The sequence below is a fragment of the Eptesicus fuscus genome, chromosome 2, assembly GCF_027574615.1.
Source record: "Eptesicus fuscus isolate TK198812 chromosome 2, DD_ASM_mEF_20220401, whole genome shotgun sequence".
In the NCBI taxonomy this organism is placed as follows: Eukaryota; Metazoa; Chordata; class Mammalia; order Chiroptera; family Vespertilionidae; genus Eptesicus; species Eptesicus fuscus.
The window spans coordinates 110,969,254-111,257,611 of NC_072474.1; the positions used below are offsets into that span (position 1 = coordinate 110,969,254).

The 288,358-nt window shown below is 41.2% G+C and overlaps 2 long non-coding RNA genes across 3 annotated transcripts; one reads left to right on the plus strand and one right to left on the minus strand.

The window, feature by feature from the left end:
• Positions 1-44,158: 44,158 nt before the first annotated feature.
• On the minus strand, positions 44,159-155,899 carry LOC114234904 (uncharacterized). Of its 2 annotated transcripts, XR_008557708.1 has the most exons (3): positions 155,622-155,899; positions 48,679-48,765; positions 44,159-44,282 (listed from the first exon to the last, which is right to left on the minus strand). It is a non-coding gene; the product is annotated as an uncharacterized LOC114234904 (long non-coding RNA). The 2 variants fall into 2 exon arrangements; XR_003621087.2 differs by lacking the exons at positions 44,159-44,282; positions 48,679-48,765 and adding an exon at positions 146,924-147,250.
• Positions 155,900-159,082: 3,183 nt separating this feature from the next.
• Positions 159,083-167,518, plus strand: LOC114234905 (uncharacterized). Its single transcript, XR_003621089.2, has 5 exons — positions 159,083-159,530; positions 160,204-160,479; positions 163,269-163,331; positions 166,940-167,035; positions 167,249-167,518. It is a non-coding gene; the product is annotated as an uncharacterized LOC114234905 (long non-coding RNA).
• Positions 167,519-288,358: the final 120,840 nt, after the last annotated feature.

The following is a 288,358-nucleotide window of genomic DNA, read 5'->3' on the forward strand; positions in this document are numbered from 1 at the left end:
TACATTGTTTTCTAGGTTTAATTTTATTGTATTGAATATATAGTGTATTGAAAGTTTATAACATACCATATGTAATCTGGCTTTGTGAGAATACAAGCCTTGTTATCAAGTATAGAAAATGTTTAAGGAAGGCAAAGAACCTACACAGGTATCCAATTCTACACAGACCTTATTCAAATAATCATGGAGAAGGGGTCAGAATATTTGTTAGTAAAAATAATGAACTTTTTTTCTGAACTGTTGATATTTTCCTAACAATGTTCTAAGGTTTTACATAGATTTCCTCAATTAATACCTCTCACAGTATTTTTAGGAGTGCCTATTACTAAACCTGTGATTCAGATGAGACTTCTGGGGTAGAGAGAGTGAATCACATTCCCTAACTTCCAGAGCTACAGAGACTCTAATTACACCTCAAAAATTTCATAAACATGACTTTATTGACACAATTGTCACAGGAAAGAAATCACAAGCTTTACCTTATGAAAATAAAATTGTATTACATGTGCCTTACTCCTATGGCTGCTGAGGTTTCAGGTAAAACATCAAATCAGGCATTTGGGAGATGAATGTATGTATTTTTCCCTAAAATTTCCAGAGACAAAATATAAATTTCATGATGGAATTGATGTTGAACTTAGCCCATGAACTTTGGAAAGGTAGTTGTTAAAAGGGGGAGGAAGTCCCAGGCCAAGGGAAAGTAAGAGGCAAGATAAGGATAATGACAATGTGAGGGTATATGGCTGGGGAGGAGCAGGCTGGCTTGGGTGGCTTCTGCAAGGATGGAGATGAACCTGACATGGGAGGCAGGGCCCATCAGCAGAGGCCTTTAGTGTGAGGCTAAGGAGTAGGGGAACAATTGCAGATTTTTGAAGGCTCCAATTTGTCCTGAATTGATGATGGGTAGTACTAAATTGAATCCAAATTTCCTGTTGTTCAGAATAGACCTACTCTTGGCAAAATATCAATTCAAGAACCTTTTAGAAGTTCATTAAAAATCTCAAAAGCTTTTTCAAATACCAAAAGACCTCAGCACTCAATTTAAATGTAAATATACTGGGGAGTTTAAATACTGAGAAATAAGATTTAAAAAAATTGAATGGAAGAAAGTGCCTGGAAGTAAATGTGGTTTGGAGAAAGGAAATGGAAAAGCAATGAAGAGTGAGGGACCCAGGAAAGACTTGAATGCCTCCAGTGCCGCAGGTTTTTGGAAGTTATTGGACCCTTCACTGCAGTTGCCTAAGGCTAATCGTAAGTCAGGGAATTCAGAAGCTGACATCCGGAGAAGAGCTGCTCTCTGGATGTGGAAATACAAGAGAATAAAACCACAGAATGAAATCTCAGCTGGGTTTGGGCAGAGTTCTGCTTGCAGATGGCTGGCTGTGTTAGAAATCTGTCAGGTGTGGCTCTGTGATGAAGGGGTGACTGATGACGACGATGATCTACAGAGAAACCCTGGTCCCATCCAGATGGCCCTCATGCTTAGTGGCCATAATCTTAATCGTTCTTCCACAACTCAGCTACATCCATGTCACTGCACCCGCCTAGGACTTCAACAAGAAATTGTTTTTATAGGACATTGTCTTGAAGACAAAGGAGATAATGAGTGCTGAATTTTTTAATATTGCCATTCTGCAAAAATAATAGAGTCTGAAAGCTGAAGCTCGCAGGAAATATCCAATTGTTTATAAAGAAGAAATATGTGCAACAGATATTTCTAATGCTAAGCCCTTCCTTACGCTCCAAATAAATTTGTGAGATATTTAATTTGTATTTTATAAATTCTATATATTTATAGACTATATAAGTGGTGCAGATATTTTTTCTGTTTTTATAAACATTTTATATTATGTTAAATATATTGCTTATATGTTTCTATAAAATAATATACTTTTATTATAAAACACAAAATTCTTTAATAATTTTAGAAAATACAAAATGATCAATGAAAATATATTTACAAAGAGTTGATAGCTTTTAATATTTTCATTCAGACATCTTTTCCAATCTCATACCTAACCACACAAATTTTTTGACAAACTGGAATCATGCCATATGTAAATTATGTTTAAAGATCCATATTGTTTATATGTTTCTATAAAACATTGTAGAGGTTCAAAAATCTTAGAAAAACCTGGCCAAGTGGCTCAGTGGTTGAGTGTCAACCTATGAACCAGGAGGTCAAGATTTGATTCTGGGTCAGGGCACATGCCCAGGTTGCAGGCTCAGTGCCCAGTGGGGGGTATGCAGGAGGCATCCAATCAATTACTCTTTTTTTTTTTAAATATATTTTATTGATTTTTTACAGAGAGGAAGGGAGAGGGATAGAGAGTTAGAAACATTGATGAGAGAGAAACATCGATCAGCTGCCTCCTGCACACCCCCTACTGGGGATGTGCCCGCAACCAAGGTACATGCCCTTGACCAGAATCGAACCTGGAACCTTTCAGTCCGCAGGCCTACGCTCTATCCACTGAGCCAAACCGGTTTCGGCAAATCAATTACTCTTAATTATGTTCTACTCCCTCTACCTTCCTTTCTGAAATCAATACAAAATATATTTTTAAAAATCTTTTAAAAAGTCTGCCATTTCCTCTGTTTACCTTCGGTTTAAAAGGTTGTGAAAGGCGTTTTCAAATTTGTAAAAACCTAAGGGCACAGTTATTCTGGACAGTGACATAGATTTCTTTCCTGAGTAAGTGTGCAACCTTGCAGTCTCAGAGCTTGGTCCTAGAAAGAGACCAAGAAAGAGATTCAATATTAGAGAACATTCCTTAAAAAGCAGCACATTCAGTGTTATTGGAAGAAATTTTAGAATCATGCTCTAAGGTCATATATAAAAATGACAATGATTTGGCAAAAATTGAACTTTGTCCATCCTGTAATACCTTCTTTTGCAAGGGGAATGACAGTCAGCCTTGAGAACCCAATAGGTTCTGGGGACCAAGAAAAACCAAGCTGAATTTGGGCCACATCTGCCCTTCCCTGTGTTAACACCTCATTGCTGATAGGGTCTGTATTCTTGGTCAACTAGAATGCATTGTTAATGTAATCATGCTCCTGTGTGTTTGCACATGTGTTTGTGTGAGCATGTGTTTTCTTTACACCAGTCCACAGCCCACCAGAAACCTGTGCTCCATATACAAGCAGGATAAGTAACTTGAAATAGCTCTAATTCTTTATATTTTTATTATTAAATAGTTGAAGCATACAGAGAATTATACCCAACGAGATTAACATGTGACAATTTTGATATGTTTATTTTGAACCTTTTTGTTAACATGATTATGTGTAGTTGCAGCTTTGTCCCTCCTTGAACCCATTTGCTCCCTTTCTCCAGGTATAACCATTACTCTGAAGGTAACATGTTCCCAGGAAGAAGACTTATTCTGAGAATGCCTAGTAGTCATGTGCAGGGTATACTGCATTCTGATGGAAGTACTAGTATATGTACTTGTGCATCTATAAACTTTAGAAGTTGTTGCTGCATCATTCTGACTGCCAGCAATATCTCTAGTGTGGCTCTGGAATGCATTCCCAGGACTAGTCTCCCCAACATGAGCTAGATGTCCAAAATGTCCTCTTTTCTTTGGAAAGAATTCTTTAGAAAACTAAAAGCTTTTGCTTAGACATTAAAAATGACGAATGCACTGCCTGCCCTCCTTCCTCCCATCTCACTTATGTCCTCATAAAAATTAAAATAATTCCAGAGTATACTCTCAAACTAGTCTTTCAAAGTCCAATGTTCTTTGAGTTTCTCAAATCACAGCTATGTTTCAAAATGACTGCTCTAAGAATACAGAGTTCAATTTGTTTCTAGTTCAGATTTGTTTACTAAAGAAGTCTCAGATATCTTCACTAACACCCTAAATGGATAATTTTGGAACATACAAATGACTTAGATCCTCAGACCTGGGACCTTTGGGAACAATCTCTGAAGACATCTTTCTATTTCATTGATTAGTGATCTTATTAATCAAGAACCTGTATTTTCTGGGTCAGAGGGTGAGACACAGGGTTGGTGGGTAGATCTGGGGATGTTCTTTTTCTTGTTTATAGATCCCTCCAACTAGACAACAAGAAAAAAATGCTGGATTTTTTCCAGCACATTAATTTGCCTCCTTAGTACCAAGCTGTGTTTTTGAGAAAAGAAAGGGAAAAAAGCAATGAATGAGGCCCTTGCTAATTTGCGTGAAAACTCTAAAATGCCAATGACACCTTTCCCCAGTTCTATAAGTGTTCCTGATTCATTTTTTTTCCTCCACAGAAATCTCTTATGCTAGAAAAACAAACAGCCCTTTGAGTCAGACTCATGTTTGTTTGCACCCCGTGGAGAGCTGGGGGATAAATAGATTAAATCAAAGCTGGCTTTGTTCAGAAAGGATGGAGGAAAAGAAAAACTTCTCAGGAGCACTGTCATAGCTTTGTTTTGTGGTTCTACGTGAGATGCGTGCTAGTTTCCTTGTTTGGCTTTTTTTATTATTGCCTGAAATACCATCCATCAGTCCCTAAAACTCAGCCATATTTACCTATGCTTCCTGACCAGGCCAAGAACCCTCCCTTTCAGGAAGTCTCTACTGATTTTTTCATCTATGATAGTGATTCCTCTTCCTGATATAACCTAAAGGAAGAAATTGGCTCCTGACAGGGCACCCTGACCTCACTCTGTCCAGTGATCCAAGATTTATCATTATTGAAGTCTCAGGCATTGACCCTCTGCCACACTCATTGGTATTCACCATACACTCTGATGAGATGGCGATTTAGTGTCTCCATGCTGTAGCTCTGGCCTCTGGTGGCAAGAGGAAATTCTGCAGAGAGGGTCAGCCATCCTCATGCTCCATTTGTAGCTTCCTGTACTGTCCTCCTTCTCTCCCACATTGTAATTCTTTTTTATCTTTCACAGCCATCAACTCATTGAAACTGCATAATAGCTTTGCAAGGTAGTTACTCATCATTGTCCTTGTCACCCGAAACTAAGGTTCAGTGAGATAAGGCACTTTGATGGAACATATTCTGCTGAAAAGTGATGAGGCCAACTCCATCAAAGACATAAACCCCACCTCACCTTCTTCTCATTGGAACACATTTGTTCTAATTCTATTTTTCCTATAAAACCTGATTTAATTTAATGATTTGCATAGAATGGATAGTGCTAAGTAGTATCAGATTAAATTGTGGTGAGACCCAATAAACAAGTGGAAAAGAAATAGCTTTAATTTAGAAAGAGTCTGAATTCATATTACCTCACAAATGTCTTTAAATCTTAGTTCATTTTAAGGAAAATGAAACTGGAAGTCATAATGTATTCATTAGGAACAAAGTTTACACAGGAAAATTAATGTGGTGATCCAATCAGAAGACCTGTATTTAAATCGCAGGTTTTGCCATTAAATCCAAACATTGCTAAATGAGTGTATCCTATCTTGTTATAAGCTAAAGCAAAATATTTAAGGTAGTCATGCATCATTTCTTTTTGACTCTCCAGTTTAACTGACCTTTCTGATTATCCAACCAATGATTGGCTTCAATAGCATCAAATCAGAGGCTGTCAATGTCATATAACAAACCAACCAAAAAAGGCTCCGAAGTTGGCACTAAATGAGAGGGAGGTCGGTCACATCCACGGTGGGAACAGATACACTAAGTTTGGGTGTGGCTGCACTTCCATTCGTGTCCTCTTTCCAGCTGCTCTCTCATTCTGAGGACTCCATCTCCAAACCCAAGTTAGCCCAGAGGCCATGTCTGCTGTGTGCAGAGGGATCTTGTCATCAGAAAACAGCTTCACAGAGAATCAATACTTCTTGGTTCTTTGTCTCTGAGATAAATCATAATACCAATGTGAGCAGCTCATGGGGCAGCGGTTGGGGCCCTATTGAACTATACCAGAGGTAGACAGAAAGCCCACAGTGCATCTGGCACCTGCACCTCAGCCTGGACTCAGGTGCCCGAAGCAAATCCCCGTACATCATCCAGGGTCAGTGAAGCTTGAAAGTGAGAGCCAAGCCCACAGACACCATCTGGGGAAATGGAAAGAATTTGTTAAGTAGGAGGCAGAAAAATTGGCTTTGAGGCTCTGCTACAACTCTACAATAGGAATGTTCTAACCAAGACATAAAATTGCATTGGGTTTAAATTTTCTTGACCTATAAAAATGAGGATAACAATTTCTACCATATCTGTCTCAGACATTTCTTGTGAATATAGGGAACAGAGATGATCCCTGCATCTCTTCTAGAGGGAATTTTCCACCCTTTGCCCTGTGCTTTGGCCTCTCTGCACTCTTCCATTTGTAGCTTCTTTAAAGTGAGGCAAAGGTTCTAATGTGTAAATGTAGAGTATTTACTGCAGTATGTTTTCTTATTGGGCTTTAAGCAACAGTGTCTACATGTGGTTTTCATCCTTACTTGTGGTAAGTTGACTTGGGTAGGCTTTTCCTCCTAGTGAGGGCAGATCTCTGTGGCCTCATTTGGGGCTCTGCCTTCTCTATCTATCGAAGAGTAGTTATAAGGAAATGGGCTCCAGCTCTAAACCTCATTCTTATATGCCATTATAGATGGAGCCTTGACTCATGAAATAAAAGTCCAGCTATGAGCACTATGCACTTTATTTCTTATCTGACAATTCATGGGTTGTATAACAGCTTTGGTCAGAACCCCAGAGAATAGGAGTTAAATGGTAAGACAGCAAAATACCACTCCATACTCTTAACAGGAAAGATCAGAGGATATACATCCTATGAAATAATTTATTCAATACATGGTACAAATGATGATATAATCACTTCAGTGTCATGAATTGCTACAAAGGGTAAAGAAGGAGACATCAGTTTCTCATAGAAATGTAGAAACATGATCGTGTCTTTGTTTTCTTGACTCCTACAGAGTTGTACCTACTAACCAGTGCTGCTAAGTTCCACCAAAAATACAACTTGGCTTAGATCGTTGGCTACAAAGCTTTCTATTGAGCAACGTATTTTTTTCAGTTCAAGCAAGAGATCTCAGAATTGCAATTAATTATGCCACAGTTTTTCTGTCTTTAAATGAACTTCATTGGAGCAGTTCTTTTTACATCAGCAGGCACTTTGGGGAAACAAACTCCTACACTATTTGTGTACGGTGGGGCAAAAGTAAGTTTATAGTTGTGAGTATGTAAAACACAGTTTATTCTTGTATTATTACTCATTAAGTATTATATTATTTTCCATACAGATATACATGATTCTAAATTATAAGACAAGATATATGCCCCTCTTATTTCTTTAGGTAGGCTTTGTAAGCACTTGAATCAAGCATAGTGATAAGCTTTTGTAGCATATGTTCGTTCACTGGAACCTCATCCCTAATTTTATGAGATGGAAGTTATTGTCACCTCTTTATGGGTAAGCAAAATAAGGAACATAAGCCTAGGAATGATGCTCTTTACTGGTCATGAGGCCAAATGTGGTAGTCTTTTAGAGCTATTGACTGCGTTACAGCAAGTAGAGTTGGGTGAATTGTTATCCCTAAACGTCTCACCACCTATTTTAACCATATTATCTTGAGCAAGGTATGATGAGGCTAGATGTAGATCAAGAGAGAGAAACCAAAAGTGTTACCAGCCCAAGCCAGTTTGGCTCAGTGGATGAAGCGTCAGCTTGTGGACTGAAGAGTCCCAGGTTTGATTCTGGTCAAGGGCACATACCTCAGTTGTAGTCTTCTCCCTAGTCCAGGTCCTGGTTGGGGCTCAGACAGGAGGCAACCAATTGATGTGTTTCTCTCACATTGATATATCTCTCTGTCCTTCCCTCTCTCTAAAAATCAATGAAAAAATATCCTTGGCTGAGGATTAAAAATAATAATAATACATAAAAAATAAAAAAGTGTTACAGCTGGAGAAACCAAGATAGCGGCATAGATAAATACCTAAACTGCTGCCTCGCACAACAATTTCAAAACTACAACTAAAAGACAAAGCGGACATCATCCAGAACCTCAGGAAAGCTGGCTGAGTGGAAATTCTACAACTAGAAGGAAAGAGAAAAGCACACTGAGACTAACAGGAACTGCGGAAGGCAGAGGTACAGAGGCGCACGTGCAGAGAGGGCTGGCAACTGAGTATGCGGTTGGCTTTCTCAATTGGGATGGAGACAAAAGCTCCCAATTGCTTTGAACTCCAATTCCAGGTGAGACTCTGGTGACCCAGACTCATATGGGAAGAAACTGGACTGTCTGGCAGCGGGCGAAACCCTAGGGCGGCTTTCTCTCAGAGGTGCTTACAGCAATTACCATGGGACACTGAGACTCAGGGGCCTCTTAGGGCAGGGTTGACGGGAAGCTATAGCTGTTTGCTCCCGCCCCATGAAGCCATTGCTGTCTGCTCCGCCCTGAAACTCCGCCCCATCCAAGCTGAGCACAGAGGCTTTTGCATATGAATGGCCTGGTCCTTTGAATTCTAAACTTACCTAACAAACTGCAGCTGGGTCAGTGAGACCCAGAGCATCCAAAAGAAGGCCCAAGGCCTGGCAGCAGCTTGCATTGCTTCATAGCTGGGCCTCATCTGAGCACATCCAAATCCCAAAGAAAGAAGAGGAATCTGCAGATCTCTCCATAGCTCCTACTGGGTGGCCTCAGGCAGAGGCTAAATTAGCACCTCCTTGGAGATCCAAGAGCCAGTTCACCCAGGGATCAGAGTGGGACCGTCCAGATTACAACCTCTCAGATCCATAAGGGACTCACTCAGGGGGCAGACTCAGTGAGCACCAAAGCCCCACTGAAGCAAGTCTTGTCTCATAAGTGTGTCTCCAGCACAGAAGTTCTCCCAGCGTAGACACAGCTGATCCTCTCAGCCAATTGGCCTGGAGGTCAATCTCTCCCAGTGATACCAACAACAATCAAGGCTTAAATACAACAAGACTGTGCACACAGCCCACAAAGGGCTCCACCAAGAGTGTCCACCTCAGGTAACTGGGGAGGCTGAGCCACTGGGCCCTATAGGACACCTAGCACACAAAGCCACTCTATCTACTGAGGGAAGCAGCCAAAATGCGGAGACAAAGAAACAGGTCACAAATGAAAGAAATGGAGGAAAGTAAACAACTGGATGTAGAGTTCAAAATCACGGTTATAAGGTTTTTCAAGAATTTTCTAGAAAAGGCTGATAAATTTAGTGAGACCCTCAAGGATATGAAAAAGGACCAACTAGAAATTAAGCATACACTGACTGAAATAAATAATATACAAAGATCCAACAGCAGACTAGAGGATCACAAGAATCATGTCAAAGATTTGAAATACAAAGAAGCAAAAAACACCCAACTGGAAAAGAAAAAAGAAAAAAGAATCCAAAAATATGAAGATAGTATAAGGAGCCTCTGGGACAACTTCAAGCGTACCAACATCCAAATTATGGGGGTGCCAGAAGAAGAGAGAGAGCAAGATACTGAAAATCTATTTGAAGAAATAATGACCGAAAACTTCCCCCACCTGGTGAAAGAAATAGATTACAAGTCCAGTAAGCACAGAGAACCCCAAACAAAAGGACTCCAAAGAGGACTACACCAAGACACATCATAATTAAAATGCCAAGAGCAAAAGACAAAGAGAGAATATTAAAAACAGCAAGAGAAAAACAGTTAGTTACCTACAAGGGAGCACCCATATGACTGTCAGCTGATTTCTCAACAGAAACTATGCAGGCCAGACGGGAGTGGCAAGAAATATTCAAAGTGATGAATAGCAAGAACCTACAACCAAGATTACTCTACCCAGCAAAGCTATCATTCAGAATTGAAGGTCAGATAAGGAGCTTCACAGATAAGAAAAAGCTAAAGGAGTTCATCACCGCCAAATCAGTATTATATGAAATGCTGAAAGGTATTCTTTAAGAAGAGGAAGAAGAAGGAAAAGGTAAAGATAAAAATTATGAACAACAAATATATATCTATCAACAAATGAATCTAAAAATCAAGTGAATAAAAAATCTAATGAACAGAATAAACTGGTGAATATAATAGAATCAGGGGCATAGAAAGGGAATGGACTGATAATTCTCCATGGGAAAGGGGTGTGGGTGGTATGGGAAGAGACTGGACAAAAACCATACACCTATGGATGAGGACAGTGGTGGGGAGGGGTTAAGGGCAGAGGGTGGGGTAGGAACCGGGTGGAGGGGAGCTATGGGGGGGGGGGGGCAGGGAAGAGGAACAATTGTAATAATCTGAACAATAAAGATTTATTTTAAAAAAGTGTTACAGCTTTATTATGCTGACCATTCCCTAGAGAGAACACAGCAAGTCATGCAGGGCCACATGGGGATCCAACAGGGTCAGTGATAAGGCAGAAAGAGAGAGAGGAACTGTGAGCAAGCATTTTTATTGTGGTTTCTGCAGCAAGGAATGGGAAGCCAGGTTTAGGATTGACTAATGTAAATTATTTCTTTTTAACAATATATATTTTTATTGATTTCAGAAAGGAAGGGAGAGGGAGCTAGAGATAGAAACATCAATGATGAGAGAGAATCATTGATCGGTTGCCTCCTATATGCCATACACTGGGGATCAAGCCCACTACCCGTGCATGTGTCTTGACTGGGAATCAAACCTTGATCTTGTGGTTCATAGGTCGATGCTCAACCACTGAGCCACGCTGGCCAGGCTTAATTTTCTATTATTTAAAAAACAATTAAGAAGCTAATGTAGGCCTTAGCAATATAAAAAGTAAGAGATTCAGTCAAAGGTCAAATCTCAGCTATCCTGCTTATTAACCATATGAACTTGGACAAAATATTTAACCATTTTATGCCCCTTTTTTCTACATATTAATTAGATAGTGCCTTATAGTGAGTTTTCTACATGTGTTGGCTTTAAAAATAAGTATCTAAGTAAAGTTACATAAAGCTGTATTTGGACCCTCAGAATAATTTATAAAATTCTGCTATTCTGCCCCATTCAATTGATAGCATTTAAATGAGGAATTATAACAACGTATTAGAATCATGTTTATTTGTATGAACTGAAAATAAAAATGTTATTATAACATTTGAAAATCTTGGGATACCTTAAAATAATGATAAAAAAAGGTTCCAGTGAAAACAGATGAATGCTTGTGTTACCATATCCATCTTAATGATAGAGTCACTAAAAAATAGTGAAGGTAATATATCATATAGCCAAGATATTTTAAATATATTTAACCAATCCATTGTCTTATTGCTAATATAGAAAAGAATTTAATAGAAAAAATGTTAGACTAGAGTAGAACCTTGAGAATTATCTGGTTTAGCACCATCATTTTAGAAATGGACTCTTCTGGTGAGAGAGAAGTCCCATCTGTTAATATCCTGAGTCCTCAGGATGCTGGAGCAGAGCAGATTCAAGTCCCTTTCTCTTAGTTGGGCTTTAGATTTTGCAGCAGGCCAAGCATCAGACAGCCATAGTCAGAAATACAGATCAGAGTCAGAAAGAGCCCCATTAAAGCAGACATCAGTGACTTCTTCACTGCACACATTTTTCATTCTCCATTTGTCAATGTTCTTCCTCAGTTCAGGAACTGGGAAAAAGGCACTGGTTGAAGGTCATAGCAGGCCTATGGGTTTATAGAAATTCCTCCTCATTTTTAGCCTTACTGTTAACATGGACTGTATACAGTATGATACCCCACAATAATGTTAATAAGATTTAACTCATTTGGCCAGCATGGTGACCAGTTCTCATAGGTCAGATAAGAATGCATATTTGGTCTTAGTAGGTTTTCACTTAGTGTTTATCTTTTTTTAATTATCTCAAGCACCACAATTCCTTTAAAGCTCTTAATAGATAGTTATATTATTGTCCCAAAGTCCTCCACCTCTTCCTCAAAATGAATATAGATAGGAAATATGGAAGCATCCTCCATTGAACATCCATTAAACTCATACAAAGAGTGTCTACAGTGTTCTGTGTCTCAGGGGATGCTCTCTTAGATTTCCTTCCACGATCATTCATCACTTTATACATCTGTGTTGTCATGTATTAATATCCAAGTGCTTGATACTAATTATTTTCATGGGGAAAACAAAGCTGTTTCAGGCATGGAGAGAAACTCTGTGTAGCACTAACAGCAACTTTAAGGACAAAGTCCCTTGAATAACAGGGATGGTGATACCGTTCTTTCTTGTCAAGCTCCTAGGTCTGGGGAAGGTAAACCTGTCACTTGCCCCTAGCCAACCTGTGCAGAGATCAATGTTTACACCAGGCAGAAACACATATGAAATAAACAACGTGGGAAGAAGGTTCACCATCTATTTTTAAATGCTACCTTCTATTTTAGACTGAACATGTACAATTTCTGTTTAGCAATTTCAGCTAATTGTTGGATTAACATTTTTGGGAACAGATTGCAAACTTCAAAATGGAAAAGATCATTTTAGGGAGGGAAGCTAGGCAGCTGTCAGGGAGTCAGAATTAACATACATTTGCATAACAGATGTACAGTAAGGTGTCTATGACAGACAATCACTGAATATTAATGCTATAGACCACGACATCATTTGCGTAAATGCTGTCTAGTGGGTATTGAGGTTGGTGTGCTCTTTGCAGAAGACAAAGGGCCAGAGAATGGAACAGATGCACCAGATACACCAATGCATCTTAATTTATGACATTCTCATGAAAGAACTTGTGGTGTGACTTCAGATTCTATTACAAATAATTTGGAGATAAAGGCACCAAGTGATTATCTTTTCCCCTACAGTTAGTCTCTCTCAAAGGAAGAGAGTGTTCATTTGTGGACTGCTATTGTAATCCTCTCAGGAGAGTGGTATTCTTTGTATGAAGTGGGGGTGGGGCGAGGAAGAAAAGAAAAGCGTTACTGAACGTCAGTATTGTGCATTCAATAGGTCTGGCTATTAGCATGTTGTCAGACACCTGTCACAGAGCAACTCATCCCCCATTTGAATGAAGCAGCAGGTGATTCTATGGCAGGTTTCAAATGGTAATTTTTTTAAAGTGAATTAGCGTTGAAGTATAAGACACATTTTATTAAGTCAACGTTATAAACATATGTTGAGCTTGTACTATGTGCAAAGAGTTGGTTTCCTTTTCTTCGGTATCTTAATTATTTGTAGTTTTCGGGCAGTAGCTATAGGACACTGTCTTCAGTAATTACACTCCACAGAATTGGTTGTATTTTTGACCTCCCAATGAATAACCAGTTCTTGACTGGCTGATTAAAAAGGCATGCATTTGATCAATATATATATTTAACACATAACATGCACCGGACATTGTGCTAGGAGCTGAACATGTAAAGGCACAGCTTTCATTCTAAAGGTTTGCTTTCTAGTGAGGTGACTGTCAGGCTGTCAACAAATGTTTATTGAGCAGTTACTATGCAGTGACATTGTCAAGGTGCTGGATGTGTAGTATAAATAAAACTGGCAATGCCTGCCTTCAAGGCACTTTATTTCTGGTTGCAGAGAGACAATAAATTGGCAGCCAAATAAATTAGATGGTATCAGGTACAGGTGAAATAAGGTCATTTGAGAGTAAGTGATCTGGAGTAACTAGGCATAAGGCAGGTCTGCTTTATTTTAAATTGTAAAAGACCTCCATATACTTGTAACAACTGACCTGAAGGTTGTGAAGGAGGCAAACATAAGGAGTATCTGGAGTAATATCATTCAGGTAGAAGTAATAGCTAAGGCAAAGCTCCTGAGACAGGGTATACAAGCATGCAAATAATTTGTTCATGAGGAGGTACTTTCCAAAGATGATGAACTTTATACATGTCACAGATGAGACAAAGAGAGGATTCCTGATCCAGCTGCATTGAGCGAAGGTCAAGGGAGTTGATAGAAAGCATTCTTTTCTGCAGTCTTTTCTGCATGGAATCCCAGTGTGGGGAGAAATTAAGTCTTCTACAAAGATGTAGCATATGCAGGGACCTTAGAGAGATATGCAAAAAGTAAGACACACTGTACAGATATACATTTCCATCCTCACAAAAAGTTTTGACAGCAGTCTTTTAAGGATGAAAGATAATTTGTTAAAAAAATAATGTCCAGCATATATTAGGTACTTCTACATGGTAGTTAGCTTTTTGTTCATTATAACTCATATTTAAGGCTGTGTGCCCAAATCTGTATGAAGTGTGTTACATGTATTATTTAATGTCATTTTAATTCCCATTCTATGGGTGAGAAAATGAAGGTTTGAAGAGGTTAAATAATTATTCCAAGTATAAAGATTAGAAGCTCTAATTTACGGGGAATGTCTTTAAAATCACAGAGAAAATTTTTTATCAGAAATAGATTTCAAAACTCATTTGACCACAACCTATGCTGTTGTATGCCTGGCAATGTACTTTTATATGTGCTGAAATAGCAGAAAAACTCCAATTGTGGTGAAGGGAGGATAGAGAATTTTAAAGATTTTATGCAAAAGAAAGAAGAGCAGGGTAGGGAAGGCCCTTGTATGTAGAAAATGAAAGGCTAAAGTAGATGGCCTCTAAATTCTATAATCTTACACTCTAGGATTGTGAAAGGCCTCATATTACATGTTCTATTCTGTCAGAAATAATTGGAGGATATAGTTATTTATTGCAAGAAACAGAGGTATTTTCTCTTTCTGTCTTTTCCAATCAATACCTGCCTCTTTGAGGAGACCTGTGCTCTGAGGAACATGTAGGGAGGAGAAATTTGTTCTTGAAAGCAAAGAAATATGTTGGCAATGGGTCCAATTAGTTGAGTGTAAGATCTTATCAATAGGAAAAATTATGATTTTAAGATGTGCTATCTTTGCCCAAATCCTATGCTTCAAAAATAAGTGAAGACATTCAAGCAATAATCACAACAGTGTCTTGTTGCACATATTTCTGATTTAAATGACAACAACAGCAGCAACAACAGAATAAAAAACTACAAAGCAATTGAAAATATTATAATAACAAGAATACTAATTTGATAAATATATTATGAATAAATTAATACAATATCTTAATAGTTATTATAATTGTCAGGGTAAACTAGATTATGTGGCAATAACAAACATACCAAGGAGTCTCAGTGTTTTAAACCAAAAAAGAGTTGATTTCTCATGCACACCACAGGTAACCTCGTAATTGTAGCTTTCCTTGGTTGCTCTCTTCCAGATGATGACTCAGGGACCCAATATCTAGGACTCGTGTTTTCCAAGGGCTAGAGAGTCACATGGGAAGTATCTCATACTGCTCCTGTCCACCTTCCACTCACCTGAACACAGTTACATAGATCCCACCTCAACCATAAGAGGAACTGGCATACATTACCTTGCTGTAGGCCCAAGTATGATGAACACAGGGCCTTGTCTCTGAATCAGAGATTATAAAACATGTTTAGCCTAACAATCTGCAAGCTATTTGCTTATCTCTCTATATATAAAAGGCTAATATGCAAAGTGTCCCCTCAGGAGTTTGACCAGGAGACTGGGAGTTCAATTGCTTGCTATGACATGCGCTGACCACCAGGGGGTGGCACAGAACATGGTGAGTGACCAGTGGCAGTGGAGGGCGCTGAGGGAGCAAGGGAAGGAGAGGCGGGGAAACCGTGTGGTGGCGGCACATGGTGGCCAAGGAAGGAGGAGGCAGGGAGGCAAGGAAGTGCAGAACCTGATGGCCCTGATCGCTAGCCAGGCATAGGGACCCTACCTGTGCACGAATTTCATGCACTGGGCCTCTAGTTTAAAATAAAAGCAAATAGTTCCTTTGCTTTTAAATAGCTACTCATTGTTATATTTTCCCCAAACTTTTTGTTTACTTAAGTGCATTTTTCACCACTCTTAACAAATAGACTTGATTCCTACTTCATTAAGAACATCAAGTGCACCAAAGAATTTTTACTCTCCTTTTCAGCTTCTCATTCTCCCTGCCAGAGGAGTTATTTCCTCCTCTTACATAAAACCACATCCTATATAGGAAGCCCTGATCTCTTTTCCTTCTCCCAGACCTTAACATATTCATTATTGCCTCTCTTTCCTATATCTTTAATTCTGTATATTTTGTTTTTTTAGTAAATTTGTTGGAATAGTTTTCAACCTAAAAACCCTTTCTTGACAAACATATTGTACTCCACCTATAAATACAGTTTAGTTTCTTTGCCTTTTATTACACAGTCTTAGAAGAATCAAATACCCTAACATCTCATTTATTTTTTAATATTTGTCTCCATAATACTCAGCAAGATTTAATTATGTATTTGTATGTGACTGCTTATTGTTGACTTCAAGCTCTGTAAGGACTTGATGATAGCTTTTCTATTTACCCTGATTCCCAATGCTAAGCCAGGAGCCTGATACACAGTAGCTTCTTCATAAATATTCGGTGATTCAATCCACTGCCATTGATGGAAACTAAAGTGACCAATTACATTATGATTATTAAATCTAATGGCTATATTTCTGTCTTTACTTTTTTGGATTATTCTGTTGCATTTTGTATCATTGGGTGACCTGTGTTCTTTAAACAATATAACTCCTTGATGTCAATGACACATTACACTCTTAGTTGTCTTCCTACATCTGTGAAATGTCTGTTTCAGTCTATTTACCAACTGTCTACTTCTTACTCCACTATCCACCCCTCAAATGCAAGTGCTTCCTGGAGATTTCTTCTTGAGCTGCAGATCCCCATGGTGTTCATATTGCTAAAAGGAGTATTTATCTGCTTTTAAGATTTCTATTGCCATCTGTATGCTGATTATTGCAAAAATATATATTAATCCTAGACATATTTATCGAATGACAAAATTTTGGGCCGAACTGCCTGCTCCATGTCATCATCAGAATGTCCTATTGGCATCACAAACTCGACTTGTCCAACTCTGAATTCATGATTCCCCATGATTGTTCACCTTCCCTTACTCTGTATCTCAAGGCTATTCCCCATATAGATATCAAACTAAAAACTCAGAAACTCTCTTCCTTTTCCCTTGCCATCCTCCATCCTATCAATTACTACATATGACCTGCCTTTGTACTTCCAAATATTTTTGTACCCATCCTCTCTTCTCCATCCCTTCCTTGTTTCTCCACCCTAGATTATGAAAAGCATCCTGTCAAACTCTTTGCTACCAGATCCCTCCCAGCTAAGTGCATTCTCTTCACTGCAACCAAACTGACTTTTTCAGAAGCAACAGTCTGACCATTTCACACCTGGGTTGAAACCTCTTCAAAGACAGCCCATCTATATATATAAAAGCCTAAGCAACCTTTACGGCCAAATGACCAGAACAACCAGAATGACTGGTTGACCAGTTGCTATGACGTACACTGACCACCAAGGGGCAGATGCTAAATGCAGGACCTGCCCCCTGGTGGTTAGTGTGCTCCCATAGCCAACTTCCCATGGCCCCGCCCCCTGCCAGCCAACCTCTCGTGGTCCCTTCCCTGGTTGGCCAGCCCCCTGATAGGCCGTGATCGCCCACCAGGCCGAGGGACCCCACCCATGCACAAATTCGTGCACCAGGCCTCTGGTTGTATATTAGTCTAAGCACTTTAAGATGACTTGGGTCTTCTATAACTTGACTCCTCCCTTGTCTAATCTCTTGCCTTTTTGTATCTCTATCATCATTATTAGCAATATTAGTATAAGCAAATCCTGTTTAACCCCTCCTCATCTTTTCAGTCTTATCTCAGTCTTCATCTTCTTTAGAAAATCGATGGCATACCCCTGTCCAATCTGGTTCAGTGCCAGCCCCCGGGGTGCATATAATGCCCTATAGATAGATACCTGTGCCATTGAACTGTATGGAACAGAATCCCTGGCAAAACATGATGGGCATGCTATATAAGTGAGAAGTAACCTACTATGGTGTTGAATTATTGAGATTTGTGGGTTAATATGTTACCTCATCATCACCCAGCTAATTTCAAATAAACTGTGTTCTCTATTGTAAATGAAGAATGAGGCATGGAAAAGTTAGATCCCCACTCTGTACAAAACACAGTTCCCTTACAGCTTACAGCTCTAACATTCACTAGGCTTATTTTACTAAGAAATGTTCAAAGAGAACCAATTTGACTTTAGAAGGAAATGAGGAAAATTATGGATAACTGCTCTCTCTAAGTATAGCAGCCATTTGTAGAACAAATGTGTTTGCAGTTTATAATCTGTTTTCCACCCTAGCAAAGCTGGTGCTGTTCCATCTGAACTGAGAAGCTACTGGAGCATGAATTATCCATAAATGTTCTGCCTGTTTGTTGTGCGGCCAGGCCCACAGAAGACAACTTTGCACATTGAAATTCAATGAGGTCAAATTGAGGACCCAGCAAACATAGCTGGAACATCGTGTGCCTGTCCACCTTTAGGAGCTATTTCCATGGCCCTTGGCGAATAGCATCAAGGCAATGGGCCCTGCTGTGCACATTCAAGGCTTACTGGTTATTCCCAGAATGGCTGGACTTGGTGTCACAATGTAGCTGCCCAGATAGAGCCAAGGGAAGAAAAGGCAGTGGGAAAGTGAAACTCAGCGTATGGCCTGCCACCTCCCAGAGGAAAAGGCTGCAAAGTGCCTCCTGAGGAAACGGATAAACACACCACAGCACATCACATGTGTAGTCCTCCAACAGAGGAGGTGCCTCTGCACCTGGCTCCATTCCACTGTGAACATATTTTATCATTGCCATAGTCTATCTCATGATTAGTGAGTGCATATTAATTGCATTGGAACCTTTGGCATCTAAACCCCTTGCTTATCCTGAGTGCATTCCCCATCACATGGTCCTGATGAAAAGCAGAACCCGCCTCCCACCTTAGAAGCCAAAAGGCAAGGTCATACTTTGCCAGCCACTCTTGCATCTTGGCACATGTCTCAGCTGATCACATGCACACAGCACAATTCTGAATTGGGAAGAAGGACCACAGAGAAGCTGGGGCCTCAGGGAATGCATTCTGGGGCAGTGGCAGTGGTGGTACCCATGTCCATATGTGAGGGTAGCAGTACCCAAGATGACGACAGGAGGGATGGAAGCTGAGACATCCAGAATCCAACAGCAGAAGTGCCCAGTAAACTTTTACTGAGCATGAATTTGGCTGGGTTTCTGAGGCCTAACTTTGTTGTCCTGAACTATTTTCTGTCCTTAGTTCTCCATCCTTCTTGTAAATTCTATAATTTCTTAACAGCCTTTTAATAAAGTCCTCTTCTTCTGATCTCAGTCAAAGTAAGTTTCTCTTGTTGCTATTACAACTGCTGAAAAACTCCCTCTCCTGTGTGGCAAGATTAGGGACATTCTTAAAACAAGTGTGGTAAATATTGTTTTTCATGAAATCTGTTCATAAAATAGCAAAGAAAAAGAGTCTCAGCGTTTAAAATTAATGTGACTAACACGCTTGCTTTGTCATCTTAGCTCAGTGGTTCCCAGTTTTGCCCCCCAGAGGCCATGTGATGAAGTTTGCTGTTGTCATCTAATGGGTAGAAGTCAGGGATGCTGCTAAACATCCCACAACACAGGACAGCCTCTGTGACAATTAATTATCTGGTTCAAAATGTCAATAATAAATGGGTTGATGAACTCTGTCTTAGATTATTTGAGATTCAATGGACATTAAGGCCAACATCAAATTCTTAGAGGTTCTAAAAACTCATAGATGAGACTCCCAAACTACTTTTCATACTTTCCGCAGACTTTTATGTTAAAGTACTTATCTATTTAACAAATAATTACTGCTAGTTCTATGCCAGGTACCATACTGGTTGTCGTAAATAGGGTAAAAAGGAGCAAATCTGGTGCTATCTTTTAAATTTTTTCATATAAATTTAGAAGACAGACAACAAATAAGTAAATTAGCCAAGAAGTTCATAGATGTAAACTTATAAAGAAAACAAAGGGAAAAGGCTGGGTTCAGAAAAATTAGCAAGGGAACATCAAATTGGAGAACATGGTCACAGAGGATTCTCTGAGGAGGTGGCTGCTAACCCAAAGCTGGAGAAAGAGCAGTTAAGCAGAGAAAACAGTGTAAACGGAGTCTTATGACAAGAAAGAGCTTGAGGACTAAAGAACCAAAAGGAAGCCAGAATGAGTGTGGAACAGGAGAGTAGCAGCAGATGAATTAGGAGGTATAGAAAGAGGCCTGTGGTGTCTACAAGCCTATTGATAGTGACGCTATGGCTAAAGATGCCTGAGGCCCTCACCTTGGCCTGTATTACATACAGCACCCAGGAAGGTAAAATGCAGTGGGAGTCCATGTAGAAGCTCTGCAAATTAAGGGTAGTATCTATTTTTATCCCTTTGAGGAAACATCTCCCTTAATACTGTCTTCTCTCTAATGACATTTTCCCCATTGCCCAGCATAGAGCGAAATTTACTTCAAGAATTACCCCTTTTGCCGAAACCGGTTTGGCTCAGTGGAGAGAGCGTCGACCTGTGGACTGAAAGGTCCTAGGTTCGATTCCGGTCAAGGGCATGTACCTTGGTTGTGGGCACATCCCTGGTGCGGGTTGTGCAGGAGGCAGCTGGTCGATGTTTCTCTCTCATCGATGTTTCTAGCTCTCTATCCCTCTCCCTTCCTCTCTGTAAAAAATCAATAAAATATATTTAAAAAAAAAGAATTACCCCTTTCATGTACATCATGAATAATCATTGACATAAGGTTAGAAGCCAACTACTTTTCTATATACTTGATCCAAATGACTCCTGGTTTAGGTACATGAACTACGCAGTAGGTGATCACAAATGCCCTTCTATCACCCACACATAAAAGCCTGTGACAGTGTCCAAGTGCTTTCCCTTAGCTAACAAATTATTCCCACCTTGATACCTCTGAACTGAATTTATAACTGTTGTTCGCTAACACCATGTGTTTTTTCTATACTTGATAAATAAAAGCTTCCAGGGGTCTGTGATGGTTAGGGACTAACAGTGGGAGCCCTCTGAATAGCCAGCATCTTCTGGGGGCAAGCAGGCCCAGCATGGACTGTGCTTGTGCGGCCTGACAGACATTGGGAAGGAGATTGCCTCGTGTTGGAAAGGCCTCTGATTGATCTGCCACTAAATCCTAATGTTTCCACTTATGACTTGTGAGTGCTTAAAACATTTCTTAAATGTTCTACATTTCCATGCCCTCATTTGTAATAGAAAAATAATAATATCCATAGCTAACATTTATTGAGCCCTTACCACAATGTACCTAACATGTCTCTTTGTAGTTAATAGAAATCAATCCAAGGTATGTGTTAACATCTTGATTATGAAGGTAAATAAAAATAAATTATTTGAATAAGTTCCTCAGGATTATACCACTGGAAAATATCATTGCAATCATGCATCAATCCTGTGAAGTTTTAGTCTGGCTAATGTCATTTTTTTAAGTGAGTAAACTCTGAGTTCCTTGTTATCAGAGAGAAAACATTGGCAAGGCTATTTCCTGACCTTGCCAGGCACGTGGTCTCTACCTCTTCTTCACCTCAATGTGTTTTCATGAGAATCAGGCTGCAGCAAGAGGAAAACTTTTATTTTGTTATTTTATTTTATTTTATTTTATTTGTTCTTTTAAACTATTGGAAGATTAACAGCTTCATGTGAATTTTCCCAGAAATATGTATGTTCTGGAACACTTCAAATAGACCTGGACTTCTGCAGTTGTTTTTATGAGTTTTTATGAGTTTTTTATGTGCAGCCATGGTAGCTGTCACACCCATAATATAGCTGTCCCCAGGGGACCACCTTCAGCACTCTCATTGCATATAATAGTCTATTGTGACTATGCATTCTAGAAAATAGAGAACCAGACTTTAGCCTACAGCCTTATTGTACTTATTGCATCTTGTTGGCACAAGAGCAACCCCTGACCAGCATGAGGAAAGTAGAGCATCCTTCCAAACAAGCAAGACAGGGTGGGGCATGCTCAGAATATTCCATCCTGCCCAGGTACAGTACAAAAGGTAAGGGATACTGGAAATAAGAAGTGGCCATAGAGAAAAGTCTACTGTCAGCCATCCAGGTCTCCATGTCAGTGGTCCTGATAGGTAAAACCAAGGCTCGCCAACGGACTCTCTAACGTTCGTTCGTAGTTATTAGTTGTTTATTTATGCTGATCGCCTCAATCTAACTTTTTCCTTCAGTTTGAATTTCCAAAGGTGTTTTTATAGTTACAAAGCAGCAGAAATAAGAGGCAAATCAGTTCCTTACATTTTGGTAATGTGCTCATAGTTCTTTATTAAGCCCCAATGCCCATTTTATGTTTTTGGCTTTTTCTCCTTTACTTTCTTATACTTTATATGTTTTGTATGTCTTGACCTGCACTTTTGGATATTAATAAGCATGTTTGAGATTTTAACTTACCAGTTGGTCATCTCTAATTATATGTTACCATCCACTCACCCCTAAGTCAACTCATCAGTCCCCAGCCCAAAACTCCTCCTCCTGGATTTCTCATTTGTCCTTTACTACAGAATAAAACTGGACATCATCCCTGTTGGCCCAGGTTACGATTACCTCTCACCCACAGACACTCTTAACTGGCATTCATGCCTCCTATCTGTCTCCCTTTCAGCCATCTCCGTCCTGTAGCCAGGATGTCACTTGTGAAGTTTGCATGTGATCCTGGCTGAGCGAAGCCATTCCATGGTTTCTGATTGCTCCTAGATCAAGGGAGAGCAGGCTCTCCAGCTGTCTGCAGGACCTGCCTCCTGGATATTGATTCTGTGCATTAGTCAAGACTCTGGTTTTAAGTGATGGAAACCCAAATCATGGTATAATAATAAAATTAGTAGCACTATGTTGGAATTTCTGCCTACCCCTCTTCTTAAAATGTTTCCTTCCCACATCCCTTTTCCACAGGAGTGGGCTCATGGAAACAGGTTTTCTATGTATGATTCCCTCCACCTGTCCCAAGGCCAGATAGATTGATCCAAGGTAAACATCTAACCCAATAAACAAAGTACTATCTCTTCTCTAATATATTAAACTAGAAAAAAAATTTTTTGTTTGTTTGGCTGAGTCCAAACAAATTCTCTGGGGTGGTGGAATGGCTACAGCTTCTGCCATGTGTGCCAGGAGCCGAGAAAGAAAATGTAAAAAAATAAGAAAGGAAGTAATTAGTCACACTAAAAAAATAAATAAATAAAAAATAAACAGGCTGGCCTATGTGGCTGAGTGGTTGAGCATCAATCTATGAACCAGGAGGTCATGGTTTGATTCCTGGTCAGGGCATATGCCCAGGTTGTGGCTTGATCCCCAATAGGGAGCATGCAGAGGCAGCAGATCAATGATTCTCTCTCATTATTGATGTTTCTATCTCTCTCCTTCACCCTTCCTCTCTCTGAAATCAATAAAAAATATTTAAAATAAATAATAAAAATAATGATAAAAACAAAGAAACAAATAAAAGAACAACAGAATGAGAAGCAGAAAGGATTCCCATATTCTCCTAGTGCCCTTCCCATCTCTCCTGGGAGCGGGAAGCCTTTCTGCACTTGGTTTCCATAAGACATCCATGGGCCTTCCCTCTTTTGTCTGCTTAGCTTTGTTTGAATTTGTTTTTTTACACTAAAGTAAGAGTTCATAATAATATTTTTTTTCTTTCTATGTGGCAGATAATATCTACACAAAGAGAGAGTCTCATGTAATTTTCATCACAATTCTGAAGTGTTTTTATTATAATTTTCATTTTACGAATGAGAAATATAAGACAGGTAGAAGCTCCCACAGATATAAACTATGGAACCAACTGTGAAATTGAGATACTTTTGATTCGCAAGTGCATGTTTTTTTGTATTCTGCTATGTTTCCCAGTCCCATTCATTTGATCTCAGTATCAGTCAAGTGTTTGAATTCATTCATTCATTTATTTATTCAAGAAACACATTTTGGTTCTCTGTGATAGACACTATGCGGGCAATTTTCTCATAAATGTTTGATACTTTGATAATACTGTTGGGAGATAATTCTCCTAGACCAGTGATGGTGAACCTATGACATGCGTGTCAGCACTGACACACGTAGCCATTTTTGATGACACGCAGCCGCTGAGGCGGCTGCATGCCGAGGATGAAGCATTTGCTGCTCCTGAGGATGAAACATTTGCGAAATAATGTTTTTTCCTCAAAGTGACACACTACCCGAGTTATGCTCAGTTTTTTGGCGAAGTTTGACACACCAAGCTCAAAAGGTTGCCCATCACTGTCCTAGACTATCTCACATTTCTACCCATCTTATTCTGGATGAGCTTTTCAAGGGTGTTTGTACAGTGTCTCCCTCCAGAGAACAGGGAAGGTTTCTTTCCTAAGCTACTATGATGAAGATAATGTCTCCCTTTAGGACAAATGTTGGGCACATTTTCTATCAGCCCCTTTAAATTTCTGGGTTTCCTAAGCTTGCAGTTCCTCATCTGGGGTATATGTGAGCTACTTCACATCACCCTATGGGACTTGGGGACAAGGAAAACCTTGTGAGCATGAAGCTCGCATTGTCTACTATACCGTGAGTAAGAAAGTCCCTTGCTACTGACTCAGGAGTCTCATATTTTCTGCCAGCATGTGTGGCAAAGTCACTTGTCAGCTTGCAAATTTAAAAAAAAATCTCAGGTCCTCCACAGTTCTTGATTAATACAACTAACACAGTAAGTATCTGCTGATAATTATGGACAATACAACTTGATTAATCAGTGTTCACATAAACTTACATGTTGCAGGGTCAATATTTGAACTATATCTCTACCTGACTTTCAAACCATTAAGGAACAGAAATAATAAAATAGGCAGCCTCAGTCCATCAGCTATATGCTTCCATATAGAAGGTACATAAGAATTTTTGCAATAACTGGCATTGTAAAGCATCTCAGAGACTGGCACAGGGGTTGCTGAGTAGACAAATGATCTTAGAGGTTAAGAGACTGTGGAGTCAAACAGCCCTAGGTTCTGATCTGACACTCTGCATGACACTGAACAATTTATTTAACCTGCTTGCACAGTAATTTCCTTAACTCTAAGGCAAGAATAATAGATCGTATCTCACAAGAGTGTCGTAAGCATTAAACAAGGTGATGTATAGAGAGCATTTAGCATGAAGCTGCACACATCGAAAGTACTCATTAAATGATAGCTATTAGTGTTCCTAATAAGTCCTCAATAAAGTTTGTAAGAGTGATTGATTGATTTCCCTACATCAATTTACCTGAAGCTTAACTATCAGATCATTTACCACTAGAATTTCCCTAGTAGTTAGCAATGTAATCAGGTTTATAAATACAGATCACTACCTGAACCCTTGCAGCTTTAAGAACTAGAGAGGTTCCTAATTTTAAATGTGGTGGGTACTAATAGTTCCTTTCTTGGAACAAAAATATCTTCAGGCTGCAATTTTGAGATAGCATTAAGGCTGAGTGCTCACTTTGAGCCTTTCCGCAATGGGGTGAGAAATTACCAGGCTGGGGTTTTCCTGGTTATCCATTTGTCTTTTTCCCATCTTGCAAGTAGAGCAAGGACTTCTGTTGCCAAGCAACAATGCAGTGATGGTGCATGTGGACCATGGCTCTCTGGGGTGAGGACTAAGTTCTAGAGTTGGTCCAAAGGCACTGAAAAGGAACACTGGAGAGTTTATCTTTTCTCAACAAACTGACAAGTCGTGTCCTTAATTCAAATCCTCCAATATATATTTTTTAAAAGCTTCTTCCACAGAGAAATCCCTTCACCAGCTTTTTGTGACATTTAGAAAATCCTAAGAACCACAGGAAATAGTACCACTTGAGCGTTGCCATTGCCATCCCAGTTTCCTGGCCTAAACACACTCCATAAGTGCACCAGTCCCGCTTGATGGATCATTAGAACCCTCAATACACTCTGAAAGAGAGGCTGGAAATGTCCACCCCAAACATTCATCCATACTATGGAGTTATTAGGAGAGTGGTGCTTTTTTTTTTTTTGAAGTAATAAAGGGGAGTGGGAAGTACAAGGAGGGGGACTAGAAGAGAAAACAAAATATGGTAACTGGCAACCTCTGTTTCATGTCATTAAAAATAAAAAAAAAATGAAAGTTGAGAATGTCTCTGTTACATTAGCAGCAGAGGCCTCCCTAATTAGTTGTAGTTCAATATCACTAATACCGGCTAAGGTGTTCGAGTTCACAAAGGGTGCTAAGCAGCATTGGGTAGCAGTTAAGCACAGGCTCAACAGCAAGACTGCCTTAGTTTGGATCCCAGCTCTCCAACTTCTGGACTGAGTGATTTTTGGAAGGACACTTAACCTTTCTGTGCCTCACGTTTTTATGTCTAAAATGTGTATGAGATGTGTTTCCTGGTCCCAAAGAGTCTTGATATGACTCATGAATGGTCCCAGGCATGAAAGTGGGTGGAATTCAGCCTCCATAATCACCCCTGTGCCATATATTCAGACCCCAGCAAGTCCTACATTTTTCCCCAGAGAAAATTTTCCTCCAGGCTCACTGCCACCTTTTCCCTCCTCAGTTACCTCTGATCTTCAATGAGGTCCCTGGTCATTGTGTTAATGTTTTCTTCAGTTGTTTACTATTACTCTAGAACAACAACAAAAAAAAAAAAAGCAGCACAAATGGTTCATGCCAGTATGTGATCATAGATTTGCAAATGTGTCTGATGGTGCAGAATACTGTCAGGACAAAATCAAATACGTAAAATAAACATGTAGAAAACCCCCACCAGGGGCTTGTCTTAAGTCAAGGGTTAACTCTATCACTTTGGTATGCCATTTATCTTCAAAATAGCTCTGAGGTTTGACAATGAAAATACTTGATTTTACCTTTCTCAATTTCTTTTCCACAATCTTTTTGTTTTCCATCATCTTGTGCCTTAAGAATGTAAGAGAAATGGTGAAAAGTCAAGAAGCAGTGATTTATAGGCTATAAATCTCTTCTTCAGTGCTAGCACCAGAATGCTGAAAAATAAGATGCTTGCTCATAATAAACTGGGTGAAATTGAGATTCTTAAACCAACTCTTGAACTGGGAGTTTATTTAGCTCTTTTGACCCCCTAGCCTGGGAATGCGGGAATGTACCATTTTTGGTTGAAAGCAGACAGCATCTGTGTTTGGACAGAACTGATGGAAATCCTGGCACTACACTATTTGCAGGTCTTTTATTGAATAAATTAGCTAACCTCTCTGAGCTTCAACTACATCATATCTAAATTAAGAATGATAGTCCTGCTTCACAAGGATTGGTGAGGCTGAAGGGTATATAAAGATTTTGAAACAGCTATGTCTTCCCACTGTAGAAATTTGTGATCACACAATTCGCAGGGATAAGGCACAGGTCTGATATTTTAGTTTCCCTAAAACTTCTCTATATATGGAACTATTGGGAAAACTGGGTTCAATTCTCCCTCAGTCTCCTCTGAGCCACCACCAGAAAGTGGAAAGGCTGGATAATTTATCCGCTGGCCCCCACTTCTCATTAGCTCCTGGGACAGTCTTTGGGCTGTGCACTTCTGGGTTGTGCCTCCTTGCCCACAGAAGAGAATCATCAGGCCAGAGAGAGAAAAAAATGGGTGCTAGAGGTATGAAGCTGAGAGCATGCTGGACACTAAAGTGCAAACTCAAGAGGAACAAGGGTGTATGGGGCAGAATATCAATAACATTTACTATACTGGTGACAATTATGCTAAGTTAAAGATCAGAAAACATGGGGACAAATCCCAACTCTATTACTTAACTAAATATGACTCATTTATTCATTCACTTAACAAGTATTAATTGATACCTACTAAGTTCCAGATAATATTCTAGGCAGTGAAGACAGAGCCATGAACAAAATAGATAAAAAATTTTGACTTTATGTTCCCTAGAGTATTTTGTATGTTCAAGTCCAATACGTATTAATTTGCAAAAAAAGGGGTGGGGGTTTAGATTAGAATAGGGGTCACATATCTAGTGTGAACAGGAACATAAAATAAATAAGTAAAACTGACTTGGTCAGGGAAATGTTTTGTTTTTTAAAGATGACTTATTTAAATAAGGATTTAAATACATGCCAAATTTTCCCCTTTTGATAAAGAAATCATACAGGGTGGATTAGATTCCACACCAATGACTTCACTTTAACTTGATTGCCTCTTAAAAGACCCTATCCCCAAATAAGGTCCCAGTCTGAGATCCTGAGGAATAGGGCTGCAATATATAGATTTGGGGAGGAAGGGACACAGTTCAAACCATAGTACCATATTTTTACTTGGTTACTCTTCACTGTTCCAGAAACTTTTTCTCCGTTTCCCTTTAATGACTTTAAATCAGTTGCTCAATGCAACCTTCTTCATGACGTCTATTTATCCTGATAGCTCATGCTTCCCAAGTAAATATGCTCTCTTTTTGCAAATGTCCATTATATTTAGCTTTTATTTTTCTCACGGCACTTATCTCCTACCTTATATCATATGTTCTGTGTTCTTTTCCCCCTCCCTAGAGAGTGGGTGACCTTGTAGATAGTCTAACTCTCTCCCCATACAGTACCAAATACTGGCCTTAACATTTGGGAATTGAATTGGGGCATATTTGTGTACACAACTATTCATTTGGCCAGTCTGAATTTGGCAATGGTTATAATTTATTTGTATCTGCATCTTTAGTACTGGGCACATATCCTGGCACAGAAGTATCACTTATCAAAGTGAATGAATGAGTTCTCTAAAATACTATGTCTCAGGGACAGGAGGGGAATAGCTGATAAGAAAGGTCAACAAAGCTAAATGCTTGCTTCCTAATTCCTGCTGGCATCTTATTGCCGTGTCCCTCTGAACTGCAGAATTGGACTGTCAGCATTAAACGGGCTCCTTTCAGAAGAGGCATCCACAGGGATCACTTTGGCTGGCAGGACGTTCCAAGAAGCCAGGCTTGTGCCTCTGTCACAGGTGCTTTTGCATTTCGGATTGGCACTTACAGAGTTACAGAATAAAATGACCAGAGAAAAATGATTTTATAGCAAGATATCTTGGTCTGTCTATAAGAAGCCCATTGGGAATAATAGCATGAATGAAGAGAAAGGGGAAGATAAATAGAATCCATTAGCTATAGGGATTCTGGTAAGTTGGGTGGGAAAAAGAAAGGGGCACAAAACCTCCCCCGTTTGCTAGGCCTCATGTGGGTCCTTGCCTCTGCCCAGCACTTCTTTACACCCTCTGGGTGGCTTCAGACTGAGCTTACAGTGGTTCTGTGATGTTGGGTGTTGAGACACAGAGGGACTGAGCAGTATTTTAATACAGGTTTTCTTATTATGTAGTATGGGAACATCAAGGGAGGGAGAGTGCCATGCCATGGAGGGGGTGCCCCATGGGGAGGGATTGAGTTTGGTCAGGAGGCAGAGGAGAAGACTGTGGACATAAATCTTTATTGTGATTTCCATAGGAAAGATCAGACAAGACAGGGCAAGCAGGGTTAAGACTGGATGGTTTGAATAATCTCAGTGGCTTTGATGCACAGAGGAGGTGCCTAGTCCTGTGCCTGGAGTCAGTAGAGCAGGCAGATCTTGGCCCAATGTCTGAGAGCCCAGTAAAGGACGTAGCTGGAGTGTGGTTCTAAATTGATTGGATTGCATCTGAAAGACACGTTCAGTGGACAAGTTGCTTGCTATCTCCAGGACTGGCGAGCCTGGGAGTACCGGTCATTCCACAAATAAAAAGCCCCGAATGTCAGAGTACAGGAATACACAAAATACAGGACGTGGTTAGTACAGCAGGCAGGCTCCCAGGCACCGCCACCCCTTCTGTGTGAATTTTATTAACCTGCCCTGTTTCCTTTCATTGTCCTAGTGACCTTTCAAGACAGGTTTCCCTCTCCTCACTGTACAAACGCAAGGTGTACAGAGGTCAAATGGGCCCAGTGATTTCCCGAAGTCACACAGACAGAGTAGTAAGCAACTTACTGCCCTTCTTCGACTCTAAGGACAATGGTGTTTCCCATCTTACACTATTATGGCCGCTCTGCTTACAGTTCCCAGGAGCTTTTACCACCAAACCTGTGGTGCAAAGTCTTGGGAACCACGAATTGACCTTTGGTGGCTGCCTTCAGATGCCAATGCTATTAGCCATGCAGAAAAGACTGGAGCTTCGGGAACCTGTGCCAGAAGCTCTTCATCAATTTTTTTTGGTTGGTTTTGATTGTTTTTAATTCCAGCCTCAAATACTTCAAATAGGTACCTTTTAATGATCTTGAACATAACTGATACTCTTTTTTCTTATTATTATTTTATTTATTTATTTTTGGATGCTGATTCAGCAGTTGCATTATTGCTTCCCTAACATTAGATTTTACTTTCATCATTAGTAATTACAAGTTACTAATCTTACAAATTAGCAGTCTCCCAAATGAGATTATTTTTCTTCCCACCCTCACCTCCCACAGGTATCAAATATTGACAGGGTGAAGCAAAGGAAATAATTGAAGGTCCCTGAATGACCTGAGTGACCCTTGCATAACCCACAAGGAGATGTATGGATCTGACTGTATACATGCTCTCTTTACCCACCGTTTCCAGGGGACACAGAGACTTTCCAACTGGAAAACCATGCTAAGATGAATGCTGTGCTTAACAGCCCAAGCCATTGCCTTTCTGAGATTAATCAGTATTGCTATTTATAAGGTTCGACTAAGAAGTGTAACAAACACAGAAAAGAGGCAAGGCAGGATGACAAATGGAAGAACTTTTGGGTGCCTCTGGATACAACATTTCACAATGTTATAAAATTTTAATTTCTTTAAGGAAGGGCCATGATGCCTCAATGAGTAGCAGAAATGGAAGAGCTGAAATATATATATATATATATATATATATATATATATATATATATGACTGTTAGAATCTCAGTTGTGTTCTGAACAGTGATGCCAGTTCTCTATAGTATCTTGTTGTACAATCACTGGAACTACTTTCTATATTTCTTAATTTCATGAATAGCCTTAATAAAATAAAAGAACCGTTATAATTTTGGGCTCTGTCAACATAGTTCCCTGTTAAACTATCCAACCTCACCTCCTCCCATTCCATCTCTAGACACATCTACTCTGGCCTCAAATTGCACACAGTGTTCCCTTTTGACTTATTTCTATTTCTATAAATTCTTCATAGTGAAACTCACTTACTGCAGGAGGCCTTCTCTGAACCACAGAACTCCAATGCATGTTAATAAATATTAGGCAGGCTTCAACCTGAGGAGCAGAAGCAGATATATATGATGTATATACACTCACACCTACATATATGCATATATACATATGAGCATATATACATATGTGTGCTGTATGCATAATATAGATGCATATATTCATATGTATTTAAACACAGAGAGAGAATTACCGCACGAGATTGTAGGGACTGGCTAAGCAAGCCTGGGCTGGGAGTGAGGGAGGGAATATCCTGGGGGAATGAAAAGCAATCGCAGGCCCACATGGTGCTTGGAGCATCTGATTATCAAGAAGGCCCCACTCTCTTTTTAAGGGACTTCCATCTAATGAAGTCACACCCACCCAGAATATTTTCTGTTTGGATTAACTAAAAAAGTCAAATAATTTGGAAATGTATATTACTTTGATAAAATCTTTCCTAAAAGCACTAAGACTAGAGTTCCAGTAACTGGGAAAAGTGTGTGTTTCCACAAAATGACTGCAGGGTTGCTTTTCACTCTCAAATTGTTTTGAGAGAATATTCCTTGTAGTCCAACCTGACTGGAAACACAGAACTGAAGAAGAATTCTGGGGACTGCAGTACAGGTTTGCCAAGCTAATTCATCACAAAGCCATCTTATCACAGCTCTTGGCCCTTTGCTTCATTGCATTTATTACAGAATCAAGTCACGCATGCATTTGTATCCACCTTCCCAGGTGTGCTCTGTGAGGGCAAGAACTGTGTCTGTTTCACGTATGGTAACATTCCCATCAATAGCACACTTCTTTCACAGAGCAGGAGTCAATAAATATCTGAAAAATGAATGCACAAGCCAGTGAATAAATGAATAAACATTTCTATGTCAGTGTAGCCTTCAACTATTTTGTTAAGCAACATGAACCTAACAGTCATCACAGGGGCCTTGGAGGTAATCCATGTGATGAGGAAAATAATGACCAATGTGAAAGAGGATGTGTAAATATAAAGAGACATCTATTTTAGTTCAATCTGTTTTCGTAGGGTCTTCCACACCATCAAAGTTCTTTGTAGCTTGAACATGATTTCAGAAGCAGAAATGGTTTCAGCAACTTTAATGTATTCAACCAATATTTACAGAGCATCCAGATCATGTCAGAACTATGTCCAGCACCTAAAAGCAAAGATGACAGATGACAAAGGTCCTGCTCTTAGGTGGCTCACAGCCTGGTGAAGAGCAGTAAGCAGGTCGGGTCGCATAACACAGGGCTCAGGGACAGGCCGGATGTCTATTCAGGATGCAATGTAGAGAGGATACAGTCCTGGATTTTCTCTGGTGAGGAGCCACAGAGTATGGCACAGGTGTGGCATCTTACAGAATGCTTTGCTCTGATGTGGACAAGGGTGGAGAGGGCAGCATAAGCCAATCCCACAGCATATTAGGAGAATTGAGAAGGGATTTCATTATGGCTTAATGTGGGGTATATAGGAGCAGGTGAGTCTGGACTGGTCAAACTAGAGCTGTAGCCAAATCATTCAAGCTTCATAGGAGCCCCTCCAGAATTACAGTGATGATAGAATCTCTGATCCTAACTGTCCTTTTGTCACATCCCCTTATAGCTTTTCCCAGCTTTTATGAAATTTCTTTGACTCCAGGCCAGGTCTTTTTTTCTTGAAATAATTCAAATATTGTGTTCAATCTCACTTCTAATCCCAGGTACCCACAAGTCATTCTTTCACAGGCTGAGCCTCAGTGTCCTGAGCACCCAGGGAAGGGTCAGGAAGATGTGCTCAATTTTTATTAAATAAACTAGAGGCCTGGTGCATGAAATTCATGCATTGGGGCAGGGGGGCGTCCCTCAGCCTGGACTGCACCCTCCACAATCCGGGACCCCTAGGGGGATGACCAACTGCTGGTTTGGTCCTATCCTGCAGGGATCCCTGTGGGATTGGGCCTAAACCGGCAGTCAGACATCCCTCTCACAATCCGGGACTGCTAGCTCCTAACAGTTCTCCTGCCTGCTTGCCTGATTGCCCCTAACCACTCACCTGCCTGCCTGATCACCCCTAACTGCTCACCTGCTTGCCTGATTGCCCCTAACTGCTCACCTGCCTGCCTGATCACCCCTAACCACTCTGCCTACCTGCCTGATTGCCCCTAACCACCTCTGCCTAAGCCCCTGCCGTGTGGCTTCATCTAGAAGGATGTCCAGAATGACATCCAGAAGGTAGTTCAGCTGTCCAGTCTAATTAGCATATTATGTTTTTATTACTGTAGATAAGTTCTGAGTGAAGGAATAGATATCTGTCAATTATGCTTTGAGGCAAAGTATCCCTTGTTGCTAACAGCTCTCCTGTTAACTTCAACAGATGCCTTTAGCTAATCCAGGGGTTCTCAACCTCAACTCTGTTAATATTTTGAGCCATATGACTGTCATGGAGGCGGTCCTAATTATTGTAGGATGTTCATCAGAGTACTGGCTTCCACCCCCTAAATCACTAGCACCCCACTCCCTGAGCTGTGAAAACCCCAAATGTCCCCTGATGATGTTAAATGTTTCTCCTGGAGCAAAATCTCCTGTGGTTGAGAACTGTTGACCTAATTCCATATTTTGGCTAGTGTATTTTTTACAAGCCAATGGTCCCTTCTTACAGATTTCATGGAGCTTCTGACATTTTCTAACATTCATAAATACTATTAATCTAATACTATTTGCCAGGCACCTTATGAAGGTGTTCCTGCCACAAGCACCATTTTACAGATAGGAAATTTAAGCTTATGGCAGTGATGGGCAACCTTTTGAGCTTGGTTGTCAAACTTCGCCAAAAAACTAGCATAACTCGGGTAGTGTGTCACTTTGAGGAAAAAAACATTATTTCGCAAATGTTTAATCCTCGGGAGCAGCAAATGTTTCACCTTGGCATGCGGCCGCCTCAGCGGCTGTGTGTCATCAGAAATGGCTACACGTGTCAGTGCTGACACGCGTGTCATAGGTTTGCCATCACTGGCTTATGGTGTTCAGTTTTCCTATGGAATAGAAATAGTGAAAAGTGCATCTAGAATTTGAATCCTAGCTATTTGACTCCAAGGACAGTCTCTTATCCACTCTTATAATTACTTCCCAGCCAAAAGACAAACAACAACCATCTAGATGCCTAGAAGATACTTTTGTACAGATACCAAGGAATTTAAAACCCAGTTTCACCAATTCATTTTGAGAAACAAGACTCCCAAGATATTCAATGATTTGATTACTTAAAAAGCGAGTATTGAGATAAAGAGTGGCTATCAACCAGAAACAGAGGCTGAAATTTTCTTTTGACAGACAAGCTGAGACGGGTGAGCTGTGTCCATTCTTTCCAGAGGGCTCTGCATGTCACTCATCATAACACATTATATTGCCCATGTAGCCAGCCTTACATGTCTGTTCTATCAGACTGGGAGTTTGCTCAGAGTAGAAACATTTATCTCATCTTCTTTGTAAACAGCAAGCATTTTTCCAGGTAAGTAGAAGGTACTCAATCAAAGCTGGTTGAATGGATGAATGAATGAATGAATGAATGAACAAATGAACAAATGAATCCTGGGTACACAGATATGTGTAAGCATATAGGAGTCACAAGTGGCCCCTGGCAGCACAGGTACAAATGAAAGCCTGTCAAGCTAACCACTTACAGAAAGTGTTTTCTATTATCTAGACAGGAAGCTGCTGGGAGTGAAGTACATAGATTTAAAGCAGCAAATAAAGTAAGAAAAAATTGGCCCAAATCAATAAAAAAAAGTGTTCGTCTTCTCTTTTCTGTTTTATAACCCAGGCTGTGGCTGACCCAAACCACCCAACTCAATTCCATCCCGATTTAGGACTATTACCTGCCTTGTTAAATATGCAGGGGCACTGCCCCTCAGGAAAGGGGCAAGCACTTGAGCACCACAGATCGATCTGCAGTGCCTCTTTACCAGGGCCTGTTGAAAGAGATTACAGAACACAGTTCTGAGTTGGACAGGTTTCCCAGACTTGGAGCTCAGACACCAGAGGCAGTTGCAGCCCTCTCTGTCCCCACCACCCACAGCCCTGGACACAGGGCATGAACACTTTGTTCCAAGGAAGAATTCCTGACTTGGAAGGGTTTTCCCACTTATCCTTGTCTTAGCGGTTTTCATTCTGTTTCAGATGATGATCTTTAGGATCTGCTTTTGTCACAGATGCTGAGGTCCAGAGTGGCGCTCAGTGTTGATGAAGCAGCTGAAGCTTGAGGATGGGAAATGACTCGCCCACATCCCTGGGGAGGGCAGCTGCAGACCTGGGCCCAATGGTGGGACTGAGGAGCTAATGGGCTGGATGTTACACTGGACCCAACAGAAGCCTCCTTGGAGACATTGAGCAAGCAGACTGGAGCCAGGTTGGAGATGCTTTAATTGACAGTTGTGGTTATTCAGTAGTGCTGGAATTAGATTCATTAATTCCTTTATGCATCTACCAAATATTACTGTACACCTAGCTAATATTCTGTGCTAGGCAATGTGCAAGTTTCTGAAAATAAATGATGAAGGAGGCAGACAAAAACAACAAGTATGCTAGCAGAAAATAAAGATAAGATAGTTCATTATATAGTACACCATGTTATATGTTATATATGATACATATGTTTTTAGACAGCTCAGCCTGTCACAACAAAATACCACAGACTGGGTGGTTTAAACATGAGAAATTTATTTTATCAGAGTTATGGAGGTTGGAAGTTCAAGATCAGGATAGGGTTCTAGTGAGGCCTCTCTTTCCGGCTTGTAGACGGCTACCTTCATGTTGTGTCCTCTCACGGTGGAGAGACACAAGCTCTTTGGTATCTCTTTTTATAAGACCACATATCTCATCTTGAGGCCCACTCTCAAGATCTTGTTTAAATCCAATGATCTCTCAAAGGCCCCATAGCCAAATGCAACCACATTGGGAGTAAGAGCTTCAACACATGAATTTGAGGAAACACAATTCAATCCATACTACATATAACTGTATATGATATAGTATATGACACTTGATTCATGATATGGCCTAATATGATGTAAATAATACACATTGGGGGCTGAACAAAGAAGAAAGAGGCCAAAGAAAGGTCCTTGCAGAAAGTAACATATAAAACCAAATATGCTCTCAAATTCAAAGGACAAATATAGAGCCAGAGGTTAGAGACTGATGCAGAAGGTCCTGCATAAATATAAGGCAAGGAGAAAGGTGGGGAAGTTCCGTTGATGAGCCCAGACCCTGTGGAGACTGACAGACCTCAGACACTTGTCAGCTATGACCATGAATAAATCCTTGAAACTCCTTAAGTCTTGATTTCCACAATTATGAGCCAAAAAGAATAGGAGTAGTTAATTTATAAAAATACTTGTGAAAATTGCATGAGGCAATTTACATAAAGAGACTTAGCCCAGAAGCCAGCATGCTCCAACTCATCAATGACCTGTGTGGCCAGTGTAAACTCTGTATGCCTCAGTTTCCTCACCTACAAAATAGATATAGCATTGCTGCCAACCTCATAGATATATTGTGAGTACTTTTATTTATTTTTAAATAACATAAATATATTTTATTTATTTTTAAATTTATTTATTTTATTATTTTTTTTAACAGATAGGTACTTTATTTATTTAGTTATATATTTTCGGGTGTTTTTTTAATTTTTTTATTTTCTTTAATTTCTTTATTGATTAAGGTATTATATATGTGTCCTTATCCCCCCATTGTCCCCACTTCCCCCCCACCTCCCCCACTCATGCCTTCATCCTCCTGTTGTCTGTGTCCATTGGTTAGGCTTATATGCATGCATACAAATCCTTTGGTTGATCTCTCTTCCTTACCCCCTCCCTCCCCTACTTTCCCTCTGAAGTTTGACGAACTGATCAATGCTTCTCTGTCTCTGAATCTGTTTTTGTTCATCAGTTTATGTTGTTCATTATATTCCATAAATGAGTGAGATCATGTGATATTTATCTTTCTCAGACTGGCTTATTTCATTTAGCATAATGCTCTCCAGTTCCAGCCACGCTGTTGCAAATGTAAAAAAAAAAATCCTTCTTTTTTACTTCAGCGTAGTATTCCATTGTGTAGATGTACCACTGTTTTTTAATCCACTAATCTGCTGATGGGCACTTAAGCTGTTTCCAAATCTTAGCTATGGTGAATTGTGCCGCTATGAACATAGGGGTGCATATATCCTTTCTGATTGGTGTTTCTAGTTTCTTGGGATATATTCCTAGAAGTTGGATCACTGGGTCAAATGGGAGTTCCATTTTTAGCTTCTTGAGGAAACTCCATACTGTTCTCCACAGTGGCTGCACCAGTCTGCATTCCCACCAGCAGTGCAGGAGGGTTGCTTTTTCTCCACATACTCACCAGCACTTGTTGTTTATTGACTTGTTGATGCTAGCCATTCTGACAGGTATGAGATAGTACCATATTGTTGTTTGTATTTGCATCTCTCAGATAATTAGTGACTTTGAGCATGTTTTCATATGTCTCTTGGCCTTCCTTTTGACTTCTTTCAAAAAGTATCTATTTAGGTCTATTGACCATTTTTTGATTGGATTGTTTATCTTCCTTTTATTAAGTTGTATGAGTTCCCTGTAAATGTTGGAGATTAAACTCTTATCAGAGATAACATTGGCAAATATGTTCTCCCATGCAGTGGGCTTTCTTGTTGTTTTATCAATTGTTTATTTTGCTGTGCAAAAGCTTTTTATTTTGATGTAGTCTCATTTGTTTATTTTCTCTTTAGTTTCCATTGCCCTAGGAGTAGTATCAGTGAAGAAATTGCTCTGGCATATGTCTGAGATTTTGCTGCCTTTGGATTCCTCTAGTATTTTTATGGTTTCCATGTTATCTTTAAGTCTTTTATCTATTTTGAGTTTATTTTTGTGTATGATTTAAGTTGGTGGTCTAGTTTCATTTTTTTTTTTTTTGCATGTATCTGTCCAATTGTCCCAACACCATTTATTGAAGAGACTGTCTTGATCCATTGTATGTTCATGCTTCCTTTGTCAAATATTAATTGGGCATAGTGGTTTGGGTCAATTTCTGGATTCTCTATTCTATTCCATTGTTCTATATGTCTGTTCTTGTGCCAGTACCAGGCAGTTTTGAGAAGAGTGGCTTTGTAAAACAGCTTGAAATCTGGTATTGAGATCTCACCTACTTTGTTCTTCTTTCTCAGGATTGCTGCAGCTACTCAGGGTCTTTTTTATTCCAGATGAATTTTTGGAGAGTTCGTTCTAGGTCTGTGAAATATGCCATTGATATTTTACTGGGGAGTGCATTGAATCTATAGAATGCTTTGGGTAGTATGGATATTTTAATGATGTTGATTCTACCAATCCATGAACATGGTATGTTCTTCCATCTGTTTTTGTCTTCCTCTATCTCTGTTTTCAGTGTCCTGTAGTTTTCCGCATATAGGTCTTTTACCTCCTTAGTTAAGTTTATTCCTAGGTATCTTAATTTTTTTGGTGCAATGGAAAATGAAATTGCCTTTTTAGTCTCTCTTTCTGTAAGTTCATTATTGGTGTATAGAAATGCCATAGATTTCTTGGTGTTAATTTTGTATCCTGCTGCATTGCCAAATTCATTTATTAAGTCTAATAATTTTTTATGAAGTCTTTAGGGTTTTCTATGTACAGTATCATGTCATCTGTGAATAAGGACAGTTTTACTTCTTCTTTTCCAATTTGGTTGCCTTTTATTTCTTCTTCTTGTCTAATCGCAATGGCTAGTACTTCCAATACTATGTTGAACAGGAGTGGAAGAGTGGGCATCCCTGTCTTGTTCCTGTTCTTAGGAAAAATGGTTTTAGTTTTTGTCCATTGAGTATGATGTTGGCTGTGGGTTTGTCATATAGCTTTCATTATGTTGAGGTATGATCCTTCTATTCCCACCTTGCTGAGAGTTTTAATCAAGAAAGGGTGCTGGATTTTGTCAACTGCTTTTTCTGCATTAATTGATATGACTGTGATTTTTATCTCTCAAATTTATTTGTAAATTTATTATTATTATTTTCTTCTTGTTCTCTTTCTTCTTATCCAGTTATCCCCTTTCTACTTCCTCTATACTGAAATGAGGTCCTTCCCATATTCATCCAATTCTTAACCTTATTTTCTGTATATAAGCTCAGTCTCTACAGATTCTGCCCCCACTCTCTTTGCTGGGTGTTTAGTGTTTGCTTTTTTTTTTTTTTGGGGGGGGGCGCGTGGGTATCTGTTTGTTCTGTGGTGTTTTCTCCACATATATATATTCTCCTTCATCTTCCTTTTTCTTTTCTCTCTTACCCTTTTTTCTCTCTTCAATATCATTTGTGCCTCTTTTCTCTCCCTTAATTCTCTTTTCTCAGGTGGTCACTTATATTGGGGTTATCGGTGTCATGAGTACATTTGTGTTTTGTTCCCTTTGTGTCATGTCTTATTGAGGTGAATTTTATCTTGTCCAGCCAATGTGCTAGAGAGTGAGCCACATAACCAGACACCTGGAGAGGAAACTCCATCCATGAATGGGTCAGTAACACCCCAGACCCAACCACAGAGGCAGGAAGAAGGCGGCAGTGAGGAAGAGAGCGTGAGTGAGTGAGGGAGCAAAGAGGAGTGTGTCGTCATGTGGTGTGTGTGTGTGTGTGTGTGTGTGTGTGTGTGTGTGTCACAGTTATATTCACAGGACCTTCAGGGGCAGGCTAACTGGGCTCACCTAACTAGGCAGCCTCTGCTACCATTGCAAACAGTACCAGGAGGCCAGCTCTTCCTCAGAGGCCTCACCTTTTTGAAGGGGAGAGTGGCTATAACTGAGAGCCCAGCCTCACCTCCACCCAGGGTGTCTCAGATAACACCTGGGACTCTAGAGCCACCCCTGCCAGGGACCTGATCCCTCGGCTGTGGTCCCACAGTCACCGAGTCTCCAGCCACCCTGGGCACAGGCTCCTGTGAGTTCCGAAGCATGTTCCCCTCTGACTGGCCCAATGCTTTGGCTCAGGGCACTGCAACCATGTGAGCAGCAGACACCTGAGCTGCCCGCTCTTGTTCAAGGAGCAGCAGCCCAATGAGCAGCCTGCCCCAGACCAAAGAGTAGCAGCCTCATGTGGCCTGCCCCTGTCCAAGGATCAGCAGCAGTGTGGGTAGCCTGCTCCCCAATCTGAGGAACAGCAACCACGCAAGCAGCCCACCCCCATCCAAGGAGCAGTAGCTGCACACAGCCCACACCCTGCACCTGTCTGAGGAGCAGAAGCTGTGCGAGCAACCTTCCCCCGTCTGAGGAGCAACAGCTCAATGAGCAGACCGCCCATGTCCAAGGAGTGGCAGCCCTGCACAGCCCGCACTCATCCGACGAGCAGCAGCTGGGTGAGCGGCCCACCCTCATCAGAGGAGCAGTAGCCACGCAAGCAGCTCACCCCTGTGCGAGGAGCAGCAGCTGTGCGAGCAGCCTCCTCCCATCAGCAAGAGGAGCCACCACTGCTGTGAACAGCACCCACCAGAGGAGCCACTGCCAACTGAGGAGCAGCCACTGCTGCGACTGCCCAAGGAGCAACCACAGCCTGAGGAGCCACTGCCACCCAAGGAGCAGCCACTGCACAACTCAAGATCTAGATCGATTGGTGAGATAAAAAATGGGTAGACAAAGAAACCCCAAAGGAAAGAAAAGGGCGAATCGCCAGAAAAGCAGCTAAGTGAAACAGAGGCATGCAATATGACAGAAAAAGAATTCAGACTAAGGGTCATACAGTTCATAAATCGGATGGATGAAAAAAACTTATGTAAGAATTAAGAAGAAATGAAGAGTGATATAGCTGCAATAAAAAACACCATGGAAAGTTTCAACAGTAGACTAGAAGAAGCAGAGGACTGAATTAGCAAATTAGAAGACAGGGAAGCAAAACACACCCAAACTGAACTACAATTGGAGAAAAAAAATTAAAAGACAGGAGGAGAGCCGAAGGGAGCTATGAGACAACAATATGATCATAGTAGGGGACTTTAATACACCACTGACATCACTGGATAAATCCTCTAGACAAAAAATCAGCAAAGAAACAGCAATTCTAAATGACTCACTAGATCAGATGGACCTAATTGACATCTTCAGAGCATTTCACCCCAAAGCCATGGAATATACGTTCTTCTCAAGTGCACATGAGACATTTTCAAAAATAGACCACATATTGGATCACAGGCAAAGTCTCCCCAAATTCAAGAAGATTGAAATCATATCAAGCATATTCTCAGACCACAATGACATAATATTAGAAATAAACTACAATAAAAACAATCCAAAAAATTCAAACACTTGGAAGCTGAATAGCATGCTATTAAACAATTATTGGGTTACCAAAGAGATCAAAGAAGAAATTAAAAACATCCTGGAAACTAATGACAATGAAAACACAACAATCCAAAATCTATGGGACACAATAAAAGCAGACCTGAGAGGGAAGTTTATAGCTCTACAGCCCTACCTCAAAAAACAAGAAAAAAATTGTAATAAATCATCTAACTCTACAACTTAAAGAATTAGAAAGAGAGCAACAAGAAAAGCCCAGAGTGAGCAGAAGGAAGAAGATAATAAAGATCAGAGCAGAAATAAATGACAGAGCCAAAAAAAAAAAAATACAAAAGATCAATGAGTCCAAGAGCTGGTTCTTTGAAAGGATAAACAAGATGGATAAACCTCCAGCCAGGCTCACCAAGAAGCAAAGAGAGAGGACCAAAATAAACAAAATAAAAAATGAAAGAGATGAAATAGCAACAGACCCCATAGAAATACAAAGGATTGTTAAAAAATACTATGAACAACTCTATTCCAACAAACTAAACATCCTGGAGGAAATGGACATATTCCTAGAAAAATACAACCTTCCAAAACTCAATCAGGAAGAATCTGAAAATCTCAATAAGCCGATAACTATGGAAGAAATTGATGCAATCATCAAAAAGCTTCCAGCAAACAGAAGCCAGGAGCCAGATGGCTTTATGGGGGAGTTTTACCAAACATTCAAGGAAGAACTAAAACCTATCCTCCTCAGACTATTCAAAAAAATTCAAGAGGTAGGAACACTTCCAAGCTCCTTCTATGAAGCCAGCATCACCCTAATACCAAAACCAGATAAAGACAACACAATGAAAGAGAATAACAGGCCAATATCCCTCAACAAAATTCTAGCAAATTGGATCCAGCAGTACATCAGAAAGATCATACACCATGACCAAATAGGATTTATCCTGGGGATCCAAGGATGGTACAATATTTGCAAATCAATAAACGTGATACATCATATTGTGAGTACTTTTAAATTAACACACATGCAAAGTACTTCAAAGGATGCTTAGACCCGAACTCATGGTAAGAGCTAAGTAAGTGATGTCTGTTACTATCATCTCTTGTCTGGGGGGCTGTGGTATCAGTGTCTTACCTGCTCTCTCTGCTTCCACCCAGTTCCTCAGGGTCTCTTTACATAACAGCCAGAGTAATCCATTCATTAAATAAACTGTGTCACACTCCAATGAATTACCATCTCACTCCAAGCAAAAATAGTCTTCACATTGACCTGGATCCTCACCTTGCAGACATTATTCTCCACACCCCCACCTTGCTCTTCCTGCCTCTGCCACCCCAGATTCCTGTGCTGTTTCTCTGACATGTGAGACACCCTAGCACATCCCTGTTGTCTTACTTACAGTTCTCTCTGCCCAGAATGTTCCTGCCCCAGATATATTCATAACCTGTACACTCAACTTCGTTCAGGTCTCTGTTTAAACATCCCTTTAGTAGGAAGACTGTCTCTGCACAATTAACCTAAATAGCAAATACCACCCAGCACATCTTATCCTCCCACCCTTCTATATCTTCCTGATCAGTTGGCATCTGATGGGTAGATACTGGTAATTTCCCACTATCCACTGTCCCAACAGAATGTAAGCTCCTTGAGGTCAGGGTTTTGGCTTATTCACTGACAATAAGAAATTTGCTGGGCACATAGAGTTTAATAAATAAGTATTTTTTCAGTGATAAATGAGTAAAACAGTCATGGTCATGATGTCTTCTTCTCTGATTGGCCAATGACCATAATGGGGCAGGGTTGGCCCCTCTGGCTAAAAGGAGCATGAACTATAATCCTGAGTGAAAGACCCCTGGGCACAGAGCCATACTAGTGTCTTTCCTGTGAGCAGTCTGAAAAATTTGACTGGAGAGGTCTCAATGGGAGAAGGAAAGTACACTGTATTGTTCAGCAGTTCCAAGCATTACTGTAATGGCTTAGCAAATCAGCCTCAGAATCTGAAAACCCATAGTGATTCTGAGAAACCTTAGACTCAAGCAGTCTCCAAGGAGATGTCAGTGATTGGTTTGGGATGGGCTTTTTGCAGGTACTACATGTGTGTTTCATTTAGGTCCCAGTGTAAGGGAATACAGTATAGTTTTTCCACCTTTTATTTTTAACATGTTTTTATTGATTTTTTTAGAGAGAGAGGAATGGAGAGGGGAGAGAGAAACATTGATGTGAGAGTGGAACATCCATTAGCTGCCTGCTGTACACCCCCCACCAGGGATTGAGCTCCAAATCCAGGCATGTGCTCTGACAAGGAATCAAACCAGCATCCCTTCAGTGAATGGAACACTGCCCAACAAACTGAGTCACACCAGCCAGGGCAGTTTTCGTGTTTTTTATGCAGCAGAATACATATAATCCATTCACAGGCAAGGCAAGTCTGTAAATCCTACCGAGTGTGTGTGTGTGTGTGTGCGTGCGTGTGTGTGTGTGTGTGTGTGTGTGTGTGTGTGTGTGTGTTTGGGGGAAGGCTAGCTTCTGTGGCATCATTTTAACCAGAATCCTCAGTTAAGTGGAGTCACAAAGCTATGGCTTTTTGATATTCATCTCAAATATTACAGGGACCACTTTGGCTCCCGACAGTGTTTCTTCCTTATTTCCTGTCCCTGAGTGCTCATCTTCAATTTCATCTTGAGAGTAGACATGATTCAACCTGTGTAGCACTACCCTTAAAGCTAGGCACCACAGGCCTCCATCCTGAGCCTCAGGTTTTAGGAGCTGCTACACATTACACACATATTAGAAAATGCATTTATTAAAGACTTTATCATCAGCTCTGCTTCTTGGCATCCAGCATTCAGCTCTCACACAGTATGATCCTCAACCAACCCTGAACCTCCACTCCTGGGGGTGCTCAAGCCACAGGAAAATGCTTCCCCACATCTCTGGCCCTGAGTCCCTGAAACAAAAAGTAAATGCATGTGAATACCCTGGATGTTTATAGGTGTGCTATTGCCAGTGTCAGAGATGCTGTGGGACTTGAGCAGGAGGAGCAACTTAGGCAAGAGAAGGACATAACTAAATCCTGCTTTTCAGGTAGTACAGATGCAATAAATTTGTGCATGGCGAAGTAGCACAAAACATCCATTTTCTTGCTTTGTGTTCACATTCCATTTCCTGGTTCCTGAGGTTTTCACATCGGTTCCCCACGACAGCTAAGGAATATTTTCCTACATTAAATAATTCATCTTGCTCTGACAATTTTATGTTTGTTTGTAGCTATAACAGGCTTGAAGCATGGGACTGATTCTTTACATTGGTAATGAGAATGAACATTACATGCTAGAATAATAAATAGTGTTACTAAAAAATGAGTAAGATTTAATTAAATTGGAAAATAATCAAATAAAATAGTTTAGCTTTATGTTAAATAATTCAAATGTATTTTTTACATTTTGACATAAAGTAATTATAATTTCAAATTTTATTATAATTTAAGTTACTTTTAATTAAGTTTATTGGGGTGACACTGGTTAATTGGGTTTCAAGTGTACATTTCTGATACAAGATCTGTATATTGTACTGTGTGCCCACCACCCAAAGTCAAAACATCTTCCATCATCATATATGTTCAACAATGATGTTCATCTTTTGGTTTTTTACATTTACTTTAATTTACATTTTGATGAACATTTATTAAAATGTTGTAGCCTTTGAATCCATTATATTATACTTTTCAATCTTTTAAATCATTTAGAATGAGAACAAATTGAAATTGAAATATAATCCAGAGATGAAAATCTAGCTCAAAGAAGAAAAAAAGCTGAAAATAAAGGAAAAAAGGAAACATTTTTGAAATAGTTTCAAAAACTATTTCTTTAACAAAAGTGAATAATCTTAATTTTATATAAATCACATAAAATTAGTGACAATTGCATTATAAATTTTTATGTAAAAAATGAACAATGAAAATGAATAAGGAAATTTCATCAAATCTACAACCTGAGTAAGTCAGATAAAATCAATACATCATAAAATTTACTAAATTAAGACATAATTATTGATCAAAAAAAGTGAATGCATGGGCCTCTGTTTCTACCTTTGCTTTGGACCATGGGAGTCAATTTTCCCAGAACTCGCTACAGAATAAGGTGTGCCAACCTCAGCTTTCACTTGCTTTATTGTCCCTAAATACAAATCCATCAAACCTGCCTTTTCACAGTAATCATTACAGAAAAAAGACAGCACAATGTATGACAAATATGGAGAAGCACAGCATTAAGGCCAGCTGCCTGCATTCAATGGTCAATCCTCACTGTAAGAGAGTAAATAGAACTTATTTTGAACTTCTCTTCCATTTTATTCATTTATTTTTAAAAATCATACATACATTGAATACATATTATATACAAGGTCTTTGCTAAATGCTTTATATGTTCTACCATATTTGATGTTTGAACAACTTTATGAAAAATAAAGTTAATATTAATTTTTAAAATTCAAAGATGAGAAAACAGGTAAGGTAGTGCCTTACCCATGGTGATCCATTTAGTGAGGGTGGTGCTGGAATTTAAACCCAGGTTGTTTGGGTCAAGACCCCACAAATAACCTATGATGCCCCCTATTAAATTAAACTAGCTTCTGGATGGGGGTGGAATGTGTCCATCTTCTATCCCTCTGGATTATTATTAATTTTGTTGTTGTTAATCCTCACCAGTGGATATTTTCCCATAGATTTTTAGAGAGAGTGGAAGAGAGAGGAAAAGACAGAGAGAAACATTGATGTGAGAGAAACCAGGGCATGGGCCAGGGAGGAGCCTGCAACCAAGGTACTTGCCCTTGACCGGAATTGAACCAGGGACCCTTTGGTCCACAGGCCAATGTTCTATCCACTGAGCCAAATTGGCTAGGGCATTTCTGGATTATTTTTTAACAAAAGGCCATGTTGTCTCCTCCTTGAAGATCTTCTTTCACTGCCATAAACAACATCAATGTTTATTCTCTCCCCATAGTATGTGAGCTCCTTACGCATGGACTGAATCTTATTCATCTTTGTAACCCTGTGCCTACAGCAGGTCTGACGTATTCTAGGAGGTGTGTAAGTATTTGATAAGTGAATGCATGAAAATGACTGAAGAGAGTGCAAGGAGTGACCCTTACCTCCAGTGAATCAAAATTTCTAAAGATCTCCAGAGCACATGATATCTGTTTGGGAAACTCATGACCTCCCTTTCTCTCTGGCCCTTCCATGCTATGAGTAGAGTCATGGGCCCTCTCACAAGTATTACATAGAAGCATTTTCTCTTCTTTTCTCCCCTCACTCAGTCCTGTCTATAGGACCAGGAGTGATTTGTCTGACTACTAAGGAAAGGATGGAAGACCAAGAATGTCTGGCACAACCCCATTTGGGATCTCTTTTTGCCTAGTGAACCCACAGAATAGAGGCTTTCTCTTCTTCAGCCCTTCATCCACATTGGAGGTTCAAATGACTAAGGGTCCTGGGACACCTTTTAAAGGCAGATCAGGAGGCTCACCTCTGTGACCATGTTCAGTCTCTTTAGGTCCATGGGACTGAGCAGGCAGAGCAAACATCTGATCTGCAAACCCTATTCTTCCTAAAGCTGGAACTTAGGAGGAAAGGACATAAAGCCTGATTTAGACTGCAGGTCAAAGCCACATTTTCCAATCTACCTTAACCCACAATAAAGCTATTTTTGTCCCTATTTGATTCCTATATATGTGTCTCAATTGATTTTGAACTTTCAAGAGAGAAGAGGTTGAGCAAAATCTATTTCTTTAGAACCCTCTTCTAAGCAAGAATGATTAATTTTGGTAAAATGTTACAGGTTAGCCTTAAAATATGATTATGGTAGATCCCTACTCTTACCTTATCTGGCTCTCTTCTCAGAAATGCCTTTCTTCATTCCTATATTAGTAGGGGTTCCCACTGTAACCCATGACCATGGCACTCAATGCTCTTCAGAATAATACCACAGTGAGTGTCATATAATAAATGTGACTTGTTTTCTGAAGGCTTCACAACCCTCAGACTCAAAGCACTTTAGAAATAGGGAAATAAAGACCTTGTCTTAACTAACTCTTCACTATAGCCCTATAGCTAGCTCCATGCTCAGTATTTAGAGGGCAGGTAACATATAAATATAAGTAAATATTAATAAATGAGGAAATTATAAATTAATTTAATATGTGATTCTAGTGCCCTGAACTTTAACTTCCTTGTTAATGTTTAGAAAAATATTTCAAAATACTTTAATCCTTTAATATGACATTTAAATATGTTGTCGAGTCAAGCAAGCTAGTGAGATGGCAAGTGTCCAAGATGAAAGTGGCCCCACTTAGGAGTGTGAGGGCGAAGATGCCATCACCACTCTGCCTTCAACTCAGCTTGCAGTCTAAACTTGATAATGGGATCTCTCTGGGTATATGATTCAGACCCCATGGAATTCTCATATTTTTATAAAATTGGGTAATGCTTGATTAGGGATAAAAAGCTCACTTCTCACTTTTCATTGCACTGAATAAGGCAACCTGAAGAGATGAGTTGGGCTCTTCAACTATCCAATGACAAGGTCAGAGCCAGGAAATGGAAGCCCATGCCTACCATGTCTCTGTGTGTCTATCTATGTGATCTCCAAGCAGCCATCGTGTCTCTCATTAAATACCCATATGCCCAGATTCATTAGGCACTGAAGATGGAATAGGACTCTGGAAGTCTCCTGTCTGATGGAAGAGGGACATTTATCAATCAGGAAATAGAGACAAAATTGAAAACTGTTACAATGTAGGAACTTTGGGACCAAAGATATAGGAAAACTTGCAGAAGTATCTTCCAAACTCACCTAGGAAGGAGGAGGTCAGGTTATTCATTCTAGGGTGATTCATGATCTGTGTTTCAATGTTTGAGTCAGAAGAGTGAATGAGTGTCCAGGCAGAGATAGTGGTTGGGGTGGGTCATTCCAGGGGAAAGGAAGATCATGTGGAAAGAAGCCTCTTCACCCCATTTTCCACCTCCCTTTCTACTCTCCAATTTTTCAAATTTCTTAATATGCCCACTTTCTAATAGCCTCTAGCCTGCCCACATGCTGGTTCCTCTACCCAAAAGGGTTTTACCCCTACCCTCTCTTGGATGCTTCCTCATGTAATTTCTATAAGGAGGCCTTCTCTGCCTGCCCCATACCCCCATCATCTACCTTTTTTGGAAGACTACTCTGGATGATTCATATCCACTTATATTCCAGGTAACAATATAACAGAATTGGCATCACTGCCACCAGAGCCAGGACTTGGTTGGGATAAATGAGGTCCCTGGGACACAAAATCAAAATGCTACTCACTCTCAGGGTTATACAACTGCACCATGCCATCTGTGTTGAATGTTGATTTCTGCTGTGTCTTTCCTGATGTATGGCCTGTGCTTATTTCTATAATAGGAGATAGGTAATATTATTTGTCTTCTCATATTTATTTCAGCTCTTAATGATAAGGGGCTCTGCCTTGTTCAACTCAGTATTCTTGTGCTTATTAGAGTTCCTAGCTCATTATGGATACTAATTAAATGTGAGTTTATTGAATTATGTGGTCTTGGAAGGTAAACACTTGTTGTTTGTTTGGTTGCTTTTCTAAACAGATTTTATTACACAAATGTTTACAAACTAAGGTCAACACTGTTCTCCATTTCTTGGCAGGGGACACTGTTGATATTAAACTAACAAGCAAAAATATTGAAGCTAAAATATTGATGAAATATCTTAGAAGGGAGACATAATAAAAAGAAAGCATTTACTGGGAAATATTGACATTAAGACTTTGACATGTGGGCCAAATCTTACTCACAGAATAGTGTATGTTATCTGAGATTTTAATATTACACAGCTGTTATAAGCATTATAAAATTAAGTTTTAAGTATATTTTAAAATAATTTAAAATTATATACAATTTTATTTAATAACAGCATTGTTTTTCTAACATAGTACTAATCACAGACTATCCAGCTTTATAGATAATGCCACATATGTCAATCTTCTCTTTATAATAAAGGTTCCTGCTGTCAATGAAAGTTGTATCTTTTATTTCTCTTTCCCTTTCTCTCTCCTTCACTATCTCCCTCTTTGGTTCCCTCCCTTTTTCTTTTTCCACTTCTCCTTTTCCCCTTTCTCATGCCCTCTTCCCCCTCCTCCTCCTTTTCTTCTGCTTCTTCTTGTTCTCCTCTCCCAGAATTTTCCTTAGAACTTAACGCAGTTAAGAGCTCAATAACATCTATTGTTTGAATTAAATAAACTTTCTGAATATCCAACTATGTAGTGCTTTGCCAAAAATTGTACATAATTTTTTATCTGACAAGTCATAATCCAACAAAATAAGTATTTAAAATTATAGAATATAAATAATGCAACCAAACAAGTGCAATTAAATTTATGAGATATAAAATTAAACTATATTTTGTGGTATTAATGAAGCAAACTTGAGGGAAATTGTGTGAGAGGAAATATAGCATTGAGCAAAGAGAAAATACAGACAGAACTAGTGATGTGAATTGATTTAACAAAATTAAATGTTACTGTAATGACGTGGTCCATAGCACTGTCCATGGTGCTGACAATTTCTTAACTTTAGAAACAAGTAACTGTTGTCCAGATTCTCCCAGAATTTCCTAGCATAACAGGAGAGATCATAAGTGGTAGACAACAGAGGAGGGTCGGGGAGGACTACTTTGAGAAGAATCTCTCTCTTTCTTACTCTCTCTCTCTCTTAGATAATATTTATAATATGAAAAAAACAATGATGTAAAATTACAGATGATGATAAGAAGGACAAGGAAAAGGAGAAGGAGGATATTAGTTATTACAACCATTATGCATTAAAACCTTATGTTTTCTAAGCACATGTTTAAAATGAAACAACTTTATGAATTGGGTACCATCTTCTTTTTCAAATGAGAGAGAAAATAAGTTTCCAAAAATTGAAAACTCAACAAGAGTCTAAAAGCACAATAGGCTTGCTCAAAATGTTATTTTGGTCTCAGGATACCCATAGCAGCCAGAAAAGAAAGTTAATGTTCTGGAACTAATGTTTCATGTTTGCAAACAATATCTTATAACCAATTATTTACAGATGATCTTAGCAAAAGGGTAAAGATTAGGAAATAAGTTGAAAGATATCAATGCATTCAAGTTATAAAGAAAACACATTATAAATTATTTAAAATTAAATATATACATACATACCTTCTGAGAGGTGTACACCTGTGCATTTTATATGCAAAAATCTTAAGTACATGCATGAAATATTATTAAATAAAAATTAAGAATAAATTTTATAATAATGAATATATTAGATATCTTTATGTGATAAATAAAAATTTAAAACAAGGGAAAATACATATAAAAATAAAAATTCAAGAGTTATGAAGGGTTAAAAAAAGAGTGAGAGAAAGTTTATATAGCTATTTATACATGTGGTTGTGTATTACAAGGAATTATCCATCTGAAACTCTGCAAATAAATAGTGCTGAGCAGATAACCTTAGCAGACTTTTTTTTTTTTTGGTTTTCCATCAGTCTTGACTATTAGTCTCCTTGATCTAAGGAAAGCTATTTTCAAATCCTGAAGTTTGCCAAGGTTTCTTTTTAAAGGATTGCTTCTTCTGTGAGTCATTACCCTAGGATTTTATTTCTCAGAAGAGTTCTCAGTCTAGCTTTTCAATCCCTGGTGGCTATTACCTCTGTTTGTTAACAGCTAAGTGGTTGATACACAGATATTATATATATATATATTTTTATATATATATATATATACATATACATATATATATGATATTTTTTGTATAGACTTAGACATTGTTGAAGACAAATCATTTTTTGTATAGACTTAGACATTGTTGAAGACAAATCATTTTTTCCTTTGTTTCTGAGATGTGTGTGATAAAAATACAATGTTTTCTTGCTTTTTTATGTTGAACTCTTTGGAGTTCTTGTTTTATGTAAATTATCTTTTCAATTTTGAACTATTGGTTTTCAATCATATAAAACCATCTTTTTGTAGTCTCTTTTTATGAAAAAGGTGAATCTAAGGGTCAGTGCATCATGCTTTATTATGCTTCTAAGGATAGCAAAATCCAGAATAAATAGAGTTACTCAATAATATTTGAAACTCGGGAGGCCATAGTAATTGCATTGACTGATGTGGCTTTTGGCCCATGTGATTTCATGAGAAATGGAAATCTTAAAATGGTCATGTGTTAAGTGACACCTTTGACTGGCATGCTTTCCAAATAAAATAGAAATTCTGATTTTATCCCCAGTTTATCCCAAATCAGAATGCAAAACCCAAAGTCAAATATTCTCAAATAATTCCTTCAGATTTATTACTCTATTTCTAATTCTGCTGTGTCAGAAATAGATTTGGAGGTGATCTAAAAAAAATGAAAAATGCAATACTCTCTGTCTGTAGGATTTGCTACTTTTGAGTTCAAGAAGAACTCTTAAAATTTCCAAGAAAGGCCAGTGTGGCTCAGTTGTTTGAGAATTATCCCATGTACCAAAAGGTACCTGGTTTGATTCCTGGTCAGGGAACATACCCAGATTGTGGGTCTGATCCCTTGTGGGGGTGCATATGGGAGGCAACCAATCAATGTTTCTCACATGATGTTTCTCTCTCTCCCTCTCCCTTCCCTCCTCTCTAAAAAATCAATTTTTAAAAATCCCAAAAAGGCTGATATTAAAGAGGATTGTGAGAAAGAAAACCAATATTTTTACTGAGTGTGTCCCATTACTATTCTTGAAATGGGACACATTCAGGCTAGACCAGGATAGGCTACAAGAACAAATGACCTCAAAAACTCAATATTTAAAATAACAAACATGCATTTCTTATTTACACTACATGTCCATTGTACATCAGCAAAGACAGGGGGTGTAGGTGGAGGCTTTTCTCATTGGAATCACTCAGGAACCTGGGCTGGTGGAGCAACAGACATTCAAACATTTCCAGTTAAAACACCAAGTAGAATGAGAGAACTGGAGGCTCTTACATTAGTAACCGAATGTTTGATCCTTATCACCTCTGCTCATAATCCCTTGGCCAGAAATATTCAGATAGCTCCATTTTACTTCAAAAGCCTTGGAAGTTCTGTTCTTCCATGTGTCCAAAAAGAATGGACACAGAAACATCCAGAAAATAAAATGAGAAACTACCATAACTTGTCCTTTGATTTTATGAACACTCCTTTTTTTTTTTTTTTTTTTTTTTACCTATAAGGAAACCTCTACTTTGAACTGTGTGGCGAGCACTGGTTCCCTAAATAAAAGGAAGTGGTTTTTCTTTGTTAACATTTATATTTAGCAACAGGATATATAAGTCATCTCTGCTGGAACAGTTTTCTTTATTTTTTATTCTATCCAGAATCTGATCCAATTATCAATGATATCAACAGAACAAAAAAGAAAAAGACTACGACTTTCATAATGATGTAAAGTTAATGTTTTTATTTTCACTGCTGCCTGCTATCAATCTACACAATGATATGCATTGAAAAAGAAAAATGGAATTTAATCTTTGTCCTAAGAGTGATACTATAGTACTCCTGAGCCCACAAATATTATTTCTCTCAGGTAAAATGCTCTTGTCTGAGACTGGGAATGTGGGTGGTCAAGTGAATCCAGGTTTGAGGGTGAAAAGGGCTTGAATCTCATTCCTGACTCTATCACTTACTAGCTATGAAATCTTGAACAAAATGTTTTACTTCTCTTTCTCTCTGAAATATACCAAAATGCTTCATGCATAGAAGACCTGTTATAGAATTTTATATTTTTCATTTGTCCCTTCCCTTTTTCCTTAACTTTCTACCAACTCCCACAGCATTTTAGGTAGACTTTTTCATTGTATTTTTAATTTTATAATAGCAGTTGTTGCATAGTATACATGAGATTGTATACATGAGGTTGTATACATGAGATTACACTGGACCAGTAGTAAGGTCTGCTACTTATAAGTAGTACTTGGCCATCTTATATTCAGTACTGTATTAACCAGGAATCCATTTGACAATTGAGGAAACTCAGGCTCCAAAATAGGGGATAATACCTGCTCTTGTATACCTCACAGGTGATTAGGATGATAAAAATTCAATAATGTAAGCCATATTTTTACATATATTTTTGCCATAGCACTTGTTAATGGTACAGTACTATTTTCTTACAAATTATAACCCACTGAGGCAGGATCTGCATCTGTTTTATATTTCCCTTCTCAGTGTCACATCCAATGCCTGACAATGGTTGGAGCTCAAGAAATAGTGTTACCACCCAGCCTTGGAGAGCCCCGTGCCATGCTCAAAAAGACCTAGAAGACACAGATACATATAATAACACTTTAACTACCTGTCCATCGACAGGGATTATGGTGAACCACTGTGACTAGGGAATTCAGCAATCTTTGCCACAGACAACCTGTGCCCAAATTCTGGTTCTGTCTGCCTCTAAAATCTAAAGGTTCTCAAATAATTTGTATCTGATATCAAGTTGGAAGAGTAAATAAAATCATTTAAAAATTGTTTTACATAACCTCTTGCATATAGTAGGAAACTCAGGCATGGCAGAACTCATCCTTTACACTGTTGTTTTAAAACTGCTCAGTATATTTTCAGAAAACAACTCCGAGACCATGTGGATTCCAGCAAGAGAGGAATCGACAGGACTACTCCAGCCATGAAGACAGAAGAGAAGCAGTCCAGAGATGGAAGACGCTGATGTGGCCTTCCCATACTAGCAGTTAGCAGCTGTACATCACTGCAGATTGCCCAGGACCAAACCAGACAGAGTCGGACCTGCATTACCACCATTTGTCCACCATCCAGAACTGAAATGTCAGTGCTGACATGTACACATAAGGAACTGTTGGACATTGAAATTGGGTCTCAAAAGAACTGTAGGCCCAGAAAGAAACTCACTACACACTGATTCATTTGCCTGTCACCATAACCATTATTGCTTGTCTCATTTTCGGTTCTTATAAGTGTATTTCTAATAGCACATGACCTCACTCATCTAGGGGAAATAATGAACAACATAGACTGATGAACAAGAACAGACCCAGAAACAAGGAGGCATGGATCAGACTGTCGGGACTCGGGGGGAGGGTAGGGAAGGGTAGGGGTAAAGGGAGAGATCAACCAAAGGACTTGTGTGCTGGCATATGAGCCTAACCGGCGGTTAAGGACAACAGAGGGATGGGGGGATGTGTGGGGAGGAGGGTGGGATGGGAATGGGGGGACGAGGACAAATATGTGATACCTTAATCAATAAAGAAATTAAAAAAAAACTGCTCAGTGTATGTGGACATAATTAATATAAAGCATTAAAACAAGGCATTCTTAAATGATGATAGAGCTACAGTTGAGCAATTATTAGATTTAGTGGTTTCTTTCCAGTCCAGGATATCTATATGCTTGCATTTGCCACCTAAGTATTGGTAGTTGTTACATATTTAGCTCAAGTAGTTGAGAAGGAAAGATTATACAATTGTCATAACTATAGAGAGTAAGAAAACTACTTATAGAGCCACTCAACTTCCATCAACCAAGAGAAGCTCGGACGGGACAGTAAAAAAGGCTTCGTTGTAGGGTACCCACTGAGTGCAGTAGTGACTATGGAAATCCATTCTGTAGGGATCAGTTCTTCATTAACTTATTTCAGGCCTTTCTAAACATTTGTATCACTTCCACTCATCCTTGGTATTTTCTCCACTCCAGTGGTTCCTCTGCTTCTGAAGAAGAGAGAGCACCTAGGGTAGAATAAAAGTGCTAAAGGTATTTTGGTTCATGCTCCTACCTGGGGGTAGGCATTGCACTGAAATTATCCCTCCAAAATCCAAATCATATTTTTCCAGGCTTGTTATAGATAAGCTATAAATGGAAATGCAAGAAGCCTTCAGGTGTGAAGACACAAGCATTTGGTCAGAAGAACTGAGAAGTAGGTGGCCTTGCCATTAATGTGGGGACTTGAAGGACCAATGCAGATTTTCCTGGAGAAGCCCCTCCTTTTGTGTCCAGGTGAGTGAAGGTGGTAATAAAGGCCAGAGGTTCAGGTGGCCTAGGGGCAAGTATGGGGATTCTGGAGTATGTGCCCGCGGCCACATCTATGACTTTGGGAGCCATCTAATCTCTGTAAGTAGTTGGGCTATAAGCTTGCTGAGGGAAGTTACTTTGTTTGATGGGTTTGTTACTGACACTTCCTAAATTTTGAACATTTTCTGTTTTATAATAATGCTGATTATCTACTTCTTGACATTGTAAATGAATGAAGAAATTATCTCATGTTTTCCTCTGTATTATGGAGCAATAGGTATCCCTTCCTTATAGGAAACAATAGAGAAGAAATGTGATGGGTAAGGCATACTTAACTTAAAAGAAAGAAGAAGAAGAAGAAGAAGAAGAAGAAGAAGAGGAAGAAGAAGAAGGAGAAGAAGAAGGAGGAGAAGAAGGAGGAGGAGAAGAAGGAGGAGGAGAAGAAGGAGGAGGAGAAGAAGGAGGAGGAGAAGAAGAAGAAGAAGAAGAAGAAGAAGAAGAAGAAGAAGAAGAAGAAGAAGAAGAAGAAGAAGAAGAAGAAGAAGAAGAAGAAGAAGAAAAAGAAAGAAAGAAAGAAAGAAAGAAAGAAAGAAAGAAAGAAAGAAAGAAAGAAAGAAAGAAAGAAAGAAAGAAAGAAAGAAAGAAAGGTACCACAATATGCTGGATAAGGAATGTGTGACTTAAAGAAGGATAGCTCATGCGATGTGCTTGGTGATGAGGGAGACTTCCACAGGAGTTTTTTGATAAATGGGGATAATTTGAGCAGAGTATTGGACTATAAACAGCAGGTTCAGTGATATTCCATTTATTAATTAAACTTCAATTCCATCATCTTTAAAGTGAGGATGAAATAGCATCTTTCTATAAGTTTGTCATAAGTTTTTTAAAAAAAAGCTAATTCAAATGAAGTACCTTAAGTAGTGATGGCACACATGTAGTAAATAGTAAGCTTTCAATAAACGTAAGTTATCATTATCATCTCAAGCTTCAAGGACGTCCTGGCAGACAGCCTCACCCATTAGCACCCTATAGAGATCGCCTCCACCAAAGAGGGCACCTGCCCAAACTCATATCAGCATCCTGGGACAGACTGCTCAATGGGAAGGCATAATCAGATCCCTCATCCCAGCCTCCAAACGTTGGCTGAAGCTTCTGATAAGACTGTGTTGCAACTTGTCATCTCCCTCTGCCAAATCCTGCATCCTTCCTTTTTCTGCCACAGGTGTGGACCCTAAGAGCACTCCCTAGTACAACCTCCTATAGGTTAATCTATGATATCATGGGAATCTTAGGATGTCCATCATTTCTACTTCAGCCCCCAGCAGCAACCACATTCAGCAAATGTAAGGCTCACCCAGGGCCTGTGGAATAAGCCAGTGACCCTGACATTCCACTTTCTGGTCCATTTCCTGCATCTTTGGATTTTGAACATTCCCTTTCCTCTTGCTGCCAACTTACCAAACACCCCTTAGACATGATTCTTGACTGAAGATCTTATAGCTGACTCAGTTCTTCCTGTTTTTGCCCCCATAGTCACACAGTTTCAAGGAAAGCAAAAGTTGAAACAATCTAAGAAATCTTCCTTAATGAAATAGCCACCTATAAAATGAGTCACTACTCTCACTTATCTCTCTTTCAACACTGGCATTCACCTTGATATGCTGTGTCAATGTCTTGATTGGTTAGATTCCCAGTTATAAATGCATCTGTTGTTTTGATATGCTATTTCCAACTTGAGGAATACAATACATAGTATTAAGAGTGATCTTCCAATTCTTCTGTAAAACCATTGGTGGGTTATAAGATGGAAGAATTTAATCAGTTAACAACTGAAGAAAGAACAAACTATAACGATAACCGTAAATTATCTCAAAAGCAACTAATTTGACTATCAAAAGATTAAGAAGAGCTTTTGGAACCGTGATTAAAGTACTAAATACTTTTTAAAACAGTTGTTTCTTTAAGGTTGTGGTATGAAAAACTGTTGGAAAGGAAAGAATACTTATCCCAATCACATATGTCTATAATAAAATGCAGCCACCTTCAAAACAATGAAACCATCTTAATCTATTACTTGTTTATCCTACGAATTAGATCTCAATTGCATTTGTAGCTTAGATTTTTAAATAAAACACAGGAAAAACTCATCACAATCAGTTTCACAGTCAGTTTCATTTCTCATAGATTATCCCAGTCAAACTTGCTTTTATTTTCTTTCCAAAATATGTCTCTTTGTTTCCATGGATTCACTTTAAGTTGTCTGACCTCAGTGTGAATTATCCTGAGATAATGAGGCATTCCTCCTCTGTTCCCTGGGCTGACCCCTAGCGTCCTCTGCATACCCCTACTCCTACTGCACTCTGCATTCCAGCTGTTTATGGACTCCTTTCACCTTTCCATCCAGGCATATGGCATTCCAACAACCCCAGACCTTCACTACTGATGTTCTTCTCAGTATCTGAAATTCAGCATCAGGATCTAGATCCCTTGTTTGTTTTTATGAATAAACAAAATAAGTCATTTTTATTATGAATATAAATAAAATTAAATTCAAGAACATAGCATTATAGATATGTATATGTGCATACATATGTATATATGTATAAATATGTATATATGTATGTTTACATATGTATTTTAAAAACATTGAAAATCATTGTTATCCTTAGCCATTTTAAAAATCCATGATAAAGATGCATTCATGAGGTACATAAAAATGTTATGGATGACGAATTTAATGAATATAATCAAAGTGGTTTTAATTCCACTAAATCCTGGGTCTTACATAACAAGATCAAATGATTGGAGGAACTGCGGGAATGTGGGAATTATCAGACTTGGATAAAAATGTTCTGCTAGCAAGATCTTGCTGGCATGACAAACAACCAGAACATCCATCAAATTAAAATTATGTTTCAAGTAAAATCCTATTTGCATGACAAACAGCAGAGCATCAGTCAGAAAAAACACCTGTGTTTAGGGCTTGGCGAAAATCCTGCAGGAAGAAAAAACAACAAGGAAAATGGATGGATAGGACAACCAAATGAAGGATGAAGAGGGAAAGGCCAGAGGCACAGGTCTTTTGCATGAAATGGGCCCTGTCTACAAGTGTCAGAAAAAGCATTCAGAAAATGTTTTGATTCTTTTTTTATCTTTGTAAAATGAGAACAAAGTCCTATATAAAAAAAAAAAGAGGGAAGGAAATGATGGAGAGAGAAAGCGAAGACATGGGTAGAAAGAGAGAGGAGGGAGGGAGGGAGAGAGAGAGGAGAGAGAGGTGGATAGAGGAGTTATTTCTTCTATGCAAACTAAATACAGGCATGGGGTCTAAAGGGAGATAGAAAATCATCCATCCCAACAGCCAGCAGCTAAAGGGTCTGGCAAGCTGCAGGAAGCAGGTGTGCTTGGCTATAAAACAAGCATTGCATGCCAGGGCCTGGTATCTCCCCCCAGGCTCATGTGTACCACATAGGCATATGGGGCTGGTGATAAAGAGGCACAAGGCAGGAGATGTGAGACTGGAATCAGGGTCCTAAGCAGAACCCATCAGTCTCACACACCTCAGGCCCCTGGACTCTCTCCTACTAGGAGTTTTGGATAAGGATCTGGGAGTGCATTCCATTCATTCTTTGGCCCAGTTTTAGGGTGCATGCTTGTTGTCCTGGTGAGAATGTGAGTTCTGGGATTCAGCAGCATTGATTGTCATCTAAAAATGGAGACAAGGGTATATTTTGTGAAGATTAAAAAAAGATAAGACATGTGAGCATGTTTGTTGCATAGTATGTGTTGAATAAACAGCAGAGGACTCCCTTCCCTTAGACATTGGCAGGGCCCATGATTCTTTCTACAACTGAGTAGGGTCCTGGCTGCCAAATTTAGGTTTCATCTAATTTTATGAAGACCTAAAATCTGCAGTTTCTTTTTAAATTGTGAAGTAAAATTTATTATTGGGAGGCAGCATGAAGTGAACAATTATACAGAAGGAGCCTTGGACCAGCTAGAAATTACTCTATCTTCTCTCCTGGGTATCTAAAGAGATCCAATTTCTCTACTTTGATATCCTGAATTATATCGTTAAGATCCTCCAGAGAAACAGAACTGATAGGATATATAATAATGAGTGATACCCAAACAATCTTCCCTCTGTTGCCTCTCTTATTGGAACAACCTGGTCAACCCTACCTACCTGTCCATGTTTGCCTTGCTTTTGTATAAGTCAATCCTAAATAGAGAAATACAATCATCCTTAATCTGAGTCCCATCAGCTGATGAGGAATGGATATTTCCTCTTTGAAACAGTGTTTTCTTAGTGAGAGAAAAGGACTTAGGAACCCCATAAAAATCTCAAGCCTTAGTGCTTCAAGAGAACTTCAAACAACATTCATGCTCACTCTCTGGTTTTCCTTTCCAAAGAAGCTTACATGCACTGTGATCCATAACAGTCCAACACCAACACTACCTGAGATTGCATTTGAGTTCTCCACTTCAGGCTTATAAATTGGGACAAAGAGATCAAAGTATTTTTAGTATTTCCCCATCTGTAAATTGTGTATGATTGTCCCTGGAACATAGGGTTCCATGGGGGTATTTAATGTGGAAATTCATGCAAAGTACTTAGCACAATGCCTGTCACATGGGACTGCAGGATGAAAGATGCCCTATTAGCTATTATTACTACTCAAACTTAACCTCAAGTTGCATTGTACAGAGATTTCCTGTTCCTGTAAAATTGTCAGTGTCAATGTTATTCACAATGCTACCTGCGATGGATACACTTTTGGACTCTGAATTAGAATGGGTTCTCTTGCCAGGGTCTGTTTTGCCAGTTGAGTTGGCTCTTCCTATCTCACACCCTTCTTTTTGGCTTCTTACCTATATTGACTCAATAAACCCACAACTCAGCTCCTTTGTTTCTCTAAGCCCCTCTGCCTGCACTGTCTGCCAGCCTTCAGAATTGCCTTCTCCATATTTACATAGATATGTGTCACTTGCTCTTTGAAAAAGTTCTTTTTTTATTTGAGTGAAGAACCTAATCATCCCAGTTACCCATTTCTAAAGTGACTCCAATAAATAGAAAGTGGAACATTTGGAAATCGCCTCCAGCCCTCTCTGCTCATAGCTCACTCAGAAACCACTGGCAGCTGCGCGTTTTTCTAATGACCTTCAGTTGCACAGAGAATGTATAATTCATTCCCCACCTATCTGCACTAATCCCACTTTCCTAAAACAAATATTAACTGAACTTATCTACTAAAACAAGCCCAAATCTAGTCTCTTATCAAATGAACTCAGAGGCAGAATAAGAAGCTAAAAATCTGGTCCAGAGGAAATTGCCTTTATTGGAAAGGCAAATCTAAATTCCTCTCTGGCCTCCAGTTCCATTCAATCCAGTTCAACAAAGCTTTATTGAACACTCTGTGTGCAGGCACAACAGCAATGGAGGGGACTGAAAATTGGATTCATGGTTAGAAAGCCTGATATCAAAAGAATTGGACTGAAATGCCATCTTAACTCTGAACCTTTATGAACATTAGGAAAATCTCTCTGAGGCTCATTTGAGATGGGATAATCACATCATTACGATTACCTGAACCCCTGACACACACAACTTGCGGTAAAGTCATCCTTGATTCATCAGGGATAAAAGAGTGAGTGTCTTGCAGAATATTAAAAAACAAAAACAAAAAACATTAACACCCTGGTGTCTGAATGGATTTCAGGGGTAGAAGTTGCAATGTTTCTGACTCCACCCAAGGGAGCAAGTTATTTGTTTTATTTCATGAAAATGTATAAATCCCATCACCCATTTACATACCTTTCCCAATCCAATTCTAGTTTAGCAAGTCCTGATACCCGAACAGCACTTTTGCTTACTTCTAACGTCAGAGATTAGAGGAGCAAGTTTAGAAATGTGACTTCCAACTCAAATGCGGAGGCGTTTTTTCCCAAAGGACTTCTCTGGTGGCTGCACCTTCTTGTCTGAGCTTTTAGATCCTTTGGGATTTGGCCATGTAGATCACCATGGCACCAGAGATGTTATGTTGAACCATAAATACCTGATCCATCATCTAGCATCAACAGCAAGAGAAGCACTGAGACACATAGGAAATTATTTCATAGATGACACAGCTTTGTCCTGCTAAGCCACAGCTACAAAAACAATCTTAAATACTTCTGTGAAAAAGGATATTGTCTAAATAGATAATGGATTCTGTTCTGATAAAAAAAAAAAAAGAACAATGTTGAGAGAAGTTCAAGACAATAGCTGATTGACCTTTACCTCCAAACTGCTACAAAATATTGTTCAAAATGCTTGCCTTGTATCACCATCCCCAATAAAATCCTGCTTCCTTCCCAGCAATGGGGTGATAGACTGAGCTAATGTTTGTGAAAGGATTTATCAATAGATTCTCAAATCTTGAAAATGCCAGAGATTTTCACCATTACTGGTCACTGAAACAGGTGTTATAAGGGGTAAACAGATGAAATTCCAGTGACCTCCAAACGCCCATGGTGCGGAGGCTCAGTAACAATGGGTCATCGGCTCTTCAGCAAGAAGAATCCATAGAGCTGTGCAAGATGAATGATGATAGGCTAAAAATGCAATCATTTAAGAAAAGGCCTGTGCTATTAAAAGAAAGTCATAAACAAATAGGGCAATTTTAGAGAAGAGGTTACAAATGCCTTAGAAATATTCAAGGAAAACAATCTTTTGCCCTCTGCAGGGACCTTCCAATGCTCCCTCAGTAAAGCATCATTAAACCTGCATGGGCCTAATGAGGTAAGTCAACAGCATCCAGTAATTAAACAAACACAAAGGTCTGCTCTCTTTCCCAGAGAGCTCTCCAACCCACACACCTTCCTTGAGTTCAAATGAGGGAATTAAATATTCTGACTATTTACACCAGCCTGTATTCACAGCTGTGATTTACAGAGTTGGGACCCGAAAAGGTAGACAGTGGGATATGCTAACATGTTTATTTCTCTCATTGGCATCTACCCACTAATACTTCTTTCCAAAAGTAGGATATGAACTGAAAACACACGTTATTGTTCTAAACACCTTGGGGATGAGATGATATAGTAGAAAACCAATAGAAAAGAGCTAGAAAGAAAAAATACAAAATGATATAGGGGCCTCTTGGATTTTAGGTGTTTTTCTTTTCCTCCATCATTCACTGTTAGTTTTTTTTTTTTTTACATGTTTTGATAACATGAAAATATATTATTTAAAAACTATTCCCCAAAAACATTTTAGTGGGTAATTGGATGATATGTGTGTGGCCACTTGGATTTTAAATTGATGACACTGATGGGTAGAGCAGGTTTATTCCTGGAATCACTGTAATGAACAAGAAATAGAAGACAAGGGCACATGAAGGTTTCCGCCAAGACTGTGCTCCTTATGTGGGAAGTTTTTTACAATGTCCCTGTCTCATGGTGTAACTTCAGTGGAATTAAGTGTGAGAACTTCTAGATACAGTGAATTCAGCCCTGTGTTCTGTCCATCCTCACTCCCCTGCTCAGGGAATAGAAACTGTTCTGTCTTAAGCCGTTGTCAGGATTGCAGATTGCTCCCAGGGCCTGGAGTGCATCTGTCTGTCACATGGCTATGGCAAGAGAACAACACAGATAAGCACAGCAGCTACTGTCTGCCCACAGGCATGAAATCAAAGTCTCCTCTGGATAACTGAACCACAAAAGCTACCAATTTAAATTCTATTTGCACGAGCCATTGATTTCTGCCACCTTTTTTCCTATTCGTTTATTTTTTGTTGTTCTAAAAATCTTCAGTGGATCACATTTGTCCTACAAGTTCCAAGTTGGTGTTGTGCTTGCTGAGTGTACCATTCATGTGCATTCTAAGTGGAGATACAGATGCAAAGTCACAAAAATGGAAACTATGACCTGGAGCCAAGTGGGCACTTGGAGAGTGCTTCCCTTGAAATTCTTAGTTCTGCCCAAATATTTAGTCAAGGCATGCCTGCCGGAAGGTGGCGCTCCAGGAAGCATGACTTAGAAGGGACTGAGGCCACACCCATGTGCTGTCCACATGGGCTCACACCATGGAGTGCACTTCATTCCAATCCCTTGTCCAGTGGCTCTGATGGCATCTAAACATGAGTGATTATTCACAGTGGCCAAGACATGGAATAGACCGAAGTGTCCTTCCATAGAAGACTGGATAAAGAAGATGTCGTACATACACACAATGGAATACTACTCAGCCATAAGATGAAATAATGCCATTGAGACAACATGGATGGACCTTGAGAATACCATGCTAAATAAGGTCAGAAAAAGTTAAGAACCATATAATTTCACTCAAATGTGAGATAAAAAACTGAAAGCAACAAATAAACAAACAAGAAAAACAAACAAAAACTCCTAGACACATACAACAATATGGTGGTTACTAGAGAAAAAAGAAGACAAGGGCACATGAAGGGTGGTGGTGGTTATGGGTAAAGGGGATTGAGTGTATGGTGACAGATGGATTTTAATTTGGTGGTGGGCACACAATACAATATACAAATCATGTATCATGGAAATGCACACTTGAAACCTATATAATCTTAGTGACCAATGTCCCCAATAAATTTAATTTTTTTTTAAATGAGTGAGGGGAAGTATTTACACCACTGAAAACAGCACACACTACACATCTGCGTGCTTTGGTTTGCTTTGCCTTGTTTTGTCCCAGAGTGGCACTTTTGATAAACTTTTTGAGCACAGCACCAACTGCAGGCCTGAGAAAGGCCAATGTTTTAAAGAGCTATCTGGCCCTTACAGGCCTAAAGAGAAAGGCCTCTTATTTCTGTGATTTCTCAAGGAATTGTCAGCTGAAAAGAAGAGATCCATCCCTGTGACTGTGTTTCTTTCTGTGCTTTTAAAATAACAAAAAACTGGAGTCCTGGCCAACTACTTTCTGACCTTTCTTTGTATCATGCAAAATTGTCAAGGGACCTTTAATTACTGAAGCCACATCACTTTTCACACCTTTATTCTGTTCTGACCCAACCTGTCTAGTCCTGGAACCATTCTGTGACTACATCAGCTTAAATGTTCCTTTCCTTCTGCCTTAGCCTCAGGCACCAACTTTCATTCTTTTTGAAACAGTGCTTTCCCAAAGTGGTTTTCACTTTCTCATCTGTCATTTCTCACTCGCTGCCATCTGCCTGCTGCCCCTCAGCTCAAAGTGCTCTAGTTATAGTCAATGAGGCTGGTTCCTCAGGCTCCTGGCTGTTCCATATCCTCTCTCTCCTGCTCTGTGCAGCACGTGGCCTTATTGGCCAACTCATGCCCCTAACACCCATCGATTAGCCTCCATGAATTTTACACACTGTGGTTCTCAGGCTTCATTTTGAATTGATCTTCTCTCTCTTGTTGTGTAGATTGCTTTTCTACCCCAGTCCCTAAATGCAGGGTTTCTCCAGGTGTCTAGGGTGGGAAGCTGCCATTGGGTCCACATAACCCTGGGAAACTTTTTTACAGCCATTAACACTTTATATTGTTGTTATAAATGCAAATATGTTATTTTCTTTACCAGAATATAGATGTCTTAAGTGCAAAGTTCAGGCTTTATTGAACTCTGGTGTCTTTACAGATTCTTTTTAAGTAAGAAGAGTTATGGGGAAAATAGACTTTCACAGTGAGACCTCCCCAGTGTATTAAGCCATCCAATAGAGCATAGGACAGTGGCTCTCCAGCAAGAGTAATTTGCTGCTCAAGGGACATTTGACAAAATATGGAGACATTTTTAATTTTCACAACTGGGGAGGGCAGGCTACTCACTATTAGTAATTAGAGGACATGGATACTGATATACACCCCACAATGTACTGAACAATACCCTTCCCAACACACACACACACACACACACACACACACACACACACGTTATCTAGCCCAAAAGGTCAACAGTGCTGAAGTTCAGAAATCCTGACTTATAGTAACTCTTATTGCAATCTTCCATGGCAGCCCCTGGCCAGTAAAGATTGGCTTGTAGCCAAGTGGTCCCTGAAGAAACAGTTGCTCTTGAGGTGCATAAGCACAATTTCATTTTGTCAATTTCTAGTCACACTTGCTTAATCAGCCAATAACTGAGTGTCATAAAATTTGCTGTGCCCAACTACTTATCTCAACCTGGCAACGGGAGGCCTATCTATGGCCTTCCTTCTGACCCTCAGTCCTCACTGAGTCCACAGCAGGGCCCCTCACTTGCAAATCCTAGATGTGTCTTTAATATGCAATGAACAAGCCACAGCATCAGTACTATCTGCTGTGGGTCTCAGGAAGATGCATCGTTAACAGCATGACAAATATTCAAAAGCTTACTCATGTTTGGCAATCACTCATTTGGGGAAAATATAAGTTAGTGGCAAGAAGCTAAGAGGTCCAGAGTTGAATGACAGTGATGCTCTTGACAACTGGAGTGACTAATTTTTTTTCTAATCCTCACTCAGTTTTCTGGTCTGTAAAATGAGGACACTAATAAAAACACACCTTGTGGACTTGTGAGAGAACTAAATGAGATAATGCAAGCGAAGTGTTCAGCAAAATGCCTGGCAGCTAGTAATCACTTGGTAGATATAAGGCGGTGTTAGTAAAACAACGTTAGACTCTGTATGGTTAGAAAAAGGACACAGAAGCCAGGAGACCCTTTTAATATTCAGGAAATTATGAATTATCATCAAACTAATCACTTACTTTCTATAAGTACCCCCTCAATCTTCCTTGCATTTTGCATTGGAATGAACTGATTTCAGTAGAGTATGCATTTATCTCATCATTTGTAACCGAGCAACAATTCAAATAGAACAAAGCAGTATTTGAAAAGAATAATTCATGGGGCTTGAAAGCAGTAAGGAAAAGAAAAGGAAGAATATAGTCATAGAATGTAACATGTATTGCTGTGATGCAAGCCTTTGGTACCCTCTATTTCTACATTAGCTGTGTCTCATAGGTCCAAAGTGTCTTGCTAATCTGATGACTCTCCACAACATCCTGGCATTATCTTTGCAATTTTTTGAAACCTGAGCAAACTGAACTGCATAAAAATTGAGTGGATTGCTCAAGGTCACACAGAAGTCAAGCCCAGAATAGAACTGATGTCTGCTGGTTTCCCGTTCGACCACGACACTTCCCAATACACATTATTGGAAGCAGTCTGGTGAGAGTGGCTAATGGCTTTGATAGTTTTGAACCATTAAGATTTTGTTCTGAGTAATAGTGTTGGCAAACTTGCTTACTTTTCAGGGTGAGAAATATTTCTGAAAATGGTGTCTCTGAATCGTGTTGATTGTCAGTCTAAAGAAATAGTCTAAGGACAATGAATGGATTTTAACTTTAAAATGTGAGTTTGGAGACTGTAATTGAGGAAAGTTTTGTACTAATATCAAGAATCTTGAATGAAAAATATTGAACAGCAAGGTAAGATTTCTGGAAAGGCTAAAAAGCCTAGATTTCGAATAAGTGTAGGCCTGTAGAGCTGAGCTTGGATTTCTGCCAGGAAATGCCATGCACCTTGGCATCCTTCCCTGATCCCCGATCCTGTGCATTGGCTTCTATCTCATGCTGCAGCCAACTCATTTCCTCCAGCCCAATCGATGGCTTTCTAATAGCTGAGCATCCTGCTCTGAATCACTTGCAAACCACTAAGATACACTTTCACTGTTTATTTTCTGTCTTGAGACAGAGAAGAGCAAGGTCAGTTGGTTCTTTCAATGATTGCTCTTAAAATAAAAACTTTCACTGCAATCTTTTGAACTTTTGAAAACCAATGTCCAATAACACAGCTATTTTAGAAAATCTTTCTTTTTGCTCAGGATTGTAGTTATGCTATAGCTTTATCATATATATCTATCCATTTCATATTTATAAATTCATTGGAATTATTTAATGAGTATGTTCTTTCACATCTGTTAAATGTAGTGTCTTGTGTTTTGTATACTCAATCAAAATTAGAAAAGAGAAAGCAAATGTGTATAAAGATAATACACAGTTCCTTTACGATCAGGAACTTGCTTTTTTATGCCAGGTAGAACCTTCCTATTATAAGAATAAACATAAATGGATCATGTGATAGTTGGAAGGCTGCCTTTATAGAAATTGTAAGAGCAAGAATGATTGGGCTTGTAAATTAGGCAGAGAACATAGTCTTGATGTTATAGGATAGTGTGAGCAGAAGAATGGAGAAAAGTCCACAAGGTAAGTCTATTGTGGAATTACTGTGGGTTATAATTTGCTACCCATATTCTCGTTGACAGCTAACATTCTCATAAGTACCTACATCACCACCACTACCACCATCATCAGCATCCTCGTCATTACCATGATCATCACCATCTTATGACTACAAGTCAAAAAGAAGGGAAACCATCAAATTCAGGAAACTGAAGCATAAGTATTATTAATTAACATTTTTAGAATCTCCATGCTCCTTTGGTGTTTATTTTAGATCACTTTCATACCAACTGAGACAAGATTGCTATGTTTCTCAGAATCTGAAAATCATAAAGTGTATAGCACATCGTTTGCCTTTGATGATCCACATCTGGATGCCATGCACCTTATTTAAATGTGATTCATCAACACACATAAGCCAGAGGCTTGATTCAACTTGACTTACTCTCAAGGAAGTAGAAATGTATGTGCTGAGACCAGCTTATCTCTACTTTAAAGCTATGTCATTTTTACCTTTATTCTGTTTGAAATTAAAAAATGCATTTTTTCCCTTTGGAAAATATGACCAAAATAATCCAATTTTTTTTTCAAACTCCACATTCTATTTCAGATATTAGTTGCTAGTTGCTAAGGAAACTATTGTAGACCAATGATCAGTAAAACATTAGATGTTCTAATAAAGAATTGTTCTCTGCTCTTTAGAATCAAACCCTTTCTCTGGTTATAAAAGATCACTCATGTTTGGGCTACTTTTCTTTTTCTCCCAACTTCTTGGGAAAATAGTGAAGGACAGAAATGTCATTAAAAGTCCTGGAGGAGAGAAGACTGCATGTATGGATAAATCTTGAACTTAGATTCAGCCCATAGGCTCCCAATGGCTGTGATATAAAGAAAGAGCATTTAAACTTGAAAAATGTTTTCTTTTCTCCTCTCTATTAAATAGGAGTATGATTTATACAGTAAAGTGCACATTTTGTGTACCTTTGATGAGTTTGATAAATGTATACATTTGTGCAAACCACAGCCCAATAATGTTGCAGAACATTTTCATCGTCCCCAAAAGTTCTGCTAGTGCCACATTCATCAAGTCAAATCTCACCCCTTGGGGTCAACTACGCTCTGGTACCTGTCACCATATTTTAGTTTCTGCTGTTCTAGAACTTTATATAAATATAACAATATAGTACATAATTTTCTGGCTTCTTTTGCCCAAGTGTAAGATTTTGTAGATACATCCATGGTACTTTATTTATCAATGCTTCATTATTTTTTATGGCTAAGTGGTATTTCACTGAGCAACTATGCCACATTTTTGTATTTTTTAACGTGTTGGTGAACATTTATTTTGTTTTGTTGTCTACTGTTAATGAAGCTGTTATGAATGGGTATTTTTTACATATATGTTTGTGGGCATGTATTTGCAGTTCAATTTTAGGATTCTAGTCACAGATTTCACCTGATGACCCCTTTAGAAGAGGCATCAGTGGGAGAGCAGATTGTTCTGAGCAGAGGGGCCTTTTATCCACCTGGAGCCACTTGGTCATCTCAGCCCAGGGTTTTTAACCTGCACCACCACCCATCACAACCTGTAACACCCATTGAAGGTAGACCTCAGCTTTCATGTGTTCTGGTATACACGGCCAAACTGTAATAAAGTCAAGGCCCTTTTCTTATTTCCATTCCCAATAATATAATGAGGACCCCTCTTAATAATCTCAATCACTTTATAGTTACTGAGGAGGTACATAGTACCCATGTTTCTTTTTAATAGTATATTGAAAAGTTAGCCTAGCATTTTCAGAGTGATTGCTTCAAAAAATCACCTGACCAGACTAGAAGTTCTCCCGGGCAGCGGCTTTGAGTCCCATGGGTTACCACTTCACACAGATTTTACACTCACAGTGAAAAAGAATTCAGGTTTCCACCTTTGATATTCAAGTAGGATTCTGAGTGCCTCTCTGCATTTTCCTGGGCTATGAGTAGGGATATTATGTTAATAACACTATATTTAAAATTCACCCCAGCGGCGCTTCAAAATCCTTGCTGAGAAAGATGTACTAAGATGTTTGCTATAATCCACACTAAGATTTTTCTAAAGATTTAGAAATTTTGTTACAGGGTGAATGCTTTATAGGAGGATGATGGTCTGGCTGTGGGATCAGCAGAGCATTTATTTTGGCCCTAGGGTAGTAAGCATGTTGTCAGCACTTGGACACTGGGATGCCTGAAGCTCTCACACTTCTGGGGTGTCTCATCTCTAGCTGATTTTTACCCCATCAGCTGATTCTTTTGGTTTTTCTCTCTGAGACGAGATGATATGCAGAGGACACCATTTAAGCACACTTGATTATTTCATCTCCCTGTGTTTTTTTTTTGTGTGTGTGTGTGTTGTGTGTGTGTGTGTGTGTGTTGTTTGTTTGTTTTTTTGTTTGTTTTGGGGGTTCAGTGATATATGATTTCCCAACCACTTTCTGGACTTGGTTACCCAAATAGGCATGTGGTGCTATGCCCACTTTACAGATGGTAAGAAAGAAACAAATTAAGTGGCTTGTCATGTTGCATTATAAATTATGCCCTTAAAGCACTACCACTTTACTTCAGTCTGGGTGGAGGCACCAACTTGTCTCTGGGTCTCCTCTCTGAGTCACAAGAGTAACTTTAAATTTCATAAATGGAAAACAGGTAAATGCTCCAAATTCCCTTTGCTATGCACAGCTAGCTGGCAGGCAGGGTCAGGAAATGTGCAGACTAGTAAAGAAACCTCCTGGAAGGGGAGGGATCTAGAGTCTGACCCCTTTCTCTTTGAGGAGCCAATACTTGAGTGTCTCTGCTGAATTAGGATGTCTGACCTGAAAGTTGCTAGCAATGAACACCAAAGGCCACCAACAGGGAAATCACCATGGAGAAAGAAGTAGTTTGACAAATCCTCTGAAAACACCAAAGACTAAATCAGCAATATCCAATAAAAACATAATGCAAATGCATATGTAATTGCAATTTCATTAGTTGTCATCCTTTAAAAAGTAAAAAGAAACATATACATAATTTTAATACTACATTTTATGTAACCTAATCTATCCAAAATATTATCAACTCAAGAAATAATTAGCATACAAATTACTGACGAGGTATTTTATCTTCTTTTTTATTTGTTAAATCTTTGAAATCAAGGGAATATTTCCCACTTACAATGTGCCTCAATTTGGACTAGCCACATTTTCTACACTCTAGCCTCTGAGTGGCCACCATCTTAGCAACTAATCTCACAAGGCTGTAGTTATTTTTGTTTTAATGTATTTTTTATTGTTGATAGTATTATAGATATCTCCTATTTTCCTCCATTTATCCCTCTCCTCCCAGGCCTTACCTCCCCCCAGGTCTTCACTACCCTATTGCTGTGTCCATGGTCTATGCATATCTATAATAATAAAAGCATAATATGCTAATTAGACTGGATGTCCTTCCAGATGACCTTCCAGACGAAGCCGTGGGGTGAAGGCGGGGGGCCGAGCCCCTTGCATAAATTTAGTGCATCAGGCCTCTAGTAAGTATATAAGTTCTTTAGTTTATCACTTCTCTTCCCTCCACAAGGCTGTAGTTCTTTAGAACCATGGTGGGCATATGTGTACTGTAAGCTAGAGAGCTGTAACCATGAAATAAATGCTACTGGCTATACCTTAGGGACACAGAGGGTAGTGAGGATGGTACCCTTGAATAGCAGAAGATGCACAACCCCACACAGTGGACCACAAGTGAACTGATACTTTTGCTTTACTCTATTGCATGAAAAGAAAGTTGACCCCATAATTCTTAGCCAGTTGATATAGGGGAAGAAGAAGAAGCCAGGAGAGCATTTGCTTTTACAGCAAATAAAATCAAATGAGACTTCAGCCAAGGATCTGAAAAACAAAAGACATGCAATACCCATTGTTCTGGAAGCCTGCAAAATGGGTCAACTCTGCAGCAATCATTTCAATGTGCATAAACATTTCCCTTCCAATAAACTGTGAGTGCCTTGCAGGGAGGGATTAGGATTTACTTTCTTTGATAGTTCCTGAACCATGTGTAGCACCACCATTGTGATAAACTGGCTAAGGGTGGTCCCTTTCAGTTTTATCCCAGCACCCAGAGGTGGACTCTGCACAGAGATGTATGTGTTAAAAAATCAACGCAGGGCTGGCCAGGGAGATCTGAGTTCCCTCACTCTCAGCTTCCTCCTTACAAACTTTATAGAATCAGAAGGCTCACTGGGCTCATGTCTCAAGTAGGACTCTGGAGGTGTTACTATCTCTACCCACCTTACAAAGTCAGTAGAAAGAAAAACTACAAGTAAAATGATAGGAATAAAAACTGTTGCATTTGCATAGTGTTTTAGATCATACAGAAGGCTTTTGTATGTGAATCTCGTTGAAATCTCACATTTTACAGCTGCAGAGAGAGTGAAACACTTGGTTAAGTCAAGAGACGAAGCCATGTAGTTGAAAATGGAACCTAAGAGGTCTGACTCTAAATCCACCTCTCAATCCTCCTTTCTCTGAATCGCAGATGCATCCAACTGCAGGACCCTATTGTGCCAACAATAAAATGCTCTAGACAAATGCATGGAGTGTTTTTCATGTTGTTATGAGCATGGGCTCAGTAAGCCCTGACTAAGAAAATGTTACCATTATTCATTTGAAACTGCCTCTGACCTATCTTTACATATATTATATACAACTGTGGATCCAGAATGGTTCTGAATGAAGATTTTCATTTTCCAAGTTGTACATGATAGTTTGCCTTCCAGATAAAAACAATTCTTTTGAAGCAGGAGAGAATTGATTTCTTAAATCTGAACCAGACATCAGATTGCTGTGCTGTATCATACCCATCTAACTGAACATTTTCTTAACAGGATCTCCTGTTACTGGAGCAAGTAGGTTTTGCACAATTTATTCATCAAAGCAGTGGGGGGAAAATAGGCCAGACAACACAGCTGGCTTAGAAAACAATGTAAATGCATTTTTGTTCAGTAAACAATCCGAGGGAAAATAATTTCCTCCCAAGCCAACAGAAAGTGGGAAAGGACAAACATTTGCTCCTGCCAAATTCAGTCTGAATTATTTATAACCTGCTACAGATCAGGGTATGCTAATAATAATGTGAGACACAGCACATTTCCAATACCTTATCAAGAAATAGTTTGTAAATACCAGAAAATTATCACACATCAGCCATTGCAAGGGGTGGTCATGGACAGTGGTAACCATCATTCTCTCTCCTAGGTTCTGCACTTGGGGAAAAACAAAATTCTAACATTTCTCAACGCATTGTTGATAGATATGAGTGGATTTTAAGCCCAAAGACCTGGCTTAATTGTTTTAATATATATTTTTTATTGATTTCAGAGAGGAAGGGAGATGGAGAGAGAGATAGAAACATCAATGATGAGAGAGAATCATTGATTGGTTGCCTCCTGCATGCCCCACACTGGGGATCAAGCCTGCAACCCAGGCATGTACCCTGACTGGGAATCAAACCAGGACCTCCTGGTTCATAGGTTGATGCTCAACCACTTAACCACATTAGCCAGGCTTAATTTTGTTAAAATTTATTTTTATTGATTTCAGAGAGGAAGGGAGAGAGAGAAAGAAACATCCATGAGAGAGAATCATTGATGGGCTGTTTACTGTGCGCTCCCTACTGGGGATAGACCCCACAACCTGGGTATGTGCTCTTGATCAGAATTGAACCTGGGACCTTCAATCTGCAGGCCAACGCTCTATCCACTGAGCCAAAACAGCCAGGGCCTGGCTTAATTCTGTAATTGATTTGTCTTTTGCAAAATCACTGACACTATCTGAATTCCCCTCACCCACTCTTAAACAGGCTACTAATATATATTCCATAGAGTTGTGATGAAAATTAAGTGAGCTAATGAAAATAAAATGTTCTGGTACAATATATGATCCAAAGTAGAAATATTCATAAATATTTTTCAATGTGTGTTTCATGTCTAGTAACCTGATATGATAGCTGTCCAACACTGGGGACTTGAAATAATTTAAGAGTAATACACAACTCATTTATTTATTGTTTCATTCTCACCATCATTAGACAAAGACTTAATTTATTCCCTACTGTGTCTGAGGCACTGTACTGGACCCTGAAGATATACTCATTTTTTTTTTTTTTTTTTTAATTTCTTTATTGATTAAGGTGTCACATATTTGTCCTCATCCCCCCATTCCCATCCCACCCCTCTCCCCACGCATGCCCCAATCCCCTGTTGAACTTAACCGTTGGATAGGCTTATATGCATGCATACAGGTCCTTTGGTTGAACTCTCCCCCTCCCCCCCACCCTCCCCCTCCCCTCCCCTATCCTCCCTCTGAGGCCCGATAGTCCGATCGATGCCTCCTTGCTTCTGTTTCTGTTCTTGTTCCTCAGTCTATGTTGTTCATCATTTCCTCTAGATGAACGAGATCATATGTCACTAGATATATACTAATAAGAACTGAATGTGAGACGAGTAACAATATTTATGCTGACAGGCAAATGAATCAATCTGTAGCGAGCTTACCCCTGGACCAACAGTTCTTTTGAGACCCAATTTCGATGTCCAGTAGTTCCTTATGTGTACATGTCAGCACTGACCCCTCAGCTCTGGATGGTGGACAAATGGTGGTAACGGAGGTCTGACTCCCTCTGGTTCGGTCTCAGGGGCACGGCGTCACCCAGACTAAGGGGAACGTGGCCTCACCCATACCCAAGGGGCGCGTGGTCTCACCTGGGCCTGGGACCCAGCCTCACCCGGATGGATCCAGGGGCGCATGGCCTCACCCGGACCCAGGATCTGGCTTCACCCGTACCCAGGGACGCTTGGCCTCTCCCAGACCCAGGGGCACATGGCCTCACCCGGGCTTAGTTGCACAAGGCCTCACCTGGATCCAGGGACACATGGTCTCTCCCGGACCCAGGGACGCTTGGCCACTCCCAGACCCAGGGCCACTTGGGCTCACCCGGGCCTAGGTGCACGAGGCCTCATCCGGATCCAGGGACGCATGGTCTCACCCGGACCCAGGGACGCTTGGCCTCTCCCAGACCCAGGGGCACGTGGCCTCACCCGGGCCTAGGTGCACGAGGCCTCACCCGGATCCAGGGACACATGGTCTCACCCAGACCCAGGAACGCTTGGCCACTCCCAGACCCAGGGCCACTTGGGCTCACCCGGGCCTAGGTGCACGAGGCCTCACCCAGATCCAGGGACACATGGTCTCACCCGGACCCCGGGACGCTTAGCCTCTCCCAGACCCAGGGGCACATGGCCTCACCTGGGCCTAGGTGCACGAGGCCTCATCCGGATCCAGGGACACATGGTCTCACCCGGACCCAGGGACGCTTGGCCTCTCCCAGACCCAGGGCCACTTGGGCTCACCCGGGCCTAGGTGCGCGAGGCCTCATCCGGATCCAGGGACGCATGGTCTCACCCGGACCCAGGGACGCTTGGCCTCTCCCAGACCCAGGGCCACTTGGGCTCACCCGGGCCTAGGTGCACGAGGCCTCACCCAGATCCAGGGACACATGGTCTCACCCGGACCCAAGGACGCTTAGCCTCTCCCAGACCCAGGGGCACGTGGCCTCACCCGGGCCTAGGTGCACGAGGCCTCACCCAGATCCAGGGACACCTGGTCTCACCCGGACCCCGGGACGCTTAGCCTCTCCCAGACCCAGGGGCACATGGCCTCACCTGGGCCTAGGTGCACGAGGCCTCATCCGGATCCAGGGACACATGGTCTCACCCGGACCCAGGGACGCTTGGCCTCTCCCAGACCCAGGGCCACTTGGGCTCACCCGGGCCTAGGTGCACGAGGCCTCATCCGGATCCAGGGACGCATGGTCTCACCCGGACCCAGGGACGCTTGGCCTCTCCCAGACCCAGGGCCACTTGGGCTCACCCGGGCCTAGGTGCACGAGGCCTCACCCAGATCCAGGGACACATGGTCTCACCCGGACCCAAGGACGCTTAGCCTCTCCCAGACCCAGGGGCACGTGGCCTCACCCGGGCCTAGGTGCACGAGGCCTCATCCGGATCCTGGGACACATGGTCCCACCCGGACCCAGGGACGCTTGGCCTCTCCCAGACCCAGGGCCACTTGGGCTCACCCGGGCCTAGGTGCACGAGGCCTCACCCAGATCCTGGGACACATGGTCTCACCCGGACCCAGGGACGCTTGGCCTCTCCCAGACCCAGGGCCACTTGGGCTCACCCGGGCCTAGGTGCACGAGGCCTCATCCGGATCCAGGGATGCATGGTCTCACCCGGACCCAGGGACGCTTGGCCTCTCCCAGACCCAGGGCCACTTGGACTCACCCGGGCCTAGGTGCACGAGGCCTCACCCGGATCCAGGGATGCATGGTCTCACCCGGACCCAGGGGCGCTTGGCCTCTCCCAGACCCAGGGCCACTTGGGCTCATCCGGGCCTAGGTGCACAAGGCCTCACCTGGATCCAGGGACACATGGTCTCGCCCGGACCCAGGGACGCTTGGCCTCTCCCAGACCCAGGGCCACTTGGGCTCACCCGGGCCTAGATGCACGCGGCCTCACCCAGATCCAGGGACACCTGGTCTCGCCTGGACCCAGGGGTGTGTGGGCTCTCCCAGACTCAGGGGCGCTTGGCCTCGCCCGGGCACGGGATCCAGCGTCATCCGGGTCCAGGGGCACTTGGCCTCACCCGGACCCGGAGTCCGGCCTCACCTGGACCCAGGGGCATGTGGCCTCACCTAGACCCAGGGACTTGAGACCTCACTTATACCCAGGGGCGTGTGACCACACCCGAGCCCAGAGGCGCGCAACCCCGCCCGCACCCGGGTCTCAGCGGGGCCCCATCTTCCCGATCCCAATTCCTGCCGGTCAATCCCCCCTCAGCAATTCCCCTGGCCATCCTTCCAGAGCTCCAGTATGGCTGCTGCAGAACTCGTCGGGCGGCGGCTCGGCGAAGCTCCGGTGCACCCGGTGCATGGCGGTGGGCCAGTCTGGCGTCGCTGCGTCGGCCCTTGGGTCTGCATCGGTGGCCGGTCGCCGAGCATGCGCACCTGGCCGCTTCTGGGGCGTTGAGATTCTTGACGGACTCAGAGGTCAGCAAGCGCGGAGTCTCCCACCCCATGTCTCATAGGGGCTCGTCTGTCCGTGTTTGGCTGCCAGTGGAGCCGTCCCCTCAGCCGGAGACCGCCGGGGGAACTGCGCCGAGCACGTTCCAGGCCGCTGTTGTATCGCCTGAGCCATAGTTCTTTTGTGTCGCCTGAGCCGTAGTTCTTAAAGTGTGGTCTTTGGGTCACCGGCATCAGCATCATCCCACATACCCCTTTTATTCTAGTTGTAGAGCATCTACTCAGCCAGCCCTATGGTGGTCTTGGATGGTGTCTGCTCTGCTCTCTTGTCGTAGTCTCAAAGTTGTTGTGGTAGGCAACAATCAGGCTTCCGCCCTATGCCTCCATCTTGGTCCTCCTTTGTATAGTTAAGTCTTGATTGTTGTTGGTGTCACTGGGGGGGCTCTCTTTGTCTATAAAGGAAGAGTTGCTGTGCAGGAGACACGTTTATGGGCCGGGTCTTGGTGCAGCAAAGCTTTGGCGCTCACTGAATATTCCCGTTGAATGTGTCCCTTATGCACGTGGTTGAAATCTGGTGTCATCTCCCACAGACCACTAGATGCCCTCGTTTCTGGGTCTCCAATGGGGTGTAGATCAGCTACTGCCTTAGGCACTCAGCAAGGATTACAGCAAAAACTGTAGTTTCTTCCTCCTGTCTGAGTGGCCCTGGAGCAGTCCGACTAGAACAGCAGATCATCTGGTCCGCTGCCAGAGGGCAGGCCACCCACATGCATAAGCCGTTGCTTGGGGCACAGGTGTGCCTGCAAGACTTGCAGGGCGGGTCTTCAAAACGTGCGGGGCGGGTCCCAGGGCGGGGCGGGGTCTCAGGGCGCCAACAGGCCATGGTGCGGCGAGCCGCAATGCCTGTGAGTCTGGTCCTTCTGCCTTCCACGTATCTAAGTCCCCTCGTTCCGCACTCCAGCGCAGCAAACACTGATTGCTGGGCGCACCTCCGCAAAAGTCCCGCCTCTCCCCGCAGGCATCTGGGTCTCCCGGGGTTCGCCAGAAGATGGGTTTCAGGGTGATGGAGAGCTAATCTCCCTTAGGTTTGGAACAAAAGCCCCTTTCCCCCGCCACCAGCCAGACCCACGCACCTCCACACCTCATCCCCTCCGATTTCGCTGGGTGCGAGGCAACAGAACAGCCTTTAACCTCCGCCGCCATCTTTTTCAAACTTCTCAATTTGTGCTTCTTAATCCCTTCATTTCAGTCAACTCTACTGAAGTCTAGCGCCGCCGGGAGGTGCACGGAAAGGGCGCCCGGGCCTCCGTCCGGTGCGCGGTGCGTGCGTCCCGCGGAACCAGGCGCGCGAGGGCCGCGCGGCTGGGACGGGCGCTGGGCGGCCGCCGAGCTCCAGGCACCGCCATCGCCGCGTTCCGGACGTCGCCGCCGCGGCGTCCCCCCAATTTATACTTCTTAATCCCTTGAATTCAGTCAACTCTACTGAAGTCTAGCGCCGCCGGGAGGTGCACGGAGAGGGCGCCAGGCGCGCGGGGGCTGCGCGGCGGGGACGGGTGCTGGGAGGCCGCCGGGCTCCGGGCGCCGCCGCTGCGGCGGTGTCCCCAGCGTCCCGGGCCGGGAGGCCTGCGGGGGCGGCGGAGTTGCGAAAGTGAGTGAGTTTCCCAGGGTTTCGCCCGGAATGGGGTTCAGTGCAATCGGAGCCGGCGCTCAGCGCACTCCGGAGCCTTTATCTCCTTCCTGCCAGTGAACTCCGGCCAGGTCATCAGCCGCCCCCTCCTCTCCGGTTCCATCCTCCCCGCAGGCGCGTGTGCTCGTGTCTCCGCCCGTTTCTCCATACCTCAGGCTTTTACGGCTTCCCCGACTGTCCCCGTGGCCTTCTCCTTCCCCCCAGCTGTGGGCATTTCAGTCCACCAACTTTCCTGTGGTTCTGGACGATGTCCGTTCTGACCTCTAGTTGTATTTTTGAAATTGTTGTGCCCGGCTGCAGGTTAGGTGTTTAACCTATGCCGCCATCTTGGTTTTTCTCTGAAGATATACTCATTAACAAGGTAGACAATATATCTATTGCCCATTGTCTACAACCTACAGGCTACTGTTTGGGGGAAAAGGTTGGTATATGTTATTATACATGAAGGGTCTTTGCTTCCTAGTATGAAAGTAAAGATTTCAAAGTCCACTATGAACATCAGAGAATATTCTGTGAAAGGCTATATAAGACACCCAGTCCCATCACTGCAGCTCTGTTGCAGGGTACCAGGCGTGATATATGGAAAGAGCTATGGTATCTGACAGCATTCCATTTTGGTAAGTTGCTATTTTATGTGGCATATTAAGGAGAATCAAGAGTTCATTGGCAATCAAATTATAAAAGCTCTGTACTATAACAGTACTCTTTGAGCAAATACAACACTAAAATATGAGATTTCACTGCTATTAATAGTAAAAACTCTACTGCAGAAAGCGAAAGTGCCAGAATACAGTGATTAAGACCATCTCTAGGCAAATATGGCTTTTTAAATATATGGGACTGGGAGAACTGGGTAGTCATTTGGAAAAAAAATAAAATTAGATTCTTCTCTCACACCATACACCAGAATAAATTATAAATGAGTTAAGCATCTAAATATTTAAAAAATTGAGCCATATGTATACCACATGGGTGAATTCCTCTTTAAATTCAGAGTAGGGACTTTCTAACTATGACTCAGACTCCAGAGGAAATAAAGATTGATAAGGTTAAATACCAAAAAAAAAAAAAGTAAAAATGCATAACATAAACACCATAAATAAAGCTAAAAGACAACTGGAAAATATGGATAAAATATTTATAATGTGTATCATTTACAAAAGTTTAAGAGACTGACAGCTGTCAGAGGGGAAGGGGTTGAGGGCTAGGTGAAAAGGATAAAGGGGTTAAGCAAAGAAAAAAATCATAGATACAGACAATAGTATGGTGATTACCAATGGGAAAAAGGGGTGGTGGGAAGTAGAAGAGGGTAAAGGGGTGATAAATGGTGATGGAAGGAGACTTGACATGGGGTGATGAACACATAATACAATATACACATGATGTTTTACAGAATTTTACACCAGAAACCTATATAATTTTATTAAATAATGTCACCTCAATAAATTAAATAGAAAATATTTATAATATATAAGAACGTTTTAAAAATTCAGATAAAAAGGACAAAAATTATATAAAATAGAAAATATATGGACAGACAATTCACAAAAAATATATCAAAATGGTCCTCAAACATGAATATGTTGAAATTGATTCATAATTAACTATATGCAAATTATAAAACAGTAAGGTTATAACAACACCTCTCAACTGACAACAATTTAAAAGTAGGAAAACAAAGGGTGCTGAAATGAACTAGCCATCCACATGGAAAAAAAAAAGAACATAAACAGACACTACAACCTTCATAAAATTAGCTCAAAACAGATCATAAATATAAATATAGAATGCAAAACTACAAAACTTATAGAAGATAACAGGAGAAAATCTACATGATTTTGGGCTTTGGTGATGCCTTTTTAAATATAGTGCCAAAGACATGAGTCATTAAAGAAACAATTGACTTCATTAAAATTAAATTAAAAAAAAAAAAAGTCTGCTCTGTGAAAGATTGTCAAGAGAATGAGAAGACAAGCCACAGACTGGGAGGAAATATTTGCAAAAGACATATCTGATGAAGGACTGTTATTTAAAATATTCAATGAACTCTTAAATAAGAAAATAAACATCCAGATTTAAAAATGAGCAAAAGACCTGAAAAGACACCTCAAAGAAGATATACAGATGGCAAATAAGCATTTAAAAAGTTGTTCAACAGCATATGTTATTAGGAAATTACAAATTAAAACAATGAGACACCACTACATAGTTATTAAAATGGCCAAGATCCAAAACACTGAAAACACCAAATGCTGGCAAATGAGGATGTGGAGCAAAGGAACTTCCTTTCATTGCTGATGGTAATGCAAATTGGCACAGCTACTTTGGAAGACAGTTTCGTGGCCTTTTATACAACTAAACATGCTCTTAGCATACAATCCAGCAATCACATTCCTTGGTATTTACCCAAAGGAGTTGAAAACTTATGTCCACACAACAACCTGAGCATAGGTGTTTATAGCAGCTTCATTCAGAATCGCCAAAATTTTGAAGGAGCAGAAATGTCCTTCAACAGGTAAATGGATAAACTGTGGCCCATCCAGACATGGGGTATTATTCAATACTAAAAATAAGTGAGCTATCAAGTCATGAACAGACATGAAAGAACATGACAGGCACATTACTAAGTGAAAGAAGCTAATCTGAAAGACTACACACTGTATGAATCCAACTGTATGACATTCTGTAAAAGGCAGAACTAAGTAGACTGTAAAAGGTCAGTGGTAGGCAGTGGTTAGGGAAGAGTGAAGGATGCACAGGCATGGAGAGCTTAGAGGGCAATGAAACTATATAATACTACCAGAGGCCCAGTGCATGAAATTCATGCACGGGTAGTGTCCCTAGGCCTGGGCGGCAATCAGGGCCGATCAGGGCCTTCCTTTCCCCAGCTGCCGGCCGGGGCCTTCCTTTGTTCCATGCTGCCCCCTGGTGGTCAGCACACGTCATAGTGAGTGGTTGAACTCCCGGTCGGTCAAACTCCTGAGGGGACAATTTGCATATTAGTCTTTTATTATACAGGATAGTGCTGAATACATTTCATTACACATTTGTCAAAACCCATAAAATGTACCAAACCAAGGTAAACCCTAAAAGAAGCTATGAGTATGGTGTGTCTATGTAGGTTCATCAGTTGTACCAAATATAACACTCTGGAGAGAGATATTGACAGTGAGGATGCTATGCATGTGTGGGGCAGGAAGTATATGGAAACACTCCACTTTCCACTCAATGTTTCTATGAACCCAAAACTACTCTAAACAAAGTCTATTTTTAAAAAAGAAGTAGGGCAACACATCTTGTTAGCAAACCTGTGATATAGCACATACTCTTCAAACATTACTGGCAGACATACAAACTAATACAATACTTCCTGAGAGGAATTTGGCAAGACCCAACAGAACTACATATGCACTTATCTTTAGATCTGCAATTCCACCCAAGAATCTACAGCATGAAATATATATCTATACACAGTTATCCAAGGTGGCATTGCTTGTTTATTACAAAATATTAGAAATTATCTAAATACACCTACATAAATAATCATTGAAAAACGGTATTACATCCACACAAAGAAATAATGTGTAGCTATAACAAAACAAAACACAAAAAAATCAAAGATTTTTTTTTAACTACTACAATGTGATTTTCAGAATACATTTAAGTGAAAAAAGCAAAGTGGAAGTGTATTTGTAGTAAGACACCCTTTGATGTAAGAAATACGCGAGTATAAGAAAATACACATAATTTTTTGCAAAAGATAAACAGGAAAGACAACCCCTAAAACTAAAGAGGACAGACAGGAAAAGGCTGGAGGGAAGCACACAATAGAAACAGGTAGCAGGGATGAGGAGGGAGGGGTGCTTCTCTTTGCAGACCTTTTGGTATAGATCTAACTTAGAATCACAAACCCCCAAAATAAATAATTAAAATCAACCAGAAGGCAGAGGAACCCAAAGTGGAATAGAAACAATAGCAAATGAACTTGATGGAATTTCAACAAATAATGAAACCACACTGAAGGGGTTGGGGAGGCAAAGAGCTAGCCTAAACAACTTTGGAAAAACTGGAATCTGGGTGAAATTCTTGGTAAAGTGAAAGACAATAGAGCTATATGAAATGCTGTAATTTAGTTAGTAAATGTGTTTCCTTTTGGAATATGCGTTAGCAGTTTGGGAGCTGCTTTCTGTGCGCACTAAGATTGTATAATAATTAAATGTTGTGTGTGATGAGAACCAGATTCTTCAGAGCCATAGACTTGGGCGGTGGGATGGATACATGGTACCTCTCTGTGCTATCTTTGCCATTTTCTGTGAATCAGTAATTATTTCCCCCAAAAAAAATGAAAATAAAAAAGAATGTCAAAGACAGCAAGAAGCTCTAAGAATAGTGTAGAGATGTTTATTCTGATTAGTTCAAGGGCTTTCCAGGCATTTATAATAAATCACACTTGCATTTGTAGGGATGTGTGCTGTGTATACACACCATGTGTATACATGAGCACATAGAAATAGAAAGGTAGCCATTTCAGAGGAGTTATTTTTCCTGCAGTTTCTTAATTTTCTACCATACTCATAGGAAAAAAGAGGGGCATATTTTAAGAATGTTAGAAAAAAATTAGGAGTTAATTATTCAACCTACACAATTGACAGGTGGAAAAACCAGGAACCCAGAGGCCTTCATCCCCTGGGCCTGTGACATCCATCTCTCAGGTGGGATTCTAACTCCTTTCTCCTCCCAGAGTCCATGTTTCTAGAGCAAATGTGAATGACGGCCAAGAAATATTCACAAAATAAACAAAAAAGACATAGTTACTCTTTCAGAAAGAAAAAAATCCATTTTGTAAAAACTAAAATGAGTAGATAATTTTCTGAAAAAAAAGTTATACCACTATCACTTTCCATTTATAGATATGTTAATTCAACAACAACAACAAACAAACAAAACAAAACATGAAAGGCCTGCCTTGGACTGGCCCTGCTCCCATTCTGGTTCTCAGCACACATCAGTGAGTGAGACCAACAGAGCTTAAACCATAAGAAGTTCTTTCAGAACCAGCCCTAGGAGTTTGGAAAATAGACATATGTTTCTCTCCTATTGAAAGAGGGTCTGTAATGTGAGAAGAGCCATCACCAGACCTTATTCTTGGCACAAAGGGAAAGGTACCAGTAAGGACTAAAGAACCAAGCACTTCACAGATGACACTTCATTATCATCACAACCACCCTCTATGGTGGGTAATTTCTCTGTTTTAAAGGACTGGAAACTACAGTTCAGAAGCTCAAGTAACTAAACAAGATTAGATGAAGGTAAAGATAGAAATATTTAAAGAATGACAAGAGGTTTCTGGTTTGAGCAAGTGTGTCATAGGTCCTTTCATTATCATGTTGAATGATAATAAATGAGTTGAGTGAGTGAGTGAGTGAGTGAGTGAATGGATGGATGGATGAAAGGACATTCTTTTTTTAATGTGTTTTTATTGATTTCACAGAAAGAAATGGAGAGAGAGAGAGATACAAACATCAATAATGAGAGAGAATCATTGATCAGCTGCCTCCTGCATGCCCCTCACTGGGGATCGAGCCCACAACCCAGGCATGTGCCCTGACCTGAATGGAACCCTGACCTCCTGGGTCATAAGTCAATGCTCAACCACTGAGCTACAACGGCTTGGCAGAAGGACATTCTTGAGCTATTCCTTGTCCATGCATTGCTGAGTTTTTCTGCTCTGCTTTAGAGAGTAAATGGTTCCTTTAAGGGTTCTGGGCACAAGCCTTGCATGAAGGTATTAAGCAGAAAGAATTAGAAAAAAAGGGTAAGACTGCTGCACAGCTCTGATGCGGTGACAAACAGGCAGAGAACCTGGGGACCCTCCCTATTATTTCCAATGACTACCTTTGTGACCTTGGTTGAATAGTTAACATCTTGGCCTTCAAAGCCTCTTCAGTGAAATAAAAATAATAAACACACCTCTGTGAGAAGAAAAACAAAGCATAGTAAATACAAATTGCCTGGGAAACAGGTGGTACTTGGTGAACAGAGCCTCCCTTCAGGGTCCCCCCCCCCGCCCAGCCCAGAGCAGAACCAGCAGAAACACTGAGGTGACTGTGGGATGCCTGACCCAAAACAGGTCTCAGGGGTGTGGGCTGTGGAAGGAAGAAGCTCAGGGAGCAGGGTCTGAGTGGGCAGAGTCCCCGAGGCAGGAGCTTTAACAATGCCTCAGATCTCAGGATTGAATCTTGGAGCCATCCTTTAAAGAACTTTGAACATGCAACTGAATCTAATCTAATGAGGTTTCACCTCAAAAGAGCAGATGGTCCTTCCTGATGGTGTCCGAGGCCCTTTCCAGCCCTCCAGTTCTGTGATGGAGTCATTTTAAAAATAGGCATTCTTTCACTTTTTTCCCAGCGCTTTCTTTTGTAAAGTGAGAGAGTGCAACTGATGGCTTACCTCCCCTTGCCTCTCAGTGGGGTTTATTTATAGAAGAAGCACGTGACAGCCTGAAATGCCTTCCGATCAGGAGGGGACACCACCATCTGTTCCTCTGATAACGTGCTTCAAGTGATGTCTCCGGGATTCTAGTACTTAACAAAATGTTGCTGCAGCATCGCCCAAGCTGTGTATTTATAGGAAGGAGGATGTGTGTACCTTACATATTTGGACTTGTTTCCTTTCAGCGGGAGAAATATAGCCTCTGCCATATGTTTGCCGCACACGTAATTATCTCCCCACTCCATCCATCCCATTTCAAATATTTTGCTATTCACATAACAGCAGGTTGGAATCTTCCCCTAGAGTCCAGATCCACTTAAACCCATCATCTTGGAACAGAAGCCCTTTGTGGGATGGTCATTAATCAGATAATTACTAACTTTCAAGCTGATTCGCTGAATAAACATTCCCCTCCAGTGCTGTCTCCTGGAGCGAGGAGGGCAGGCCATGGTTCCCAGGTGGGTTCCAAGCCTGTGCCTCCACCCTCGCCTGGTTCCTGCCAACCCTGACTGCTCCCCTTGTGTAAATAAGGGATGTGGATAGGGATGAAACTCATAACCAGCAGTGCTGACTGAGCTCATGTTTTACGCCATGCGGTGCAGCCACACATGTCATGTGCCTTATCAGATTTTGCTTCTCACAGCAACTAGGAAGGGTGAGACTCTTATTATTCCCATCCTCCAAAATAGGAAGCTGAGGCATAGAGGCTGTGAGTAGCTAGCATGGGATAAAGCTGGCGCTGCAAAACAGATCTCTCTGTCTGAAGGGGGTGCCATTTTAAAAAAAATTATCTTTGTTGTTGAAAGTATTACAGATGTTCCCCTTTTCCCCCCATTTACCCTCCACCCCACTCTCATCCCCTCCCCAGACCTTCACTGCACTATTGTCTGTGTCCATAGGTTATGCATATATGTATATACGTTCTTTGGTTAATCTCTTCCTGCGTCCATCCCCTTCCTTTTGAGGATCCTCAGTGTGTTGCATGCTTCCATGTCTCTGGATCTATTTTGTTAGTGAGTTTGTTCATTAGATTCCACATATGAGTGAGATCATGTGATAGTTGTTTTTCTCAGACTGGCTTATTTCGCTTAGCATAACACTCTCCATGCTGTCTCAAAGGGATGCCATTTAAAAAAAAATACTTTCAACATTGGTTGTTTCAAATGATATTTACTGAAAGCCTTCCAAGCACCAGGCATTGTTTAGACGCTGGGAAGAAAGCGTTCCACAGAGAAGGCAGAGTCCCCTCTCTCATGGGACTAGTCATTCTGGTAGAAGACAGACAGTAAACACATAAGAAAGCAGCAGGTCATCGCAGAGTCTCTGATGAGAGCAATGCAGGACAAGACACGGAGAGCTGGTGGCCACTTTGCCTGAGGTGTGGTGGGATGAGCTGGAACTGGAGTGAGAGGAGACTGAGGCCGGGCAAGTGAAGCTCTCAGGGAAGAAGGCTGGGCTGGGAGCAAGCTCCTCCTCTTACTGGTTCATACAGAGACAGGTGGAACAGGCGCCTCTGTGTGGGAGGGGATCCCAGTATGGACAGTGTCCCACAGCAGGCAGGGACATGTCATGGGGCACTTGTAGACCAAGACAGGGGAATTGATATGTATTAAGGTGTTTACATGGCCACTTGTGTGACTGGGGGTATTTGGGGAGGGAGGGGGATTATACTCTGATTTACATTTTTCAGATGTTAGAATGGTTTGGGGGGGGTGGAATTTGGTGAGAACAGAAGCAGGAAGAATCCTGAAGACATTGCCACAGCATCACCAGCCTACTGGAGGGAGCATCACTTCTGCCCGGGTGGGACGTGGCCACACAGGGCACAGAGCATGCGGCTTATTTGAGTTCTAGCTAGAAAGACGAATACAATCTAATCAGGCAGGAAGCAGAGAAAGAATATTCCAGTTAGAGGGAGCCGTGATTGCAAATGTACAGAGGTTTCTAAGTACAGAGCATGTCAGGAAAACAGGGCATATATATCTCTAGGCTATGGTAGGAACAAAAATGTTGGGAACAGAGTCTGAGGGGGCCTTGGTCAAGTGCACCCCTATCTCATATGGTCACCCCCGCATGAGGATGAGCAAAAGGCTCCCCTTCCTCTGGGTGGACAGAGCCCCACACCAGAGCACATTGGAGGGAAGAGTGGACATGCTCACCTCTGGACCTCCTTCCTGACACTCACACCAGCTGCCCCTAGAGCAGGTACAGAGGTGTCCAACCTCCTAGCCTACCCTCCACTCCACCTCCGCCACACTCTTAGCGCATCCATTCTGGGCACGTCCTCCATCCACAGCGCTCCTGCTGAGGCATGCTTACTGACTGGAAGCCATGCAGGCTTTATGGAGGTCCAGACCCAGGACCCTGCCAAGACTTTTGCCTTAGATGGCTCCAACCCAGATGTTTGTCATAGACCTTCTCTTCTCACAGTGAGGCTCCCGTAACAGCAACACCGCCTGGGAGTGCGTTAGACACGCAGCATCTCCAGATACAAAGGAGACCAACCAAGTCAGAAGCTGCATTTTAACAAGACTCCCAGGGAGTTGCATGCACATTTGAATCTGCTAATACTGGTCTAGATAACCGTGTTACTGCCAACCACACGTCATGCCTGAGAAAGTCAGGAAGGACCTGGAACTGTGCAGAAACCCACAACCTGAGGCCAGCTGGGTCCACATATGGGGTAGGCACTGGACCTTCTGATTCCCACTCCCAGCTGTGCTGTGTTCTCGGGGCCCTGCCTACCTGTAAAGACACTTCTTTAAAGGGATACAAAGAAAAGTTAGAAAGGTTCTACAAATAAATGAATTTCCCTGAAGAAAAATAGAAGGATTTCCCTTGTCACCAGAACTTAAAATGCCTTTTTAAAAAGAGGGGGTCTATAAAGAAAGCAGGAAATGGCCTCAACCACTTTGTGGCTGCAGGAATTATCTATTCAGATGGAACTTTATTTCCTCTGGTGCATTTGGGGAATCCACTCTTTCATTGGGTTGTGTTGTTGATATACAAGTAAACTGCCCCTTTCTTACCCTTTTTTTTCCCCATAACACTTAGCATCCTTTCATAGCAGCACACTAAGTAACTGCTTAGTTTTAATGTTTGGGGCTGGATATTTAGGGTGTGACCTCAGTCTGAGGGGCACTGCAGTTTGAGGGGTTGGGTCAGAGGGAGGAAAATCCATCTACAATATTAAATCACCACTCAGTATATGGGATGTGTGTCTTTGAAGCTCATGCAGCATTTCTATTTCAATGCCGGATGGCATGTCGCCCTGTCTTAAATCTCTGCAAGAAAAAAATCAATTAGCATTGTAGAGCTGGTAATTCCACACTATATTCTGCAACGAGGGGAATGACAGAGAAAGAGCAATTTAGGCTTATGGCTACATCAACCACGGTACAGTTGATTAAAAATTTAACAGTTCTTCTGATGAATGTCCTAGCTCAGATTTGGAAAACACTGACGGATTTAATTTTCCACTGACTAAATAATCATTTTATAAGGCATGTATAATTCATGTAATGGCAATGTTATGGGCTTGTTAAAAATGACTGCTACTAAACAGTTAACACTCTCTAGCAAGCCGAGACTTGTAAAGGATTATTTTTGGAATTAGTTGGCACCCATTAACTGAGTATGGGTTTTCGCCTTTTGAATCTTTAAAATGAAACAAGTTCAACTTATTAGTGTAAGTAACACCCCACCCCATCTTCTGGCCAAAAATGTATTTTGGGGACAGAATGACATTTGTTTAGTTCTAACCCTGTTTATCAGCCAAATAACACTGAACATGACCTTCAGCTTTCCCAAGTTCAATTTCTTACTAGAAAAAAATGGTGATAGTGGTGCCTACTAAACAGGATTATTGGAGAAAGTATGTGAAATTATGCTTTAAAAGAAAACGACTTTAACAGCGTTTTTCAATAAATAGAATAAAACATCCCTAAAATTCATATGGAACCACAAAAGACCCTGAATAGCCAAAGGAACTGTGAGCAAGCAGAACAAAATAAGGGGTGTCACGATTCCTGATTTTGAAATGTATTAAAAAGCTACAGTAATCCAAACAATATTGTACCGGCACAAAAACGGGCACATAGACCAACAGAGCACAATAGAGCTTAGAAATATACCCACACATACATGGTCAACTGACCTCCAACAAGGCATCGGGAATACACAATCAGTATCCCTGTGAGACTTTAAGGGAGCTACTTCTTTACCTTAAAGTTTAAAAATTTGATTCTCTATATAGAAAAAATTGTGGGTTCCATTTTAGCTGGTCCCATAAAACTGATACAATCAGACAACTCAAGTTTGCACCAGAAATTCAATTAGCTTAGAGGTCCCCTATTCCTCTCTGTTCCTTGGAGGATAAATAAAAGTGCACTAAAGCAATGCATGCCATGTCAGATAATAAAATTGAAGGGCCCAGTTGGCATTTCATCTATCATGTCATTATTTGGGTATCACGCAGCTATACGATATTTCTTTTTGTTCCCTTGTGTGCTTTCTTTTCACTTGTTTGCTTCATTCCTCTTTGTTTTGGTTTTGTCCTGGTCATCACATAAGAGTTTGGGATACAAAGTTAAATAAAACATGAGCTTCAAGGAGGGCTCAGTCAACACATTCTTGAACAGTCAAAATGCAATGAGGTCAATGCTGATAGAGCACAGAGGGAGAGTGATTCCGTCTTTCATTTTCATCAAAGGAGAGCTCCCCAGAAGAAAGTCCCTTTAGTAGGCATTACAAGATGAATAAGGACTCTGCATGTACAAGGAAGGGAGGAGTGGTATGTTGTGCAGAAAGAGCCTTGTGCAGAGAGAGCCACGTGCAGGGGCAATGAACAGCTTCATGGTGCCACAGCAGAGTGTGGATGCTTGTTGAAACTTTTATCATTATCACGCATTGAAGGAGCACTGCCAAGTATCAGGAACTTTTCAGAGGAAACAACAGGATCAACTCAGACCTAATCCCTGCCCTGGAGTTCATGGCTGAGACAGAAGGAAAGCCACATGTAGTGCAGAATCAGTGCAATTCCACAAGTGTGCATGTGTTGCCAAGGGAACACAAAGACTCTGGGTGGTTAACTCTGCCTGGAGAGGGGAGAGAAAGTTGTGCACAGAGACAAGGACCCATGAGTGCTGAAGGGGTCACCAGGAAGGGAAGAAGGAGGCGGTGACATTCAAGCAGATGGAGTATCTATCATGTGGCATCCAAGTTGGTGTTGGGGCAGTCCATGACTTAATATCCCATAAGGGATTATTAAAAATTATTAAGAATTTCAAGATGGTGACAACACAGCATTAAGCAGAGGACAGGGCTCTCTCAGTGTGTAATAGACACCTGTGTGACTATACAGGTTGCACACCCAGAAACCACCCTGCCTGTGGAGGAATGTGCCTAAAATGTACCCCCCTGTTCCATCTCCTCTGAGCCTTTTGTCCAAATCCATCCTAAGGACATTAAAAGTGACTATGTTACTTTTCTGCATAATGAAACTCTAATGTTGGAAAAACTTCAACCAAACTACTCTTTATTGCTACAAAATCAGTCCAGGCAAGTTCCACTGAAACTCACTGCAATAAACAATAGAGAAATGCAAGAGGGAATGAGAGCAACCACAGAGAATTCAAAAGCAACCAAGAAGGTGAAATCCCAGCCAGAGCTGCTGTCACGCCGAGCAATTGTCTAAGTTCTGAGGAGCTGAGTGAGGCCGAGTCTCAGAATTCACACACAGTAATTGAAAAACACTTTAGGCTTTCCTGCAACCATGGCAGTGCTTTCTCCCCAAACATGTCTTGAAAGCAGAATGCAGGGTAAACAGAAATGCCACAAAAAATTGTCTAAGGATTAGAAACATAAAACCTTTTATGTTTCCGAAATAAAGACCATATAAACAAAATATATGTATTTAACTCTTCCCGTGGAAGGCAATGAGATGTTTTTAGAAGAGAAAAGCTTACATGGTATACAAGCAATGCCTTGTTTAGACCAGGTTGGATTACAATGCAATGACTGACCAACTTCTGGTTTTATGATTAAACACAACTTCATCTTATGGATGTGTATTCTCTTTATGGCTCTGCAGAATTTCTGCTTCTTAGCATTGAATATGAATTGAGCACTGTCTATATAAGACTCAGGGAAGCCAGGTTATATTTTTAAAAGATGAAGTTTATCAGTTAAAATGAATTGTTAGGGCAGAGTATTCCTGGAGGTATCAGAAGACGTTCCAGTCTTCTCATTCCACTGCCTAGGAGACAGCTCATTAGCTAAGCTGCAGAACATCTGCCCAGACCTCAGTTTCCCTTGTGCAATGCTCTACCTCCAGGTCCCAGGTTCCTCTCAGCATGTCTACAGGTGTAACCCACCTGCACACCCCTGGGCCTGCCACAGCTCCTCACTGTCTCAGGAATAAAACAGCAGCCTGGCCCTCCATTCAATGGTGCTTAGAATATGAAGTAGGAATTGACAAGATAATAGTTATGTTTTTATAATATTCTATAGATATAAAAGCCTAAGCAACCATTACAACCGGATGACCAGTCGCTATGATGTGCACTGACCACCAGGGTGCAGATGCTCAACACAGAAGCTGCCCCCCTGGTGGTCAGTGTGCTCCCACAGCCAACCTCCTGTGGTCCCTCCCCCTGGCCAGCCAGCCTCAATTGGCCCTGATCAGGACTGGACCAGACAGCCCCAATTGGCCGGAAGGGACCCCACCAATGCACGAATTCATGCACCGGGCCTCTAGTAATTAATAATAAACACAGTTTACTGAACATTCACAGGTGTTTGCTCCATGGTTTATCATGTCATGAATTATACTTTTTACATTTCATTTACTCATCATAACAACCCTATGAAGTAGGCACTATTATTAACCCCATTTTTAGATATAGACAGTGAGGTCCAGGCAGCCCTTTTCCAAGGACACTCAAACTGTTTGTGTCTGAACTAGGATTAAGACCCAGCCAGTTAAACTATAGACTTGTATTATTAGCCACTAGGAGAAGGTGACATCCTAGGCTCAGCTCACTGGTGGACATGGGGATCTGGACTCCCTCTCAAGTGTCCTTTCTGGCAGTTGGATGGGTAGCAAATTTCCCAGATAATATACAAAGTAAACAAGGATTAGAGATCTTGCCACTCAGACAGAGAAAAACTGAAACCCCTCCTCCATCCTCCAGTAATTCCACAATAGCCAGGAAACACAAAAATGAACAATAATAACTACTCAAGTGAATTCCATTAGAATGGAAGCTCCCGGAGAGCAGGGGTTTCTGTCTACTGGATCTCAATGTTTGGATCAATCCATGGCATAGGAGAGATGCTCCATAACTATCTGTTGAATTAATGCATAAATTACAATAGGTGCCAGCCTTTCTTTGGGACAGTAAGTTGGGGAGGTAAACAGGGATATGGGTAGCGAATTCACTGATATATTGTAGTCGTAAAGTCATCTTGTAGATCCTGAAGAGAAAGATATCTACATCCTAAGAGTGTGACCCAGTTTTCTGCTAGTGAAGTTACCACACTTTCCCACATTGCTTCATTTACCCCAGTTCTTCTCCCATAAAAATAACTTAAATTTATTGGGGGTTGCAGGTCTAACTGAATCACATATATTATATAAATATTTTAAAATTTAACTGTCACTTTTTTGAAGTTTAAAAATTCCTAGTTTAAACTCAAACTTCTTTTTATAACAACCCAGGAAATAAGTACTATATATTATATCAATTGGGATAAGTCCGCAATATTTTTTCAAAGCACAGAGCTACTGGGTGATAGAGACAAGATTCAAACCCAGGCATTCTAGGCTCTGAACCATTGTATCCTGTTATTCTTTCAATGCTATGGAGGGGGAACCCATAGCAAAACTGCAAGGTTGTCATCACTTACCATCATGGACTCAGTCTCTCTTTTCTGTCACCTTCTGTCTATTTCAGCCCCAATATCCCTTATCACTCTCAGGACTTCGTGTGGAAACAGTCCCACCAATCTGTGTTTATTACCAAATAGAGAGATGTGCCACTTTTCAAGGCATACATTTCTCTGGGTCATGATTCCCCAAGTTTGTGGCCAGATATCAGCTGATAAATAGGAAGAAAATTGATCTTTTATTATATCAACCATTTATTTGCCTTTTCCTCTTCCTGTCCCAGGCATTGCTTTGTTAGGATTAGAACAGCATGAAGGGAATTAACTAGAACTTTGCCATTTGACCCAGTCACCCAGGGTCATGTCCATGTCTGTCTGCCAGATCCCATCTTACTACTTCTTGTGTTCACCTGTGACAATTTCTCATTCAAACTTGATACTCCATTCTCTCCTGCTTCATCCTGACTTGGGTACCATCCTAGCAGTACGTTTACCTCTCTTGGTTTGTTGACTAAGAAAATGGCTCTCCTTTCTAGCTCTGTGCTCCTGGCACCTGGTTAGTTGAACAATTTGGCTTGAGGCCCTCCATATTTCCAGGAGCTGATACCTGGAGGCCCCACTACCTGCTTTCCTTCATAAGTTAACCAGCCTTCCAAGATTATGAGAAATTGGCTGAGATCATGTCTGATACCTTCTTTCCCTCTCTAAAGTTCTATGATCCCATCTACTAAAAGATGGGTGCACTGCTAATGCAGTGTGCAGATAATGTCTTATTGAGTTGTACACGTGAAACCTGTATGATTTTGTGAACCAATGTCACCCCAATAAATTCAATTAAAATAGGTTACCAGTTCACTTCCTTATCTGGATATTCAGAAGCAGCATCAATGAAAAGGTCACTGAGATGGAAATAGAAAGAACTAAATTTGAATCTCCACTTTATTACATCAAGTCCCTTAGATTTAGTTATCATAGCTATGTAAATGATAATGAAACCTGATTGACTAACACTTTAAGGCTTCAGTAAGTTAATGTGCAAGGAAGTGTGTGTGTGTGTTTATTATAAGCTACAAAAATGTCAAATGTTAATGATTGTCAGCTTTATACTGTGCTGGTAACATTTTCCAAACACTATTTGAACTAAAAGAGAGGACCAATTCAAATCAACACACATTTCTTGGTCATAGGCTTCTGTGTGCAGCACTGTGTTTGATGCTGAGCAGCAGTGTCAACGGGCACCCTGGGGCACACTGCAGAGATGCCAAATAACCTAAATTAAGGTTTGGAACATAACAAATGATGCCTGGAGATGGGTGAAAATTATGGTGTCATTTGCAAAAGTAAGTTAGGTATAATTCTTTCAAAATGCATATATTTTTAAATCTGTGTAAACAACATAAAAAAAAAAAAAAGTGGTTCCCTCTTCCCTCTGATATCTGCTATCACTTCATGAATAGATCTGGTTGATAGGGAGCCCTCTAGAGGTTAGTTGCCTGTATTTTCTAAGAGCCCTTAGGGCTTGCTTTGAGTCATATCTAATTTCTAGATGAAGACTGCTGAAACTCAGATAATTTAGCTCTCAATGTCAGGTTTTAAAGTTAAATTTTACTAAAATTACGAAAATTTTAAGATATGCAATCTGTAATGATATTTTCAGAAAAAATTCTGAAGCAAAATTTAAAATAAAACTAGTGCATACAAGTATATCATCTGGCATTTGTATGCCTCACTTGCAGCTGTTTTTATTTCTTGCTTAACTTAATCTTTATTTTTACCCCCCCACACACACTACTTAGGAAAGATACATTTTTATGGACTTTGAGGCCTGTGAAAGAATAGTATTTGTTAGATGTCTGTTCACATTCTTGATTGATTCATATACGAATTTTCTTCTACTTTCAGGGGAAAATCTTTAACTATTTAGAGTTTAGAAAATAATGGGGACTTTTATGTGTCCTTTAAATATCCCCAAAATTTTAGTTCATGCTCCTGTTCATGCTTCTTTTGCAACAGGTGAAATTTTTGTACAGGGAAGTAGGTATTTTTACTCCTTTCTCCATCCTCATATATTGGTCTTCTGGCAGTCGATCCTGGGCCACCTTTTGATGGCCATACATTGTGCCCTTAAATATCTTTTTGCAAATATGTATATGAATCAAATTTAATTTTACTCTGAGGTAAAATGTTCTATATGTGCTAGAAAGTCAACAAATATCTGTTGATTGTGACATCATTCTCATTCCCTTACTACTCTCCCCATTGAAAATATCAGAAAAGAGAAAAAGGGATTAGTGATTTTCATATCCAAAGGATGGATTTCCAATGACAACCATAGATTTCCTCTCATCTCAACAGTCTTTAAACTATTTAGTAATTATAGCTACATTGAGGTAATGGATATTTGAATCGGAAATGATAGACTTGGTATCTATGCAAGTTTTGTTATAGTTTTTAAATGTCACTTATCCTGGGAATAGAGCAAGGATAGTAAGACCCTGAGTCAGAAACCCAAAGCCAAAATAAGAAAGAAAGTAGTTGTTAAAATGGAGTAGAATTTGGGGGATGGGGAAGAAGAGGCTTATTATTCATGCTAGCTACCTCAAAAGAGTAACAAGATCAAAACTTTTCAGCAGATTTTCTATTTCTTCCATTTCTTTCTCTAGACCTGTTAAGAAAGAATTCCCATCCACATAAAGGAACTTGTACTAGACAGAGTGTTGATCTTTCTTCTGACTCTCACTGCTTCCAAGAGAATAGGAGTAAGAGATCTGAATGGTGAATAGGTAAGAAGAAATTGGAAAGGTTCTACTCAGCCCTTTCCAGGGGATGCCTGCAGTTGCTCATCTATGGCAATGGTTAGGCTGACAAGTCTGCAACATTCTGAGGTGAGACATAATCAAGGTAATTTGACTGTGAACCTAAAGTCATATTATACTCCAGACTTTCTCCTGCATTTCACTCTCAATGATTCTAAACTCAGGATGGGGAGAGGCATATTATTTATGGTCCTGAAATCCCAACAATTCCCATCCTTTTCTTTGAATTAAGGTGGATTTCAAAATTTTACACAAAACAGTAAGATAAAACACTGGTAAGTATAGAAAATAAAAAGAAAAATGTAGTAGAAAAAATAGAAGACAGCCTGCTGTTTATTTACTCATTCAAAATAAGTTTATTGGGACTCCACAATTCTAGCCTCTATTCTAGGGGGAAATTTTTAATGATAAACAAGACAGATAGTTCCCACTTCATGAATTTTACAGAGCACACAAACATCACACCACAGGATTCTTCTTACATAGTTTTTTAAGGTGGGAGGCAAGTATGCATTGATCTTAATAACAATCAAAGAAGAGGAAATCATCTTCAATTACATAATGAACACAGGAGTGTTTGCCTCTAACACCAGGCTTCTGGAGATACTATTGTTTACCCCCAAGATTATCATTGAAATGAACATTCTCTTTATCAGAATACCTAACTTTTGACCCCACTGGTTCATCCAGGAGTAGGTATTTAACACAGACCAAGTCAATCAGAACCCTGACCCAATATTTTTTAGCTATTTGATGCAAGGAATCCAGGTAATCTCTTAAAAATGGACATGGACGAACTCAACAGTTGTCAAAAACCATGATTCTGGATGAGTAGCAAAGAAAGAGAAGTCAACCAGAGGTGAGGGTTCTACCTTGTTCCAACTGTGCCTATGCTATGCCTATCTGTGCCATGGCCTGAGTGTTGAACAACTCTGTGAAGTATGTCTGCATTCTTCCAATAAGACACTGAGTTTTAAAACAGGTTCATCACAGTCAAAGTGAAGTGGACATAGCTATCTATTTCAAGCTCTGTGCTCTTGAGTTTCATATGACATTTTCTACTTGTCTCACGTACCTCCTACATTTAAAAAACATCTTATATCTGTACTTAAATCTGTAACAGTTTTGACACAATGATCAGCAAAACCCCATAGTAAATAAATAATCCATCTTCTGGCTTGTTTTCAATGTTTATTAGAATGTATCTTTTACTTCCTTTTTTTTTTCTTCTTTCCTTTTCCAGTCCAGTCTTACATTAACTTTAAAAGTGGTTTCTTTATTCCTCAGTCATCTATTTCAGACTTTCTCAAACAGTCACCTATTGAAAGGCAGTTATTTAACATTTCAGAACACATCAGGAGCTTAGAATTTCATCTCCTTGAGTCTAAGTTCTGACTGTCATTAATGCTGATTCTGAATAATCATTTATTACCTCCAACAATCTTCATCCTTTGCAGTAATATATTTTTCCTTCTCATGTAATTTAAATCTCTCTAGGGTCCAGAGATGAAATGTGATCAATGGCTTCCCCAACTTGGAAGGGGAAGAGGAAAGGTGTTTGGATTTTATAAGAAGCTATAGCTCACCCTGTTGGCACCATTGTCATTAAAACAACATTCCTGATAAAAGAACAAAACAGTATATAACATCCAGGTTGTTCTTCCACGCTAAGATACCACATTTCCATGGCAACACGGTGACTATTTCACAGTGACTAAGATACTGATGATGGCCTCTGAAAGGTCTTTGTTTTTAACTTTCTAGGGTTATTAGAAAATCAAGTAAATTTTGTCAGGTCTCTGACTAAGGAAACAGAAACTAAACTAGATAGGAAATATAGATCTTTCAAATATTAAAAGCAAACAAAGACAAAAGAAAGAACAAAAAGCAGATTCAGTGTGCAGAAAGAAGTGGTATAGCAGCTGGGTAGCCCAAAGGCTCTCAATAGGTGGCAATATGAGAAAGTTCAGATAGAGAGCAGTCAGCTTTGTCACTTCCTCAGCAGTGATGGTCAGAATCCTTGGCTGTTCAACAAAATCATAGCAATTTACCACAAATGTACATTCTTTTCTCAGTAGTAGCTCTTTTGATCAAAAACACTCATGGAATTTTGATCAATAACAATGGAAAGTATTAGGCTTTTAGCTATTTAAACAAATGGATTTTGTCACAGTAATAGAAGGTCTAAATAAACCTAATCAATTGTATTCTTTCAAAAAGTGTGCTGCTATAGGCTGAATAATAATAATTGACCAATTTGGGTAGAGTCAATCAGGGTACAATTGTTGAAAGTGACAGATTTTGTGAGGCACCATCTCCATGTTAATTCTAAGCCTGTATTGTTAAAAGTAGCTCAGAATTCCAGTTCCAGTCATTTCATGAAAGGAAATACATTCTCACAAAGCCCAATACATACAACATTCCAGAATCTGTTCCCAAAACTGCTGTTCCCAAATTGTTGCATCTCTCTGGGATTTTTTTTGTACACATCTCCCAAATTCCTGTGCTATGCCATCTTCTTGGCAGCCATTTTTGCTTTTGGTCCAATGCGACTTTCTGGAACCTCAACTTCAAAGATGAGGCAGATGCTAAATGACTGAGAGACATCCTGTGAGTTGGAGTCTAAAGGCGACACAGACACATAAGATGTGATTCATATCCATTAGACCTATGAATTGTTCTTGGAAATTGGGTTTTCATTTCCCCTGAATAGCTCTGCAATGCTTTGACAGTTGGGATTCCAATGACTTCAGGGTAGTTTAGCAATGGGAATTAGGTGCAGTACCAAGACTCCGTCTGCTCCCTCCACATGTCCAGTTTGCTCCTGAGTGCCCACACCTCCTCAAACACATCAGAGTTGAAATATGTATTCTCATTTTATAGCATCTAGTTGGTGAATTCATATCTGTGCCATAGCAATGTAAAAATGAGATTGAAGGTTTGAAGATTTGGGTTGTTCAAAGTTATAAGAATCCCTAAACTCCTTAACCCAAAAAGGCAGATCAATAAACCTCCTCCAAAATTTGACCTAATTTAGTCATCTATCTATATTAAATAAAATTGTTTCAACTTTTTTCCAAATACATAGGTCTAAGCATGCAGAAAACTCAGTCTTAATCATTTCCTCCATTAAAATCTGCAATGAACTAGACCTATAAAATTCAGAACCATAACCCTTTTGATGTTTGGGATAAGAGAAACACAGTCCACTAGTGCATTTCTGGGACTCATTATCATTTCACAAATCTTCTCTTTCACTACAGGTTCTCCTCTAATAATTGTGCTCAGCTTGTGTTGTTCAGAAGAAAAGCTCTGATTCCTTACAGAAAGGGAAGTTCACTTGTTCTTGATCAGTAGGCACTCTGTATCTTTTGTAGCATTCTCAAGATGAATGGATTTGGCCTCATGTTGACCATCCCTCCAGGTTGGTCAGAACAGTGAATAGAGAAGAACTGGCTATTGGAACAGGGCTTGCTGGGAACACCTCTGGCCCATGATATATATGATATGACACTTTGAGACCTGATTCTTTATGAGCTGCAGGGGTACCGTCAGGGACGCTAAGCCAGAGGCCACTCAAAAATTTCTTCCTCCAGAAGCCTCTCTTGTTTCTACAGTCTCTTATTTTCATCAACCCTCAATCATTCTGGATTATTTTTACCTCCTTTTGAGTTTGAACACCTGATATCTATCACCTGCACACATATTTGGTAAGTTACTTATCATCTGATTCCTCACCCTACTTTCTCCACTTGTTTTTGGTCACTGTGTGTATACTGGGCTTTGATGAATTGCTTAAAATCTCCCTGTGATTGAAACTGAATGGTACCTTGTTTTGAACTTTGTTGTTTCTGGGTATGTGGTTGCCTTTAACAGCCCACCCCTTTGCTGAGGAAGAGCTGATAGTCACGATCATGTCATGCTGAAGAACATAAGCTGAGGTGGGAGCCAAACATAGGTGAGATTGGGCTCTGTCCACTGCCTGCTGAGTAAAATCAGGTTTGTTTGTTTACTTCCTTTTATTTCACTACTTCTGAAGGGTCGCACTGAAACAAACACTCTGTAGTTAGATTCATCCCCCCTTTTTTTCTTTAACCTTTTCAGTCTGAGGTAGGATAGTAAGAAGCTAGGAAAATTCCTGGTGAGTGGAATGGGGAAACTGAGACAAGATAATTAAACAAAGCCAAGCAATTGGAACAATTTACTGAGAGCTAGGGAATAGCAAAATCTTATCTTCCCTAACCAAGGGCACTTGAGAACAAATGGTTTATGCCTCTCCTCCCTAACCAGAGAATAAATAGCTTAAACCACCCTTGTCAGATAGAGGACAGAGAACCAATTAGTGGCATTTGTGCCAACCAAACCCAAGGATGGATGAAGTCAGGGGAACAAATAAAAAAAAACAATTAGAGCCAGACAGATCCAAGATGAAAGTAAAGCAGTGAAGCAGACCAGAGAATGATCCCAAACTTTCCTATATGCACATTTTGATTAATTAACATATTGAAAAAAAGACCTGGAAAACTAATGTATATTCTGTTAAGACCCTCCCCTGAGAGCTCCCCTAGGATTCCTGCCCCCTCAAAAGAGAGTTAAAACCCTCAAGACAAATACCCAGCTCTGGCTCTCTGTGGAGCATGCCCATGCCTTTTCTTGGGCATGAACGTTTTACTTTCTTTCTCCTAAACTCCAAGAGTTCCCACAAGACTTGCAACCAGAGGAGCAGCAGGCAGTAGCAATTGGTCCTGGGCTTACTCCCTGAACCTATTTCCAAGGCCCCCCTTTTTTTCTGATTTTCCAGTGAGCTGGCAGCAGCCCCATCTTGGCTCACTTCTTTCATATAATGTTTCTAGGGAGCCAAAGCAGAGCACTGCCTAGGTTCTCTCCTGTTGCTTCTACCATAATTCCTTATTTTGTTTCACTGTCCCCAGCTTTAATAAATGTACTCTCAAAATCATCTGGACTTGTAATATTTTTCCTGCATGAAGTCAAGAACCCATACACTACAGGCCATCCTGAGGTAGATCAGCTCTGGGCCTGATCCCTTTCTGGTAACAAGTCAACCTATATTCTCAACCAAACTTTGTCTACCTTCTACAATCCCTTGTCACATTAATCTAAGGGTGAATTGGCTACTATTGTAGCCAATAATTCATTTTCTTCCTTTCTGTTTTTCCTTCCAAATGTCATGTCTAGGGTCCCACCAACTCTCCTACTTCACTCATTCCTTGAAATGATTGTTTTAACACTTTTCTAGATACAAAAAAGCAGGTAACTTACTTTGATATATAATTTGCTTGAGCCAATCCCTGAATGTGTCTCTCTGAAAGAGACAAGAAAATAAGAGAAAGGAGAAATGGAAGCTTTTATTATTTTCATACTAGGGGCCCAGTGCACAAATTCATGCACCTTGAAAGGAACTGTGGGCCTCGAGGCTGTGGTAGGCACAGGGGCAAGTGTCGACCCATCCTCTGCGCCCCCACCCAGCCCCTCCCTCAGCTCACTCCCACCGCTACCACCAGCCCTGCTTACACCTGTTGATGGCGTGAAGTGATTGGGGCCAGCGCCAGCAGCGGGTATGAGCAGGGCCAGTGCTGTCAGTGGATGTGAGTGGCAGCTGCTGCCCCAATTGCCCCTCAGGAGCAGAGGGAGGTGGAGAAGCCCTCAGAGGTGATCAGGGCCAGCAGCTGCTGCCCACACTCACTGATAGCACCGAGTAACCAGTACTGGTGCCAGGTCCCAGCAGTGGGTGTGAGAGGCAGCTCTGGCACCTGCTACGGTGCAAGCAGGACTGGCGCTGGCAGTGGGTGCAAGTGGCAGCTCCAGCGCTGTCAGTGGATGTGAGCAGCAGGTGGGACCGCAGCACACTGGAGCAAATAATTTTCAGTAACCACCAGAGATTCGCCCCGATGACAGAGACCAGTGCCCCGCCTTGGTCTGGCACCCCCGCTCATCTGCTCCACCATCCCACCATGACCAACAACCACCATGTTCTGCACACAACCCCTGGTGGTCAGCACACATCATAGTGACCGGTTGTTTGGTTGTTCCAGTTGTTCTGCCGTTCGGTCTATTTGCATATTAGCCTTTTATTATAGAGTGGGTTTTGATGGGTCTAAGATTCCTTAATGAGAAATACAAGTGGGATTCAAACAACCTGGTTTTGACTGGCTCAGTTCCCTTAGATGGATGACATAATTTATATCTGCCCCAACTGCCGAACTGTAAGATGGGTAATGGTGTTGCTCAACTTAAAGAACAGTTATGAAGATAAATGAACTAATCATGCATATGTACTTCCTGCCTGATACTTAGTAAGAACTCAGTAATATTAGATCTTTCTAGTTGTCTCATAGAGTTTTGGTAAATATTTCATTTTTATAACAATGAATTCACAGAGTTGTGCCTATTCCTTGCTTAACCAGGACATTTGCATAAAGACTTATTTTTTATGCAACCTTTTAATAAGAATTGAAGTGGTAAAATTGAAATATAAATCTAATAAAAATAAAATAAATAAATGTCAATAAGTCTTGGTGGAATGCTTTAAAAAAACAAAACTTGGCTTGCTGCAATTGATTTTACACCTGCATTTTATGAGGCATATTTTATTTTTGTTAAGCCTTCAATTATGCTGAATGGGTATACCCGTACAGGCTGAGAGCTATGTCATAACTAGAAGTAGCAATAGATCTGCATTTAAGAAAGCTTCTGAAAAGACTGTCAAAGTATTTATTTTTTGTCTGAGACTATGCATCTTCAGAAGAAAAGGAAAGAAAACTTTGAACAGTATATTGGAGGACAGCTGTATTCATTGCCATGAAATATAGGATATAATAATGTAAGAAAAGTAGTCCAATAAGCCAAGGCAATTCTAGCTGTGGTCACTATACAAACTCAACATATAGTATTGCTATGAGTAGTTGGCCCTCTCAAATGGAGAAAACATGAATGGAGGCAATATACTTTCCAGAAGTTAACTCTTAATTTGAATATATTTAGCCCAGAGGTATTTTATTTATCTCATGGTGTTTGTTCGTTTTTTTGAGGTATTTTTATCCTCCCTTATTTTCTTTCTTTTGAGGGGACCCTACTACATATGGTTTACTACCATTAAATTAATTAATGATTGGATAAATAGATAGATGGATGGATGGATTGTGGGATGGATAGTAAGATGGACAGTAGGATGGATGGACAAATTATAGAATAGGGAGGTGGATGGTGAATGGATGTATATATTCATAAAAGTCTGTTTGCTCCAAATTTCTAATACCTGAAACATAGTAGGCACTTAATAGCATATTTTGAATAACTCATTCTTAAGCTCCCTTTACCCTCACAGATATATAGTAAATTCTGCACCAAATAGACAGCAAATTTGGCTGCCTTTTGACTGTTGTCTAGCATATACCTAACTGACTTTTTCAAAGACAGAATGCTGTAAGCTAGGGTCAGGGTGGACAGATTCTGGTCATCAAAGTCTATTCCCAGGAAAAGGTGAAAATACAGGATGGGGAAGTACCAATGGAAAGAGGAAACTCTCCTCTCCTCGCCAAATGGCACTTTAATGGAATGACATGAGCATTAAGTACAAAATAAGAAAACATGAGCTAGTGTCCATGTCTATTACCTGCTTGCTCTATTATCATGGGCATGTTCCTTAGCTATTCTGAGTAACATTTTTTTTTTCTATTTGTAAACTGGACAATATGCCTTCTCAGTGTTTTGTTTCCATTATGTTCAATTAATATTTGACAAAGGAGGCAAGTGCATACAATGGAATCAACACAGTCTCTTCAATAAATGGTGCTAGGAAAATTGGTCAGATACATGCAAAAAATGAAACTAGATCACCAACTTATACCATACACAAAAATAAACTCAAAGTGGCTAAAGGACTTAAATGTAAAACAGGAAACCATAAAAATCTTAGAAGACTTCATAGGCAGCAAAATAGCAGGCATATGTCATAGCAATATCTTTACTGATACAGCTCCTAGAGCAATGGAAACTAAGGAGAAAATAAACAAATAGGACTACATCAAAATAAAAAGCTTCTGCACAGCAAAAGAAATCATCAACAAAACAACAAGAAAGCCCACTGCATTAGAGGACATATTTGCCAATGTTATCTCAGATAAGGGTTTAATCTCCAACATTAACAGGGAACTCATACAACTTAACAAAGGAAGATAAACAATCCAATCAAAAAATGGGCAAAGGACCTAAATAGACACTTTTTGAAAGAAGACATACAGAAGGCTGAGAGACATATGAAAACATGCTCAAAGTCGCTAATCATCTGAGAGACGCAAATCAAAACAACAATGAGGTACCATCTCACACCTGTCAGAATGGCTATCATCAACAAATCAACAAATGACAAGTGCGGGTGAGGATGCCAAGAAAAAGGAACCCTCTTGCACTGCTGGTGGGAATGCAGACTGGTGCAGCCACTGTGGAAGACAGTATGGAGTTTTCTCAAAAAATTAAAAATGGAACTCCCATTTGACCCAGTGATCCCACTTCTAGGACTATATCCCAAGAAACCAGAAACACCAATCAGAAAGGATATATGCACCCATATATTCATAGCAGCACAATTTACAATAGGTAAGATTTGGAAACAGCTTAAGCGCCCATCAGCAGATGAGTGGATTAGAAAACTGTGGTACATCTACACAATGGAATACTACGCTGCTATAAAAAAGAAGAAACTTTTACCATTTGCAACAGCATGGATGGAGCTGGAGAGCATTATGCTAAGCGAAATAAGCCAGTCAGAGAAAGATAAATATCACATGATCTCACTCACATGCGGGATATAATGAACAACATAAACTGATGAACAAAAATAGATCCAGAGACAAGGTAACACTGAACAGACCATCCAATCTCAGAGAGAAGGCAGGGAAGGGGGAGTGGTTAGAGATCAACCAAAGGACTTGTATGCATGCATAATAGTATAATCAATGGATACAGACACTGGGGCAGTGGGGGCTTGTCCTGGGGGGTCAGAGTGGCCGTGGGCAGGGGCCAATCAGGGAAAAAGGAGACATATGTAATACTTTAAACTATACAAAAAAAAATAATTTAATCAAAGAATGCTTATAAGCTTGTGTTAGACTTTAAACTGCTACACAGATTTAGTCAACATTCATTTCAGGTACAATAAGAAAAGTCAATTTTGTAAATTGTAAAAGTATTAAAAGGTAAGAGGCCTTCCACAGACAACTGAGGTCTTAGAGACATGATTTCCCAAGACAATATGTTTTTGTTGAACAATCTGTTCAATCTTTGGTTCCTGAAGCTGTTTGTATAAGGTAAAATTAAATAGCAAACTTTGGGAGCAAAAGCAATGACAAAGGTATAGTTTAACGTCTCTAACCTCGTGAGAAGTCATTCCTGTGATTCCAAATTCCATTTTTTACTGATAGGAGAGGTGCTTTTTTTCTGGACTGTGCCTGGAATCTCAGAGGCTGCATAGGACATAAATACATTATGAAACATGAGTTCACCTCCTCTCAGTGCAGTTTTATTACATATTTATGCCTGTGGCTCCAGTGTGCTTCTGAGGCAAGAGATATGCTTGTTTACTGTTTGGACTGACTCCACTGCCTCTCACCTGTGCTGAGCTTAATCTGGCAGCCCCCTTCTGAGCCCAGTAAAACTTGTTTTGAGCCAGAAGGAGGCTGGGGTGCCTGCCTAAATCTAAAGACTCCACATCAGACATTGGCAGGAAGAACATGCTGAGCTCAGAGGCCTTCCTGAGCTTACAGGCTCAAAAACACAGGGGCAATATTGCAGGTGCAAAATGTCACAAAAAGACAACCACACATGCGAATCAGAAAGACTGAAGGTTGGCGGAATTCTGGGAGCAATTTCTCTTTCATCGATATCCACTTGACTTTTCTTAGGAACCAACAGGGAGATGTTGGATATGACTATTAATGAATCAGGACACACTTTATTGGTCCTGAAGCACATTTGTCATGGCAATTTACATGAGTTAGCACCACATTTCCAAAGCCTGCTCGAGAATCTAGCAAGCATTCATTTTAATGAGCTAATGCACCCAGAACAACTTATACATTTTATGGTATTTATTACATGTTGTCATAAACACTATTAAATTAAATTATGGGACCATTTACAAATTGGAAAAAAAATAAAGTGTTCATCATTAGGACAAAAAAAAATCTTAAGAGACACCCACTGCAGCATTTTTCATTCTGTTGAATGTAGAAGAAATTCTGGTTGTATTATTGGCCTCATCCCAGTTAAAAGGAAGTCAAGAGGTCTGCACCTCGACTGGGGTCCTGGAAGTCTGGGATGGAAAGTATAGGCCTTTGGACTATAGAGGGCAGAGCCTAAAAGAAAAACCAACTTTGATAAACTCATAACCAAGTTTTCAAGCCTTAGGAGCTGGGAAAGAGAAGCTAAGTCATGGGTTGAATTGGTGACAGTGCATCAAAACAAAGGATTCATCATGAAAACTGGGTAGAAGGTGCTAGAGAGAATCCTTGAGGATGTGAAACCCAGGACTATGCACATTTGATATTAGACCAAGCTCTTAGCTATGCAGCAAGAAGCTCTGCCCAGTTGGACATTAGCTTTACGTAGTCACTATTAGTAATACCCTGGCTCTCAGTGTACATGCCCACCTGCAATTATAATACATAGACTTTATAGACCCTTCTTTGATGTGATGTGTTATCACTCCAGGACTCTCTAGAATGCTGACATTTGCCCTCCTTCACATCCTCACTAATCTTCCATATTCTAAGCTCCTTTCTGATGGTGCTGCTTTTCTGAGAATCAGTGTAGCATGATGATTTAAGAACACAGACTCTCAAATCACAAAACTATACCTACTAACTATTTTCCCTTGATACTTACTTAATTTCTGTGTTGTGTACAACTATAAAATGGGAAAAGTGATAATGACTATTTTTAGAGTTAGTGTGAAGATTGAGTTAAAATATGTCAGCTTCTTAAAACAATGCTTAGTAATTAATGAATATTATTTAGGTATATCAAATACTTATTAATCTTTATTATGTATCTCCTCTCTTCTGTTCTCCAGGGCAAGGCACATGGAGGGGGGGAAAGCAAGAATAATTGTCTGGGGGAAGAAGTTAACATAATTTATAGCTGAATATTAATTCTTTTCATATGTGGCATTGTGAAATGAGGGATAATGAGACACACTGATATAAATTAGTAGAATCCCTTTGAATGCAGACCAATGTGGGTGTTTTACATTGGAGACTCAAATCAGATGAATAGTATTGCTGTCATTAATGTACTTTTTCAAAATGGTGATCTGATCAACTACTCTTAGTGAAGTCCTGAAACATGAAAAGTACAATTACTTATTGATTTGCACATTTATTGCATTCCTGAAAATCTAAGATATAATAAAAATTATCAAAAAATACTCTGGAATCATAGGGAAAGTGATATATATTCTGGGCCCACACAATTTATTGGGTTTTTTACTAACATGAATGTCAGAATGAAAATTCAAAATCATACAGGTTCTTCTAGAACAGTTATTGATTGTGGATGCATTATAGAATGTCTAGCCTCCCTGGCCCCTGCCTTCCTAGTACAAGTACCTCCCTTCTCCCATTCTTCATGATAGTTAGAATTGTCCTACAACATTTCAAAATATCTCTTATGGTAAACCATTGACCTATGGGCTGGGAGGAAGTTTATTGGTGAAGTGAAAGCCACAAGAGTTTGTCCAGAAAGTTCATACAGAGCAATAAAGGACCAGGGACAAAATCCAGTGAAATACAAACATTTGAATGACAGAAAAGAAGGAGAACCAGGGCACAAAGACTGGTATAGACAGAAGAAGCAGAAACAAGGACAACAAGAGAAGAGGCAAAGAGAACAGAAAATACCATTTTCTAAAGAACAGAATAATCAATGGTGTTGAATGGAATGAGTCAATTAGGTAAAATGCGGGACTGATGTAAATCTAAATTTGAAAATTAAGGGATTATTTCTGAAGTGTAACAAGGCTGTCAATGCTGCCTTTGTGGCTAGAGAATTCATTGCAGCCAATTCAAAACTGGATATCAAGAACTGGAGACATATCTTTTCCACTCTTTCTGATAGTCTGAATGGGAGGGGAAGGCAATGGGGAAGAACAATTGACAGCTCATTGGATAGAAACACGTGAGTGTTAGCTCCAATCCCTTCACATTTGCTTCAATAAGTACCTTACATATCTATGCTTGTAAAATGCACAAGCAATGCCTGGCTTCAAGCAAACCCTGCAGATGCATTTTTGTTTATTTATTTTTAAAACCAAAGACATTTTAGATTTATGAAAGAGTGACTTTTCCTGGAACAAAGCCTGCAAAGGGAAAGTGAACATAGATAGCCCTTATTCTCTTCTTGACACCCCTACCAATACCTTTAAGTGTGTCCTCTACATAACCACAGATCATGAGACCAATAGCAGGTTTCTTTATATTTTCCCCACCATTAGCTAATCTGGTCCTTTTTCTGTTTCTTCCCAGGAGGAGGTCAATATTTCAATGTCTAAAAGCATTGTGACTCCTCTCAGTAACTGTGCATCCCCTCAGCAATGTCAGCTATTCCTGGGCTATGGAGAATCTGAATGTCAAAATGTGTCTTCAGTCTTGCAGTTGAAGTGGCAAAGAAGAGTATCTTTGGGATTTTTTTAAGGATGGGAGAAACATGCTGAAGAGGACAAGGTAAGGAAGTAGAGACTGATAGGATGAGAGTTAAAGTGTTCTCTTGATGGAATAAGAACATCAACAATACTGAAGGACAGGAAACAAAAACACCCATCTTCGAGGGAGAAAAGTATAGTCAGGGCTCTGGTGAAGGGAGAATGGAGAATGAAGTGGGACTTTTCAGAAGCTCATGTACAGGCAGGCCTGTATCACTTAGGGTGTTTTAATAGATGCCCCAAGTAAATTTGAGTTAGCAATAAGAATATTTATTTTCTCATAAAAAATAAGCAGATTTAGATAATAATATTATGAATCAATGAATAGAATTATCTGCAAATAACCCTAAAACTCACTCTGAGTTGCTAGGAAAACAGGCCATCTGGGATGAACCAAAGGAAGAGTGTTAACTACCTTTTCCAAGTGGGAAGAGCAGCATCTAAGCTAACTCCTGTGGGCTGGGACCATAGATTGGGCTCCCTTTGTTTTCTATAGATGGTCCATGATCTGTGGACCAGTAAGTTAGCAGCATCACCTAGAAACATGTTAGACATGCAAATCATGAGACCCCATCTAAGACTACTGACTTTGAAATCCTGGGGTTCAATAATGTGTATTCTAACAAGCACTACAGTTCCTTGCTAATATTTGAGAACTACTGTCGTAAACAGCTGGAACCCCAGATCCAGATGTAGAACCCAGATCGCTGAGGATTTCAAAGGCAATTATAAAGACTCTATACCGACAAGCAGGAGAATAGCTCTGTGATACTCATGTAATGATGCTAGTACCCACCCTTCAGGAGCCAATCAAATTAATCCTCAAATTTAATTAGGACAAGTAAAATTTTCTGGGTTTTTGCCAATGTAACACAAATTAGATCTGCCACAAGGGTCTGCATGAGAGTATTGTGGAGACAACATCTTAAAGGTCATGATGATTTGATTTCATCTGATAATTTGCCTCAACCTTCTAAAGCTCAGATTCACTTATTAAGTAGGAGGACAGGAGACAGACCTAGACTGCACCCCAGCCCAGCCTTAGACTGGCTGTGAGATCTGGTGTTTCTAACCAGCTCTAAATACCACCCTCCTCATAATGCTCATACATCCCAACTCTTTAAGGTTTTCTGAGAAAAACAGGATAATAGATATTATACTCAACATAGAGGTTTCATGATAACTCAATAAATGATATCCAAAAGGATAATTTCTGTGTGTGTTTTTGTTGAGACTCTTGTGGTTGTTGGTGCATGTTCTGGTGTGAGACTGAAACTATGAGGAGAAATGATAGTAGGTTAGGGGGAGTATGGAGAATTGCTAACAAATTCAGTCTCAGAGAGAAGGGCCAAAGAAAAGGCTTCCAAGAACATGATGCTGGAGATAATATGATGGATGAACAAGAGAGAGAAGAGGCAGAAGGAAAGGTGACTCAGGGCTGAGGGCACAGCATGGATATAGGCATGAAAATTGCTGTACTTTCTTGGGAATGTTCAAGGTGTGCAGCTCAGCAGAGGAGTAGTATTCATGCCAAATGGAGGAATGAGATGAAGCTGAACACTAAGCGAGGGACCCTTTCATGAAGACCCTACTGGCTCTAACCAAGGAATTGGACCCATTTGAAGAAAATGGGAATGAGATATCAAAAAAAAACAAAGAAAGAAAGAAAGAAACAAAATCCTACTCAGGCTACAGGGAAGAGAAGGTACTGAAATGGAAAATAACTTGGAATCAAGGGAGGTGTTTGGAGATTGTTATCATAAATCAGGATAGCAAAACTGAGGTCCTGGGTGAGGCTATGGGAGGAGAGTGTGAGATCACTTTAAGGGACTATAATAAAAAATAATGTTTGCTGATGTATGACAGGAACCTCATGATCAAGACTCCCCATGTTAAGAAAAAAGAATACATGCAATGGATTCTTGTGCTCATCTTATGTGACTAGTAATGTGCCCAAACTAATGGGACTTGTTCCTTGAGTTTCAGACCTCACAGCATCCCAGGAAGAATGAGTCATGTTTCAGACACTGATGAGCACGCTGAAGGCAGCAGGTGCTAAATTCTGGAGCATATGGTAGAGACCCAAGTAAAGCCAAGTTTTGAAGAAATTACTCTGGACCCAAAGCCCAGCACCCCAGGATCTAGCCCCAACTCTATCATTTCCTTGAGGAGTGGTGACCTTGAGCAGGTCACTGCCCCTTTCTGGCCTTACTTTCTTTTTTTTTTTTTTTTTTTTTTTTTTTTTTAATTTCTTTATTGATTAAGGTGTCACATATTTGTCCTCATCCCCCCATTCCCATCCCACCCCTCTCCCCACGCATGCCCCAATCCCCTGTTGAACTTAACCGTTGGATAGACTTATATGCATGCATACAGGTCCTTTGGTTGAACTCTCCCCCTCCCCCCACCCTCCCCCTACCCTCCCCTATCCTCCCTCTGAGGCCCGATAGTCCGATCGATGCCTCCTTGCTTCTGGTTCTGTTCTTGTTCCTCAGTCTATGTTGTTCATCATTTCCCCTAGATGAGCGAGATCATATGTCACTAGATATATACTAATAAGAACTGAATGTGAGACGAGCAATAATAGTTATGCTGACAGGCAAATGAATCAATCTGTAGCGAGCTTCCCCCTGGACCAACAGTTCTTTTGAGACCCAATTTCAATGTCCAGTAGTTCCTTATGTGTACATGTCAGCACTGACCCCTCAGCTCTGGATGGTGGACAAATGGTGGTAATGGAGGTCCGACTCCCTCTGGTTTGGTCTCGGCCGAACCCAGGGGCACGGCGTCACCCAGACTAAGGGGCACGTGGCCTCACCCCTACCCAAGGGGTGCGTGGTCTCACCCGGGCCTGGGACCCAGCCTCACCCGGATGGATCCAGGGGCGCACAGCCTCACCCGGACCCAGGATCTGGCTTCACCCGTACCCAGGGACACTTGGCCTCTCCCAGACCCAGGGGCACGTGGCCTCACCCGGGCCTAGGTGCACGAGGCCTCACCCGGATCCAGGGACACATGGTCGCACCCGGACCCAGGGACGCTTGGCCTCTCCCAGACCCAGGGCCACTTGGGCTCACCCGGGCCTAGGTGCACGAGGCCTCATCCGGATCCAGGGACACGTGGTCGCACCCGGACCCAGGGACGCTTGGCCTCTCCCAGACCCAGGGCCACTTGGGCTCACCCGGGCCTAGGTGCACGCGGCCTCACCCGGATCCAGGGACACATGGTCTCACCCGGACCCAGGGACGCTTGGCCTCTCCCAGACCCAGGGCCACTTGGGCTCACCCGGGCCTAGGTGCACGAGGCCTCACCCGGATCCAGGGACACATGGTCTCACCCGGACCGAGGGACGCTTGGCCTCTCCCAGACCCAGGGCCACTTGGGCTCACCCGGGCCTAGGTGCACGAGGCCTCATCCAGATCCAGGGACACATGGTCGCACCCGGACCCAGGGACGCTTGGCCTCTCCCAGACCCAGGGCCACTTGGGCTCACCCGGGCCTAGGTGCACGAGGCCTCACCCGGATCCAGGGACACATGGTCTCACCCGGACCCAGGGACGCTTGGCCTCTCCCAGACCCAGGGGCACGTGGCCTCACCCGGGCCTAGGTGCACGAGGCCTCACCCGGATCCAGGGACACATGGTCTCACCCGGACCCAGGGACGCTTGGCCTCTCCCAGACCCAGGGCCACTTGGGCTCACCCGGGCCTAGATGCACGAGGCCTCATCCGGATCCAGGGACACATGGTCGCACCCGGACCCAGGGACGCTTGGCCTCTCCCAGACCCAGGGCCACTTGGGCTCACCCGGGCCTAAGTGTACGAGGCCTCACCCGGATCCAGGGACACATGGTCTCACCCGGACCCAGGGACGCTTGGCCTCTCCCAGACCCAGGGCCACTTGGGCTCACCCGGGCCTAGGTGCACGAGGCCTCATCCGGATCCAGGGACACATGGTCGCACCCGGACCCAGGGACGCTTGGCCTCTCCCAGACCCAGGGCCACATGGGCTCACCCGGGTCTGGCCTTACTTTCCTCCTCTCTATAAATCTTGAAACTAGAATTGAAGACATAAGGAAATGACCTAAGGCCTTGTTCCTCCAATCAGAGTCTATGTCTGAAAGCTGGCACACTAATAGTTGTGGGATAAACAAGGAACATGTTTCTAGAAAAGAATTTTTTTCTGATCCATAAGTAATTCAAAACATTACCCTCCTATTAAATTAAACATACACATAAATGCAAATATACACATTTTAAAGATAAAACACAACGCTTCAAAAACATATCTGGCTTGCCAGTTGTGATAGGCAGGTTCTAAGGTGGCTTTTAGGACCTCCTAGTATTTACCTTCTTATGTAATTTCCTCCCCTTGACTATATGCTAGACTTGCTGACTTCTCTCTAAAGAATAGAATACAGCAGGTATGAGGTATATGTGGAATCTAATGAACAAAATAAACTGACAAACAAAATATATTCAGAGACATGAAAGCCTGCAACACACTGAGGATCCTCAGAGGGAAGAAGGGGAGTAGGATGGGGGAAAGATCAACCAATGAACTTGTATGCATATATGCACAACCCATGGAAACAAACAATAGTGGAATGAAGGCTGAGGGAAGGGACAGGAGTGAGGAGAAGGGGGTTTAATGGAGGGGGGGAGGAGGGGAACATCTGAAATATTTTCAACAATAGAGATAATATTTTTTAATGAATAGAATACAGCAATAGTGATGGGGTGAGATTTCTGAGATTAGATTATTAAAAAACCTGTGACTTTCTTCCCCTGTCTCCCAGCCTCTATGTCTCTCCTCACTTAATCACTCTGATGAAGCCAGTTGTCAGCTGCCTCACTGAGATGTTCACATGGCAAAGAAGGACCAGCAAGGACTAAAGTCCTCTGTCATACCACCCACAAGGAACAGAACCTGCTGATAACTGCATGAGTAAGTTTGAAAGTGTATCTTCCACATTTGAGTCTTGAGATATTTGAAACTCTGACTGACCCACTGATTGGGAGAGCCCAGATGAACCCAGCTAAACTCTACCTGGATTTCAGCCCCATAGAAACAATGAGATAATAAAGGTTTGTTATTGGTTCAATTTATTATACAGCAGTGAGTAACTAGTACACAAAGGATCACTTTGGGCTGTGGCCAGAAACACCCACTGAAGTAGTCTCTCCCTTGCCTTTTCCCTTAGCAGGATTTGGTAGAAGTGTCTACGAAACACTCTTCAGAAGACGCACTTTAATGGACTGGAGGTGGGCACAGGGGCATTCCATTGTAAGAGTAAACCCTCAGATGTCAGCTCTCTAGAATGCATACTTCTCTAAGTCAGGAAAATGTAAAGAAAGCTAAGCTACTTGCCCAAGATTTTCTGGCTTGTTTCTGATGAGCTGGAGCTAAATCCAGGGCTTCATACACCCAAGTAGTGATCTACTAAATGACTCTGAGCCCAATATATGTGAACATATATGACTACATTAATTATTAATATTATATGTGATATATAATTATAATAACTGAGTCCACAAATTCTTTTATTAACATTTGCTTGTTTACTAGCTACTCTGAGGCATCTAAATACAAGGTTGTTTCTTTCTTTCCTGTTTGTATTCAGTCACTCCTAAAGGACTATCAAGAATCTTTGCACAATGATCACAGAATGTTGAATTGAAAACATTTCCCAAAGCCCCAAGACATATTTCAACGCTCAGCTCCACATACCATTGTTGCATGGCTGCCCAAGATAAGGCCGGCCCTATTTTAAATTCAACTTCACTTCAGAGCAGAGGAAGTGAGGCAGAGCATCATAAACTCAGCCAATGGAGTATTCTTCCACCCTAAGGACACACTGTAGAGAAATGATATGGGGAATGCGGAGAGACAGTCCCTATGTTTAGAGAACAGTGAGTTCTTGGAAAAGCCAGTGCACCCCTCCCAGTGACTATAATTGCCATGGATACACAGAAGGAGGGGTGGAGCTACAGTTGTTTTTGCTGCTACTAGGGCTGCTGCTGCTTCTCTTGTCTTGTTTCTGTTTTTGCTACTGTTCTTTTAAAGGCCCTTTGCCCTTAGCATGGTGTCCTTCAACCAGTCTGGGGATGTCTCACTAATGGGGAGCCCAATACTACTCATGTGTGTCGAGATTGCACTGCAGTAACAAACAATCCCCAAATCACAACAGGTTAACACAACAAAAATATATATATATATTTTTTAAATATATTTTCTTCATAGTAAATGTCTGCCATAGATTAGCTGAAGACTATTCTGCATTGTTCCCACCCAAAGACCAACCCATCAGAGAAGCCCTCTCTAAACCATTGCAGGTTATGGTTTCAGAGGGGGGTGGTGACAGTAGCAAATGTGAAAACTAGTTCTAAAGTGCTCCCCCAGAAGTGATACACTGACATTTAACTGTCCTGAGCAAGTTACACAGATATGCCTAACTGTAAGGGGCAAGGGGAGAGCAAGCCTAGCACATGCCCAGAAGGAAGAGAAGAGTACAGAGGAAGCAGAATGTCTCCCAGGCAATTATCCTTGAGTTAAGGTTATATTGGAGGCTAATTAGCAGAAAGACAGGAATAGACACATCACATCGATACTTAGCTGGTAGAGTTTATAACAAGGCTAAGTGGCTTTCCAAGTCCCCTCTTTGGTCGGTTGAGAGTCTACCCAATTTCAATCATACTTTGTAGTGAGAAGGCAGGCAAAGCTGTCAGGCTTCCGTTTGTGAGCCATCTCTTTTTTACTCTCATCCCATGTTTGTAGTCTCCCAGTTTCATCAGGGATTTTGTTTTGTCAAGTTTCCTCTGTCTTCTGTACCTCTAGATACATCCTGTGCATGGCATCCATTCTCCTAGCCATCGCTCTTTTTCTTCCTCTTTTCCACAGCCAAGAATCTTGAGGAGTCAGTGTCAACTCCTTCAACTTTCTAACCTCATGTTCATCCTATTTGCAGATTCTTCCCATATCCAAAGGAGAGGACACTAAACAAGGGTGAAGGTCATTGAGGTCATCTAGAATTCAGCCTGCCATAGCTAACAAAAAGCCAAAGATCAAGAAAAGTCAAATACAGTTGGGAGCTACATCTCACTTGCCTGTCGAATGAAAGACTGAGTAAATCACTGGGGCCTCTGGATCATCTTCTACATGGCTACCTCAACCCCTCACAGGTACTAACATCATGGATGTCTTGATTGTCTGAAAATTCTGGCATCCCAACAGACATGCTTCTTCTGTCTTTGCCCTCAATATAGTGTTATACATAGGCACCAAAACTCTGGCCCTGGATGGCCCAAGTTCAAATCCCACCTTTTCCTTTTACTGCTTTTCATGATACTTAAAGTCACTTAACCTCGCTCAGACTAAACCTCTTTCTGTAAAAATAACAATAATAACTGCCTCATGGTGTTTCCACAAGGATTAGCTAAGATGTACAGCACTCACCAAGGCACAGACTAAGTGTTCAACAAATGTTATCTATTATTGGTATCATACTCTTCTATCCCTTTATGCCACCAGCTTCCTGATTTTCACCTCTTTTTTTCTTTTTTCCCTCTCTAGTTTTCTCTTTCATAGAAGCAGCCAGAAGCTTGTTACATTTGCCAAAGAGCTGATATTAACAAAACAAAACAAAAACAGCCTTGGCAAATATAGGAGGATATATCCTTCCTAAGATATGATAGGATTAATCAGTGTTCGCTCCCTGCCACGCCCTCCCTGGACTTAGGCCTGGACCACAGGACATAAAGTGGAGAGTTTAAAACAAGAGATCTGAGTATCCTTTTTTCCCTTTGTTTGAATATAGTGGACAGAAATGTCCTAAAGAGAGGTTAAAGGCCTGGGAAATAAAAACACAGATGGTTTATTAGAAATGGCTTTTCCATTAACCATCTGTGTGACCTTGGGCTGGTTGCATTTCGTCACCACTGACCTGCATGCCTTTCCCTGCCAAAAGAAGAGCTTAACCCATGAGATCTGACTTCTCACATGAACATTCTGACATTTCTGATCTGGGAACAGCCCTGAAATCAGCCAGAACCTCTGTGCAGGACTGGAGGACATATTGAGCTAATAGGGGAAGCAGGCTCAATTCATTCAGTTCACCAGCCTCATGCTGCCTACAGAGAAAAATGGTGGTTCCATAAGGTAAGCCTGAAGGTCATGAGCAAAAATGGAAACACATCAATGCCCTCTAGTTCTGTATATTCTATTGGATTTTACAAAGCACTTCCACGATCACTGTCAGTATCAATTTCACAAACAATGCTACGTTTATGCAGGATGGTCATTATTATCTACATTTTTGAAGGAGAGTTAAGTTCAGGTTTTGCCCAAGATGAGAGAACAAGGACTAAAACCAGATGTAGTGTGTTAAACAAGCTAAAAAGATTTTAGGCCTAAACTCTTAAACTCTTATGCAGATTGTTACTCTGCTAGTTGACCTTGGAATGTGACCATTAACAAAATCTCCACTCTGAACCTTACACTTTCCTGACCTGTAAAATAATAATAAATAATAATAATAATAATAATAGTAATTCAGACATCAGAGAGTGGTCTACAAGGCTCACATCAGATCATGTATATGATTTCATTTTACAAACTAAAATGTATGTTTAGCTGGTTGTGTCAAGTTGCTCTGGCACTAGGACCAGCATCCTACCCACTCTTCTATGCATGTTCACTTAGAGATGGCAAAATAATCAAACTCATGTGTCTGGAAGATGCACATTCCTGAGGCTGTTCCTTCACCTATACCTATCCCTTTCTGTGTGTCACATCACCTGCTTAGCATGCCCCTGACACTCCTCTTTCCAAATCTATGCCCATTTCTTAAAAGTTGCCATGGACTTCAACTTCACCAAGGACCCTCAAGGTGATTAGTCCCTTCTAATTAAGCTACTGACCCCTGCTCTGAGCTCATAACTGGCCAGTGACCTGTGAGACAATGTGATATTAACTACCTTATTTTTGTCAGGTCACAAGTGACAGAACACAGAATTGAGAAGATTAAATTGAAGTCCCAGTTCTGTGTCCAACCAGCCAAGTGATTTGGGGGAAGCCATTGAGTCCCCTGGAAGGCATATAGTTTCCTTGTCTTGCTAACACGTACTCAAGACCAATACTTTTGGTTTATCCCAACAAGGTCAGGCTGGTGCTGGGATTGGACCTAATGGTTCCTTTTATCTATCAATATCACTGACTCTGGCCTCGTTCTTCTGTGGTCACTCATAGATCACTTGCTGAGATCAGGGGCAGGCTGTGCCTTCCCTAAGTGGCAAATCTTCTTATTCTCTGAAAAGGGTGACTTCAGTCATAATTTTCTTAAAAAGATTCTCTTCTCCAGCAGCTCCCACATGTGACTCCCACAAATGAATCAGGCAAGCTGGGAGGTTCCATCTGAGTAAAAATGCAGCCTCCATCTACAAATGTTAAATATTCCTGGACCTATTATATATGTTTGATTTGTATCAACATTTTAATTAAAATGTCATCACAAATTTAAGAGAAGGAAAGGGCAGGGAGAGGCCAAGATAAGAAGGGCCTGTTAGAACATATTGAGTTGCATGTACTGCTTCTTCATTTCTTTCTCCTCAAAGCATTCTGAATTTTTGACATTTCTGTATTTTTAGTAGCTTTAGATCCTGAAGCTTACAGATTGAAAAGCCTGAAGCACTGACTTGCCAAATGGAAAATATATAAAAACAAATGACAAACAGAAAAGCTAGCTGAACAACTACAATTCTGGGTGATAAAGGCTTGAGCTGAGATGAGGGATCTCTGAGGGCATGGAAGACGGATGTCTCCATGGGGAACAAGGAAGGGAACACAGGATATTAGTCTCGCTTAGATTTTTTTGTTCTTGGAGACAATCTTGTCTCCTAAGACATCTTGTCTTCTAAGATCGTAATTTCCAGGAGGACAGTACTTCATTTCTCTGCTGCTTTTGATCATATTTCACAGCACAGGGCTTAGCACATCGTGGGAGGAAATGAGATAATCTAGAAAAGTTCTTGACTAGTGGACTCTTGCCCCTAAATCTGCAGGTAAATTTCCATGTGACCTTAAAGAGTCATTGACCACTCTGTTTCATCACTGCATACTAAGTATAACCAGATATCAACAAATTGCAGACTAACTTCAGAACTTTGTCAGTCCGTAATGGTGACTGTTAGGTCAAGTTAGAGGAGAAACTCTTTGGCTTGATGACTTATATGCAGAAGTTGTTTCAAGGGGTAAACTTGGACCTCTATCTATAAGTGAAGGATATAAAAATAGATGATCTGTTTTATTCTCTTTAACTCAAAAATGCAAGAACTATTTGAATTAAAATGCTGAGCCTTCATCCTAAAATATCAAACCCAAAATGACACTGTATCAGGCTTCAGTGTCTGGTGGAGGAATAGAACTTATTCACATATAATTCACTGGTCCATTGATAAGAAACCTGTATTTTCAATGGCTTCATTTTATCTCAGCCATAAAATCTCAATCCTGTCTCAAACATGATATTTTCCCTTTCAATATAAGAGGCAATTTATTTTATTGTTACTTGAAACTAAAGGAATCCAATAAACTGGTTGGAGCCAAAGAAGACCATAATGACAACATGATTGATCTTTTTATAATGTATTGCATTGCTATTCTCAAATTGGAGAAATGCAATATAGAAGATATTCATTTGTACCGGCGACCAGTATTCATCTCTGTAATAGAATGTAACACTCCTTTGTATTTATTAAGTACCTGTCACCACTAGAAATACAAAGTAAAAGGACTTCACTATTGATTCTCAGGCATGGTCAAATATCAGTTGTTACACCCTGCTGACATAAAGAGTCTATATGAGAGCTTGAGGCAGAAATATCAGCTCTATTGCACAGTGGGAAAAATAAATGTGTACCAAGGATCCATTGGTAGAAATGGAAGTTAAATAAACAGATACTATTCAATAGGACAAAAAATAAAGTTTAAAGCAACTGCAGGTGTTCAACAATGGAGTCTAGAAAAAGGGCACTAGCCCCAATGGTCAGGTACTCTTTGGCACAGATGAAAAAGAGAGACTTCAGAAAGTTAAACTTTTTCTCTTTGGGCCATTGAACCATTACATGTTTGAGCCAAGACTTGAAATGCATTTTGACTGACTGATCCCAAACCCCATGTATTTTCATTATATCACAGTGCATCTTCAGAAAATAGTTATGTTTTATCACCTGATAGCCAAAGGCCAATTGATGACAACAATATTCAATGGTGAATATTTACTGACTTCTTAATGTCTGTCCACTTTAGTCCAGAATAGTCTTGAATGAAGTGGACTGGAAGTATGTGAGGTCTTCAGGAACACACCCCTCCCTAGTCTTCTGTACTAACTATTAGACAAGATTTAAGAAGTGAGAATCATCATAAGGTCTTATGAATCCTGAGGATAGGTATGCTTATCGTGGAAGGCTGCTTGGAGGAATAGGAAGGCAGAAGGCCTCATTCCCTGTACCAAGAGTTGTCCACTATTCTATTGAGATTGTCAGCTCTTGACATCAAATCATCAACAGGACCATGGGGCAATCTCCAAGATCATAGTAAGCAGATTATCCTCCTTTTGCCTTATCTTCAGAAGTCAATAGTAGCCTAATGCTGACACAATGCTTATGTCACATCACCTCACTTTATCTCATCAGGCAGGCATTTTGTCATCTCGCATCATCACAAGGTGTGATGTGTAAATACAGTATAAGATATTTTCAGAGAGAGACTGAGAGAGAGAGAGAGAGAGAGAGAGAGAGAGAGAGAGAGATCACATTCACATAACTTTTATTACAGTGTGTTTCTATAGTTAGTCTTATTTATTATTGTTGTGGTTCATTTCCTTCTGTGCCTAATTTATAAAGTAAACTTTATCATAGGTATGTATGTATAGGTAAAAAGCATAGTGTATATAGGGTTTGGTACTATCCACAGTTTCAGGTATCCACTGGGGATATAAGAGGTGAATCCTATATTTCAGAAAAGATAAACCTTCCTAAGTGTATGATGATATAGATGGTGATGTCACTCAGAAGTTATAAGTTTACTCTTAGATTTGCTTCGCACTTGTGCTATGAGCCCTTGATCACAGGTAGGTTGTTTCACTCCCCCAACTCCTCTACCTCACATTTTAGATTTCTTTTATGAAAATTTAATAATTTGGATGTGATGTAAGCTACTAAGGCAAATTACAGGTGGATTTGGGAGGCAGTGGGGAAAAGGTACTATATGAGACAATTACTTATTTTTGTCAGAGACAGGACAAAACACTCCATGTGATTTTTGCCCAGTCAAGTGGGTGCTCTTTGATGCCAAATCAGGCAAAGACTGCATTTATCCTGATTGCCCACAAAGGCAGAAAGTTTAACTCCCAGGAAACAAAAAGGTTGAGGAGTCTACAGTTACCAGAGGGAACTGGTTGTCTCTTATCCATCAGTGACCAACATCTAGAGATAATCCCAAAAGTCTGATTCTTCTTGTTAAAGGACTTTATGATTCTGTGAGGCTCAGTTTAGTGTCCCAAAATCCAGACTGTCAGGGCTGCATTGCCCAGAGGCACATGCTTCCTTGAGCTGCAGACCTCTTACACTCCCCTTTGCCTTTCGTGTTTCTTTGAAACAGAATTCAGCTTCCACTCACAACTGAGCTGATTTTTTACCTTTACTTTTCCATTGTGTAATAAAATAGATTAATTTTTTTCCTATTTATTTTATGACTGCTAAAATGTCCTTGGGATTTCCTCTGATAAATATGTCCCAGATAGAGCAATAAATCATCCAAGATTGTTACGTATGATAGTGAGTAGCTGAGAATCACACTGAATTTTACCAAATATTCCTTTGAGAACATCTAATATTTTAGTCTGACCACTACCCCCTTACTTACTTATTCTGGTGACAGATCTCCCTTCTCTTCTTCCCCCAAATGGTCACATGAGTTAAGATGGGGTAATAGTACTTTATTTTCCAGGTAACAAGAATTAGTCCATGGAGTAGCCCCATGTTACTAGTAGACCAATCACAGTCCTCCTATGGTACAGAAAGATTTCTTTTCTCTCATGTGGTGAAAATGTGAGAAACTTCTAGAAACTTCTAGAAGCTGTGAGTCCATCTTTATGGAGAAAGATAGTCTGCAAGAGGAAAGATTGAAGCCAGATGAAGATAAAGCAAAGATAAGTAGGATAGAGAGCTCCTATTACAGCCTTCTAACCCTGCCCTTCCCCAACCCTGCCCTTCCTAATACAGAGGTCAATAAATGGCTATTTGTTTCAGTTAATTCAAGTTTGGGTTTTCTGTCTTGCAGCTAAAGAAAGTCTTCTATTGAATGATTCTTAAGCAAGAAATGTTCTTAATACAAAGCAAAGGGGACAACTGTTGCAGATAGAGGCAGCCCACAATGCACTGGAAAGACTCCACTAGTCTGAATCTTACTATTGTTCTTTCTAGCTGTCTGAGCCTCATCAAGCCATTTCACTTTTAGAAACCACATTTTCCTCCAGTGAAGAATATGAATAAGTATCTCCCTGTATTAATCATGTCTTTTTATTTTCTGTATATTTTTTATAATTTTACATCTTGGGGCCTTGATCACCCACCCAGGGCTAGCCGATTCTTAGAGATTGTATAGGGTTTTAGTGGAAGCATGGCTTTCATATGCAAACCAACTGATTTAGAGTTCATTTCCCCAACCACCTCCTCTATCTATCAGAATCTCACTCACTAGGCCACTATCTTCCTGACCTAATCACTCCAGGGCCAAATATCAAGCAACCAAGAACAACCCAGATTCCCCTGAATTCCCTGAACTTATTCAAACTAGCTGGGTCAAAACAGGATTGCTCTGCCTTGTGTGTTCCACAAAAAACACAACACAGGCTCTTGCCCATTTGTCCCTCAGTCTAGCTGCTTCCTGACTGACCCTGGTGCTCTCCTCTCCCGTGTGATTCTGATGGCAAGATGTGCCCCCTCCTCTTGGGAACCGTGAGTAACAAACTATCTTTTCAATGGCAGTCATCTCTTGATCTGTGGCCTCATTATACCTGAAGAATAATAAACCCTATATTTTAAAACACTACTCCCAAGATTGGGTGAAATGTTGTGCTAGGCATGGTGAGCTTTGAACATTTAGCTTTGAATTATATTAGAAAAGAGTCATTTATTGACTGTGAAGATCTGAGGACATTTTAAGGGAGACTAAAAGTGACACACTTTGGATGACATGGTTGGCAGTCTCTACAAACCTCTAGAGAAGCAGATTCAATGACAGTTGTACACAATCGTGTTTCATCTCACACACTCATTCTGTAGATACAGAGCAGTTATTCTCTGCTAGATCGGTGAACAAATCAGATGTCATCCCTACCCTCATTGAACTTCATCTCATGATGGAAGATATGAACCAGGGTAAAGCTACAACAGTGACATATATTGAAAGTACTCAATAAATATTGTAAATGATGACTAGAAACCTCATTTTGGTGCACCTTTTGGGAAGACAGAAAATATAACAATGATTACACTTAAATAGCCTATTGTCCTATTTATTCTATATGTTGGTATTATTTATGTGATTAGGATACCTATCTAAATAATATAATAATCATCTAAGTAATAATAACTTAGATATAATTTAAATAATAATGAATCAAATGTGTAAAGTGCTTTCCAGTTTACAACCCACTCACAATAGCAACTATGCATGTGGAATATTAGTTTACCAAGTGCTTTTATCTGGCCTCCCCTAAAATCTTGAGGCTCAAATCTGAGCAAAAAAAGCCAAGAGCTGGTTAAAACTGAAACTCTCAGTGCCTCTGACTTCAAATAAAAGTAATGAGGGTTTGGTGTGATTGTGCTGTTGCTGTTGTAGAATTAATAAATAATAAATCTCCAGGTCCCCATTAATATGCCACTGAACAAGTGATGGACGAAACCAATGGCCATGTGAAGTCCCTTTCTCTCACAGGCTGTGATCTTGTGGATGTCACACATCACACTTACCCTACCAAGAATTAAGTCCATGGGGTGTGTGAGGAGCACCTCCAAGTTCAGATTCAAGTCTCCAGCTGTGATGGATGACTATGAGAATCAGTTTATGTGCATGTTCAGGTTACTGCTGTCTCCTTACAAAAATTAGGGTCCTGGGAGATAAGAAATCCTCACTATCAAAATCAGATTCTTTTACAGGTAAAGGGCTCATGGTCAGGTAATAAAATAAGGAGCTTTTCCTAGAAGCAGCACCCTTTTGAAAAGCCAGCCAGAGTGGCAGCCTGAAGAGAAATATTACCTGACCCCAAGCAGCCAGCACTGCACACACTGAAAGCGGCACAGAATTCATCACCAACCTGCACGTGAGGGGCTCCGAACACCTGAGACCACTCTTGCCCCCTATCTGGTCCTGGGGGTTGATTCTGGCTGCTTTAAACTTGAGTCACCAGAGTGCATTTACAGCTAAAATGCACAGGCTGACTGCCAGCCAAACTGGACCCAGGGGATCACCCTTCGGAGAAAACTCCTGAAGTCACTCAGAATAAGAAAACCAGGACTTTGGGAAAGCTGGATAACTGACACATTTTCACATGGGGAAACTTCATGCACATCAAGCTCATAAGTTATTTGAAAAAAAAGTGCTGATACCAAGCCACTTAAGCAATACTTGACAGTACCATGCTTGATTGAAAAATAAAATATGGTGCCCCCATGAGCACACTGTGCTGACTTCACAGAACTGCTACAGCTGGAGGCCCAGGGAGCCTTGCAGCTCAGTGATGGGTGAATCTCCTGAGGTTTAGAGTTCAAGTTCAGTTCGGGAAATGGTTTTGCTGCTTTTATGCTTCTTGGTGCTGCTTGATGGAGTCTGGGGGAGGAAGAAGGGAGTTGGGGACAAAAAGGAATTGCTTTGAGCAGCTGATTGCAAATGCATACATCAGAAAAACAGAAAGAACAACTGGGGAGGCATGATTTTAGCTCAGGGATGACACAGGGGTTGGGGGTGGCAGGAGGACCAGTGCTTTGCTGCAGCAAATGACAAAGGAAAAGCAAAGGTGTCTGCTCTCCTGTTTCTTATTCTAAGGCCTGAGTCACATTAAAAAGATGAAGGTTGTGTGTGTGGTTTCCTTTAATCCAGCCCACAGACAGCTATAACTTTGTACATTCTTTGCTGCCTGCATAATACTTTATATTTCTAGAATGGCATTGACTTAGAGTGCTGTATCATTCATCCCCCAGCAAGCACCCTTATGTGGAAGGACCACATGTGCATTGCAGCATTCTATGTGCTGGCTTTAGAGCCCAACTGTTTAAGGCTCAAACCCGGACTCTATCACTTACTTCCCAGTGACCTTGGGCAGGTTATTGAACCTCCTTGGGTCTCCGGTTCTCATTAGTAAAACAGAAATGATAATAGTATGTACCTACCTCATGGGATTATTGAGGGAATTCAATGAGTTTATATATGCAAAGTGCTTGAAACAGTTCTGGGAACATAATCAGGGCTACATTAGTGGGGAAAATAGATACTGATGAAATTTTCACCGGAAAATGAATAATTATATAAATTGTAAACTGAATTATAGAAGAAAGGCAGATGGGTCAATGAGACCTGAATTCTTGTAAAGAAGGCTACACAAAAGTGGTGATATTGGAAGTGAGAAATCAAGTTGAGGAAGAGTTTGTTGAAAGGAAAGGAGATTTGGGAGAGTGTCCCCAGCTCTTCCACAAGGATCTACCTTCCAATAGAACAGTGGTTGGCAAACTTTTTTTCTGTTAAAGGACCAGACTGTGTGGCCATGAAGTCTCTGTTGCAACTTCTTAACTCTGCTGTTTTGTGCAAATGGAACAGTAAGCAACATGAATTGCCAAATCCTTCACTGAACTGTAAGCTTCCCTGGGGCCTAGACCTTGTCTTAATCACCTTTGTATCCACAGTCCCTGACACTTGGATGCTCAATAGATACTTGAAGAAACAAAAGAGTAAATAAGCACCACAAGAAGTATCTACTCAGGAGAACACCTTGACCCTAAGATTCTGTTAAGTATCTAGAGGGATCAAGTTATAAACAACTCAAACCACACCTATTAAAGGATGCATTCCTTGAGAAACCCACCTTTCAGTGATCATTGAAAAGACCCTATTGCCATATAGAGTCACAATTTGAGATATTGGTGGTGAGGTTTCAACATGAATTTTGAGAGGGGTCACTACTGAGCCCCCAAAAGAACTGAATATAACAAGGAAAGCAGTTGAACTTAGAGATGCACTGTTTGTCACAGCCTAGCTTTGAGCCTAGAACTCTAACTTCCCACACTCATCAACAAGACAACACATTGGTTCAGGCAATGTTGGACTCCATCCCTCAATCCTGGGCATCTGTACCACCTCAAGGCAGTTTTTTGCTTTTCTGAGAAGCAGCCATAGTTCCCAGCTGCTATGCTCCCTCCTGCTGTGCAGAGGCCTCTCTGCAGAAGCTCCTTCTGGTCTAATCTCCCAAAACATTCTGCATTAGAGGGTCTTTAGAGTGTGCCCATTCTGAAAAAATCAGCTCCCCTAGGGACCAGCCAGTTCATGTAGTTTCTTAGCAACATCATCCCTTGAGAATAGCTCTTCGGAACCTTTGGTCAACTCACACCAATAGTCTCAGAGTTGCATTAGAAAACCAGGCTTCTCATCTTCCCTCAGTCATTGCAGAGTGGGATGTCTGTTGTTGTCCTCCATTTTTTCTTCCTAAATCATGGAACAGGAAATAGCTCTTCTAATTCTCCCTGAGCTGAGGATGAACTGATGCTACTCCAGGAATATAAGTCAATTTGTTCTTTTCTTCTCCATCCCTGTGACCTCTGACATCATTAAGATCTTCAGCTCTTAGTAACTTTCAACCAAGCTTGCTGCCTACTATCTCTTTTTTTCCAAATCATCCTCCACTCAGGACTTCAGAATAATCATTTCGCAACTTGAATTTTTTCCATGCAATCCCCAGGCTTAATAGTGCTCACTTCTCTGTGCTATTGAAGAAGGTGAGGAGATAATAATCCATGGCCTCAGCTCCTCCCATCCTCTGCCTCATACCCTGACCTTCTTACAGCCTGGCACTCCTCCTTGTATGTGCTTATTTGCTGCCTCTGCTTGTAATGCTTTTGCTTATCTCCTCATGATCCGTTAGACTCAGTTTGCATCATTTCTCAAGCAAGCCTTCCTATTCCCTCTGATACTGGTTAGATTCTGTCTCTGGCCATAATTCCCTATTTGGGTCTCTATTATTACAGTCAGTAGATTTCATAATATTTCCCTGCTGTGTCAATCTTCAAGACCATGAGCTTCTTCAGAATAGCAGCTGTGTAGGTCATTCTTAAAGCCCTACGGCTCAGGATAGTCCTTTCAACAAAGTACAACCTCATCCAATGCTGAACTGAGCTCATTATTCTCAAGCTTCCATGCCCACTTAACAAAGGGGTCATCACACCATATCAGCTATGTTCATACCAAGATTCACAAGGAACCTAGCAGTAGTCCCAAATTCCTCTTCATTTGTCCTATCTGTTGGCTTAGAGGCAAAAATGCAAATTAGATCTTAAGAACAACTCAAGGTATTTCATCATTCTCCAATGTAAACATGTAAATTAAATTCAAATAATATGTTTAGATTTTGCCAACTGTGGAATTATGTTGAAAAGATATAAGAGGATATATAACCCTCTCTGCCTGCATTCTGCCTCCATTGACCATTAGTGTGGATTCTAGAATAACACCATACTTCTTTCACTTGGATATCATCTCTATTTCCTGATATTTGGTTTGGTCTCACTTGAAAAACAAAGTGGAATCGGTCACCCAAATGCAGCATGGACAAAGATCTTGTTCTCTTCCTCCTTGTGGAACTCTATACTGTAAGAAGGGCAAAGCCTCTTTTAGACGGAATTTTACTATGAAAATTTATCTTTGTTTAGCATGTCCAATTTTTTAATACAAAGGAGTGAGGAGGCATCCCCTGTTAAGCCAGCACAACCCACTTATTCTGGGTATTGATATTCTAGCTTTCCCTTGCTACTTGGGAAGTCTACTTTCTTATGCAAGAAAAGTAGGATTTGAAAATAAAGAGAGAAAGTGCTTGTTTTTCAAACACCCTGTGCAATGGGTTTGCTACTCTGGAAGGAAAAAAAAAAAACTTCCCCAAACACCTGCAGCAAAGATATTTCCAAAGAAGATTCTTGCTATAGACTGATTGTATGTGTCCCCCAAAATTCATATGATAAAGTCCTAACCCTCAATGTTATGGTATTAGGAAAATAGGTCTTTGGTACCTTTGGTACTCCAGTACCTCTAGTGACTTATTTGGAGAAAGGGTATTTTAAAGCAGGGATTAAAATGAAGTCATTAGGGTGGACCCTAATACATTCTGACTGGTGTCCTTATAAGAAGTTATTAGAAGACAGACATGCCCAGAAAGAAGACCAGATGAAGACACAGGGACAAAAAAAAGCCATCTACAACAGCCCTCTTACCCCTATTCCATTGAAGAAAATAACAGACTTAAAAATCACAAGACAGTGAAGTCTTCCAAGTTCAAAACCAGGCAATTTTGCTCCTGAGCTCAGAGCTCTTTTTGCTTAAATGCTTACTTTCAGATAGATGTTTACCTAGGCCCATTTACAGATTTAAAAAAACAACAACTGAGTCTCAGACATTCTTCTAAGATCTGAAATAAGTGGTAGACCCTGGACTTTTACCCAAGACCTTCTGTTACCAATACCTGTTCTATTGAACTCTTGGAGAAACTTATGCCAAGAAATATGCCCTAGCTAAGATCCCAGTGTCTTCTCTTTAGAGTCTGGCCTCTCACACCTTGAATTAATTCCACCCTAATTTGGTTTATCTGGTTTTGGCAGCTTCCTCTTCTACTCTCTTCCTAAGCTTGCTGAGGGGGAGGATGTCTTTCAGTGAACCAGAAAATACCTCTAGCTTAGATTTATGAGATTCTGCATCAAGTCCCCAAAGAAGCAGAATAATCACAAAAAATTATTTTCCTTTTAATTAAAAAATATTACCGACAGTGGCTCTGGCCCTGCTGATTCTCGGAACAGACAATACCGATGAGCATAACAAGTGAGCAATATTAATCTTCCCCAACTAATTTAAAGATAATATCCCTCACATGTGCCAACAGCTAACAACAAGTTTGTTTGTGTACCAGGTCATCTGTTACTTCTGGGCTCTGTCTGCATTTTCTCTGTCTTTTTATTGACTTTGGAGGCATCCCCAAGGAAGGAGATACGCAGAATACATGGCAAAAGATGCAGCTAGATACAAGTGTCCTTTTTAGGAACAATAGTCATCTGGGAAGCAGAATGGAAGCAATTTTCAGCTAAAAGCTGACAGGCTACATATTCTGTGGAGAAAAGCTCAAACTTCCAGATTCAGCTCTTATTCTCTGACCATGAAGTCATGGGGTGAATTTTAACCCCCCTACAAAATTTATATGTTGAAGCTCTAACCCTTAACTCCTAAGAATGGGACTACATTTGGAAGGCCTTTAAAGAGGTAATTAATTTAAAATGAGGTCATATAGATGGGCCTTAATCCAACCTAACAGGTAGCCATGTAGCTTGCCTGAATATCCCCTAACACCTCACCAGAAATAAAAGATAACATTCTTGAAGACTTTGTAAGCTTTAACCAGTAGAATACAGCAGACATGATATCATGCAAGGTCTGAGCAGAGTTTTTAATTGGCCAGTGCTACCTCTTGAGAGTCATTGCAATGGAAAAAGGAATGCTACCCTGTTTTGATAAGTTCAAGTCATGTGGAGAAGACCTGGAGGATGAGGTGACACATGGAGAGAGAGAGGCATCAAGGAGCACCAAGAAATGGGCATGAGAGTAAAACACTATATTGGAAGTGAATCTTCCCGTCTTAACGGTCCCAGCTGGTACCATGTGGGGCAGAGATGAGCTTCCTAGCCCAGTCTTTCCTACCCACTTGACCCCCAAAATTGTAAGCCAAATAAATGGCTGTTTTTAGCCACTACATTTTCTGATTATTTATTATGCAACAATAATACCTTAGTCTATTCAGGTTGCTATAACAGAATACCATAGACTGGGTGGCTTACAAACAACAAAATTTATTTCCTACATATGTGGAGGCTGAAAGCTCAAGATCAAGGCATCAGCATATTCAGCTCATAGATGGCCACTTTCTGGTTCATAGATGGCCATCTTCTCACTGTGAACTCAGAATGGTATGGGGATGGTATTAATGAGTTTGCTAGGGTTTCTTTTATAAGGGCCTAATGCATTCATAAGCGTTCTTTCTTCATGACCTAATCACCTCCCAATGACCCCCATCTTCTAATGCTATCACATTGGGGACTAGACTTCAACATATGAATTCAAGGAGAATGGATACATTCAAACCATAGCAAATATATAAATAAAATCTGGATAGCATGTTGCCATAGAAAATCTAGTTCTACAATAATTAAATGTAAATTTATATTCTGTCCTTGACGTCTTACAACCATGTGATGATAGAAAGCTCACATAATTTTGTAATTTTCAGTGTTGTTTTTTTTCTATAAAATGGGGATACATTGACTCATATGATACAACTCTATTGAGAGCATGGATGAGACACTGAATAATTCATAGTCTCTACCATGAGGGAATACACAGTCTGTTAGACAAACAAGGCAACAGGCCAGAAATTCATAGGGCAGGACTGTGGGTTCTCCTATTGCACTAAGTACAGCAAACTCTGGAATACATGGGAGGGGTAGTGGGGAGTGTTGGGTTCACTCCTAGGGTTGGTAGGGAAAGTGCAGATGAAGTAGAATCTAAACTGGGACCAACAATGCAGGGGGTTAATCAAGTGAAGAAGGTAGTATGGGGCAGAAAGAGGATGTTTAAGAGAAGAGAGCAGGGTGGGTTTAGAGTTCAGAGCTAAGAGGGAGCAGGGGACTATAAATAAGAAACCACCAGCTGGATTGGGAGTAGGGGTGAGTACTTGTGGTGTGTATATTTTTTCAAGTTCATTATGGAAGATTTGGCCACTCAAAGAGAACTTAGAATGAACTTCTCAGAAATGAATTGTGTAGTTAGTTTTAACCTTTAGGGAGGACACAATTTGATGAATGTGCTGTGAAAAAGGGTTATTCTTGAGAGAGAAAAAATTCCAATTCTCTGAGATAAGCTCTCTAGAGAATTGGATGCTTTTCCAATTCAAAGAAGTGTTCAGGGAAGCAGTGGAGAATATATAGAACAAAATAAATACAATTTTTTTGTTTTGTATTATATAGAAAAAGTACAACTAAATTATACTAAAAATAAATAAATAAATAAATAAATAAATAAATAAATAAATAAATAGGATATGTTACCCTAATCAATGTGGCTCAGTTGGTTGGGTGTCGTTCCATTCACCCAGATCCTTCGTTTGATTCCTGGTCAGGGTACATGCCTAGTTTCTGAGCTTGCTCCCCTGTAGGGGGCATGCAGGAGGCATCCAATGAATGTTTCTCTCTCACATTGGTATTTCTCTCTCTCCCTTCCTCTCTCTCTAAAATCAATACATAAAATATTTTTAAAAGAAAAAATATGTTTGAGTTAGAAAGTATAAATCCCTGAAACAACTGTTAATGAGAATGAACATAATCTGATGCTCTTTCAAGCTCTGTGTAAATTATAGCACCTTCTGATTATACCTGTTTGACACAGGGACAGAGAATAGGATAGTGGAACGTTAATAAAATTAGGAGTCAGGAGGCTATCATAAGTGCCAAGCTCAAGAAGTATGAGTTCCCAAACAAAAAAAGTGAGATGAATGTCTCCTACAAGCAGCAGAAGATCAAGCTCCAGAAAAGCAGAGTCCTCAACCCAAGGAAAGTAAGGTCAGTGGAAAGCCATTCCCCTCTTTACTTGAAAGCCTTGGATCAGACAGGTGGATGAGATTACTAGCATGTGATTCAGCAGACTGATGCTGGGAGATTGCCTTGTGCCCACTACAAAACTCCCAGAAGGAGAAAATATCAATAATATGAACATCACAAGTAGATGAGTGTCCCTCTTCTGGGCATGTGGGTTCCTTGCCTGGATGCTCCCTTGTAGACCACATTCTGGCTTCTAGGAACCTGGGATTCCATTCCAAATCGTCTAAAGCCTGCTTCTAGTGCCTTCACAAGCCTCTTGCTTACATCTATCCCAAAATAAATTATTCAGTGATGAGCAAAAAGTGCTTCACACATAATAAAGTTTTTATTTAACCTCAGATCCTCTGTGTTAAATCCATCATTTATTCCACCATTGATTAAGAAGAAGACGAAAATGCAGGAGATTTTCCCTGAACTCTGTATACTCCAAACATGTAGTAGTTCAAGAATAATTTAGTAGGTTTTATGAGCCTAAGTATTAAGTAAGGGAAGGTTCTTAGTGTGAAAGAACCAAAGCAAAAAAATAATACATCTCTCTAGGAGGAAGAATCTTAGACCAACTTGTGAAAGTCTGTCTTTTCAAGAATGTGTGAGGAGTACCACAACAAACATTTGCAAAGTCTTTAGGCACATAAACACACAGACAATTAGAACTAGTTTACCTGTCACCTTCCAAATTTTAGGTCACCCTTTGATATTAAAGTTGGGAAATTGCAAAGGATGGGGCCATCTCTACAAGCAACTCACTCATAACAAACAGGTTCCCCAGGTGATTTAGGGAGTCTCAAATAGAGACTTAGAGAAACATGATGTCCCTGGGAAAACTAAAACCTCACCAAGTGAAAAATTCTGTTTGTGAATTAACAAATGAGGCAACAGAGAAGGAATGTTAAGCACAAAGACGAGAAATGGAGAGAAGTATAATCAAAACTGATAAAGCACCTATAATGCACTGGGCATTGAACACACCCACTCAAGAATTCAATGAAGAAGGTAATATGATTCTCATTTTATAGAAAGTAGAAGCTTAGCAAGTTTAAGACACTAGCCTAAGACCACACATCTCATAGTTGGCATAATTAGAACTTTAGCACAAATAACACAGAATAAGTGCGAGCTGAGTCTGCTTCAGAGAGAAAAAAAGACATCTGTACGAGAGCATTTGACAATAGGTATCTATAATGGGAAGAAGAATGCTTTAAACATCAAAGCTTGAAGACATTGGCCATTATTATGATCTCACTCTCATATATTGGATTCCATGATGATTCAGCAAATAACAATCAGACTGCTTAGTGAAAATGAGTGTAGCAAACATACCCGAAAATAACCCTAAATGAGTCATGCCCTTGCACATTGCTTACAGCTTTTAATCAATACCTGTGGCTTGCTTATAATCAATGGGCTATGGCAAAGATGAAGAATGTCATTCTTGTGATTAAGCTTTGTTTTCTAAGACTGCATTAGGAAACTGGAGGTAAGAAGATACCCCTGCTGGTCTTGGAGAAGCAAACAGCCATGTTGTGAACTCCTCTGGAGGGGACCCCACAGCAAGGTATTGCCAGGCAGTCTTTAGGAGCTGAGAGTGACTGGCAGTGAGAATTGGGCCTTCAGTTAGGCAGCTTCAAGGAAATGAATTTGAAACAGATTTTTCCCCAGTAAAATCTCCAGATGAAAACACCACCTGGGCCGACATCTTGATAGCAAGCTGATGAGACTCTGGGGCAGAGGACCCTCAGCCTTTCCCAGACTCCTAACCCACAGAAACTGTAAACTATCAATGTGCTGTGTTAAGCTGGCAAGTGGGCAAGTGTTTGGAAGGATTTGCTCTCTGTGTACTCAAAACAGCAATTGGCAAGTGTAGATTGAGTGTGTGTGTGTGTATGAATGCACATCTAGGTTAACATGCTTTGCAAGCAAACACAAACTAAATAAAGGCTAGTACATAGAGATGCCCAGAGTATGGGAAAATTCATGTCAAGAAAGAACAATATGGTAAGCAAAGGGGAGTCTTAGCATTCATAAATCTAAGATGCTTTCCATCCTGATATTGTATGCATCTTTGAATAATGGCTAAGACCTGGTTTCAAATATTTTTCTACTGTGTGACTTGAGGACAATTACTTAAACTCTATGACTCAATTTTCTCATCCATAAAATTAGAATGATACTAGTACTTACCTCATAGAGTTGACCAGCACATTAAAGGAGCACACATTAAATGAACATATTAAGTTGACAAGTACATTAAATAATATAGGTTAAATGCTTGGAAGCAGACCTGGCACAAAGTGATCCCTATATGAGCATTTGTTATCATGAATATACAGCTAAAATGTGAAGGTGTCAACTGTGAACCTTGGAAGTAGGACATATGGTCCCTATTTTTAACCTCTATGTCGCAGTAATAGTAAGAAGGTCTAGGAAGAAACCTAAGCTACCACATTTAGGGTGGAAAAAAATGGGTCCTTTGACTTTGCTCAAACCCAGACATACAACCACATTAAGATATGTTTTTTAACTCATCTACTGTGTACCTGCTCACAGCAAATAAAAACAAAAACAATATAAGAGTAAAATAACACAATCCCTCGTGCATAATGGATTGTAATACATCATTCATCAGCATAAAAACAAGTGAGTGGTCATGCATTTCAACAAATAAATCACCAGCAACGTTTCTGGAAACTGAAGCAGGAAACATCTGCAGGGAATTGAGCAAGCCTACCAAAATGGGTAAGTCAGGCACACCATGAGTCTGAATTAGAGTAGCTTTGATTTTAAAGTAAAGTCTATCTCCAGGCTGAGGACTCCAACCTCAGGTGTTGGAGTGCATATATTCAACCCTGTCCTACTGAAATCAGAGTCCCAATCAGCCAGTTTCCTGCCCTAGCCAGTTTGGCTCAGAAGATTTGGAATCAGAAGAGCTAAAATGTCCATTATTATGCCATGTGAGGCATCTTTCTAAAAGAATTATTTTGCATCATAAATAATGGGATTCTATGAGCCAACACCATCTTCCAGGTGGGGCCAGCTTGAGTTTGGACCTCTTTGATTTTTGTGAGGCAGGTAACTTTCCTCTGATGCTGAGTTATAGGAGCTCTGTTGCTTCCAATTTTCATGTTTGTGTGACCTTGTGGGGTTCACAGAGGTTTGTTATTAGACTTATTCTATGAAATGCAAAGTGAAGCCCCTTTGACAATAGCCATCCTTTTTTGATAGACTCAAATAAATAGTTTCCTAGTTTCTTTCTTCTCCCAACTTTGTAAATGAAGCACATTTGCCTGGAGGAGGCATGTAACATTATTCATTCATTTTCCACTCACTTCAATTTTGCAAAAAGAGGAAATGGGGGAGGGAGAAGAGGGAAGTGAAGGGAAGAGGAGCAAAAGGAGAGGAGAATATAATGATGTTCATTCATTAGGTATGTGTGTTTCATCATTACCACTAGGACTCTACTATACGTTTAAATAATTTTATTTGGAAAACAATATTCAGAATACTACAATAACAACTTTTGCAATTCTTTTTTTCTTTCTTTTTAAATATATTTGTTATTGATAGCATTATAGATATCTCCCATTTTCCTCTCCTTTCCGCCCCTCTCCTCCCAGCCCTTACCCCACCCCCCAAGTCTTCACTATCCTATTGCTGTGCCCATAGTAAATTTGCAATTCTTTAACTCTCCAATATTATGTGCATATTTGGAGAATTTATAGCAATCCATTAGGTTTTCAATCCAGTGAATTTTCCAGGAAAGTTTCACAAATAAATAAATACTTTTTAAGCTCCCAACAAAATGTTATATCTGCATAAAAACAAATTAAAAAGAAAGCTATGTCATTTTTATCTTTCTTTAAAAGTATACTTCAAAATGTTAATGTAAAAGCAATGCTTTTCCCTAGTGGCTGGGCTAAATAGGAGTGAAGAAACTTTCAGGACCACAATTATGGCAAAAGGGCAATGTTTTCAGACAGTAACTTACTCATTTCCTTATAAACCAAGTGGAAAGTAGATTACTAGTATAGCCAAACACCTTAGTTTCGGATTAGCTCATTCTGCAGGATTTAGGAATATAACTTTTTATTTCTCTAACAAGAAGTCAATGTAAATTGTTTTCCAATAGCATTGTGGTCCATGGACATATATAGTCACCTGAGCCAACTTTCTGGTAAGTTTCAGAGATTCCAAGAAGAATTTATCTAAGTCTACATTGTGTACACTCTCCTGCCTCTAGCATCCCCTCAGTTAAGACTAATCTTTCTGATTTTTTTTTTTTTTCAAAAAATAGGACAGGGAAAAGATGGAAAAACAAAGTTGTGCAACTTTTTTATGTAAAAAAAAGGTAAAAAGGTGCCAAAAACGGTCTGGCTCAGTGGATAGAGCGTCGGTCTGCAGACTGTAGGGTCCCGGGTTCGATTCTGGTCAAGGGCATGTACATTGGTTGCGGGCACATCCCCGGTGGGGGGTGTGCAGGAGGCAGCTGGTCGATGTTTCTCTCTCATCGATGTTTCTAGCTCTCTGTCCCTCTCCCTTCCTCACTGTAAAAAATCAATAAAATATATTAAAAAAAAAAAGGTAAAAAGGACCCTGGCTGGGTGGCTCAGTTGGTTGGAGCACTGTCCCGTACACCAAAAGTTTGCTGGTGTGATTTCTAATCAGGGCTGGGGGAAAAGGAAGAAGCATGAGAAGACGTTCCCTCTTCTATGGTCAGAGACTGAGTACTGTGGGGAGCAGGCAGGACTCCCTCTTCTTGTTCTGCTCTTTGGCTCCTGGCCATTACCCACATGCCCTGGGAGCATCCATGTCTTCCCCCTGCCTCCACGTTGGTGTCCCAGCCTCAGCCCCTCCCAGAGCCTGGCTGTGCTTGCTCCCTGCCCAGCAGGACATTCTCTGTCTGTTTCACAATTTAGGAGCCAAACACCCTTATCAACTCAGCAAGATCCAAGCTCTGCCAGGAACATGAAATGTACAGATCAAAACCCCAAGGAGTTTGACATTTTATTTTTAATAGACATTTTCTCCTCTTAAAACACCCACCGGCTGTGACTGAAGTGGAAATGTTTGCTTTTAACCGCGGTGTGTGCTCCCTGGGTTCTGAGGCTGCCAGTCCCCTGTCCTCAGAAGCAGAGAGTTTGTATCAAACAGAGCTGAGAATGCAGAGAGGAAAAAAAGGCCTGAAATGCAATGTGACAAGAAAGATTTGGCTAAAATTCTTCAATAACAGGAACCTGGAGAGAGTTGAATTCATGGAGAAAGAAGATGGAGAGAACAGGGCCCTTTAATAATTGTTTCTCGCAACCCCAAGATCTCAGTTGAAGAAGTTGCCTTTCCTCTTAACTGAAAGGTAAATCCTGCCAACTCTGTGGCAGCATCTTCCTAAGGCGTGGCTTTTGCTTCAAGCTGCTTAGCATCTGCTCTGTGCAGGTGATTCTCCAGGCAGGACAGGTGCCACAGAGAATCACCCAACGGTGGTCCTATGGCCAAAGTTCTCCTGAAGGTTTGACTTAAAAACATTTTAAGCAACCCGTTCACACATCTGAATCTAATATTCTCTGTGTTAGAATCAGATTAGTTGAAACTATTAAGAACCCTGCTTTCTCGAATAAGAGGATTATAAACATTCTTTAGGTCTCCAGGTTCAATTACTGGCATCTCTGCTCAATAATAATAAGTATTGTTCCTTCACCAGCAATAGTTTCATTATGATGAACAAGGCTGGGTTGGAGGCTGCTGTGGAAATATATATTTCTGGCCCCAACCACCTGCATCTAAACAGACTCTGAGAAGCACTTTTTTTAACTTAAATTATTTATTGTTTAAAGTATTATGTAAGTCTCCTTTTCCCCCCATTGACCTCTCTCCGGCCTCTACCACCCCCCAGCACATGTCTTCAACCCTCTATTGTCCTGTGTCCATTGGTTATGCTCATATGCATGCCTACAAGTCCTTTGGTTGATCTCTTACTCCAACCCTTCCCTGCCTTCCCTCTTAAGTTGAGTGGTCTGTTCGATGCTTCTATGCCTCTGGCTCTATTTTTGTTCATCAGTTTATGTAAGAAACCATCAACAAAACAAGAAAGCCCAATGCATGGGAGGACATATTTGCCAATGTTATCTCTGACAAGCGTTTAATCTCCAAAATTTACAGGGAACTCATACAACTTAACAAAAGGAAGATAAACAATCCAATCAAAAAATGGACAAAGGATCTAAATAGACACTTTTCAAAAGAGGACATACAAAAGGCCAAGAGACATATGAAAACATGCTCAAAGTCTGAGCAGCACTTTTGAAAGGATTCCCTAAATCAAGCACATGCAAAAGATCTCTTTCACCCTCTCTGATTCCTTCTGGTTTCTTACCTTGGTGTTCCTTCATCCTTCAGTCCTGATACCAATATTAAATTAGGACAACTTTATACCAGAGAAGACTAAGTATAACCACAATCCGAGGTTGGCCCCACCTTGCATTCAGACTAAGTGTCCTGACCTAAAATATCACTACTAGCCCAGATGAGTGTAGAAGTCAGCACTTATCTTCATGTAAGGCATGTGGACATGGCACCTCATGCCCACTATAGCCTGTCCTGACCTGGCCTGAAATACAAGTTATGGAAAACAAGGTCTCTCCTCTCAGCAGCACCCTTGCACCATTGTCACACTGTGCACCCTGGCACACAGGGACATCTGTTTTCTGGTGCAGCTGATTCCTCCTTTCCCATGCCCTGATATTCATGCTCTTCTGCTCCACTCATCACCCCCACCCCACCCTAATCCCCACCACCTGTGCCAGGAGATGTGCTTTGCTAACACTGTGAGGTAGACCACACATGTAAAAGTATTGTTTCCATTTTAGAGATAAATAAACTAAGGCTCAGGGAATGTAAGTGATACATACATATGCATACTTGCAGTGAGTGGTTGTAAGAAGTTCAGTTGTTCGCCAGAGTTTATGGTCTTTCTTTCCTATGAAGAATTGATGGTTTAAATACCTTGCAATTTAGAACTTTGTGGGAAAATATAATCCTATATAATAAAAGACTAACATGCAAATCGACTGAACAGCAGAACAACCAGTCGCTGTGATGCACACTGACCACCAGGGGGCAGATGCTCAACGCAGGATCTGCCCCCTGGTGGTCAGTGCACTCCCACAGGGGGAGCACTGCTCGGCCAGAAGCCAGACTCACAACTGGTGAGCACAGTAGCATTGGCGGGAGCCTCTCCTGCCTCTGCCACAGCGCTAAGGACCCCTCAAGGGATGTCCCAGACTGCAAGAGGGAGCAGGCGGGGCTGAGGGACCCCCCAACCCCCAGTGCATGAATGTTGTGCATTGAGTTTTAGAAATATTGTCTTATTTTGCTGTCATATCAACAGTTGTCTGGGAAAGATATTCTGGCCCTGCACATAGGAGATGTCCAGGCATGGACAATGCAATCCAACTTCCATGGATTCTGATCTGGTCTCCATCCCTGACTAGCTGGGAAACTTGAGCAATCTATTAAAACACCTGAGACTTTTTTTATCTAAATAAGAGGGAAGTGGGGACATAGTAAAAATGCTCCATTGAAATGCTGACATATAGAATAAGTTAGAATAAAAGTTAAGCACATCCCCTGGCACTTAGTAGTGGCCTGATTGAGTTCAACTCCTTTCACATGTCTAAGTTCATACTGGTCTAGGTTGAATTAGGTCATTGATAAGGTTTCTTTACAAGTTTAAAATTTCATTAAAATGTGCTTTGTCATTTCTGGTTCCCTCCCTTCTTACAACTCCCTGACTATGCTTTGTTCGCAGATGAGTTCTTGGGGAATTTGATTAAGATTGATAGGCTTGGGTTTTAATCTGACCATACATCCCTGGGCTACAGCTGTGCTGATTCTAGATGAGTCTAAGTGACATCATAGGGAGCTTCCCTCCCTCCATCCCCCTTCACTTCCCAAGCTAATATTATCAACATCAGCCAGAGGCAAGGAAGTGATAGGTACAAGCAACAGGCATGGTAAATGAATTATCTCAAGCTACTTATTCCTTGTCAGTGAGGCAAGGAACTGAGCAATTTATCAGCAGTACAACTCCAAGTTTTCCCAAATGAGTTGGCATAGTGCCCCTTGGCTTGCATTTTCAGCCTAGTTTATAAAGAAAAATTAAGGACATTCTGTTTGCAGTTTCTTTCTCCTTTCTTCTTTCTTCCCTTTAAAAAATAAGTACTTATTAATTCCAGAGATCAATTAAAAAGTAGACAGGAAGCTGGTAGTTAGGAAATAGAGAGAGGATGAGGTTAAGTACAAGGTCTGCACTAGACCTGCTTTGAAATCTCCATGCCTAAGTTAACCAAGGTTATTTGAGGTTAATAGTTGACGATGGAGAGCTGCTCACTCTCCCTAACTTGGAGGATAATTTTTCTCCTTTGCAAAGACCTCCACCTTTAATCAAAACTTCTCTCCATTGGGCTTGTTTTCTCTATCCTTTTACTAAATCTAATTTGATAAACCAAGTCTTTTGTACCAAATCACCTCTATTGCCCACCTCCCCAACTCCAAAAAATAAATAAATAAATAAATAAATAAATAAATAGTAACAACAGGTGAAATTGCATCTAATCAACCAGAAGCAAATGTATTTCTAATTAAATATTATAAATATAGGCCATGCTTTAGAACAAGCAAAAACAAGTCAAGAATCATTCTTCTTAATTTGTTCTGGGTCATTGTTCTCTTCTGCCTGCCTGTGCAACACTGATGAATCATTTTGATAAAAATTCATTTTTTCCACCCATCTGTTATATTGCACTTTTAATGTCAACTTTTCTTAATGTTTCTTGATTTGCCTGAGCCTCAGCTGCAAATACACATTTTATTAGAATAAAGTCTCATGTAATTGAGGGAAGTAGCTGCAAGACCATTTTCTACCATGCCTCTGTAGTTTTTTTATTGAATTTATTGGATGACATTGGTTAATAAAATTATATAGGTTTTAGGTATACATTTCTATAATACATTATCTGTATGTGTTCACCATCAAGTCTTCTTTCATCATCATTTATCCCCTTTAACCCTCTTCTACTTCCCCTACTCCCCCTTTCCCTCTGGTAATCACTATACTATTGTCTGTGTCTATGAGTGTTGGTGTTTTCTTTGCTTAATCCCTTCACTTTTTTCACTCAGCCTCCCAATCCTCCTCTCATCTGACAGCTGTCAGTCTGTTCTTTGTATCTATGAGTCTGGTTTTATTTTTTTTTTGTTAATTTATTTTGTTCATTAGATTCCACATATAAGTGAAATCATATGGTACTTGTCTTTCTCTGACTGGCTTATTTCACTTGGCATAATACTCTCCAGATCCATCCATGCTGTCACAAAAGGTGAAATTTTAAGATTCAGCATATGTTAGCATAATTCTCTCACTCAATACCATTTCCAAAGGCAGAGAAACCCTTTTGAATCAATTTCTTGATTCAGAAGGAGGTCAAATCAAATAAGCAGTTTATACACATAAAAAAGTGGGATCTGATAGCAGCACATGTCAAAGGCAATAGAGAAGAGAATATTTCATTTGCGAAACAATTCTTAAAGCATAGAAAGTTTTATTCTATTGTAATCAAATGGGAAAATTCAAGAAGCAAAAATCCTCTAACTTTCCACTGCCATCTGACAAAACTAGGACAGATGAAAGTTTTTAAAATAAGAAAGGTACACAAAGATTATTTCCCAAATTCATATATGGGTCATAAAGTTATATGATGGAAAGTTGATGTGGCTCTCAGCAAAGCCAAACCTCAGCATTTCTTCACTGACTGGAACTCCAAATGTTAGAAGCAAGACCAGAAGCTTGACAAAGTGACTGAATATTCAATTATAAACAGTCATGTAATGGAAGAAGCTGGGCAGATAAAGTTGGACACAGGTCACAGATGAAGAAACTGAAATGCAGGCAATTTCAGGGATTCCCTTGAGATTAACATTGGCTACAAAAACAAAAAATCAGCATGTTGGAGTTGCGTCATAACTTGTACACTTTGGGACAAATTGAGAGGATTTTAAGGGAACATATAATGGGTCCGTGATAAGCAGTGTTTTAGGAAAATGAGACAGTATATTGGTTGAGATTCTCCAAAAAAAAACAGAATCAATAAGATGGATGCACAATGGATGGATGGATGGAGAGACAGATGATAGATAGATAGATGATAGATGATAGATAGATAGATAGATAGATAGATAGATAGATAGATAGATAGATAGATAGATAGATTCATTATGGGAGTTGGTTCACATAATTATGGAAATTGAGAAGTTCCACGGTACACAATCTGAAAGCTAGAGACCCAGGAGAGACAATGGTATAGTTCTAATCCAATTCCAAATATCTGAGAGTCAAGAGAACTGAAGATGCAATTTCCAGCCCAATTTCAAAGACCTGATGAGAGCCGATGGTGTAAGTTCCAGTTCAAGGGCAAGATAAACCAATGTCTCAACTTAAGAACAGTCAGGCAGAGAGAGTGAACTCTTCCCTACTTTGCTTTTTGTTCTATTCACACTTTCAGTGAGTTGGATGAGACTCACCCAAGTTGGGGGGACAGCAATCTGCTTAGTCTACCAATTCAAATGTTAATCTCATCTAGAAACACCCTCACAGACACACACAGAATAATGTCTAATCAAATATCTAAGCACCCCATATCTCAGTCAGGTTGGCACACAGTTAATCATCACAGTGAGTGTAGCACATTCTCCAGTTCACCAAGTCATATTTGCTTATGGACTTAAAACAGCAATCTACCAGTGCCTATTCATTCTGGGGTTTGGGGCTCCCAAAGATAATTATCAATCTAAAAATAACTTTAGTCTCATTTTGCTTCCTGGAATATAGTCCCCACTCCTTCCTATGGCCTAAAAAAACTATGAAAGGTTGTTCCCTCACCTTCCTCTCTGCACTGCCCAGCCTTTTCCCCATGCTACTCCACCAATATTGGTGTTGTTTTCATCAAAGGATCAGAGCTATTCCATCAGCCTGGAAAGCTTGTCCCCTTATCTTTGCATGGATGTTTCCTTCTCATCATTCAGGTCTCCTTTCAAATGTCTCTTCCTCAAATATATCTATCCTGACCACCCTAAGTAAAGTCTCCCTGTCCATCACTCTTTACATTGAGCTTAATGCTATCTGATAGGTTCTTCTTTATTTTCTTACAGATCCTTGCTCCACACAAAAACACTTATTCTGCAGCCATCTAGAGCAAAAAATATACACTGGTGCATAACAGAATCTTTATACATGTTTGCTGAATGAATTAGTGAACTCTTAGAGGCAGAGCGAGTGAACACCTAACCAGGTACAACACAACCACAGATAAACTGATTGGAAGGCAACATCTCCCTTTAGTGTTGGTGCATATTCTGCTATAAAAGGGATGAAAAATATTCTTCCATTTTCAGTATTTTACTACAATCGCCCACTTTCATTATGTGCCCTCTCCCAGAATGTGTCAATGTGTCTGATAAATTTAAATCATTAGTATCAATAAGGGAGTAGAAGAAACAGAAAAGAGAAGGCAATGAAGTCAAGCAAGCTATATTTCAGGCAAAGTCCCACAGAAGATAGCTCCAGTTGATATTGCAGAGCTCTGGAGCCTAAGTTAAGTTCTGAAGCCGACCCCCAATTTAGAGCAAAGGAGCTGGTCTTTCATATATGTCAGTCATTGACAAAGCTCTCCCCAAGGGGTTGGGCACTCCCATGGACTTCAAGATCTCTCTGCTTCAAATAAACCAGCTCCAAAGATATAAGGTCTCAGGTGTAGGTCCCTAGAAGCCAAGATACACAGAAGTGTGGGCTGAGATACAGAGAAAGGGTGAAAAGGATTTAAGTGGATCTGGGCAGAGCAACAAAGAGGCCTCTAGCACCATCAAGGCACTCATAATCTACTGGGGAAGACAGATGTGATAGAGAGATGTAATCATGAGTTGAGTTATAAAAGGGATAAAAAAAAATACAGGAGAGATTTGGGATTGGAAGTAAATATGCTTATCTTAGCATCTTAGCATGAGTGATTAAAGTATTTGAGGGCACAATCATGCCTTTCCCATGGCCCCTGGGTAGGTGAGAGGTTACAGATTCACAACATAACAGGCTCTATAACAAACAAACTTTGTGGAAGAGGAAAATATGGAGGCTTGGGAGAATCCATCAATAAATAAAACCTATGGTGAATGAGTCACAAATTTAGCTCTAAGCTTTCTAGCATGCAACATAAAAATAGAAAACTTCTGTGATAAGATCTGAAATGTCCATAAAACAAAAACAAGCCAATGGCCCCTGAGAATTGCAATGTTCCCTGGCACTAAGATCCTATAGAAATTTCTCCTAGGGATTCTGATTTAAAAAGAAAGAAAAAGAACTCTTGTGATACAATAAATACAGTGACTTTAAATATCACTAAGATTTCAGAAGGCTATTTCTTCTATCAAACTAGTCTGAACAAATATTGCAACAAAATCAAATTCAATTCAAAAATACCCTTCCAGGCAAGGTCTCAGACAAGATTCTCTGGTCATTCTATGCGATTCAGGTATACTAGTATATTTAAGAATATCTGAAAGGGGATGGGCTGGTGGATCTCAAACAATTCTCCCTGAATACCATTGCTCTTAGTTAATCTTTTCATGAACTTGGAGCAGAGATTAGTTGGGAATAGTTTCTCTGGGTCAGATGCCTCAAGTTAAATTTCTCCACATTTTCTATAGCACACAGAACTGTGTGCCCAAGTCACCAGCAAGGCAAGGACAAGGCATTGAGCTTTCATGGGAACTGAGGCGAAATATTAGAACAAGTGCTTGTATGCAAGTTCGTCCCTTTTCCCCTCATAACTGAGGTAAGGAAGTGAAATGAGGAAGAACTAGCCTTGGGGCTAGGTTCATTCAGAAGATTCTTCCTAATCTGCTCATTAGGAATGTATGCTGAGCTAAGTCAGGACCCCAGGTCCCACTCTTATCTGCATTGCTGAAAAAAAAAAGTCACAGCTAGGTAGATAACCACCTAAACAAAACAAAAATTTTAAACACAAAAATTTTAGAAGATAGTGACTGAAGGAGACTAGACTTTGGGTGGTGAGTACAAAATGCAATATACAGATGATGAATTATTGAACTGTACACTTGAAACTTATATAATGTTATTAACTAATGTCACCTCAATAAATTTAACAAAAATAAAAAACAGTTTAGAAAGCATCAGCCACATATATAAATTTGGGGTATTCTCTTTTTCTAAAGGACTGTCGAAGATAAACTATTTAGAAGATGTATAAATAGGTAACTTCATAAGGCAATTTATGGGGGAATTATGATGCATAAGCGATTTAGAATGGACTTCCTGGAATTTCACACTACTTTACATTCCAACCATCAGTGTGTGATAGTTGTCTACTTAGTTCGCACTTTTGGCGGCATTTGGAGGATACTTGTGCCATATCTTCCAAAAATAAAAATGGATTTTTCTGTTTACTAAATCCTTCCATTTCTAGAAATTGACCCTACAAATATACATGTAAACAGCTGGTAAAATGTACACCTGGAATGTCTGCTAAAGCAAGAAGCTGGAAACAAGTTTGATGTCTATCTATAGAGGACTGATGAGTTTATTCATGCAATGGAATTCTGTACTATACTCTGAGGGGGATGAGTCTATGTGGACTAATATGGAGATATGTATTAAATACTAAGTGGCTAAGGGAGATGCATAAGTATGAATAATATAACTATTGTGTAGTATGTGTGCATATATGTGTGTGTGTATGTGTGTTGAAAAACTATTGGAGTAAACTATTATGAGAAAGAGGCTGGTAAATGGCAAACCAGACTCAAACAGCTCATCCAGGCCTCTCCCCACCCAAATCTGTGCTCTTTCCATCACACAAGAGAGGAGACAGGTCTGGCTTCCATTTCCAGGCTAAACACACACAGCTAGTAAACGGTACTTGGCCACTGGTGAAATGTAAGTCCCCACACATGCTCTTTCTTCTCACACATTGTTTCCTACAGTCATTGCTGTGACTTAGAGTGTATTTGTTTGTTTAAATTACTAAAAAAACAACAACAAATATCCAAAGGGAAAATCCAAGGATCTTCATTTCAAAGAAGTCCCAGCCTACCATCTTGTGAGTCGTTTTTTTGGTTTTTTTTTTTCTGGCAAAGGACCTCATTTGTTGCTATAATTGCTTCAGTGCAACTTTATCACCACAGCCTGGGCAAGCACCACTGTCCAGTAAGAGTGTCCTCCTATTGATGGATGGTCTGGCCTTTGACCTTGACAAACATCCCACTGCTGCCCTTGTCCATCATGAGTAACTCCCCCATTTTCACACGGTTACCACTCAGAAACCCAGAAAAGTGTTCACACAGACACCCAATGAGCTTGTTTATTCACATGGGGCTTGCACTCAATAAGCCTTCCATTCCCTGATATTAAGCTTGTCCATTTTGTAGCACAGCCTTATAAACGTGTAGTCTATTTACTTTAAATGTAATATTTAATGTTTTTGTAAATTTTAACAACTCAAGATTTTATTTTGATTGGTAGATGTCTTAATCAGTGGACTGTGATAACAAAATGCCATAAACTTAATTGTTTATAAACAACAGACGCTTGTTTTGCAGAGTCCTGAAGGCTGCAAGTCCAAGATCAGAGTGCCAGCATGATCAGGTTCGTATTAGAACCCTCTTCTGGGTTGCAAACTGTCATCTTCTCTCTGTATCTTCACATGGTTGGAAGAAGGCAAGAGAGTTCTCTAGGTCCTTTTTATAAGAGCACTAATTCCATTCATGAGGGTACCACCATCATGACCTAATTATCTCCCAAAGTCCTCATCTCTGAAACCATCACATTGAGGGTTAAGATTCCAACCTGTAACTTTTTGGAGGGACACAACATTAAGTTCACTGCAGTAGAATATAGTGTTTGGATGCACTTATGATTATAAGTGCCCAAAGACAATTCTATATTTATTGTTGATCTATAGATATCTTAATTCACCAAGGACATTGCATATGCATGATGTTATGTTCCCATCAATATTTGAATTCTTATTATCACCACAAACATAATTTTTATTTTAATTGTATTTCCAGTAGCATTTATAAACATGTCAGATTTCTCATCTTTGACAGAATAAATGTCCCAAAGCTTTACCCTGATTTACTGAATAAGTGGACAATTGATCAGTAATTGAGATGATCTTATTACTTGACAGATCAGATAATATCATTTAACTATTTGTTTGCAAAGACCTTTTTCTCCTAATTGAGTCAACACATCAACAGTTATGCTTTTGTTTTGTGTGTGTGTGTGTTGTTTTTTGGGGGGAGCACATATAGAAGAAATAAAATAAAAAAAACAGGTAAAGCAAATGTAGAACAATACTCAGTTGATATACATAAAACACCTTGTTGCACACCATCTGCAGTTTCAAGTGCTGAGTCCTCATGTCTAGGCAGAGTCTGCAGTGGATGACATCACTGTGCCATCCTGGTGGATGGTTAAATGTCAAAAACTATTTTGAGCAGCTGTCACAGTCATCAGCATCATTCTGGAGTAGTAAACATTATCGTGTTTCATTTATCATCAAACATGCACTTTTGCTTTTTGAGCTCATTGCTTGCAAAAACAAACAAAAAGAAATTATTAAACAACAAAGTAAATAGGGTTGAAGAATTATACCACAGAATAAATGACAGAACCACTGTAGCAAGGGAGTCAAACTACTCTCTAGCTGCTCTTGGGCAGAGTTGCTCAGTCTCTGCAGGCTGATGGCATTGAAGTAACTTGTAGCCTATAATTTCCTGTGTTCCCCACTGGTCATGCTGACACACAAATCAAGTGGCTGGCATGAGAGTCAGCCACAGATACTCTTCTCCCACCTCCACTGGAAAGCAGAACAAAGTAGCTGTCACTACCAGCATTTCTCCAAACTCTTCATTTCACCAGCAAGTGCCTGGCATGCTGTCCTTGGAAGGGTTATTTTGAGACTGGAAAGGATCAGGAGAAGAAAGACGGGTTACCACTGATTGTCATTCAAGTGTAACCATGTGTTAGGAGAGAACTCTGTTCTCTGTAAGCAGTATCAGACATCATGGCAGAAAATGTAATTGTTCACATAAGCCCCACATGATTGTCTAGAGCAGTGGTTCTCAACCTTTCTAATGTCGTGACCCTTTAATACAGTTCCTCATGTTGTGGTACCCCCAACCATAAAATTATTTTCATTGCTACTTCATAACTGTAATTTTGCTACTGTTATGAATCATAATGTAAATATCTGTGTTTTCCGATGGTCTTAGGTGACCCCACAGGTTGAGAACTGCTGCTGTAGAGCCTAAGACCATCGGAGTGAGAACAAGATCTTGCTGTCCTTTTGCAGAAGCTGCTGACCTGATGCAAAGATGAGGTGAAGCTAATGCATCAGCTTAGAGATTATACCTGAAAACAGAAGGCATCTACCTTAAATCAACAGTATAGAGTGCTGTGTTCTCCAGTCAGTGGAATACAGTCATCCAGGAACCCAGGCTTGTAAGGAGTGGTTTTATCAGTATTCCCAGTGACCCAGTTAGGAATTTATTCTTCCTCTCCTCACGAATCTTGGCTCTATGAGAGTATAGTTTCTTGCCCCAGTGGAGTTAGACTTTCACAGGGTGCACAGGAAATATCCAACCCTCCATAAAGTCTCTTGTCATCTTGGTCTCCATTTGCCTGTATATAGCAGGCAAATGAGGAAACTTCCATACTGGCATGGGTAATGGACCTTGACCATCCTAAGGAGGCCCGGCCACTGGTACATACAGGAATAAAGGACAAAAACATTACACGATCCACTGATACCCCCATACACACTTTTATTCTAATTGGGCAAATAGACCAATCAGGACTGAAAACTCAGAGCAAAAAGGAAATGAATAATTGTGAATTAATAATACCATCTATCATACTAAGTTAAACCAAAAAATCATTTTGATTTGCTCTGGATTGGAGCAAATTTCCTCCAGGTTCTACTTTGGGCTTTTAATTACTTTCCATTATCATTAATTGTTGCCTGACCAGAAGCATTCATTTTCCATTTATCCTCTTATAATACTAGGACAATGCCAGATAACACTGACCAGGCTCGACAGAATATCATAGGAGGAGATTAGAGTGCTGCACGGATTATTATTTTTCACAGAATTACTTTTGAGACAAATTGAATTTCATTGCCTGAAATGAATTTTTATGTTTTACAGAAAAGGGACAAATGGGTGTCACACATTACAAAGTACATGGCAATGACATAATTGAAAGAAATAAAACCGACTTTTATACATGAGAGTGAATGCTATCTCTGAATGAGCTTTAGAAGGTTTGCATCTATGTCCACACATGATTCATCACTGCAGAGTACAAGTGACAAAATTAAGATTACTGCATTTCAATGAAGAAATAGAGAGGCGAATTCTCATTCTCACAGATATTTTTCAAACTCAAATGCCAAGACTGCCCTGATGTCAAGGGAATGGAGATGTCTCCAACATTATTTCCACCCTGGAATCCACATGTCTAACAATATTGGTTATTATAAGTATTAAATTGGGTTTTGTAAAAATGTAATGGGATTGATGAGGATACACATCATAGAAAAAGAGAAAGTTTCTTCACGATGGAGGTTGAACAAGTCTTATTGTGCTGGGTTAACCTTCTCTGGGATATACCCATCTACAGCCTGAGGGCCACCAAGGATGATGGATGATTCTTATTAGGACAAATAAGACTCTCTCAGCCCTACCAGTGTTGGATTGGAGGAGGATTGGTTGGGGGTGGTGAAGGAAAAAGAAGAATTTCTCCCAGGTTTGGGGCTCAAGCTACTAAGTGAATATGGATGATGTCATTGCTCAGATAAAGGGGGCTAATAAAGAAAAGAAGTTATAAATCCCTTTATAAGTCATCACAAATATATTGTCCTAAGTCTTAGTCTACTGAGAGCTGGAAGTTTTGCTTTTTCGTCAGGTTTTGATAATGGACTGTTTGAAAGGGAAGTACTTGCCTTTCTCTTCTGCATTTCTCTTCATGGGACTGTCCACCTGAAACAATTCAGACAGTGATTCTGCAGCCTGTTCGCTCCCTTCTCTGCATCACCAGTGTCTCTCAGACTATTTTGGTGTTTTTTCTTTAAAATGTCCTTTGAAGAAACTTGTAGTGATATTGTCGTCTCACTCAATGTTAACTAACTCTCAAGCTGAAGTGGGTGCCTAAATTTGCAAGATGGTATTTCAAAGGCCAAACTTACTGATGGAAAACAAAAGACAAAACAAGATTTTTGGCATACAAGGGAAGGCATATGAATAGAGGTGACATATCCTACACCAGAATAGGCCTTATTTACGGCCAAGAAAAGATAATGTAATTAGAAGATAATTGCAGCATCTAACTTCTATCCCAACATATCCATCATTTTGCCAGCCTTTCAATCAATTATGTTTTGTTCCTTCTGATCTTAAAAGTTGCTTTTCCATAGAGAATATAATCAATAACATTGTAATAACTATGTATGGTTTCAGATGGGTACTAAACTTATTGGAGTAATCATTTCATGAGTTATATAAATGTTTATTTACTATGTTGTATAATTGAAATTAATATAATATTGTATGTCCACCATAGTTTGAAAATAAATTAATACTTTTTTTAAAGAAAGAAAGTTACTCTTCAATAAATGGGAGTTTCTCTTCCTTGATAATCTCTTCAAAGACTATGGTCAAGGAAACTAAATATGCTTGTCCTTGAAGATAAAATTAAGCCATAAGATGTGACCTAACCTTTTCTTATTATTATCCAAAACAGTGGGCTACTCAGAGTGAAGGCAAGAAGCAAGATCAAGCAAACAAGTACTATGATCTGACCATGAAGATATCATTAAAATTGTTCTGAAGAGATTTCACTCTTCCCAGGACTTGGCAGCCCTTCACATTCTTCTAAGGATTGGCAGCCCTTCAAGAATAAGGAAGGGGGAGACGAAAACAAGTATTACAGTATTCTAATAAAGCAACAGAAGGCTAATATGTTTTACAATGTCTTTTTATATATGGTAACTCATTTAAACTTGACAACAACCCTTTGAGGGAGGTGTTATAGACAGAAGAGATTGCACACAGAAAAGCCATTCAATAGTAGTGTGGCACAAATCCACATAATCCACCTTGAGTGTTGTCTGTGCATTGTAGGGTGAGGCACTTGAACTTTCTAAAATACACGCCCCAACCCCAGCTGGTTTTGCTCAGTGGATAGAGCATCGGCCTGTGCACTGAAGGGTTCCAAGTTCAATTCCAGTCAAGGGCACATGCCTGGGTTGCAGGCTCAGTCCCCAGTAAGGGGTGTGCAGGAGGCAGCCAATCAATGATTTCCTCTCATCATTGATGTTTCTCTCTCTCTCTCTTCTCCCTTCCTCTCTGAAATCAATACAAATACATTTAAAATAAAATGCCTCCCCCCATTCATAAAATGAGGATGGTTATCCCTCCCTTACAAGGATCCTATCTAATAAAGAGGTAATATGCAAATTGACCCTCACACCCTCACACAAGATTGCTGCCCCCATGTAGTCAAAGATGGCCACCCCATGTGGTCAAAGATGGCTGCCACAAGAAAGCCGGTAGGGGAGGGCAGTTGGGGGTGATGAGGCCTGTAGGGGAGGGAGGGCAGTTCGGGGTGACCAGGCCGGCAGGGAAGGACAGTTGCGGGGGACCAGGCTTGCAGGGGAGGGCCATTGGGGGTTACTGGGCCAGCAGGGGAGGGGAGTTGGGGATAATCGGGTCAGCAGGGGAGCAGTTAGGCGTCTATCAGACGGGCAGGGGAGTGGTTAGGGGGTGATCAGGCTGGCAGGCAGGCAAGCGGTTGGGAACCAGCAGTCCCAGATTGTGAGAGGGATGTTCGACTGCTGGACAGTCGGACTGGCAGTCGAACATCCATCGAGGGGTCCCAGATTGGAGAGGGTGCAGGTTGGGCTGAGGGACACTGCTTCCCCCCCCCACCCCCGCTACCCCAGTGCATGAATTTCATGCACCGGGCCTCTAGTATTATGATAATTAAAAGTGCTTAGGGACGTTTATAGCTTGGCACCAATGCTGGCAGATGGGAAATGCCCATCACTTTGTAGCTAGTATAATCTGTATATTTATCACAAAGTATACACCAGACAAGCCTCCTAGCTGAGCCTCACATGTCCATTGAATGTGAGGATCACAACTGAAATAACCTGTTAAAGCTGAGTTCCCAACTTCTCAGGTGAGAAATTAGTGAAAGCTGCAGAAAGACAGCAAGGTATGACACTGAGGACTTTCACTCTCCCAGCAGACTCCTTCAGAGTCATAAATCAGCTCTCTCCACTCCCGTCTTGAAAACCTCATGTTTAGAACTAGAGGCTACCTTTCTATCTCCAAGCCAGTTTTAGTCCCCTGGACATGGCAATAAATTACTGATTCCAATTGGTGAAGGCCAAGTTCAGATGACCTTTCACACAACAGGGGGCACTAGCCTAGAGGGGAATGTGTATCCGTGGGAGAAATTCTTAGGAATGACACAGGAAGTGAGCTAAAAAAAATGAAAATAAATAACAAGAACTCCAGAGTCCAAGTTTCTTCTTGGAGACAGACATTTCTACCAATACGGGCAAATTTAGCCTAGTCTTCATCTGATTTTTAGAATATCCCTAACCCTACCTCTTACCTATCCCTTTCACACCAACCTTTTGAAACTACCAGCAGTTTCTCATATATTTACATCTATTGCACAGCTGCAAATATTCACACTCAAGAATCCTTTGGCATGGAACACAGCCCACCCCCTTTGGCTAATTAACTTCTATGTACCCTTCCAAAAAATACTCAGCTCAAGTGTAATCTCTCCTCCAAGAACCACCCTTGGCCACTCCCTTTCCACTCAGATTCTGATGCTCCATCTCTGACCTTCACATTTGCTCAACACACAATTGGTGATCACCCATCAACTGATGAATCCTACTTTCTCATGATGCTCTTTACGTGTCAACTATTTAATAGTATCACACTGTTTACACTCATTTATATATGTCCCTTTCCCATTTGAAAGAATGTTCCTTAATGGCAGGGACCAAGCACCATGCATCTCAGTTTCCTCAGTACCTACTATAACACATTCAGTCTATTTTTAATAGATAAATGAAGGAAGAATAGAGGGAAGAAGGAGAGAGAGTGAATGAGAAAAGAAGGGAGGGACAAAGGAAGAAAAGAAAAAAGGATGAATCTTTGAATCTTCCCTCCCTCCTTTCCATCACTGATCACCAAGGTGGGCAGATCTAGTCTTCTAGCCAATTTCTTCTTTTTTTTTTTAATTTCTTTATTGATTAAGGTATTACATATGTGTCCTTATCCCCCATTACCCCCCCAACCCTCCCCCCACTCATGCCCTCACCCCCTTCTTGTCTGTGTCCATTGGTTAGGCTTATATGTATGCATACAAGTCCTTTGGTTGATCTCTCCCCCTTACCCCCAGCCTCCTCTACCTTCCCTCTGAGGTTTGATGGTCTTATCGATGTTTGTCTGTCTCTGGATCTGTTTTTGTTCATCAGTTTATGTTGTTCATTATATTCCATAAATGAGTGAGATCATGTTATATTTATCTTTCTCTGACTGGCTTATTTCACTTAGCATAATGCTCTCCAGTTCCATCCATGCTGTTGCAAATGGTAAGAATTTTTTCTTTTTTACTGCAGCATAGTATTCCATTGTGTAGATGTACCATAGTTTTTTAATCCACTCATCTGCTGATGGACACTTAGGCTGTTTCCAAATCTTAGCTATTGTGAATTGTGCTGCTATGAACATAGGGATGTAGCTAATTTCTTCTTAGTGAAGTGATCTATATTTTGCTTATGAGAAACGAGTTCAACCCTATGATCTCCTCTAAACTACACTTCTTTAGACACCTTTTGACAGGATATTGCAGAAAGATCATGTGTTTTGGGCTCCTCCAGACATCTGTTTAATTCATCTCTGATACTTAAAATCTCTCTCATATTAGAAAAGTTATTTCACATCATGGTCTCATTTTCCTCATCTGTGAAAACAGTATTTACTACCCCCACCTTGAAGGTAAGAGGAAGAGGATGTGAGGAATGTGCGAGTTGTGGGGACTTTTATAAGGGCCTAAAGCAATCAACAGCAGATTTCTTGGCCATCAGTTATTATGAGGTTTTTCCTCAGTTTTATTCACTTTTTGAAAGCCCAGGAAGTTTTATAAGTAATCCTTGTAAAAATGTCTACTTCTGTTTCTTTCTATCACACACCCAGTACACTAATAAAATTAGACCTCCACTTAAGATTCCCTCAGCTTAAATAGTTCCTGCTAAATTGATCTTTTAAAAGTCCTTGGAAAAATATATTTGCATTATATATGCCAAGAAAATAAATGTATACCTACTGCATAACCAGAGCAAATTCAAATTAGTGATAAAAGCATCAAGTTCACAGTAAATAAATAGGAAACTTCTGCTAGAGAACAGGCGACCTGCAGTGAGGTCCAGCGCCCTGAGTTCCAAACTCAGCTCCACCTCTACTCTCTGATCTTAGAAAGTTATTCAATTTTTTCTAGGCCTCAATTTCCCCATCCATAAAATAGGGTTAACCTTATGAAGTCAATATTTATAAGAAAGGTAGGGTGAGGACTATAAAAAGTCACACTAAGTCCATGACTAACTCCTTAGAACCTAGTACATGCCCAATAAACTATAGCTTTTTATTTTTCTTTAAAATGATAAGTTTTCCTCACATCCAAAGATAAGTCCATTTAAACACTAATTAGATGCCATTTATACCTACTGTATTAACAATATTGATTAAAGTGACAATATCCACTGCTGACTGTGTCCTTGGGAAACTTGTCTGTTTATACTTTTCTGGGAGCAAGGCAAACAGTTTCAATCCTTTAAGAAAAACAGACAGGTTGAGAGTCATACAGAGGAGATATCTACAGTCTTTCACATGAAATTCTTCCCCTGGTTATTCTTCCAAGGCAGGGATTTCCAGCTTTCAGAGAAACTCTGGGGCTGCCTCTGAGAGGGAGATGGGCAAATAGGCTTCATCTTTGCTCGTTGTATATATTAAGTCTGTGAGATGTAGGAGAAAACATTAATTTTCCAAAATTTAAAAATATATCCTGTAGGGCCCTGGCTGGGGTGGCTCAGTTGGTTGGAGCATCATTTTGTACACCAAAGGGTTGTGGGATCGATCCCTGGTTGGGGTTCTTATGGAAGGCAACCAATCTATGTTTTTCTATGTTTCTCTCTGTCTTTCTCTCTCTCTCTCCCTTCCTCTCTCTTAAAAAAAATCAATACATTTTTAAATGTATCCTGTAGAAACATATTCAAAGGCAATAATCCAAAGTAAAAAAGGTTATAAATAAAATTAATTTTAATGAAGCACTAACTTGCATAAGATTGAAAAATATAAGTTGACTATCCACTAAAGTGTAAACACTTAAACATATTGTACACTTGATAAAATGGCTTTCAATTTTAAAAAATAATCATTATGAAGACTCTAATCCAACACAATACTAGAAATAGATAGAGGCGGAGGAGTGAAAGTAAAGTTAACATATTAACATTCATCACTGATTACATGTCAGACATGGAGTGGAACACTTATAAAGAATGTGAGGAGAGCCTATGGTACCCATTGTGTGAAAGAAACAGAATCCAATTTATATTTACACTATAAATCCATCTTCATTATAACTTTAACCATATTCTTTATCTTCAGGGTCAGAGACTGTAAGATAATTTTTGTTTTTTAAAAACTTGTTGTTTTTTTCTGCGATGGAGAGGAGAATTGTTTTCTTTCTTTTGTCGGTTTCTTTACTCTGAAAAAAAAAATGTCTAATGTGCCATAATTTTCAGTTTTAAAGAGAACAACCAAAGGGCTTTCCAATTTTCCAGAAAGCCTCATAAACGGATGGCTTGAAATAAAACACGTTTATATCAAAAATTATTTTTGTTGTTGATAATAAATTAATAGAAGCACACCACTTCCAAGACTCCAAATAGAAACTGAGAATCACAATAGCCTCCCATCGTCTATCCCTGTCCTTTTCCAATCAATTCAGCTCAGAAGCCAGAGTGATCTTAAAACACAAATCAGATTTTTCCACTCCCCAGAGGAAAATTTCAGAGGCTTCCATTGTACTTATGAAAGAATCCACTTTCCTCACCATGGACCATGGCGCCCTACTGACCTGGTCTGGTTTTCTCTCTCTCTCTCTCTCTCTCTCTCTCTCTCTCCTCTCTCCCTCTCTCCCTCTCTCCCTCTCTTTCTCTGTACTTCCGTCTTTCCATCTTACCTTGGATTCCCCATGTTCCAGCCTTATTCTTCTTTCTCAAGATGCTACTTGCATTCACCTGAGAGCCTTTGCACCTCTTCTTCCATTGCCTTCAAGCCTTCAACCCTTTTCTTCCTCAGATTTTCTCCAAATTTGGTTCTTTTCATCTCCCTGATCTCACCTACACATAATCATTGCACCATTAAACTCTTATGATGTGCCAAGGCCTGTATTCAGTGCTAGTGGCCAGCACATTCCAAGATCTGCCCCAGCATGCCAGGAGCTCAAGACTTAGTGGCCCACAGGGAAGCAAACAGACTGATGCCATCCACTGTGACATAGGCAGTGATCATAAGCAAACAGAGATGTGGTGGGGGATGGGGTGCTAGAGAACCAAGACTTGCAGGATCAGGGGTAAATCCAGAGGCACTGACATCTAAACTGAAATATGAACACGAGGTAGCTAGAGAAATGGTAGGCACCTTGTTCCAGCCACAGGAACCAAGAAAAAGCAGGTCTCATTTGGGAACTACACGTGGTTTGCTCTGGTCCCTGGAGCCTAATGGATTCATCTAGAACTCCACATGCACAGGTAGAGGAACTCTTAGTCACCTTATTTAAGAGGCAGGAAGTTGGGGGTCTCAGCCGAGGGTGCTGTACATACACAGGGGTCAATTGCAAACAAACAAACAAAAATCCATACTGCTTTCCTCATAGCCCTACAAGCACACAATGTGACCTCACTTTCCACCCTCCACGTTTCTCAGGAAAGTGATAGTGGATCCTAAAACTTCTGACTGGGATCTTGACAGCCTCCCTTCTCCTTCTAGACTAATTAAGAGTGTCTGGATTCATCCACTCACCCAGCCTGCCTTGGGGATGAGGAAGCCCAGAAGCCCTACTGGGATTCAAAGTTATGACTAACACTCAGGACTTCAAGGGGCAAGAGGGCAAAGACATGGCCTTGAACTTTGAATGGCCCTGCATTCCACCCTGCTCAGGTGTAGTTTCTGAGATATTCAGGGAGGAAGGTTGTATGTAAAGGAGCTAAATGTGTGTTTTTTATGTTCTCCCTTCTATTGGGTAATGCTAAATGGGAGGCAGATTAGAGTGAAGTAAAGAGAAACAAGCAACAATAACAACCCACATTCCCAACAATAAGCAGGCCATGGGAAGAATCTCTACCCTGCTCTCTTAACTGAAGCTGCTATAATAAAATGATAAGGATGGGTTGGCTTAAACAACAGACAATTATTTTTCATAGTTCTGAATACTGGAAGCTCTAGGATCAGGGTGCTAGCATGGCCAGGTCCGGGTGAAAGCCCACTTCCTACCTTGAAGATGGCTAACTTCTTTATCCTCTCATGACAGAGGAAGAACAAGCTCTCTAGTCTTTTCTTATAGGGCACTAATCCCATCATGAGGACCCCATCCTCATAAGCTCATCTAAATCTAAGTACTGCTCAAAAGCTTCATCTCCAAATATGTCACGCTGAGTATTGGGACTTTGAAAATAAAGTTTGGAGGTCACAATTTAGTCCATAGCACCTGCTGACTCTGACTCCCTTGGGAGTTCTCTCTCTCCTCCTTTTCCGTTCTTTCCATTCCCCTATCAAATAAGCAATAACAACAGAAACAACTCCTTATATTTATAAAACACTGTGTACCAGATACTGTCTTAGGAATGTGATATGTACTAACTCATTGAATCCTTGCACAACCCAACGTCAGATATCACTGTTTTTTCAGTTTTGTAAATCACAAAATTAAAACACAGAGAGGTTAAGAAATCTTCACAAGGTCAACAAATAAACCTGCCAGGGAAAGAGTCTTAGAGACATAAAGGACAACTAGGTATGTGAGACCCAGACTGAAATGAGGAGGGTGTTGCTGGCAGGGAAAAGACAGTGAGAAGGAGTGTGGCCAAAGAGGGGTAAAAGGTGGGTTGAGAAAGAGAAAATGAACTGAGTGGTCCAAACCTCACCTCCTCTGAGAGTGAACCCTTCACAGTATCTGGCTTGGGCTCAGCACAGTCAGGGTTTAAACAATAGGGCCAGCAGTTGTGGGATTCAAACTCTACAGTGTCAAAGCTGCTTCATGAGGCCCAAGTATTCATGTCCTAATATCCAAGGAAGCTATGTGCTTTTTTATTCAATTTTTTGAGGGGTAAACCCACATTTGTGGAAAGAAAATTTGGTGGCAGCAGTCCTGGCAAATTGTTATTGTTTTTTAAACATGGTAATTGGCAAAGGAGCATTTTTTGACCACTCTAACCAGGAGTCTCCGGGTGCGGGCGGCGGGGGGCGGGGGGAGGTGAGGAGGAGCCCCTGAAATTATGGTCACTAGAAATAAAGGATCTGCATTCAAAGACATTGTTGTGAGGATTCACACTAAGGCAGAGAATTAGCAAAATAATAGAAGTTAATTTCTAGTTTTCTCTCTCTGAGCGAATGAGACACATAATTAATTCAAATCACCTCACCTTCATCCACTCACAGGTATGTTGAGCACATGTGCACATGGGCACAGACCTACACACACACACACACACACACACACACACACACACACACACACACACATGCTACATTCAACGTCTACATTCACAGCCACTCACACCAGAAGAGCATTGACACAAAGATGGTCAGTTCCACATGAACAGCATCACACTTTCTTTCATTCCACACTCACCACCCTTTTGTGGCACTGACCAGTTGCTTTATTAAGAACCCATTTGTTGTGCACACAGAGTGGTGATTTAGACAGCAAACATGGACTTCCGTCCTAGCTACATCACAGGAAACTGTGTAAGCTGACCGTGGTTTTTAATTTCCTCACCATACACTTGCAATAATACAAAAAGTAGCAGTGTTTTTAGGATTGCAGCTAGTCTTATGTTAAGGATGCAGATGTTTCCAGTGAAGAATCTAACAGCTCATGTAAATGAAAACAGCACATCTTCTTACTGCAGAACTGCCTAGACTAAAACCCTTGCCCCCTGGGAAAATGTCCTTATTGTCCATATGCTTGTTTAGTTGAACAGTTAACCCAGACATTTCACCAAAGCATCTGACAAAACTGCCATGTTCTGAGCTCCAAGAGGTTGGTGAAGACCAAGAGCTGTGCCTTGAGAATCAGAGAGAAATACACAGCAACAGAGACACATACAGGAACACGAAGACAAAAAAGAGATAAACCAACAGACAGACTCAGAAAGATATAGAAGCAAAGAGAGTCACCAAAAAAGAAACATAAAAAGAGACAGATTCAGAGATAAAGACAAACAGAAAAAAAAGAGGAGTTCAGGAGCTATGCCACTGAGATTTCCAGGGAGAAACAAAGGGGGAAAACATAGGCTTTTTATAATATTTTCAAGTAGTCGCCATTAACAAGATTTTTCCCAGGTACATTGGCTGGGGGTATTGTGAGGAGTACACTCTCATCTCTCCCCTCATCTCTTCTCCTTTAGTGCTCTGCTTATACACAGTAGACCAAGTTATTTGAGTCCTGAGTGCTGTTAAATGCTCGCTTGCCTTTATTTACACTGTGCTAGAACATGATGTTCATCAGGAGATTTGGTGTAGGAGAGAGTCCCCCACGGCCAAGAACAGCAGGGGCTGCCAGCCATCCTCCTGAAACCACAGCAGAGCCAAGAGTGGGAGCTTGTTCACACTTCGACTGCATGGATTTGCAACTTCAGTTTAATAGGCTCAACAGTGCCGACACCAAACAAATCCCTCCCTGTCCCAGAAGCAGCCCGGCTTCTGGGCTGAGCTACTAAGAAAGAATTTGCTTATAATATGAAGCCTGGAACCTGGATAGGAGTCCACTTACTGTGGGTATGTGTTGGTTCATGTGCTCACTTCAAAGAGTCTACCAGTGCTTCACCCATCTCTGCTTTTCTGGTATCCAGAGGCTCCCAGTTTTCAGGTACCTTTACTCATTTGCCTCAGGTTGTGCTCAGCATGAACATCACTCCACACATGGCCCTACTTTTCTTTGTCCACCTTTATAGCCCCATCCTATTTCCCAATCTTTCCATCCCCTTCAGGCATCCACTCACCTGTTTAATGGAGATTAAGGGGGGAAAATCACCACCACCATCTATGCATTGATGTTCACACATGTGCATCCATGAACTCAGATCACATTGTTCTGTGTGAGCTGTCACATTTTGACCTAAGTGATACTGTGCTATGCATTCTATTCTACATTGTACTCATTGCCGCCTTTGTGGTAAAATGCCTAGCATGGTTCCTGCCACCTAGGTGCTCCACAATATTTTGAATGAAGCAATGAGCTTGACCTCCATTGAGTCTCTTCCTTACAAGATATGGCCAGTGAGTGAAGTTCACAGGCAGGGCTTCAGTGGGCTGCCCACAGGAAGTGGGAGGGTATAAACACCCCTTCTGACTTTCTTTTTTTTTTTAATATATTTTATTGATTTTTTACAGAGAGAAAGGGAGAGGGATAGAGAGTTAGAAACATCGATGAGAGAGAAACATTGATCAGCTGCCTCCTGCACACCCCCACCTGGGGATGTGCCCGCAATCAAGGTACATGCCCTTGACCGGAATCGAACCCGGGACCCTTCCGTCCGCAGGCCGACGGTCTATCCACTGAGCCACACCAGTTAGAGCCCCCTTCTGACTTTCTGAGCTCACCCCAGGAGGAGCTGAATCATCCCAGGACCACCAAAGATAAGATGAAAAGATCATAGAAATTGATGTCTGGACAGCTGAGATGACCTCCTGGTTCCACACATCTGATACTTGAAGGATCTCAATTTCATCGTTTCTAAAATATGGGTAACAAAACTACCTTGCTTACCTCTCATGAGGGTCAAATAAGCTCAACCATGGATAGGTTTTCGTAAATGGTAAGAACTTAATTCCTCACCTTCCTTTTAGGTTCTCTACAGTGTCATTACCTCTAAGGCCAATAAAAATGAGTTTATTTTTGTATCTTCATGGGGAACTGTGCCTGGCCAGTAGATACTTAATCAATATTTATTGAATAGGGCAGTGGTCAGCAAACTGCAGCTCGCGAGCCATATGCGGCTCTTTGGCCCCTTGAGTGTGGCTCTTCCACAAAATACCACGGCCTGGGCAAGTCTATTTTGAAGAAGTGGCATTAGAAGAAGTTTAAGTTTAAAAAATTTGGCTTTCAAAAGAAATTTCAATTGTTGTACTGTTGATATTTGGCTCTGTTGACTAATGAGTTTGCCGACCACTGGAATAGGGCATGTTTTGGGTCCCTTCCCTTAAGTCACTCTCTCTCTTTTACCATCTCCATTATAATACCTACCTGACTTCAAGATGTACAAACTTGTCTTCCATTTTAAGCCAGACTGTGTGTCCTTGGCCTAGAGAACAAATGGGTTTCTTTCCCTTCTCATGACCTTCAATGCTCCATTGAAGATGGACAGTATTTACCCTCTGATCTGAACAACATCACTGCCTCTAGGACTTAAGGTTGTTTCATCTTGTTTTGTTTTGTTTTGTTTTTTTTTTGGGGGGAAGAGTTTGACTAGAGTACCAGAGATTTAAATTGAAACACCCTGTCCCTGGGATATTAGAGGGGTTTGAGGAGAAGGAGTTAGAGGGCTGACTCCACAATGAAGGGATATTGTTGAAGTCACCTGATCCATCTCCCATTGCACCTAAGAGTGTTCCTTTCAGTCCTTTTAAACTCACACCTGAGGCTTAGAGGTCAGTCCTTCACACTTTCCAAGGAGACCAGCAGAGCTCCCCCTGTGAGGATGAAGAGGCCTCCTAAATATCTGGAAATTTCTTATGAAGAAACAGCATTGCTTTTGTGTTCCCTGAGCACTTTCCTCCACATAGCCTGCTAATAACAGCCTCAAAATTCAGGTTACATCCACGTCCAAGTTTCCAAGCCTTCACTCTTAATCCTTTTTTAATTGATATGAAATGTATTCCCAATTATTAATGGAAAGTGTACTTTCTGGAATTTAATTAAATGCTCTAATCACATTTATGCCATTAAAAATGGTTTTAGGTTTTTGTTGTCGCTGTTGTTTTTCTAATGAGCTGTTTATCTGCTGATAACTGCAGTGTGGACAAAGGGGGAGATTCCAAAACAGCTCCAGACACTCAAAAAGAAATAACTTTGCTATTGATAAAAATAATAACTCATGTACAGCAGGGGGTGGTAAGAAAGCCTAAATTTATTACTGCTGTGTCGAATGTGCAAATGTCACTTCCTTAAAGAGGGAAAATTAGTTTTTAAGCCCGGTTTGGCAGCCAGAATCTCTGGCTGTCTGAATAATATTGGATTTTTCAAGCCTTCTATGATGCCCCAGGGTGGGGTGTTTTGCATGCAAATTGTAAATTATATAATGCTAAAAATGTTATATAAGGAAAAAATGAAGACTAAGTTCTCATTCTTTTAACTTTTTTTTTTTTTTAGTCTTCAACCTTTTTAGTCCTTTGAATTTAACTAACATTTACTGAGCACCTGCAATGTCTTAGGTGTCTTTAGGTCATTTAAAATTTGTGACAATGATGTGAAGGAGGTAAATTATTCCATATGTGTGGACAAAGAAACCAGGGCTCTGAGAGTTGAACTGAGTCAGCTATCCCATAAGGAAGAGGTTTTGCTCAATGTTCTACGCTAGAGATTCTCAAACTCAGGCATGCATCAGAGTCCCCTGGAGGGCTTGCTAAAACACAGATTTCTGAGCTTCACTTCAGAGTTTATGATTCAAGAAGTCTGAGGTGTGGCCCATGAATGTGTAATTTCAATACGTTCCCAGGTGATGCTGATGCTGCTGGTCAGGGCACCCCACTTTGAAAAAGACTCTCTCCTATATGCTAATGATACCTGGTTATTACCTTATGTAATAACCTGGTTATTAATAACAGGAAAGATCAAAGTTTAAACCTAGATAATATATGCATGCCATTTTCACAGCTTTTCCAAGAAACTGAACTTTAACACTCTTCAGGTCTGTTCCCCAGAGATCGCTAGGGGAAGGGACCAGACAATAAAGAGGGACCTATACCCAGTAAGGTCTGAATAATGTAGGAAAGGTGATTACCTCTCAGTTACACCTGGGAGCAGGTCATTGGCCAGAATAGGCGTGACCACTGCAAGGACTCAAAACCTGAGATACTTAAGCTCCTGAACAAAGGAGCCCCTCTCTTTCTCCCTTGCTGCTCAAGCCTGACTCCTGGCTTGCAGGGCTCTCAACTCTACACTCGCCCTTATGGCCCACAACCATGTGGAGCCCACACACAATGAATTAATGGACTGTGATTAGCCTGATGCTCTGCTGGACTCAGCCCCCCAATGGAATGGAAACTCTGGACACTGGCTTTGCTTCTGGCTCTGCTGAATCCCAGGCTGAACCTTTTGCAGGAATGGTTTAAGGGAAATGGGACTTTGGAAACCAAGGGATGTAATTTCATGTGAATAAAAATCACTCATTCTCCCATATGAGTCTTAGAAAATTATTTTTCTCAAGATGTAGTATGAACCCCCCTCCCACTAGCAACAGAGAAATTCCACTCATGCAATTCTCTAATAACACAACCTTCCTCCTCCTCCTCTTCCTTGACCTTACAGCTAGAAGGGATTCCAAGAGGTCATTCAATCCATATCTCTACTTTAGATAAGTAACTATTAATTACACTTATTTCACAGACACTTTGCTAGGGGATTATTGGGGGCAGGAGAAGAAACATCCTGTCAAGAATCAACCAGGCAGTAAGTACCAAGTCACTAGCACTTACCTGAAATTTAGCAGATAAGACACATTTTAAGTGTGGGTTCATCTAAAGAGCTAATCTACCACCCTATCCCCTGACCAGTTAGCCAAACCCCAACTGGAAGTCAGTTAGCTGTTTAAAGCCAGTCCTTTCCACACACCAGGATCAAAGCCCATATCCTGTGATGGGAGGATGGGGAGTAGGTAAGGTGAGGGCGGGAAGCTAGAAGCATCCCTAAGACCAGGCCTAGGCCTCAACTTCACCAAGACCCTTGTCCATTCATGAAGGGGCTATTTAGGTAACTCACACAGGCCCAGAGAGAGAACATCAGGGTTGGAGAAAAATATTCATCATTTTATCTGAAACTTATATATACCCCATTAATACACTACAACTAGTTTTTTAGTGATTTAGTAAGTTGTATTCCTTTGTACTTTTATACTTGAGAAAAACTTACCGTATTTTCCAGTGTATAAGACAACTTTTTAACCCAGGAAAATCTTCTATAAGCCTAGTCGTCTTATACGCTGGAAAATACGGTAATTGAAAAAAAGGCTTAAACATTTCAATATAAACATCTATATATATATATAAAAGCCTAAGTGTCTGTCTGACCATCTGACAGGTAACTATGATTCACACTGACCACCAGGGGGCAGATGCTCAATGCAGGAGCTGCCAAGACACTCACTAGACATTGAAAAAGAAATGGCACTGTGGACCTGGCGCCAACAAACCAACACTCGGCTTCCCCCAAGTGGGACACAGGCCCTGCCACCACCCTGGAGCTACAGTCCACCAAATCACAGACAACGCTGCTGAGACCCCGTGGCACAAAATGCAGCCCACAACCCAGCTCAGCCCAGAAACAGTCGCTGTGGATTCTGGGTAATGACGTCACGTAGCAACGCCTGGCTTCCTCTGCCTAGCGACTAGCCTCCTTGGAGTTTCTTCAGCCCAGGAACACAATTTGTTTTGTACCCAGGTGCAAACATTTTACACTTTCACCAAATGTTTGTGAAGCATTTTCACGTGCCTCATCTCATTTGATCCTCACAGAAGTTCTGGAGTAGGTAGATAGGAGACTCGGTAGAATCTTATTTTCTTTTCATTAGCTGAAAAATGGAGATTTAGAAAGTTTAGAAACTTGACCCGACTGAAAAGAAGAAATGGTGGAACTTAAAAATGACTTCAAGTTTTCTCACTGCGCAGAAAATAGTCAAACACTGCTACAGTTAAATATTTTACCCTTTGTTCCGGGTGAGGCCTCGTGCACCTAGGCCCGGGTGAGCCCAAGTGGCCCTGGGTCTGGGAGAGGCCAAGCGTCCCTGGGTCCGGGTGAGACCATGCGTCCCTGGATCCGGATGAGGCCTCGTGCACCTAGGCCCGGGTGAGCCCAAGTGGCCCTGGGTCTGGGAGAGGCCAAGCGTCCCTGGGTCCGGGTGAGACCATGTGTCCCTGGATCCGGATGAGGCCTTGTGCACCTAGGCCCGGGTGAGCCCAAGTGGCCCTGGGTCTGGGAGAGGCCAAGCGTCCCTGGGTCCGGGTGAGACCATGTGTCCCAGGATCTGGGTGAAGCCTCGTGCACCTAGGCCCGGGTGAGCCCAAGTGGCCCTGGGTCGGGGAGAGGCCAAGCGTCCCTGGGTCCGGGTGAGACCATGTGTCCCTGGATCCGGGTGAGGCCTCGTGCACCTAGGCCCGGGTGAGCCCAAGTGGCCCTGGGTCTGGGAGAGGCCAAGCATCCCTGGGTCCGGGTGAGACCATGTGTCCCAGGATCCGGGTGAGGCCTCGTGCACCTAGGCCCGGGTGAGCCCAAGTGGCCCTGGGTCTGGGAGAGGCCAAGCGTCCCTGGGTCCAGGTGAGACCATGTGTCCCTGGATCCGGATGAGGCCTCGTGCACCTAGGCCCGGGTGAGCCCAAGTGGCCCTGGGTCGGGGAGAGGCCAAGCGTCCCTGGGTCCGGGTGAGACCATGTGTCCCTGGATCCGGGTGAGGCCTCGTGCACCTAGGCCCGGGTGAGCCCAAGTGGCCCTGGGTCTGGGAGAGGCCAAGCGTCCCTGGGTCCGGGTGAGACCATGTGTCCCTGGATCCGGGTGAGGCCTCGTGCACCTAGGCCCGGGTGAGCCCAAGTGGCCCTGGGTCTGGGAGAGGCCAAGCGTCCCTGGGTCCGGGTGAGACCATGTGTCCCAGGATCCGGGTGAGGCCTCGTGCACCTAGGCCCGGGTGAGCCCAAGTGGCCCTGGGTCTGGGAGAGGCCAAGCGTCCCTGGGTCCGGGTGAGACCATGCGTCCCTGGATCCGGATGAGGCCTCGTGCACCTAGGCCCGGGTGAGCCCAAGTGGCCCTGGGTCTGGGAGTGGCCAAACGTTCCTGGGTCTGGGTGAGACCATGTGTCCCTGGATCCGGGTGAGGCCTTGTGCAACTAAGCCCGGGTGAGGCCACGTGCCCCTGGGTCTGGGAGAGGCCAAGCGTCCCTGGGTACGGGTGAAGCCAGATCCTGGGTCCGGGTGAGGCCGTGTGCCCCTGGATCCATCCGGGTGAGGCTGGGTCCCAGGCCCGGGTGAGACCACGCGCCCCTTGGGTATGGGTGAGGCCACGTGCCCCTTAGTCCGCGTGACGCCGTGCCCCTGGGTTCGGCCGAGACCAAACCAGAGGGAGTCGGACCTCCATTACCACCATTTGTCCACCATCCAGAGCTGAGGGGTCAGTGCTGACATGTACACATAAGGAACTACTGGACATCGAAATTGGGTCTCAAAAGAACTGTTGGTCCAGGGGGAAGCTCGCTACAGATTGATTCATTTGCCTGTCAGCATAAATATTATTGCTCGTCTCACATTCAGTTCTTATTAGTATATATCTAGTGACATTTGATCTCATTCATCTAGAGGAAATGATGAACAACATAGACTGAGGAACAAGAACAGAACCAGAATCAAGGAGGCATCGATCGGACTATCGGGCCTCAGAGGGAGGATAGGGGAGGGTAGGGGGAGGGTGGGGGGGAGGGGGAGAGTTCAACCAAAGGACCTGTATGCATGCATATAAGCCTATCCAACGGTTAAGTTCAACAGGGGATTGGGGCATGCGTGGGGAGAGGGGTGGGATGGGAATGGGGGGATGAGGACAAATATGTGACACCTTAATCAATAAAGAAATTAAAAAAATATATATATTTTACCCTTTGTTCTCCCTGCATGATTTACAATAATAATCTGCTTTGTGTTGATATTTACTGCTGTGTTGCTGACAATTACCTGAAAGAGAGGTTGGGGTGCTTCACTGGGCTGGAAAAAGTTTAGCTAAATCAGAAAGCAGGTCTAATTAAGCAAGTTTATTCTATATCTATAAAAGGCTACATTGACTCGCGCATGTGCAATACATATAAAGCTCTCGCTGGCATGCGTGTGTTTCGATCTGTCATTGTCGATCATGAATTTGGTTGACACTGCTATTATAGAGAAAGGGCAAATAGCGATATTAAAATATTTCTTCTAATTAATTTACTTTCAATGTGCATGAATCTGTGCACCAGGTCACTAGTTTAAAATAAAATACAATTTTTATTACCCTATTATTATATTTCTTCATTTTTTTTCAATTTGAAGGAAGCTTCAAAAGAGGCCAGCATCTTCCACTGCTCATTGCCCCTGAGATTTCTAAGTGGACAAAATTACTTGGGCAAACATCACAAGTATGCTAGGGTATGCCAGTCACCTTTCTGGTTCACTTGTACTTTTATATAAATTGGGAAATTTGGGCCAATTTATCTTTTAGATTATTTTATCTATATAATAATTCAGTATGTTCTCCCTCCCCTCCCAACCCCAGCAGATAAAATTGTTGATAGCTCCCATGGGGTCCTTCCCACCTTCCCTAATGTCACCTTACCTTTTGTCTTCTACATGGCTCTGTAGGAGATGTGAGGCTTCCCAGGATGGCTGAGTGCCCCCCACTCTACCCGGGATGAAGGCTTGGACAATTCTTGACAAGTGAGCAGACCAGCTAAATGGTGCCAACAGTGACTGATGGGCAAGTTCCGATTCAGCAACCAGAGCAGCTTAAGGGCACTACAATAGTTCTCAGATGAAAGACTCAAGAGCAATGAGCAATATGAATCTATTAATGACAAACTGTGTCATGGAAAATGGATGAGCCTTGCGATGAGTGTTATAAATGAGGGCATAAAAGGGACAGAGTGGCTTTGATGTTGGGGACCTGAGGGACACTTCTGACCCAGACTGGTGAAATCATGGGAATGGCAGGCAGCAGCTTAAAGAAGAAAGCTGTTATAGATGAAGACATAGTTGTGCAAAGACTAAAATTAACCATAAGACCAGAAGGTCTGCATGATCAAACCTATTTTACTGCTTTTATATTGAGTAATTTTTGGTGACCATGTTGCCTGTCCTTGCAGTCCTGGCAAGTTCTTTGCTCAACAACAACTCTATTGATGGTGAAAAGGGTACACAGTGGTCATTCTGATTCAGTGTGGGTGTGATATGAAATGTGAAGCCGCCTCTGATCATGACATGAACCCTTCTTTGTCTGGTCCTTGCTTGCCCCTTTGGCCTCATCTCCTTGTAGGAGGGCTACTGAGATGAGCCTTAAATATTAAGGGAAAATATAAAGCTGATATGCATTGTATCAGCCATACCAGTTGACAGAAGATTGAAATGCACTACACTGTTTGCTAAATACTCATGGATGCACTCCCAGAGTGTCCCCTCCACCTGCCTCTATCTACCCCTAAAAGTCCCCAGTATTTCCCAAGATCCATTAACTAAAGTAATTTCCTAGGTCAGCTGAGCATCTCCTGAACCTTACTATAGCTACCTTTGTGTGTTTTTCTGTTCCAATTGTCTGGGGTTTGTGGTAGACAGACAGGCTACCCAGATCCTTCTTCAGTGAAGGATTTACAATCCACTGCAAGGAATTCAGCCAGTAGATACTATCCAGGATTTGCTTTGGCTACAGAAAGCCAGAGTCATACTATTCCATTTCAAATAAATAAGCAAGATGGAGTTTAAGGGTCTGGTCATTTCTGCTCAAGGGGGACTTTTTTGATAGGTGATATGTTCTCAAGACCTCCCTGTGGAATTGGCCAAAGTTTTGTTAGACCTTGGTGTAAAATTTCCTCCTGCCCAATTTTGTTCCCTCCCTCTTCCTGCCATAAGTCAACACCTAATAAACCTTTGGCACCCGTAACTCTGTCCTCAGCCTCTTCTTCCCAATAACCCACCCTGCCACAGTGTAGGTTTTGTGGGTTGTTAAATATTTTTACTACCATCCCTGTTTACCTAAACAAAGTTATTTTTAGATGCCAATGCACTTCATAGTCTCTCATGCTTCTAAACTTTAGTACTCACTATTCCCTCACCCTGGTACATCTTGCCATGCCATCATTCTTCACTTGGATCATTCAACTTATTCCTTCTCATAGTCAGAAGGTATTAGTCATAGGAAGCCTTTCAGGGCTGTCTTAGCATTCTATTGCTGTATTACAACCTACCACAAACTTTGGTTAAAATAGCACAAAATGACTAGAGTGCCTAATAGACATGGGTTAACTAAAGTCAAGACTCTATCCTTGGAGCCCTAGGCCAGATGACCTGACCTCTGGGGCATGCTTGGAGGCCTGTACAAGAGGGGAGAATGAGCTGAAGTCCAGGATAAGAGAATCTGGGTGACAGGAAACTCAGTCATTCATACCATCAAGTCCTAGAGAGGTAAAGCCACCTCAAGTCCCATCTGAACCAGTGTTGGCACCTTAGGATAATTATCTGAAGGTAAGGTTGGGGGTAAAGGAAAATTACTTTTAGTAATAGAGACTCTCAACATCCAGATGAAGGTGGAGGACCAGACACCATACAGTGGTCAGTAAACAACCAAACTCATTACCCTAATGGATGATGCAGGTGGAAAACACAAATAGATTTCAAGAATGCCAGGGAGTTAGGAAAGCACAAGAATGTGCCTTGAATTCCCACTATAGGCTGTTGACAATTAAAATCTGAGACAGTCGCAGGCCTTTCTGAAAGCTGTACTATAGGCAAGTAGAAAAGCAATACTGGCTATAATCACTTTGTAATCTGTTCTTGTTTAAGGAAAGCGACTCTAAGGAAGGTTTTAAGTGCTGCTTTTTGTCCCTTACTAGATGTGTGACAATTCTAGAATTGGGACCATAAAATCATCATACAGGTTTCTTTGCTTATGCTGCTCTTGATTTTTGAATCTTTCTACGTGGATTACTCCTGGGCATCCTTCAAAATTCAGCCTCAGACTTTTCTATTTATACTTCCACGACCTTCAAAAATGCTGGCACCGGCTACCCTCCAGCACCTGGGACCTGGGCTTCCCTCGCAGCCCCGGCTTTGTCTGAAAGGTCGTCCAGAAGGATGTCCGGAAGGATGTCCAGTCTAATTAGCATATCACTCTTTTATTATTATAGATTATTGATGTTTACATGTCTGTTCCACTAACCTGTGAGCTGCTTTAGCTAGGAGCATGGCATCTATCTTCAAGCCATAGTATTGGGAATTAATGCCTAACACATTAGTAAGTGCCGAATAAATATTTCTTTGTTTTGAAAATGAAAGAATGGATGAAAGTTACTAAGGCTGAGATTTTAGAAACATCATAAAATTTTGGATCCAGAAGAAATATTCTAAAATCTTTCATTTTACAACTGTAGGGAAAGATTCTGACAACCTTCAGGATATCTCTATGACTTCATATATTTCTTATTTAAATGCAGTTCAACAAAGTTGTCATCACTGATAAAACCTCAGTCTTTCTAGGCAACCACTTGGAAGCAGTACATTGATTTGGATGCTTGTGTTTGCTAAAACCAGTTCCATTCTTCATATATGTCCTTCTCGGTGAGTTTATTTTGTTTCCATTACTATTCAAAAACCATAGAACACTAGGGTTAGATTCCAATAAACAAAGAGATGAAGAAATGGACTTCCAGGTCCAAGGACATCACCCTAAGAGATAGATCTATCTCATCACTATTTTTGTGTCATTATATACTTTGAACTTTCTCAAGTAATGCATAAGCAACATAGAGCGGGGGGAATCACATAGACACAATGCTGTATATAACTTCTATAAAGCTCTTAAAACTATTTCCTCATCAAAGAGTCATTGCCTTTTGGGTCTAGCTAATCTTGCAGACTCCCCAGGGGACCTAAGTTTCATCATGGAAACGGTCAATAATGTGTTCTAAGGTTCAAAACCTCAATTTTTACTAAGGTCCCAGGAACAATTTCTTGTGACTTTCATGACTTCCATTTACTTGTGGAATCAGAGAACCAAGTTTAAGCTCTATCTAAATTTATACTCTCAGAATATTTTCCTGACACATCCAGATCCAAAGCTCAAATACTTTCTTGAAAATAAATATTCTAATTTTAAATTGTGAAACTTGAAAATTATTTCCTAATTAGCCATGTTATTAGGAGGATACAATTGTGAAAATAATATAAAAGAGCAGAACTCCACCCCCAAATTAATTTCATTTTCACTTCCCTAGCAACAACCTTTATATTTATGTTTGGCTAATACTTAACTGAGAATTAATTTGCATTTAATGAGCACATGGTACTCTGCACTGGTAGGTAGAAAAGAGGTTCTAAAAATATTAATAAAGATGATAATGCAATATGTTTAAGTAGATTTCAGAATTCATAATATTTTCATTTCCTTTAAATCTCACAGCAGGCCGGGAAGGGTTGGGTAGGTTTTTAACCAGGATTGTTTTGTGGAAAGAGTAAACATTATAAAATTAAACAACCTAGCCTCCAATTCCAGCAGTGCCATTTATTAGCTCTGTGATATTTACTTGATGGCTTGATGTGTGCCAGCATCAATTTCTTTTTAAGTAAGATAACGATACCAATCTCATGCCTACATCATTCACTCAATAGGCATGTACTGAACATCTACCATGTTCCAGGTATCTATATAGATTTGGGGATACAATGATGAAAATATACACTCATAAAAATTAATATCAAGAGAAAATGAATTAATATACATAAAGTTCCTAGCATATGACAGATGCTCAATAAATGTGTTGCTCCCCTATAATTCTATTTTATAGGTAAAGATACTAAGTTCAGAATAGTTATATGACTTGTGGTCACATAGAATTAGCTAGTAAGAGACAAAATGCAGCACTTAAAACTAAACATATCAGTCAAGGTCCTAACAGACACCGAACCCTCCACTGGGATGTTGATAGAGATTGTAGAAGGATGGTACTGTTTACAGAAGTGAGTATCAGGTAAAGGAACATTTAAAAGGACTGCTCATATACCTGGAGATTAACATTGGCCGGAAGTCCTTAATGGCCTCCAGTCCTATACAGGACAGCAGAAGGGGATATAGAATAGAAGGTCTACCTGTAAAGTTGTAGCTATGGAAACCCATGCTCCTGCCAAAACCACTCTGATGCAGGGAGGAAGCAGAAAGAACAAAGTCTTAGCCTTGTCCCCTCCTAATCTCTGGTCTCCTACTGGCACAGCTCACTGGCTTCTGAGCTAGTGGCATAAGTAATGAGATTTATATTATAAATCTCACAGAATCATTTTTCCAGCAGCTCAGTGCGAGTGTGTATGTCTGTGTGTGTGTGTGTGTGTGTGTGCTTGCATACACATGCATGTGTGTGTTGGCGTATCTCCAACACCTATCACAAGTCTGCCATAAACCAGGAATCAATAAATGTTTTGAATTAAATTAAATTTTATTGCTTGAAAATGTTTGAGTTCCATGGAGTAGTGGGAGGTTCATGAGCTTTGGATTTGGGATATTTCATCCTGTATCACTTCTATGCCCACAGCTAAATTTATGCCAAGCATGGGATAATGATGAAGCAAGTGTACTACAGAGCCAGGTCATTTGGGTTTAACTCCCAGCTCTTCCATTTACTATTTATTTCACATTAGTCAAGTTTCTTAGACTCTTCAGCTCCATTTCTTCATCTCGTATTTACAATTGTGAGTATGCAAAACACAGAGTTTATGTTTGTATTATTATGTATTCATTTTACATTATTTTACACATGAGTAACTGTAAATCTACATTTGTCCCACCCTGTATATATGTATATTCTCCATGGAAATGCTTTTCACATGGCTAAGCCCCTGTAAATGTTTATTTATCTTCTTCCTCTTTCCACCTCCCAGGAGGCTTGGGACCTAACCAAAGGAGAGAGACTTAAATGCTGCTGAAGAGAAGGTGGGCGTCTCTCCAAGACATCCATCTTTAGGACACAGCATTGGTTTAACTATTTGGTCTGTCTCTCTGTGCCTCAGTTTGTTCATCTGCAAAGTGAGGGTTCTAGAGGACCTATAAAATTGGGTGGTTCTGGATGAATTCAACTGGGATGAGTATCACAAGACTAGAGATGCAAAAGAGGGGTGCAGAGCCGAGCTCTGATCATATCACTCCTCCATTCTACTCTCCCCAGAATGCCCTCAATGGGTCAGGCAGGGTGGGGGACAACCTCCCCAAAGCCTTCTAATGCCTCTGTAATCTAGAAAGCTACAAGGTCAGCCCAAGCTCTTCCCAAATACTATTCCTCATCAGCACCAGAGTATCTCCTATTTTTTCAGTGTACGCTAGACATCCAATCTTTCAGATCTTGGCTCATGTGTTATTTAATTCCTTGAAGACTCTTTCCTGAGACTTTTCTCCTGTAGAACATTTCGTATTGAAGTCTTCCCAGTACCCTAGTTAAAAGATTATGACTCCCTCCTACTTACTCCCATTATTCCTGGTTTGTGTCACCATTCTAATGTTAATTATACTGAATCTGGATTAAAGTGCAAGGGAAGCTTCTCTCCTACATGTCCATCTATTTTTTTAGAGCAAAGATAATATCGTATTCATTTTTTGCACTCCTTATTACAGTTAACATTATTGCCCTGCCCATGTTATATGTTTAATAAACCTTTCTCAAAAATAAAATAAAAGCATTTTTGGATAATAAAAAAATAATAATAAAATAAAATCTTTCTCTAATGACTCAATGAATGAATGGGTTTGAAGAGAGATCTCACATGTAAAAAAAAAATTAGGTTATAAACAAGTTCAAAACTTGATTTTATAAAGCTAAGATTTAGAACCCATACCTAATCCAATTATAGCAAAATGAATGCAATTGAAAATGATAAATGATAAAACAAGGAATTTACTTTTGATTTCTGATTGCCTGGTTTTAGCTTGACCATTATAGACAAATAAACAGTTACTACCAGCCCTGGTAAGGTGTAAATGCTAACTAAATATATCAATTCGAATGGTATTGCACTATGTAAATAGTATTGATTTTTTGGGGGAGCGGGGGGCTTCTATTAGAGTAAATCATTGTGAGAAAATAGCTTTCCTACTCAATGGTTTTAATTTAAACCTAATTATTTTAATTATTCCCCAAAGCAATCACATTGTATTCCATCCATATATCCCAGGAGATACTGAGTATATGCAAATACACAGCACACCAGATTCCAGACAGACACAGAGATTGCAGCTCCTTGCCTCTGCTATGGGGACTCTCTTCAGATAAAATTCCACCCCTTGTGGAAAACCCTTGCCCATATTCACTCAAGTTTTCTTCTGGAACACTTCCTGTTACTGCCACAATTTAGATCCAGTATCTGTATTTGCATCATGATTTGATTAGTGTGTTTCAATTCTTGGTTCAAATAAAGTTGGGGAAATGTGATGGTGATGGGTTTGGAAAGCTAGTCTTGTGTACTAGGGGTTCCTAACTTGAGCTCAGATTGGGCCAAATATACATGAGCAGATGAAGCAATCCCTATACACAAAACAAGGAAAACATTTCTGCATATGCATTTGTGGGGAGAGAAGGAAGGAAGGAAGGAAGGAAGGAAGGAAGGAAGGAAGGAAGGGAAGGAAGGAAGGGAAGGAAGGAAAGGAGGAAGAGAGGGAGAGCGGGATAAAAATGGAAAATAACATGACACAAGCTTTTTTTTTTATTAATAACATGATGAACGTGAAATGTCAGCCCCCTCAGCAGGTGGAGAAAAGCAGACTTCACTTATATAATGCCCCTAACAAGAATAGTCTTCTTGCTTGACTCTCTTCTGTCATTTTCTAAAACTGGGAAGACACATGTGCCAAGGATCTTAACAAGAATCCAATCTCTAATCCAAAGCTACCATATGCTCAGCTTGAAACCAAACTCCGTAGCATATGTGCCCAACGGCAACTGAGTGCGAACAGTTACACTGGAACGTCAAGCCCAGAATGGCTTCACACATTTGCCTTCAGGAATTCCCAGAGCCCTTCTCAGCATTATAAATCCTGCAGCTTGCCTTGGTCCTCTTTGGGGCACATCTCAGCTCAGACTCTGGGGCTAAAAATGCTTTAAACTCTCTAGGAATTCTTCATAAATTAAAACAACCCATGCAGTTTACCAGCAAGCACATTAGAGAGAATAGAGCAAGATGTGAGAGATGAAAGAGAGATTTCAGAGACCATCCAAAATAATATTATTTTTCAGATGAGAAAACTATGCCCCAAGGATAGTCAAGACTAGAATTTGAATTTCTGGTCACTAATTCAACATTTTGAGTTGTGTGTATTTTCCTCCTCTCATTACTCCACATGATATATGTCTTTCCTAAGCATCGCATGTCTCCTATGTTCTTTAATCCCCCTCTTCTTTGTAGTCTCACAAAAAGATGCCATCAATGTTGCTGGCCAGCTCTATGTTCCATATATTCTGAATGAAGACAAAACCTACAAGTTGTCCATTTGACCACAGATACATTTTATCATAAGAGAAAATTCAATTATTGCTCTTTTTTATATATTATCAATATTTCTGAAGGTCTAAGCACTCTTTTTCAGGATTAATAAATAATTTATTGTCCTAACTACTCTAAAATGGCAGTTCTCATCACTGTCATTGGAAGTCTGGTCAGTGAAAACCTTGCTACCCAGGAAGAAGTAGTTTTGACAAGAGAGATCAGCAAAGGTAGAATATCAAGTTTAGACTAGATTTCAACCCCTTCAGCTCAAGTTGAAATAAAAATGGCAGCTCTTATTGGTGTGACCCCTTTATCCTCTACAGCATGGGTCACAAAACTCCGGCTGTGGAACCAGAAGTCCTGAGTTCCAGGTGCATCTTGGCCACTAATTAGTTGGCTAGTGACCTTGGGAATCATATTACTTCATTCCAATCCAAGCTCTGCATGTGCCAGGGGGATATAGTAACCCTCAACCAGTTCATGCACAGGGTTGCCATGAGAAGTAAATGGGGAAAGAGATATAAATGGTCCTGAAAACTTAAGTCTCTGCAAAAGGCTAAGAATCCTCTTCATGGTCACTAACTTTTAATTATTACTTGAAGGTGTTATAGCACATGTAAAAAAGCAGTGTCTAGAAACAACCATCCTCAGGTCAAACACTGGCTCTACCTCTGACCATCTTGATGGCCTTGGAAAAGCTTGATTGATTTTCTGAGCCCCCATTTCTTTATTTATGCGATGGGGATAAGGTTGTCCATCTCACAGAATTATAACATATACGTAATACAGAGTGTCTGGATCTTAAAAAAGATCCATAAGAATAATCAAAATAAGCACTAGCAGTAGTAATAATAAAAGATCATGCCTCCTCTTCCCATGGCTACTACTAATTTTCTCATCACCTATAGCAATTCATCCTGTATCATTTTATAACATCGTTTGAATTATTGTTTGGAACTGGTAATTAAAATTTTATTTACATCCAGCCAGTGTCATTGTTGTTGACATGCCATCTCTTAGAGGTCTATTTGATTGAACTTCTGTTAACCCCAGTCAAGAAAGCTAAAAATCCTTTAGAAGCCTTGCCTCTCTGTTTGTCAGTCACAGCAAGGAAGGGGTTACTAGGGATTTGAAACACTTGCTAAAGCATAAAGCATCCGACCTTGTCAGGAGCCCTCTGGCTTTTGCCAGCACTTCTGCTCTGCTCTGCACATAGCCCTCAGTGGAAAAGTACTGCCCAGACTTTCTGAATTATTAATATCATCATGGCATTAAATACCCACTAGATAAAATGAACCAGTGGCCTCCACAATGAAGATCTTAGAGAAAAGCAAGAACCAGCGATTTACTTTTGACCACAATTAGGATTTTCCCTGCTCCCTTTTGAGGTCATGGACACCCTCACTCATTCTCAACTTCCTCATACACATAACTCAAATGCCATCAGGTTGGATAAAACACTACTGATTCTTCTGGAGAGCTAATATGGAAGAAAAGGCTTTCAGTGGCCCTCCATTCAGTTGGTGATACCACACCAACTTAAAATTAATTCATGTTTTAAATTCATAGGGACTGGAGCACAAGAAAATGTTCAAGGTCTTTTTAGTTTTTTGTTTCCCCTTCAGTTTCTGAAACCAACGCACGCAAAATCACTGAAGGGTAGAAAAATATTGACACATGGAAAATTCCAATAGTAAACGGTCCATAGGAAATACATCTGTCATGGTCCACATTACTTGAGAAAAACAAGGCTTTGAGTCAAGTTTTTTGTAAGGCTTACCTCTGAAAGAATGGATTTATTTTTAAGTCAGAGAGAGAAAATGACAGGACAGAAAGATCATGGGTCAGGAGATTCAAGCTTTGTAGTCTTGAACTTTCTCTCAAAACCTTCACTAAACACAGGTTCTCTGAAGTATACAGATGTACCCACCAGTGACAAACCATCTGCCATTGATGCAACATCTAATATATATCAGATACTCTGCATGGTGCTTCACTCATAATATCTGATTTTCTCTCACAGCAACTGAAAGAGATATCATTGCATGCACCTTTTGCTTTTAAGGAAATGGATGCTTAATAAGATATTCAATGACAAAGGTCAGCAGAGTTGGCATTCAAATCCAGATTTATGTGGATCTAAAATCCTTAAGAAACATATCATTTATCAGTAGAGCTTAATGAGTAAACAGCTAAATCCAGAGTAATAAACAATTACTGAGACAGAACTAAATCTATAATAGCTAGAGAGTATCTAAAGCCATACAGAAAGCCTGGCCATGGTGGATCAGTGGTTGAGTGTCAACCTATGAACCAGGAGGTCATGGTTTGATTCCCAGTCAGGGCATATACCCCAGTTGCAGGCTCGATCTTGATCATGCAAGAGGCAGCCAATCAATGATTCTCTCTCATCATTGATGTTTCTATCTCTCTCTCCCTCTCTCTTCCTCTCTGAAATCAATAAAGATATATTTTAAAAATATATCATATAATATAACTAATATAATTAATATAATCCTATCTAATAAAAGAGTAATATGCAAATTGACCATCTCTCCAACACACAAGATGGCTGCCCCCATGTGGACACAAGATGGCCACCACAAGATGGCCAGCAGGGGAGGGCAGTTGGAAGGGGCCAGACCTGCAAGGGAGGGCAGTTGTGGGCGATCAGGCCAGCAGGGGAGGGCAGTTGGGAGGAACCAGGCCGGCAGAGGAGGGAAGTTGGGGGTGACCAGGCCTGCAGGGGAGGGTAGTTAGGGGCAAACAGGCTGGCAGGGGAGTGGTTAGGGGTGATCAGGCTGGCAGGCAGAAGCAGTTAGGGGAAATCAGGAAGGCAGGCAGGCGAGCAGTTTGGCAGGCAGGCAGCCAGCAGTCCTGGATTGTGAGAGGGATGCCCTACCAGGATTGGGCCTAAACAGGCAGTCGGACATCCCTTGAGGGGTCCCAGATTGGAGAGGGTGCAGGCTGGGCTGAGGGACACCACCACCACCACCCCTCCCCCAGGCACAAATTTTGTGCACTGGGCCTCTAGTATAATTTATAATATAATATAATATAGTATAATATAATATAATATAATATAACATAAAGCCATATAGAGAGAATAGAGTGGTCAAATGTCCTGATTTGTCCGGGACTGAAGGGTTCTCAGGATGCAAAAATCTCAGGGCTAAAACTGGGACTAGTTGTAACAAACTGAGACAGTTAGCCACCCTAAGGGAGGTGGGGGTCATGCACTGAAAGACAATTTGTGCTAAGTTGAGGAATTTGACCTTTGTCCTATTGAAAATCAAGATGACTAATATGGGCACATGACTGTTCAAGAAAAGGGAGTGTGACAGAAGGAGAGCCAGACTCCTGGGTGAATAATGGATAAGAGATGGTGATAATTGTGGCTGGGAGGCTTAGGATAAAGCAAGAAGACTGGGAAATAGTGAATAAAAAGAAAAAATTTGAAAGAAATAACATATTTTCTTTTAGCTTTAAGCTTGCAATTCTAAGATTAGATTTCTCAAGTCTAATCTAATCAAAACATAAGTCTATATTATAGGATCTTGGAATTTAACCCTATCCTATCTAATAAAAGAGTAATATGCAAATTGACCATCACTCCAACACACAAGATGGCTGCCCCCATGTGGACACAAGATGGCCGCCACAAGATGGCCGCCACAAGATGGCCAGCAGGGGATGGCAGTTGGGAGGGACCAGGCCTGCAAGGGAAGGCAGTTGGGGGGTGATCAAGCCTGCAGGGGAGGGCAGTTAGGGATGACCAGACTGGCAGAGGAGGGAAGTTGGGGGCTACCAGGCCTGCAGGGAAGGGCAGTTGGGGGAGACTCAAGCCTGCAGGGGAGAGCAGTTGCAGGGGACCAGGCCAGCAGGGGAGGGCAGTTAGGGGTGACCAGGCCTCCAGGGAAGGGCAGTTAGGGGCAAACAGGCTGGCAGGGGAGCAGTTAGGCATCAATCAAGCTGGCAGGGGAGTGGTTAGGGGGTGATCAGGCTGGCAGGCAGTCAGAAGCAGTTAGGGGCAATCAGGAAGGCAGGCAGGCGAGCAGTTGGAAGCCAGCAGTCCTGGATTGTGAGAGGGATGTCCGACTGCCCGTTTAGGCCCGATCCTACCGGTATCGGGCCTAAACGGGCAGTCGGACATCCCTCGAGGGGTCCCAGATTGGAGAGGGTGCAGGCTGGGCTGAGGGACACCCCCCTCTTTCCCCCCATGCACGAATTTCATGCACTGGGCCTCTAGTTCAGAAATAAGGTTGGTGCAGATATAATTAGTTAAGATGAAGTTAGGTCAATGTAGTGTAGACCCCTAATTCAATATGACTAAGCTCTTTGGAGGAAGACTGCCATGTGAAGACAGAGAGAGAATGCCATGTGATGATAAAGCAGAGATTGAAGTTATGTAGCTGCAAACTAAGAACACCAAAGATTGATGGCAAACCACCAGAAGCAAGCATGAGGCAAGGAAGGATTCCCCTGGGGGCTTCAAAGGGGAGCATGGCCCTGATGACATCTTGATTTAGGACTTCTGGTCTCTAGAATTGTGAGAAAACCAGTGTCTGCTGTTTTAAAATACCCATTTTGTAGGATGTTGATGCAACAGCCTCAGGAAGCTAATTCACTAGCCAAACTATATCCCAGCTTTGTTTTACCAAATAGAGACAGGCTGGACAGAGAGAAGAATATACTCAGCTAAGAAACTTCCAGTAAGTGCCACCAAGCTGAGTACTTTTCTTGGGATATTTTCAGTGAATCGTCATAAATCAGTCACAGGTGAGAAACTGAGACTCAGAAAGAGGCCAAAGACCATCAACCCACAAGTGCACAACTAAGAAGTGGCGGACCCAGGGTTTGAACTAGTGTCTATGTGAGTTCTAAACACAGATTTTTTATTTGTCCTCCTTAGATGTCCTATTAGGGGTGATAGGGAAGCCAAGGCAGTGGACCAAATGAAACTAAAGAGCCTGACAGGGCTCTAAGCAATTTATAAAACATGAGAAAAATTGCCCTGACCATTGTAGGTCAGTTGGTTGAACATCGTCCCATGCACCAAAAGGTCACTGATTTGATTCCTGGTCAGGACACATGCTTGGGTTATGGGCTCATTCCCCAGTAGGAGGCAGCCAATCGATGTTTCTCTTTCTCATTCTCTCTCTCTCTCTCTCTCTCTCTCTCTTCTCTCTCTCTCTTCCCCTTACTCTCTCTCTCAAAAATAAATCAGTAAAAAACATATTTAAAACATGAGAAAAACAATTTTGAAGGTACTTGGGTTGGGGTGGTGGGAGGACAGGCAGAAGAAAGACTTCTTGCTGTGCAGTTCTGAGTCACCAAACTGTGATGGCATCCTTATCAGTGGAACTTGCTTCTGATATTTTCTTTGGGCTTAGGAACACAAGGGGAGGCGAAGGAAAAGCCTGTTCAGAGAAATTTGAGAGTGAGGAAGCCTTTTTAGAAGCCTCCTAGGCCTTACAGAGAAGATACTTGCCTAAAGTTAATTGCTTTCTGGATGAACATCTGATGAGAAATATCATTTGCAAGCCCCACCTGCTACAATGTCTCCTGTTTTTAAAGTGGATGTTCAGAGAATGTTAAAATTGTAATATATATATATTCATCTCCCGTGGAAAGCAGGACAGTGATTATTTGGGCCTTGGGAAGTTGGGATCCAGCTACAGAATTCATCATTACCCTTATGCAATTGAGGAGAACAGATCGGATGAGAAATATCAGAGGAAAGCATACCGCCTGCAGAATTAGTGTGAGTCATTGTTCCAAGTGAGAGGCCGGGTTTTTAAATCAGGATTTTCTTTTTATTTCAACCAATGACCCCTTCATCCTGAATATCATCTGTCATCTTTGGATACGAGACAGTATTTTTTTGTCTGTGTGTTAAAGACATACTTTCTGCAAAATTTATAATAGAGAGGAGAAGCCCAGGGCAAGAGGCCAGGAAACAGTCACTTAGGTAAGTCGTGTTTCTCCCAGAGACTCAGTTTCCTTGTGTATAAAATGAAGTTTTTTATTCTGGTGTGTTCTGTCTTCCCTGGTCTCTCTTTCATCTCACCCTCTGCCTCATCCCATTTCCCTTCCTTCTCAACTCCCCACTTTCCACTGCCATGATAAAGAGAGAATGTAAGTTGAGGAGTTGATGAATGGGCTTGAACAAGATACAGGAAGGGCTCATATGATACAGAGCTTTATATGAGAAAGGGGGAGGAGGTAGGGAGGGGTTGAGATTTGGTTATTGCAAAATTCATTCACTCATTTCACTGAGAATCCACTATCTGTTTCTCAATGAAGTGCTAGCCCTTGGGGTTTAGAAAGTCCTGATTAAGGGAGGGAGGAAAAAATGGTTAATTATAATTAAATGATAAAGGCAAGAAAACCTTCAAGGTGCATTGGAAGCAGGTATTAGAGGGCCTTACCTAGCTGTTCTAGGTCACGGAGCACTTTCCAGAGGAGGTAAATCTAAGGAAGTGAGTAGGAAAGAGAATATTCTAGAAATAAGGAGCATGGAGCATAGGCAAAAGATGAGATAGTTGAGTATATATGCAGTTTTAAGGGAAGTGGCTAAAGCAATGAACAGAGGGTCAAATGACCAAAAACAAATCTCTTATGGGCCTTGTTAAGTAACAATTGACTTTCCATAATGGTCTGCATGGGAGCCAAGAGAGGCCATGATCACTTAGCTGATGCCAGCATCCCTAGCAATGAGTCCACAATTGCTATATCCCTACGTAGGACATCACTTACAGAGTGACAGAACCATTGTGTGGTGCTCCAGAGGACTTGCACTGAGGGCAGAACCTACATAAAAGTGGAAACTATTAACAGTTGGTGATATTAAGTTGAAAGAGAATGCCTTGCCTAGGGTAGCAATAAATTCTCTACCAATGATTTGGCTACCATTTGCTGGAAATGTATCAGAGGTGGACAATGTAAGCTTTAAAGTCTCTTCCAAAGCAGTGTAGCTTCATTCGTGTTCACAATTCATCCCAGTGGACATCCATTTAGTCATCTCTAAAGAAGAACCTGAGGCCTGGTCAGGGCACATACCTAGGACGCAGGTTGGATCCCAGGTCAGGGCACGTATAGGAGGTAACTGATTAATGTTTCTCATATCAATGATTCTCTCTCTCTCTCTCTCTCTCTCTCTCTCTCTCTCTCTCTCAAAGAAATAAAAACATATCTTCATGTGGTGATTAAAACAAACAAAAGAGAACTTAAGACCACATTGGTGATTATTTTCTGAAAGTTTTCACCAACAGTCTTTTTTATACATTCTTTCCTCCACAATTACCCTGAGAAGGATCCAATCTTGTAAAACTTTATATCTGTTAGACAAACTGTAATGATCAAATAATAATTGTTAAACTTAATATTTCAGTAGTACAAATCAAAAACAGTATTGTGATTTAACTAGAGATGTATGAGTATTGAAACTGGCTTGCAGTCTCCATGTAGGAACTCAAGATTGGGAACCTTCAGAGAAAATACTCTCCAAGATCCCCACCAGCAATGACAGTCTATGACTCTAGGGATTAGAGTGACACAAAATAGGGAGAAGTGGGATCCCCTCAAAATTCTGAAGATATGCTCTGAGGAGAGAAGGCAAAGGTGAGTATATATGTACCTCAGTGAGGTAGAACATTTGAGAGCAATGTTTTACTTTTGTTAGAGTAAGAGATACAATTGATATTTGTGTATTGATTAAATATCCTTCAACTTTGAAATATTCACTTATCAATTCTTGAGGCATTTTTGTAGAGTCCATCAGATTTTCTGCATACATCATGTTGTTTGCAAATAAAATAATTTTACTTCAAAAAAAAAGAACAGTCTGTAGTATCAGGGAGGTACAAAGTATCATGTAAGGTACGGTTGGGTGGGCAGGGCTGACTTAGAAAGTCTATAGATATATGAGTTTGTTATTCATTTGACTTTGAGTAGGAGCAAGTACTTCACCACTCTGAGTTTCATTTCCTCTTCTACTTAGGAGACCAATGAGTCTTAGCTTGAAAGTGTTGTTATGAAGATTAAAGGAAATATTGTATGTATAGCAACTAACTGTCCTTGGCACGCAGTAGGTTTGCAAAGGACAGTAGTAACCATAGCAATGACAATGGTGCTTTAATTAAGAGGTTTAGATACCAAGGAGCAGTTCAATTTGTTTACTGTGCAGAAAGTTACAAGTCTTTATTGCTCTAATGACAGATGACTTTAGAAGCTGCCTAGGGATAGATAGTATGCACTTGTCATTGCAGATAATAAAAGCAGAAATGAGAGGAGAATTAATGAGGAAAGCAGACAAATCCAGAATGCTAGGCAATCATCTGTCTGGACTGCAGGGGAGAGAAGGGATGACGTAAGTGTTTATTTCTAACTCTCCCTCTCTGAGAATGCTGAGTGTTTTCAGTCTGGCTTCTGGTTTTAGAGCTCCTTGGACTCAAAACTGCATTCTTTTAAAATATTTTGCTGCTGTTGTTGTTGGCCTGCATCCTAAAACACCTGTGTTCATAATTGCGTTATTTGTACATGGTAGGAAGGTAATATGCTCCCTAAGAATTAGGAAATGTGGCAAAAAGATTGACCTTCCAAGAATTAAACCAGAAAGTCAGTACAGTTAAAATGAGATCTGCAAAGTCATTGCCCAAAGACAGAGTGGGCCCCAGGCCAGCAGGATGGGAGCTAACCTCAATGAAGATATTAAAGCACCTACAGAAAAATTATTTTGTTCAGAAGGAAACTAATCAGAATGAAACCATAAACAAAGAGAACCACAGATGCAATAGGTGAAGTGTGATTCGAGCCATGCCCAAGGACATGCAGCTTATCCAATGAATTGAAATCTACCAAGGATACTGATAGCCTTGAGGACAAACCACCAAATTCCTCACATGACTCATGAGACCCTACAAGATTTAGCCCCAGCACATCTCATCTCATCCCCCACTCCACGTAGTCCATCTTACCCTGGCCTTCTGGCTACTTACATAGTGGCTGTTCTCTTGGCCTGGAATTCTCCTTTCCAGATTTGTTTAAATTTAACTCCACAGGGAAGTTTTTCTCACCACCCTATCTAAAGTCCATTCAACAGAGAGCCAGGGCCCAACAACATATGTGTAACTTGAGAAATAATCAGACATTGTCCTGAGACCTATAAAAACAATGCCAAAAAAAAAAATCAAGTGCAAAACCCAATAAATATCATGCCAAGAAGGGCTGCTTTAAACGCTGAAGAAGATACACACTCTGCACAACATGAAACTGGTGAAATATCTAGTCTGGTGGATGGCAATGCTGCAGCAATTTATCCTGAACAAGGAGGACACAATCCAGAAGACACTTATTTATTGGAGCAGGGTTTTATCGTCTGAATCTGGCTTGCTAAAGCAAGTGATTATCTTCTAGAATATTTATACACTCTGTCATTTATATATTTAGTAAAAGTTTAGGTTTTTTTTTTCAGCCCCTCATTTTCTGAGACCTTGATCTTACCAAGTTTTACAAAATCCTGGATCTTTGAGAAAGGGAAAGTGATAACTCTGTTCCTTTCCAATCTGGCAGAAACATTCCAAATGGAAACTGGAGATATCGGACTATCCTATGATGTCACTACACTCTCAAATCCAATCAATGATCTTGGTTCTAATGGAATTCACACTAAAAAATGTTCTGATTATTACTGAGCTTTTCACATATGTTTATAAGGAAAAGATAGGACTATAAATGTGGACCTGAACTTTCTGTCTTCCTATGACAATTATACTTCTCAGTGTTGATCAATATATAATACAAATGATTCACTGAGTGTTTGACATGTGCTTTTGTATTTGTCTGTTTGTATCTTTAGTTCTGTAGCAAAAAGCCTCCTTGAACATTCTCAGGGGGATGAGAGGGATAGGTGTGTGAGTCTCTACATAAGGGAAGAATGGAAGGAGAGGAAAGGATAAGTTTTTTTTGGGTTATCAGCTTCTGAGCCCTTCTTAAGGTTCATCTGGTTCTGTGTGTACCATCTGGAGAAATGTGAAGAATGTGGAATGTGTGTGTATATGTGCGTGTGTTGCTATTCCAGATTTTTATGGGCAAGACAGAGATAGGAGGAAAATGTGGTTGGACTTCTGGTGGGTACCTTGAGACATAGAGAAGAACAAGGGTAATCCATGTTCCAGCACTGTGCCTCTGAGGAAGTGAGTCTTGAAGAAGAAATGCCCCTGATAACCCATCTTGGGAGCCAAATTTCAGAGCACCTGTGGTCAAGTTTGGTGCAGGAGGAAGAAAGCCATCCTTCTCTACAGGACCCTGAAAGTCTGAGTAAGGAGCTGACACATGAAACCATCCAATGGGTAAATCCTGAGTCAATTCTAATAATCTGATGATCAAAAATGGATGGTGATGCAGGCTCCTTGAGAAAGCAAAGAGCTCTGTGGTCATCACAAATGAATTGGCATCTCATGTGCCCTTCTCTGCCCTCACTCAGTATTCAAGCAAATCAGGACTCTGACCTTGCACAGTGCAATACCAACCCTGCAGTGATGAACACCACTGGGAGTTCCTCCTGCCAACTGCTGTCCAGTCTCTGGGAATAGCATCCACCACCCTATAGTCTCTTTGGCATCAACTAAAGACCATGCCTGGTCTTAGAACTTACACAAATATATATAGTTTCTATGAGAGTCCTCCCACCTCAAATTAACTCTTTGTTCTGGAAATTCTTTTATTGGGATAAAGGCATCTCTAATAAAAAATAAAAAAACTGTAAGGTAAGTGTAATTTACTCCACTTTATATATGAGCAAACAGAAAGTTAAGAAAACCATTATTGTCACTCAGCTAGATGACAGATGTGAAACTCAAACCTGAGTCCCCAAGGCTAATGTTGCTTCTACCAAACTAATTCATTTTGCCATCATAAGAAGACTTGACTGTTATACAAAGATATAATCCACTTACCATTTTAAAAGTGGTTCCTACAGTTTGGCATACATGTTTAGGTCCTAATGATTAAAGTCCAAGTCTTGAAGAACAGAATTGTTCTAAGGTGGAGGTAAGCACCTTCCCTGGGCTTACTCATGGCAGGTGCTTCTGGGTTCTTCCACGGGGGGGGGGGGGGGAGTGAGACAGCAATGCAGGTAGAGAATGGAAAGCTTCTTTAATAGACAAATCTGGGTTTCAGACAAAAAGATCCAAAGCAAATAGAGGCATATAGGTTTGAAACAGGTTGTGAGCAAAAGACAGCAAGCTGCTATTCTACTTAAAGAATAAAGGGTAAGTTCCAGGAGTGATGAAGTATGATATTATGCACAGCTTCAGGAATAAAAACAGAACGTTGAGTCCTTGGGAACATACCAGAAGGAAGACGGGATCTCAAGATCAAGAACCGAGCTCTAAGAACTCTAAAATTCTAGAACCATAGATGCTTCCCTAACTGCTTGGAGTCTCAATTTTTCTACCCCTTTTCTTATGCAAAGTGGAATTACAATCCTTAATTCAAAAAATATCCCATGAGCTTATGCTTGGCAGCACCCAAACAGGGAGCTCAATAGACTTTCACTGATTTTGAATGCAACTGGTGCATGGCAGCAGCCATTCTGAAGAAGGTCAGAAGGAAACTGGATCTCTGGAACTTGTAATAAGAAACCAAGGTGAGCCTGGCCTGTGTGGCTCAGTGGTTGAACATCAATATATGAACCAGGAGATAACAATGGTTCAATTCCCAGTCAGGGCACATGGCTGGGTTATGGACTTGATCCCCAATAGAGGGTGTGCAGCAGGCAGCTGATCAATATTCTTTCTCATCACTGATGTTTCTCTCTCTCTATCCCTCTCCTTTCTTCTCTCTGAAGTCAATAAAATATATATTTAAAGAAAAAATTTAAAAATAAACCAAGGTGGACCAAAAGACATATGAAAACATGCTCAAAGTCACTAATCATCTGTGAAATGCAAATCAAAATGACAATGAGCTACCATCTCACACCTGTCAGATAGGCTATCATCAAAAAATCAACAAACGACAAATGCTGGAGATGATGCGAAGAAAAAGGAACCCTCTTGCACTGCTGGTGGGAATGCAGACTGGTGCAGCCACTGTGGAAACAGTATGGAGTTTTCTCAAAAAATTAAAAATGGAACTTCCATTTGACCCAGTAATCCCATTTCTAGGAATATATCCCAAGAAAACAGAAATACCAATCAGAAAGGATGTATGCACCCCTATGTTCATAGCAGCACAATTTACAATAGCTAAGATTTTGAAACAGCTTAAGTGCCCATCAACAGAGGAGTGGATTAGAAAACTGGTACATCTACACAATGGGATACTACGCTACTGTAAAAAAGAAGGAATTCTCACCATTTGCGACAGCATGGATGGAACTGGAGAGCATTATGCTAAGCAAAACAAGCCAGTCAAAGAAAGATAAATATCACATGATCTCACTCATTTGTGGAATATAAGGAACAATGTAAACTGATGAACAAAAATAGAATCAGAGACATAGAAGCATCGAACAGACTGCCCAACCTATGAGGGAAGGGGTGGGGGTGAATAAGTAAGAGATCAACCAAAGGACTTGTATGCATACATATGAGCATAACCAATGGACACAGACAGTAGGGGGGTGAGGGCATGTGCGGGGGGGTGGGAGTGGCTGGGAGAGGTCAATGGGGGAAAAGGAAACTCATGTAATACTTTAAACAAAAAAGAATTTAAATTAAAATAATCCCAAAGTGAACACAGGAAGTAGGTATGGCTTAAGAGGGAGCCTAGGGGATGAACAATGGATAACTCCTCTCTCAGGCTTCTGCATAGGGATTCTGGAATCCTGCCATTAACTCCTACCTCTGAACATCTAAGCCTTGTTTGCTAATCCAACATTCCTAAAGCCTTTCATCTATATTTCTGGACTCAGCCTAGAGCCTATTCACTGTTTAATGATAGTTTAATGAGGTCTCGGCATGTCCTCCTGGCCTGCAGCTTTCCCTTTAAGGAGGGGCCTTTGAATCCAGGTCTGCATTCAGAATGAATCAAGTTTTCTGTCATGTCCAGTGCACACATGAGTGAAATCCACCTCCGTATCACTCGTCGCTGGAGGGGATTTTCTCCCTGCATTACACCTGCAGCACACCGTCCTCTTTTCTCTGGCAAGCCCGGATACATGATTAATATTTTAAGCCTCCCAGGTTCTGCTTTCCCTGGTTTCAAAAGTGCCTGGATGTTGGACTTTTTAAAAATGTATTTATCTCCCCATCCAGCCAGCTGAGGAGGAATTGCAAGTAGAAGGCAGAGCCACTGGGGCCAAAACAAATCCTGGCAAATCTTTAAATTGCTTCTGCAGTCACCTGGGTTTTCTTTCATTAGCATCTCTGGCGCCACTTATCTCCCCTGCTGACCTTCATTTCTGAAAGGAAGAGAGAACAGTTTTAATAGGGCATTATATCTTTTCCTTCCAAAATCTAGGCTGGAAATGTATGGTGAGTGAGTGTTCTCAGCTCAGCTCAGAGAGAAATCTGCCTGGCTTCCCCTGCTGTTTGGGGCACCACCAGCCTCCCCAGCTCAGCTCTCAGGAGAGACTTTGAATTTCTCCCTCTCCCAAGCTCCCTCCTTCTCTCCAGGAAACATGGAGGCAGTTTGCCCCACATGGCTTCTTGCATTCACCTCACGGATGGCTGCATCCAGTCTCCTTACAGCAAGGCTCCTTTGCTCAAAAAGCAGAGAGAGCCTTAGGCACAGAGGCAGGAAGGGCTGGCTGTGTACCGCAGAATTCAGGACCCCAGTGCTTATGTCCAAATTCAGCTCTGATAAATTCCTAAGCTAGGGCATGTCTTCTGATCACATTAAGCTTCAGTGCCTTTACTTGCCAAATTAGACCTGGTAATGATAGTGAACAATAATAAAATGTAAATAAATAATGAATGAGAACACAGGCAAGACTCAAATGTCACCAAATATAGGCAAACTATAGCATAGATCAATGGTTGGCAAACCGCGGCTCGCGAGCCACATGCAGCTCTTTGGCCCCTTGAGTGTGGCTCGGCGTTAGAACCACTTCTTCAAAATAGACTCGCCCAGGCTGAAAACCGACTTCTGCGCATGGTCCACGAAGTTTCAATCGCACTGTACGTGCGTGCCCGCAAGTGGTATTTTGTGAAAGAGCCACACTCAAGGGGCAAAGAGCCGCATGTGGCTCGCGAGCCGTGGTTTGCCGACCACTGGCATAGATCCATTGTGCACAATGATGGCACAGCCGACTGGAACTCAGGAGACTGTGGTATGGAAAGATGCTGGCTAAGTTCCCTTCCATTTCTAGATTCCTAAGCATTGATCCATATAATACCGTATTTTCTGGCGTATAAGATGACTTTTTAACCCAGGAAAATCTTCTATACGCCCAGTCGTCTTATACGCCAGAAAATACGGTAGATAACTATCTATTGAACAACCATGTCTGTGTTGGGTCTTCAAGATACAAAGAAAAATAAGGTGCATTGTTGGCTTTTGTGGACTTCACAGTCCAGTGAGTCAGACAGTCAACAACAGCCACAGGAGAAACTCTTGTCGCTGCCTTGCACTTAGCCACTTCACCAGAATGGTAGAAAGTATCTTGACTCATTCCCAGGACACTTGAACATTTGCAACCAGTAGATACCTATCTATCACACCAAATCCTTCGGCCTTCTTCCTCCCCCTCCCCCCAGCTTTTGATTAAACACCACTTATCCTGATCGCATTGAGTCAAAGATCTTTTCGTATTGATGATGGATTGGGATGGTAAAAACAGCCACAGAGACACTGGAACCAGACACTACAGGACCTGAAAGTCAAGGACCTGGTACAAGAGAAGTCTACTGGCCAGTCAACAGTGTTGTAAGAAATAAATTAGCTAATGTACATGAAAATATTTTTTTAGATTGTCAACTTTCTTATAAAGTTTGTTTCAGAGCCTGGCATAAAGAAGAAGCTAAAGAAAATTCATGCAAAGGATGAAGAAAAGATGTGAGGGGGAAAGGAAGAAGAGAAGAGGTAAGATACACACAGGTTGCATGTTTAAAAACTGTAAAATAGGGAAATACTGCTAAGGCCTGGTGGGCAATAGGAATTCAGAGTAGAAAGACATGACAAAAGAGTAATTGGACCAGGTTTTCATTTCAATGTTCATTTTAAATTACCCCTGTAATGTTAAATAAGGCAGATTTGTGAAAGGCAGTACCAGAGATAAGAAGACCAGTTAAAACCAGCTGTCATCGTTAATAATAATAAACTGAAGCTATGTCTACCGAGATGGACTCAACATATTGGAGCAAGACTAAGGAGGGCAATGAGGGAGGGAGGGAGAGAGGGAGGGGGGTGTTAGGAATAATTTCAAGATTTCTCTCTGGGGTAGCTGGCTGGAGGAGTGTGTCATTTAACTAGGAGAGGTAATATTTGAGAGGAAGAAAGTTTGGGGAGGGAATGGTGAATGGGCATGTGGAGTGGAAGCTTCTAATGGACAGCCAGCTAAAGACATCAGCAGGTGGCTGAATGAAGACTTCTAAAGTTCAGAACCATAGGCATGGGACTGGTGCAAAGGAAATGACTAAGACACCCCTTGGAATTGTGTAGCATAAGCATAATAAAGGTGGGCTCAAGACAGAACCCTGAGAGCTCCAATGTTTTTACACAGTTCCAAAAAGTTGTCATCAAATTTACAAAATTCACATGCAATTGTCAATGGTAGTTTAAAAACACCAAATCTGGGGTCAGACTGACTTGTCTCCAATCCCAGCTCCACCACTTATTAGCCTGTTGCACTCTCTGAACCTCAGTTCCACTCTCTGAACCTCAGTTCCACTCTCTGAACCTCAGTTTTTCTATATGTAAAATGGGAATAAAAAAGCACCTGTTGGAAGGGCCAGTTGAGATAATGTGGGCAAAGTGCCTAATTCATAAACACATAAATATGTGCTAACTGTTAGATGTCTTAAGGAGCTTTGGAGCTAAGGATTTTATTGTGTTTTAAGATTTTTTTTCCCCTATTCTCTGAATAAGAGCTGTTGCCCAGGGCAACAGTATAGAAAAGGACCATATAAGCATCTTGGTCATTTCCTCCTACACTGGCCATTGAGCAGCCTCCAGCATCCCTGCACCTCTTTCTCCTTCCCGTGAATCCTTCATCCCACCTCAGGCATCGACACATGTTCTGCTTGTTAGAGATTTCAGTGCACTGGCCTCTGAGCATGCTGGTCCCAAAGGCTTGTGGTGGTGCCATTGGGGGCCTTGGGCAGGAGCCTCTGCTACCTTCCATGCAGGGGTCCCTGTCCAAGTCCCCCACCATCACACTCCTGATCCCAGCAAGTCAGACTGTCTGCCCCTTCTGTCCAGGCTACTCTGGCACTTCCCACTGCCCCCACTGCCTCTGCCACTGTTTCTGTCCCAGCTGCCACTTATTGCAAGCAGTTGCCCCAGGATCATTGTGTTTGGGGTTTGGGGATTCATTCATTCATTCAAAAAATATTTATTGAGCTTCTGTTACGAGCCAGACATGAATCTGGGAATTGGAGATACTGAGGTGATTAAGACCTGCTCTCAAGGAGTTTGTCACGTGGAAAAACATGCAATCAACCATACACGTAAATCAAACAATGAGATAGTTTCAAATAGTGATGAATGTGATGAGGGAATGAATAGAGAGATGTAATAGGTTAGGATAGGATAGGATAGGATAGGATAGGATAGGATAGGATAGGATAGGATAGGATAGGATAGACAGGTTTGAGATGGATCTTTGACACTGTGGCATTTATTTGAAACCTGGAACCCCAAAAATATGACCTTACAAATATTGTAAGCATGAATATGAGGTGGAAAAGAGAGAGGCTAGATTTTATTTGAGCTATTATTAAAGCCAGGCACGTTGTGGGATATCTTCTTAGATTTGCATTTCTCATTTGCAACTCTCCGTCTCCCTCTTGAATTAAGCGAGCTTAATAAAAGACTGCTCTCCCCTTTCCAGTGAGCTGCCAAGAGGAGGATGCTTTGAATTACATGATAGATTTTTCTGTTTCTGCCACTCTAGGTGCCTCTACTAGTATATTTTAAGGTGTTTGATGAGTGAGAATGTGAGGTTCAAAGACACCACCACATAGAACATAAACTAGAATTTCTTTTCACAGACTAACATCCATAGTATCATTGACCGGTTGGGAATAATATAGCAACCTCTCAGACCTGTGCAGGGCCTGGCAGTTTACAAAGTGTTTCTGTTGAGTTGATCGTGTTGAAGATCCACAGCCACCATGTGAAATAGTGTTTTCTTTGATTTACAGATGAGGAAACTGAGGCTCAGAGAAATCTGGGGACCCTCTAAATATAACACTTGTAAGTGATGAAGCAGAGATTTGAAGCTGCTGCCCATCAGTCTTGGGTACATTTTCTCCCACTGCTATTCCAAGGCTTCTGAAAAAGACTCGGGTCGATTTATGACTTTGGGTCTCTCCTAAATTGCTCCTGGTGGCTTTTATTCAGCTATAACTTTTGTGGTCCATGTTTCCTGTGGTTTTGCTGCCTTGAGGGTAAAAATAGACACCACTGTTTTTCTGGCTCACTCACAAGGCTGAAAGACAGGAGGTTATAAATGTCTCCCCTATATTCCTGGCAGTCCTGGGAGGGTGAGTAAGCCTCCCATAGCCAACACCTCTTTTGTCCTTGAAGCTTCCATAGACACTTTGCTTTTTCCTCTCATGCCCCAAAGCTGGCTTCATCAGCCCTGCCCCCTTCTGGCCAGGAGAACGCAGCAGTTGCTGAGGGCACTACCACCCCTACTGGCCCTGGCACTATCTATCAGAGCCTCCCCTCCATGCCTACAGTGTCAATGCAAGTTACCCTGGAATGGAAAGAATTCTGCTTCTCCTTACATCATGTCATGTAATGCTTCCCATCCCGGCTCTGGTGTGCCCCCACTCTGAGTATCTCTGTGGTACAGGTGAAGAAGTCGAGACACAGCCAGGTAAGCTATTTGTTCAAACCTATATGGGTAGTAAGTTGCACACTAAAAATTGAAGAAAACAAACAAAAAGCTCCTGGTCATTAAAACACGAGATATCTGTACACACACACACACACACACACACACACGCACACACCTATAGTATATGTTAGCACTGGGCCCCACTTTGCCCAGTTGGTCTGATACTGTGTCCAGAGAGTCAGCATCTGTCCAGCCCCCAGCACAGTGCATGGTACAGAGCAGTTTCTCAAAAAATTCATTTGATTGAATGAATAGAATCAGCAGTGTCTAGATATTCGCGTCTTATTATTAACGCTTATGAACAAATTATTTTTAATCGCACATATTCTAATAAAGGAGGAGTGGGTTTTAAAGGGAAGTGCCAAATTTAGCATAGACAGGTTTCAATGTGACCTTTTACAAGCTATATTACCAAACTTCAGTAAAGGGCTGGAAATGTGACAAGGGTTAGGGAGAACGCTGAACCTCGCAGCATAGCAGACACTGGATAAACACTCCTTCCTCCTTCAACTTCTTTATTGGTGACTTCAACCCTCATAGGCTGCTTCTCATCCGACGCTTTAAGGTGTGAACAAAGGGAAGTGGTCTCAGAGGGCAGGACACCTGACCTTAGTACTGAACCTCTGGGCAGTTCAACTGTTCAGACTCGCCTCTCGCATTCCTACTCAATAAAATAAAGCAAGAATCAGCCCTAGCCGGTTTGGCTCAGTGGATAGATAGAGCATTGGCCTGTGGACTCAAGGATCCCAGGTTCGATTCTGGTCAAGGGCACATGCCCTGGTTGCGGGCTCGATCCCCAATGTGGGGCGTGTAGGAGGCAGCTGACCAATGATTCTTTCACTATTGATGTTTCTCTCTCTCTCTCTCTCTCTCTCTCCCCCTTCCTCTCTTAAATAAAAAACAACAACAACCACCCCACACACACACACACACACACAACAGTAAAAAAAAAAAAAAAAATAAAGCAAGAATCAGTATGTTGGCATGTGTTTATGAGAATAAAATTAGACTATCCCTGAGAAAAGGATATAACCAATCCCATTTGTCCACCTCAGCACTATTGAAATTTGGGCTAGAAAAGTCTTTCTTGTGGGGACATTGCAGGATGTTTAGCAGCATCCCGTTTGTGACAACCAAAAATGTCCCCAGACATTGCTAATGGTCCCCTGGAGGTGGGGGTGCAGCAATGTTCCAGGTTGGGAACTACTGAGCAAAATAAATGGTGGGTATTATTACTGCCAGCCTTTTCCCAATATAGAATTAGGATAAGATGTGTGACTAGCCTTGTGGAAATAAGTGAAACTCTTGCTTGGACCAGGCCTCCTCTTTAGATGCTGTGATCCTGTTACAGGTAGAGGTTAGGACAGGAATGTTTTACTTCTCATATATGTGTGGTAGACTCTGGTTTTCAATGGGAACGATATATAACTTGGCTCCTCCTCTCTGTATATTAAACAAAAGGTCATTTCTATCCTTTATCCTTACCTTTTACCTACAAGCAAATGTACATGCCACTCAGAATAAGAATTAAGAGCAAAACACACTCCTGGGTCCAGATTGTCACCACATTTGTGTTCCTTTCCATCGGAGGAGAGGCAGGAAGCTTTCTCCTTCCTGCTCTCACACCCACCCAAACCCCAGGTTCTTTCCATAGCCTCTGGAGGCTCCCCCCAAAACAAGGACTTCACTGCCTTCCCTGTAACTCTTCCTCACTGCTGTGCAAAACCTCAGCACTGTGTCTCACCCCCTGGGAGGCCCGCTCCTTAATCCTACCAATCCCAGAAGATACCCTTGCTCTGTATATCCTTTTCATCTATAGAATTCTGGTCTCTGACTTCTGTTTAATTATAGCAGCATCAAACTTTCCTTTGTCAAAACTGAAAGGCCCTGCCCTAGACAGTTTGGCTCAGTGGATAGAGCGTCAGCCCTTGGACTGAAAGGTCCCAGGTTCGATTCTGGTCAAGGGCATGTACCTTGGTTGCAGGTTCCCCCAGTCCTGGTCGGGGTGCATGCAGGAGGCAACCAATCAATGTGTCTCTCACATAGATGTTTCTCTGTCTCTCCCTCTCCCTTCCACTCTCTCTAAAAATCAATGGAAAATATCTTCAGGTGAGGATTAACAACAACAACAAAAAAATAAGCTGAAAGGCTCTGATTCAACATTTCCACTTTGGGTATTTAACAAAGAATTGAAAGCAAGCTCTTCAAGAGAGATTTGCACACCCATGCTCATGGGAGCACTGTTTGCAAAGGCCAAAAGATGGAAGCAACCCAAGTGTCCATCTACAAATGAATGGATAAACAAAATGTGGTCTATCCATATAATATTATTTGACCTTCAAAATGAAAGGAATTCAGATACATGCTCCAACATGAACAAACTCTGGGGACATTATGCTAAGTGAAATAACCAGTCACACTCAAAAAATAATTATTATATGGTTTTACATATATGAGGTGCCTGGCATAGTCAAATGCATTAAGACAGAAAGTAAAATGGTGGTTACCAGGGCCTAAGGAAATAGGGAAATGAGGAGTTCGTGTTTAATGGGCATATAATTTCACTTTGACAATATAAAAATGTTCTGGAGATTGTTTTCACAACAATAGAAGTACACTTAACACTAGTGAACATTAACACTTACAAATGGTTAAGTTTGTCTCAGCTGAAGAAAATGTTCTGTATCTTAATAGGGTAGTAAGTCCACTGGTGAATATATTTGTTGAAATCATTGAACTGCATAGTTAAAATGTGTATAAATTAGACCCTAGTAAAGTGTTGGAAGCCGCCCATTGTCCTCACTAGCAGAGAGGTGTGGACAAGGAACCCGGAAGGCTGGTCAACCTTGAAGCTCTGAAAGGTCAGAGCCAACCACCCACTGTTTAGTTGAGACAATGGTAGCTAAAGCAACTTCCACCTTTTAGTTTTATGTAAATCCTTGCTGATTGGCTATTATTGGAATTGCCTGCCCAAGGGCTATGGGTGTATCCCACAATCTGAATAAAAGGGATAGCAAGGCCAGAGCGGGGTGGAGTCCTTCCTCTAGAGCTGGGCTCCCGCCTGGCCCCCAATATTTCCAAATTAATATTTTCTAGTCTCTTTCATTTGCATGCAGCCTCCTCCAGAGCCCGAACCCTAAACCTGAACCCTGAACCATGCAGGACATGGGGGGGGGGGGGGGGACACTCGCAACTGGCAGCCCAATGTAGGGCACTCGCAGTAAAGTTGATTAATTTTTTTAAAAAAATGGGTCCAGACAATGTGGCTTAGCAATTGAGCATAGACCTATAAACAAGAAGGTCACAGTTTAATTCACAGTGGGGGCACATGTCCTGGTTGCTGTGGTCTTGATCCCCAGTGGAAGATGTGCACCCCAGTGGGGACCTGCAGGAGGCAGAAGATGGATGATTCTCTTTCATCATTGATGCTTCTATCTCTCTCTCCCTCTTCTTTCCTCTCTGAAATCAATAAAGTATACTTAAATATATATATATTTTTAAAGTTTAGATGATTAAGTTAGTAAATTGCATGTTATGTGTCTTTTACCATGATTAAGGCTAAAAGTAAAAGTAAAACTGAGGAACATTGTATTCTGCCCATTTCTGCAGCCTGGGTTCCACCACCTCTTCAATTTTTTCATGGGTCTGCATTTTCCTTATACTCACTCCTATTTCTTAAATATGTAGGGGAATCTTTTCTTTCTCTTTGCATGATCCTTCCTTGGCCTGTGACATACTAATATTCATCATCTCCATTTACTTCTAGCCACTCTCACCAGGAGGTGAGCCTCCTCTTACTAGAGCAATAAGGCAATGAGTCCCTTCCCCTCTCCTCTTTCTCTCTCTCTTCCCTGATCCCTAATATATATCTATTAGGGGCCCAGTGCATGAAATTCATGCACTGGGGAGGGATCCCTCAGCCCAGCCTGCCCCCTCTCACATACTGGGAGCCCTCAGGGGATGTCCTACTGAGACCTAAACTGCAGTCTGGCCTCCCTTTTCGGAAGGCAACCGGGCTGATCAGGGGAAGGCGCCAGCCCCATCACCCCACTGCTGCAGCCACTGCCAGTCACTGCAGCCACCAAGGTATTTTCATCAACATGGACTCCAGTCCCTTCACCATGAAAAAATGACAACTTTCTTTAAGCATTTTCAAGATGTGTCTTTCATAGAATATGACATTTCTTTCTTTATTTTTCTTTTTATCCTCAGCTGAGGATATGTTTCCATTGATTTTTTCCCCTTCCCTCTGATCCCAGGCTCGGCCCCTGTCCAAGCCTAAAGCACCTCCGTTCGCAGGCTCAGCCCCTTCCCAAGCCTAAAGCCTCTGCCCCAGGCTTTAGGCTTGGGAAGGGGGAACCCCCGCCCCTCCGATGGCCAGCTGGGAGTGACCTGGGTGCCAAGGAGGTTCCCGGGACCCAGGTATGTATGCAAATTAACCACCATCTTTGTTGGGTTATTTTGCATACTCACTCTGATTGGCTGTGGGCATAGTGGAGGTACGGTCAATTTACATGTTTCTCTATTATTAGGTAAGATTTTCATCTTCCTCTGGGTCACAGTTGCTCTATATCCTACATCCTGCCATATGGATATGATTTTTCCAGGCCCTGCATTGAGTAGCTTAGTTCATTTCAACTACTTGAGTCAAGATGTGTTGTCCAGTTCAAGTCTTAACTGCAATAAAGTTGACTTTCTAATCATTATTTGACTCCTTGAGGCAATTTTTCAATGGGTTCAAAATCTGAAGAGGAAATTAATGATTAATTAACACCCTCAAACTCAATTCAGAAATCTGGATACTCATAGATCATTTTTTTGTTTTGTGTCAACCTTGAATAAAACAAAGTAAAAATCCAAATTTGATTCCCAAATTACATAGCATGTTCTACTAGGTAAGAATACATATAAAGCCCTTATTCAATAATCCTGCATGTGATTACCACTATCTTACCATCATTTGAAGTTGGTATCTGACTGAGAACAGTGCAAGGCCCCCCTCATAGCTCTGAAATCTGTGTCAGGTGCAGAGGGGAGCTCCTGCCTGTTTTTGATTGGCTGATTATTGTTATAATACAAAAGGGAAATGATGTTCTAAACACTGCCCAATTGGGTCCTTCTTGACTTGGACAGATGTCACTCTTTTTTAAAATATATATATTTTATTGACTTTTTACAGAGAGGAAGGGAGAGGGATAGAGAGTTAGAAACAACGATGAGAGAGAAACATAGATCAGCTGCCTCCTGCACACTCCCTACTGGGGATGTGCCCACAACCAAGGTACATGCCCTTGACCGGAATCGAACCTGGGACCCTTCAGTCCAAAGGCCGACGCTCTATCCACTGAGCCAAACCGGTTTCAGCAAGATGTCACTCTTGATAGTTGGCAACATGATAGGGTTAAAAGAATGGACAACTGGGGATAAGAAATGCCTCATCTAACTGACTTAGATAAGACATTCATCTAAATTTAATGAATTTAAGCATCAAATCACTTGGCAAATTTCTCATCCTTTTGAGTCTCCATATCCTTATCTGTAAAATTATCTTTGCTTAACGGGGTGATCATTTTGTAAGTTATATAAATGTCTAATTACTATGCTATGCACCTAAAACTAGTATAATGTTGAATGTCAACTGTAATTGAAAAATAACAAAATAAAATTAGGGTCTTTGCATTGATGCCTAAGCTGCCTTCTATTTCAAACATCCTCTTTGCTCTATGATTGAATTGCTTTCTCAGCACAATATTAAGAGATGGGGGCAGGAGTACCCTACTCTACACTCCCCACTGACTCTGACCTGCAGAAGTGTCCAGCAAGCATTTTTCTTTTTTCAGGCCCTGCTGGATTAGCAGGCTGTTGAACCACAATATCAAACTCCAGTCAGATGATCCGCCATTGGGTTTTTAAATCAACAAGAAATGGTTCTGACCCAGTGTGAGGGCGGCTGAAACTGACAATCCAAAGGTGGCTGTGGGAGGTGGCCAAGGAGCATACCTGATCATCAAAATGAACAAAAATGTTCCTTTCATCAAGGTATCAAAAATAAATTTCAGCCATGGATTGTTTTGGAGAAACACCATCCTACCCTAATCTTATTCAATCCCTCATTCCACTGTTCTTCGCTCCCTGGCTTGGCAGCTTGCCAAAAGGGGGAAGTGAGCTGCCTTGGGTTATAAACTGTCGGGTTCAGCATTTAAATATTATGCACCCAGCTCAGTTCAAGGTACATGTCAGCCCACAGTATTAAGTTAAGTACAGTGGGAAATACATTATCTTTTGGGTCACAGGGGTACAATTCAGTGAGCAGCAACAGGGTTTCTGTGTTGATAGATGATCCCACAAGAGGTTATAGCTCGCCTGCCCCAGAAATAATAGCAATAATCCCCTACATTCATATTCCACTCTGGAGTCTGTGAAGGATTTTCCCATCCATTATCTTCTAGGACATTGTCAATGGAGTCGGCCCAGCACAGGAGGACAGAAAAGGGAGAGCACACCAGGTAGTGGGACCAACAGAAGTAGTGTCTTCAGACAGGAAAAGGCATGGTATTTGGGGGAGGGCACCAGCATGTGATGAAGCTGCAAGATGTCCTTCAACACAGGGGCAGGTTAGAACCCTGGAGGAGCATATAAGAATGACCATGCAGGCACACACCAAGAATATTAAATAAGAATTTATGGAGGTGGATCTGGCATCAAGACTTTGTAAAAATCCCCTGGGGGATGCTAATGTGCAGTCAAGGTTAAAAGCCACTTCCCTGATTCAGACCAAGAAGGGCTCCAAATGTCATCCTTAAGAACTATGCTGCCCCCCAGGTCATGGGAATCCTAGGCAGTACTGTCTTCAGTATCTGCAGATTTTAGATAACAAATACCTGTGTAAGGTTGTGTCATGCCACATTGCCAGGGGGTAGGAGGTAGGTGACCAAAGAATTCATTTCCTGGAGAAAATTTAAGCATCTCAGTTATAGAGAGAGTGAAGTCCCCCTAGGAGGGATGGAGGCTCCATCCCAGGCCTGTGAAACTACCCTACCTGTATCAGAGTTGAGTCAATATACCTTAGCCTTAGCTAAAATATATATACAAAAGCCCTGAAAAGAATAGCTATCACTTTGATAGTGCTTACTCTGTATTGAAAGGGGCTGAGCATGAGGGATGAAGTAATTGTAATTCTCATAACCTCAGAAGGTAGATTCTGAATCCTATGTTCCAGATAAAGCAGGACTGGGACTAGAATTCCTCACTGGCATTACCCTAGTCCCGGCCCTACCTAGGAAGGGACTGAGAGCATGAAGGTAGAAGAGGCAAGACCCAAAGCCAGGGAATTTAACTCAAAAGTAACCACCCACAATGTTGCCTCTGCTGTGCTTTCTGTCTTCAAGGAACCTGGCACAATGCCAGTAATAAAAGGTGAAGGTGGGAGGAGCAAAGGAGAAGAGAAAACTAGAAGACAAGGGAAAGGAGGAGAGGGGATAGAGGGTGAGAGAAGGAGATGCTGCCAAGATTGTTAATTTGGCAGAAAACCTTCTTCACTCTTCCAGTATGTGCCACAACAGAAAGCATCTCCGGTCTGGTGATTGATTCTCAAGGTACATTAGGTGATACCTTGCTACCAATAGGACAAAGAAAAAGAGCTGGAAGTGATGTGTGCAGCTGTTACATTCTTTAGAGTATCTTTAGAGTAAAGCTCCCTCCTCATTAATCCTTCTTGTTGACCATCCCAGGGTTGCAGAGAGAAACTGTAGGAACTTGGGAGTTCTGAAGATCCCAAGACCACCTTCAGGTTTAATAACTCACTAAGACAAGAAGAACCCAGCAAACCTATTATACTCACAGTTATGGTATATTATAGCAAAAGGAAACAGCTTAAAGTCAAAAGCAAGAAGAGGCACATAGGGCAGAGTCCAGGAGAGTTCCAGATGCAAGCTTCCCATTGTATTCATAGACAGAGCTTACTTCTCCCAGCAACAAAACGTGGCAACACACCTGGAAGGCCAAGGAAGATCACCTGAGCCTTCATGTCTAGGATATTTATTAGGAGTTGGTCACATAGACGTGGCTGGCTGCCCACATAGATGACCTTTGTCTTTAGCTCCTCCAAAAGGTCAAGCTTATACTACAAGGTCAAAGACTCGCATTGTTAACATCTTACTTTATAATAGAGTAACATGCAAATTGACCGCACCTCCGCTATGCCCATGATTGGGCCTGCGAGAGGCAGGGGGCGGGACTCCGGGTGCCTATCTGGCCGTTGAGAAAACCAAGATGGCGGCCGCCAAATCCTCTTAGTTCCCTGGGTCCTGGGGAGCGATGAAAACCCTAGAGGGGGTGGTCGGGAAAAGCCAGAAGCCTCCCGGGCTCCCCGGCTGGATCGAGATGGGGGGGCGTGGCCGGGCACGGCCAGCAGCCTCCCCTGGGTCCAGGGCTGCATCGCGACCCGGGGGGGCGTGGCCGGGCACGGCCAGCAGCCTCCCTGGGGTCCCGGGACCCATCCCGACCGGGGGGGCGTGGCCGGGCACGGCCAGCAGCCTCCCCTGGGTCCAGGGCTGCATCGCGACCCGGGGGGGTGTGGCCGGGAACGGCCAGCAGCCTCCCGGGGGTCCAGGGCTGCATCGTGACCCGGGGGGGCGTGGCCGGGCACGGCCAGCAGCCTCCCTGGGGTCCCGGGACCCATCGCGACACGGGGGGCGTGGCCGGGAACGGCCAGCAGCCTCCCCAGGGTCTAGGGCTGCATCACGACCCGGGGGGGCGTGGCCGGGCACGGCCAGCAGCCTCCCCTGGGTCCAGGGCTGCATCGAGACCCGGGGGGGCGTGGCCGGGCACGGCCAGCAGCCTCCCGCGGGTCCCGGGACCCATCGTGACGGGGGGGGCGTGGCCGGGCACGGCCAGCAGCCTCCCGGGGGTCCCGGGACCCATCGCGACCCGGGGGGGCGTGGCCGGGCACGGCCAGCAGCCTCCCTCGGGTCCAGGGACCCATCGCGACACGGGGGGCGTGGCCGGGAACGGCCAGCAGCCTCCCCAGGGTCTAGGGCTGCATCACGACCCGGGGGGGCGTGGCCGGGCACGGCCAGCAGCCTCCCCTGGGTCCAGGGCTGCATCGAGACCCGGGGGGGCGTGGCCGGGCACGGCCAGCAGCCTCCAGCGGGTCCCGGGACCCATCGTGACGGGGGGGGCGTGGCCGGGCACGGCCAGCAGCCTCCCGGGGGTCCCGGGACCCATCGCGACCCGGGGGGCGTGGCCGGGCACGGCCAGCAGCCTCCCGCGGGTCCCGGGACCCATCGTGACGGGGGGGGGCGTGGCCGGGCACGGCCAGCAGCCTCCGGGTGTCCCAGGACCCATGGCGACCCGGGGGGCGTGGCCGGGAAGGCCAGCAGCCTCCCCGGGGTCCAGGGCTGCATCGCGACCAGGGCGTGCGTGGCCGGGCACGGCCAGCAGCCTCCCGGGGCGGGGTCCCCGGCGATCGCCACCCTCGCCTAAATGGCTGGTGCTGAGAGGGATCAATGGGGCCAATGGAAGAAGCAGGTGGTAGTTGACCACGGAGGCCATCTGCAGCAGCCGGATGCAGAGTTGGGGTCCACGTTCTCCAGGTTGGCCTCCATGGGGCCCGTGTCACACCCATTGTAGCCGAGTGGGCATGCTGGCATAGTAGCCCCAGCATGAGGCCAGCTTCCCAAGCCAGGCTGCGGAGGGAGGGAGGGCCTCTGGGCTGGGAGCACTCCCCGACCCCAGTGGACAGGGCACAGAGCAAGCAGCAGAGAGCTACTAGGGGTGGTGGGTGTGGTGGCCTGGCTTCCAAGAGGCTGGCTTCAGCTGCTGTGGCCTGTGCTGAGGTGGCTGGTGGTGGGGGCAACTGCGTGGGCGCATCCGAGGCTGGGGCACTGGGAGACGTGGGACTGCAGCCCAGAAAGCGAGGCTCAGGAGGACCTGGTCACCGACCCCGGGCATTGAAGCCGCCTCCTACAAGATGGATCCTAGCCTAGGTGTGTGGGAAGCAGGTTCAGGAACCTCTCCCTTTGCGGCGCCAGAGCCCAGGCCTGCCAGCGCCCCAGAGGAGACCCCCACCAGGATCGGGGGCTTGACCAGTCTCTAAACCAGGGTGGCCATTAGCCCAGGCCTGCCAGCACCCCAGAGGAGACCCCCAACAGGATTGGGGGCGTGACCGGCCTCCAAACCGCCAGTGACCCTAACCCAGGCCTGCCAGCGCCCCAGAGGAGATCCCCTCCAGGATCGGGGTCGTGACCAGCCTCTAAACCGCCCTCAGCCCTAGACCAGGCCTGCCAGCACCCCAGAGGAGACCCCTGCCAGGATTGGGGTCATGGCCAGCCTTCAAACTGTGGCGGCCCCTAGCCCAAGGAGGCCTCCTGGCCGAGGACGCCTGAGTCTGTTCTTGACCTAGGGCCGGGCTCTCCCCGCAAGGGACTCAGAAGCCACCAGAGTCTAACTGCCAGTCTCTGGGAGTGCATCCACTGTCCACCAAAAAGTAGGGCCATCAAAGCATTCAGTCTCAGTGCAGGCACAGGTCCGTGGCTGACGGGGTGGAGGCCAGACCAAAACAAAACAGCAGAAACACTCTGCTCACCTGGGCGGGTACTGCTGTAGTCCACGTGGCCTGGGCAGTGTAGAAAGCGCTACCTTCTCCCAGGTCCTGTGCTGGCACCGCCGCCTCGCTCACCCTCAAGCCCCCCTGAGTCCTGACAGCAAAGTGTGTGGGGCATTCTGCAGGAGTTGTACCCTTCTGAGTGCTTTTGCCCAAAGACACACTTTGGGATGAATTCAGAGCCACATCTCATTTCCCATGAGACTGGAAGAACCATGTGAAAGGATTTTGACAAAAGCTTTCCACATCTCTGTTTATTCTTTTGAATCCATAAAATGACCTTAAAAAAAGCATCCGGGCCACCTAAGAAAGAATGCACTTTCTGGCCAGAGCACGCAGGATTCTTTTGCCCAACAGGTTAAAGGGAGCAGAGCTGGCCCAGTGGGAATGGCCCTGGTGCCCTATGAGGAGACCGGGGGAATGGGGTTGCCGAAATTCCATAAGCCTCTTGCCACCTTCTCCTTTGCAAACCACACCATCCAGATCCACCAGGACTGGAGGCAACTGGGAATCACAGCCGTGATTTGGGACATGGTGAGCAAATCTTGAGGGGCCTCTGAAAACATCTGCAACTGATTATAAGACTGGTCTTTATTTAAAAAGAAATAAAAGAACAGCTTTGTTGAGATATAACCCATATACTGTACATGTCACCTAAAGTCTACAATGAACTGGTTTTTTAAAGTAAATTCAGAGTGGTACAACCATCACCATGCTCAATTTTTAAATATCTTCATGACCCATCCCCTCCAAAAAAAACTTCTACCCATTGGAATCACTTTCCTGATCATCTTCCCCAAAATAGATTGCACTTTAAAGGTGGGTAAAGGAAAGTTGAGGGAAGTTAAAACACTGCACAAAGGATATTGTAAGATGACAAAGCCCAAAGTGAAGATGATGTGTTTTCTTTAAAAAAATATATTTTTTTAAAATTTCAGAAAGGGAGAGGGAGAGAGAGATAGAAACATCAATGATAAGAATCACTGATCAGCCGAAACCGGTTTGGCTCAGTGGATAGAGCATCGGTCTGCGGACTGGAAGGTCCCAGGTTCGATTCCGGTTAAGGGCATGTACATTGGTTGCTGGCACATATCCCGGTGGGGGGTGTGCAGGAAGCAGCTGGTCGATGTTTCTCTCTCATCAATGTTTCTAGCTCTCTATCCCTCTCCCTTCCTCTCCGTGAAAAATCAATAAAATATATTAAAAAAAAAAAAAGAATCACTGATCAGCTGCCGCCCCAGGCCCCCTACTGGGGATTGAGCCCGAAACCCAGGCATGTGTGCCCCTGATCAGAATCAAACCTGGACTCTTCAGTCCACAGGCCGATGCTCTCTCCATTAAGCCAAACTGACCAGGGCCATGTGTTTTCTTCAAGTTCTGCGTGGTTGTAATGGTCCCCAAATCTATACTAATAAAAGGGTAATATGCTAATTAGAGTGGTTGTCTTCCGGACATCTTTCCAGACAAAGCCGCAGTGGCTACGAAGGCCAAGGCTCAGGCAGCCATAACCAGCTGCAGTGGCAGCAGCATTGGGGTTATGGGGGTGGTGCCTCCAGAGGGAGGCCAGACGGGGGGCCAAGGCACAGGCAGTTTGGGGTGATCAGGCTGATAGGGGAGTTCAAGGTAGGGGCAATCAGGCTGGCAGGAGATCAAGGTAGGGGTGAGCAGGCAGGCAGGCAGTGGGGTTAGGGACAATCAGGCAGGCAGGCAGGTGAGTGGTTAGGAGCCAGTGGTTCCGGATTGTGAGAGGGATGTCCAACTGCTGGAAGTTGGACATCCCCTGAGGGGTCCCAGATTGAAGAGGGTGCAGATTGGGCTGAGGGGCACACCCCCTCACCCCCCCAGTGCACGAATTTCGTGCACCGGGCCTCTAGTAGATTATAAACAGAGAGAAAATTCCAAGGTCATCTCCTAGGAGCCAGTCAAGGGCCAGACCATTCTTTGTCAAGGTTAGTACTTTACTGCACAGAACTAGTTCCATCTGAAGCTCAGTAAAAAAATTTACACCCCAATGTTACAACTTCCTGCCTGAGTGGCCTCAGAAAGATTCCTAAAGCTTCTGAGCCTCCTTTGATTCACTTGTAACCTGGATATAACATCTCCGATGACTGTTGGGAAAATAATATGAGGTTAAGTGTCAACAGGATGTTATAAACTATAAAAGCAGTGAAAATTAGTCACATCCTGCCTTGATCCAAAATAAACCAGAAGCTTTTCTTGGGAGAAGGTCACAGAAATCACAATTCCCAGGATCCATGCCTCAAAAGAGAAATACCATGTTTATAGAAACACAACCATTATTTCTCTCAACAAGTATTTATTGGATTCCTATATGGACCAAGTACTGGGATACAGGGATGAGAAGGCTCTATTTCTGAGCAAGTTGCTATAATTTGGGAAGCACTGGATGAAAGGGTGTTAGTTAACATGTATACTAGCTTAGGTCCAAAGAGATGAGAAGCAATGTGCCTCCCCAAAGTTCCCCAACTCCCACAGTCAGCTTCTCTCACTCAGAAAACACCTATTGCTGGGCCCAGGGTGCTGGAACAATTGATGAGGTAGTCATGCTTTTTCTCTCCTCAACCACAGCGTTTGTTTAAAGATACTCTAAAGAATGTAACAGCTGCACACTCTTCCCCCGATACTCCTAGGACATGGCTGTCACTTGGTATACTTCAACACTTGGCATCAGACAGCTTGGAGGAGGTATTTTAAATAATCTGCTCCCTTGCAGATGTTTTGAAAGCTGCTGGATTCCAAAATTTAAAAGAAGCAAATTTTACTTTGATGTTTTATATTTTATTAAACTCAAAAATCCCCAGTCTTGAAGTCTTAAGGCCTATATAGTTCAGTGGTATTAAGTCAGCAATGCAACAAATTTTTATCAAGCTCCTACTATGCACCATCAGTGTTGTAGACACTTAGGAAAAACAATCAATGAACAAACATATTTCAAGAACCCTTGCCTCTGTGGAGCTTACATTTTTGTAGATGTAGAATATCAGCTTTGGAAAGTTATGAACTTATCAACTGTGAGACCCTGGGCACCGGACCAAACCCATCTGCGCCTGTTTCATCATTTTGAAATGGAGATAATACCTACCTCCTGAGGTTATTGTGAAAGTAAATTAAGCAAGCACAGTGAAGCTCCCAGAACAATTTGGCTTCTAGAAGTTGCTGCATGCACAATAGTCTCCTTTCCCTTCTGCCGTTTATTTCCAGTACCCCATACTATGTCAGTTATAAAACCAAGGAAAGGAAAGGCACTGTTAGCTACTAGATTAATTAGAGGCACTAAATGCTTATCACTAGGCAACCTCAGAAATAAAAGCCAAGTCTGGTGTTTTGACCAGGTTACCTGCTGCACTGTTCCCCATATAAACTTTAAGAAGACAGTATGGGAAGAGGGAAATACTCCAGGTCATGGTAAAGTGACCAGATTTTAATTCTTGTTCCTCTAGCAATAGCTGTGTGGCTTTGGGCAAGTCGCTTTCCCTCTCTGAATCTCCATTCCTTGAGATGCAAAACAAGGGGCTGCACTAGATCCCTAATCTCATTCTGAGCTGCACATAAGAATCTCCTGCCCAGTTTGACTTTCTGACTTAGTTCCTGTACCCCTAACATCATAGGGTTTCTTATCTTCAGCACCATTGACATTTGGGACTAGGTAATTCTTTACTGTGGTAGAGGGGAAAGGGGTGGGGGGTCTGTCCTGTGCGTTATATGATGTTTAGCAACATCCCTAGCTTCCATCTACAAGATGCCAGTAGCTCTCCCACCCTTACCCCTTATCTCACAATCAAAAATGTCTCTGGAAAGTTCCAAAAGTCCTCTAGAAAAACTAAAATGGCCCCAGGTTGAGAACCATGATCCTAGTCCCCTCCGATCCTTCCGCCTCCCTGACTGTGCATTACCCCTCACTTCTGGACCTGGTTTGGCCTCAGTCTGATGACCCCCCCCCCCCAACTGCAATCTCATCAAGTACTGCCCCTTGGGAGATTGTCCATCTCAGCCTCCTCTTCAGGAGGCTGGCTTCCTGACAACGCAGAAACAAGCTGCTCTGAGCTCTGGGACTCATGGCTCCTGGTGGAAGAGTGTGAGATCCTGTCCAGGCTAGCTCTACATTGTCACCGGTGTCTCCTATCCAGTGCTGGTGGGTGGGAACTCCATCCACCCTTAGAGGAACCCTGGTGACAGTATGGAACACAACATGCTCCATTTTCCTGTAAAACTTAGTGCTCCTCAGTGTCAAACCTACTACTTCTTTTTGTGTGTGTTTTTTATTTTATTTTATTGAATTCATTGGGGTGACATCGGTTAATAAAATTACACATGTTTCAGGTGTACAGTTCTATAATACATCATCTGTATATTGATTGTATTGTGAACAAACCCACGACTTCTTGATTCTGAAGTTTCTCAGAACAACTTTTCATGTTTAAGGAGGCACCCAGCATGTGGACATTCATTATTTTGTCACTACTGTGTCCACCAAAGGCTTTTATAAAAACCAGCAGAAGGACCAAATAATAGGCTTTGCTTTGTAAAGGGTCGTGTAAATGGCTCATTGACACACCTCCAAGGCCTGGCAAAGCTGGGAGCCCAGCTCCAACAGAGCCAGTAAATGAATGTCCCACACTCTTGTCCAGAGCTGTGAGCCAGTTTTCTCCCTTGGCAACCAAGTTATTCTCTAAGCCCAGCCCCTTCTTTCTACACCAATTCCCTCAACTAGAGGATAAGGAAAGACAAGTAACATGTCAGCCCTTGGCTTTCTCAAGGTATGACTATTGATAAGATTCTTTTCTTGGATTTAATAGTGCAGGTCTTCCATTTCCCCCCATCCCTCATTATACATTCACTCTTATGGCAGGAAGCAAAGGAAAGGGAGATTGTACTTGGCAGTCACACTCACTTCAGATTCACTCTTGCTACGAGTCCTCAGCAAATTTCTTAGCTGCTCAAGACTTTCATGTTTCTTCTATATGTTGGAATGTTAATACTATCTGTGGTTTTGTTGTGTGTGTCATGGAAAAGGTTAAATCAGTTAACACAAAGTGTCTAGAAGCATCTCATTGACTGATAGCTGCCAGGCACAAAGGTGATGGTGTTGGTATTAAAACAACAATAAAAGTAATGATGTGCTTGAGTTCTTTTCCCCTGGGACAGAGAGTCTCCCCCTGGGGAACCAGGTCTGCCTAGTTTCCTAAAGCCTCTATTCTATTTAAGTTGGCCTCTGCTCTGGCTCACCTAGATTGGCAGATGTGCTGTCCTAGGCTACCCCATTGAGGAAGGTGGATGGGCTAGCACATAGAGCCAATATTGTTAGAGTTTTTTAGCATCACTGACATACTGAATTGTTCAAGTACTAAGCAAGACTTCAGATGTTATAAAGTCTCTATGCTTCAATTCCATTCAGTGTTTCAAAGATTTATTGCATCTGGGTGAATAGGCTGAACTCATGTTTTCGCTGGAACATGGGTTTTATGTTACTAATGCTAGAGGCTCAAAGGCAACTCCAAAATTAGTGCTGATGGGAGGTCAAAGAAATGACTCCGGACACTGTGCCAGTTGCATGCTCATTAGCATACCAATGCTGCCCCTGAGAAGCCTTCAGTGACATCCTCTGATATATGCAAATATGCATTGAGAAAAATGGAGATGTATGTAAATGACACAGAGATTAGACTGGCCTATTAACATCACAAATCCCCATGTACAGCCCATTTTTAATTTAAGTGATCTTTCTATTAGAAGGACCACTTATGAAGTTAATCTGGAACAAAATCACAGCATGTCAATTAAAGTGGTGTGACAGTGAGACCACCATCAATTGATAACTCTTAGCAGATGTCTTAATTAGGCTACTCAGTGGCAGGCTGACCCATGACACCCTGTGAAAGTCATTCTCAAGTAAGCTTCTGAGTGCTTTTTCTTCTTCAAACTTTTTCTTGTTTTCTGCCTTCAGTTTAAATCTTAGCTATTATGAGGCCTCCTTTTGTGCATTTTCCCTCAAATACTTATTTCTTTTTTTCTTTTCTTCTTACTGTATGTAACAGTATTCCAGAGACAATATTTCATCCTTAGGGACTGGGGCACTGCAAACCATAATCTATGGGAAGTCTTTTATCTTAAATATTCATTTGAAATTTGCATCCTTCTTCTTAAAAGAGCCAGGCTCATTTTAATATAAAAAAATTGTTTAAGCCCTAGCCCATTTGGCTCAGTGGATAGAGCATAGTCCTGCGGACTGAAAGATCCCAGGTTCAATTCCAATCAATAGCACATGCCTGGGTTGTGGGCTCGATCCCCAGTAGGGGCCTACAAGAGGCAGCCGATCAATGATTCTCTTTCATCATTGATGTTTCTACCTCTCTCTCTCTCCCTTCCTCTCTGATATCAATAAAAATATATTTAAAAAATATTTTTAAAAATTTGTTTAAGAGTACATACTGTCTAGTAAAATCAAAGCCATGTAATTCTGTATCTTTGTATATTCTTGATTCACACTACATAGGGAGTGTTAGGGGTGGGGCTGTCCATTTCTCAGTTTCGAAAGCATGAGTTTAACATAAAAAGAGTTTTGGAAGCATTCAGACCTAACACTGTTATTTATTAAGTGTATAACTTGGGCAAGTTATGTAATCCAAAATAAGCTCTCCAAAGCGAAGGACTCTTCCCTTTCTCCCCACCCACCCTCCGTTTCATGGAGATATAATTGACATATAACATTTTGTAATTTTAAGGTGTACATTGTGTTGATTTGATACACTTATATATTGCAGAATGATTACCACCATAGTAATCATGTCAATTTTAGATCTGTTCTCTTAACACCTTTCAAGTACAGAATATGGTACAGTTAACTATAATTACCATGCTGTACATTAGATTTCCATAATTTGTGCCTCTGACTATTATTGGTAGACTTCTCCTCACCCCCATCAGTTGCTGGTGGGAGTGGGCTTTTTTCAATGTAACAAGAAACACCGTTTTCTGAAACTCGCTTGGGAAGATGAGATAGTATAGAAAGCTATGTTTCTTTGGAATTACACTGAGTTTCCAAGCTCCCATCCCCCTTCATCCTACCAAAGAATAAGTCCCATTTTGCTTTCAGTAGAGCTAGGATTAAAAGTGTTGTCAAATAGTCATCGACCATGTATGCGAGAGTTTATTTCTGGGCTTTCAAGTCTGTTCCATTGGTCTGTGTGCCTTTTTTATGCCATTATTTTATATTGTTTTAATTACTGTAGGGATTCTGTCTCCCCTGCTCCCTTTCCATCCCTATCACCTAGCTCAGAACCTGACATCATAATGGGCATCCAGACTTCTAAAAATAAATACATAAATGTTGTCTTTATGCCTAAACATATTTTCTTTCTAAAATGGATATTACAGCCACATCACGGTGTTTTAATGAGCATTTTAAAGAAATGTTTCCCCTTCTTTAATATATATATATATATATATATATATATATATATATATATATATAATTTTGCTGTAGAGCTATATAAGTGTTTTTTTGTGAGGAAGAAATGCCTAAGCAAATTTAGATGCTATCAAATACGACAAGTGTTTGATGATTTCTCTTGAAGAGGCAGGATGAAGTGCATATGCAGAATCTAATTGGAAAGGCAAGGTTGAAGTATCTCCTGTTGTCACAGAGCAGGAGTCAGCAAACATTTACTGAAAAAGGTCAAATAGTAACTATTTACAGCTTTGTCAGCCATGCTGTGTTGCTCACAACCACTGGACTCTGCCATGTATCCCCAAAATGGCCACAGGAGATTCAGAAGGAACAGGTGTAGGTAGCTGTGTCCCAGTGAAACTGTTTTTACAGAAACACTTGGTGAGTTGGATTTGGCCCAAGGGTGACTAGACCATATAGAACCCTGCATCATTTTATTGTGCTTTGCTTTATTGTGCTTTGCAGATACTGTATTTATTTTGCAAATTGAAGGTTTGCTACAACCACCCACTAAAGGAATACAACTTGCTGAAGGCTCAGATGATGGTTAGCATTTTTTAGCAATAAAGTGTTTTTTAATTAAGGTATGTACATGTTTTTTATACATAATGCTATTGCATACTTAATAGACTACAGTATAATATAAACATAACTTTTATATGCACTGAGAAATCAAAATGTTTGTGTGACTCACTTTATTGCAATATTTGTTTTACTCTGGTGGTCTAGAACCAAACCCACAGTATTTCTGAGATATGCCTACATAGACTATGCAAATGTTATGACTTTATTCAACCTGATTTAAATGGTTGTTTTTAATTTTCAAAATGTAGGTGAAATTAATTTAAGCTTCAAAATAAACGTAAAACAAAGTATAGGTTATTTCTAATATTGATGCCAATATATTTCATGTATAAGACATGTTATTCAAGAATCCTTCTTTAAATAAACTTGATTCCAGAACATTGGTGTGGACTTCAGCAATGTCTAGTGTGAGGTTACATAGACTAGAAGCCTTATTCCAAATGGGCCACAACTATGTAGGACAGTTGTCTGATAGTAAGGAGAAACACCCAGACCAGGAAAAGGTTGGTTCACTGGTGACCTTGGTTAAGTCACTAACCCATTGCCCCAAGCCCAAGATGGTAACCATGATGGGGGAAAAAATGTTTCTTTAGGGCCTTCAGAGATCCAGGGTAGAAAATACTTGGTCAAGACCAAAAGCAATGGTCTTAATTTTTCTGAAGTGGTTTAGTGTTGCAATATAAATCTCAGGCAGCAATTAGGTAAAATATAGAAAGCATGGACTTTGAAAACAAAGGTCCAAATTCATATCTCACTTCTCTCACTTAACTTGTGATCAGGAAAAAGTTCTTTCATCTCTCTAAGCCTCAGTTTCTTCATCTGTGAGGTACAGATGATAAATACCTGTCCTTAAAGGGTGCGATTGGTTGAGAGGTTCCAATGAGCTGGATGTTTGAGCTAATACATATTCTTAGTGCAGTTGACGATGCAAAGTATAAGCTCCATAAATGTCATTCTTTGCTTTCTCATTTCCTTTCCCAACAGCACATAAAATAAGACCTTTCCACTGCTCTTAGCCAGACCATCCATTTCCCCCGCTAATTAAATGAGAGTTTTATCACTCCTTCTCAGATGTGAAATTATACTATTGGTATCATGCCTACTGTATCTTAATCTCTCTGCTAATGTACTATTTTACCTCGAATTGTTACACAGTGTTCTATCCCTCCTACTGTCCAGCTTGCTGAAAAGTCATGAGTCAATTCTTTTCGATAGCATTGTTCTAATAATAGCACTCTCACGTATCTCAATTGCCTCTGCCTTATATTGCACTGTCTTTCAATCATTGAGCTGTTTGCAATTGTTCCTTTCCTTATACCAGTGTAGTTGTAGCAATCCATGTAAAAGCCTCAGTGCAATGTATGTGTACATGTGCGCACGTGCACACGTACACACCTATATATCTTTTTTCTACTTTTCTGAGACTTTGTCTTGGCAAATAAATTATTAGAAAACAAGATTTTAGAGAAATGCATGAATATATTTAAGAAATTGCAAACTTGTAAGACATGGTGGAAAGCATGCTGTAGCAGCATCCATCTGTATTCTTTTTTAAAATATATTTTTTATTTATTTAAGAGAAGGGAGTGGAAGAGATAGAAACATCAATGATGAGAGAGAATCATTGATTGGCTGCCTCCTTCATGCCCCCTACTGGGGATTGAGCCTGCAATTGGGCATGTACCTTGATGGAGAATCGAACCATGACCTCCTGATTTATAGGTCGATGCTCAACCACTGAACCATGCCGGCCAGGCCATCTCTATTCTCTTGATGCTTTTAATTCCAATTGCTTCTTATATATGTGTTAAAGCAGATAAAAGACAACTTGTTTTTTAGCAAGTCTGAATTTCTTACTTCCTTTACAACTTATGATAAAAGCTTGATGTCTGAGGATTTCATCTTCAAGGTTGATGTCATATCTAAGCATGAATTTGAACCCGTTGGGCTGATATGCCAAAGAGAATCACTTCCCCAGGATTAGTTGATTAAACATTTGATTTTAAATATTTGGCAACTCACACAGGTACTCAGAAATATCAGAGTGTGTGTCAAGAGCCCACTGAATTATTAGGATTGATGAGTATGCCAAGGACTGAAAAAGATTGGAGATGAGCAAACATCAACAAAATAGTTACCTTTATAAAAAAAAAAATTTCAGTCTAGCTTCCCTTCTTTCCACACTATAGTTTAATAAGATTATGGACAATCTAGGAGGAGAGATTTCTTGTTTAAGGGTAAGATTCAAGGTGGACAGCTTGGGAATGATTCCTAGTCTCAAAAAAAAAATAAATAACTGGATGCAAAAAATGTATGTCTGGTAATATCTTCTTCTCCTGGGAGCACCAGCTTATAGCAAAATTATCCACCTGGTCATTGAAACCAAAATGGGTTGGGGGAGGGCATTTTGAAGCCCCTTTACTGTATCACCTCTCACATTCAATCTCTTCTCAATCTTTGCCAAGTGATTCTGTTAATGCCATCTCTCCACTCCACCACTGCTGCCTAAGTCAGAATTATCTTTACAAATTTCAAATCTGACCTTGTTGGTAATCCTTCAGTGGCTCCCTATTATAGATATCAAGACATTCAAACTCCTTAGAATGGCTTATAAAATTGTATTATCCCTGCCTATATTTCTAACCTTATGTCCTAATATTCTTTACACATAGAGTTGCTAGACTTAGCAAAAGGGAAAAAAAGGACATCCACTTAATAATTTTTGGTATATGTATAACCTATGCAATATGTAAATTTACTTATACTAAAATAATATTCTTTGTTAATCTGAAATTTAAATTGAACTAAATGTTCTGCATTTTATCTGGAAATCTCACTTACATAGGTACCAAATCCAGCTTTAAAAAAATACTCATTCACTTTTCCAAATGTACTCTCCTATCAGCCTCAGATAACCACTTTGTGAGAGTAGGGCCATGTATTTAATCTCAAATGTTTCCCATATTATTAATTTTAAACTCAATAAGTATTTGTTAAAGAAGGGAAGATAGGGCAAGAAGGAAAATAGAAAAGGAGAGGAAATAGGAGAGTGAGAAAAAAATACGTTTAAATAGGACAGACTTACACTCCCCTGAAGTAAAAAAAAAAAACAACTTTTATTTCTAAGTGTCTCTGACCTTTCTTAACCCCTCTCTCCTCCTAGATCATGGACATGCAGCTATAAAAGCACGCATTATAGTTCTATTAGTATTACTTCTGGGTCTCCTACTAGACCATAAGTTTATCTATAGCAGAGAATAAATTTCATTATCATTTATTCCTTCCATGTTGCCTGGAACATTTGAAGCATCCAATATGTTTGGTTAAATGCCTGGTTAAGTAAAAAGTGTGTTAAAATAACTAGTAAAACTGTGATTTTTAAAAACAGATCCAGAAAAATCTAAGACTATTTGTAAGAAGAATCCAGGCACACTTGAGAGATCTGGCCAACAAAGACCTTTCAACATCAAAATGGACATTGATGCAGGCTTCCTGCTCCCACCCTGCGGGAACACAGGTGCTTTCTGGGGCTCCTGCCAAGCATCCTGGTGAGGCTGGCACCACATTGAGTGATTCTCCATTGGTGAGAAGTGACTCTTCTCTTTATTTTTTTTTACGTGGACAATTAAGGAAACAATAGTTCACAAGATGGGAACTCCTGGGATAAGACACATTCATGTGTGTAATCATTCATATGTGTAACCTAACAATGCTGCCACACAACAGCTATCATCAAATTCTTGTTGAAGGCACTCTTCATATTTACTTTTCAAGTTATTTTCCACAGTTAAAAATAGTAAGAGGTTTTTTTTATAACATATGAAGAAAAAAAAAACATCTATTTTCACTACCTGTATAAAACCACTGTTGACATTTTAGGGTATTTTCTTCTAATTTAAATTATGTGCATTTTTAATTATACTATATTAAAATCAACATAGTTATTTGTAATACTGTCTACTTTCTTCTTATTTTAAGGGAGCAAATTTTATTCTGTAGAAAAAGTGAGACTTTTAAAAATAATAATCAAGTATATAGCTACTATATCATAAATAGCTACTTGTGTTTATGTCTTCCACTTTATGTATTTTGATGTGCTTGAAATAATGGCATGTGCACTGTTTTTAAGCACAAATAACTCAGACATGTTCATAGTTTCTAAATGAGAAATAAAATGAAGATGGGCTTAATGACAGATAATATCAGTCAGTGGGTGGTATATTTTTTTCCAAACACTCAGGCTTTTCCAATAAATTTTAAAGATGCAGAAATCACTATTCAGTTTCTATGATATTGAAAATAGTCATACATATGTCACTCTCTGAAATTCTACTTTAATAGCAGTGAAATGACTTTTTGTTGTTTATTGATCCTCTCAGAGGTACTTTAAACATTTCCGTATTTTAGCAATAATTACCAACTGCTCCAACAAAATAGTAGGAATTATTGTTTAAAGCGGGCATCGATTGTGGACACAGGGTCATAGAGAATTAACTGCTCTTACCATGGTCCTCGCCATCCTGAAGTAGCTGGCCTGATCCAACAGTGGAATGGCCTTTTGAAGACTCAGTTGCAATGCCAGCTAGGAGGCAACACTTTGCAGAGCTTGGGCAAGATTCTCCAGGAATCTGCATGTGTTCTGAATTAGCATCCAACAAGAGATGCTGGTTCTCCCAAATCCAATAGTCACCGGTCAGGAATCAAAGGGCAAAAACGGGAGTGGCACCACCACTGCCACTTCTAGTGACCAACTAGCAAAATGTGGGCTTCCTGTTCCTGAGGCCTTAGGCTCTGCTGGCCTAGACTTCTTAACTCCGGGGAGAAATGCTTCCACCAGGAGACACAAAGGGGACTCCATTGACATGGAAGCTGAGACTGCCACCTGGCTACTTTGGGCTCCTCTTTAGTATTTAACTCTTGTTAATTTTACATCATAGAATTTAAGTTTCAGGATATTAAGGAGAAAAATAACTATCATTCAAGTACTTTACTTTCTTCTCTGAAGTAAAAGTTAGTGCATTTTTTGTTGGACTCAATATAGTTGTTTCCTTGTTAAGCAGAATTACGACTTTGTTATTATTTCTAATTGGAAATTAAGTATGGTTTAAGCAGATCAACATGAGTGCCAAGTTGATAAGAGTGTCACCTTGGCTGGGCCATGAAGTGCCCAGGTTAGGCATTATCTCTGGGTGTGTCTGTGAGGGCATTTCCAGAGGAGATTAATATTTGAATGGGTAAACTGAGTAAAGAAGATTGTCCTCCCAGTGTGGGTGAGCATCACCAATCTGTTGAGGACCTGAATAGAAGCAATAAACAGAGGAAGGGGAATTGCTTCTCTCTCTGATGCCTTGAGCTGGAACAGGGGTCTTCCCTTGATCTGAAATGGGACTTACACTATGGGTCCTTCAGTTTTCAAGACTACACCTCAAGCTTCCCTGGGACTCCAGCTTGCAGATGACATGTTGTAGGGTTTCTCCATCTCCATAATAACATGCCACAATTTCTTATAAAAAATAATATATGTACGCACATAGAGCTGCTGAGATCTTTAAATTTTGAGCTCTGAAGCTTTCATTTGTTAATGTTGATTAAATAATGAAAACAATTTCAAGTTAGGAAAATGTTAGTAATAAGCTCACACAATAGCTATTGTCATTGATTTGTATATTTTATGAAAAAGCTAATTACTGCATATTTATTATTTTATTACGGCTAATATAACATACCAAGTGTGGAAGAATAAAATCCTTTATGAACAAGAACAATGCCTTACTCATATAAAGACAGAAGGGGGGGGGAAAGAACAGAAAAGGAAGAATGAGTACCATAACACTTCCAAAGCTCAGCTCTGGAAATGAAATCCAGAGTGGTAAAAGGTCTTGTCCCAAGTCAGCCAGTTAAAATTGGAACTATAATCATTGCCTCTTGATTTCTAGGTTATTGTTCTCTGCACAAATAACACAGAGGAGGTATAACTCTTTCATTTTGTGGGTGGAGAAATGGAAGGTCAAACTTTCCAACATGGCACATTGGTTCATTGGATATTATTCACACGGCCTCCACTAGACACCCAAAGGCAAAGAGGACCCAGAATCCTGAGGGTTATGCAATCTGGAGGAGGAGAAAGAATTGACTGGACAATACTAGTAAGAGTCACAGTAGAGGTATGCCCAAGGTACTTAGAAAGTAGAAAAGAAACAGGTAACTTAGAAAGAAGGGCTGCTGGTGGCTGGGGAATCTAGATATAAGTCCACAGCCATGAGAGGCTGTGCCCAGAAAGGTGGCCTGAAGAGCTGCCTGAGCCATAAGGTGCCAGGGGGAGATAAACTTGAAGCCACCTTGTTGTGTTGCCTCTTTTGTTTTTGCTTTTATTCGCTAAACCCAGTTCATAGGACTTTTCAATTAAAAACACTCACCGAGGCTGCATTGCTGGTGGAGGTGCAGATTTGTGGAGTCTGGGGAGAGGCTGTGGAGGGGAGCAGGACAGGGAGAGGTGACCAGAATTCCAGTACTAAAACATTTATGACCCTCCAAACCTAAGCAGCCATTTTCTCCAGAAAAGCCAGCCCCTCCCAGCAGCCTCAAGGCAGCTAATACAGCCAGACCCAGCCTACACCTTGAGCTGTACAAAGGAAACAAAGACTCTGAATAGCCCTAAAGAGCCCTCAGGGACTGGGTTGAGGAGGGGACATTCAGTCCCAGAAAGTTATACAGTACCACCCCCACCTATAGCCCTGTCAGAAACAGATGCTAGAGTGATTAATATTGACAGCAAGCAGACAGGCAAAATGAGCAGATTGGTCCCACCTGCTTGCAACCAAGGCCTGTGGAGATAGACACAAACAGAGGAGTGGTGGATCGCTTCGAACTTCAACATGGTATTGACTACCTAACAGGAAACAGAGAAGTGGCAGATAGAAGAGTGAGGTCTTAAACCAGCCCCATGGGGCATTAAAACTTGGCTGAAGTGAACGACACTTCAGTTTTTTGTTTTTTGTTTTTTTTTTCCTTTTTTGTATTATTTTCTCTTCATTTTAATTTTTTTTACTTTTATTTTATTTTCTCTTACTTTTTTTTTCCAGCCTTTTCTTCTTCACTTCTCTCTTTTTCATTCCATTTTCTCTTCTCCTGTCCCTGCTTTAGTTTTTCTCTTTTCTTTCTTATCCCCTTGCTAAAAATTGATCTTATTTATCTGCTTTATTGATGTGTTATTATTATTATTATTATTATTATTATTATTATTATTGTAGTCTCTGTTGGCTAACTCATATATCTAATTTCCTCTCCCCTGCTCCAAGTCCATGCACCCTTCTCTTTCTCTTTCTTCATTAGTCAATTTTTATGCCTTTGTTTTTCCTCTCCTCTCTTGCTCTCTTCTTCTCCTAATTCTTTAATTAGTTTCACTCACTAAACTCAAGCCTATCTGCTCTTTCCCTATGCTCTTTTTTCCAAAAAATAAATTAATAAATAGATAAATTTAATTTTTTTTCATTTTATCTTTTTATTTTTTTCTTTCTTTTCTTCTTATCCACTCATTCTCTTTCTGTCTCCTCTATACTGAACTGTGGTCCTTCTCCTATACATTCAATTCCTTAACCTTACTTTTCATATATAAACTCTGCCTCTATAGATAGTGTCCCCCGCCCCTTTTGTTCTGGGTATTTCTTGTTTGCATTTTTTGGTTTGTTTGTTTTGTGGTGTTTTCTCCCCATATATATTTTTCCCCGCTTCTTTTTCCTTAATTTTTTCTCTCTTATCTTGTTTCCTTTTCTTAATATCATTTTGCTCTCTCTCCTCTCTTCTAATTTTCTTTACTCTGGTGGTCACTCTTATTGGGGTTTTCAGTGTCATGAGTACAGTCGTGTTTTGTTCCCTTTGTGTTGTGTCTTGTTGAGTTGTATGTTGTGCTGTTCAGTCAACATGGTAGAGAGCAAGCCACATAACCAGACACCCTGAAAGGAGACCCCATCCACAAATGGGACAAGAACACTCAAGACCCAACTACACCAAGAGAACCTAAATATCCCAAGTAGGGGGGATCCCTAGAACACCCAGCCCAGAAGACCTGAAACAGTGCACCACTGGGTCCCACAACACATCTACTATACAAGACATACTCAAAAAATCTCGGTGGCATAGCAGTTTGATCTAATACATAGAAATAATCACAAATGAATCGCAAAAAAATGAGGAGACAAAGAAACAACCCTCATAAAAAAGAAAAGGAGGAATCACCAGAAAAGGAAATATTGGTAAACAAAATGGAGGGAAGCAATTTGTCAGAGAAAGAATTCAGAGCAAATGGTTATAAGTACGCTGAAAGGGATAGAAGACAAATTCAATGACATGTGGAAGAAACAAGAGGAAATGAAGAATCAAGAAGGAAGGAAGAATGACATAGTTGCAATAAAGAACACAATAGCAAGTTTCCACAGTAGACTAGAGAAGCTGAGGACTGCATAAGCGAGTTAGAAGACAAGGTTAAAAAAAACACCCAAGCAGAGCAGCAACTGGGAAAAAAAAAATTAAAAAGCAGGAAGAGAGCCTAAGGGAGCTTTGGGACAACACAAAATGAAACAACATCCACATAATAGGGGAGCCAGAAGGAGAGGAAGCTTAGCAAGAAATAGAAAACCTGTTTGAAGAAATAATGACAGAAAACTTACCTGATATTGGGAAGAAAAAAATCATACAAGTCCAAGAAGCACACAGAGTCCCAAACACGATGAACCCCAAAAGACTGACACCAAGACACATCATAATTAAATTGGCAAACATCAACAACAAAGTAAGAATATCTGGTAAACATATATTCACCCAATACAAGAGCACCCAAATACATAAAAAAAAAAAAAAAAAAAAACTTCTGGAAGATATCAAGGGAGAGATCAACATCAATACACTCATAGTAGGGGACTTTAATACCCCATTGACACCACTGAATAAATCATCTAAACAAAAAATCAGCAAAGAAACAGCAATCCTAAATGACTCACTAAATTAGATGGAATTAATTGACATCTTCAGAACATTTCACCCCAAAGGCACAAAATATACATTCTTCTCAAGTGCATATGAGACATTTTCAAAGATAGATCACATATTGGGACACAGTCAAAGTCTCTTCAAATTCAAGAAGATTGAAATCATATCAAGCATCTTCTCAGATCACAATGGCATAATATTAAAAGTAAACTACAATAAAAACAATGAAAAAAAATCAAGCACTTAGAGGCTAAATAGCATGCTATTAAACAATGATTGGGTTACTAAAGAGATCAAAGAAGAAATAAAAAGCATCCTGGAAACAAATGACAATGAAAACGTAACAACCCAAAATCTATGGGACACAGTGAAAGCAGTCCTGAGATTCGTTCATAGCTCTACCTACCGGCCTACCTCAAAAAAACAAGAAAAACTGGTAATAAATTATCTAACCCTACAACTTAAAGATTTAGAAAGAGAGCAACAAGAAAAGACCAGAGTAAGCAGAAGGAAGGAAATAATAAAGATCAGAGAGGAAATAAATGACATAGAGACCAAAAAACAAAACAAAAACACACAAAAAAACAAACACACACACACACACACAAAAAGATTAATAAAACCAAGAGCTGGTTCTTTGAAAGGATAAGCAAAATTGATGAACCTCTAGCCAGGCTCACCAAGAAACAAAGAGAGAAGATCCAAATAAACAAAATCAGAAATGAAAAAGGGTATGTAACAACTGACCCCACAGATATACAAATGATTGTTAAAAAATACTATGAACAACTCTACTCCAACAAACTGGACAACCTAGACAAAATGCACATATTATTAGAAAAATACAAGCTTCCAAAACTCAATCAGGAAGAATAAAAAAAAAAACCTGAATAGGCTGATAACTACTGATAAAATTAAAACAGTAATAAAAAAACTTCCAGAGACAGGGGAGATCTACCAAACATTCAAAGAACTAAAACCTATTCTCCTCAGACTATTCCAATAAATTCAAGCAGAAGGCACATTTTCAAGCTTTTTCTATGAAGTCAGCATTACCCTAATCACAAAACCAGATAAAGACACTACAAAGAAAGAGAATTACAAGCCAATATCTATGATGAACATAGATGCTAAAATCCTCAACAAAATTCTAGCAAATCAGATCCAGCATTACATTAGAAAGATCATACACAATGACCAAGTAGGATTTATTCCGGGCATGCAAGGCTGGTACAATATTTGCAAATCAATTAACGTTATACATCACATAAACAAATTGAGAGATAAAAATAAAATAATCATATAAATTGATGCAGAAAAAGCATTTGACAAAATCCAACACCCTTTCTTGATAAAAACTCTCAGCAATGTGGGAATAGAGGGATCATACCTCAACATAATAAAAGCCTTATGTGACAAACCTACAGCAAACATCATACTCAATGTGCAAAATCTAAAACCATTTCCCCTAAGAACAGAAACAAGACAGGGATGCACATTTTCACCACTCCTGTTTGACACAGTACTGGAAGTGCTAGCCATAGCAATGAGACAAGAAGAATTATTAATGCATCTAAATTGGAAAAGAAGAAGTAAAACTGTCATTATTCACAGATGACATGATATTGTGCATAGAAAACCCTAAAACTCCATAAAAAAAAAAAAAAACTACTAGACTTAATAAATGAATTTGGCAATGCAGCAGGATACAAAATTAACACCCAGAAATCTAAGGCTTTTTTATATTATAATGAACTCACAGAAAGATAATATATATATATATATATATATATATATATATATATATATATCCCATTTACCATTGCAACAAAGAAAAAATTAAGATACCTAGGAATAAACTTAATGAAGGAGGTAAAAAACCTGTACTCAAAAACTACAGGATGTTGAAAAAAGAGAAAAAGGAAGACATAAACAAATGGAAAAATATACCATGTTCATGGATTGGTAGAATCAACATCATTAAAATGTCTATTATACCCAAAGCAATCTATAGATTCAATGCAATCCCCATTAAAATACCAATGGCATATTTCACAGACATACAACAAACTCTCTAAAAATTCAAATGGAATGAAAAAAAAAAATGACCCCAATAGCCACAGCAATACTGAGAAAGAAGAGCAAAGTTGGAGGGATCACAATACCAGATATCAAGCTATATTACAAAGCCACTGTTCTCAAAACTGCCTGGTTCTGGCACAAGAACAGACATATAGACCAATGGAACTGAACAGAGAACCCAGAAATTGACCCAAGCCATTATGCTCAATTAATATTTGACAAATGAGGCAAGAGCATACAATGGAGACAAGACAGTCTCTTCAATAAATGGTGTTGGGAAAACTGGACAGATACATGCAAAAAAAATGAAACTAGACCACCAACCTACACCATACACAAAAATAAACTCAAAATGGATAAAGGACTTAAATGTAAGATGAGAAAACATAAAAATCTTAGAGGAATCCAAAGGCAGCAAAATAGCAGACATATGTCATAGCAATATCTTTACTGATACAGCTTCTAGGCCAATGGAAAAGAAGGAAAAAATAAGCCAATGGGACTACATCAAAATAAAAAGCTTCTGCACAGCAAAAGAAACCATCAACAAAACAACAAGAAAGCACACTGCATGGGAGAACATATTTGCCAATGTTATCTCCGATAAGGGTTTAATCTCCAACATTTACAACTTAACAAAAGGAAGATAAACAATCCAATAAAAAAATGGGCAAAGGACCTAAATAGAGATTTTTCGAAAGAGGACATAAGAAGGCCAAGAGACATATGAAAACATGCTCAAAGTCACTAATCATCAGAGAAATGCAAATCAAAATGACAGTGAGGTACCATCTCACACCTGTCAGAATGGCTATCATCAACAAATCAACAAACCAGATGTGCTGGTGAGGAAGTGGAAAAAAAGGAACCCTCATGCACTGCTGGTGGGAATGCAAACTGGTGCAGCCACTGTGGAAAACAGTATGGAGTTACCTCAAAAAAATTAAAAATGGAACTCCTATTTGACTTAGCAATCCCACTTCTAGGAATATATCCCAGGAAATCAGTCAGAAAGGGTATATGCACCTCTATGTTCATAGCAGCACAATTTACCATAGCTAAGATTTGGAAACAGCCTAAGTGCTCATCAGCATGTGAGTGGATTAAAACACTGTGGTACATCTACACAATGGAATACTATGCTGCTGTAAAAAAAGAAAGAACTCTTACCATTTGCAACAGCATGGATGGATATAGAGAGCATTATGCTAAGCGAAATAAGCCAGTAGGATAAAGATAAATATCACATGATCTCACTCATTTGTGGAATTTAATGAACATCATAAACTAATGAACAAAAATAGATCCAGAGACATAGAAGCATTGAACAGACCATCCAAACTCAGAGGGAAGGGAGAGGATGGGGGTGTAAGAGATCAACCAAAGGATTTGTATGCGTGCATATAAGCATAACCCATAGACACAGACTGTAGGGGGTGAGGGCATGTGCTGGGGGGGGGGGGGGGAATGGCTGGGGAGAAGTCAATGGGGGAAAAGGTATACTTGTGTAATACTTTAAACAATACAGAACTTAAATTAAAAAAAATTAGTTCTTATATAAGAGATTTATACAGTAGACGAGAGTTTCATTTTATAAATAATAAAACTAAGTCTCAAAGAATAAAGTGTATATATATTATTGTGGGGGGGAGGGAGTTCCACAATTCAGCTTTAATTTCAACACAAAACTATTTAATTACCTAGAACTAATTGACTGCTTTCAAAAATCAAGTATCAGCAACGTGGCAGTAGCTCCATATCCCCATTTTTCAGCATTTTATCAGCAGTGCCTACCACATTTCTTAATCTATAACACCTGCAACAATTAGAAATGTAAATAATAACTACTAGTCCTGAGAGCCTACATTCCAGAAACTGTATTAAGTGGTTTATCATATTTAATCTCATTAATTCCCTCAACAGGTTATGACATGGGCTCTCCTGTTCCCGGGTTCCCCTGTACTCAATGCCCCCTCCCTTCCATGATAAACACATCCCCCTATGTATTAATTTTCTATAGCTATCCTGATAAAGTACTGTTACACTTAGTGGCTTAAGACAACACACATTGATTAGCTTACAGTTCTGAAGGTCCGAAGTCCTAAAGCCAAGGTGTCAGCTGACCACACTTCTTCCTGGAAACTAGGGGGGAATCTGTTTCTTCATGTTTTCCACCTTTTGAAGGCCACCCACCTATCATGGCTCATGGCTCCCTTCTTCCATTTTCAATACCAGCAAATTCCTCTCAGAACCTTCTTCTGTCTTCACCTTTCCTTTTGACCACACCCAGGAGAGATGTTCGGCTTTTAAAGACTTGGGATTAGAGTGGGCCCACCTGGATAATCCAGGCTCCTCACCCATCTCCAGGTCATTAACTTTAACCACATCTGCAAAGTCCCCATTGCTATGCAAGCAAACATATTCACAGGTTCTGAGTATTATACATCATGGACATCTTTCAGGGTCATTAACCCGCCTGTGACACCTGTATCATCAGCTCTTCAGCGACCACTCCATTATGATTCTGGCTAAACTGAAGGCTAGCTTCTTTTCTCACTTTCACTTCCAATGCTCCAAAAGGACCAGAGGTGGGGCCTGCATCATCTTGCTTCCACACTGCTCATTCCCAAGCGTCATTTCAAAGCACCTATTCTTATGAGTTTCTACCACCCACACAAAGCTTCTACCCACTTTTTCATTTTCTCTCAGTCCTTAGGCTTAATCATCCACAATAAATGTCCTTCTTGCCACTTATTCCCTCAGCCTCATCCTCAATTTTGCATGTAAATCTGCTAGATTATTGATCTATAACCACTTATTTTTCCTTTTTCCTGCTTGATTTTGCCTTTTTACCTGTTTTAAAGAGAGAGGAACAAGTTTCATCTTTATGGGCATCATAGAGCAGAAAAAATTAGAACATTTTCCTCAATTATTATCCTGTCTCTAAGATTCCCCAAGACCACAGTCAGAAAACAATTTATTTAATTATGAATTGGGACATCTTAAAAGGCAAGTACAACAAAAGAGAGAAAAGAATCAACTCTTGATAAAATGTTTCTGCCAGAGGTCAAGGAAAAAAAAATATTTGAAATTAGTCTCCTCCAAATATTCCCTTGCTAAGTGTAATCACCACCCCATCCGGGACCTAACTTGGTTCTTTGCCCTGAGATCATGTTTCTAGTTCCCGAATGAATCATTCATTAAATCTCACCATAGAAATCTCCACCCACCGCTGAGGAAAGTCCACTCACATACATAGGAGTTGATCGAATTGAATGAATCCATTTTTTCCTCTCCCATTCATTTGCCAAAATTGAGGAGTCAGGAGTTTGGGATGGGATTGCAGAAGATAGTGGTAGTGTTGCAATGAAATCTGGAATTCTACCATTGAAAATGGCCATAAATAGATCTTTATTGTTATATTCACTTTTAAGAGGTTAAAACATGATTATTTTTATTTTATTTATTTATTTTTTAATATATTTTATTGATTTTTTCACAGAGAGGAAGGAAGAGGGATAGAGAGTTAGAAACATCAATGAGAGAGAAACATCGATCAGCTGCCTCCTGCACACCCCCTACTGGGGATGTGCCCACAACCAAGGTACGTGCCCTTGATCCGAATCGAACCTGGGACCTTTCAGTCCGCAGGCTGACGCTCTATCCACTGAGCCAAACCGGTTTCAGCAAAACATGATTATTTTTAAACTAGCAAACCTGCAAACTCAAGCATATATACATAATCCAAGGACAGAAATTCAGGTGGAGATATGGTCTAATCTAAATCCAAATTGAAGAAGCAAAATTTTCCCACTTTATTTAACCTATAAATAAATTCCTATAAAGAGAATAATTCCCATTTAATTGCCATTTCCTATAAGGAGAGTAATTCCCATTTCTTGGTTTGTTTTCATCTACATTAAGTGCCTTATCAAAGTAACAAACATAATAAATTACCTCTTACAAGGTTTCTCTTTGGTTATCACAGCAAAGGGCCCTAGTTTGTTCATTCTAGTAAAGACAAGAGGAAAATGTGTGTTATTCTGTTTTTCTTTTGGATCTGAAGGGTTTGTAGTTTCTTGAGGGAAATGTTTGTTTTCTATATGTGTGTTTATTCCACAGTATGCCTTTTATTTCAACTGATCAGAAAATATGGAGTTTGGTGACAATGCCATGGCCTGTTTATAAACACAGAGCCCTGAGTTCAAATTTTATTTCAATGCAAATTTACTTAAACCTTGTAGCCAGTTTCCTCATTCATAAGGTGAGGACACTGTTATTTAATCTAAAGCTTTATGTAAGGATCATGTCACTTTACTAATCCTGCATGTATGCAGCAAATGCATGTATCTGATACTCAAAAAAATGAAAACTGTTATAAATATTATTACAGTATTGTCTTACTGGGTTTCTCAGGTACATATTGCTGTAAGGAAAGAATAAATACACTGCAAATATAAATAAATTTTAAAAAAAGAAGGCCCATGAAGAGATTGAGATCAGGATATGAAGGCCCTTCTATGCTAGGGTGAAGACTTTGAATTTAATCTGCCAGATAAGCAGGCTGGTGAAGATTTTTAAAATAAGAGTGTGGCATGATCAGATCTGTGTTTTAGAAAAAAATATGTCTATAATGTAATGCTTTTGAGTTTAAATATCCCCCCGCCAGGTTCAATCAGGTAACAAAAAAGATGGGCATAAAACAACAGTAATAAGAGAGATTATGATGAACTAGAGAGAAATCTGATGCCCAAGCTAAAAGCAATGGCCATCATCGAACTTCACCCAGCTGGTATTCCACGTGGATCAGTGAGGTCAGATCATTCGGATTTTTTAAGAGAAACTGGAAATGTGGATTTTTATGTAAAAGTATTTGATTTTTTTAAGTCTGTGCATCTTATTCCAAAATGTATTTTAGACAAAAATAAAAATGAAAGGCATCAGTGTCCTGCTTTTAAACAATAAGCCATCATTTTGTCACTTGACCTGTGCACAATATGAGACTCTGGAGGCAGGGAAAGCAATGAGGGATCTATTTCAAAAGTATGAACCTAAGGCAGAGCCAGCAAGGAATAAAAAGAAGGGAGATGACTGACCATCAGAAGATAGCTCTAGAAGGAAGCCACCAAGACCAACAGAAGCAATCTGACCAGGTGTCTGGACTCTGGTCTGTGATTTAGTCTTGGTGTCACCGTTATGGTTACAGATTTAGGTTTTACTTTTTTTGCTGTTGTTGTTCTGAACACAGAAAGAAGAAATGAGGAGTGGGCTCTGAAAAACAAGTTTTCAATTCCACCCCAAAGGACTGAGCCCTCCAAATTCAAAATGGCACATGCCAGCTCCACTTTGAATTCTGAGTGAAGTTGAGAAGAAAGACTCGTGTTCTCTTTGTTCCTTTGCTCCAGCCTCTGAGGTATTCAGTTAATGTTCTCCGCCATAAAAAAAGGAAATGGTTGGTCTCCTTTCCCTAACTATGCTGTCTCTCTGATTTAAGTACTTTTCACCTGTGAATGTCCTTGGCTACTCCTGAACTGTATTCTGTCCCATAAAAGGCACTAAATTAAAGACTGCTTTGGCTCTGGTTTAGTGAAGATTTTAGAAGTGCTATAAGATTTCTCCTCCCTTCAGAGAGCCAGTGAAGTTCACCGTAAATGTCACTTCCTTTCTGCAACTGGCCCTAAAAATCCACCCCTTTATGAATCAGCTCAGATGACTTCTCTCCCTGAAACTTTTCTCTGGACCCCAGCATCCCTCTGCAGCCCCAGATTGGGTCAGTGCACCGTAACTCTGTACATCATCATCATCTGTCACCATCCAATTCATTTCTTGGCTTGAAAACCTGTAACTTATGCCCCATGTAGCAGCCAGAGTGGTCTTCTTAAAACACAAGTCAGATCATACCACTACCCAACATCAATTCTCCACTGGCTTTCTTTAGCAGTTACAATAAAATCTAAACAGCTTAAAATAATTTACAAAACCCTGGATTATCTGATCCTGTCTGCAACTTCTGCCACTCTGCTCTTTTTCTGATTAATTCTAGTCACATGGGCTTCTGTGGGACCCTGAGATACCACCACAGTGCCTTTGCATGTGCTGTTCCCTCTACTTACAATGCTGCCCCCTGTCTCTTCACACAGCTGGGTATTTCTTACTTTTCTGGTCATAGATACAATGTCATCTCCTCAGAGAGACCACCTCTCCCTGATCATCTAAATGCTAACTTTCCCAGGTTATTCTCTCTCAGCATCTGGATATTTTCTTCATAGGTGTGGCCACTATAATAATCTCTTTGCAGACCTCCAAATGCTGGGGTACAATTGTCTAAGGACCTCAGCTGTTGGTGTCTGAAGTCTATCCATAACATGCTCTGAGGCCACCCTTCCCATGGCTGAGCAGGACAGGGACCCTGAGGCAGTGTGTTCCTGGGAGACATGGAATCTCTGACCAGTGAGTTTGACTTGGGCACCCACCATCAGCTTTGTTTAAGCTTTCTTGGACTGTACAGCAATCTGAGACTATTTCCACGCAATCTTCTTTCTTTCCTTCTTTCCTTCTTCCTCCACAGAGTCAGACCAGCATCCTATCCAATGTTTTCTCCCATCTCCGCCAGGGTATTTCCCACATTCCCTCTTGGGTCTCTGTTTTACTTCTGCTTCCCCCCAATCCCGAACTAACACAAAAATTCTTCACTGAATATTTATGTTGTTTAGTTAGTTAGTTAGTTGTTTGGTTTGTTTGCTTGTTAGTTAGCTAGTTTATTATTTGCTTGCTAGTTGGTTGGTTTGTCAGTTAGTTTGTCTGTTTGTTAGTTTTTAGTTAGTCTGTTTGTCTGTTTGTTAGTTACTTACTTAGTTAGTTAGTTTCAATAAAACATTGTCTCCTTGAAGGAAAGACTCCTGTTAGACTCGCTCACCTCCATGTCTACAGCACTAGCACCATCCTGGCACAAGTAGGTGCTCATTAATATCTGTCCAATTTTGTGCAAAGATCTATCAACACATTGACACATTATGCTGGAATTATCTATATGCCATGTTCATCTCTCACAAGACTGTAAAATTTCTTGAGAATATTCTATTTACTGGGTGTGAATTCAGTGTAATGCCCAGAGGCACAGTAGCAACTCAATCAATGTTTGTTGAAGTGAGATAACACTTCTTCCTTCCTCTTATACTTCCTCACACCCAGTACGCCACACACACCTCAGGCAACACATGTCCAATTCTTATCTTTCTTCCATAATGAAATCTCCTTTACCCCAAGCAGTTCATCCTCCTGTGTTCTATATCTTAATGAATGCCCTAACCATTCTCCCAGTTTTCCATGAATTCTGCTTCTCTATTACTGGCTTTGTACCTCTCCTCAGCATCTCAGGCTATACAAACAATCACCAGGTTCCATCCTTTTCACCTCCTAAGTATCTGCTCATTTAATTAACTTTCCTACATTTCTACTGACACCACCTGGATCTATGCCCCCATCATCTCTTCCCTTGACCAATATAAAATACCACCTTAATAGGTCCCTCTTCCTCCATATTTTCATCCCTCCCATGCAGTCCTTTCCCAACAGTAAGAAAGTTCTCTCTAATAGGCAAATTAGATCAGTCCACACCCTCTTTAAAGCCCTTCAAGTCTCAATAGTTTGTGTTGAAGAGGCCTTTCAGATACTATTGTACAGATTCACCAACCCCTGCCTAACCTTCCCCCTCTCTCTACATACATCTCACCCAATCTTCTAGCTACACAGAGGTTTGCTGTGCCCCAAACGATCTCCCTCTTTCTTGGAGAACTGTGTTCCTCTAAATCACCCGCATCTCCATTATGCTAATTTCTGCAAGGTTCACTTCCTCCAAGAAGTCTTCTGCAGACAAGCCCAGTCTGAATAAAGTTATTTTCCTTTGGGTTTCTAAAGGAACCCTAACTACTCCCATCATGATACTGTTTTAGACAACTCGGGCTGCTCTAAACACAGCTTCACTCAAAAGTCTTTGCATATATTGCTTTCTTGCCTGGACTACCTTTTCTCATCTTCCTTCTGGTCAATTAGTCCCCATCCTTCAATACCCTATCTTGAGTATTCTCTTTCCCATAAAGTCATTCCAATCTCTCTCTCTAGGTAGATTTGACCATGGTCTCATGTCATCTGTAGAAATTTCTGTTAACTTATTTCATAGCATTTCTTGGTTATAATTCTAAGTCTGTGTCTGCCACTGGACTACCAAATTTTAAAGTGTAGTGTCAAGGTCCAATTCAGCTTTCTTTTCCCAGTGCCTGCTACATACAAAGAAGGTATTTAATACATATTCATTGAATACACAAATGAATGAATGACTGCATCCATCCTTCAGGGCTTGACAATTTTATCACTGCAGATATCTGTGAACTACAATAGATCAGATTTATTTATATTCTGAACTGCATACATACATAGTTATACAATCTTTCTTAATAAGAACTACCATAAGCATCTAAAGAGGGGACAAAGCCTTATAATCTCTTTAACTCTGCCTCTCTGTCTTGAACTTAAAAGAGCTCAATATACTTTTACTGATTGTTATTGCTCTATCACCTATTCTTTTTTGATTCATCAACTTACTAAAAAATTAAAAAAGAAAGTCATCTCAGAAATCAAACAACTCAAATCACGAAATGTTCTTTTCTAAAAATAGCATATCCCCAAACCCTCAAGGCGGAAGCCAAGTGTTTTCTCCTTTTCCATTAATGAGAGAAAGTTGCAACTTCCTCCGTTTTCATTTTATCTGTGTCATGTCTGTGTTGCCTGGAGATTTGTGGCTGTTGTTTCAAGAAAAATCAAATGACAACGGGAGATGGATGGTCTCCTTGATTTAAAAAGTGGCACTCAGATCTATCAACCCCCTCAAATCCAAGGAGAAGAAAGTTAATGCACAGCTAGTGTCTACTTCAGAGGCAGGAATCCCTGTGAGCAGCTGGGGTGGCTCATCCCCATCCAGATCTACTCACATGACCTTTAATGCACTGACAGATAGAGTAGAATCACAAGGGCACAGAATTTGCCATATGTTTTACTTATAAATCTCATCATAGATCATTAAGCAGGTATTATCCTCATTTTATAGTTGAGAAAACTAGATTTCTGGGAAGCTATCTAACGTATCCAATATCACACAATTACTGTCTTTGCAACAGAATGAGCTGGCCCTTTTTCAACAGCCTCATGACTCTGTTTTTCAAAAGGGATGATAGGTGGTCAGAACTTTGAATACCATCAAACTCCCACAATATCCAGAGGGATTTGTGACATAGGCCCATCGAGTTCTCATTAATACTACTAATTCTGGCATTAGGCCCACATTTCTCCTGCACTGGATCCATATCTGAGTTTTATTAGACCTTTTAATTAGACCTCTTTAGCTCAAGAGCATTGGACCTCAGATCTTCCCACTCCAAGGGAGAATTGAGCAGAAACTTCTCTTCATCCATCACCACAAACCTAGAAGAGAACTAGCCACAGCTGTCCTCTCTAGCGCCATTTCCCATGGACAACATCCTGTCCGTAGGTTCCAGAGACAAAAGTGCCTGCCAAACAAGATAGACCCCTATGTCCTGTCTTACCTGCACTGGAATCATAGATAAGATTGAACCACTAGTTCCCCCCCACGCAAAAAAAAAAAAAAAGAAAAAAATAACCTTTCTTTTCTCCTCCTGGTAAATATTCCCATCCATGAAACACTGTGGCTTTTGTGTGTTTACCAATCTACCAGAGCATCTTCTTGGGTAGAAGTTGTGAGAGATGTAAACAGGCCTTGAGCTCCCTCTAGAGGCTGCAATCATGCGACCAACACACAGAACCTTTGCCTTGACTTAAATACTACAGATATTTCTTCAGCACAGTGAAATAAAACGATCAGGACACCTACAGAGATGGTTGTCCGCCTTTTATTCCCTGCCAAAAGAACCAAACAACACCCTGTTATTATTTGCCTGAAGATAAAGCTTTTCAATTATGCGAACAATTCTGGGCCTCAGAGTTCAAGAGCATGCCATGGAGGGATTGCTGGACAAGCTCTGCAGACCCCAGGGCTTCCTGAACTAAGCAATAGGTGGGAGCCGAGAAAGATCACAAATCATGGGCACACCTCAATTCCCTCATGGAGAACACTGAGCAGTAGATTTCTTTCTAATCACTGTGTAAAAATAGATTTTGAAAAAGTAAGCATGTTTCTGAATCATACAAGGCATTCAGACATTCCATGCTCGCTTACGTAGTTGCAGAAATAGCTCATTCTCTGCTTAAGGACAAAAAATAATCTCCATGGCCTGTTTATCTCATCTACTTCCCAGGAGAAAGGAGAATCATCACATGGAAGTGACATAAGGTCTCCACAAGGAGGGGTGATTATTCTCAGAGTCCTCCCTTCCAAGGACCTGTACCACTGGACTGGGAGCTTCCCACGACAGCAACAGCCCTTTTTGTCTTTAAATCTATGATACCAGCACCAGGTCGGGCATCTTTCAGGTTTGCTGGAAAAAAGTCTGGGAATGGGAGGGATGGAGATGGAAAAGGTCCTCCCAAATGGTGGGATCTGCTACCTCAAAGGTCTCTTGCTCCATCCTCTTTCTACCAAAGTCTCTAAAGACATGAGGAGAACCTTATGTCAGAAATTTTTTATCTGTTAACATTACTTCTGAGTTACATCCTCCATAGAGCCCCATCTGTACAATGGCTGGGCTTCAATCAAGCCAGCTGTGTTGCTCAAGACCAGATATTTAAAAATGTTTTGCATTTAAGAAGACAAGGTCTGATGTACACAGAGCATTGTTCAAACCCATGTAGCTCCAGCTAATCAGCCTTAGTCCATGAAGTCTTTCTGTCAGCACTGACCTTTGGTCTCTGTAGTTGCTGATTCTCTAGATCACCTGATATGTTTTCTTCCCAAGGGGCCTCCTGGAAAGCCCCTATTTGGCCCAAGCCCCAAAATTCCCATTGATGAGCTCTCTGGACACTCATCCCACTGAGTATATAACTGCTGAGTGGATAGCTTCCCCCTCCCTATCCTGATTCTGGAAACTGGAGTCCCCAGCGACTGAACAGAGAATGAATCCTGAGAGATTTAGCTTTCTCTAACCTCTGGGATCTCCAAAGGTCCCCTTGGATGTAGTCTGTGCCCAGCTGTGCAAGCAGGGGATCTCAGGGAACTGTTCAGAATCAAGGTCTCCACTCATCGCATCATTTAGGCCTTCAAAGGCATGTGAGCCTTCAAGAGAACTGACAGGGCCAGACTTTAGAGAAATGTTTGATATCATCTTGGCTAAATTTGGTGATGGTTAGAAGAAAAGAGGATTAAAAAAGGGGAAAAAGAAGAAAATTGGGTGGGGAATGTAAGAGCAGCTGCTTTTGCAAATCAGCCTTAGGAAAGAGGTAGAAAGTGCATTTCTAGCCCAGCTGGCTTGGCTCAGTGGTTGAGCATGAACCTATGAACCAGGAGGTCATGGTTTGATTCCCCAACAGGGCACATGCCTGGGTTGCAGGCTCAATCCCCAGTAGGTGTGTGCAGGAGACAGCCGATCAATGATTCTCTCTCATCATTGATGTTTCTATCTCTCTCCCCTCTCTCTTCCTCTCTGAAATCAATAAAAATATATTCTTTTTAAAAGGAAAGTGCATTTCTACCTATTTGGAGGAGAGAAGTTCAGATACTAGTAGGAAGAGGGCAGATAGTGGAAGGTCCATATATCCTGAAGTGCTCATGGAAAGTTAGCGACTACACACACACATACAGTTTTTCCTAGCTCAAGCCTCTGGGTTATTTGGATCTCTGGGGTCTGGAAGATGACAGCCAACCACATCACTTGGAAAGAAGGGAGATCTGAGATTAGTGGTAGTAACACAGTTGGAGCAAGTGCAGATGGAACTGGGGAAGAGAATTTGTGAGGGCAAGTGAGAGGGTGGCTGGAGTTCACCAACAGTGTGCCTTGCTCTGTCACCAAGGTCTCAGAGGATCTGGGCTGAGGATGGCCATTCCTGAATCTAACTCAATTCATCCGCAAAATGAGCTGATAGAAACAACTTTTCTGTGTACTGAGGGGACACAGAAGGATTATATGAGATGATGGTTGTTCAAAAGCTTTGAAAAGTACAAACTCTAAACAAGTATGAAGGGTTATAATATTCTCATGACTAATACCCCATCACTTCCTGAAGGCACAAAGCTTGCTTATGGAAGAAACTATGCATCAAAAACTTTAGGTGAGGGAGGGCCAGATGAATGGAGGTGCTCGCAGAATGAATCTCCTCACCATCAGGTGACCTTATTGTACAATATCAGGTGAGATTGTATTTGATGACATTGGTGGAATTGTCCTGGAGTGATGGCACTGTAAATAGAACACACAGTGAAAGCTGAGCCACAGCCAGGTCAGGTGAAGGGCCCTCAGTGAAAAGTCAGGAGAACTGCATTCTCATAGCAGGTATGGCAAAGCATGAGCCCATGACGTCACTATCATCATGCCTCTTTGCACAATTCTAAATAAAAGTGTCCCTGCTTAGTCTTTTCCAAATTGTAATACTCTGTAAGTATGTACATGTGTGTGTGCACGTGTGTTATAATGCTTATGAGAGCTCATCTTATTCATCACTTAATGCTCAGTCCCTTGCTGAGCACCTGGTTTATAACAGGTGCTTGGTACACAGCCTGTTGGATGAACGAAGTGCTCAGAGCAGTAGTTCTCAGAGACACCTGGAAAGCTATACAAATCTTGACATCCAGCCCCATTCCAGAAATTCTGATCCAACTGATCAAAAGTAAAGCTCTGGCATAAATAGTTTTTAAATTTTTATTACATTTATTAGAGTGACATTGGTTAACAAGGTTCTATAGGTTTCAAGTGTACAGTTGAAACCTATAGAACCTATTGCACTGTCACCTTCCGTAACCATATATTTGATACCTTTCCCCTCTTCTGCCTTCCCCGCCTCTCCCCATCTTCCTTTCCTTCTGGTAATCACCAAGCTGTTATCTGTGTCTATGAGTTTTTGTGAAACACTGCCATTTGCAATAACATGGATGGATCTTGAGAATATCATGCTAAGCAAAACAACTCAAATGGAAAAAGTCAAAAACCATATGATGTAACTCATATATGGGATATAAAACAGAAAGCCACAAATGAACAAATAAGACAAACAAACAAAAACTCATGAATAGTTTTTTTAAAAACTCCCAGGAACTCTCATAGGCAGTAGAAGTGAAGGGCCACTTCAGAGTTTCAAAGATCAGCCAAGCCAGTGATGTCCAAACTTCATCTTCTGCACTAAAACCGTTTTTCAGCCACAACAAAATCTTGAGTTGAAAAGTACTATATGGAAGAGAATGAAGCAAGTCTCCCTGGGGGAGATGGGGAAGGCAGGCCTGAAGGCTCTCCTTCCAGCCACCGAGCTCCAAGGTGGTTCACAAAACCCACCATCCCTGGGGACATGGCCTGCTGGAATTAGAAGCATCCAGTCCTGAATTCTAAGCAGGATCTTCCCATTCCACAGAACTGCCCCCTCTCTGCACCCCATGAAACATAATGTAATCCTCACCCTGAAACTGGCCTGAGACAAACGGCAACTGTTTTTCCTTTCCAGCCCAAATTCAGTATCTCAGCTCTCAGGGAAAATCAGGCACAGGCCTCGCAGGATAGAGGAGAGAAAAGAACGCCTAAAATATATAAATAATTCAAGGCTGAGTTTATTCATGATGCCGTGTTTGCTCCAGGCAGTGGTTCATGTAATCTCTCTTACACTGCTGGCCGGGCTGCCTCCGTAGCATTTATTACTGCAGACAACCCGTTCGAAGCTGTTCTGATTTATTCATCTACATTCTATTACAGGGGTAAGTTTATAGCACATTGCGGTTCCTGCTGCTGACATTGTAAGAAGAAGAAGAAGAAGAAGAAGAAGAAGAAGAAGAAGAAGAAGAAGAAGAAGAAGAAGAAGAAGAAGAAGAAGAAGAAGAAGAAGAAGAAAGACTAGAGAAAAGAATAAGGGATAGTCATTCTGCCAGTCTAAGGGGGGCAAAGGAAATGGGCCTGTGTACTTTTATGACCTATTTAATTAGTTATCTGGTACACACATACACACACTCTCACACATACCTACATCAGACAAAATCATGTTTATCAAGCATATACTAAGTGACACCTTATTGTTGTAGGTATGATTAGACAGAATCCCTGCTCTCCAAACATGTTCTTATCAACAAGCTTCTGGTGAAAATAATGCTACCGCCATCTTTGTCCCCCAACAATGCTCATTGCAGGGTTGACACTTGGCAGACACTCTATATCTGTTCAATGAATGAGTGAATCTGAGGCAAGGAATAAAATGAAGTTATGTTACCAACCAAGGTCACTTTTTACTTCTCTCTTCACAGTAATGCTATATAAGAGAAACCATATAAAACCTCATGCACCACTAAACATTTATTGTTTGTGTGTTGAGGCTGTTAGTCTGGGTGGTTCTGCTCATTTTGGCATGGCTCTCTCACAGAGCTTGCAAGTAGCTGGCTGTCCACTGACCAGGTCAGCCTCTCCTGGGACCAATGGGGTGACTCAGCTCTGCTCCACGTGCCTCTTATCCTCTAGTCAGAGACAGTGCGTCTTCATGGCCATTGCAGGAGAATGGAAAGTAGTGGAAACACACAGGCCTTTGAGGTCTAGGGTTGGAACTGAGAAACCATTACTTCCAATGGATTTCATTGGCTGGAAGAAATCAGAAGGCCAGTCAGACTCAAGGACTAAGAGATTTCATCTTTAGTGACAGGATCTGCAAAGTTACCGAGTAAAGGACAAGGTCAAAAGGGTTGAAGAACTGAAGCCACCATTACAATATTTCACAAGTACCCAGCAAATTAGCTAAAATCTGTGACTGGAACCAACCTCTTAAGTGAAGTGTACTGTCCCTTCCAGTAGCAACTAGGCACATTCCCACCAAGGCTTCAAACAGGCTCTCTGGGAAGTTTAGGAAGAAAGTATGTATGTGTCTGAAAATAGTTCAGTGTGTCTTGAGTGTCCTGCTGCCCTTTTCCCTGATCCTCACCTGGTCCCACTTAGGGTTGGCACATGCCTCTTATCCCCTCTCCTATCTCTCACTAGTTCTTTTTGCTCCCTTTTTAACCCATCACCTTAGGAGACAGGATGTGCTTATCTATAATAATAATAAAAGCATAATATGCTAACTAGACCAGACGTCCTTCCGGACAACCTTCCAGACAAAGCCGTGGCAGCAGGGGCCAAGGCAGTGGTGGGGGCCAAGCCCCTTGCACAAATTTTGTGCATCGGGCTTCTAGTAGCTAAATAATGAGGCAGAATTTTAGCTATAACAGATTGAGGTCTTACCATGCTCCAACGTCTGTGCTAAAGACTTTGCACATGTCACCTCATTTAATCCTTAAAATGATTATATAAGTTAGTTATAATTATTACTCATTTTACCATTGTGCTCATCAACTGAAAAAAAAGAAGAGGAATTAAGTGACTAGGAGAGATTAAGTCACTTGTCCAAGGTTTTACAGCAGGAAATCAAGTCAGGTTTCAAACCTCATCTGTCTGAATCAGAGCCCATGCTCCTAACTACTAAGCTTTATTCCCCCTTCCTTGAACTCAGAGGGTCACTTTCACTAAACCATGGCACCTACCTTGGTAAAGAATTACCACATTCTTAAAGCAAGAAGACCACAATCTTCTGCCTTCTCTCTTCTTATTAGACAGTAGGAAGGAAAGAACCAAGTTCACACAACATCTTGGATTACTTTTCTCTGGGGACAAGGGGTTGGGGAGTATGAGTGGCAGGTTATTAAACCTCCCCTACTGTATGATTTCCATCAGCTCCCACCAGAATATTCCAGGCTGTGTTAGTCAGAATGACTGCAAATGAGACCATAGATTCCATTCTTCTTCAGGCCACTTGGAATTAACAAAATGCATGGTGTAATTTGCTCACCCACACAAGCACCAATAATTCTTTGTGTAATTTCCTTTTGTTGGTCAGGAAGGAGGCTAAGTCTGGAGTAGAAGGAAAGTATAAAAATCCCAACCACATTATTTCAAAAGAATTGAATTTTTACAGAAGCACCTTGATGTAAACATGTGGGAGAGTGTGAGCAGGGGAATACAGGGCAGCTCACTTCAATGTCCAGCTGTGGACAGGCACGGAGTTCTCGATAGGTAGACTGTCTGTCCAATCCCCACCCTCTTCAGGGTATGTTCAGCCTCCCTTCTCACCTCCATTTGCCATTTACACCCAAAGAACAACAGAAAAAATGGAATACCACTTGGACCCATAGGTTTCCAGGCTTGTTTCAGTTCTAACGCAGAACCCTAGTGAAAGCTGGATTCAAGATCATGTCCTAGGTTTGAAGCCCTGAGAGGAACATGCTCAGGGATGCTGGAGAAGAAAGAAATACATATAACTGGTCAACAACCAGCCTCTTGGTGCATTTAGCCACCCAGCGGAGTAGGTGGGAATGACAGGCCTGCTTTACTCCATTGCTCAAAGGAGAGTTCAGTGGGCACCAACTTGCACTTGGAGAAAAGATGGAATTTTCAATAGGGGGCACTCACCACATTAAAGAAGAAGAAGGAAGAGAGCCTACCGTGCCCAAGCACAAGGAAGAGTGAAGTGGGAACCCTGTCTTTAAGGCACAGTGACCTCATCTACTAGTGAATAGGTCCCTGAGTGTTAAACTGGGACCAATCACACCGGTCACTCCTCTTCCCTTGTGAGTGAGTGAGTGAGTGAGAGATTAGGGACTCTCATTCCTTAGCATTCCCTTCATGGGGAAAATGGACAGAAGTCACCTAATTGTTGAAAAGATACTATAAAACAAAGAAATGGAGATCAGTTTGCCTTCTCTCAGTGAAGCCAAGTAAAGGGTGCTAACTTTGAAGACTAGTCAAGACAAAAATAAACAGCAGGGAGAGTGAGAATGTGGGCAGAGAGAGGCTAAAAGAATTTAGGGGCAGCCCATTCATTGTATTCTTTGCTTCCTGGGAAGCCGACCTGTCTCTCTTCGGCACAGCTTTGATGTGTGGGACAGAGTTGGGTCTATAAGGGAATGCAGAGGCATCATTGGAGGATCAGATGCTAAATGCTTCTTAGCATGAGCTAGAGCTGAGAAGTGATCCAACTGGGAAGAGGGAACTAGAAAAACGAGGGAGTAGACCACCAGAGAGGACAAGAGGGAGGTGGTAGGAACCCACTCTGGACATGGGTGTCTTCCCTCGCAGGTGGACTGCTCTCTTCCCCAGGGGTCTCAGGCTAGGCTAGGATGGACGCTGTCCAAGGGAGGCTAATTACATCCTCGTTTTGGTCTCTTTGTTCTATAAAGGCATGTACGACCGCATTAGTATGCTCAGCAAAGGGCCTCCTTTTGTTGTGGCAGGTGCTGTAGGAATTCAGAACAGCTGATGCTTCATAAAATCATGAACCTGCAGAGCGTCCTGGGAGGTCAGAAAGCCCAGGCCCCTACCCCTCACATCTGGCCCATCTGTTGAAAGATGTGTCAGCTTAGAAATATTTTTAAGTTATGTTTATTGTATTTCATCTTATTTCTCTTTCATCAGAAAAAAATGTGGAGCCTGCAGTAAAGACCAGAAAAGAAAACAAAAATAGTGTCTAACCTTAATCACCATCCAATGAGAGCTGCTGTTAGCATTTTAGTGGAGAGCTTACTCTTCTCCCTCAATCTCTTACCTATGGGGTACAGGTGTGTGTGTTTACGTGTGTCTTCGTGTGTGTGTGTGTGTGTGTGTGTGTGTGTGTGTGTGTGTGTTCTGTAAATATAAAAACATGGACTTTTCCTATTACTCTAGAATTAGCAAATAAAAATGTGAACAAAGGCATTAAGTGCCATACATTTTAACTAAAGCTAAACACCTTTTTCAAACCTTGCCAAGAAGTAAATAAACTGGCACTGCTACTCTCAATCAGTACTCAGCACCACCAGCACCACCCTTGCTATCTATGAAAGAAGACCTATGATTACTGCATGAAATGCTGGGCGATAGCACACCCAAGGTCTAAACAGGGTTTTATGAAAGATACAAGGGGATTTCTAAGAAAATAACTCATAAATATTGGGAACACTTGCAAGAAGGAAGTACTGACACCACATTCCCTGGATGGCCACCTGGGAATCAGCAGCCTTGTTGATTTGCTCTGTTCCTGCCATATCAAAACAGAGCTTGAGAGAGATTGCAGAGCAGGGAGAGGGCATCCATGAAACAGCCTGTAACTTCATTGTCATGGCAAAGGTACATCAACTTTCTGGAGGTCAATAGGACACTATAGAAGATAGTCTTGACCCATCTATCTCACCCTTGACATAAGAGGGTGGGTTACCAAAGAAGAGGACCTGAAAAGCATGAGGCTGTGGGTGAACTCCAAGGAAGATATCTGAAATAGAGCTGGAAGTTGTCAACCAGAGTTAGATTTTCTGCAGTTGGGAGGTCCCTAAAGAGGAACCTAAGAAAATTGACAATACACCCACCAGAAGAGAGCCAAGGAGTGGGGAGTCTGCCATGGAGAGAGTCCTGAGGTCCCATCGCTGGGAACCAAATAAACAATGACAATTAACAGAGGGAACTGCAACAGTAGCCAGCTCAGCAAGCCATGTTTATCCTTGCCCTCTTCCTCCTCCTCTCCCTGACATACCAGAGGCCCTGTCACCGATATGAGGGAGCAAAGAGAACTGTTACCGGAAAAGGAAGGAGGAAGATATAATGAGCAGACTAGGTTCCTCCCACTCACATACCTCAAGCCTAAAGAGCACTGGAGGGAGAGAAGAAGATGAGGTTGCTCTTTTAAATGGAAAGAACTTGCTACAATTAAAGCAAAAAGGGAATTATGGAAAGATAATATTTATCACAGCATCACTGGTAACAGACATTTTTAAATTACATTTAAAAAAAAATCTCAACCAAATAACAAAATCAATAAAGGAAAATGTCTTCCACTGATTAGAAGTTTATCTCCCTGCCTCCAGACCAGGCCTTTAGATCTCCAAAGGGGAATAAAGTAAACAACTTATATGACAATTGATTTATTTTGCTAGATTAAAATAAATTTAGATCTCAGAAGGGCATTGTAAATGATGTTTTTCTATTTCTATTTTCCTAAAATTTTTCTTCTATCAAATCCACTAAAGAAAAGTACTTGTTTTAAAGTTTTCCCCAAATATCCTATTTCCTTATCTTTGTATTTGGTTTTCACCAACCGTAGAGAATTCTTCAAATTCAAGAGTATCTACAAGAAAAATGGATGGTTATTCTCAAAGGACTTTCTCTAAGCTATACATATAATTGGCTATAAAGTTTCTCAGAACCCTTTGGAATAAATGTTAATTAGGATAAGGTTTGTATAATGCATGGCCTCAAATGTTTACCTTTGTATACTGATCTTTAGAAATGAAGATAGGGGAAGCACAAGGCTTTCTCCAACAACTACTACACAGTTATGACTAATGTTAATAACAGCTACCAAGGATTGATCAATTATGCAAGCTAGACATGGTTCTGTCATTTAATTCTTATGACCAATAGTATTTTTTGAGAGGTATTCTGAGCATCTGTACCTCACAAATGAAAAAATAGGATTAGAAGGGTTTAATGACTTGCTCAAGAGTCCCCAGACAGTAAGTGATGGAGCCTGCTCTTTCCAATTCCAGGACTCGTGCTCTTAACGTTTTATGCCTCAAACCCCACCTTGCTGTCAGAGAGAATAAGAGCAATATCGGCAATCATTCATGAAACCCTGCTGAGTATGCTCTACCTTGCTTAGTGTTTGGTACATCTACATGAGCATAGCATGAATTTATTCCACACTAGCATACAAGAAATGTCATTGTATCTTCTAAATCAAAGTCTATCTGTGAGGCCCTGATAAACATAGTGGTAGGAAGCTCAACAGCAGTAATCATTATGGGGCCTTCTTCTCTTGTGTTGTACAAGTATCCCATGAAACTTCTTGGTCTAGAACACTTGTGGATGGGCCCTCTAGTCCTCATGCTCTCTAGTCATCCCTGAACTATGCTGCTCAGTGTCTGGCCTCCCTGGGTTTGTAATTGGTCATACCTTACCCAGGATATACATAAACAGTGCCAGGTCTCTGCCATTTCCCAAAGCCCTGAAACTCTTTTCATCTCCAAGTCAGAGAAATACCTAGTGCCAGTGTATAAGCTAGCATTTGGGACTTATTCTTCAGGGATTGGCATTTAAGAACTAATACTTTCACTTGACCAGTGTGTTGAGTATCGTCCCATGCACTAGGAAGCCACTGATTCCATTCCCAGTCAGGGCACATGCTCTGGTTGTAGGCTCAGTCCCTAGTAGGGGGCATGCAGGAGGTAGCTGATAGATGTTTCTCTCTCACACCAATGCCTCTCTCTCTCTCTCTCTCTCTCTCTCTCTCTCTCTCTCTCTCTCTCTTCTATCTCTCTCTGAAATCGATAAAACATATTTTAAAAAGAAAAGAACCAATATTTTCAACCCTAAAGATCTCAAAAAGCTGTTTCAAGAGGTTGAACACATCAAGACATGCTTCAATCAGCCATGGATGGAGGAAGGAAAAAAATATGACACGCTTCCAGACATTTTGCCATATTATATTCTACCTCTCCTACCAGATTGAAAGATAGAAATTGTAATGGTTTTTAAGATGAATAAACAAAAAAAATAGAAAGTTTTTAAGAGGTCCCCAAATCATACAGTCATTTCACTCTTCATAAACGATCTGGTGAAAACTTGCAGCTAATCCTAATAATAATGACCATTTCTTGAGCTCTCACTCTGTACCTAGACATTGTAGTAAAACTTCATATTCACTAGTTCCCATAACAATTCAATAGCTTATCTTTTTATCTTTACCTAAGATATGAGAACCACTGGAACTCAGAGAGGCCAAGTGATTTGCCCAAGATCGTAGATCTGGGAAACCAAGGAACCTGGATGTGAAGCTACTATTTTAAATGCAAAGTCTGATTCTTAACCAGAGCACAGCCCACCTCTCCTCAAGTCTATAAAATGCAGCTCCCATGGGCCTGGAACCCAGTACGGGAGGGAAATGAATAGAGTGAACAGAGTACAGACTGGCATTTCTCAGCCTTACCACTGAATATTTTACAGGAGTGAATCACAGAACAAAAGGGCAGAGGCTTTGCTTACTTTATTTGACAAACCACACACTGTAGAATAAGAATAATTATTAGTCGTCTTTGAGCCTTGTGATGCTGGTAGCTTAGTCATTCAATAAGTATTATAGATCACCCATTCCTAAACCTCTAGGTAGGGCTTCAAGCCACCCACACAACCCTTAAACAACCCCCAATGTCTTGGATTCCATGGGGCAGTGAGTAGCTCCAGACCCACTCTGCAGGAGCTATGCATTGTTCTTATTAAAATACAAAGTTAATAGTATTAAGAAGTCATTCAGCAGAATAAGCAGGAGTCCCTCTTCTGCTTCCAAAAAATTACCTTTCTAGCAAGACAAGACAAGATACTCCAAGCAATTTTAAGCCTCCCTTAGGGCACAGGAATTTCATCTCAACTATGTTTACTTGATATTTATGAGAGATGCTATACATGTGGAAGAGATACAAGAGGAAAATACAATCTTATCTAATAAAAGGGTGATATGCAAATTGACTGTCACTCCAACACACAAGATGGCCACCCCCATGTGGTCAAAGATGGCTGCCCCCATGTGGACACAAGATGGCCGCCACAAGATGGCCAGCAGGGTAGGGCAGTTGTGGGTGATCAGACCAGCAGGGAAGGGCAGTTGGGAGGGACCAGGCTTGCAAGGGAGAGCAGTTGCGGGGGGACCAGGCCTGCAGGGGAGGGCAGTTGGGGAGGACCAGGCCAGCAGGGGAGGGCAGTTGGGGGAGACCAGGCCTCCAGAGGAGGGCATTTAGGGGAGGAACCAGGCCTGCAGGGGAGGGAAGTTGGGGAGGACCAGGCCTTCAGGGGAGAGCAGTTGGGGGGCGACCAGGCCAGCAGGGGAGGGCAGTTGGGGGCAACCATGCCTCCAGGGAAGGGCCATTGGGGGTCACCAGGCCAGCAGGGTGGGCAGTTAGGGCCAATCGGGCTGGCAGAGGAGCAGTTAGGTGCCCATCAGGCTGGCAGGGGAGTGGTTAGGGAGTGATCAGGCTGGCAGGCAGAAGCAGTTAGGGGCAATCAGGCAGGCAGGCAGGTTGGGAGCCAGCAGTCCTGGATTGTGAGAGGGATGTCCAACCTCCCATTTAGGCCCGATCCCACCTAAACGGGCAGTCGGGTATCCCTTGAGGGGTCCCAGATTGGAGATGGTGCAGGCTGGGCTGAGGTACACCCCACCCCATGCACGAATTTCGTGCACCGGGCCTCTAGTAGGCATATAAATGGGTAAGGATACCAAGAAAAACACTGAAGCTGGCTTTATGGAAGAGCTGAAAAGGACATGTGACTTTCAATGTTGCAGCACTCCTAAAAATTCATCCTCTAGAAACCATTTAACTATTATAAAATCTTTAAGCACAAAGGTTGCTCATCAAAATGTTCCTTAGCAGTGTCAAAGCACAAAACACCTACATATCCAGTTCTAAGGCCTTGTTTATGTAAAGTGTGGTATATTCAATTAGTGGATTGAATTGTATGGTTTTAAAGGTTTTATAACATGTGAAAAGTTATTTTATGATATCAAGGTGAAAATAGTACCACATTTTCTGTACATGAGTATAATCATGATTATCTAAGGCAAACCACCCCCAAGTTTTTCAAGGAAAGGAAAAAAGACTAACAGGAAGTGACCCAACTCCCAAATGAGCATAGTAGTTGCTTTAGGAAGTAATTTATAGGTCCTTTATTTTATTTTATTGCATTTTCCAACATGGTTATAAGGAGCACATATTGCTCTTGTAATAAAAATCACTGATGGATTATTTGATTATCCTCATTAACTCAGTTCCACTTATAATTAATCCATATAACAAAGACAGTGAGTTTAATGCCCATCATGCACAGATGCCAAAAGTTGGAGGTGACAGGTTTTTGCAGATTTACTCATCATCCAGCCAACTTAGGAGACCAGAGATGAAACTCAAATAAGTCTCTCCTTCAAAAAAAAGATGAATAAAAAAAAAATTAGTCTCCCCAAACAAAAGCTTGGAACCAGTTTTAAGAGGTGAGGGTAAGGAGAGGTTATACATATTTGTCATTCTATTCCCAGGGTCTGATTGGATAGTCTTGGCAGTAAGCCTTCTAAGGTTAGGAACATGGAAGGGCCAAGAGAGAATAAAGAAATGCCAACTGGGCAGAGTTCAGTTTAGAAGTCCTATGCAAGGCCAAATTTGGTCCCAATTCAGATCTTCTTTATTGATGGACCTCTAGTGCTCTCGAGGCCAGCTTGGGGTTATTTAGCTGTTAACTATGCTGTCCAAGTTTCAGATCGGGCTTGGTCTGTGATCTCTGGAGCTCTATGAAGAGGCCTGTGGTTACCTTTTGAAAGACACTTAAAACTAGAAAAACAAACTATTAGGATCTGTTTTCACTGTTTTGGGATTCATGTGCAGCTGGTGACAGCAATAATTTCAGTGTTTAAGAATGAACCCGACCCCGGGGGATGGCTTTGTAAATGATGGTTGTCTAATCACTATGCTGTTACATCTGAAACTACTATAAAATGGTATTAAATGTCAACTGTAATTGAAAAATAAAATTAAAAATTAAAAATAAATAATGAACCCACTAGCACAGCTTCTTATCAAGCCTACATCCCAATCCAAACTTCTTTCTCATTTTGGCCAAAAAAAAAAACAATGCTGCACAACTCTGCAGAAACTGACCTGGCCTTCTTGTCCCCTTGCTTTTGTCATATCATTTCCTCTTCCCAATATACCTTTCCTCTTTTATACCATAACTCTGGCAGCCAGTATCAAAACACTCAGCCCAAACACCTTACACCTTCCTTAGTGATCTAGGGAAAAATATTTCACTTCTTGGAGTGTTAGTTTCCACATTTCTATAAAATGGAAATAGTAACTTTTGCTTTGATTTTGCTCGTGACTACTACACAAAAGTATCTCTGTCAAGTGCCTAGCATATGGTAGGCACTCACAAAAATATATGGGTTATCCCCAAAAAATGTATACATGTATTTTGAATAATTCTAAAGGCAGTATTTATTTAAATACATTTCATTTTCAAAATTGAGCTACCAGCTGTTAAAGTGTGTATACATTTTGGGGGGACACCCTGTATATTAATGGTAACTATTATTTTTGTTTGTTTTTCCTATGAATCCTATTCCAGGACTGCATCTACCTGACTACCTAGCACATAGAATTCACTTAAGTCACATTTATTGGATTAATAGACACCCCTGGGGATGATAGCAGACCCCAGAAGATACTGACTTGTGGATGTGTGATATTAGATGGCTTGTCTCCATAAAAAAGCACAAATTAAGAAGCTGCTCAAAAAAGAAAACATTCTTCCTACATATGGGAAGAGCTTTATCATCTTTGATCAGAAAGAGGCTTTGGAAATCTGCCTACGGGCATCACTGGAAGTATTTGCACACAAAGCAAAGAATATCAGAAAGTAAGATAGAAAGTTTCTCCCTCTCCTCTCTGCCCACCCCCACCTCAGGCCCCTATCTCAAAAGGAAGATCTGGTTGTATTTTTAAATGGGTTTTTGCACTTCAGAAATCAGCTAGATACTAACGTAGCCCCACAGCTGAATAAGCACAATTAAGATGAAAGATGTGTCCTGGGGGCAGCATAACCCGTGATCCAGCTGCCTCTCCAGCTTGTGTAACTTCTCTTGTTTGGTGAGAGCAGCAGAGAGAGTGTCGCATCCAGTGCAGGGTGAGCAGCCTCAAGGTCCTTTTTGAAAGGATAGTCATGATGCCTGGGCCTTACTGAACTTCCTCTGGATCTCCTGTGCTCAGAAAACCCTTGATTATAATAGCGGCTAAGATTCTTCACCTCAGCTCTTACAGAGAAACCAGCCTTATCCATAGGCAAGCAAAGGAATCCTTCTCCTTCAATCTGCAAAACCTTGAAGCAGCTCTTTAGCATAAGATAGTCACTCTTAAATAAAAATAAAATATTGTACACGTCATATCATCTAATTGGTAGATGGTTCTCAGGGAGGTGTACTTAAGGCAGTGGTTCTCAACCTTCCTAATGCCGCGACCCTTTAATTCAGTTCCTCATGTTGTGGTGACTCCCAACCATAAAATTATTTTTGTTGCTACTTCATAACTGTAATTTTGCTACTGTTATGAATCGTAATATAAATATCTGTGTTTTCCGATGGTCTTAGGCAACCCCTGTGAAAGATTCGTTCGACCCCCAAAGGGGTCTCGACCCACAGGTTGAGAACCGCTGACTTAAGGGAACAATGAGTTGACCAAAAACCCAGAAGTTTGAGCACAACATTTGTAGAACAGCTTTTAGTTCAGTGAAAAGCTGTCCACTTGACAAATCCATTAAATTATTCATTTGTTCAACAAACACTCAATAACAAACAACTTTTCATCTGCTTATTCACTTATTCATTCAGTAAATATTTACTGAGCACAGAACGGATACCATGTACAGTCCCGTGTGTTATGAGGAGTATAAACAGTAAATGCTGACATTTTTTCAGTGATTACAATACACTAGGCATTGGCTAAGATGATACAACTGGTTAGTTCTAGAGTCCAGTGTGTATCCAGGACCTATGCCTTTGACCTCATGTTGTATCGCCTCTCAAAAGTTCAAGATACCCAGATGTTATTATGCAAATCTTGACCTCAAGAAGCTTAGATGTGAGGAGAGTTGAGACATGTAAGTATGTTAGGAGAGGTTTAGAAGAATGTATCAGAGACATTTGGAGTAAATAGCACCATTCCACAAGCCTTTCCTTAAGGCATCTGCTCTCAGCCACACTGGTCTTCTCCCAGCTCTTCCCCTGGTTCCCATTCCCACTACAACAACACTCTTGTCTCTCTCTCTCTCTCTCTCTCTCTCTCTCTCTCTCTCTCTCTCTCTCTCTCTTTCAGCAACAAATTCTGTCCATCATCTACCCTTCCGGTGTGCTCACCAGCTACTTCATAATACTATTTTCAAGGGTCAAAAGCTACTATAATTAGAATAAAAGTTTTGTTTATAACTAGCAAAAAGAAATTCTAATTTTTATAATATAAGTGTTACTAAATTTAAAATAAGTGTTTTATTATTTGCACCAAATAGAAGGGAGTTATATTCCTCCAAACACAGTAGGAACTACATGCAGAAACCTAAGTCAACCTGCACCTTATTCTGATTTGTTCTAGAGATATTTTGTACCCTTCATAGAGTTAGGCCCCAGTTAGCTGCCCTATAGCTTTACCCAGATCTGAGCCTGGAAAACTCCTGCTCAAGCTACAAAATGTAGCTGAATGAATATTTAGCTGCATGAAGCCTGTCTTGACTCTCCCCATCCTTAAACACCCTCCTGGCTCCCTTCAATATTTGCCAGATTTCATGTGGACGTCAGGACTATGATTATTTTATAGTATTTACAAATACGGAGGCATTTATCAATTATCTCCAGTCTGTCTCCACTAAGTTTTGAGCAAATACAAGAAGGAGTTTGCCTCTTTCATCTGTGATTTTGCATATTTCCAGAGTAGAGACTAAAACAGAGCCTTTTTTTAATATTTGTTATATTAAATTGAACACTTAAGTCTCCTCCAACTGCTACTTAAATAGATGCATCCATGCATCCATACATGAATATATATATATATATATATATATATATATATATATACATACATACATACATGTACACACACACATACACACACACACACACACACACACACAAGATCTGGATTCTAGGCCAAGTTGACAGCAAATTGACTTTGAAGGCAAAGTCTGCCCAGCAGATTCTACCTTTAATCCAGTAAAAAGAAAGCTGGTCTTGATGCAGTCCCAAGTATAGCATTGTCTGTAGGTGGAAAAAATATGAAGGCAAGAAAACAGGAGGTAATTTGTAAGGGAAAATGAAGCACACAGCAAGTTAGATTCCCCAAGGCCCCTAAACTGGTAGTTAATTGAACCCAGTGTTCCAAGACCTTAATTTCAAACAAGGTCTTTGGGAGAAACAGTCAGTTGCTCTCCCTCAGGCAAAATGAAAACCTTTTCCCTTAACTCTGAGGCCTAACAAACCTCCCAATTTCTGCCTTAATCCTTGTGCTCACAGTGTAAGGCTGCACCCTTGGGGACTTTCGGAGGCAGGCACTGAGTACCCCAGCTTATCTGCAAACCCCTACAGAGGTTCTTTAATTCAAAGCTCTCTACATAAAAATACCAGACTTCCCAGATGTGAGCCCTTGCCAATCTGGCCCAGGTCATATGTGGCCTCCAATTCTTGATTTGGAGTCAGGATCCAGTGAAGCTCTCTATCTCTTCTAGCAACTGGCTTTGCCCTTATTGTTCCCTGTTCCCTCTTATATTAGAGTAACTTCATTCATTCATGTAGTAAACATTAGGATGTTTACTACATGTTAGGGCTGAAGATACAAAAAATAATAATAGTAGTAGTAGCAGTTGACATGTATTGAAATTCATCTTCACTGTAACAAAAATTAAAGAGAAAATAAAATCTGAATCATTCTTTAGCTCATTTAATTCCCACAAAAATCTTATGAAGTGGGGATTTTAGAAATGAGGTGCAGAGGGTGTGCATGACTTGCTGGATTCGTTTAGGAGAGTTTCATCTGCAAATAACAGAAAAATCAACCCTGTGGCTTAAATAGTGAGAGAACCATATTATCTAACCCAACAGGAAGGCGGTTGCAGGCTTGGTGAATTCAGAAACTTTACACCTGGGTTATTTCTAGCCTTTCACTCTGCCAACCCCTTAGTCCTTGGGGGGCGGGGGAGGGGCAGTCCTCGGAGCTGCTACAAGGTTAGAGAAGTTTCAGCAGGTTCATCCACACCCAGTAATCCAAGGGAGGAGACAGAGAACACATCTTTTCTCTGTGTCTGTATTAGTTTCCCAGGGCTGCTTAACTACATGCTACAAATTGAGTGACTTCATACAACAGAAACAAATATGTTCTCACTGTTCTGGAACCTAAATATCTGAATTCAAGTTGTGAGCAGGGCCATGCTCTCGCTGAGAGCTCTGGGAAAGGATCTTGCCCTCACCTCTTTCTGGCTTCTGGTGGTAGCCAGCAGTCCTTGGCATTCCTCGGCTTGTAGCTGTATTGCTCCAATCTCTGCCTCTGGAAGATTATTTTTCCTGTGTCTGCCCCTCTGTCTCTTCTTCTCTTCTTATAAGGACACCAGTCACTTTGGATTTACCATCCACCCCACTCAATATGACCTCATTTTAACTTGATTACATCTGCAGAGTCCCTATTTTCAAGTAAGATTACATTCAGAGGTATGGGGGTTTAGGATTTTGTAGAACTAAATTCAAACTGCAGCAGTATCTTATTTTAAAAGCTACAAAATGTTTCCTGAAAAACTCTTAACTAACATCTTACATCTCATTGTTCAGAATTGCATCATGTGCCCAAGCTTGAAACAATCACTGCCTAGGGAAATGGGGACCACATGATCAGCTTAGACCAATCCAGACCCACCCTAGAGCCTGGGACAGAAACATAATCTTCCCCAAAGCAATATGTGGCTAGAAGAGGAGAGTGAATATATTAGCACTATTAAGGAAGAAGGAAGGAAAATTCGATGTCTCTAGGAAGAGCAATCAATGATGCCTGTTATACTTGCCCATGGTCCCACATGGTGTTTGATTTCAGAACCTCATGCCTAGGAGCTCTCAAACCTCCATTTGAACACCTGCTATGGCACCATTTTCCTTATATCCTGCAAGGTTCTGTGCTGTGGGCTTTAGAGATACTGTCTCATTTATTTCACACCATAGAGATGATGGAGTGTCATCAAGCCCAAGGTTTCACAGCACTTGTCGATAGATGTCTACCCCCCAAATGTGAACAACTTAAGTTTAAAAACCACATCAAACTACTTTGGTGAACCCATCACCCAGTATCATTCCAGGGATAGAAAAAAAAAAAGTTTGTTGAATGCTTTCTACATGAAGATACTAGCCCTTCCCTCATGGAAAATATTTTGTCTATCTTCAAGAGGACATTTGAAGTTTAATTTCTGCAAAGCATTCATTTCTCTTTTATCAGGCCCACCATCGTGACTAAGAAATCCTTCTTGGCACACCTAAAGGGAGCTTGGTTCTTTTGATCAGTAGAAGTGAGCATATAAGTCACAGTCCCTTGCTCCCCTTGGCTTGCTCCAGCCTAACAAAAAATGCCCCTGCCTCTGAGCTGAGCAGCCAGTTGTTTTTCTTGGAGAAGGAACGCCCAGCATGTAATCCATCCCCCAAATTCCTTATGAGTGCTCAGACTGGAAAGCCATGAGTTCTGTGATCTGTGAAGAGGCAGGAAAGCAGGGCAAGGCCAGAGTCTGGAAAGGAAACTTCAGATCCTCCCTTCATCAAGTAAGTTAGGAGAAACAGCACTGGTCTTGGGCTCAGACTGGGTCCATTCTTAGTTCGGCAGCTAAGAGGCCTGACTCATAAACTTAGACAAGTCACTTTCTTCTTTAGGGCTCAGTTGTCTCCCCTATGAAATGAAGGAGTTAAACTAGATCAAGTTTCAGTTTCCTTCAGCCATGACATTCAAAGCTTTGCTTCTCCCTGCCTTTCCTCCTATTCCATTTAATGTATAGATCTGCTTGGTGACAATGATGTGAAGGATAATACGTTAAAATGATGCTTCCACTGAACATTTTGGTTTAAAACTGCTTTCATGTTCATTATCTTGATTTTTTTCTTATGACAGCCCTGTGAGGGTACTAATCTTCTCATTTTTTTAAAAAAATCAAGAAATTGGAAAATGATGGGGCTTGCCCAAAGTTACTCAGCTAACAAGTGACAAATCCAGAACTGAAGTCAGGTGTTTTGTTCCCTATGCGTACCCCAGGGTCTGACTGCTCAGCACACAGAATCTCACAGCACACAGGATCCCTCCCTCCCCCACTGCTTCACCACTGCTAGGAGAACCCTGACGTAATATTTATCCTAAGGAGATGTAAGAGTATAGATCAAATGGTTAACTTGGATCACACATGTTTTTGTTATTTTAGAATTAAACTATAGCCATGGCCAGTGTGGCTCAGCTGGTTGACCACTGCCCCATGCACCAAAGGGTCGCCAGTTCAATTCCTGGTCAGGACATAGGCCCAGGTTGCAGGCTTGGTCCCCAATAGGGGGAGTGCAGGAGGCAACTGAATGATGTTTCTCTCTCACATCAATGTTTCTCTCTCCCTCATCCTTCCTCTCTCTCTCTAAAATCAGTAAAAAGATATTTTGAAAAAATAATTAAACTACAACTCATCCACAAGAAATACAGTATAAGGGGAAAACTGTCTAAAAGCAAAGTTGTCTAAGAGACAATGAGTTGCTTTGAGAAATAGTGAGCTGTCTGTTATAGACAATATTCAAGCAAAGGATAAACTAATATCTATAGGACTATAGGAACCAAGCTTTATAACAGAAGTTGCATTCCATCTCCTATGAGATGTGATTTGCCCTGAGACTATTTGGAGACTTGTTTTGACTTGACAACTGGTCATCAGTAATGACCAATAAGGAATTTAAATTTAAAAACATACTATCATTTATATTAGCATAAAAATATGAAAATCTTTTTAAATACATAACAAAGTATGTATAAGATCCATATGAAAAAATAAAAACTCAGTAAAAATAGTTTTTTAAATCTAAATAAATGGAGAGATATTCTGTGTAAATGGATAGGAAGACTCCATTTTGTTAAGGTGTCACTTCTTCCCAACTTGATTTATGGATTCAACACAATCCCAATCAAAATCCCAGCAGATAATTTTGTGGGATTCTAAACATCATGTGGCAAGTCAACGAAATACTGAAGAATAACAAAGTTGAAGGAATGACATTATTTGACTTCAAGACTTAGTATAAAGCAACAGTAACCAAGACCATGTGATTTTAGCAAAAGAATTGACACAAAGATTAATAGAACAGAATAAACAGCCCCAAAATGGACCCAAATAAATGTATTCAACTAACCCTTGACAAAGAAGCAAAGACAATTCCGAGGAGAAAAGACAGTCTTTTCAACAAATGATGCTGGAGCAGAAAATAAATAAATATAGATACAAACAGTATAACTCAAGGTGGGTCATAGATCTAAATATAAAATGTAAATCAATAGGAGATAACATATAAGAATAACTAGGTGACATTGGGTTTGGTGATGACTTTTCAGAATTAACACCAACAGAACAACCCATGAAAGAACAAACTGACAAGTTGGACTTCATTACAATTAAAAACTTCTACTCTGTGAGAGACACTGTAAAGAGAATTTTTAAAAACTAGCTACACACTGAGAGAGAATGTTTACAAAATACATATCTGACAAAGACTTGTAACCAAAATATACCAAAAAAAAATGCTTAAAACTCAAAAATGAGGAAACAAACTACCCAATTTAAAAATGGACAAAAGAGCTGAACAGAAACCTCACCACAAAAGGTATACATATACAAATAAGCATATTTCTTTAGAGATTCACAAATTAAAATGCCAGAAACAACCATATAAGACATCACTACACACCTATCAGAGTGCCTAAAATCTAAAATACTAACAACACCAAATGCTGGCAAGAATATGGAGCAGTAGGAACTCTCATTCATTGCTGTAGGAATAAAAAAATGATACAACCACTTTGGAAGACAGTTTGGAAGTTTTTGAAAAGCTAATCATAGATTTACAATCCAACAATCATGCTCTTAGGTATTTACCCAAAAAAAGTTGAAAACTTCTGTACATTAAAAACAAAAAACAAATACTGCATACAAATGTTCATAGCAGCTTTATTCATAATTGCCAAAAATAGAGGCATCATAGATGTCTTCAAAAGGCAAATGGATAAACAAACTGTGGTACATCCATGCAGTAAAATATTTTTATCACTAAAAAGAAATGAATTATCTATCTTAAAAAAGAGATATGAAGGAAACGCAGATGTATATTGCTAAATAATAGAAGTCAGTCAGGAAAGGCTATCTACCATATAATTCCAACTCAGTTACATTTTAGAAAGGCAAAACTATGGAGATATAAAAAGATCAATGGTTGCCAGAGAATCAGAGTGAAGGGGAGAGGAATGAATAGGCAGACCACAGGGAATTTTCAGAGTAGTGATACCATAATGGTGGATACATGACAATATGCATTTGTCAAAACCCATAAAACATACAACACTGAGAGTAAATCTGAATATAAACTATGAACTCCAGTTATTAAAAATGTATCCATATTGGTTCATTGATTTTCTTTTTTTAATATATGTTTATTGATTTCAGAGACGGGAGAGAGGGAGAATTACCAATGGTGAGAGAAAAACATCGATGGGCTGCCTCCAGCATGCCCCCCACTGGGGATTGAGCCCACAACCAGGGCATGTGCCCTGACTGGGATCCAACCAAGACTTCCTGGTTCATAGGTCGATGCTCAACCACTGAGTCACGCAGGTGAAGATGGTTCATAATTTTAACAAATGTGCCACACTCATGTAGTATGTTAACTACAGAGGACTGTGCAGAGGCAGGAGAGGGAGAAGAAGGTCCCTGTGTTCCGGACACTCTGGTTGAAACTGCATGTGCGTGTTCTGAAATCTTGCAGCTGGAATCGTGTCCCTGGCATCCAAAAGCTGCCAGCAAGTCTTCTACTTCTTCAGAGGTGGAGGCTCAAATTCTTCTGTGAGGGAAGACGGTGCCTTGGTTTAGGGATAAAACAAGTATCTGGCATTTTAGGTAGATAAGTACAAGGGAAGATCCTTTACCTTCTGAAATGAAGAGACCCAAAACAGCGTGAAACCACTCACATCTGTGAGACCTGTTACTGGGTCAAGTGATTGCAGGAAGCCTTGGTGACTCTCCCCCAGAAGGCTGAGGATTGGAGTGGGTTAGGATAAATCACCTATTCAGGGCATTCCCACTCAGGGCGTGAGCTGGGAGTGGCAACGTGGACACAGGCAAGTGTCAGGGGCCAGCCTAACAGTTGAACCGGGCTGAGGTAGGGAGGTAGGAATTGAGAAAAGAAAGAAAGACAGGACAGCGGGATCGGGAGGAGTCTGCAGGTGGTCACTGACTGACTGCAACTAGCTTTATTAACTATGCAATGCCTTTTATACACAAATACTGAATAGGAGGTCAACAAAGAGGAATGTACTCTCTGTTCTTCTTCATCTCTAAGATAAAGCAGGAGGCCAAATTCTCAGTAAATATTTACAGACTTCTGATAAGCTATGAAAGGTCGCTCTATTCTGCTCATCTGCTGACAATAGGAAAGTGCCATCAAAACAAGTTAGATCAAAACAAGTCAGTGGACACTGAGTGGGAAGGGACTAGTTCTTGTCGGTCCCTTCGGGTGCAAGGACTCTGTCAGCTTACACCCGGTCTCCAACAAGCAAGGGCTGAGGACTCCACAGTAGTGCAGGGCCCTCTATGGAGGGACTTAGGCTAAGGCCTCTAGGAGCAACCACCCCTAATAATATTCACCTGCATTGCAATTTCTTTCTCCTTTCACAGGGCTTCTTTAATGTTTTTAAAACAGCATGAAATATGCCATTGATTACTGCTTCAATTTCGGGGGTGGGGAGACATTAACCTGGGAACTTATATGCATACTAGAGGCCCAGTGCATGAAATTCATGCACTCAGGGGGGTCCCTCTGCCTGGCCTGCACCCTCTCACAGTCCAGGAGCCCTCAGGGAGTGGACCTAAGCCATCAGTCGGACATCTTTAGCACTGCCACGGAGGCCGGAAAGGCTCCTGCCACCGCTGCTGCGCTCGCCAGTTGTGAGCCTGGCTTCTGGCTGACTGGCACTCCCCCTGTGGGAGCACACTGACCACCAGGGGGCAGCTCCTGCATTGAGTGTCTGCCCCTGGTGGTCAGTGCACATCATAGCAACTGGTCATTCTGCTGTTTGGTCGATTTGCATATTAGCTTTTATTATATAGGATATGCATTGCCCATGGACACAGAAAATGGTGCAGTGAAGGCCGGGGAGGGGCTGGTGTGGAGTGGAGGGGATCAATTTGGGCGGCAGGGGGAAGAGAACATCTATAATACTTTTAAAAATAAAAATAAATTTAAAACAAACAAAAAAACAGTGTGATAGATAATTTAAAAAGGACAGGCCTCGCTTGTGCGTAAGGAAAAGCAGAAGGGAGGGACTCACCGCTCTGAGGAAAGGCAGGTTTGAGAGAGCCAGAGGCCACCTGAAAATACTCAAAGCCCCAGGGAGGTAGGGAGGTTTGTATATGATTACAAGGCATAGACAATAAGGGCTATGGGGGTTCTGAAAAAGGAGGGGAGCTGTGTGATGGAGGGATCAGGGAAGATGTCCTGACTGTACCCTCAATTATGCAAGATTGGGAACTGGGATGAGAGCGGGCTTTCCTCTCACAGACTCATGTGAGCAAACATGACACAGAGTGACCCATTTCATAAAAAGTAAGTTCTATCTGGAAACATCATTTTCCAGCCATAATGGTAGCAAAAAGATTGCCTCCTTGTGCAAATTTTGAAACCAGTTTGTGAGCTAGAGGATCACACACACACACACACACACACACACACACACACACACACACTGAGGAGTCACTGAAGGAGTCACAAAGTACGTCTGGCTCACTCTGAAGTTATTTTTTCTTCCCAGGATTGAATGCAAAATTGTGTTTTCACATTTCTTTCAATCCGAGTCCTGTGGATCTGCTTAATAAGATTCAGACTTTCATTCCTCCCATCTGAAGAACTGAAGAAAAAGAAATCTCCCGGGTCGTTCCTGCTTGGATTCTCAGCTGACTTGACAATGGAAAAGTTCAAACAGTATGTCCTGCAGTCATTTTCTAAAACAAACACAACCAAAGCTAGCCTCCTAGGCTCTTTCATGGCTTGCAGGACTAAACTTCTCTCTCTCTCATTTTCCCTTGGTTTATTTTTTTCCTCCCTCCTCCACACATTCTTCAAAAACATGTGAGTCATTAAAACTTGACTGATGATGCTCCCGTATCAGTGTGAAATGTCAGTAAGCAAATTAAGCAAAAGTTCTGGCTGGGGAGATAACTCTGGTGGATTGCTGCAGAAGCTGCTTTTTTAGATCTGGTTTCCCCAGGGGAGTGAGGACAGGCAAGAAGCCAGGACCAAAGAGATGAGGCAGTTGTCAAGGACAAAGCTCATGGCCAAAGCTGAAGACAATCTGAGAAGATGTGGGAAGTTGGGGCTAAGCCAAAGCCATCAGCACTCCCATGGAGCATGCAGAGACCTTGATGATGAAGGGAGAAGAGGTCATGAGACAGGCAGCCATCCTGGGGAGTGTTTGCAGTGTGGTTAACCTACGGCCACACACCCACACTTCTTTTCTGGGTATCCCCGCCATGTCCTTGCCTTACCTTGGAATCAGCATTCCCCTGGTCATCTCAGATGGAATGTGCCCATTCTCAACATGTCCCTCCACATTCCTCAGAGCTGTGGTCAGCATGCTGGCTTTGTGCCATCCCTACTGCCGATGCTCTGATGTCAAAGCCCTCTCCTCTTGAGTCTCATGTCCTCTAGCTACTCCAGCCTCTGCTCCTCTCCCCGACATGCTGTCCCTAACTACCACTTGGCCATTGCTCATTCTGCCAGTGGTCTAAATGATGGTTTGATGGTGAGGGTAGTATCTGGCCCATAGCCTCCCTTTCATCTTACATTGCCAGCTTCTCCAATCACCAGACTTGTCAGGTCTGTGGCTTCCTCTTCTCACAGTCTCTCTTTCCTTCTCCATGCAGCACTCACTTCCACTCACCATTCAACAAATAGCAACCAGCATCTACCATTCACTCTGCACTAGCCTGGATCTGGGAATACCGAAGCAAACCCAGTCCTTGTCCTTGAGGAGATGACAGTCTAACAGGAGAGAGTCACATAGAAGGAGGACACATCGGATCTCAATCTGGTAAGAATTATTTGGCAACAGGGCTTCTGTCAGCAGAAAGGCAGGCTGTATGGTGTAGAAATGGTGGATAACCCATCTGAGCTATAGCAGGACCCCATTCATGGACCCCAGGAGGGGTCCAACTCCAGGAGGAGATACGGGAAGATTTGCATTAGTTACAAGTGTCTCACAAACCCTGCTGAGGTTTAGGTTAAGTTTCAAATGAGGAAAAAATAAACTGTTTATCCAGTAGAAATCAAGGCAAAGGAGCAGTCATAAACACAGGATCTGTTTCCTCCTTGTAACTTGGCATCTAATACTATGCCCGCTCATGGCAGGTGCTCAGTATATGTTTTTCAGACAAAGCTGATCCATGATAAATATAAGAAGCATGGTAAGGGCTGGAGAATAAAAGCTACAGAACAACCTGAAGGCAACCAAGCAAACAGGCTGGGTACGTAAGCAAGATCCATTCTAGATGCCCCTTATCCTTGTGTATAAGGCTCCTAAAACACTCCACAATTGGTTTTCAGGGACTGTCTGGACAAGGTCGAGTTGATAACATCAGAAGCCGGATAGGCATAAGACAACTGGGGATAAACCCAGGTCACCCATGCTCAGAAGAAGTATGTGGCACCAAGAGGAACCTGAAGCTGAAGAAAATCCATCTCCCAAATAAAGATGCTTCCATACCTTTTGTCATGGTGGGAACCAATCTGCTTACTGGAATATGGACCAACAGACTCTAGAGCAAGGACTCCAGTTGGGGTCACCAGCAGAGTCCTCAACCACAGGAGTCTCCAAAGGTGCCCAAGGGATTCACAGGGCATTCATTATCCTTAAAATCCTAGCATAATTTAAAGCCTACAGGCTTACTAAAGTACTCTTGTTTTTTACTGAAATTAGAACCAACTCAGTGTGTTAACACTGGTCATGCAGATCAGAAACCATAATTAGAGGTTATATGTGCATTTGATCAAATTTAAATGGGGAAGTTAATCAAATATTTATTATTAATTACAGTTTTCATGACAAAATCTTTCAAAACATGTTATACTTTGCAGGGAGTTAATAAAAAAGGCCTCTTTGGTGTAGGAAGGTAGGAAATCATTTGACAACAAGTTAAAAAAAAACTTGTATGTTTCATCAGCTCATTACATAGGGCCACAAGTACCTCATTCCCTGCCTGGGGAGATGCTGAAGATGTGTTTTAATTCAGGTTCTTCTTCAGAGAACCACATGCCCTTCAGCAGGAGAAAGCTAGTTCACAAATCAAGCATATACCCTACCTTTTCTCATCAAAGTTTATGAGAGTTAGCAAAGAGTTAATGAGGGGGCCTATTCAGACAAGTAGTCAGCTCCAGCCCTTGCTCATGGTTCTTCATGTTACTTAATAGGATAATACAGTTTTAGATATTAACAAACCTGGATTTGAAACCCAGCTCTCCCACTTATCATGTACATGACGTTGGACAAATGTATCACAGAAGACATACAGCTGCAAATATAAAAAATCCAAGTGAATAGTGGTTTACAAAACTAGAGGTTGTTTTTCTCTTATAAAAAAACTTAGTTACAGTAATCTCAGAATGGAGTGGTTCCTTAAGGGCATCATCAAGGGACCGGATTCCAATTCTATTTCTGCTCCTCTTCAAGAATGCATGTAAGAGTTCATCCTCTTTGTGGTGTGATCACTGTCACCCTTCCAGCCATTGTATCCATATCCCAGGTCCGAAGAAAGGGGAAGAGAGTGTGCACCAACTGAATCTGTCTGCTTTTATCAGGAACACATTAGCTTATTTGGAAGCCCCATTCAGTAGATTTCTGCTCATGTAGCTTCATTGTTGTTTGCAGGGAAAGTCTGGAGAATAATCACTTGAAAAAGAATTGACCTTCAAAAAAAGGATGTAATATAAATGTTTTCAAATAGAAATACTCTAAAATTAAAGAGTAGCAAATCATATTGAAACCTATCAAATATGTTAAAATTAGTTAAGTTTTTTTAATTATAAACATAGTTAACAATATGTTCAAACTCTTTAAAAATGGGAAATGAAGGGAGGAAAGAAGGATGGGAAAAGATAGGAAGGGAAGGGAAAGGAAGAGATAATGAAGAAGGAATAAAGGGAGAAAGGTAATAAGAAAACATAATTGATCACTTTTGTTGTTCTGAACATTGGAAAGTAAAAGTAATCAAGCATGTATCCTGCCTTTTCTGTACAAAGCGTATCTGAGGATATTCACAGGCCTAGTGAGGGGATTATCTTTATAGCAGTATTCTAGCTTAAAAGAAAAATGAAGAATGATAAAATTAGAAACTCTTATTTTGTTAACCCCAATGCAGCAGTGGATCTAAGCAATCACCATAAATGGCTGCTGACATCACAGAGAGTCCATCTTTATGGAAAAGTACACCATCATCTAAAGTTGTGGTATTCTTGCCTAAAACTCCAAGTTGAATCTATCAAGCTTCAAGCTCTAACTCAAAATTTACAGGAAACAGAGGAGCAGAGAAACATGTTAAATGATGCCACAGGGATTCAATCAGCAAAATCCAGAACACAGGAAAGGTTACAGACCAAGCAAGTTGTTTTTCAACAAATAAATCACAAGAGGGGGAAAGATTAGGGGAGGAGAGAAAAGAGATTTTAAAAGACTTGAGGCATAGCCAGGAATTGCAATGTATGAAACTGATTGGACAACTGATAGAAAAAAAGAACTATAAAAGAATATAAAATAATTGGGAAAATGTGAACACTGACTATCTCACAATTATAAGTACTTATTTTGAGTAATATAGGTGTAAAAATAGTATTATCATTATATTTCCTTAAAGAGTGCTTACCTATTAAACACATGCTGAAATCCATGTGGAGTAACTAATAAATTGTCTGGAATTTGCTCCAAAGTAATTCAGGGGTTAGGGGGAAGTGGATGGAAGCACAGATAAAATAATATAGGCCATGAATTGATAATTGTTGAAATTGCATCATGGGACATGGGGTAATTTATTATACTATGCTCTCTACTTTTTTATGTTTGTATTTTTCCATAATAATTTTAAATATTAACCAACCTCAGAATGAAGAGCACTAGACTAAAGTACCTTTGAGCTTAGCCCAAAGTGAGGAAGCCAGGATAATGAAATGTATAGCATGCAAGTTCTTGTATCATCTTAACAAATTTCTGAGTTTAAAAATTCTTCAGATTTTATTTTAAATACCTGAACTGAATGACCCTACTTTACCATCGAAATCTATGTATGATTGTCCCCAATGAACAAAAGCAGGTAAACAGCCCTTGGGCAGATTATTTTGAAGTAGCAAAGCTTCCTTTTTTCTTCCCTGGTATGCTCCCAGTTATACATCCACATATATTTTTACACAGTGATGAGGTTTTAAAGAAAAGAAAATGTAACCATGGAAAACTAAGGTACTTTTCAAGCCATTCCCTATTAAGTGTGTCCATTCATTTAGTCAACAAATATTTGAGTACCTACCCTGCCCTGGGCATTGTCCTGGGTTCTAATGAGACAGTACTGAAGGAACTCATAGTGAGAGGAGGCCTGAGAGACAGAGCTTGCACCAGAGATGCCCATGAGTAACTGTAAATGACAACCTAGCTTTATATCAGTATCATTCTCAATAGCCAAAAGGTAAAAGCAACCCAAGTGTTCATCAGTAGATGAATGTACAAACAAAATGTGGTAAAGGCATGCAATGGAATATTATTCAACCTTATAAAAAAAGGACAAGGACATTCTGGAAAATGCTTCAACATGGATGAACCTAGAGGGCATTTTACTAAGTGAAATAATCCAATCATTAAAAGACAAATCCTGTACGAGTCCACTTACATGAGGTACCTAGAAGAGCCAAGTGCATAAGACATAAAGCACAGTGGTTGCCAGAGACTGGGGGTGTGGAGGGAGCAGGGAATGAGGATTTATTGTTTAATAGATACAAAGTTTCAGTTTTGCATGATGCAAAGAGTTCAATGGATGGATGAATGGTGGTGATGGCTGTACAACAATGTGAATATACTCAATGCCGCTGACACACACTTAAACTAGTTAAGATGGTAAATTTTATGTTATATGTATTTTACCACAATTTTTAAAAAGTTTTTATGACAACCTAGGTTAAATGCCAAGGAAAGTTACACAGCAGTTCCAATGGACACTATTGGCTGCCTCCCATGACCTATTCCCTACTCCAGGCGTCCTCAAACTATGGCCCGCGGGCCACATGCGGTCCACCAGGGACATTTATCGGGCCCACCGGGTGTTTTAGCCATTTTGTTTTTTTACTTCAAAATAAGATATGTGCAGTGTGCATAAGAATTTGTTCATAGTTTTTTGGTTTTTTTTTAAACTATAGTCCGGCCCTCCAACGGTCTGAGGGACAGTGAACTGGCCCCCTGTTTAAAAAGTTTGAGGACCCCTGCCCTACTCTCTCTAATATAACTCATATTTGTTTAGGAGTCCATTTCTCCTAAACAAAGTCATGTGACACAAGAGATACTATTATTTTTTTCTGCTCCTATTGGTGGATCCTAATTAGTCTAAGCCAGTAGTCGGCAAACTGTGGCTCACGAGCCACATGCGGCTCTTTGGCCCCTTGAGTTTTTAGCAAAGGCCAGCTTAGGAGTACCCTAACTAAGTTAATAACAATGTACCTACCTATATAGTTTAAGTTTAAAAAATTTGGCTCTCAAAAGAAATTCCAATCATTGTACTTTTGATATTTGGCCCTGTTGACTAATGAGTTTGCAGACCACTGGTCTAAGCCAATCACATCAGGATACCACCCTGATGACTATGATTGGTCTCAGGAGTGTTTTGCACATGAACTCTATTGGTCCAATCATAGTGATGTAAAGCACTCATATTCCATGGCTGGAGGAGATGAAAACAAGGAAGCAGGTTCTCTCCACTGCCGATACTCATTTTGTGAACATACTTTCGGCTGAAGTTAATAGAGGGAACAAATCATGGGAAATTTCAAAGAGTCTAATCACACAGAGAAGTCATTAATATTGCTGAGCCACCAAAACAGCCAACTCTGTAGCCTTTCCTACTTTTGGACTTATTATTATATAAGACTAGAGGAACGATGCACGAAATTTGTGCAAGGGGCTCGGCCCTCGAATCTGTGGCAGCTTGCCTCGGCCCTCACAGCCATAGCTTCATCTGGAAGGTCGTTCAGCTGTCCAGTCTAATTAGCATATTATGCTTTTATTATTATAGATAGTATATATCCTTATTATATAACTTAAGTTGGGTCTCTAATCATTCAACCCAAGTCATCCTATCTGAAGTTATAATACCAAAGAAGCAATGAATAGGATTAACTGCCTTGTTGTAGAGCTCAGTACAAGTAGCATCCAGGCCAGGCAACAGCACATGCAAAGGCCCTGTGGCAAAAGGGAGTTTCTGTCCAGGAATTCCAGGAAGTGAGAGAAGTCCAGTCTGGCAGCAGCTCAGAGGGAGGGTGTGAGAGGAAACTATGTTACAAGATGAGGTTGAGAGGTGGAGGGAGCCAGTTTATAGACGTGGATCCTACTAAGATTTGGGTCTTAGTCCTAAGAATCCATTGTTTTATAGCAGCATGAGGACATGATCAGATTTGCTTTCAAGTGTGATAAAGAACTAATTGGGGGAAGATCAAAATGAAGGCATAGTAATGAGTATTTCAGGCAAAAGATGATGGTAGCTTAGACTTTGTTGGTGGCTCTGGACATGGAAAAAAAGTGAACAGACGTGTAAGATAATATCAGTGGAACTTGGTACTGTATAAAATATATGTGATGGATAAGAGGGAGGTGTCAGGAATAATTTCTAAGAATCTGGATGTAATAGGATAAATGATAACCCTTTTTGAATAGAAAGGGAACCAGATTTGGGGAGAAAGATCTTGAACTGCAAGGCTAAAGCTAATCCCTAATTTAATTTCACTTGGGTAGCACTCAGTTGCAATTAGTAGAAATACAAACCATTGCCATTGACTCCACATTTATTATGTGACAGTATCTATACAATGTACTGTACTTAATATTAACACTGCAGCAGAATGACTTTTCCCAAGAGCAGCACAACGTTTCATGTTCACCGACAATATCATCTTGTCCCCACTCCCATCAAAAGGTGGTGTCTATGTCCCCACCTTGGATCTGGACAGTCTTTTAACTGCTTCAACCAGTAGAATATGTCACAAGTGACACTATTTGATTTCTGAGGTTAAGTCATAAAAAGCCATACAGTTCCTGGGACAGACTTTCCGGGGGAAGTGAGACCATGTAAGTGGTCCTATTCTGAGACCACCAAGTTGGGAGGCCACATGTAGACACTAGTTGTCAGACTTAGTTGAGCTCCTGGCCAATAGCCCATGCCAACTTACCAGCCAGGTAAGGGGCCACCTTGAAACTTCCCCTCCAACTCCAGTCTGTCACCACAGCTGTTGCAATAGGTGCAAAAATAAGCCATCCCCACTGAGCCCTCCCCAGAAGAAAAATAAATAAATAACTGAGTAAAATAAACAATTGTTTTTTATCTTTTATGACACTGTTTTAGGAGTGGTTTGTTACATTCCCCCACCACTGTATAGATGAAAAAATAAAGACTGGTAGAGATTAATATAATGCACCCAGGATCACAGTGCTATTGAGCACAGGGGCCAAAATCCAAGCAAAAATCTCTCTGGCCCAGACCTTGTGCTATTTCTTCAACCTCATTGCCGTCACCTTTTTGGTCACATCCCAAAATTAAATTGTTATTTCTATTCAAAATCTTGCACGTTATCTCAAAACATGTCTTCGAAGCCTAACCTCAGGCACATACACTCTGAAAGTAACCTATTCTGCTTGAAAATAACAGACCCACTGGTAAAACATGAACTATTGCAAGTCGTTGGAAAAGTTTTTGTGTGTGTCTCCCAAACCTCTTCCCAAGCAGTGGGGAATTGATGTGAAATTAAAACGGACAACTTCCATTTTCTTTCAAGAGAGATTTATGACCACTGTCTACAGCATTTCAAGCTGTGAAGTGAACTGTAAAACAAAATGTTTTAAAATAATATGTTTAAAGCAAAGCAGTGTTATGTACAATTAATATAAAACTGATCAGAAGTGATAGCTGCTGAGCAAAAGTAAAAAGAGGGAAATATGAGCTATGCGGATAACAACACTTCATCAAGCATTAATCGATCAGCCAGCAGCACAAATCAAGGGTCTAATCAGGTATATTAATGATTTCAGAATAACCTTCTCTTACTAATCACACATCTTAAAGTGGAATTCAATCCTATTGCCACTGCCTTATTCCAGGCTCTTAGGATTTTGCTCTTATGCCCTATAGCTTCTCTTAGCTGGTCATTCTTCTATCCTCCAGCCTCCCCACCAGTACTACACCAACATCCCACACCCATCCCACCTCCTCCTCTTTCCCAGGTTCCCTCCCTCTGCCGAGAACACCCAGCACCTTCTGTTGGCCAGGATCATGCTTGCTCATGCTGCAAGCTTTCACTCATATGCCAGCTTCTGGGAGCTGCTCCTCCTAGGGTGTTTTCCGTCAGAGATGGAGTATTTCCCTCTAAGTTCCAACTAAACCACAAGCTTAACTCTGCAGCAGCTTTGCAGACAGTTTGTCAACCCGTGTTTACTTAGCGCATATAGCCTATATACTTAGCGCATACATCCTATGTCAGCACTCTCTTCTAGGCACTAGAGATAGGAAGACTATGTTCCTTCTGTTCTGAAAGACATGCCTAAAATCAGTGCTTCTCTACTGGGGGTGACCCCTCACCCCAGGGAGCATTTGACAGTGTCTGGAAACATACTTATTATCATGCCCAAGACAGAGCTACTGTCATCTAGTGGGTGGAGTCCAAAGACACAGCTAAAGATCCTACTACTCACAGAATAGCCCCATGACCTTGAGTGATTGGATCCAAAATGTCAATAGTGCCAAGATAGAGAAGGCCTACTCTAAACAAAGAAATAAATTAGATCATTTCAGAACTGAAAGCCACGAAGAAGATAAAGAGGAAACCATTAGAGCACTGGGGGAGAGAGAAGGAAGGCCGCTCTAGAGAGACAGTGAGGAACTTTGGAGAAGCTGAGACTCCAGCTCCACCAGTCTGGTTGGAGCCCATGGTGCACGCACTGCCTCTCGTGGTGTTATTCACAATAACGTCTCCAGTACTGAGCCCTTCCAAGTGCTGAGGACGTGTCCAGAGACACATTCTGATCACCATGTCCTCCCATGTAATCCATCTACATGCCTCCACCCTGGGTGGGCATCTCATGTATGACCCCACAGGCTGACTGCTGCTCTCTCTCTACATCTCCTCAGCCCAAGCACCAATGGAGCCATCTCCCCTTGATTCCTTAAAGCACCCGAGCACAGTGCTGCTCTGTGAGACAGATTTTCCTGAAAGCCTCAGGAACATGGGAAGCAATTAAAGCTTGAGCTAGAAAAGACATTTGCTCTCGGTCACCACTGCTTCTAAAGTCCATCAGTGCATTCCCCCGACCCTGTTGCTGAGACCACCATTCTCCCAACAGAGAATCTCTCCAGTCACATACCTCCCACCCTCAAACTAGGTGCCAACCATCATCCTCACCTAGGTCACTGGCTCCTACCCTCTAAATCCCTCAGATCCCCAATAAGAATTTTAAAGTGTCCATATTGTATTATATAGGACAAGTTTAGATCCATTTGATCAATCTCTCCACCCCCAAGTAGTCAAAAGGTCCATTTTATAGTCAAAAGGTCCATTACATAATAAAAAAGCATGAATTCTACTACTGTCCCCTATACCTCCAAAATGCAGAATAACTGCAGCCTGCTTTTATATAGGAATTCTTCCTTTATGATACAAAAAGCAGATTCTTAATCCATAACAATTTCTCATGGACAAATTTAGAAACTAAGGGAGAGGTTGGTTGATTTGCCAAAGAACTGTTCAGTTGAACAAGCATAAAATGTCAACCGACCAGGAGCAAAGCTTTGTAAGTGGCTTACCTGGGTCAGGTCTGTTGACTGAGCACAACTCCAATTGTGTACGCTTGGAAATATCTAGAGGACACTTCCCAACTCAGCAAAGTGCTCTCCAAATTTTGGGGGAAATGCTGTGCCAGGTCAATGTCTTGTTCTGGTCTTAATATGTCCATTCAAATGACAAACCCCTGCTTCATTCTCCCACACCCAGCTTTCTCCCTCATTAAAGCTTCTTTGAATTAACCTCACTGCTTGCCACTGCAGACTATAGTCATCAGAGTTCTAAGATGCCAGCAGCAGAAGCAGAACTGGCCACTTTAGACAGAAAAGGGATATATGAAAAGACATCAACAGCTAGCAGAATTTTAGGGCACACTGGAGAACCAAGCTTGGAGCTACACAGCCAAAAACTATGCCCCAAAAAGTAGAGACTGAAGGAAAACTGGAGTTATTCGGTCAAATGGGGTGCAATGTGGAACTAATGGAGAGTAGGGGACAATCCCAGACGCTTGAGGGCCAGGTGTGATAGTCCAAGAAAGAGATGATATAAATCTAAACTGTATTGTTGAGATTGAGGGAGCAGAAGGATCTAAGGAACAGTTGAAAGGACAGATTGGCAAAACCTGCAGATATCTGAGATAGAGGTGAGGGAGCAGAGCATTCTAAGACCACTCGTTAGTTGCTGTGTGGGCAGTGAGATTGGCAGTAGTGCCACTCACAGCAGTAGGAAATGCAAGTGGAGTTGGATGGCAGATGGAGGGGTGGGACCCTTGGACTCGACATGCTCAGGTGAAGATAACTGTGGTTCATCTCAGTGAGTGTGTCCATCAGACAGATAGACTGGAGCCAGTGGGAGAGAAGGACAAACAGAAGGGGTGACTAAGCACTTGCTGGTGTTTGAAGTCCGTGGAATGCATGAGACTGCCCAAGAAGAGATGGTAGAGAATAAAATGGATCAACAACAGAACTGGGGTGGCCACCTTATCCCAGTTTGCTTGGAATTTTCTGAGTTTTAGAAGAAAAATCTCACATCACAGAAAACTCCTCAGTCCAAGGGAAGTTAAAACCCACTGTGTAGAATGAATAAATAACATGCAGGGAGATGATTTGCACAGGGTCATCTCTCTGGTTGACTGAAAAACCATGGCTGGAACCCAAACCATCTAACTCCCAGCCACTCTCTTCACCTTCTGCTGGATGTAAGCTGAATTGCAGGAAATGAATAGGAGAACCAAGTACCAAGGTCCAAGTCCTGGATTCCTGGCTCACTAAGTGTATGACATCAGGTAAACCAGTTGGTCTTTCTGAGCCCTGCTTCCCTTACCTAAAACAAAAGGGAATATATGCATACTCCTAATCCCAGGGGGGGTCAATGTAAAGACAGAGAGGTTGTGGAAGATGGAGATTGAGTGGGCAAGACAGAGAGAGAACCATGGACAAATGGGCCTGTCCCCTGATTTTGGAATCCAACCCCAAGGGTACTAGATATCTTCTGCCCTAGCCTTCACACTGGCTTGAAAAGATTAACCCTCACTAAAGTGTCCTCACCACTCCTTTGAAAAATACTATTCCCACTACTGAAACTGTTGGAATAAAATATATTTCTTCCAAAAAACACTGGTGTATTTTTCACAACTAGGCCATTCATCTGTTGAAAAGCAGAATGGCATTTATTGCCAATGGATCCCTTTATGGGAGAAAAGAAACAGGGAGCCGAATAAGCTTGGTTAATTTTTTTTTTCTTTTTATGGCTCAAGCAACCTCACTAAATATTCTGTCTGCTTTACTTAGGCAGTTTGGAGATGACTCTGAACTTGGGAGGGAGATTCCGGCAGAACTATGAGCTGCTGCTGATTCAGGAGGAGACGCTGGGTAGAAGAAGGCTCTGAGAACCGAGCCTAAGAAATGTTCCTGCTGGGGCTTCACATGATTGCTGATCACTTTACAACACCAAGGCTATAACTTTAAAAATCCATCCATCAGTGGGTAAGTTATCTGTAGCAATTTGGCTGGGCTTTCAAGTCACATAGAGCAGCAGAGTAGCTTTCTGAAGAAAAGGACCATGGAGTTAGTTCCAGGTCCAAGCCCTTAAATGTGTGAACCTGGTTAACACCTGGGACATCCAGAAAGCCTGCTGTAACTATTCACCCCCAACCCCTACAACACTCACTCCCCATCCTCGATGCTGCTGCTAATCTTACCCTGACTTAAAGAGTTTGAGAGCATCTGCTGTACATGACACACGGTGTTCTCTGGAGCACAGCACTGCACAAAGAGCATCAAATTTTTGCTTGCTCAATCCTGGCTCTACCATTTAAACATCCTTTCTGGCAAGCACTGTCCAAAAGCATTTCCTGAAATGATGGGAATATTCGAATACACACCATCCAATAGGGTAGCCTCTCACTACATGTGGCAAATGAGCTCTTGACATGACTAGGGAGACTGCGGGACTGAATTTCTACATTTTTTAAATTAATGTAAATATAAATCTAAATAGCCACAAGCTCAGATCTTGCCTGTCTGGACCTCAGCTCCTTCACTTATAATATGGCATCTGTAGGTACAAGCTGAGCAACGTTGCTTTGAGGATCGTATTTTATGATGCAGGAAAAGTAGCAAGCCCTGTGCCCAGCATGGCATCAAAGCTGGGTGAGACCATACAATGGGACTCCTCATGGATCTGTCTTCATTTGGGCCTAGCATTGGTACTTCCAGACTTGACCTTAACTGGGAGCATCAGGTAGCATAAAGATTCTGACTAGCAGTTGTCCTAAGGCCACAGGAAAGCAATTCATCTCTTGGAGAATTTTCCATTGGTGGCCAAGAATGTTCTGCATGAGAAAATCCATTAACTGCTTCGTGTGAGCAAATATTTATAGGAATTTAGAAAATGCTGACTGACTTGAGTTAAGAAAAATACCCCTCTGTGAAGTTTTATAGCCAATTAATGCTGTGGAATTTCATTGAGGGGGTTTATAAGATAAAGGTTACTAACTAACTACATAAGTACATTTTTAACATGCTCTGGCAACCTGGAGGTTCCATTCTAGGTGTGGCACTGGGCTTCCAATGAGTAGAGGAGAGCTCTTTAAATACAGTCCTAAATAAAAACAACTGTGATGCTCCAAGGTTGGAGCCAGGGGTAAGTTGAACAAAGAATTAGGCTCTCAACTTCAGAAGAAACTTAAAGGACTCATCCCAGCCTTTCTCAAATGTTTAAATTCTCCCAACACATTAAGTTCAACTTGAACATCTCCTGTGATTGGGATCTCCCTGTGTCCTAAGGCAATAATTGTGTTATTGGACATGTGTCATTGTTAGAAAGAGCTTCCTAGAGGTCTAATTTCTGCCATTTTCAACTCTGTAAGCCTCAGAATCCTCAGACATAAAGAGGGATAATAAAACTGTATTGGAGGGTTGATGGAAAGAATACGATGGGTAGAGATGCAATGTAGTATGGCCATCTCATTCCCTTCCACTTACTCTGCCTCTTCAACCCTAGAGGTAAGCTGAAGATTGTCAGTTTTTTATATGCCTGTCCTCACAGTAGCAACAGTAAAAGTAGTTGCACAACTGTTGTTATCAACTTATTTTTACTAAAATTTCTAATTCATCTTCCACAGACTTGAAAATACATGAAGATGTGGCTTCTCCCTTCATAGGGTGCAACCACCTTATTTCCTTCGACAACTCTCATGTGTTAGAGTTTCAAGTGCCTCCTGGCCTTAGTAATTCAACAGGCAGGGATTAATGTGCTGGTGATCTGCTGACACCCAGAACTGCAAGATGAGTGATAACTAGAACTTGTCTAACACCCCAGCCTCACCTTCCTTGATGAGGATGAGAGTGATGGTGATGGTGGTGGTGGTGATGATGGTGATAATGGTGATGATGGTGGTGATAGTGGTAGTGATGGTGATGATGGCTGTGGTGATTAGTAATGGCATAATATTAACTTTTTAGGATGACCATGACTCAGGCAACTATGTTAAGTACTTAGCATAGCTAATTGCATTTAATCTTCACAACAATATCATCAGGTAGATATTGTTAGTATTATCTGTAGATAAGAAAACAGTAAGACAAGTTAAGTAACTTCCTCAAGAATATTTAGGTGAAGCTGAAAATTAAGCTGGACAAACCAGATTAATTAAAGGCTCTGTGTTCCTTCCCACTGCATACTAGAGTATTAATAGTATAAGCTCTGAAGCCAGCCGGGAGGGGCTCCCATCTGAAAGGCAGACAGCCTAGCAAGAGACTATTATATAGTAACAGTTCCAGTGAGAGACAAAGAGACCTTGATCTGGACAAGGAGAAAGAGAGGACCAGATGAATGAAAATACTTTTGGAACATAGGATTCACAAAATGTGGGGTTTGATTAGATAGAGATAGTGCAATATTTCCCTAAGGGGTGGAATGGGGAGTAGAACGTAATGCCAGTGACCATTAGGGGTACCAAAAACTCCTTTCAGATTTGTAAAATGTTAACAAATCAAGCCATTTGGACAAGAGAACTCAAATGCTTTTAAAAATAAAAATAAAAATCACAACTAAACATCTCTTACCATACAATCCAGCAATCATGCTTCTTAATATTTACCCAATAAAGCTGAAAAGTTGTGCCCATACAAAGGTGTACATGGAGGTTTATAGCAGCTTAATTCTTAATGGGTAAAATTTGGAAGTAACCAAAATGTACTTTAATACATGAATAGATAATAAACGGTGGTACGTTCAGATAATAAATTATTATTCAAAGATAAAAAGAAATGAGCTATCAAGTCATGGAAAAGAGGAACTGTACGTGTATATTACTAAGTGAAATTTAAAAGCATGTTACTGAAAATATTGCATGTTGTATGGTTTCAACTATATGGTATTCTAGAAAAGGAAAAATTATGAAGACTAAAAGATCAGTGATTGCTGTGAAGGGGCAGGGTGGAGAGGAAGAGATAAATAGGCAAAGTATAGAGAATTTTTAGGGCAGTGAAAGCTTTCTGTACCCTATATAATAAAGAGCTAATATGCAAATGGTCATCACTCCCTCACATCATCAGCCATAACTGCTCAGACACTCAACACTGGGTAGAGAGGTATGGGTACCAGCCAGGCACAAATGAGCTCTCAAGAGAGGAATGGGGACCAGCCAGGCTGCGGCCTGGGAGAGGGACAAGCCGCACGCCCTGCGGTCCTGGGTGCCAGTGGCTGTGCCTGTGCCTGCACCCTGGGAGAGGGACAAGCTGCACACCACGCCGTCTTGGGCTCCAGTGCCTGGGGTTGCAGCCCGGGCAAAGCCACCCACCCATGGTCCCCTGCAGCTGTGGCCAGCTCAGGTGAACCTGGCATGGGTCCTGGGTGCCTGCAGCCATCCAGAGGGAGGAAATCCTGGGTTCCAGGTATGGGCAAGGCAGAGGTGGTTAGGGGCGATCAGGCAGGCAGGCAGAGAGGTTAGGAGTGATCAGGCAAGCAGGCAGGTGAGCAGTTAGGAGCCAGCGGTCCTGGATTGCGAGAGGCAGTCTGACATCCCCCAAGGGGTCCTGGATTGGAGATGGTGCAGGCCGGGCTGAGGGACCGCCTGTCCCCTCCCTCCCCACCCCCTACCCCCATGCACGAATTTCATGCACCGGGCCTCTAACATATATATATATATATATATATATATATATATATATATATATATGTCACTATACACTTGTCTAAACCAATAAAATGTACAACACCAAGAGTGAACCCTAAGGTAAACTATGGATTTGGGGTAATTATGATGTGTCAATGTAGGTTCATCCTCAGTAAAAAAAAAAAATAAAAAAAAAATTAAATTAAATTAAAGTACCACTGACTGATGTTGGTAAAAGGAAAGGCTATGCATATGTGGGGAATATGGGAAATCTATGCCTTCCTCTCAATTTTGCTATAAATATAAAATTGTTCTAAAAAATACTCTCTAAAATTAAAAAAAAAAAGACAATCCAATTTATAAAAATAAATGTCACCATTGGGATAATCAGAATGAGTAGTGTGGAGAACATTCTTCCCTGAAACCTGGCCCCCAAGCTTCATCTTTAGCCAATTTTCACCCAATAGCTTTCTTTCTGCCCTTTCAACATGCTCATCTCGCAGGAAAAGCTGCATCCTCTTCAGGTGTCCAGAGACCTGCTTTTTAAAAATGTTATCTTTATTGTTGAAAGTATTACAGATGTCCTCTTTAATTTCCATATTGACCCACTCCACCCCCCATCCACCCCCCAACACGGGCCTTCACCACACTCTTGTATGTGTCCATAGGCTAAGCATATATACACATAAGTTCTTTGGTCAGAGACCTCCTTTTTTTGAGGCCCTACCAGTGGTCAGCAAACTGCGGCTCTGTTGCCTAATGAGTTTGCTGACCACTGGAGGGGCTTAATCACAAGGAACAACAACAGCCTGTAATTATTGGAATCGAGAGTCCCTAACCCAATTCTGTCCTCTGCTCAGTTCTACTTCAGACCTTGATGTCCAGCTTGGATTTATTGAAACTAAGGTACATATTTGAGTTCTGCATTCTCTGTGTGTATGTATTTCAAATTTCTCAAGCAGCCAGAAGCAGCTGGCATTTATTGAGCACCTACTATGAGCCTGACACTGCTCTTGCACTATATAGTTGTTAACTACAATATATCCCTCGCCTGATCCTGTGAGAGGGATGGGTGCTGTTATCATCTCCATTTTTCAGATGGGAAAACAGATCAAGCAGCTTGTCAAGTAGTAAATGGTTAAGTCAGGATTTGAACCCCAGCAGCTGATACCAGAGCCTGTGATTTAAAGGCATTAGTGTATTTTTAATTCAATCCATCAAGTCTTTATTGAGCTCGAATAAAACAAAGTGCCAAAGTATATAAAATCAGAGTTCAGGTCAACTAATTTAGCTACAAAATCAGAGGGAAATCAATGCCCAAGAAAGGACAGTGACTTATCTAAGGTCACTCCATCATGACAAAGCCTGGCTTCAAACCTTAGTCTCTAATTTCACTGCTATTTATTTCCATGATCCAATGCAGTACTTTGAAAAGAAACCTGCTGTACAAAGTTATGATACATTTATTATTGTTAACATTATTCTTCTCCCACCAGGCAAAATGTTTTTTTTACACAATAGGTGGCCAACAGACAGGTTTAGGGTATTTAAAAAAGTAGACCTAGAAATATAATGTAAAATTCAAGGTCTTAAGTAAGAAAGACCTTTTGGAAAATATATATGAAAGGCTTTTTTTTTTTTTTTTTTTTTTTTTGGCCAAGCCAACATTCCATTAGTACTTCAAATCATGAATTGTATGTTGTACTTCAAGTTGACACAATGCCTTTGCCTCTAAACGTCTAACAGATTGAAAAGAGGTGACCGGACTGGACACTCCTTCAGCAGGGAAGCACTTGGAGGGAAACTGCAATGCAGGTTAGCAACTGAGGTCCAGGATAATGAGGGCTTGGTATACCTATGAAACTGAACTGCAGTGTGGAACAGGCTGGTGAGTCATAGAAGCTCATAGCTCAGGCTGAAAGAGCCAGTCAACGAAACAAGATGATGACTTTGTAAAGCAGAAAACTAAGACTGCCCAGGGGCCGTGGGCACACTGGATAAACTAAGAATTGATGGAAGTGGAAACCAGACTCGGATCTTACAACTCTAAGATTCTACATCATTAATCGTATATCTTCATTCTAAAGATATAATTTCATTACGGAGGGGAAATGATTAATAGCTCATTGAAACTCACATCTACTGAGCCACTGTTTTTCATCCAGAACTACACTGAGTATCTTGGGATTTTGTAGGAAGTGTTTGACGTGATTTAAGACCTAGGAGTGTCTATATCACTAGTTAGCATTCAAAATGTTTTCAGGAAATCTCTAAAGATTCTTTCAATTCTTGCATGATTCTGGTTGATCCTAAAGCCACATAGTAGAGTAGCCAAGGGCAGGGACTCATGAGCCAGACATTTCGGGTTCAAATCCTGTCCCTGATACTTACTAGCTTGATGTTGGACAAGTTACTAAATATCTCTAAGCCTCAGTCCCTCCCATCCCATGTATAAAATGGAATGTTCTTAGTACCCCCTCATAGAGCTATCGTAAAGATTAAATGAGTTAGCATCTATAAAGTACTATGTCCAGGGATGGGCATGTAGAAAGCATTCTGTGAGCATTCAGTATGTCTCTATAGATTGGAAAACCAAGGTTGACAAAGTGTCATTGCACCCAAAGGCAGCATCAGCAACAATGACAGTGTAAGAGTCAGAAGCCGAAGGCATGTTGCTGTGATGACATGCCACATGTAATGCCTCTTTGTTTGACCCCTTCAGGATCACAAAATCAATCCTCTAACTACTCCACCAGAACTGGAAATGGGCAATTCCACTCAAGCCGCCTGATGTAGGTAGTTGTTTGGATGTAATAATCTGTTTTTAATCTTGTGTGTAAATGAATACAGAGGTTAGTCAGTGGGTGCATATTAATCTAAAATAAATGAATACATTTGAATTAATCAGGCCTTCAGTCTATGTAAATGGATGATTTATAATGATATTAGCACAAATTGAAACGATAAATCATTTTAAAATTAGATCCAGTGCTATTGTTTAAGGCTGCAAGGACTCTGGAGATTTGAACACAACTTGAGACAACTTTAAAATGGGGGTGGGTCTGGCTGTAGCATGGAGGCAGATGCAAGGGGCAGAGACCAGAGAGCAATGCGGAACCAGATCCTCTAAAGGGGAGATGGTAACAGACCTGCAAGGTCATAGAAATAAGTAAAAAGCAAGAGAAAGTCAATGAAACAGACACATTCTGCATTCCACAGTTGATTTTTTGGCTTGGGGCAAAAGACCTTGAGACTTCTATTCAATTCAAGGCAGCAAGGAGAAATTAAATTGAGGCAGCTTGAGGAAGAGGCCAGATTTCAGCTGGCTCTTCCACTTTCTTGCTAGTGATCTTGGGCAAATTAACTTTTAGGAGGCTGGTGATTTCATCTGAAAAATAGGTTTTATCATTCTAACTTTAAAGTATGGTTATTAGAATTAAATAATATTGGATGTCAAGTGAAAACCCAGTTCCTTAAGAACAGATTAGTCACTAAAACAAGAAGTCAGACTGCTTGGGTACAAATCCTGGCACTGCCACTTGCTAGCTGGAGATTTGGGGGAACTCACATCACCTTTCTGAGCCTCCGTTTTCTCAATTACAAAATGGGAATAATATCAGGGCTAATATCTTAGTATTGATGAGAGAATTAAATGTCAATACATAGGTCCTGTACCTAAGGAGACACTTGGCAAATGTTAGCTTTTAGTATAAATGATCGTCATTGATGTCACTATAATTCCTGGGTAATGAAACTGTGAAACTGGCTTAAAAAAGAAAGACAAGAGAAACTATGATAGATGTACTAGTGGAAGAGAGAATATGTAACCAGGGAATCAAGAAGACGAGGAAGAAAATAACTATGTGGGAAGGCAAATATATGGCACCCAGACCCCCAACTCTTCTCCCTCATGCAAGGAAGACTTTGCAAACCACATACAGCTTCTTCCTTGCTGAGCCTACATTCAACTTGTCCATTTTCTTCATATGTACAAGGCTTGGGAACTGCCTGCAGAGAGATTATCTGAAGGTAAGAAGTGAGCATCATTTTGTAAGATAAAGAATACGGGTCAGTATTGTTCTGGGCTTCTTCTCCTGAGAATGGTCCCCAGGTAAGAAATGCTTAGAGCCTGTGATGAGCCTAAAGATCAGGTAAGCAAATTTAACCTGGTGTCCAAGGCTGAGTCTTACTTGTAACTGTTTTTGAAATAAAAGTATCATTGTCCTTGGATCCAAAAAGAATTTTTGGAACATCTGGTTGATGAAATAATTTTGGCAACTTAAGAAGAAAATTCCAACGTGGCTGTATAATGCTGTTCCATAACTATCCTGGGTGGGAGAGAAGAGTGGATAAAGGAATAAATGTGGCAAGAAACTATCATTAAGCACAAGTTTGTGACAGGAAAATCCATATGCATGTTATAGAAGGAGGTACTGAGGCCATTCTTCAAAGAGCTTGGGATAGAATGAGATAACCACTAGTTATGGACTGGATGTTTGTGTCTCCTGAATTCATGTTTTGATGACCTAACCCCCAATATGATGGTATTTGGAGATGGAGTCTTTGGGAGGCAATTAGGTTTAGATGAGGTCATGAGGGTGAAGCCTTTATAATGGAATTAGTACCCTTATAAGAAGAGAAAGTTATAGGTGACATTATAAGCAGTGTCTGTACCATGTGGGGACACAGCAAGGAGGCAACTATCAGAAAGCCAGGGAGAGAGTTCTCACCAGCAACAGAATCAGCCAGCACCTTGAACTTGGACTACCCAGCCTCCCGAACTGGGAGAAATAAATATCTGCCGTTGAAGCCAACCAGTCTGTGGTATTCTGTATAGCAGCCTGAGCTGACTAGTACACATTTATTCTGTTATTAGCACTTCCCATAGTTGGGGAAGAAATTCAGAAACATCATACATCATCTTTCTTTTTTTTATTAACAAATCTTTATTGTTCAGATTATTACAATTGTTCCTCTTTTTCCCCCCATAGCTCTCCTCCACCCGATCCCCCCCCCACCCCATACCCTTACCCCCCGCCACTGTCCTCATCCATAGGTGTAAGATTTTTGTCCAATCTCTTCCCGCACCCTTCACACCCCTTTCCCCCCGAGAATTGTCAGTCCACTCCCTTTCTATGCCCCTGATTCTATTATATTCACCAGTTTATTCTGTTCATCAGATTTTTTATTCAGTTGATTTTTAGATTCACTTGTTGATAGATATGTATTTGTTGTCACTTTGTTGTTCATAATTTTTATCTTTACCTTTTTCTTCTTCTTCCTCTTCTTAAAGAATACCCCTTCAGCATTTCATATAATACTGGTTTGGTAGTGATGAACTCCTTTAGCTTTTTCTTGTCTGTGAAGCTCTTTATCTGACCTTCAATTCTAAATGATAGCTTTGCTGAGTAGAGTAATCTTGGTTGTAGGGTCTTGCTATTCATCACTTTGAATATTTCTTGCCACTCCCTTCTGTCCTGCATAGTTTCTGTTAAGAAATCAGCTGACAGTCGTATGGGTACACCCTTGTAGGTAACTAACTGTTTTTCTCTTGCTGCTTTCAAGATTCTCCCTTTGTCTTTTGCCCTTGGCATTTTAATTATGATGTGTCTTGGTGTGATCTTCTTTTGATTCCTCTTGTTTGGGGTTCTCTGTGCTTTCTGGACTTGTAAGTCTATTTCTTTCACCAGGTAGGGAAAGTTTTCTGTCATTATTTCTTCTAATAGGTTTTCAATATTTTGCTCTCTCTCTTCTTCTGGCACCCCCATAATTCGGATGTTGGTACGCTTGAAGTTGTCCCAGAGGCTTCTTACACTGTCTTCATATTTTTGGATTCTTTTTTCTTTTTGTTTTTCTAATTGGGTGTTTTTTGCTTCCTCATATTTCAAATCTTTGGTTTGATTCTTGGGGTCCTCTAGTCTACTGTTGAATTTCTGTATATTATTCTTTATTTCAGACAGTGTATGCTTAATTTCTGACTGGTCCTTTTCCATTTTTTTTTTTTTTTTTTTTTGGCATTCTCATTAAGATCCTTAAAGGTTTCACTAAGTTCCTCGGAGGTTTCTAGAAGGTTCTTGAATAACCTTATAACTGGTTTTGAACTCTATATCCAGTAGTTTGCTTTCCTCCATTTCTTTCATTCGTGACATGTTTCTTTGTCTCCGCATTTTGGCTGCTTTGTTGATGGAATGGCTTTGTGTGGTAGGTGACCTATAGGGTCCAGTGGCTCAGCCTCCCCAATGACCTGAGGTGGACACTCTTGGTGTACCCCTTTGTGGGCTGGGTGCACAGTCTTGTTGTAGTTAAGCCTTGATTGCTGTTGGTACACTGGGAGGAATTGACCTCCAGGCCAGTTGGCTGTGAGGACCCGCTGTGTCTATAATGGAAGAACTGCTGTGCAGGAGACACCCTTATGGGGCAGGACTTGCTTCAGTGGGGCTTTGGTGCTCACTGAGTCTGCCTCTTAAGTGTGTCACTTATGGATGTGAGGAGTTGAAATCTGGTATCGTCTCACACTGACCACTAGGTACACTGGCTCCTGAATCTCCAAGGAGGTGCAAGTCAGCTACTGCCTGAAGCCACCCAGCAGGAGCAACAGAGAGATCTGCAGATTTCTCCTCTTTGTTTGGGGTTTGGAAGTTTTGGAGCTGTCTGTCCCAGCTGCAGTTTGTTAGGTTAAGCTGTGAAAGGGCAGGCCATTCATATGCAAAAGCTGCTGTGCAGAGCTTGAGTGGGTTTGTAAATTGGGTGGGGTGGAGTCTCAGGGAATCACCAGGGTGTGTCTCCACGTCTCAGTGCCCCACGCCCCAGCACAGTAAACAATGATTCCTGCGAGCACCTCTGCAAGAAAGCCACCCTCACTTTCCGACCTGATGCCAGACAGTCCAGCTTCTCCCCATAGGAGTCTGGGTCCCCAGAGTCTCGCCGGAAACTGGAGTTCAGAGCAGTCAGGAGCTTGTATCTCATTCCCAACAATGGTAAGATATGTACACATATAATACCTTAATAAAAAAAAATTTGGAAAAAAAAAAACAAGAAAAAAAAAAAAAAACAGCGCACCCAGTCGCCAGCCTGATTTGCGCACCTCCGTACCTCTGCTTTTCCGCGCCTCTGCACGTCCTACTCAGTCTCAATGTGCTTTTTTCTTTCCTTCTATTTGTAGAACTTCTACTCAGCCAGCTTTCCCATAGTTCTGGGTGATAGTCGTTTTGTCTTTTAGTTGTAGTTTTGGTGTGGTTGTGAGAGGCAGCACGTACAGGTGTATACCTTACGCAGCCGTCTTGGTTTTTCCATACATCATCTTTTAATTAGAATCTTTCTCTGTTGTTATCTAAGGGAACCTCTATACAGGCACACACACATACTCATACATAAAACATGCAAACAAATTTGACTGTTAGTTGTAAAAAATCACATTAACTATTTATTCAACCTCCCTAAAAAAAAAATCTTACTTTCTCAATTTCCTTACAACTTACAATAAACAAAAAATAGAATGTCTTCCTCTAACCAAAAATAAAACCTCTGTGTCCCTAGTGGTTATTTGATCTACCAACAAATTCTTTCATGTCATCACCTAGTGCATAACTACTATAACTTTTGGACATTGGTTCTAAATCATAAATCCATCACTAAATAAACTATTTTTAAGAGGGTCAAATCACATTGTTGAAGGGACACCAGAATTTTTGAAGGCACAGTGCAGTTCTGTCCGAGGACACCCTCCTTAGCCAAACACTCCCACATGGGTCCAAGGAGACATGGGAAAGTATGCTTATTACATCATCATTTAAAACAATAGCTAACATTAGGAAGCAACATACATGTCCACCAATAGGGGAATGGATAGGCAGAAGTGCTTTGTCGTGTTTTGTTTTTAATAAAAACAAAAACTCTATAAATATTAGATCTTTAAAAAAGTATTGTTGACTGAAAGAAAACTTTAGATAGATACAAAAATATAATGCTTTTTATGTCAAATAAAACCCAAACACTAAAGAATAGTCTGAATTGTCTATAGAGACATATATGTATGTAAATACATAAAAATGGCAAGATAACTGCATAACAAAGTAAACAAAGTGGTTCTCTTTGAGAGGATGGGAAATTAGACTGGGGAAGAGATGAACAAAGATCTCAATATCTATAGAATTCCAGGATATGTACAGGCATACCTCAGAGATATTTCAGGTTTGGTTCCAGTCACTTCAATAAAGCAAATATCACAATAAAGTAAGTCACACAATTTTTTGGTTTCTTATTGTATATAAAAGTTATGTTTATATTATCCTGTAATCTATTAAGTATGTAATAGCATTCAATTTAAAAAAAAATGTACATACCTTAATTTAAAAACACCATATTTCTAAAAATTGCTAACCATCATCTGAGCCTTCAGCAAGTTGTAATTATTTTGCTGGTGTTGAGTCTTGCCTCCACATTGATGAAAACACAGGATCTGTGAAGGATGTTAAAGCCAAGCTCAATAAAAAAAAAAGGTATTTCTGTATGTTATTATTATGTATTTAAAATATTAACTTAAAAGGAAAAGTATGTGAGGTCACTTAGGCTACTTGCACTATTGTAAGGCAATTCTGATGCTAACCATCCTGAAGGAAAGTCAGACTCCACAGGATAAAGCATGGTCTCCAATAAAATTACCCTCACTTTGGACACCCGCCCCCCCCCCCCAAAAAAATATAGAGGTCCCTAGCCACCTGCATTTTTTACCAATTAGCTACAAATCCAGGGGTGCCCATGATATCCTTCAGTTTTGATAATTTGCTAGAACAACTCATAGAACTCTGGAATGCGCTATTCTTATGATTGTGGTGTTATTATAAAGGGTACAAATTGGGACCAGGCAAATAAGGAGACACAGGGCAAAGTCCGGGAGGGTTCTGAGTGCAGGGCTTCCTTGCTTCCTCTGTGTGGGGCCAGGATGTGTCACTCCTCTGGTACATGGGTGTTTTCACCAACCAGCAAGCTCCACTGAGCTTCAATGTTCATAGATTTCACTGGGAATTCATTATGTTGGCATGATTGATTGAATCAGTGGCCTCATGTTTGAGCTCAACCTTAGGCAGCCCCGTTTCCACTCTTCCAGAAATGGAAGGATCCAGTTCAAAGCCCTAACCTTCTAATCACATTGTTTGTCTTTCCAACGTGACCAGCCCCCATCCTGAGCCACCTCCTTAGCATAAACTCTGGTAGGAACTGAGGGCCTCAGGAAAAACAATGACACTCCCATTTCTAAGAAAATCCCAAGGCTTTCGAGTCTCCTTCCCAGAAACTAGGACAAAGGCCAGTCACATTCTTTATTATGCAATACCAGTCCTCTGGTGACAAGCAGACTGGTGAACTTATAACATGTTAGTCCTGTTGAGGAGGTATAACTTACACAAATTGGGCTCACCTGTTACAAAAGGAAGTTCCACATTTGACATGACTATAGAAGGGCTACTCTGCATTGTCTGTGTATCCTACCTAATAATAGACAAATATGCAAATTGACCATACCTCCGACACACCCACAAGCCACGCCCACAAGCCACACCCACCATCCAATCAGAGCGAGTATGCAAATTAACCCATCAAAGATGGCTACAGCCACAGAGAGCAAGGTTTCCCAGGCAACAGAGGGAAACAAGCTTTCCGCCAGCCATTGCAGGCCTAAGCCTCCACTCAAGCTACAAAGTTTCAATTATAGAAGGTAAACAAATTCAAACAGAAATGGCAGCAGAATGGAGCTTGAGAGAGCAGGCCAGGGTTGCCACCGGCAACAGGGGAAGCAAAGCTTTCCGCACACCCTGGCTGGGCCCACCCACTTAAGGCAACAAAGTTTCAATTATAACCCCAACAGAAATGGCTGCCACCACGGAGGGAGCCCCAGGCTTGGCTCCGCTCCAGGCTACAAAGTTTCAATTGTAGAAGGAAAATAAATTCCAGATACCAGGGCCTCCGCTTGGGTTGCCAGGGGCGTGGCCGGCCTGCAAACCACCACCGGCCCCTCGCTCAGGCCTGCCCCACGCCCCAAGGGAACCCCCACCCTGATCAGGGACACCCTTCAGGGCAAACCAGCTGGCCCCCACCCCTGTACCAGGCCTCTATCCTATCTAATAAAAGAGTAATATGCAGATTGATCATCACTGCAACACACAATATAGCTGCCCCATGTGGTCAAAGATCCTGCCCCCATGTGGACACAAGATGGCCAGCAGGAGAGGGCAGTTGGAGGCACCCGGCCTGCAAGGGAGGGCAGTTGAGAAGGACCAGGCCTGCAAGGGAGGGCAGTTGGAGGTGATCAACCCTGCAGGAGAGGGCAGCTAGGGGTGACCGGGCCAGCAGAGGAGGGAAGTTGGGGGCATACAGGCTGGCAGCAGAGTGGTTAGGGGGTGATCAGGCTGGCAGGCAGAAGCGGTTAGGGGCAATCAGGAAGGCAGGCAGGCGAGCAGTTCGGAGCCAGCAGTCCTGGATTGTGAGAGGGATGTCCGACTGCCCGTTTAGGCCCGATCCCGGTGGGAGAGGGTACAGGCTGGGCTGAGGGACAACCCCCCTCCATGCATGAATTTCGTGCACCAGGCTTCTAGTATATTATAAAACCGATGGTGTGCTCATTACATATGAATTTTCTTTCTCTATATATATACATATAGTTATTACTCATTGTTATACTTACATTTTGATGAAGTGTAAGTTGATTCTGCAATCTTTTTGTAATATAATCTAATGCAAAAATAAAAGGCTGCCTTAAATCTGTCCCCAAGTTTCCTCTGTCACCATGCTAATACCATGGATGGGGAGGAGAATGGATAAGAGCTCTAGTAATCCAGTCAGATTGATCTCAATTCAAATCCCAGTTCTGCGTCGAGAACTGTATGACTCAACTCAGTACCCATGTCTCTTACCACCCAGCATGCACAGGTTCTCATTGTGATGATTCAGATCCAGAAGATTGGAACAGGCACACTCTCACATCCACCCTGTGCTGTTGGTCAAAACAAGTCATGTGGCTGAATCTAGATGCAGACTGAAGGCACTACAAAGTCGCATGGCAAAGGGTGTAAACACAGGAAGGGAGAAGAATTGGGACCGTTTTAGAATATCTACTACAATAGCCAAAACTTTCTGAGGACTAAAATATACACGAATATTTGCTAAGTAGTTCGCATGCATCAGTATACAACAGTTTTAATAGGATTTTGCAGGTCAAGAAACTTGAGCTTATGGAGTTTCAGAAACTTGCTAAAAATCACACGGCTTCTGGGAAGCAGAATTAGAGCTTCAAACCAAAACTGTCTAACTCCAGATTTTTTTTATCAATCCCCATACTTTGATAAAGTTGAAGATGTAGGCAGAAACCACAATCACATGACACTGAGGTGCCCAACTGCTATGTTGTAATATAACTCCACTCAGGGCGGGAGGTCACATTTCCCTCAGTATTTGGTCCTATTTATTCAGACTGCCTGAATTTAAATTTCAATTCTACAACTAATTAAATGTGGTTAGCTCAGAAAAGTCATTTGACCATTCTGTCTCATTTAATCCTCACCTGGAGATTAAATTAAAATATCTACCTTAGAAGGATGCTATATAAATTAAATGATGGAATAAACAATATTTATTTGTAACAGGCTAACTAACAATTATCTAGAGTTGCCATGTGCCAGGCACTGTTCAAACTACTTTTCATAAATTATCCCATCTAATCCTCACAGGCACTGGTAAGTATAGTACTGATATTCTTCTCAGTTTATATACAAGGAGATTGAGCCATGAATAGTTTAAGCAACATTTTTCAGGTCACAGAGCTAGTACATGGCAAAAGTAGAATCCTAACTCAGCAATTTCCTTTGTGATAACTACTTTCAAAATCCAGAATAGTCTGATTGGTGAACACAGCAATGATTTTTTTTTATTGTGGTTGATGTTGTGTTATTTCAGAGAAGGTACTCAGGATTATGGTTCTATCACTGGGCTCCTTAACCCCTTGTCTTTGAAAGGATGGCCTAATGGCCCTATCAGAACCAGAGAACCAACCTTGAGGACTCCCGTTTCCTAAAGAGGGAAGCTGAAACACCAGGGCTAGAGTGCACCTGCCCAGGCTGTTCCTCTCACTGAAGATTAAAAGCAAATAACTCTAAAGAGACCCACTTGTGAGGCCCTAAGCTGAATCTTCCAGCAGGGAAGCTGAGGAGGCACTTAACGCTTAAAGTTGTTTCCCTGGGGTGTTTGCTGCTTCTGGAACCATTGAGCTAAATGACTCCAAATAAATAAAAATGAGGTGGAGATAAAGGTGTCCTCAGCTTCCAGGCCTGAGACATTGGGTGTGAGCAACACACACACACACACACACACACACACACACACACACACACACACATGCGCACACCGAGGTTGCCTTATGGCTCAGACTCCTGTCTTTCCCAAAGTCAAGCCCTGTCCTTTCCAATGATATTTTACAATGAGACTAATGACCCACAATAATGGTTTCTGTTTCACCCCATTATCAGAACTGTCTAGTACACCCAGGAACACAGAAGCACAGAAAGACTAAGTGGATTGCTATGTCATATTGCTGGAGGCAGTGGAAGCAATGCCCATCCCATGTTTTTCTTCTGTCCCTCTTGCCTCTTGCCCTTGCAGCTACAATATGTTTGGGAAGAGCTTTCTTGGTAAGTTTGATCATCTTCACCCAAACTGTGAACCAGAGTTCCCTCTGAATCTTCCCATAATCTCTCTACTGCATTTGAAAAGGAAAGAGTAAGTATCCAGGGAAGATGGGAAGAGAACTAGATTCAGAAACACAAAACAAAACTCTCCTCCTCTAAGGTTCTGTCACTTAATACATTTGTAAGAAGTCAAGAGTTCACTCTCTAAGCAAAAGGAAAATCCTAAAAGTTTGGGATCTGCTGGTGACTCTTGTTAAGTGACATTTAATGATATTAAGTCAAGTGGTAATGTAATGTATAAATTACAGATGAAGCGTCTAGACTCAGAGACACTAGTTAGGAAATAGTTAACACAAAAAACAATCTGACCCTAGCTGATTTGGCTCAGTGAATAGAGTGCCCACCTGTGGACTGAAGGGTCCCAGGTTTGATTCCAGCCAAGGGCACATGCCCAGGTTGGGGGCTCAATCCCCAGTGGGGGGCTTGCAGGAGGCAGCCAATCAATGATTCTCTCTTATCATTGATGTTTCTATCTCTCTCCCTCTCCTTTCCTCTCTGAAATCAATGAAAACTTTTTAAAAAAGACAATCTGTGTTTGCCACACCATTTCCTCTTCCTGTAGATACAAAAAATATGAATTTCCCAGTCTACCCTGCCATTAGTTTGAAGCCATGAAACTGACTTCTGGCCAACCAATAATGGACCTATGTGATATAAGCCATTTTCAGCCATCCCACTATTAGCAGTCTATCCCCGTGGTCGGCAAACTGCGGCTCGCGAGCCACATGCGGCTCTTTGGCCTCTTGAGTGTGGCTCTTCCACAAAGTACCATGGCCTGGGTGAGTCTATTTTGAAGAAGTGGCATTAGTAGAAGTTTAAGTTTAAAAAATTTGGCTCTCAAAAGAAATTTCAATCGTTGTACTGTTGATATTTGGCTCTGTTGACTAATGAGTTTGCTGACAACTGGTCTATCCTAAAGGATGACTTGTACAGTTGCATGATATCTATATATATAAAAGGCTAATATGCAGAGTGTTCCCTTGGGAGTTTGCCTGGGAGACCAGGAGTTCAATCACTCACTATGATGTGCACTGACCACCAGGGGTGGCGCAGAATGAAGGAAGGCCCCGGCCGGCAGTGGGAAGGCCCTGATCGTCCCTGATCACCAGCCAGGCCTAGGAACCCTACCCGTGCATGAATTTTGTGCACTGGGCCTCTAGTTATATTATAAAAGGGTCCATGCACTGTTTATAATACTGAACACTTAAAAAGAGATCAGAAGCCCAACATGTACTAAATAATTATTTGGTATGTCCAAAACTTGGAATTTTGTGAAGCCTTCAAAATGAATAAAATAGTCCCAATTATTATCAGTAGCTTATGTCATACTAACCCTCCTTTTGAGAACACCCTAAGAGCAGTATTAAATATATTTTAAAAAGACATTTTCTGAAGGCATCAGAGTAACCAAGGCAGATAACAATTGAGGTTATAATTTCAAAGAAAAATAAAAAGTTACAAGATGAGCCTTACTCCATGGCCACTTTGTTCCTAGGGACTTTGTCAATCTACGGCAAGGGACACAGAGGGTAATCAGGAAGCAAATAAAGTTGGCAGAGTACCACTAAAAGAGGAATACAAAACTTGGAATTAAGGGTGATTAAGGTAACCAAGACTAGAGGGACCTATGTCACAGAGAACAGGGCACCACAGAAAAGTGAACCCAAAATTACTCATGCAATTCCCCCCAAATTACTCCCTGATTCTAAACTGTGCATTCATGTAGCTAGATAATGAAAAATCAAGCAGAAAATAGGTGCTAAGAAGTTCAAAAATCTGAGCAGAGATTTAGGCAGTCGTATGGTGGTGGGAAAAGATGAATTGGAGTCCCATGTCATCGTAGAAGAAGGCCCTGACAAAAAGTTCAGGTTCTCAGTTGAGCACATTACAAGGCTATGCCCAAGAAGCAAGGAAACACATACAAAGATAAGCCCTGATAAAGCCAGACACTCAGGATTTATTGGATCAACTCCCCTACTTTACATAATTGCCAGGAGAAAAGGAAATCTTCTCTCTAGGAAAATAGTGTCATCCAGATCCTCTAAAATTTTCCCTACACAATGTTGGGCATTTAATAAAAAATTAAAAGTCATTACAGGATAAACAACA